This window comes from Aedes aegypti, chromosome 3, assembly GCF_002204515.2.
Source record: "Aedes aegypti strain LVP_AGWG chromosome 3, AaegL5.0 Primary Assembly, whole genome shotgun sequence".
NCBI classification, from domain to species: domain Eukaryota; kingdom Metazoa; phylum Arthropoda; class Insecta; order Diptera; family Culicidae; genus Aedes; species Aedes aegypti.
The window spans coordinates 20,813,955-21,084,563 of record NC_035109.1 but is presented as its reverse complement, the minus strand read 5'-3'; the positions used below and the strand labels follow the sequence as shown (position 1 = coordinate 21,084,563).

Genomic DNA, 270,609 nt, shown 5'->3' with positions numbered 1-270,609 from the left:
CATCACCCACCCCAATTTTTTTCACTCTAGGTCATAGAAAATGGATGAAAATGCTTCTCTTAATATATTTGAATGTGTTTTTTTTTCTAGAAATCGTAAATCACGTAAAAAAACGTTTTTCACTGTTTTCGTCACAATTTTGTGCGATTTACAAAATCATTTTTAGGTCGATGAATAACCAATGTTTTGAAATTAACGCCGAGAGTCAACTTGTGCAATGTCATCATTTGTATTACATGCCAAAAATATGTTAAATTTGTGCTTCAAAAATCGGTGTGCACTACTTTCGACGCAATTAAAACTAACATTTGGGCTGTTGTTAACTTTACCTATCGTTTTCTGATGAGCAGAAGGCGTGCAGGGGCAGAGAAAAATAAATTTGCTTATGTGTAAGCATAAGCATAAGCATAGATGACCGTACAACTCGTAGTTGCTACTCCGTGATTGACCAGACCAATCGAAGTTTCACAAGGAATTTATGAATGGGCTTGGGATTAGCTTACCATTCTTCAATGTGCACAAATCGAGAGCTCAAATTTAGAAGTTAATAACGGCGCCGGCCACGTCCTTACGGCCATCGGGGAAGGGAAGGAATGTTAGTGTGACTACCATTGTTACTAGAGACCAAAAATAAATTTGCTTATGTGTACCGTCAAGCTACCATTCACCGTGCATTTAAGAAAAATTTGCACTTCAAAAAATTATATAACTTTTCCAAATAATTTGAAGCGTATTAGAATACCACTACGTAGCGTACAATTATATAATAATTCGGGGAAAAATCTAAAACTAGTGATGCATAACTAAAAATTACTCAAAAATTATGTTTGAAAATCTCATGTTAAGGTCGCCTCGTACCGTTCTATGTCACCATTTACCGTGCACACTAGTGCACCATTCACCGTGCGTATAGATTTCGCCATGATTGAATGTTTTTCTTGAAGAAACGTTGTTGATGGAGCAACTATGTTGCTAATAGTGAGCGCACTCATTTTTAAGACTGTTCAAATGTTCATTTACAATGAAATCCATAAAAAGTTTAAAAAAAGGATAAATAATTATTTTTTCATTAAAATCGTTATAAGAGGTTTGACTGTATTGTCCAAATCATTCCATATTAACTCAAAAACTAAGTATGAAGTAGTTTTATTACGATATAACAATAAATCTATTATTACCGAATAATTTCATGCCTCTTACACTAATGCACGGTAATAGGAACCATAAATACTGAGAGGGATCCATTCACCGTGCATTTGGGTTTCGACTGAAACACAATATAAAATTCTAATTTGCATAAAATCTCATTGATCATACGATGAAATACATCTTACTAATAGTATGCACAATGAAAACTTGTTGAAATTTTGAAAAAAAATCATACTCTATCGTTAAAATGAAAAATGTGATTTTTTGGTGTTTCTACTAAGAGTGTTGAAAAATCTTATTATCAAACAGAATTCACATGATTTTTACTACATTAACTAGGTTTTTCAAAATGCTTTGTGACAAAAACTACTTCATTTCATCAGTTTTATCTTATTTTGCTGAAAAAAAATAATTTGTGAAAATTGTATGAATATTCTGTAGGAATTTGTATATGTGCACGGTGAATGGAGGCCGCACGGTGACTGGTGACTTAACGGTATTTGAACTTTTTACGAGATGGATCATACCTATCAATGTTGCCCCGCTGATCAATGTTACCCCGGATTACGGTACAAGCAAAGGAGTAGGTCGAAGGGTCTGTTCACTGACGAATCGAAATTCGACCTATCTTCAATGAAATGGTGGGTATTTGTTTGACAACTCCCAAAGAAAACGAATGAATTCTAACTGCGTCGTATCGACAGTGAAACATGGTGGCAGATCTACTTTGGTTTGGGTATCTTTCGCTGTAAGAAAAGTGGGAGATCTAATCCAAATCGAAGTTGTGTATCCTGAATAAAGAGAGTTATCTGGATATTTTGAAGATCAATTTGATTCCGACTGAGTTGAAGCTGATCAGTCAGCGATCTTGCAGCAAGATAATGACCCAAAGCATGCATTATTTATTTATTTATTTTATTAGAGAGGCTTTCAACCCTATGGTTAATTCACCTCTGTTATTTTACAATTACAATATATTATAGTCTATTATACAATTGAATATCCTTAAGAAACGATATTAGCTTATTTTCTTCTCTTCTATCATTACTCAATGCTACATCAAATCTTTCACTTATTTTGAATTTGTTCCTTGCCACTTTAAAGTTAGGACAATCAATTACAATATGTTTTACATCTAAAACCGTTTCACAAGTATCGCAATTGCTAACATTTTTGTTTTGTAGTAAACTTTGTTTGGTTAAGCGTGTATGATTTAAGCGACAACGTGATAAGATCCTTTGCTCTTCCCTTCTTGGCCGGTCATTCCATTTATATACTGTTGGTTTAATGGTTTTTAATACATGATGCTGTTCAGAATCCCATTTGTGTTGATGACTTCTCCAAATTTGTTTTCGGACTTCCCTAATAGCATCAATAGCAGGAATGTTAGAAGTCAGAAATTCACTATTTCTTCCCAAATTGGCGGCGCGGTCAGCTGCTTCGTTGCCTGATATCCCCACGTGACTAGAAATCCAACATAGGACAATCGGCTTGTTACGCATTTTCTGCTCTACTAACTGTAGGAATGGATGATTCAGGCTTCCTTTTACAATTGCCGACAAACAACTGGCGGAATCGGAAAAAATTACTGTTGGTGAATGATGTGTATGATCAATGGCTACTGATAACGCTGCAGCTTCTGCAGTGAATACACTGCATGCACGTGGAAGTTGATTGTTTACTGTTGTGTTGGGGCCTACAACTCCTATTCCTACTAATCTCCCCGCTTTCGATCCGTCTGAGTACAGTTTGTGATGATCATTGTATTTTTGTTCGATTATGGATAAAGCTTTCATTCGGTTAACGGTTGGTGTTTCAGATTTGTCAGTTATATTTCGTACAGACCAGTCAACACTTGGTACAGATTTGTTCCACGAACGGCAGCCAACCCAGAGCAGTTTCTCAATATCCGGTATATTCGAGCCAGTCATCGCCGTAAATACTTCTTTGGCTTCAGCTTCCAAGATTGTAATAGTGGTATTAGGTTTTTCAGCTAATTTGCAATATCTTCGGACCAATGTTTCAACTACTTTACCATCGAAAGATAAAACGCCTGCTTCAATTGCGGTAGTTAGTCCTGGTGTTGTGCAGAAAGCCCCCGTTACAATTCTTAATATTTTGTTATATACTTTGTTATATGGTTTTATGCATTTAGTCCCGAATAACTCAATTCCATATAAAAGCTTTGATAAACATACTGCCTCACCAATTCGTCTAAGCGTTGTACGATTAGCTCTGAAGCTAATCGCTCTAAGAAGATTTACACGATTTTTCATGCTCTGGATGGTTTCACGGAAATGTTTTTGAAATTTCCAGCTGCTATCTATAGTAACTCCAAGAATCTTTGCTACTTTCACATCCGGAATATTTATGCCGTTAATATTGACTGGTTTTCGTTGACCTTTCCATCGGTGATGTCGATGACAAATATGAATCATTTTCGATTTTTCTGCAGATAGAGAAAAGCGCACCTTGTGAAGCCATCTGCTCACATTTTCAATAGCAACAGCTATTCTACGTCTTGCCCATCGGTAAGATTTACCAACGGAGATCAATACAATGTCATCGGCATAGACAATACACGTTTTTTGGTATGTTGTTAAAAACACCATTAATAGCAATCAGAAAGAGAGTTACGGCCAACACAGAGCCTTGCGGGACACCATTGGTTTGCATTCGAACTGAACTCCGGTGATCTCCGATTGTTACCTGAAACTCTCGTTCATTCAAGAAACTCTCTATACAAGCTGTCATTCTTGTTCCGACATTTAAGTCTCTGATGTTCTTCATTATGTGTGGACGCCATGCCTGATCATACGCTTTCTTGATGTCCAGAATGGCAACATCACAGTGCTGATCATTTCGGAGGGCATTCTCAATTATTTCTCTAAATTGTGCAAAATAGGTTCCAGTACCTTTACCAGAACGAAAGGCATGTTGATTGGGGTGCAGAAAACCTTCACTTTCAAGGAAGTTGACAAGTCGCCTATTAACCATTCGTTCATACACTTTGCTGACGCAACTGAGTAAAGATATTGGACGAAAACCATCTGCTGCACGATAAACTGATTCTGATTTTGGAATAGGAACAACAATTGCTTTTTTCCAGTCCTCAGGAAAACGTCCTTCTGCCCAAATATCGTTGTATGCCTTAAGAAGTGCAAACTTACCATTCATTGATAGGTTGTTGATCATGGGATAACCAATCAAGTCGTCTCCAACGGATTGTCCCTTAGCAGCTTTTAAAGCATCCATAAGCTCTGCTATAGAAAAATCCTCATCTAATGGAGAATCTGGGTTAGTTGACCGGAGTGAGTGAGTTTCTTCTGAGTAATAATCGTCATAATCATCATTACTTGATATAGAATCGATTTCAAATCGGTCAGCACTATTTTCTTCAAATTTGTCAGCGAGGATATTCGCGACATTGTTAGGATCCGATATATGTTCTCCATCAATAATCAAACTGATATCGCTTCTTTTGATTTTACCACACAATCTTCCGTAGTTTTCCCACATTAGTTTTATGTTTGTGTTTGGTGTAAAGCTTTCACAAAAACGTTTCCATGAATCTGCCTTAGATTCATTAATTGTTTTCCTGGCCAGAGCTCTTGCCAATTGAAATTCCCTAAGTGCACGAGGCCTTTCCGAATTTTCAACGGGAAGTTTTTTCAGTTTTCTCAAAGCTTTCCTTCTTTTCTTAACAGCATCATTCACTTCATTATTCCACCATATCATAGCTTTTCTACCAATGTTTCCGGATGTCCGAGGAATAGATTTTTCAGCGGCATCGAAAATTTTGTTTGAGAGGAGTTCTATGGAATAATTTGCGTCTTGTTCCAACGAATTGTCAAAATCCTTTTGAAATGATGACCAGTCTGCGTTATCATATATCCATCGTCTAGGTTTTTTCATGTTTGTGTTCACAATGTCGAGGAATGTCGATAAATACATATGATCGCTCCCTCCCGTGTCCTTGCTAGACTCCCAGAAAAGTCTGGGAGCAAGGCAGTTCGATGCGATCGTAACATCAATCGCAGTGAATGTTCCGTGTGAGCCGCTGACGAATGTTGGGGATCCATCGTTAAGAACTAGCATATTGTTGTCGACGATCCAATTGAGCAGGGAACGTCCTCTCGATGTAGACCTGGAACTACCCCAGGCCTCGTGAGCGGCGTTGAAATCCCCACCAATGAGATACGGCGGTTTACCGTGTTTCATCAGGAGGTTCAAGTTGTTAATGATTTCGCTGTTAGATGCTCCAATCGGGAAGTAAACGGATACAACGGTAATATTATAAGGAGAGCCAAGGATTGCAGCACAGATAGGGATTGTTGTAGGTAATTGAATGAATTGATGCGGAATGTTCTTCAGGATACCTAAGCCAGCATACCCAGCGCCATTAGCAATGTTTCTGTCGGCAATATTCCAGTCATATAACCCTTTGAGGATGTTTTCCGTTCTATTGGTTTTCAGCTCTTGAAGCCCTATAGCTAACGGTGGGTTAAGTTCTATAATTTGACGAAGTTCCGCGTGGTTGCTCCACAACCCGCGAATATTCCATTGGAACCAGACTTTTTTTCGAACCATGTTTCGAGAAGTGGAGTTTCCATTGGTAGATGAGTCTGAAAAACGTTTCGAAACGGGAGAGTGATCTGCTCGGAGTAAAAAATTCGAAGATGTGCTACTTGCCTGTGGAGAGGGGTTGTCCACGCTGACTGCCGCCGAGGGCTCATCGGGCAATCCCGGAACATCCCCGATCAGGGTCAGCGTGGAATGCTTCGCACTTGGCGAATCACGGTCTGGCGGAATACTGCAGCAGGTTTCTATCGTAGCTCGTCTTTGGTTATCCTTGGATGGATCTGAGGTTTGATGTCGGCTATGAGTTGGCATTTGATGTTGTCGATAGAAGCAGTCGTAGATGAAAGAGTCCGTCAAAGCAGGTGCAGGTAATGCGTTGCAATTTGGTTCGGCCGAACCCCAGGAGAACGTTTTAGGAAAGGAACTTGAACAGGTTCTTTCCTTGTTCCCCCAGGCGTTCACTCCTTCGATCAGGAGGGGGGAGGTTACTTTCATCTCTCCCTCCCCACACCGCATGCCCGCTATGGGCAGAGAGGAATGTGTTTCGCAATTTATAGAGGAATTTTCGGTGCGTGGTATCAAGCGAGATTCATAATCGGGGTCCTTTTCCATTTCAGAGTCATGGCATATGTTTTTGGGCGTGAATTCAAATTTATTTTTAAAATCTTTTGTGAGATGTTAACGTTTGGAGTTGGATGACCCCAATTTTCGTTTATATTGAGTCATCTGAAAAGTCGGCGAAAATTGAGGGAGATCGTGGAGGTGAAAGAGATTTTGCGTGGTTTTGCTTAGTCGGAGTTTTCTTCGAGTTTGGTGAATTCGGAGGGGACATCAGATTTCTTTCGGATTTTCTTTTATTACTTAATTGATCATAATCCATTTTTAGTTCGGTAGTAGAAGTTTTTCCACTCTTTTTGTTACCATTGCTTTTGATATGCTTGTCGTGATTGCTGTTATTCAGATTCGGCTCAGTTATCGGACATATTTGTTTAGGGTTTTTTTCAGGGCGAGTGTTAGTCTTGGTTAGCGTAGATTCATCGATTTTCGGTTCATTATCTTTAGAGCGCAAGTTCTCAACAAGCTTTCTAAGTACCTCCACCTCCTTGCGTAGATGAGTTATGAGGCGATCTTTCTCATCTTCAGTGGTTTGCTTTGTAACTGCCGAATAGGAGTTAGAGTTGCTGTTAAACAAAGATCGTGCTTCTCCGAATGACAAACCCTGATCAACCTTAATCTTGATTATCTTTTCTTCGTTTTTGTAAACCGGACAATCTCGCGAGCTAATCACGTGGGTACCTTTACATTGCTTACAGTAAGGATCTCTTCGACAAGGAGCAGGGTCGTCAGCACCATGTTGCTGAGAACAGCGAAGACAGGTTGCTTCGAACTTTGATGGATCACAGTTCTTCTTGGAATGCCCATATGTCCCACATCGGAAGCAGAGCAGAGGAGACGGATAATAAACTCTTACCTTGACTCGAATCAGACCAATGTAGATGAAATCCGGAACTTGTGTAGTGGAAAATGATAGCACTAACAGTGGGAGATTTTTGAAGTTATCACCATCGCGCTTACGAATTCGACGAACATGTACCACTCCTTGAGATGAAAGTTCTTCAAGGAGGAGCTCTTCTGTGCAATTAACCGTATCAGGGTCGTAGACAACACCACAAGACACGTTTAGAGTAGGATGAAAAACAACCTCGACAGGTGTATCGTCAATTAGTTTCTCGATTTTCAACAGAGCATTGCGGACGCTGATTGATTCGGTGCGTAGTATGTAGCGAGTACCACGTGCCTCTTTTGTCGTTGACAGTTTTTTCATTTGTTCCAATCCGATCGCTGCTTGTACTGTAGCCCTGATGACGAACGCTTTCGTTGAAAGTATGGGATTGTTGATGGCATTTGTTTTAAGATCCTCCTTCAAACGCATCATCAACGCACATGTCTGTCCTATATCATCACTCGATCGCATCCAACCTGGTAATTTTGTTCCAGCCGGGTCATCCGGAGGCTTTTTGTGGCTCATCTCACGTTTTATATAGGGATTGAATCCCTTTGTTTCACGATGTTCACACCAATAGAAGCACCAACGATCTTCTCTATATACCACTACCAAACACTCTCACTACTGCACAAATTAAAATGTCCAGGTGGCGGAGCACCAAACAAAGCAAGTTATAACAATAGGTAGTCTGAAGCAATAACTACTTGGGACGATAGCGAGAACCCGTCCGATCGCGTCAAGCACTTTCGACAGAATGCCAAAGCATGCATGCATTTTAAAAACTTTGCCGAAATACTTTTTTTTTATTTTGGCATTAAGTGTCTTTATTTTGTTTAGATCGGCCAAAAAACCGAATTTTTCTTCCTGTTCCTTCATCCTGGAGGCAAGATCGATCTTCAATTTCACTAGAGCATTTAGGCAACTCTGCTTGATTGGATGTATGTATTCACAATGGTAGTTTGGCTAAAACTATTTTTATCGCCTTAATCGATGAAATATGTAATCTGAATATGTTATTTGGCGGTTTTATTGTTTCAGAAGGGGTTATTTACAAATTACGTTACCTAAAAAAAGTTTTTTTTTAATATAAATTGTTTTCAAACTGGGCTGAAAGCACAAATGTTGTTTGTATTTGATCCACTTTGATCAAAATGTGTATGAACAGTAGTTAAACATATTTTAAATAAACTTTGTATGAAAAATATCGTCAAAATATATGTAAAATATCGAATTATTCAAATAGATCTAGCTTGCATATGAGCAAATTTATGCAAAAATTTTAAAGGTTTCTTGTAAGATCTAAGGATGCTTTTTGATGTGCACTATCCGAAATGGCGGCGATATGATGCGACAAGAGTTGTTTTTCATGTTCAATATCATAAAAATTACTAATGTGTAATATTGAATAGTATTAAAATTCCAACCAAATATTTTTTTTCCATCATCATGCTCGATAAAAGTGTTGAACCATAAGCTTTCAGATAGTGCCCAAACTTTGGGGGAAATATTGCATTCCCAAATTATAAATTTTGTACTTTATTTTATTGTTCCATTTTTCAATGTTTTGACTTCAGCCGATTTACCATCATAGAAGTCATAGAAATTTAAATTTAAGTTCATTTTCAATTTAGGATCGTAATAATATAACACATGAGATATGTTTTAAAATGATAAAAATCATAAGAATCTCAAAAAATGTTTGGTAGTTTTGGCCGCCCTTTTATATGGAGCCCGACCATTGTGTATTGTCTGAACCGTGCATATATTTTATTACTTTTTGATAATCATTTATCGTTTTTATTCGTTTACATTATTTTATTTACATCACGGCCGATCAGTGTTTCCTAGAGACGTGCGAGTGTTGTATCGTATGATTATTGTGTAACAAGTGCGTTTTCGCGATCTTTGAAACAGCTGTGATTGTGTACATAGCCAATATTTCACCATACTACTCGCAACATTTTGTTCGTTCAAAGCAGCATCTGCATATCAAAATCGGAATCAAATATTGCATGCGACTGCAAAGATAACTTTCCCAAGTTCGTCATCCAACGAAAAGCATCTATTAAATTGCATTGCCTAACCGTAGGCGCATAATCATGGCAATGAATTGCTCAAAATGCTCGGATGCTATTGATGGCATCGATCATCTTGTCTGTCGTGGATATTGTGATGCATTCTTCCACATGAATGCATGTTCAGCCGTTACGCGTGCGTTCCTCAATTATTTCTCGAAAACTTATTCATACAGACTCAAGTGAAAAAAGTATACAAACTTACTTTATCGATCCTACGTGTTAAGCAGGCGGAATTCTACACGTACCGCTCTGTACCAACTCAACTTTTCACTTTTAGAACGTTTAATTTCCGGATTTACAAAACGACGAAAGTAATATTTTCAACTTTCGCAACCTAACCACTATTTTCGCCGCCCCGCTGTATGGAGAGACAAAGTGACTTAACCACGAATCAAAACAAAACACTACTTGAGCCGATTTTACACTGGTAGAAAAACGTCGAAAGTAACTGAATGAAACGGCTTATCATTTTCTTATAATTATTTTTGTGGGAAATAATAGAAACTACCTAGTATTTGAACGTGAGCTGAGTGTATGCAAAATTTGAGCGAAGTACACGGCAAAAAAATGTTAAAAAGGTGATTCATTTTAAAACAGTTTTAGAAGATAGATTGTGATTTTTCCTAATTAATTTTCTCAAAACCGTATAAAAGTTATTTATGTCGATTTGAAAAAGTAATCGAGATTTCACGACCAACAAGAAAACCTATTCTGGATGTGCGACAAGTGTGCTGAGCTGTTCGAAAACTCGCATTTCCGCACTTTTAGACATCGCAACCTAATATGTTTACCACAGATAAAACGGGGCTTAAAACCTAGATTAGGCAAATTATTGCTAAACCGCTCAATTCTCACCGGCTATTGGCTGGACCGTGTTCATTTCCCTCATTCAAAGTTAATGCTCATTTAGCTTTGTTAAGAGTAGACGGATTTCAGTCAAACTTTCGTAGTTGTCTTTGGAGCTCCAAATGAACAATTAAGATTTTCTCGTATTTAGTGTATATTTAAAGCTCTGGAAAGTCAAAGATATAAAATATCTTCAACGTGTCGACTAGCCACATAAGGTACACATTTATGGCTCCGTTACTTTTGAAGCAGCTTTAACTATAAATGAATGAAAAACCGAAAAAAAAACGAGTCTAGTACACGTCACTGAATACGGCTTTACATATGAGGTCGAAATACGCGTATCTGTCAAAGGATACAAACTCTAGTTGAATTAAATGGTACAGTACTCAATTCGGTTTTTCATTTATTTATAGGTATTCCACTAAACAACTCGAACATTTATTATCAGCTTTAAATGATTTTATACCGTAATGTTAAGCACATTCTCATCGTTGTTATGCATTACTATAGCTTGAGCACAATAGCCTCTTGGGTATTGATACTCATCAACCTATACATGCAAAAGTCGATCACTCATGTTGAGAATGAACCTTAATTGGAAAGTGCACTTTCAATAATTGAAGTTTACGATCAAAAGCCGATTATCTGAATGTACAGATGTACTTCGTCGTTCAGACTTCACAAGCGTTATCAAAAAGTATGAAAGATGAAAAAAAACACGTTTGATATCAAGAACGTTCTGAGAATAGGTCTTCCTTTGTTCGGTTGGTGAAGTAGCCCATGATAAACTCGACTGGGTTCGAAACCTGGATGGGTCAAGATATTTTAAAGTTGGACATCCAAGCATTTTTCAATCAATCTCTGTAAAATAATTCATCTGACTATTATAAAACTTTATGTTCTCTATCAGACTGCATCTAAGCTGAAATGAAAGTCCAAGAAGAAAGAAATTATGTTCTAAGAATAAGCTACAGTTTAACTTCTATTCACACGAATAAGTAATTTATTGGTAGCATCGTAAGTTTTGCACATGTACGAAGATTCCACTGTAAAGGTGCCTGTCGAACATCCTTTGCTGAACGATTGTTTTCTACCGGGCTATCTCCTGACAATCTTCAAAAAGAACAGCTTCAGGTATCGGACTACAATTTACAGCTATGCAAACGAAACACAAAGGATTCATCTCAAAGGATATGTGCCATGCCTCATTTCCTTTCTGCTCTCTCTCTCTATCTAAATCATTTATCCAGCAGACACAAAAGAAAATTTTCCGAAAGGCTTCAAGAAATGAAATTTGATCCCATCGTCTTTCACCCATGCACATCGGTAAGGAGATTCTCTGACTGACGTTAGTTGCAACTGACGTACGGGAGATGTTTTTTTTCCCAACACTGATATTCTAGAAGACAATCGGTGCTTTTAGCATGAGCAAAGCCAAGGGGGCAGGAGGGGATGAAGCACATCCCCTGCTGAAATATTTCATCCTGGTTGTTTACTTGAAATATTTTTAAAATTCACCAAACAATTAAAACGGTGATTGTAACAATTCTGCAAGAAATTACTTCAGTAATCAATCCAGGGTTTATTCCAGAAATCGTTCCTTGCAATACCTCAAATTTTTCCAGCGAGTCTCTCTCATTACCTCAAACAATTTTTTGTTAATGTATGTTTGCAATTGGCGATATATTGTTGGCGAGGTTTCATCAAGTTAATTGATATAATAAATAAGATATGCCATTAAGAATTTATGTAGGATATACTAAAATAATCTGGAAACCTGGAAAACTAAAACTCATTGGAATAGTTCACGGAGGAATATTTTCAACAAATGTTAGTATGAAACTCAAGAACTCGTGTCTTGTGTTTTCAAAGCAATCAATTTGTGTAATCGAATTATGAAAAAAACTCCTAAATTAAATTAATTAAAACCGAATTTAATACTGTTACATTCAATTCCATTGTAGTGCGTATCCTTTGACAGATACCGTAAAATCGGGTGTAATTGATCAGAAGGGTGAAATTGATCATCGTACCACATGATTTTATTTATGCGTAATAGAGCACAAATATTCATGTAAGCTGCGGTAAATGAACGTTGTTCATCGTAACTATTATTGAATTGTGTGTTGTGAAGGTTTTTGCGTTGAAGAATGTTTATTACTATGAAAATAATGTAAAATTTCAATATCATGCACGGTACAGTAATGACAAATACCTATAAACTTCTATTTCTAAGCAAGGATTTGAACATAGTATAAACCTGATGCTTGAGATATATCCGCAAACCAGTTTTCATCACCAAAACTCGTACCAATTAGCTCAAATGGTTGACATATTTGAATTTCTGTTAGATATCATTCATTTCCTTAGGAAATTGCATACATTTAGGCGTTTCCCGCGTACCGTAAAACGGGGTAACTTTGATAATGCGGGTAACTTTGATAGTGCGAGACCCACAACATATTGAACGAAATAACGAAGTTTCTGCTAATCAGTTAAGCAAAACGAATGCAAAAGTAAAAAGTATTAGTATGACACTTTATGTCAAAGCTATTTTCATTGGAATCAAGTGCATTTGAGGCTTTTTATAAGAATATTAAAAATTGACACAATTTTATCATTTTCGAAACGCTTACAAACAATCTGTTCTACGATCACTATTTGACGTAGTTTTGAATAGTTGGCCACTTATCTTTGATAGCCTAGTTATCATAGAACTTGAATACGGTCTCAAATCTCTTAGCGAATGGCATTTTCACAAACTGGGACCATTTTTGTAATCTAAGTCAGAAATTTCCATACAACGTTAAACGCCTAGAGGTATGCAATGCCCTACAAATGTTCGTTATTCATTCAATCTTGTTCGATTCTTACTCCATTATCAAAGTTACCCCAAAACAGAAAACCAACTTTCGATCATATGAAAAATTATATATCCATTCATAATAAATCTTTTGGAAATCTATCGACTGCAATCGATAGCTAGGATGCCAGTACTTGTTTTAAAAATATAAATTATAATTCTTTGAAACAGCATGCATAAATATTCAAGTTTTCTTCGAAAAAACTATCAAAGTTACCCCGTTTTACGGTACTGGATACGTGACTTACCAATGCGCTAGTAGTAGGCACCGGTTCGGGATCCGTTGATGCGTTCGCAACGTTGACGCTTACTGGAGGTGTGGATTGTAACTCTGGTTCTGGCAGACCAGGATCATCAAAATGCAACAAGGTGTTGTGCTTTTGTGAACATTTTGAGCACGTTTTCTCCGACAAGCAGGTGTTGCTTCGGTGCCCCTTTCGGAGGCAATTAAAACAAACCTTTTCCTCCTTCACTTTCATTAGGCGCTGAGCAACCGTCATGTTGCGGAATGCAGAACACTTGAAATTGGGATGCTGTCCACTGCAAAACTCACAGATCACACTATCGGACGACGTGACAGCGTTAGCCACCTTTTGAATAGATGACTTCTGAAATCCTGATGAAAACTTCGTCGTCAGTGGAGGAGGATGAACCGCCTCGCATCTCTCCAGAACAAGACACCGATTTTTCAAACACTCAATAGTTTCGTCATAAGTTGGCAGCTCTCCATGGTCTTGTTTTGATTCCCAAAACTCCCGGGTTTCCTTATCCAATGCGGCAGTAAGAACGTTGACAACGAACAACTCTGACACTCCTTCAAGCTCCTGTCCCAGATATTTAAGGTTCTCGACGTGCCGACAACACTCATCCAATAACTGGCGTAGCTCTTTGGATGACTTTCGGGTCATATGTTTGAGATTGAGTAGACCCCGAATGTGCAAATCTACTATGAGACGTTTGTTCTCGTAACGTTGTTCAAGGATTGCCCACGCCTGAGCATAATTGTTGTCTTGGATAGTTTGGGAGTCAATTACTCCAGCAGCAGCATCGACTAAAGACTTTTCCAAATGGTAAAGCTTTACAGCGTCACAGTCTGGGGACCGGCCCATAATATCCTGGAACATTGCCTTGAAACGAGGCCAATGCTCGTACTTTCCGTCGAATGTCGGGAGTGGAGCCTTGAGTGTTTGTTGGTGGACGACTTGGGGCTGCACACCTCCTTGCTGAAAGACGGCGGCAACAGGTTCTGGTGTCTTGGCATCTTTCAGTGATTCGATAACCAGGCTCGTTTCGTTGTACAACACTTCGAATTCTTCGTATTTTCTCTCCTGCGAATCCCTCTGGTTCGCAGCACAGGCACTAATTAACGCATCGTGAACTTCATTGAATTCGCGATAATGATTCTCCAGGCTTCTAGCAAAAACTCGAAGCTGGGGGGCACTTATTGTTTCGGGATTTTCTTCGGCTGCTCTCAATGAATTTCTGATGCGGGTCACTTTTGATTTCACTAATCCACGCTTATGAACAAGCAGTTTCAATTCTTCGTCCGACATTTTCTTTTCAGGATGATTTCTCACTGGACTTTGGTAGCTGGCTTCTTCCGGGTACAGCAACTTACGCCACATTACCCGTACGAAACTGGAACAGGATAACGACGGGATCGATATCCATACGGAAAATTACTCGGAAACGGTAGATTCACGGTGAATTCTACCGGCACACGCGTCACGGGATGACGAACGGGATACGGGAGATCGGACACGGATTTCTTACTTTCGGAAACAATAAATTCGCGACGAAATTCACCGGGAACTTTCACTTTGCATTATTCGCAATACAGCTTGGCACTTGTATTCACTCTTTCGGAAAGGTCTCTTTTCAATGTTTTTGCATTCCAAAATGCGTTTTTCTTTCCACTGGATAGGTATTTTTCACTTCGATAGCACGTTTGTTCCAAAATGGCCGACGATCCGGTTCGAAGGACCAAAATGTTGCTCATCCGACGGATGCCAACACAAATAGTTCGAGGTGGACACTTCACCGGCGGACTGGATTCACTACGGACACTTTTTCGTTTCTTCCGGTGGAAAGAAAAACACGTTTCGATCACTTTAACACTTGTTTTATTTAAAAAGAAAACTTAACAAAAACTTCGCCACTTCACTCGGCGACCTATCGCGTTACAATAATCATACGCAACTCTCCTTCCGCATCGCGCGGGAAATCATTATTTTTCTACAAAGGTGGTAGCACTACTTGCTGTGTTGCCAGGGGTAGCATAAAACGCAATCGCAGTAGTCGGAGAAACACACTCAAAAAAATCAGCTATAAAAGCTGTCAACTCAGCGAAGACTGAACAGGAAGGATGGTTTACTGCGTTATTTTTTTGAAATTTTTTCATGATACAGACGATAGTTTTTTCGCTATTTTTCCGACAATTTTCTCCATGGTGAAAAATTTTTTGGGAAATGGTTTTTCTTATTATATTTTTAATAGATTGCTGAGGAAATTTCCTTTCGATTTCACTAAAAAACTTTTGTTCTACGATGCATAGTTCAGGAGATATGAATTTTTAAAGTTTAAGGTATATAGGGAAATCGTGGAAATTCATCTAGAGTTTTCCGGGAAAATAGGCCACTATATTTTTTTTGAATTTCACTTTTGGTCATGTATCCACGAGATCTACCTCTGGTGAAAATTTCATGCAAATCGGAGAACCTCCGGCCCAAACCTGTCCGATAATTTAAAAAAATGCCCAACACTAAAAAGACATTTGTTAGAAAATTTCGGTACATGACTCGATGAGGCTCACCTTCGTACTTGTTTTCCAGCATTTAGTTGTTTGGCATTGTTAACATTATAGAAAACAAACTAGAAAAAACCGTGAAAAATGATCAATTTCACCCGAAATTACGGTACGCGTATTTTGACCTTAACTGTAAGGCCGTCATCAGGGTCGTGAACCATTTAGTCTCGAATTCCGAACATCGATTTTCCTAGATGGAAATCTTGGCTACGTCTATGGCTGTTGGCTGCTGGATTGAAGCAGCAGACGAGGAACAGACAGGAATCAAGGTAACAATCGCTTCCATCATCATTTCGATGCTTGAAAACATTCCCTCTGCTCGCCGCTCTTAGGAAGAAGTGGGGCCGGAGAGTTCAAATGAGACACAAGCACAACCCATAGATCCATAGACATCCCTGCGAACCTTGACGGCATTGACGATGGGTGCCAACGACGCCAACAATGACGACGACAAACGATGCAAAAGATACGAGCTCCTGCAACAGCGGAGAAAATTGCATTGAAAATTCATGATAAACTATTTTTGGCTTCTCATTTTTCTTGCTCGCCAATTTTTATCCTCTCCGCAACGGGTTAGAGCAGTGGGTTCCAAGCTTTTCCTTGACTATTCTGGGCATATGGGTACGACGATACCTACCATATGAATGCAAAAATGGCAACTTTGGAAAAGATAGCTCTCAGTTAATAACTGTGGAAATGAACATAAAATATTAAGAGAAATAGATGGGGACGTAATGCCAAAAAGAAAGGAAGAAGAAGTTCGAAGATTCCATCAATAATTTTAATAGGATCCATAAAATCGAATTTCTATAATTCATCTCTTTGGGAGTTTTGGGAGATCTTCCCAGAATACTGATATGCCAAGTTTTAAGCTGAATATCTGTCTGATTTTTCCTATCGATACTAGTAACGATCTGGGTTTCATTTTCCTGCTAAATTTTTGATGAACGCCTGTTATATTCAGTAAAGTAATACAGGTGAGTTATTTTTTTAGCTGGGAATCTCTCTTAAAGATATTGATATAACAAGTAATTTATCAGTATTTGCGTAATCTCAGGAAACTGTAAAATAAATTACCTACATATTGAAAATATTTAAAATATCGAAAATCTGTGACTCGATAATAATGCTCTCATAGCGAGGTAAGAGATTTATCAGATTTCAAATCTTGCATCACTTAAGAACATGGATACTTATTTTCAATTACTTTACGCCCCCTGAGAAGTCTTTACGGTTCCCTAGGAATTGTGGACCACCGCTTGAGAAACCCTGGCTTAGAGGTTCCCGAAAGCTGGCTGACTGGGGATTTCAGCCGGCGAAGTGGCATTATGCATATCAAGCGGGTTGGTTCTCTCTGCCAAGAACCAACCATCGGACCGACCAGGGCACCGACAAGGGAACGAGAAATGCCTTCGGGTGCCGTGAAGCCATTATTCGGGAGGAAAAGTTTTTCCCTTCTGCCAAAAGCTGCCGAGGATTTTCCCAGGGTTGGGATTGGGATGCAACGCCGAATAGAGTCGAGGCACGTTAACGTTCTCTGTTCTGGCTGCTGTTTAAAATGCACAACTTACGAGAGGGGTTTTGTTAAGCAATGCAAATTGCGAACCGCCAAAGGTAGTGGGGCTTTGCGAAGATTTGCTGCCGGTTCCTGGGAGTGTTTCGAGGCGGGGGCTATTAGTAGGAGGAAGTTTCAGGGAATGACTTGGAATGAAATTACCGTTGCGAGAAAACTGCAAATTGCGTTATTGACAACCACCAAGCCGCCCCCGGGGATATGTTTGATGAACATAAGATGCCACGTAGAGTGGATATTCGATTAAATAAAAATCGAACGCTCGATACAGTTTAGGGTTCATTTACTACACTTAGAGTTATGAACGACTTTTTCAGCGATAAGCTTGTATAAATCTCGAATTTCATATCCAAAAACAAAGGTGATGTGCTAATATAATATGTGAAATTTTCCCAGTATTGCAGTAAGTGATGCTGATGCAAACCGATGCAAAACAATTCATTCCCAAAACGGCTTTCGCATTGTGTAAAAGGATTAAGATAAATCTTGATCGTTTATTGGAAATAATGCAATGATATTATTAGTACTCGTTGCCCCTTTTGTCACATCAATTTTTATTTCGGTCGCACTAAGCTTTGACTCGTCTCATAACTAATTACAACTAATGGCTCACTGTGATATAGTGAGTGGTCAAAATACAACACTAGAACGTTATAATAACATATTTTATTAGAAGATATACATCTATGGGCATATCCCTCCATTCTTTTAGCATGATGAAATATATGGATGTCCTTTAAAATTCATTGGCACCAGAAAAATACAGCTTAAACATATGAGCCCAATTTATTTTCACCGATCAATAATGACAGCTGCTCACAGTACAGCGACAACAATCAATGAGAATATATACCAATGTGTAGAAGAAGAAGCAATGGCTATGCATTAGTAAGGAGAAAAAAGGTAAACAAAAATAACTACGTCACTAATTTACATGGCTTCTTACGGGAGCTTGCAGTTGTGAAACATTTTGCACCGCACACGGATGTCACGCACACTAAATGTCTTTTCCACACCTCGGTATATATTCTCGTTGGACAACAATCACAATCAAAGCAATCGTTTTCTAAGCCAAACATCTCGCATGCCTTGTATCGAACAAGTTTTTTTTTCTCAGTCCTGAAGATTGAAAATTTTGTTTCCGTTCTTAATTACACTGTGGAACACGTTTTAGTCTCGAGCATCAAAAACATCATAGCACGTCTAGTTTTTGAGATATCGGCTATTGAAAATCCGAAAATTGACCATTTCATCCAACTTGCATGCAAGTTTGTCAGCTTGTACGGCAATTCATTTGCTTAATTTGCCACATAATTCAAAATTAATGTGTAAAACAATACTTATCATCAACATTCATTATACTTTCGATGCGAAAAAGTTATTTTTTTATGGTTTAGATGGTTTATTGTATTTTTCCATATAAGAGAAACGAAGAATTTTCTATGGAGACTGCAAGCATGTTGAAAAAAAAAACGGTTGAATCGAAATTTAATCGTGCTATATCAATCAAATTATATCTGAAAGGAAAGTTTATATTCTATTTTGCATGTTTGGTAGATTTGATTACAAAAAAGTTAGATAAATTGTACTTTAAATTTCATGTAAACATCAATAAAACCAATAAGTGTTTTATACAACTTTGGCGACCTGTAGCCAAAAATTGTGACGTGCTGGAACATTTCTGAGAATGGCATGAGATTCAGCAACCCCAAATCTACTAGAGACACATAATTTGATCCTTGAGACATGCAAAAATGTCATTTTTTGTTACGCAGTGTTATATGCGGGTGTTGAGGGAAAGTGAATGATAGAAGTTTTACGGAGTGTAATTGGAATAAAATCTTTTAGGTTTTTTATAGTGTAAATAAGTGCCCGGTGAAGTAAGTCACACAGGGAGACGGGAAGAAATATCAATCGTAATGTGGCGTGGCCATTTGAATCAGGTTTCGCTCGGTACGTCTTCATCAATGCAATTTCGGGGCAAAAGTGCAAAGTGGATTATGGAGCTGAAGTTATTTACCGATACACAGCAGTTTTATTGCATTTTTGATGTACAAGTGGACGAACCATTTCACGTAGGTAATCATCATCCTTCGTGCTGTTTCCAAATACCTTTATATTCCTTATTAGCTTCCGTCGTCTTCGAGAAAATAGCAAATGAGTCAGTGGGAACTTATCAAACTGGTTCCATCAAGGCTGCTCAACGTTAGATTTGAACTTTATTCTTTGGTGTGTTTCCAGATATGACATGAATATCAAGTTCCAACGCATCACCTGGTCAACGGTTTTCAAGTGGCATAGCGATAACTCGGACAGGATTTTTTATATGGAGTTGACATTCACTGGAGCCTCCTCTGCCACTGATCCACATCTATGGGATGGATAATGTTTGAAATTTCTATTAAATTCAACACTTTTTTGTAAGTAATCACGAATTTTGAGGTCAGTTACCCTCAGCTGGTTGTCAAGTTTGTAATAAGTACGATGTGTTGCATTTATTCATGGTGAAAAAAATTATATCAAATGTCAGAAAAACGAGAAATAAAATTGAATCAGAAACATGGCTGGTATCGGGGCATAATGAACACATTCGTGAAGTTCAAAACAAATTGTTTTATTTATGGGTGTTAAAAGTTTTGATATGCAGAAGAGCTCCCCCTCTTTCACTTTAATATGAAAAAATGCTCTATGTCAGTTACTTTTTCCAAAAATTAGATTCTTCTACCGCTTTGCTTATAACCCTTTTTGAAGCTGATAAAAATAATGCATGCCGTAAACAATTCATATTCAATACAGATTTCATTCAGTGCATGAAAATTTGATGAGATTTGCATTTTCTTGCAGGGGGTGTCCATTTCACCCCGTGTGTTCATTATGCCCCTAATCCCCCCTACTGAACAAAATAAAGTATGCTTAGGCCGTTTTTCATATAAAATGGCCAAGCTATGACCTAAAATTTTCACTGCGGATCAGAAATAAAACCTGTTTTACAGAACTGGATATCACAATATTTAAAACACAAACTTTTGAGTTATTCAAAATACCTACAGCATTGGACAAAACATTTGCAACTTTTTCGATTATCCATACATACTTCGGTAAGCTAAATCTCAGTTATTTATGGACCAATTTAAATGAAATTTTCACAGAACATCAGATATAACTTGGTTTTCAACATATAATTTTCAATATTTTTTCCAATCATGATTTTATAAGTAATAACGATTTGACTAAAGTGTAATTTTCGACGAAAAATTCAAAACTTTTTATCTCGAAATCTACACAAAAACTGTCTTCAGCAAACTTGTTGATCTCGTTAAAAAATACAACTTTGCTGAAGATACCATGAAGCTATTCCTTTAATATGTTTAGTTATGTTATTTATAAAACATCGTTGAAAAATTCACTTTAGTCAAACCGTTACAGCTTTCGACCATGTGATTGGAAAAATCACTCAAAAATATATGTTAAAATTGAAGTTATGTCTGATGTTCTGCCAAAGTTTCATTCAAATCGGTCCATAAATAACCGACTGATAGCTTACCAAATTTGGTCATTTTGTATGGAAAATCGAAAAAGTTGCAAATGATTTGTCTAATACTGTATATTGCGAAAAACGGTAAATTTTTTTTTGGGAATTGATTAAAACAATTAGTTATATTGAATTATGTTGTTCTACAAACTTGTGTCCTGTGTGTCCTTTGAAGTTAATAGTATATTGCTCTAAGTATTTTTGCATAAGAATTATTTGTGAATCACAGTGTTGTTTTTTTTTCCTCAAAATAGAAGTTTGTTTATGAAAATTTATCAACTTCTAGCTTAGCAAATTTGAAATTACTTTCAAGCTGTGGTAAAAATTACGGATCTTTCTGAGTAGCCGAGATCCAAGTCTTCACATTTGACAATTTTATTTGGAAAAACCACTAATGCATACTTTATTCGGTCCAGTTCTGTATATTATGCAGTGCCAGGGAGGAAAGTTTGTTTTGTACAGCCTTGATTCTGAGTCATATTTTATTCAGAAAAATGACCCATAGTTGATCCATTACTGTTGGGTAACAGTAAACAAAATGCTACGCTGAAATAACTTACAATTTAAAACCTTAAAATGCGTATTTTTCGTATCAGCATAACTATAATTCAGCTCTTCTTCCCTTGTCTACTAACTATGTGTTTTATACTACCCGCCGTCAACTTGTGTGCAAGTTTTGTCAATTTGCTAGCAAGCATTACGAATGCAGGGATAGAAGGATACAGAGAAGAGTGACATACAGAGAGACATGACGACAAATCAAAGCTTTACTATATAATAACGATTCGGTATGTGAACGCCGTGGCGTTCAGACACTTTCTTTGAAATGAGTGCTTATGTTCTTCTTTTTATTATTTTTCTTGGGCTTTTTTCTTCTCCTTCACTCTAACATAATCCTGAAACTATACCACCCCCAGTAGCCTGTATGCAAGCCTCTCTAATCGACCTAACTATGGACTCAGAGAATTTTCTTAAGTTCAGAGATGTTCCGAAACAGAGAGACCTCGGCGAAAATGCGTACTCAGAGCAAAGAAATGCTCTTCAAGCTCAATAACGATCAGGCTGGTGATCACCAGGTCGATCAAGAGTTCATTGCAAAGTCTTTCACAAAAGAGGCAAGCCTAACTCAGAAGGCAATGTTGGAGTGAAGATGTTTTGTTTGGGGTCTATTTTATAAATCGAACAGTTTCGTGTGACTCCGCTGCAATCACTGTCGATCAAAGCAAGCATGCTTATTACAGATGTCACCCGTCGGATCCCATAGTAATTAAGGGGTCTATTTTGTAATTCGAGCGAATTCACGTGACTCGTCTGTAGTCATTGTCGATCAAAGTAAGCATGCATATTTCATATGTCACCCGTCAACTTCTTTAGTAATCCAGTCAAATAGAGTGACAACTGTCGATAAACTCGAGTGACAGAGCCAAGTCGAGCAAAAGTTTTGGTCGACAGTGACTCCAGTCGAGTCGTTTTTGATCGACTCGACTTATGAAATAGGACCCTAAGTCACATAGAGTAACAACTTGAGTGACAGAGCCGAATTGAACGAAATTTTTGGTCGTCAATGACTTCAGTCGAATTTTTTTTTGATTGGCTGCACTTTTAAAATAGAACCCTTACACGAGATCACATCCAACGATGATCTGCAATTAAATTTGCGATCACAGTGCGATATTGGATATGTGGCCATGACTTTCAAAGTGTGAGTTGTGCAGAAAGAGGCACTTCAGAAAAGATTGCAAGAAGCGACCAAAGTATTTAGCGACCTATTTTGTAAATCGAGCAGATTCATGTGACTCGTCTGTATTCATTGTCGATCAAAGCAAGCATGCATATTTCATATGTCACTCGTCGACTCCCATAATAATCCAGTCGCATAGAGTGACAACTGTCGAAAAACTCGAGTGACAGAGCTGAGTCGAGCTAATTTTTCGGTCGACAATGACTCCAGTCGAGTCAGTTTGATCGACTCGACTTATAAAATAGATCCCTTACTTTGTAAATCGGAGGAAGGAAACGCCAGTGTAACGGGCTGCTTTAAGTGCCCTACGTATAAAAAGTATTACGACAGTTGTTCGAGCCACGGTGTGACAGCTCGAAAGTTTCTGAATTTACCAATGCGATCCCCCGACTACTGCGATTGATCTCCAAACGTCACAACACAAATGCAGCGAGTTTCACGAAATGTGGAGAAACAAGAGAGAGAGAACGATAACGGCAGAGCAAGAGTGACTGAAAGAGGAGAAGAGAAGTGTTTTTTAAGCCACCAAGCGAACAAGTGCAAATAAATATGAAACAGTAGGTAGGTGTACCAGTTATGGCTATAGTGGTGCCCTATTTGGCCATATGTGTTTTGTAGAAAACTTTCACATTTTGAATATTTTTGAATGTTTTAACATAAAGATTCATTTGATATCAAACGACTCAAACAAACAGAATGAATAAAAATTAGAAAATAATCAATTTATCACGTATGGCGAAATAGGGAACCATTATGCCTATTACAGGTACACCTACCCTATTTCTGTTTTTTTTTTCCAAAATCGTCCGGATTTCCGCTTGGAGGTTTCGTCGGTTTTCCGGTCCGGTCTTCGGCGATTTGGTTCCGCTAGTTCCGTCGTACAGTCCGCAACAACAGTAGTGGAGGTAACGCAAATTAACTTAAAACATTGCAACACCGCACAGTAACTGTTGTGGCAGTCAACAACGGAAGCAAAGTGTGACATTGTGATTATAGCTGAGACGTATCGAGTACCGCTCGAGAATACCAACTGGAAGAGGATGGCGGACAGCACGGGAATAGCGGCGGTACAGGTGATGTGTAGTAGGGCGGTTCAAAATTTAAAAATGTTTGAGAATCCAATCTCCCATATGTTTCTTACTATCCTCACCATAAAAATAGTATTCTGTGAAATTTTCAGCTTTCTAGGTGGTGATTTAAAGGTGGCCCAAATACAATGTAGGTTTGTATGTAAATTACTATGGAGAAATTCTGAGATATATTCCAAACCCGCTAGTAATGTAATGTAAGTACAAACATATTATCCCATAGTAAAAACTCATTCTTCAAGCCATAATATAGAAATATACTGAAGAGAGAAATTCAATCCGACAAATAGCAGAAAAGATATTCATGAGTTTGTTTGTTATCAGTTTGCTAAATATAGGATTATAGCCCTGCAAACATGTACAAAAACCCCAAACAAAATTTGCTCAAAAGAGATTTGTTTCTTCAGCAACATCCTTCATTAAGACTTGAAGAATGAGTTTTCAATATGGGATGATACGTTCTTACTTACATTACACTACTAGTGTGTTTGAAACATTTCTCAAAATTACTCCATAGTAATTTCCATACAAACCTACTTTGTCTTTGGGCCACCTTTAAATCGCCACCGAAAAAGCTGAAAATTTCACAGAACACTATTTTTATGGTAAGGATGGTAAGGAACATATGGGAGATTGGATTTTCAAACATTGTGAAATTTTGAATCGCCCTAGTAGTTTCCTAGCAGCAAAACAGGATTCGTGATCGCGAAAGTCAATGGTATCTACGTAGGCAGCTGCTACGCTCATACAAGGTAGAAGAATTCAGGCGAATGTTAGAGGAATTGTCCGATGAGCTTGTTCGTCAGAAGCCGGTACTAATTGGAGGAGACTTCAATGCATGGGCCGTGGAACGAGGTAGCAGCAAAGACGAAATTAAGACCTCCATGTTCCTAGTAGTTGCTCGAAGTACTTTGGCACATAAGGTGATAGAGCAAAAACTAGAATGCCGTACTGCGGTCTGTCAAACTTGGGTACCTTTTACAGTACCAAGGGACCAAATGCAGTACTAGAAGTAGTACCCAACCTGAACCCGATTACCATGTTACTATTAGTCTCTGGTAGCAGGGTAACCAATGCCAGAGGTTACAGCCTCACAGGCAGAGTGTCGTATTTCTCATGTATACTTAAATGAGCTAGTGTGCCATGCGATATTTCATATCGCAGCTCACAGATTATATGAGACACGAGATGCAGATACGTACAAAATATATCTTAGTGAGCGAGTCTCATGAGACATCTCGTGAGGCTCGTCACATGCGCTTACTAGGAGTACTTTTATGCAGTTATGTTTGCCTGGTACAACAACCCTGCGGAAGCATACGGCTTCGGTCTATGCCTATGCTTCTTCGGTGGCCAGCCAAGTTTTTCAATTCAAATGCTAGAATCTCAACTGCCTTGAACCGCGTCAGTGCTTTCAAACTGCCTACGGGCAGTTTAATCCATGGTTTAATTCCATTTCTTTGCTTTTGAAACCTACACCTGCAAGTCTCAAATGCACTGTCACATTGAGATTTTCTCATGAGACGGCGCATGAGCCAGTGCAGATGTGATCGTTTGAGCTAGCACATTGCTACATGAGATCTAAAAAAATGCGTCTCAACATAGCACGTGCTCAAGCGCGCGATTTTTTTTTTTGTGCGCTCATGGCAAGCTGATCTCAAGCTCATGATATGAAGCGCGTATACATGATGTCTGCTCACAGGAGGCCCTGACAAAGCTAGATTTCCAACTGTGCAATGAAGGTACCGTTACCGCATATAGGAATGCATTTCCCCGTGTTGCAGTGGCAAACCAAGGCCTTTGACAATGACCTTTTCCTTTTGATGCTTTCGACTGGTATGTTTCGCACTGGGGGATTTTTTGACAATTCGTTTTAATTGCTCCTACGACTGCATTGCCGAGAAAGCCGTAGCGGTAAACGCGCAGCTATTCAGCAAGACCAAGCTGAGGGTCGTGGGCTCGAATCCCACCGGTCGAGGATCTTTTCGGGTTAAAAATTTTCCCGACTTCCCAGGGCATAGAGTATCTTCGTACCTGCCACACGATATACGCATGCAAAATGGTCATTGGCATAGTAAGCTCTCAGTTAATAGCTAAGCTGAGAAGCAGGCTCTGTCCCAGTAGGGACGTAACGCCAGAAAGAAGAAGAAGAAGAAGACCTTTTTTTTCTATCTTTATTAACGAGATTTTTAGCCCTGGGCTAGTTCATCTCGTGTCGAAGCACTTTGTGTAGACAGCGATATCCCGGATCTCGATGCGATGGTCAGGGCATGTAACATAACAATGCCGAGAAAACGGAAGCCACTTAGCAACCGGCGTCCCGTATACTGTTGGAACGAGGCACTCTGCACTCTTTGTGCCGTTTGTCTCAGGAAGTCCGAGAAGATTGGAGAAATTTATTCTAGCAACCCAGAGCGGTTTTCAAACGAGCGATTAAGCTGAGCATTCTAACTGCTTCAAAGAGTTGTGCCGAGCAGCTGGTGCTAATCCTTGGAGGGATACCTACCGAGTCATAATGCCGAAAATCTAGCGTTGACGACGGTCGAAACGTGTTTGGGTAAACTGAATCATCGTCGAGGGTCTATTCCCAAATCATGACCCCACAATGTGGCCGCCACACGTCAATGAAGAGGTAGGAAATACGGAAGCTCGTGAGGTCTCCCACGATGAGCTTATAGCAGTGATAAAAGCGCTGAAACTTTCGGAATCCCCAACATGGCACTTAAGGCGAAGTAGGCCGTCATTGAAATTTGTACGCGTCGTTGATGATTGTTGCTTATTCATCTCACGATTTCGAATTAAAGAAAATCAGTTGGTTTTGCACTGACACAGCTTAAAAAGTATCAGCATACTTTCTGCATGTCAGCACGTACAGTGATACTTTTTCAAGTCAATATAAACTATCAAGACTGAGTTTTATCACTTTGAAATGCAAGCTGTAAATTCATCATTGATGCCAAAACGAATGACGGGCTACTTAGCCTTAAAGCAGCGGACTCTGCGTATCCAGATATGATTAGGAAGATTATGCAGAATTGCCTGGACGAAGATCAATGTCCAGAAATATAAGGTACCGTGGGGTAAGTGGATACAGAAAAATCAATAGTCAACTTCATTGTTATGCACAGCTTACGTGAACAAAGTAATTCAAACTTTTTTCTGTGGATAACAAATGAGGGACTAATATACTTCAAATCGTCAATTATTTCAATTTTTCTGATTGTTATGTATTGAGTATGAGGGACTTTAAAATTTGCGCCAAATGATCCACTTACCCCACCATGGTGGGGTAAGTGGATCACCAATAAAAAAATCTGTTCTCAAAACAAATGTGGTGTAATTATGTATAGTAAGAATGATGTTACTCTCGTTCTTGCTACTAGTGCTAGTAATGTTACATTTCAATGCTTTGAAATTAAAAAGTATCTTTATTTAATCAAAATATAATGAAATATATGTATACAGTAGTTCACACTAATTCGAACAAAAAAAAAACATTGTGAGTGGAATAATTTGGAGGAAATTCGTCTATTTATACACATAAGTTATACAGAAGTATCGTAGGATTATTTTTAAGAATGTTTTCGAAAAATTTTCGGAGTTAAAAAATATTAGTTGCATTTACTTTTGAATAAAAGACTGAAATCCTTCTACTCTATTTATGCATATATTTGTAACATCTGTCAAGAACAATTTATATGGTCAAATAAGATACGATACTATGCTTTCAATTGGAAAATTAGTATATTTTGCTCTTTTGCAACTCAGCTTAGATAAACCACAAACATTTTCGTGTGAATTTTGAAATTATTATTTTTTTATAGTTTTTTTTAAACCAGAAAGGTTGAAAAAACTTTTAGGTGGATCAATTCAAATTTTCTACGGTCAATTTGACAACTTTAAGCTGGGAGTGAATAAAAATAAAGGAAAACATCATTTGCGTATATTGAAACTTAATAAAATTCTCGTAAGCAATCTGCCAATAAATGATAATAATACTTGATCCACTTACCCCACCCCATTAAAAAGTAGGGGTAAGTGTACCATGTACAATATATTTGTATTTATTTATAAAAATCACATATTTTTCATTGTGATTCATTTAATTAGAACTGAAATGCTCACCATGCGTCGGAAAAAATAATAGTTTTCGATTTTAGGCAGAGATGCAATGGATTTTTGATTGATGGAAAACAATTTTCAAATTAATTAATTTTTGCAGCTAACAATTTTGCTTGTGTTAGTGTACGTGTAGTTCCAGTTTTGCAATAGTATCAGTGTAGGCGTAAGAATATAACCTAAAACGAAGCAATGGTGCAAAAACATTCGACATATTCAAGTATTTATGCTTAATATTGACGAATGATCCACTTACCCCACTGATACACTTCCCCCACTGTACCTTATAAAATTCAGAAACTGGTACTGCCGCCCGAGGATCCATGATCATATAGACCTATATGTTTACTGGATGCACTCGGTAAACTCTGTGATGAAATACACAGAAAGCGTGAAGGCGTCCAACGGTGGACGCAATTCGGATGGTGCTGGAGCGGGCCGAGAAAGTATTGAAGCAAACGCGTAGAGGGGGTCGTTAGGGCGTCGGTTCGGCCATGCGTTTCACCATTTTGTCATGAATACCGTAATTCGGGGGCAAATTGATCACTGGGGTGAATTTGATCAGGTCGGTACCGAATAGCATTTCCTTTCAAGGATGCTCCATAGACCTATTCATATTTTCAAAAATGTCTGGAAACTCCCCAGTCAACCAATACTTTGATTATTCATTGCGAAATGAACTTCTGGCCAAAATTTCACTCAATTTAGAGTAAATTTAGTTGTGCTTCAAATCAATTATGTGTTTTTGGGCTATTTTCAAGCTTTAAAAAATCATAACTACCGAACGAAACATCAAAATTTACCGGAAATACTTCTACATAGCAGTTTATACGGTTTCCCGGACAAACTGATAAGATTGATCAAGGCGACGATGGAGCGAGTGATGTGCGTAGTCCGAGTATCAGGGACACTCTCGAGTCCCTTCGAATCTCGCAGAGGGTTACGGCAAGGTGATGGCCTATCGTGTTTACTGTTCAACATTGCTTTAGAGGGTGTGATAAGAAGAGCGGGGATAGACACGATTTTCAGAAAGTCCGTTCAGTTACTTGGTTCCGCCGACGACATTGATATTGCTGCACGCAACTTTGAGACGATGGCGGACACGTACATCCGACTAAGGGCTGAAGCTAGGCGAATCGGACTGAACATCAATGTGTCAAAGACGAAGTACATGATAGCGAGGGGCTCAAGAGAAGACACGGCACGCCCCCCACCTCGAGTTCATATTGACGGTGATGAAATCGAGGTTGTCGAAGAATTCGTGTACTTGGGCTCACTGATGACCGCCGACAACGACACCAGCAGAGAAATCCAGAGACGCATCGTTGCTTGAAATCGTGCCTACTTTGGACTCCGTAGAACGCTCCGATCGAGCAAAGTTCGCCATCGCACGAAGTTGACCATCTACAAGACGCTGATTAGACCGGTACTCCTCTATGGGCACGAAACATGGACCCTACGTGCAGAGGATCAACGCGCCCTTGGTGTTTTCGAACGGAAGGTGTTGCGGACCATCTACGGCGGAGTGCAGATGGAAGACGGAACGTGGAGAAGGCGGATGAATTGCACCAGCTGCTGGGAGAACCAACCATTGTCCACCTCGCAAAAATTGGGAGGCTGCGGTGGGCCGGGCATGTCACCAGAATGTCGGATAACAACCCGGTGAAAATGGTTCTCGAAAGCAATCCGACCGGCACAAGACGACGTGGTGCGCATCGAGCAAGATGGGTCGATCAAGTTGAGGACGATCTGCGGACCCTTCGCAGAATGCGTGGCTGGCGACGGGCAGCCATGGACCGAGTCGAATGGAGACGTCTCCTACGTACAGCAGAGGCCACCCAGGCCTTAGCCTGTCTGGTAAGGTAAGTAAGCAGTTTATCCAATTCTACGAACTTTTGCCGAACACAATTTTATGATTGGAGCAAGTTTTAACATAGTTTGGTTGAGGTTTGTATCTCGAGATTCGTGAAAATCTCTTTTTTCGGGAATTGTTTTCACTGAACAGCATGCCTGCATGAAAATTTCGGATTTTTAATATCCAGACATGATGACAATGCATATCTTAAAGTCAATCCCGTTCAAAGTAACCATTTATCTTACGAAAATAAATTGTAAAAAATAGGTAATTATGAAGCACATTTGTAAATCCACTGTGGGTGAGCCAAGAGCACCACCGTGAGCTTCAATGAATACAAAAAATGAACACGTTAGCACTGCCTTTTCTCATTCGATGATGATGATTGTTTTCAAATCGTTCTAAATGATCAGTGAAATGCGATCAAAACAATCATCACTCGGAAAGAAAAAGCAATAGACCAATCCAGTTGCCTGCGTAGTAGTGCAATGTTGACAAAATTTTCTTTGTTTGCTGTGAGAACTGTCACAACATTGCTTTTGTTTGCTGTGAGAATCCAAATATAAACAGAATTGCTGCAAAACAACTACTTCCTTATTGGCCTGCTGTTGATCGAAAGCTCAATAACGTCAAACAAACATCGATACGTTTTCATTCTGAGGAAATCGACTTGTGTTAGATTGATTGTGCGTTGGTGTTCGTGGCAGTTTGCTTGGGGACCTCTATGCTAACTTGTTCAATTCATTCGTTTCCGGTACATGTGTCATGCATGATTTAACTATCATCAGGTTGCGATGCGGTGCTCGATCTTTGGGCATTTATTATGATTTATTGCCTTGAGCAACATGTAATCTGTTGATGGTCAATGAATTCATAAATGTATTACCGTAAAACGGGGTAACTTTGATAGTGCGAGACCCCCAACATACTGAACGAAATAACGAAGTTTCTGTCAATTAGTTAAGAAAAACGAATGCAAAAGTAAAGAGTATTAATATGACACTTCATGTCAAACCTATTTTCGTTGAAATCAAGTGCATTTGAGGATTTTTATGCAAATATTAAACATTTACAAGATTTTAGCATTTTTGCAACGCTTACAAACAATCTGTTCTACGACCACTATTTGATAAAGTCATAATGAGTTCGTCACTTACCCACACAGAAAAAAATCCGTTCTCGTATCCGTGAACAGCAGTCGTGAACTCGTCAACAACAAAAATACACGTGAACTAGATCATGTATACGAGACCAATCATGGTAGTTCACGGTGTATTTTTGACAGTTCACGTTTTCCAGAATGCTTTTTTGAGCGTGCATGATAGGCTAGTTATAGTAGAACATGAATTCGGTCTCAAATCTCTTAGCGAAAACCATTTTTACAAACTGGGACCATTTTTGTAATCTAAGTCAGAAATTTCCATACAGCGTTAAATGCCTAGAGGTATGCAACGTCCTATAAATGTTCCGTAATTTATTCAATCTTGTTCGATTTATACTGCATTATCAAAGTTACCCCAAAACAGAAAACCGACTTTCGATTATATGAAAGATTATATATCCATTCAGAATAAATCTTTTGGCAATCTATCAAGTGCAATCGTTAGCTAGGATGTCAGTACTTGTTTAAAAAATATAAATTGTAATTCTTTGAAACAGCATGCATAAATATTGAAGTTTTCTTCGAAAAAACTATCAAAGTTACCCCGTTTTACGGTATGTTTGATTCCCGTTGACTAGGGCTTGAAAAAATAATACCAATGCATGTTTTATATACCATGTATATTAAGAAAACTGTAATTTCTGGGTACAGCGGAGTACAAATTTGGATCAAACAATGTTAAAACTCACTTTAATCTTGTTAGCGTGTTCGACAAACTTTAACAGAATAGAATTAGCTTTCAAATAGTGGTAATAGCAAGTGGTTTTGATTTTCCACATGCTAGTTATGATTTTTCGAACCTTGAAATAAGCCCAAAAACACATTTTCAACTTGAAGCATACTGAAATATTTATCAAATGAGCTGAAAATTTGACCAGACATTGTTCTTAGCATGAGAATTCCGAATACTGCTTGACCGGTAGATTTCCAGACATTTTTTAAATATGAACAGGTCTAATGCTCAATGTTTCGTTGCCATCAAATACTTTCCATGTTTTCTAGTTTATATATGTCTAATGATGATTTAAAGCTATTTCATTTTTTAAGGTTAGTTTTGCATAGAAATATTTACAGTTTTTGAAGGTTTTAGCAGTACTGTTGGAAATGTCGGTACTAAACAATCCGTTGGTGCTTAGCCAGCATGTAAACTTTAAGTGTTAAAAACGTTGCGAAAGCTTCAGTGTGAACTGCTGAACTCATTTTTGAAGTCGTACAGCATTACAAAAATAGTTTTCTGCTCATAAAACCGTTTTATTGTTGACTTACGTGCTAATTTTAAGGGAAATTGCATACATTTGGGCATTTTATGCAGATTTACAAAGTTTATTTTGCAATAAAATGATGATATACACGAGTTGTAAGAATTTTGACATCAATTTCAGATTCAGTAGACCCAAATTTAGTAGGTAGATAGGAAAATCTCACATTCTAAAATATGCTTTATTATATAGTGATCAATTACGTCGCAAAGTTTCATTTTCATTTTTTGATATTGAAACTAATTTTATGAAATGTTAATTTTTTTTTTCATAAAAAATTGATAACATAAACTGATAGAGATCAGTGAAGTACTAATTTTACCGAAATTTATTTGACATTTTTTGAATTCGAAGGGAAAATATGACAAAAAGTTGTGAAATAGTGATCAATTTGCCCCCGGATTACGGTACATGAAGATTGAAGAAACGCCAGAATATATTGTCTTCAACCGCTCTAAGTTCAACAACATTGTACGAAACACGGTGGCGGCTGCTTTCGATGAGTACTTCAGCGTAAAATAAGTGATACACGGAATGATAAGCGATCCCGATTTTTGGAATATGTTGACCAAGGTGGTTATGCAAAAAAAAATGTCTGGCTTACAGCGCAACTGGCGAGCAGAGCAGCGAAACGAGACACGGAGATCAGCGCGTTAAGTCGTGTCATCGGGGCGTCGATGTTCCGGTTCAACCTCCCACCGGAATCGTCTGATCGACCTCGGCACCTCGGCAGACAAGTCAGTCAGTTGAAGAGAGAACATAAAGGAGATCATCGAGCGCAATCGGAGAAGGCTGGATCTTCCATCGGGAACTAGATCGAGTAGAACGAGCGTAACGTAGTATCGATAAGAAGTCGTCGAGGCGCCTGCAAACCGTAAGTCACCCTCTAACCGAAATTGCAGAACCCTCCCTGACACTTGACCGACTATCATCGAGTCGGAGTAGGCTAGACCCTCCACTGGGGACTAGCAGAGTAGATCGCGAAACAGCACCGGTAATTGGTCGTCGGGGCGCCTGTGACCCGGAAGCTTCCTTCCACCGGAATCGCATATCTGCCCGGGTAGCATCGGTTCAGCAGATCTTTCGCCGCCGGGGAAATCTTAGTCGGAGTAGGATAGGTCCACCTTCGGGGGCTGTTCTGAGTAGTACGAGGATTTCAACGGCTTGAATCGCCGGAGCGCCAGTGAACCGGAAACCATCCTCTTGCCCCACAGTCATGTATCAACGCTCGAAGTTATATGGTTGACATTTTATTTACTACGGATGTAAAAAATATGCTTAAGCCTATTATAATCAATTGCAAAGCTATATAGATGTATGGTTCACGTAGATAAAATGTGTTCTGCGTAGTTGCAACTCTGTTTGATGATCTTCATTTAATTCAGCTCTGCTTCATAACTTTGAGGCGACTGTATAGTATATATGTACCTGTAGGTGATAATTCATACAAAAGCAAGGCAAGAAGAAGAAAAAAATATAAGGGAAATCAAAAGAAAAATATATTACAAAAATGTTGACTTAGGTCACCACAGCCGTTCGCAATAAAAATTCGGGTGCTGTGCCTATAAAATGTTGAACCAAGGCAGTGAAATAACAGGGTTTGTAAAAATGATATACAGCAAAACTTTCTACGGAGACTGATCCAATACCTGAAATTGTACTTAAAGTGACACTTCGTAACTTAATAATGTAAAAATGGCAACTTTGTTTCAGGAAACTTTCAGTTAAGCTTTGTGGAAGTACTCTTGTAACACAAAGCTAAGAATCAGGTCCGTCCAAATGGAAGTAATATGCCAAAAAGCAGAATTTAGATCAAACACGAACAATCAGAATCAAGCTTAACAATGCTGTATCTGTATGATCCTAAATTTGCAGAACTTGATTCACAAGCTAATGTGTCTTTTTATAAGCTCATTTGATGTTCACTGTTCATATACGACCTCCCTGATAACGAAATAAAACACACGAAACCCATTGAAGTGCCATTAGTTGATTACAGAGTAAGCAGAATTGAACGGGGTTGGATGATTTCCCGTTCAGCCAAATCGGATAACTTTTGATCCGCAGCAGGTGTTTCTGGCCACACAAACACACTTTCAACAACTGTAATTGCAGGAAACAACACACTCGCGGTCGAACGGCACAAAATTCGCAAACATTCATTACATTTATTATCATTATTATTTATGCTGCCGCAAAAGTTTGAATTTCCGCCCTGAAACAACACAAACCCACCGGAGATCGCACGAGTGTGAGCTCGGTGAGGTACTTATATTACAGTGGTTTTAATGGCTTTTCGCGCTCGTTGAAGTTTCCGAGAATGTTTTTGCACAATATGTTCGTGCTGGAAAATGGGAGAAAAATTAGAAAATCACTGCTCCGTGAAGAATTATGGCGCCACCGAACACCAACCCAGGCGATGCACCGAACCGAACAGCGCGATGCACACAGGGGTAACAAGATCTATTCCATAGTCAAAATTTGCGAAGGCGTGTTGATAGCGTTTATTGGTATTGTAAAACGGGGCAACTTTGATAGTTTTTTGGAAGAAAACTTCAATATTTATGCATGCTGTTCCAAAGAATTATATTTTCTATTTTTAAAACCAGTACTTGCGTCCTAGCTATCGATTGCAGTTGATAGATTGCCAAAAAAATTATTTTGAATGGATATATAATTTTTCATATAATCGAAAGTCGGTTTTCTGTTATGGGGTAACTTTGATAATGGAGCATAAATCGAACAAAATTGAATGAATTAGTAACATTTGTAGGGCATTGCATATCTCTAGGAGTTTAACGTTATATGGAAATTTCTGACTTAGTTTACAAAAATGGTCCCAATTTGTAAAAATGGTTTTCGTTAAGAGATTTGAGACCATAACTAGGCTGCCAAGTATAAGTGACGAACTATTGAAAATACATCAAATAGTGATCGTAGAACAGATTGTTTGTATGCGTTTCTAAAATTCTAAAATCGCATCAATTTTTGATATTCGTATTTAAAGCCTCAAATGTTCTCGATTAAAATGAAAATAGCTCTAACATGAAGTTTCATACTAATATTCTTTACTTTTGGATACGTTTTGCTTAACTGATTTATAGATATTATCTTATTGCGTTTAGTATGTGGTGGGTCTCGCACTATCAAAGTTACCGGCATTATCAAATATAGTTTTACGGTATATAAAATTCGTTTGCACATAGGACCATCGTTTGCACATAGGACTTCTTTTCTGTCTCTGGTTCTAGCCATCGCTACGAACGAATAGCTTTAATTGGGACATATTAAGAGTGGAAGATAAAAGTAAGTGATAAATACATCTACTAAATACGAGGAAAGAGATCGGGACTGAGATTGAACCCATGACCTTCTGCTTTCGAAGCAGAAGTGGTAGCTATTAGACCATTAACCCCAGCGATATCGATATCAATATCGCGAAAATCTCAAGAAAACGAATTATGTCCCGGAATTTGGTCCAGCCACTCCTATGTGCGCAATGGTGGGCGGTGATTTATAATTGGATTCGCGCTTCTATTCCGCCAGCTGCAGCTGTTCGCCAATTTATACTGCATTAGAAAGTAAAATTGCCACGATGTGAGAGACCCCATCCTCCAGCTGCTCTGCCTCATATTACCCCGAGAGAGTCCTGACAGGAGGACAAGACGCAAAGCTTATCCTCATACCAACGAAGAAGAGGACATCCGTCGTCATCCAGCAATCAAATTGAATTTCACTTCACTATTAATCAGCTTACGGTGCGGCGTTACGAAAAGGCTGTCTATGTCAGAGAGGGAAAAGTCGAAGGAAAAATCAAGACCGACAACGGCAATGAAAATTCATCAGCAAAGTCAGAGCTTCGGAACGTTTAATCCGATTGGAAATGTTGGTTTGGCACAGGGATGATGATGGGACGATCATTTTTGTTCTCTCTCTCTCTGAAGTTGACTTGTTGGACGAAAAAAACAGCTTATGACCTCGCAGCAACTCAAGGGGCAGCCCGGAATCAATTGGCGGTAACGGAGAAAAGTTGATTGTTTTCAAACTGCAGCAGATTGTTCCGGCCAGCACTCTTGGGCAACATCGTCATCGCTACTAACTGACCTCTATTGTTTGGACAAACAACTTGCTGCCGAAAGCGATGTCAGTGGGCGTAGCACGGAGTTCGGTTGGGTTCAGAAATGATTTTAAAGATATACTTTTTTTAAATTTTATTACAGTCTATGAATTTGCCTATATTGTCCTAGAAAAATTTACAAACTTGTCCTAGAAGGCAACCTAGAGCGATTTGTTTTTCCAGGAGAAATGATTTACGTTTTTTTTTCATATTTTCTTGGAAAAATCCAAGAGACTTCGGAGATAAACTCTTAGATTAATTAACTGTTGCAGCAGGGCGGTTCAAAATTTATAAAAAGGTTGAATATCCCATCCCCCACATCTTCCCTATCATCCTACCATAAAAATACCGTCGTTGGGGGTGAGAATGGGTCGAAAAAGGATAAGTACGATTTATTTATTGAACAACTATCGCAGTTTAACTCCAATCAACATTAAATTTGGTATGTATGTACTTTGATGGTACATTAACAACTGTTTAAAAAATTAGAGAAAAATATTTATTCACTGCGGCACTACAAGTGAATGAAAAATGACCCAATCTCATCCCATAGAGGGGGTGACATTGGGTCACTGTAAATGAAATAGCTTGTTTTTGAGAATATGATTGCAAAACCACTCACAGCTGAAAAATATTGATGAAATACGATGCAAACAAGACGAAAAGGCATCTAAGATGTTTCACAAGTATGATATGAGCTATGAGAAAAAAAATTGAACCCACATTTATCGTCAAGTTCACATAAATTTTCCCATTTTTTTTTTCTTCAAATTGTCTTCAAAGTCTCATCCCCATTGCCATAAAGCTTATTCAGTTTCTCCACAGGTGTACTGAAGCAGTGATTATTTTAAACCTTCGCAAATAGTTAAATTTTGGTGCGGCATTCCACGATCAATACATTCCAGGCTGATGTTGACGTCATAATCCCCTTATTTCAGCGATCCAACTCATTTGTACTTCCGTGAGATGTTTCTATAATATGAAAACACTAATAAATGATTGAATTAAAGAAAATCCATTTGATAAAATTTTCCGATGTTGTAGCACACGAAAAACAGTTACAGGTTTGAAAAGTTGTCAAAATTCGTTGCATTGTTTTTCAATGCACGGAATCCTGATCTAAACTTGTTTGATGTTTCAGTGATGTTGTATTTAGAAAGAATAGACACATCTTAATGAGAAAAGAGTACACATTTATTTATTATTTATTTATTAATTCTTCTATATTCAGTAACATAAGACATACGTCTTTTTAACAGTTACAATTGCGATATGATAGAGTGCCACTATTATAAACTTAGTTTAACTGAATTCATCTAATTTTTTCGCGCAAATAATTATATCTAATTCATCTATTTTAATTAAAGTTTTCGAAACATTTCCTCTTAAAAACTGCCCCAGATGTTATTAAGGTTAATTCATTTGGCAAAGTATTCCAATAGGAAACACCTCTTACGAAGAAACTTTTGCTGTATTTAGCGGTACGATGCCTTCTTATAACAAATTTCTTTGATCTTTCACTACGAAATTGATTAAGTTTTGTGAACAAATAGTCAGGGGTTTTGTTATGGAATAGCTTGAAAATAAGTTGACAGCATCTTTGCATACAAAAATTTTCAAACGAACAACCTATAAGGTGCTTTTGCAAATGTGTGACATGGGAAAAATGAGACAAATTGAATACATATCTAACACATGCATTGAGAGCAATTTTTAGTCTATTGTAAGCAATGGATGAAATTTGCATAATCAGAAAATCGCATGTCAAGAAGTGTGGGAAGATTAGGCTTTTGAAAAGCTTCAATTTAGTTTCCACTGGTAAGAAAAAGGTTTTCGTTTGCAAAGGTCTTAACTTTCCATATATTTTACCACACTGTTGAAGTATGAATGCATCCCAGTCTAAATTTGGTTGAATTGTATAACCTAAACTAGATGCCGATTGAACGAATTCGATTATGGTATTGTTAATCACTAATATGGGCTGATTGGAATTGGTATTTGTGGTCATGAACATAGCGTGAGTTTTATCCAGGTTTAATTTCAGGTTGTGCTTCAGAGTCCAATTGAAAACATTTTGTAAATCAGCATTAATCTTATTAACTATATTCATGGCATCTGTATAGTTGTACTTACAATATAGTTGCACATCATCCGCAAAGACCTCAATTTTACAATATTTAAGAACATCAGGTAGATCGTTCACATAAAGGGAGAACAATATTGGGCCCAAAATTGACCCTTGCGGAACACCAGACAAAACAGGTAAAAAATCGGAATACTCATTATTTATATATACAGATTGGACACGATTTGATAGATATGAGTTTATTAAATGGACAGAAGCACTCGAAAAACCAAAATTACATTGCAGTTTCCTACATAACATACCATGCGAAATCGTGTCAAATGCCTTAGAAAAATCAAGAAGTATCAGAATGACTGAATTGCTTTCATCAAGAATCATCCCTATGTCATCTAATACTTTGAGCAAAACTGTTTTAGTGCTATGACCGGGTCTGTAACCAGATTGATGCGGACTCAATAAGTTGTTTTCATTGATGTAGGCACACATTTGCTTGTTCAACAATTTTTCTAAAACTTTAGAAAGACCTGGCAATATACTTATTGGGCGTAAATTTTCAATAGAATTTTCCTTTGCCTTTTTCTTAATTGGGAGTATTTTTGCTTTCTTCCAAGCCTTAGGAAATATACTGGTTTTGATAATGGAATTGAATATGTGGGTAACTGGCGTGATAATAAGCGGCAATATTTTTTTCAAAAATTTGAGCGGCACTTTATCCAGACCTACGGCATTTGATTTAATGTCAAATAGTGCATTCACTACTTCGGCTTCATTCACGACATTAAAGTTGAATGAATTCAAATATTCGCTCTGACGTGAGGTGTAAGTATAATTCGACTCGGTGAAATTTTTCGAAAAGGATTTATTGATATCATTTGGGCAAACGTCAACTACTGGTTTTTCCACCCGTCCATTAACACCAGCATTTTTTAACCTTATCCACAAATCTTTCGACGGCAACCTTGGATCAAAATACCGACTGTAATACTGTTCTTTAGCAATGCGAACAAGGTAATTTACTTTGTTTCTGAGCCTTTTGAACAAATTATGGCTCTCCACATTTCTATCTAATTTCCACTGTTTAAATGCTAGATTGCGATCTATTATTGCCTTTGAAATAGTTCCGTTAAACCAAGGATTAGCACAAGTTTTCCGGCGGACAGTAATGAGTGGCACATAAGCCTCATGCAAACTAGTTATTGTTGCATTGAAATAATCGACAAGTAAGTCAGGATCGTTAATTTGGTAAAACTGAAGCCAATCAATTGAGTTGAATGCTTCGTTCAATTCTCTTACATTGATTTTATTGTAATTATAGTACTGGTAAATGTTAGAGGCATTTTGCCTTGAAAAATTTAAAGAAGCAAAAATAAGGTCATGATGAGAAAAAACTGGAGCATCTACCTGATTAAAACGCAGAACTTTTGATTGATCATTTGTTATAATAAGATCGAGTTGTGAACTACCATGCTCATGGAAAAAAGTGGGTTCTTTTCCAACACAGTTTAAACCATGACTGTCCAAAGTGTTAACAAATTTTTTAGCCTTCGTAGAATTAATATTCAGCACATTGGTATTGAAATCTCCCAAGAAATAAATTTGATTATAATGTACACCGTATTCACAAAGCAAGGTATCCACAAGCGTAGAGCAGTCTAGATCAGGAGGATTATAAAACGTGCCCAAAAGCAATTTATCGCCATCGATCATAAGCGAATAGTATGAACTCAGTATTAATGATGCCAATCACATATTCTGATTTACGAAGAACATTTAGTTTAATATCATTTTTTACAAACACAACAATACCACCTCCGATCCGTCCAACCCTATTATTTCTGACTATTTGATATCCATTGGCACATGGCACCGTAAAACGACAAAAAAGTAGTCTTGTGATTTCATTCACTATCGTTCTTCCTTGACCCAATGTCACCCCCATTTTTAATATTTTAGACACCGTACCGGAAAAATGAAATTTTTGTGTAAAAATCAAATAGATTCCGGAAAATACGTGTAAGGTGTAATGAAAAGACTTTCAACCTTCTACTAATATAACAATAGAAGTTTAAGTACATGCGTGATACTTAGCACAGGAGAAATTTAATGTTGTAAATTTTGTCTAGTTTTAACATACAAGTTTATTGATACATTGAACAAAAACTACTATTTCTGAAAATGTATTTTGTGATTTATTATGTGTAATAATATGCTCCCTTATTTTAGTTATATGATTTTAGTAATATCAGCGTTATAGGCCGAAATATTTCATAAATCATATTTTTCCGTTTTGACCTAATCTCACCCCTATCATGGACTAATGCACGAGATCACTAGTTTAACATTTGAGCAGTGCCGAATTCACTCGTTTCCATGGTCACGTAAATAACACGGCACCCCTGAAACGCCAAATAGTGAGCTTGTGCATCGGTCCATTGAAGCAAACAATTCAATCACAGTTATGTGATAGCTGCGGTAGCTTTTCGTTGAACCGAAAAACGGAAAGTTTTCCCTAAAATTGCAATAAGTAGAGATATCCATGAATTTGTTTACTATAATTAAGCTTTTTATGGGATTATAACCCTGCAAACATCTACAAAAATCCCAAACAATATTAGCACAAAAGGTATTTGTTGAACACTATTTTTATGGTTAGGATGTTAAAGGAAGATATGCGAGATTGGATTGTCATTTTCAAATTTTGAATCCCCCTACGATTGCATTTCCAGGAGGAATAGTTGGATAAAAAGTGTACGGAATCAAATTGCACCACTTTTAAATGGCTGTAACTTTTTACCCGTTTGGTATTTTTTATTTATTTTGGGTATAATTTGTTAAATGTGTATTTGTTACACTGTGTAAGTTTCACTAGCAGATGTGGGATCGTTGTGAAGATGGAGTCGGAAGAACAGCAGCGGTGCGTAGAAATACGATCGGGGTCGCCCAGCTACAGTGATTCACTTTCTTTAGAACTTTTCTGGCTTTCAGGAGTACGGCCTGTGCTCAGCAGTATCGCAATGACCGATCGCCAGATCGATAACGTTAACCACACCCGGCTTCTTTAGGATTGTGTTCCAGTTGACGTTCAGCACTTTGAGCCACTCTCTTCTGAGCAGCGGATGCTTCGACGAATCCACCACGTACAACGGCAAGTTGGCTAGTACTCCACAGCAATCGACGGCCACGTCAAGAACTCCTCAAACACGAATATTGGTATCACAGTAGCTGACGAAATTCAGTGAACACTTCCCGAGGTTGCATTCGTTGAAGTGTCGTTGGTAAACAGATCAACGTCAGTTCGGTCGCAACAGTCATTCGGTGCAGACGAGTAAATGTGCTCGCTCTTCTGATATTATTGTTTGCCATCAGCTTGTGCTGTGTAGGTAGTAAAAATTGAGCGCCCTTGATTTTGCTCTGTTTTCGGACGTGCAAATTGTTGTCGTTAGTAGTGAAATCTCCTCGAACATACCATCCACTATGAATACGAGTGAGATGTATGTTAATACGGTTCAATTTCGCTTCCCAGTGGGTAGCCCAAGACCCTCATGGGTGGAAATTGCCAACTTTTTGAAGCAGTTGGATACGAATCTGTTGCTGATGGAAACAGCGTATAAAACAGCACACGACCGGTCGCTGTTCGTGAAGTTCGTTTCACATGAGGCAATGAAGAAATCGCTGAGCAAAAACACGGAACCATGAAAGTTTGCCTATTCAAGTGGTAAATTAGTAGAAGTTCGGATGTCGATCGCGGGTCCCAACATGCGATACGTTCGAGTTTTCGACCTTCCACCGGAGCTAATGGATGATCGTTTGACACTGGTACTGGAAGAATGCGGGAAGGTTGACCGTGTGATCCGAGAGAAGTTCCCCGTGTCACTAGGGCTCGATCACATGTACACTGGAGTACGTGGCGTGTATATGCAGGTTGAAAAAAGTATTCCGCCGACAATTGAAATAGTTGGTCTGAAAGGACGAGTGTTCTACGAGGATCTCAAGGACACTTGTTTTTTGTGCCAAGCACAGGGTCACCGGAAGAATTCCTGGACTCAACGAGAAAACCGGAAGAGCGATCAGAGGAAGGAACGTCAGGAAAAGTCGGATGAGTGTTCGTATGCTGGTGTTGTGGCAGGTAATGTCGCTGTGCCAGTCGAGGAACAGATACCACCGGATGCATCAGATAACGATATTATTGAAGTTTTGGAAAAGGAACTTATCGACCAGGATTCAGATGCGGAACAGGAACCTGTAATACCGGATAAGAGGTGTTTTAAGTTAACGGCGGAAAAAGTGGAACTAGCGGCCAAAGCAATACAAGAGTTGATGGGAAACCCACAGTCTAACCAGCGACGAACTCAATCTACGGCTTCCCATTCCAGTTCTGGTTCCGGATCAGGCTCACGGCCTAAGAAAAAATGCGCTCGTAAAGCTCAATATTAAATATGAATGAGTTTATAGAAATATTTTGTAACTATTTGTTAAAAATGTTTTCGGCTCCGTAAAGTTTTCATTAAACGAATGAGCCTAATAAATAAATCCCTGGTAAAAAAAAACAGATCAACGTCTGAAACCGATTGCTGCGATTATTCAATGGCGCATTTCTAAAGCGTATTCAAAAACGAGGTGCAAAGTTGACTGGCGACAATACCAATTTGTTGTTGTTGTTTGAGAGGGACTTTAACCCGAAGGTCATTCGTCCCTACAGGCCAATTTGTGCCATGAAAAGGTGAAGTTTATCGGGCATACTCTGACCTGGGAGGGAGGCACAGATACTACACACGAAATATCTGAGAGAGACTCGCGAAGAGGAAAAATATCAACGTCATATGCAGCCCAGATTCCCCTCTCACGAAACGTCAAATGCAGCCCACCGTTTTTATGGCTGAAAAAGTGAAAAGTATTGTGTTCAAAGTAAACTGTTATTAAAAACCTCGGTCGGCGGAGCAGTTTTTTCCAAAGTTGCTGATTAATCTAAGCAGAGGATTAATTATTTATAATGACTGCTACGTTTGCTGGCATGAAATTTCACTCAAACTACTATTTATGATTCGATGTGATGCAAACTCAATCATTTTTTGCTGAGAGGTTCTTGTGAGGGTTTGAACGGCTTGCGCATAATTGGTATAAACACAAAGTGGAATAAGAAAAAACTCAGCAAACACAGAAAAAGAAGACCGTCTTCGCGAGTCTCGTCTCAGCGAAATATGACACAGCACTTTTCCAAATTGCAAGATAATTTCCGCTCACCAACGACAATCAAGGCAGGCTTGCGAAGAATCGCTAGTTTTCTTTTGTTGTGTACCTTCGATTTTTCTGGACAAACTTGGGAAAAGGGCCATTGTTTTATGTGCATTCAATTTTAATTTTGATTGGAAAATCGTAAAAAGATGCGTGATTCAATACTTTATATTCGATCAAATTAAAAGGTGCTATCGTGGCATTGCTTTTGGATGTGCAGGAATTGATTTCAAACGATTGTTGTCAACTTTGTTGAAATGCAAAAATATGTTTTGATCAATTACGCGCTTTTCTCATGCTTATCCATTCTTTAAGATCTGGGCTCACAGTGACAGTTCGTGGCAGCAGAATCTTGGCTCACTATGACGTACATAAATTTTGTATCGGTTTCTCCCTCCCAGACTCTGACTTAAAATTGAGTTAAAAGTAGATGGAGTACCGTGTACCTTTTAATTCCACTCCGTTTAGGTACACGGTACTCCATCTACTTTTAAGTTTCTCAATTGAGATTCTGCTCAGAGGACTCGAACATTGATAAGAGTTAAAATTGAGTGCAAGCAGATCCTGATAATTTTATCATTTGTCTATTTAGGCAGCATTCTGAAGTTGGACGCACCACGATTATTAGGAACGATAACGTAGATACCTTACCAATCACTTGCCCTGCTTAGCGACAGTAGCAGAACCGCTGCGTCGTTTTACGAGTTAACACGAGACATATGATTAGAACTAGGGACAGCAAAAATCTTTCGAGAAGTTAAAGCACTTGATTAGGTACAACCGCAACCGCTCTTCGTTAATTTGATGCGCAGAAAGATGTTGTCATTCAATGCGACAGCAGTAGCGTTGGAGTAGCTGCAGGATAGACATATTGTGGTGTATGCTTCGAAGACGCCAAATACAATGGAGCGGAAATATGCAGATTGTTGATTGATATGTCAATAATTTTCACTGGATTTGTTTTTCAGCTGCGTGTTTTTTGTGTTACAATATCAACCCATTTTTTATGAAACTGTATTATTTTCATTTTAGGCATCAGTCAATTACAATTAGAATGATGGATAGCGTCGCTGTGCCAAACTTATGGAGATAAACAATGTCTATAGTTCAATCGTTGAATTATTCATCATTGCCTTCAATATACAGTTAACTCTCCCTTACTCGATATTCCGTATCTCGATTTCGAGTTAGAGAATCATAGTAAAAGTTGGTTTTTATGGCTAACTCGATGGTCCCTTGGATCGGAGTTGCATTGGTTTTGTGTTCTGTAACTCGATGCCTCCCTAACTCGATGGTCTTTTCAATATCGAGTAAGGGAGAGTTGACTGTACTGAGAACCACAGACAGCAAACGTGACAAAACCCTGGCAGGCTTGGCCGTTAGATTTAAAGTTTATTCAAAGTTTATAGCGAGCTAGCGTAAAAAAGCTGAATACATTCTGAATGCAGAAGATAGGATTCAACAAATCAAGGCAGAATCCGAGCAATAACCGGAAATACAAACTATCATCCAGCCTGTAATTGATGGTTGGCCTACATGGAAACTTTCCGTAAAATTTTGCGGAGACAGGAAAAAAATAAAACATGCATTGAACGCACATCATAAGTCTACGCAAAGTGATCTGATATGTTCAAATATTGATCTTCTTCAAAGACTATGTCGTTAATGAACAATGAAATACATGGTATTAAAATACTTTTATCATTACCGACTATGAGGCTGACCGGAGAATTAGCTTTTTTCAATTCTAATTCAGCATTTGTAAAGGAAGTCCATGTGTTGGAACCGTTTCAGTTGCAGATTGAGATGTTTTATCAAGTGAAATTATGGCTTAACTTTACAAAGGTGCAAATTTGTTCAAATGAAACTATCTGTTTTTCATGACTTGAACAATTGTCGTTTGTTACACTCTTTCATGTGGTTCAGTTAGTAATATATTATTCACACAATTCAAAATGTTCTCCAAGTCCATGCGTCGGAACTATGTCGGGCAAGGTACGCTGTGTAGCACACCGATCCGCTGTTCAGCGCACTATACCCACATTAGGTTCGACGTATACATTTCGAAAAAAAAAAAAACGGATTTCGCGTGTCGATGGTTCCGGCTTTCAACTGGAGACGCGATAACTTATTTATAAAATTAACAAGCGCCAATCTCTCTGATGAAGGAAGTCCTCTAATGTCTGTTTATGTCAAACCTAAAATGACAAATCATTAGTATTAACGCTCAACGCTCCCTCATCGTAATCGTGGTTATCATCCAAACTTCAAAAGCAGTTTTCTATTCAAAACTAAAAATTATTCGATGAAAAAGTGTTCACTGTGTTTCGATTGGAGAATAGAATACAGTGAACACTTTTTCCTGTAAATTTTCTTGATTTTGAACGAAAAATCTCCCTTTGAAAATTCCGAAATCGATGACGGATCCTGCCCCCTTAAACATAAAACTAGAAAACAGTGAAAAGATTTCTATATCCTGCAACAAAGATATTTTTGACAATTCTCTCATATCAACATGGAAAAAAATCAACATCGCAAAGTTTGCTTTGATCACACCTCGGAACACAGTGTAGAACTAGCCCTCGTGCGTTAAAATACACTCAAATAAAGAAAAAAAAAAAAAAAAAAAAAAAACCTCGGAACACGTTTTTGTCTCAAGCATCAAAATACCACTACTTGCTTAATTAAGGGTTGCTGAATCCATTGCCGTTTTCAAAAATATCATAGCACGTCTAGTTTTTTAGATAATCCCTGTTGAAAATGCAAAAATTGACTATATCAGCCAACTTGAATGCAAGTTTGTCAGCTTGTATGGCAATTCATTTGCTTAATTTGCCACAGAATTCAAACTTCATGTGTTAAACAACACTTATCAAAAGAGTACATAATATTGTCGGTGTTCAAATGTTATTTTTTGATGGTTTAGAAAAGTATTATATTTTTCCATATAAGAGAAGCGAAGAATTTTGTATGGAGAATGTAAGCATGTTGAAAAAATCGATTAAATCTAAATTTAATCGTTCAAGTTCAAACAAATTATATTTAAAACAAGGGGGTGGTCACTCTACGCACTGTGCCTCGCGCAGCTATGGCACATTTCGGCGCAAAGACTGGCACACCTGATCAAAGTGGGTTGCTATAAAAATCACAGTAAACTGAAATTTTCGTCCCAGCAACCATTGAGTTTTCTGAGCTGTTTGCTATTTGTCAAACAAAAAAATCATAAAACTTTCGCGTTGGCTTCGGGTTTACTTTCAAAGACGGAGAAATGGGTAAAACGTGTAGGGATCTTCGGAGACATAATCGTCATCGTGTGTCCAGAGGATTACAGTATTCCACACATACTGCATCCCGATGATTTCACCGTAATGATCTCCCAACTTTTCGCACCCTCTCCCTTGCCCCACGATTCTGTACATAACCGTTGATGCTCCGCGCAACTGTTTCCATGTTGTCTCGGAATTCATATGGGCCTTTTTCTACACCTTCCCATTGAAGTCTTACATCAAGCATATGTATGGCTTTCTCGTTTTCCCCTGCAATAAGGGAACGTCCATAAATGACGTAGCATTTTTTGGCAGATTTTTAACACCCTCTCCCCATCGTAGCTCCTATTTTCTATACCTAATACCTACTATGTCATTTATGGATGGTCTTTAATGTTAGTAAAATGTATCCCGGTTAACTACCGCCCATGAAAAACAATGACGGGAAAGTACCGTTTTGATTCATATTACGGACAGCTTCAAACTCCGGACACTCTCGTTTGTATGGGAAACATTTCACGCGAAATGTTTCAATTTTCGCCGTCCAAAAGTTCTCATTTTCGAGGCTCGTTCTATTAGGTTTTTTCCATAAATATCATTGCAAATTTATAATGCCCAACTACCTTAAACGTCTCTTAAGTGGTTGGACGATTTCAATTGATGATTTGACTGTTCCATTTATGATTATCATGAGCTGTCCGTAATTCGAATCAAAGCGTCCGGAATATGAGGCAAAAGTGAGGGAGCGTCCGGAATAAGAATCATGATAAGGCCACACGTTTTGATTTATTTAAAATTATTCAAGTTGCGGACGCGTATTCTTTACCCACCATTCGAAAGTTAAGGGATTCCGACGCTCGATAACGCTAAATAATCATACAGAATGATTTATTTTGTATGGTCCAAACTGGGTTATACTTCACTGAGGCCTTAAGTGTCCGTAATATGAATCAAAACGGTAATGTAAAACTTGAAAGGCAAACCAGAAGAAAATTAAACATGTCAATGCTTGCTGAGACAGTTTTTCCATAATTTCAGTTCATTGTTTTTTATTGCATATAGTATTATAGCACGCTTGGCACGCTTGGCACACCTTGGCGCACTAACGGCACAACTGTGCCGAATGAAGTGCGTAGAGTGACCTCCCCCTTGATTTAAAATAAAAGTTCAAGTCCTATAATGCATGCTTGGTGGATGAGATTACAAAAAAGTTTGGTAAATCATACTATAAATTTTGTGTAAACATCAATAAAAACAGTATTTCATACAACTTTGACGACCTGTAACTAAAAATTGTGACGTGCTGGAACATTTCTGAGAACGGCATTAGATTCAGCAACCCCAAATCTACTAGAGACACATAATTTGGTTCTTGAGACACGCAAAAATGTCATTTCTGTTACGCTGTGATCATTTCATAAAAATATTATAGTGTAGACAAGACAAGTCAAAACTGGGTGATTCAAAGTTTATAGCGAGCTAGCGTAAAAAAGCTGAATACATTATGACTGCAGACGATAGGATTGAGCAAATAAAGGCAGAATCCGAGCAAGAACCGGAAATACAAACTATCATCCAGCCTGTAATTGATGGTTGGCCTACATTTACCGGAGTCGTTACATCTGCACTAGCCGTGCAAGGATAAGTTCAGCATAATGGACTAGTGTTTCCGAATTACAGGATACTAGTTCCTGTACTCGGATATCGAAGCTACGATGAAGCTTGCACGTGATACAGTTTTCTGGCCGGGCATCAACGATCAAATTCGTCAAGCAGTGCAACAATGTGTTATTTGCTTGAAATTTTCATCAACCAATGTAAAGTCATCAAATTCCAAGATATCCTTACCGAAAGCTCAGTATGGAGCTATGTGAAATCGAGCTGGGAGGCAGTGTATCTCATAACAGTTGATCACTTTTATGATTATTTCGACATCGATGAACTAACATCACTGACCTCAGAAGCAATCATCAAAGCTTGTAAGAAAAACTTTACTAGGTTCGGATTGAAGCCTTCCGATGAGCCAGGAATTTTAACGATTTGCTGAGGATTGGCGATTCCAGCATGCTGTTGACAAGACCAAACATGTTGCTCATTCAGTAAGCCTACGACGTAAAATAAGACTTCAAACGAATGCGATTCTTCTCCGGCTATTGAACAGACGTAAGGTTTGGAGTCCCTATGGCAGAAAGGAAGTATTTTTCGGAAACAGAGGAGTTCCAGAGAAGTTGAAAAAAAAAACAACTGGCATGAAGCCAAGCAGTATTATGATCGCCAAGCGAACACACTTCGTCCAATCTGTGTTAGTAAAACTGAAGCCAGATGATAAGGAGTGGAGTAATGCAACGGTAGTTCAACCGATCACTGATCGTTCATCTACAGGGATTTCAGGTGATCTGTCCTTTGGTTGATTCCTTCGCTTCCTCACAGCCACATCGTACAATCGCTATTCTGAAGAAATTCAATGATTTTAAGATGCTCTAGTTGTAAGTTTAACTATGATAAGGGAGTTGTTAGGAGTTCTACCAACTTTTAACTATTAATTCATAAATCTTTAATATACTCTCCAAGACTTTCTTATGCCGAATATTAAGGGTCATGCATCTCCCTCCCCACACTTATGCCGCTGCACTGATAAAGTACCCGAACCGGAAAAATGAATCCCGTTCGCACAGAAAGTGGCTCCGATTCGACGACGACGACTGACAGTGGCCAGCGCCGTCGTCATCACCAAGCGCAAAGAAGTAAGCCCAATCAAGGGCAATATGAAGGGACAAACAGACAACAACTCTAGTGGGGCTAGTTAGCAATTGCTGTTTCCTGTTTTCCATCATGTGGTGTGGCTTGCGGAAAGAGCGATTGTGTATCCGGAGGAACCAAACCAACAGAAGAGCATTGAACTCGAGAGAAAAATCCCTTCGGAATACGAGGAAGCAGGCTAATCCGGTTAGTGGTATTTGGTTTGCTGCTCCGATGGGGTTTTTCTTTTTTTGGTAATTGATTCGTCAAACTGGCCCAAGGGGATTGACATCTGTGCGTTCGTTGAGTTATTTTTTATTGTGTTGTGGGAATAATGAATCTTAAACTACAAGACATGTTTCAGTTTAGGCAAACGCAACTCGACTTTTCCTTTTGGATTTGGGCGTCGGTCGTTCAGTCATCTCCATTTGCAGCGTCGGACGATCGAACTCCATCGTGTCTTCTTCCTCCGAGTAGTCCTCTAGTTCCTCGTCGATTTGATAAGCGTAGTTCACCCTACCGCGATTGTTTCCTTCGAAGTTTGGCGATTGATTGGAAGGCCGACCCCTTGCCGCTCCGTTGTAACCTGGAGGAGAGGAAGTTTTCCGTTGATTGAATCCACTGTCTGGGCTACCCTGATACCACAAATCTCCAGCCGTGTCGTAGGGGTTCTGTCCTCGAAGAATCGACTTCCGAATTTTCCTTTGTTCGGCCATCGACTTTCTTCTCGTGTCCAGTACATTCAGCGTCTTTCGACTGAGCGTTAATCTTCCTCCCAAGTTCAGATCGCCGTCCTTGTAGTAATTGCGCTTGAAGTTCGCCTCCAGATTGCTCCAGTCCTGTTTGTTTTTGTGTTGATAGAGGATTCTATGGATCGTGTCCCTTCTCCCGATCGCTTTCTGATCGTCTTCCAGATCTTCTTCATCCCACTGTGGCTTCGGTCGCTGCAATCTCCTTGCGATTTCCACGGCATTCTCCCTCAACTCCGCATCCAGCGACATGTCCTTCGCCTTCTTCGAACAGTACCAATTCAGCTGCGTGGACGCCAAGATCTGCGAGATCGTCCCGAAGCGGTGCATCAGCATCGCAACGAACTGGATGACGAGGATCAACCCGAAGAAGAACACGAACACCAATCCGATAGGTTCGATCTCTAGATACTCCCGGCGAACGATAATCTCCACGGTGCTCTCGTCGAAGCTGATGGTGTTCTTCGCGTTGAACCACCACTGGATGTGCAGGTCCTTTTTGTTCAACTGCAGCAGGAAGATGACCAGCACGAATAGGGCGTTCGCCATCACGAAAGCAAATACGGCCAGATCACGAAGGTTTTTCAGCTGGGATTGCATCTCACTTTTCTGCTTCTCTGTCAGATCCAGCGGTTTGAGGTACTTTTCGATCAACTCAATCCAGAACTGTTCTTCCGAAGCGGAGATGGTTTCGGTGTCGCCGTTTCGCAGATCTACGTCGTAAAGCCAATCCGGAAGATAGTTGATTTGTTTTTCCGGCTATAGATGGAAGGAAGGAAAGAAAAGCAAGTCATTTTACTAAACATCTATATGCAACACAAGATTTTCTCACCTCTTCCAGTTCGGAGTTCTTCACGGTCTGAATCGGGGAGGACACTCCGTTCGGAGAGCCGCCTTGCATGTCGAGACAGCTCATCTCATCCACGTCATCGTCGTCGTCGGAGGATCTCATTACGGTGACGGTGCCGGTTAATTTCCTGGTTGAAAAACGAAACGGTTCCGGAAGGAAGACGAAACTGTGTTAGTTCGTTGGTAGGATGAGGGCACCATCAGCCAGGTGAGACTAGGCTAGGCCAGGCCGACGAATATACAAATAGGTGAAACGTGCGGAAAGAAATGGGAGGTTTAAGTGAAAATAACCGTGCCAATGTACGTGATAACATCTCCGTGCTACTTATGGGGAAATTTCTTTTGCTTAAGATCTGGTGCTAAGTGATGGAAACGGGAGGATAATGAATAGGGAAAGCGGTCGTGGCGATTTGCTTCACCGGTTGCATAGCGATTACCTACTCTAGGCGCAGTGACGCCAAGACTGGCATGCGAATGCTTATTTGGGGTCGAAACACCAAGAGTGAAACAAATCTTCGTAGAATATGCAAATTTTAATACATAAGGCGTACTCAGTTTTCTTAGGCTAAAAAGTCCTTTCTATAGCTTATCTTTAGCTCATGTTAATCTCATGTTCATCTCATTCTAATCTCATGCTAATATTAAGATAATATTAAGATAAGATAATGATGACATATGGGATAAGCATGAGACAGCTTATCCCATATGTCATCATTATCTTATCTTAATATTATCTTTATTTTATGTTTATCTAACCTTCATCTTATCTTTATCTTGTTTTTTTTATCTTTATCTATGCTTTTTTATCTTTTACTTATCTCCATCTTATTTTTTACATTTGTATTTCTATTTTATGTATATCTTATAAAATAAATATACCTCTCTTATACCCTATTTTTCAACACTTCTTAGCATTTTTCATATCCCATTGAATTCTAACACTGTAGAAACACGTGACCCTTGAACTTTAACACCTCACAGCATCAGCAAATGAAAAATCCACTTGAAAAATGTGCAAATCGCAAATGCTTCTCTCCATTTGCGAAGGGTGCGAACAAACATTTTATGTGAAGTAGCATCATGTCAGCGGCAGGCAGGCAGGCAGGCAGTCATAAGAAGAGATGATGTTTGCATCGTTTCCGCTCGGGAGGAAAAGCCTCTCCACCTCGAATCGGGAAGAAAACGAGAAAAAAAAAATGCGAATCAGGAAGATTGCTGCTTCCCAGTTGGGCAGTCAGAGTGCGATCGTCTCTCTCGGCGGGCAACATAAATTGTATTTTAATTTAATTGAAACTTATTTTCTGCCACACCAGACCACCGCACCGAGGAGCAAAATTCACTCGGATGCCACTTGGATCCCTTCGCTGAGTCTTCTCTGCTGGTCTGCTGGCGTTGACGGGAATACTTCAGTTGCTTTTCAATTTTATGTGTCCTCGAGAGGGTTAGGTATGCACTGGGAATGGCAGTCTTGGCAGCGCAACTTGGAATGGATGACGACCGGGAAGCGAGATGTGTTTGCTTTAAGGAGCTTGTGTCACGAGAAATGGCGACGAAGTGGAACAAATCGCTGGAAAACTGGTGTGTTTTTTTGGTGTTTCTGTCATGATTGCTTAAACTGAGAATTGTAAAGATGATGAAGTTAGGAAGCTTTAAATGATAAAATAAACGTTGTTGCTAAGACTCCTAAATTTTGCGTTCAATGAGAAATAGTGCAATAATATCCTTCAGATAGAAAATACGATAAATGTGCTCCTAAGAAACAATTTTATTATTGTAGGATACCTCCCAAATCACTTTTGAATTTCTTGCTCCTGAATTATTTTTGCCTTAACTCATTTTCAAATCTTTCTTTGTGCACTTTTGCTTTGAGTTTATTCTTACTATCTTCAATATGATTTTCTACTCACTTATACCTAACTCACTCACTTACTTTTATACTGTATTCCATCGTTTCAAACTCATTTCTGAATTATTTTCCAATTATTTTACTTCAAATATATACTTAGCTCATTGTTGCCTGATTTCCTCAATGTACTCTCGACTGAGTCTGACTCACTCACAACTCATCACTATAGTTCACTCGATTTGGCATCTGCTGGCTCTTGATTCACTGTCTTATCATTATTGCTTTTGGTTCATTTTATGCTTACTTTCAAGTTTCAACTCTCTCTCGACTTTGGATTGCATGGTTCTCGATTTGTTCTCGCCATATTTTCAGATTAATATTAATCCGTGACTCATTCTTAGTGCAGTTTTAACCGTTGGTTAATTCTAGATTTTGACATGAATCTTCTATGATTCGTTCTCATCTTGTGCTAGACTAAGTCTTCACTCTTCTTGACTTATTCCGGACACTTCCTCGTTTCAACCTCGAATCGCCCATAACTCACTCTTGACCCACTTCCGATTCCATTGTTTTCGGCTTGTTATGAAAATGATTCGCGACTCAATATTATCGCATTTTCAATCTTATTGCACTCTGGATTCCCGTTCGCATTAGTGTCTCAGTACACATTTGCATCTCTTTCATTAATTTCGTTGTTTTGTTGTTTCATTAATTTCTTTGTTATTTTCCTTCAAAGCTTATTACATACACAAATTACGATTGAATAGCAGACATTTCTCACTCGATTCTCTCTCGATTTGTCCCAGACTAATTCTCAATTCTGCTTTAACTTGCTTTCGACCTCATTTTGACCAAATTTTGACAGATACTCCACTTCTACAACACCGCTAGCGCATGACGGCTCACCATAGTAGCATTGAAAGAACTTGAAACTTTTGAGAACCAGAGCTACAGGTCCAAAGCCCTGATAAAGGTTGATGGTTATGATGGCTATGACCGTGGTCATCATGTAAAGAACAAGCGGACAATGCTGTATCGTGTCAGCACCGAGGAGGCAGCCCCTCTAGCACGAGTATACCCCATTAGGCATAAAGACGTTAGGCATAAGGACGTTAGGCATAAGTATGTTAGGCATAATGGGCGTTAGGCATAATGGACGTTAGGCATAAAATAACTTGCGTGTGTGTAATTCAAAAACTCTTCTCATATCGAAAATTGTTCGGGTCCGTTTACAAATTCCATTACGTTGATGGGGGTGGGTGGGTGTCTTTTAGATGTAACAGCTCTTAAAAATAGAGGAAAATTCACACAAAAAGCGTTACGAGAGGGTAGGTTAATTGGTTGATTATAAATTGCAATTTCCGGTGTTATGAAATTTGACAATGAATCGATTATCGCAAGATATGGAAGAAGATTTTTATCATGGTAATTGTTATCATTCTAAAGTCCTGTTCAATCCATTTTTGTAAGTAATCATTTTTATTTGCAATATGCAAGTGTTATTTATTTCTAGAGATGTTTAGTTTGGTGAGTTTATGCCATTTCTTACATTTCTCTTACATAATTGTGTTAATTCTAAAGAAGGGAAATCTTCCATATAATTATTAGTTCTTATAATGCAAATAATTAACTTATAGACAGCAATCTAGAGTCAAGCAAAAAATTCATATTACGATAGGCGATATAATCTTCAACAGTAATATTCTGGTAGTGTGACGCCAATAAGAGCGTTACATTCCCACTCCGAGTATGCTCGTCAGTTTAATGTGGTGAAAACAGTTCTTTTGCCTCGTCTGCCAACATTTTTCCATGGTTTTCAAACAATTTTGATCAGCCACATTTGAAAGTATTGCCAAAAGCACCTTGGCAATATTTGAAATTCGTTAAATTTATTTCAAGTCAATTTAACAGTCAATCTCAAATTTAACATAACATATCATTCAGCATTAAGCATGGCGTGCATTTTTTAATGAGAATATTTACACCAACAATTCCAATAACTATAAGAACAGCAAGAACCCACAAAACAGCATATTGTTGGAAGAAGTTCCTTTTCTTACAGTCATTAAATTGACCGTATAAGTATAAAGAACAGCCTATGATCCAAAGAAGGGGAAATGTATGATGGAAGTATTAAGAGCAATAGTGATATTAATTTTTGAATAAGTACGTCTCGAAAGAACAGTTTAATTATAAAAGAAGAAAAAAATTCTGATTTGAACATTAGCAGCACTAACTCCAATAATTTTGTCGACAGTTTAACTATAAAGAACAGCCTCCAATTTAAAGAAGGGTTAATCTCTGATGAAAAATTTGTCAATAAAACGTGTAAGACCTATCTCAAAAGATGAGCAGCAGTTACAGCGTCATTCATATTATTGGCATTACTCCCCAACCCAAGCTCTTAGCTTAGTGTTCTAGGAGCACTTCCACTGTTATTAACCAAATGTTTGCTTTGTCAAGGTAGCCATTTTGCATTCTTATTTGTGCACGACACATGAACACGTTTGCACTTCATGGCCAAGGATCCTGGATCGACTTGAAACCGAACTAAAATACCTCCAGCATGGCTTTGCTCTATGGTCACAGAAGTTACCACAAAGCTATGAATTAACAGCATTTCCATTATGCTAATCATTTTATCAAGTTTTGTCCTAGAAATTGACCTCAAAGGATTCACAACTATGGGACGACTGCAAGGCAATCGTATTTCAAAGGACACAATTTTGATCTTTGAAGCCCTCCACAATTACCAAAAAAGTCAGCTCACTTTTCACACAAATAATCTAATTTTTTTATTTAGAGAATTATGCCTATCGTCCATTATGCTTAATGTCCATTATGCCAAACATCCATTATGCCAAACGTCCATTATGCCTATCGTATTTATGCCTATCGTACTTATGTCTAACGTCCTTATGCCTAACGTATTTATGCCTAACGTTGTGCACCCCTCTAGCACGATGTAGGTAGCGCAACCCTAGTTAGGTGGCCTATCGAAGACTCTTCACCAACCAAGAAAGGCAAAAGTAGAGCAGGCCCTAATATCGACTCGAATCATTGTCTCGTTGTAGCTTAAATTCGGGCGCGGTTATTCAGCGTCACGAGTTCCACAACAAACAGAACGCTGCACTTCAATTTACAACGCTTGTCGACTGATGGGGTAGCGGCGCAGTACCGTCAGCAACTAGACGAGCATTTGGGAAGAATCAACGTTGCTGGAGACGTCGACAGCCTGTGGGACCCTATCCACGAAGCAGTGACAACAACGGCGCGGGAAGTGATCGGCACTGGTCAACGACGAAGACGAAACGACTGGTTCGATGAAGAGTGCCAGAGGGTGACAGACATGGAGAATGTCGCCAGAAGCCGTATGCTTGTAGCCGGTACCCGACAGAACAGAGAGCGGTACAGGGCAGCGAGAGCCGAAGAAAAGCGAATCCACCGCAGAAAGAAATGGCAGCACGAAGAAAGTGTGGTAGCTGACGCTCCATAAAGCATGAACCGGAATGATATGCGGAGATTCTATGCAACGGTCAATGGTGCGCGGCACAATATTGTACCTGTGCCCGCCATGTGCAATGATCGAGAAGGGAATTTGCTCACCGATAAAACGGCGGTGGCTGCCAGGTGGAAGGAGCACTTTCAGCAATTGTAGCGAGGAACCGGATGAACATAGATGATGACGATCAAGCTGTGGACCCACCGACCATAGGAGAGGTTAAAAAGTTTATCAGCGAGCTGGAAAGGACGAGATCCTGGTCGAGCTTCTCAAGCACGGAAGCGAGCAGCTTTACCAGTCGATCCACCGAGTACTTCTGAAGGTATGGGAGGACGAAGAATTGCCCACCGGCTGGTTGGATGGCCTCATCCGCCATATCTACAAGAAAGGGCACAGACTGGAGTGTGTCAATTACAAAGGAATTACCCTGCTGAATTCGGTGTACAAAATTCTGTCGCGCATCCTGTTTCACAGACTGAGACCGCTCGAGGAGTTCTTCGTAGGCGAATGCCAAGCTGGTTTTCGTGAGGGCCGTTCGACAAAAAGTACATTTTCTAAAACTAAAAAAATTAGAACCGTGTGACGGCTCAAAATTCATGATTTTTTATCCTGAACATCATAGCTATAATGCCATGGATCTATACAATAATGACCAGATTTTTTCTACCCCCAATTTTATCTACCCCCGATTTCAGCACTCTATTTGACCCGATTTTTTCTACCACCGATTTAAGCATCCTTTTTTGCCCGATTATGTCAGCCTAAAATTTATATTTATTTTAATCAGACTAAAAACGTCTGAACTGGCTATACTAGGTGCATTAAGTCAATTTTGACCTTGGCCACGTCCATACAATAAAGTAAAGACCGAAATTTTGAATTTTTTGATAATTATCCAAGAAACTGATAAATGTTACCTTGGACTATGGTACATAGAAAAAAGTAGTCAAAAATGTTTATACAGTAGGGACCCGATTTTGACAGCTTCTCGATGAATTTTAGGCTGATAAAATGGGGAACCTGACAATATCAAGACATATTTTTTTTTGTTTCTGTTTTTCAAATTTTGACGTGTTAATATTTGCTTATGTACCACGTTTACGACCCACATAGGCTTTTCAGGGAACGAGGGACATGGACGTAGCCAGGTTTTTTGTTTATCAGGGGGAGAAGAGGGGCCCTCGCAATGTCATTCTCAAATTTCGCGCCAAAACAATCTTTATACACTGCCTATGCACCCTTTTTGTATGAACCATAAAATTATGCAGGATATCCACCCTACTTTTTCACAGTAAGCAAAGAAATGTCTTAAACGCGTCTTAAGTAACAGGTCTTGGACAATTAGTTATTGGAAAAATTCTGAAGATTCGTTTTGTAGTGATCCCTTTGATTGGCGATTTTGCTTTGGTTAGTAAGACAACCGGAATCAATCTGCATCTTAGTTCTACATAACCGTTGAATTATCGAATTCCTCGGAATTCCTAAAAAATTCTTTCAAGTGGAATCAGTAATCTGAGAACTTGATGACCGTTCGCGCTGAAAATATGATCGATTGGTCACCACCAGCAAGTGACCAGTAAGTTAAATTTCCAGTACAAACGGTTGCCTAGTTCTCTAGATTTGTGCTCTTGAAAATTCGAGGTTTGGCTTCGATGCATCTTCACCTGAAGGCTCAAGAATCCATCATTAAATCATCAGCAATCATCCAAAATTAAAAAAACAGTTTCTTGTTCAAATTCAAAGAAATCCTCATGAAATTCTATTATCGCATTACAGATAACAAGTGTACTGCAGTGATAGATTTTTATGAAAATTGCTTCGATTTGGAGCAAAACAAACTGGTTTTGAAAATTTCTGAAACGATGATGGTTATTTTCCTCTTAAGACAAATTCTTGGAGGAATTCATGAATGAAGATCTTATGAAATTCGTTTGGCGACTACTCGGCTGTGCATCTCCATTGCGGGCTGTTGATAAAACCTTCGAACAATTTCTGGTAAGATGCTTTTCAAAAGCCTGATTGTTTGGTACACTCTTTAAGTTTTACTATCTATCATGACGTAACTTTTGTATAAATAAGAGTGTTGAAGACAATATTTGAAGAATCCAAACACAAGATTAATTCACGTAGTAAAATTGTTCTATAGTACGGGGGGAAGGAGGCATTGTCCTCTCTGGCTACGCCCATGCGTGCATGACATTGAACATCATCATCAGTATCAAGGTAAACGTGGTACAACATGACGAAGACAATTTTTTGATGTATTTAATATAGGCTGACAAAATCGGGGGCAGACAAAATCGGGTCAGTACTGTATTAACAAAATCATAAAACTAAGTTTTTAAGTTGAAATAAAACTTGAAACCAGTTGAATTTTTTCCCCGGTTCTAGATCTTTCCCGATTTTGTCAACCCTAAATGCAGCATGGAGCTGGCAAAATTGGTACATTACTGTATGAGTTTATGGTAACATGCGATTACTTCAGAAATATTTCTGAAAAGGCTTCATAGGCACCCTTTTCAATCCTATGACTCGTGAAAGTTTCACTATGAAAATCATTTTTATTGAATCCATTGAAATAGCTTTGGATTCACATCGGTAAGTACAAGAAAGATTTCTGACAAACAAATAATGAAGAAATCGAATGAGAAATCTGAAATAATGTTATAACATCTTAGTTTCCCTGTGGTCCTCCAGACTATCCAGTTCATTCCAACACTGTTGAATTTTTCCTTAGATAAGTCAGCATCCACTTCTCACTAGTTTTGTTCGACGCGTATTGACCTTGGAATCTTAGTTTCTGCTCCATGCTTCCTCTTTCTCTAAGCTATATCTCTACGAAGAGGTTCTGCTTCCGCGTCCAGGCCCTGTCTCTTCGTCCAGATTCTGTTTCTTCAACGTCACTCTTCGAACTAGCCTTAGCACCTCGTTAAGATTCCAAGAGTATCCATTTGAAGTATCTGGACAGAATCTTTACATTCAACTATGGATGGAGGTAGAATGCCATTTAGTATGGAGAACTAGTAGTTAGCAACCATGTTTCTCCATGAGTTTGCTCTGTGGTATGGAAACGCGTATTCCTTAATGAAATCATCGGAAAACTTTAATGTTTAGGCAAAAAAGGGAAAAATGTTGCATTTCACCGGAATATTGAGGAAAAGTCTGTGAGTTTATGTAAAAGAGTTGTAGCGGCACCTTTGGGTAAACATATTTTAACATCGTTTGGCAAAGAATGCAAATTGAAACATTCTAGGAATGGTTTAATGAGGTGGGCCATTTTACTCCATCAATGCGTCTTGGACCATGTTCCCCTAATAGAAGTGCAGATGCACAGATTACCCCCCAAAGAAGGCGCACCTTGTGGAACTCGGGGGCCGAAGCGAGGGCTAGTTTTTAGTGGATAGGCACCCAAGTAAGCAGTCTTCCCAAACGAGCACCGAACACGTTAGTTCAGGCGGTTTCGTACTCTCTTTGTACTCTGTTCTCGTGTGCAAACCAAAACTCTCGAAACTGAACCTAAACCCAAACATATGTAAAGTGAACATCAGTTCAAACGCCGGTTCGAAAACCAGTCAATTTGTACCTCTATTGCAACAGCGGTTCAAATTTTAGTGCAAATCTTCGGTTGCATCTGAGGTTCAGAACGATGGCACAAACGTACCGACAGAAAATAGTTGATATCCACGCTTATCAATTTCTACTTATCATGTCTTATTGTATGATATAGTAAAATCCTTGGTTTTTTTCATTTAGTTACCGCTAAATGTAATTTAAAGTATAAATCTTAGTTGATCTCGTCAAATGAAACATTTATTCAAGCCTCAAGAGTCTTGCCTATTTGAATCAAAAAGTTCCATATATGATCGTAGAAATTTGTTCGCGTGGATTTCAATCGTTCATGTCTGTTTGCTTTGTACCATTATTTGAACCCATGTTTGAACCAAAGTTTGAACCGAAGTACACATGTACCGGGTTCGGTTTGATACACTGGTACACAGACAAAGCGCGTTTGCGGTTCAACACAAGTTGCAAGGTTCAAACCAAAATTGCACTTCGGTTCTGTTCATGGGAAGACTGTAAGTGAGCTGTTTTGGTCGTCCAATCTGCATGGTTATTAAATTAATTAACTCATTAAAGTAGATAAATTATGGGTGAAATTATGAACGAAAAATCCACGTGCTCGGCTGGTATTCGAACCCAGGACTATTGTATGCTAGACGAGCGCTTTACCAACTAAGCTACCGAGCCACTTGGTGACCCGATAACTCAGTTGGTTACAAGTTCAGAATACAAATCCCCACAGACCACGCAGACCTTTTTCATAACCCACATCCATCCATCTCATGTATACTACACACGCGCGCAGAGCGAGTGCGATTTGTGTAGTATTGAAACTGTTTGCCTATCATTCAATTAGGGTAAAGGCACTATATTTCGACCCATGAAACCAGCATAGGAGTGAAAAACTTCTAAAAACACTGCAAAAAATCATTACCTAATATTCAAATTTGGTAATCGAATAAAAAAACCTAATATTTATACATGTATAGCTTCTATCAGGTGATTTTTCATTGTGTTTTTGTGATTTTTAGGGATAAATGACTTTATCTTTTTGTGCTATTTTTCGACCCATTGTTTTATTTTTCGACCCATGCATGTGCTAATTTTCGACCTGTACTAAATTGAAACAATATATTCTTTATATTGCTTAAGGAAACACTATTTTACGAAATTTGTACCGTAAAATCGGGTGAAATTGATCAGTAGGGTGAAATTGATCACCGTGTCACTCGATTTTGTTTTTTCCTAATGGAGCATAAATATCAATGTAACCTGCAGTGAATGAACGTTGTTTGTCGTAAGTATTGTCAAATTGTGTGTTGTGAAGTTTTTTGCGTTAAAGAATGTGTATTTCTATGAAAAAAAAATGAAAAATTTCAAAATCATGTATGGTGCAGTATTGACTAGCATCTCTAAACTTCTAGTTCTAGACAAGGATTTGAACATTGTATAATCCTGAAAGTTTGTGAGGATGCTTAAGATATATCCCTTAACCAGATTTCATAACCAAAACTCGTACCAATTCGCTCATTTGGATGAAATAATTGAATTTCTGTTAGACATCAGGAAATTCCTTAGGAAATTGCATACATTTAGGCGTTTTCTGCGTAATTATTGAAATTTAATTATTAATTATTTCTATAAATATTGTATTGTTAAGAATTTAGCAAGCATATTCGGATTCCAGGAGCTCATATTTATTGTGTAGAGTTGTTTTGAATACTAACAATAATCGCATTGATAAGTGATCAATTTCACCCCGAAATGACATAACCCGATTTATTATTTTAGAGATATTTTTTAGCACTAAAATTACTTTTGTTAGAAAATTCCGGTACTTGAGCCAATGAGGCTCACCTTCGTACTTGTTTTTCTGCATTCAATTGTTTGGCATTGCCAACATTATAGAAATCAGACAAGAAAAACCCTGAAAAGTGATCAATTTCACCCGAAATTACGGTATCAAGTTTGTGCTTATCTGAACGGAGTGAATTTACTTTTCCTCTATTTGAGAGCACTTGTAAAGGCAATGTGGGAAGTTTTAAACATTAATATATGTGCGAAAATTATCAGTTTATTATTGAACATTCTTCGATTATTTTTCTTTTTTTTTGAATCATTATAAATAAATCTAATATTTTGTTTTGTGGTTCTGTGTGATTAAATTTTGTACTACGATGATCATGATTTATGCACAACTTGTATGACAATGGAAAACCAACATTCATGGACACTGATCGATTTTTCTACCACTGAAACGATTTTACGTGGAACAAACTATATGACATTCTATTGTTGCGATAGGATATAGTACAGCAATGGAATATTTGCATTTAATCATGTAACATCATTTTGTTTAAAACATTTATTACATTTTATTATTAAGTAGTTCAAACAAAAAAACTGAAATTATTTTTTAATGCTTGACTTAGACTGGTTTCTTAGGCTTCGACATTGATTTTATGAGCCGTTTCGGTGCATTTTTTTTTCAATTTAGCTTGATTCGTTTTGCTTTACCGTGTTCTTGTCTCTTAATTTTGGATTCTCTCCTCCGCTACATTCATCTTGATCTATCAATTCACCTGGAGGATGTTTTTTCAAAAAATAGTTGGGCCTTTCAGCACTATCAAGGAATTCTTTAACATACTACGATATTGAGTCACGTGTCATTGGCCATCTCCGTCGCTGACTCATTCCGCAGTTCACACTTCAAATTCTGTCTTTTCCTCCATTGTGGCCTGTCCAGGACGAAAAACGGACTGCAACCCTTAAATTAAATATATGAAATTTCGGAATTCCATAACCGAGTTCTTGTTGACTACCTTTGATGCTACTTGCTGGATGTCGGTATCTGCGTAGACTTGCCTGTACTGTTCTGGGCGCTGTAATATGTTAATCCATACATTTTTGATGAAATTGAAGCGGGATCAGTATATTCCTCACCATTTTGATTAAGAACCGTTGAAGCAAGTAATTTATCTCTAAAAAAGAGGCACCACCGTTATGAACGATGTTTACTTTTGATAAAGGGTCGAAAACTAAAACACATCACCTGCTGAAATCATGGCACGCTTTTTCGACCGGTCGAAAATTGGAACCTGGTGTTTCAATTTTCGATCAATTTCAAACGCGTAATAAAATTTAATTTCGCTTATAGTTGCACTAATTTTAATACAATACTAGCTTACCCGACGTGGCTAGCCACGTTCCAACGAAATTTTAAAGTTAAAAGCTACGTAGGGTCGATGTACCAATAGCCGCATAGCTAAGAACAAAAAATCATAGAAAATCGAAAAATAACGCTAGCGTCATTATTTTTACATCATCTGAAAGCTTTTTATCTTGGTTTTGTGGGAAAAATATGAAAACTACGAAAACTCAAATGTTTGTATTTATTATCGCGTGTGCCACTATAGGAATACATGTGCCTATAGTAGCACTATTTCTAATTCCTGTTCCTATAGTAGCACTAGCATCACGGCGTTGGAAAAATACTTATCAAAATCGTATTTTTACAAAACTTTTATATTTTTCCTACACAGTGTGGATCAAAAGCTTTCAATTGATGTAAAAAAAGTTCCTATTTCATCAATTATTTTGTATAATAAAAAATAGTTTCTCTCAGTAGTGCTACTATAGGAACAATAGGTTAACTATAGGCGCAAGGGAGCTCAAATTTTAAGCAAAATTAATTATTTCGATCATTTTTTGAAAAAAATCAAGCTGTGTATAAATGGTACCGTAAAATCGGGTGAAATTGATCAGTAGGGTGAAATTGATCACCGTGTCACTCGATTTTGTTTTTTCCTAATGGAGCATAAATATCAATGTAACCTGCAGTGAATGAACGTTGTTTGTCGTAAGTATTGTCAAATTGTGTGTTGTGAAGTTTTTTGCGTTAAAGAATGTGTATTTCTATGAAAAAAAAATGAAAAATTTCAAAATCATGTATGGTGCAGTATTGACTAGCATCTCTAAACTTCTAGTTCTAGACAAGGATTTGAACATTGTATAATCCTGAAAGTTTGTGAGGATGCTTAAGATATATCCCTTAACCAGATTTCATAACCAAAACTCGTACCAATTCGCTCATTTGGATGAACTAATTGAATTTCTGTTAGACATCAGGAAATTCCTTAGGAAATTGCATACATTTAGGCGTTTTCTGCGTAATTATTGAAATTTAATTATTAATTATTTCTATAAATATTGTATTGTTAAGAATTTAGCAAGCATATTCGGATTCCAGGAGCTCATATTTATTGTGTAGAGTTGTTTTGAATACTAACAATAATCGCATTGATAAGTGATCAATTTCACCCCGAAATGACATAACCCGATTTATTATTTTAGAGATATTTTTTAGCACTAAAATTACTTTTGTTAGAAAATTCCGGTACTTGAGCCAATGAGGCTCACCTTCGTACTTGTTTTTCTGCATTCAATTGTTTGGCATTGCCAACATTATAGAAATCAGACAAGAAAAACCCTGAAAAGTGATCAATTTCACCCGAAATTACGGTACCGTAAAATCGGGTGTAATTGATCAGGAGGGTGAAATTGATCATCGTATACCACGATTTTATTTATTCGCAGTGGAGCAAAAATATCAATGTGCGCTGCAGTAAATGAACGTTGCTTGTCGTAACTATTGTCGAATTGTGTGTTGTGAAGTTTTTTGCGTTAAAGAATGTTTATTACTATGAAAATAATGTAAAATTTCAAAATCATGCACGGTGAAGTATTGACAAACACCTATGAACTTCTATTCATAAGCAAGGATTTGAACATAGTATAAACCTGAAAGTTTGTGAGGATGCTTGAGATATATCCCTTAACCAGATTTCATCACCAAAACTCGTACCAATTCGCTCATATGGTTGAAATAATTGAATTTCTGTTAGATATCATTGAATTCCTTAGGAAATTGCATACATTTAGGCGTTTCCCGCTCTATTCTTGAAATTTAACTGTTTGTTATTTATATAAATATTGCATTGTTAAGAATTTGACAAGCATATTCGGATTCAGGGAGCTCCAATTTATCATATAGAGTTGTTTTGAAAACTAACAATAATGGGATTGACAAGTGATCAATTTCACCCCGAAATGAGATCTTCTGATTTTTTATTTTAGAGATATTTGTTAACACTAAAATGACATTTGTTAGAAAATTTCGGTACATAAGTCGATGAGGCTCACCTTCGTTCTTGTTTTCCTGTATTTAGTTGTTTGGCATTGTTAACATTATAGAAAACAGACTATAAAAATCGTGAAAAATGATCAATTTCACCCGAAATTACGGTACTTAGATTAATAGCTCCTGATCTTCAAGTCAAAAAATATTTTTCAAAGATTTATAGCAAAACGGCCGTAAAAAGCCACTAGTGCGACTATAGGGGACTGTCCACTAAGGGAACACCGACCCTATATTATACGTACGATTAAATCATTCAAATCGCATGATATTGATGAGTGCAAAATCGCCTAAATTTATGCACTGGTCATACTCCATAGAGCACGTGGCCTACATACTGTTGTAGTGTTCTAATCTGAAATAATTATAACCTTATATGCGGTTGTAGTGTTTCTTCTATTGTGAAATATTTGAAAAGTTCCAGAAAATTCTATGATTTAGAGAGTAGAATATTACCAAAAATTCTAGCATGTTCTCCCGAATAGCTGCTGCAGTGTAGTATGATTCACTGTCATTTTCCAATATCACAGTTGTGGTGAAAAGACTATCGACTCAAGGAAATATCGAGTCATGGAACAGGAATGTTTTGGAAAGCTGTTTTAAGGGATCATCATAGTAAGCATAAAATTTTGTTTTTTTTTTAGTGTGCATCCATGAGTCGATATCGAGTCATTGAGCATCGCCTCATAAAGGTTTCACTGAAAATTAATAAATCTCGAATATTCGGCGCATATTCATCTCATTCATGTTCATCTTGCTTTTATGTGTGTCGAGCTCGTTTTTGAACCTGAGTTGGAACTGTGGAAACCTATTTCACATTTTCAACTCGAACCCGATTCAAGTTCGACCGAATTACAATTTGCTTGAAGTTGATTTGTTGACGTTTTAGTCACCAACCAAATTTTTAAACAGACCACAATGACGAAGGGTTCGAGATTATTCTACAAATTGGAATGAACAAAGTTCCAGAGAACTCCAGAATATTCTGTCAAAGAGCTATTGTAGTGCTCCACAATTTGCAATTGTAATGTTCTTACATTAAAATTGTTCTAGAATTACTGTTGTAGTGCTCAACGAAACTTTTCGATGAAACGTTTCAAAGCGTTACTGACAGACAGACAACTCTGGGATTTTATATATATGATGATTTGATTTGTTCTCTTTTCATCAAACTTTATCTATTGGGCATCACTTTGATCAGTTTTTACACTGATTTGAGCCTTTTTCAAATGTGTCGATTTTTCATAAATGGAAGAAAAAAGGACTGATTCAGACACCGAAAAATCAGATCAATCAATTTTGAATCAAAACTTAGTTATATAAATGCAATTTTTGTTGGATCATGACAGGTATAAAAGTAATGACATATTCTAGTGATTTAAAAATGTTTCAAAATTTTAAATAGTAGTTTAAATAATGTTTGTTCTATCAATGGGTCGAAAATTAGCACTTGGTCGAAATTTAGATCCCTTACCCTATCGCTCTCTGTAACCATCATGATCCGCAACACATCATGAGAGTCTGTTTATCATCTTTTGCTACAGCTTTGATGAGATCGGGTGGATAACAGTGCATGATAAAAGCTATCAAAACAGATTCCTTTAGATTCACCCTCGAGTCACTTTCGATTTTTCTTAGACTTACTTACAATTGATTCTCGACTAACTCTCGGTATATTCTCGAGTCTGTCTCGACTTACTATCGAATTTATCTCAACCCACCAGCTGACTTCCAATTTATACTCTACTCACACTCTTGCTGGTCTCAAATAAGTCTTGATTCGCTTTCAATTCACTTTCTCTCACGACACAACTTTTGATAAGCTTTTGAACGATAAGTTTTCACATACATGGCGAGTGACATTCAATTGGCTGAAAATGAAGTTATGCATCAAACCCATACAATATACTCACATTTCCAAATCCTTCAGCTTGCCGTTAATCTCGGTCAGCGAGGATGCGACCTGCACCATCTGCTCCTTCTCAGCGCTGGACTTCGGATGAGTACAGAACAGACAGCTGAACAGCCCACTCACAGAAAAGTTGATCGAACCTTCGTCCTCTTGGTCCCCGGATCGCAAATAGTCCAGCAGTTTATGCATCTTGCCCTGCGGTACCTGCTGTACCGGGGCAGCCTTCGGAGCTTCCGTAGGGTTCTCACGGGTTCCCCACGATACATCGTTCATGTTGAACACCGAATAGATCACCAACAACATGTACATGGACGGGATGGTGATGTAGTAGACTAGTCCTGCCGGGAGGGCTTCCATTTCCTGGGGATGCAGTAGACCTGTGACCACAATCTGCAACGCGACGGCCATGAAGAACACCGACGACGGAGCAAGGATACCGTCCTCCATGACCTGGATAACGATACCAACCAGCACAGCCATCATCACCAACGAGTAGCTAGCTGAGATGAAGAAGGCTGCCATAAGTTGGTACTTCTGCTTCATCCAGAAGCAAATGGCCATAAACACCGCGAGGGGTACTCCGTTCCAAAGGAATGATGTCCAGATATCGATACGGAACACAGCAACTAAGGCACCGACCATCATAAGGAAGATTGTGCCTGGGCCAAGGATCGTGCCGAACATCAACATGCTCTGGTAAACGATATAGGGCATAGAAATACTGTTGTTTGTCTTGACAACTCGCTTGGCATCTCCAAGAAGGTCGAAGATGTTGGCAATGGTAGATGGAACCCAACGTCGACGTTGGTTGTAGAACTCGTTGAACCCCTCCGGAGCATGGGTATACGCGTCCGAGGCAGCCGAGTATTCTACTCGGAATTTCTGCTTGAGAAGCAACGTACAGAGCCATCGGTCTTCACCCTGATCATACTGAACGTAGTGGCGAGCCTGGTCAGACTTGGTGGTGTACTTCTTCATGACGGAGTTCTCCATGAGAGCTCTTCCTCGGAACAGCGAGAAGCATCCTGGCGAACAAAGTACGCATCCGATCACGTGCTCCGTAGCTTTCTGAAGCCAATGACCGATGGCATACTCGAAGATCTGGTACCAAACCATGGGTCCGGTTCCAACCGGATGAATACGACCACAGGCAGCACCCAAATCCGGATCAACTTTCATACGATCCACAAGAAGAGAGACGGCTTTTGGTTGAAAATCGATGTCGCCATCCAGGGCCAGAAGGTAGGTGTTCTGGGCGATCACCATTTTGCGCTCGGGAGTGGTATTCAGCTGCATGATCCTGTATCCCAAAAGGTAGTACATGTACATTACCTGGGACCAACGTTTCTTATGACGAATTTTGTTCTTATCCTTGAGATGGGCTATCATTTTCGTTCGTCCGGGAAGGGTCCATATGAGCCGGCCACCGTATGGCGTTACGATCTTGGTTGGTGGATAGATACGCATTTTAGTTTTGTAAACTTCCAAGGCCGCTTCTTCCAGGTTGTTGATGAGGGTCTTCACATAGGAGTTGAGAGGAGAATCGTTAGCGCTTTCACACTTGGATTTGTCGTTGACAAAGGCGTCGTCAAAGAAGATGTGAGCTGAAATGGTAGCCAATCAGTAGACGAAGAAGCTTTTCTAAGACATGTACTTACTTTCAAGATCGTAATAATCCGGATCGATGTCCTCCTTGGTCGCCTGAATGTGCTTCATGGCCATCCGGCGAGCGCATTGGTCCTCGTCCAACCGCAGGATCGATTTTAAGAATTCCATCAACTCTTCCTTGGTTTCGTGCCACATGGTGGCGCAGATGAAGATCTGCGGAATCCTGTCGTACGGCTTGATCGTGTCGTTCTTTCGCTCGTTCGCCTTGGCGTCGATTTCGTTTGCTTTCTCCGTATCCTTTACTTTGACCATGTCCTAAATAGTAGATGCAACTATTCAGAACATGAAGATTATGGTTTTTAACCAATACTCACTATCTTTTTCACGAAATCCTCTTGATCTTCTCGTCTACGGTTCATCGCGACGCTCTGATCCACCAGCAAACTATTGTACATTGGAGTAACGAAGAGCTTCTCCGTTGACGCATTGCGATCGCTTTTCGGCATCCAAAGATGCCTAGTTATCCAGGTCTGCGACAGCAGCCACAGCAACCACAACCAGGAAAATTCGTTGACGACATAATCGAACAGATAGTATATTGGAGGCATCCGGAAGAATAGATAATCCGGTAGAATTCCGTTGAAAACGCAAACGTCCGCTTCTCGAAGACCGCAAAACACCAACAGGAGAGTAACCGTTACCGGAACGGTCAGATTGATTGGAAACGCCATCGAAAAGCTTTGGATGTGGATTTTGCACGAAAATTTACTGAAAATGTAACAAACGTACGAGCACAGAACGTGTGTCACCGTAATCCAAAGCACAGCATTCTTGACCGGGAATATTTCCAACACTTCCAGGTCGGATGTTATCGAGCTCAAATCGGGAAACTTCTCATTGAGGATGGCCTCCATCTGAAAGTATAAAAATGCGAGGTCACAATTACACGACAATGCAACACAGGGACATAATCGTCAATTGGAGTGCATTTAATTCCATTTTAACCGAACCGCACTCGCATTGGACAAAGATAAACTCGTTAAAACAACCAATTAGGTGCCAATTCAAATTAATGCGCACTCATTTTTTACGACAAATTTATTATTTTTATGACGAAGCGCAATTTAATAATTCGCACTTGCTGATGGACAGCAGAGAGCTCACCGTTCATCGAAACCTTCCCTGGGGCGAGAGTTGATTTGCGACGATAAACTAATTAACCTAATTATGGAAGTTTTAACGGTGATGCATCCGTTGCAGTCCCGACTGACATTGGGGAGGGGAAGTTGGGGAAAAGGGGGTCGTCATCAATGCCAGCCACATGTACCTAATGGCGTTAATGAGCAGTCTATTACAATCAGTGGCCTGGTCGCTACTCGTTTGCCGATGGTTTAAGCTTTGAAAACTGTTAAATCAATGACGAGTTGGTCGACAATTATACAGTGGTTTGACTGGTTTAATTGATTCCAATGTAATTTGACTTTGAAACGTGACTCTGAATAGCTTCTGGGTGAGAATTAGCCTTTCATGCGAAGTGTCGATAAAAATAGCTGCAGAATTAATGCAGTGTTGTGAAAAACTCAATTTCTCACAACTCACGCTTGAGATTTTTCAAGCGTGAGTTGTCAATCATGCAACTCAGGAGTCAAAAAATCATGGATGAGTTGGCTCACCTTTTTAACTCATTGTCTCGTTTTCCCACAGTTTACTCACACACGGCAATAATTTCTTGTTAGTCTGGTAAAATTATGTTAATCCTTTCTAACGTAAACAACAACATTCGGGTTTCACGAGTTTTTGCCGGGTTTTGCGACTGAATCATTTTTTACGGTTTGAGTTAATTGAGTTGATTTTGCATCAAAATCTCAAGCGTGAGATTTGCGAAGCAGATCTCTTATGAGTTTGCTCTCACGGGAGAGCGTATTGATTGATATTTTGAGTGTGAGTCTATCAACACTGCATTAATGTCGCTTTGAAAATGAGTATCGCCTTTCCGACTGTCGATCATTAAACAATCGTGTGAAAGAAATCACGAATAAATTTTCAAAAGGACCTATCTAATATTGAGAGGTTTTTTTTGTATGATACGTAAGCCAAGGACATTGTCCATAGTGAACAACTTCCCAAAAGCTTCATTATTGAACTGTCAAAATCGAAAAAAAACGAGAGGGAAGAGAATATCTCAGTTACACAGGTCTTTTGAACAGTTTTGCGATATCGGAGGAGCCGATGAACAAAAATTTTGCAAAGCATGATTAGTTTCAATTGGGATGTAATGGAAAGGTCCTTTTTGATCAATCTTACTCATTAAGGTGTTCATAATCGCTTAGTTTTTCGATACTGTGTTTTATTTTATACTGCTAAGTTTGTTGTTGTCATATTTGATCCTTGATGGGCCACTATTCGCTACGATGAATCTACGTAGGGGGGCTGGGGGCAGGATGGACACCTTAATACAAACGGTTCGAAACATGGCCTATTAGATCAATTTTAAAATTTAATTTCAGTATAAATGCAAGCTCACCCCTTGTTCTCAATGATAAAATTGATGGAATCCTGAAATATAAGAAATAGGGTAGGTGTACCAGTTATGGTCATAGTGGTTCCCTATTTCACCATACGTAATGATTTGAATTAATTCACATTTTGAAAAGTTTTAAATGTTTTAGGAGTAAGATAAAGGATGTATCTTGATGTTAAAATATTCAAAAATATTAAAAAAGCGAAGGTTATCAACATTTCACATATGGCCAAATTGCAAAGAGGCACGGGGCAAGACACTCGTATGGTGCAAAAAGACCGCCAGAGTAAAATGCATCAAATCTAATATATTATTGTTTCCTGACTTACACTATATTTTCTACAGTAAATATAGCTAACAACTGAGGAATAACCCTTAACATAAAAGCAAAACCGTAGTTTTACGAAAATATTTTAGTTTTCATCCTATTTGGCTATCGGAATAGTAGTATGAATGTCCTAGATGGCCTATTTCGATTTCATATAGTGGGAAACATTGATTTAATGCAATATTATAAAAGAAAAACAAACTTTTATTTTGTTTTATATAAGAAAACTACTGGGTCTCTCTTGCCCCTTAAGATATACCTTGTATATATAACGAAACTTTATTTCAAAACCAACCTTTTCAAAAAAATTAAAAAAATTTCAACTTACTGAACAATTGTAAATTATTGATACTGTGCGAAAAATCATCATGTTTTGGATTAAATGGAAGTCAAACCTTATTTTATTATACCTATAATACTTTGCAGTTTTCGGGTTGGCAAGTTGAAAGCATTTTTTTAATTTTTTGAAGTAAAATTTTTTCACTGTCATATTTATAGAAACCTAAATTATCCTGTGTTAATTTTTAGAAAGTCGATCTGAACTATGTGCAATTGGAGATAGCACTCTTGCCCCTTCTTGCTACGTTGAATAAATGATTCTTTTCTTGGGCCAATCGCTCCCAGTCGCTCTGAATGTTAGGTTCTCTTAGATCCCCCTCAACAACCAAAACCATCGTGTGCGTGGCCTTCCACAAAGTTGGGACTGCTTGTCTGGGTTCTCTGATGATTTTTATCATTGCTTGTCGTACTTCCGGCATACGAGCCACATGACCAGCCCAACGCAGCCTCTTGAAAATATCCACTTGGTACAATTAGTGATTCATGCAAAGCCACCAGATGTCGTTTTCTATTTATCGTCGATTATTATTCGAAACACGACCCCTAACGTCGATAAACCACATGGTCATTTTTTTACTTTTCAGACCCCCTCCCCCCTCGTGGCTCTGCGCCGTTTAGGTCTAGAGTGTTCCGTTCGCTCCTCAGGGCATCAGTGAATACTTCGCGCTGTTTTCCAACGCGGGCTTGGGTCGAGGTTCATCGCACTGTTTTCTAATGTGGATTACCTTACTGGCTACGTTGATGTCACAATGCTCTTTGAGGGCAGCCGAGACCTCCGCTGCATCGGTGATTTTTACACTGGAAAGTCGTTTCTATAGTCAGGGATCTCACATCATTCTCATCGCCAAGTACTTCTTGTGCTAGTTGCTTATAACCTGCCTCCTTTTCCTTGATAGCTTTTTTAAGACTAGGATCATTTCACCAATCCTAGTCCACCTTATGATCCGCTGTCTCTCTCTTGAAAGGCACAAATGCCTCTTCCACCACTACTCTACGGTCAAATCCGATGATGTTGATATTATCCGCAAAGTAAAGTAGCTGGTATGATCACTTTAAGTCCTGCTTCTTCCAGGTTCCAGAATGTAAGCTGGCTGCACTCCTTGGCAAAGCTTGTAACTTCTCAAAATGGTTACATTTGTCTTTTTGTAAATATACCCTGTAAATAGTTTTTTTTGTTCATTATTATTATTTTTATTATTATTTTTATTATTCTTATTATTATTATTATTATTCCAATTATTACTCTTATTATTATCCATATCATTTTTATTTTTCTTATTTCTACGCTTATCACTATTATTATAATTACAACTGCTTAAAATATTATGGATTAAAAAATTTAAATATTTAAATTGAAATTCCTAAACCTAAAACAAAAAGAAATTAAAAAGAAAATGAATTAACAAATTCCATTGTTGAAGCCCGGAGCATTTCAATTCCAAAATGTGAAGTAAAATTTTAATCCCCCAGACAACCAAAATGTACGTATAACGAAATCACCTGGAGGCTTTATATGTGCAAAATTTCACTTATAAGATGTCGCGAAAAGGCCTTCTACGTACAAAAGTGGAGGCGATATGCGTGCATATATTATGTGATGAATAATAACATACAATGCGAGTGTATAAATATTCTACCGAATCAACCTGTGATCTTATGCGACTTAACTTATGATAACAAATGTTGATTTGACAGCTGCTACGGATTGATGCGACTTACTTTGTACGAGTGTACGAGACGAAACAAAATGTATAAATGAACTCAGAAAAGAAGTGTTTTATGCGAGAAAACTTATCAAACTGACGAGTTTATCCACGGTGTTTTGCGGGTTTGATGTAATTAGTATGAATAAACGAGTTGTAACGTGAACTTTCATGCGATTTCTGGTTGTCTGGGCCGTGATTATAGACGATGATCTTAAACTCTTGATCCGTCTTAAAAACGTGAGGAGAAGGCAATTTCAACGCACTCGCGATCCTGCTATAAAAATTATATGGCAGGATTTGCAGAAAGAAATCAAGAAACGTTTTGCTCAATTAAGAAGCAAACATTTTGAAAATAAAATTTCTCAATTGGACCCTGGCTCTAAGCCCTTTTGGAAATTATCTAAAATCTGGAAAAAAAACCTCAGAAGCCAATACCGGCATTGAAAGAGGAAAACAAATTATTAGTAACTAATTGCGAAAAAGCTCAAAATCTTGCTATGCAGTTTGAATGTGCGCACAATTTTAATTTAGGACTTACTAGTCCAATTGAAAATGAAGTTACTCAGGAGTTCGAAAATATTCTCAATCAAGAGAACGTTTTCGAAAATGCCTGGGAGACTGATATTGAAGAAGTGAGAACTATTATTAAAAAAATCAAAAATATGAAAGCTCCTGGCGATGATGGAATTTTCAACATCCTCAACAAGAAACTTCCAGAAAGTAGCTTATCATTTTTAGTTGATAATTTTAACAAATGTTTTCAATTAGCATATTTTCCTGACAAATGGAAAAATGCTAAGGTTGTTCCAATTTTAAAACCAAACAAAAATCCTGCAGAAGCTTCTAGCTATCGTCCAATCAGTTTGCTTTCCTCCATCAGTAAACTTTTTGAAAAGGTTATTTTGAACACAATGATGGCCCACGTCAACGAAAATTCAATTTTTGCCAATGAACAGTTCGGATTCCGCCATGGGCATTCAACCACTCACCAACTTTTACGTGTAACAAATTTGATCCGTTCCAACAAATCTGAAGGCTATTCCACTGGTCTTGCTCTTCTAGACCTAGAAAAAGCATTCGACAGTGTTTGGCATGAAGGTTTGGTTGTAAAATTAAAAAAACTTAAATTTTGCAACATACATTGTTAGAATAATTCAAAGTTATCTGTCAAATCGTACACTTCAGGTTAATTATCAGAACTCCAGATCTGAAAGACTTCCTGTAAGAGCTGGTGTTCCTCAAGGCAGCATTTTGGGACCAATATTATACAATATTTTCACATCTGACTTACCTGAGTTACCTCAGGGATGTCAAAAATCCTTGTTTGCTGATGACACAGGCCTCTCCGCCAAAGGACGAAGCCTGCGTGTCATCTGTAGTCGATTGCAAAAAAGTTGGGATATTTTTTCTTCATACTTGCAAAAATGGAAGATTTCTCCTAATGCTTCCAAAACTCAACTAATAATATTCCCACATGAACCAAAAGCTCTTTATTTGAAACCTTCAAGTAGACATGTTGTCACGATGAGAGGGATTCCAATAAATTGGTCAGATGAAGTTAAGTATCTAGGGCTCATGCTAGATAAGAATATAACTTTCAAAAATCACATTGAGGGCATTCAAGTCAAATGTAATAAATATGTAAAATGTCTCTATCCGCTTATTAATAGAAAATCAAAACTTTGTCTTAAGAACAAGCTTTTGATATTCAAACAAATTTTCAGGCCAGCCATGTTGTATGCTGTACCAATATGGACTAGCTGTTGTAATACCAGGAAGAAAGCTCTGCAGAGAATTTAAAATAAAATTTTGAAAATGATTCTGAGACTTCCTCCCTGGTATAGTACCAATGAGTTACATAGAATATCCAATGTTGAAACATTGGAACAAATGTCAAATAAAATAATAAATAATTTCAGGCAAAAATCGTTACAATCTTCTATTGCCACGATAAATGCGTTAAATATTTATGTTAAGTTAGGTTGAGTATATTCAAAGCGTTTTTTTTCTGTTATAAGCAGGTGAAATCAACTCACCTGTAAACAATCTGATCTGCTACGACAAATGAAATGTAATATGTTGTTAACAAAATGTTAATAACATCTTAAATTTGTTTTACCAAATTAGGATGATAGTGTTGTCTAATAACACAGAACACCTAGATATAAGAAATGAATGTAATGTCTGGAATGATACTAATGAAGAGATTAATAAAAAAAGAAAATGAATTACACAAATAAAACATCGAATTATCCCAAAACATGAACATCCCCATCCCTATTCCCATTTGTGTGGTACTGAATGAACATTGTCATAGATCTTGTCTTCCAACCCTGTTATGATGGTTGACAATCAAAAGCCTGTTGAAAGAACTCCGAGAATGTAACATCGGATCGGACATCAAACGATCTAGTAGGCATGGCACAACTTCGACGCCTCACTCCAATAGTAATGTCAGAATGGAATGCAAGGTTCTTCGTGGTGCTCCCGCTTGCCAACAACGATTCTGAGCTTCACACCATTACGTCTACTACTACATACCACCGCTACCAGCGACAGCTGTCATGACGTTGGTAGCAAATCGACAGCAGTGATCAAATAAAACCGTTTGTCAACAGACAAACGATCTCTAATAGTGTGCCAAACTTGTGCAGACATTATGCTGAGATGGACCCGCGTGTGAGAAATTAGTGGATTGCTGCATACGAGCGTCTAGCCAATTGCCGTGGCCAATCCGCACCCGCAGTGTGCTTGAAGCAGGATTCCGCCAGCCAACCGGCGTGCCAGTGTTGTGGCGAGTTTCATGTGCTGGTCGATTTGGTAGAATTTTGGTCGGTCCAGAAGAAGCCACCTACGCCAGAAGAATCCCACCTAGTGAAGCCGACGGAGGACGCCCACTTGGCTACTCTGGTAACGGCAGCTTGGGCTTTCCTTCGTGTAGCCGCGATTGTAGGTCCAGATACTACAATTACGATGTCGTCCGCGTAGACGAATATTTTGACGCCGTTTGGAAGGTTTTGGAAGACGCCGTTCATCATTATTAGGAACAGAGTCACCGATATGACGGATCCTTGCGGAACGCCGGTCTCTTCTCTGAATGAATCGGATTTGGTGTTTCCGATGACCACCCTGAAGGTACGATTGGTGAGGAAGTTTCTTACGAAGTGCAAAACGTGGCCGGTGAAACCCCAGCTGGCCAACTTTTCCAGGACGAGAGGTGCCCAAACCCTGTTGAAAGCCTTTGATATATCTAAAGAAACTATTTCGGTATGGTGCTCCAATGATTTCGCCTCCTGCAGAGCCTCGCCGAGGGCCGCGAAGTAGGTATTAGTACCGTAACCGGGCCGAAAGGCGTGCTGCCGGTGATCCAGCAGGCCGCGTTGCTGGAGATGATGTGTAAGCCGACGGTTTACCATTCGCTCTACTACCTTAGAGAGGCAACAGGTGAGTGCGATTGGACGATAGTTTGCTGGATCTCGAGCTTGATTGCTGGGTTTCGCGATTGGGACGACGAAGCTCTCTCGCCATTCCAGCGGGTAGGAGTCATCAGTCCACAGCTGATTAATCAGCTCAAGTAGGATAAGCTTACCATGACCTTCAAGATTTTTCACCAATGGGTAGCCAACATCGTCTGGGCCTGCGGATTTCCCCCTACTGCGACTCAAAGCATACTGCAACTCCCTAAATGAGAAAGGTTGATTAATGGGAAGCTGTGCATTGTCCTCAGGTACAGTGAAGCTGTTTATGTCGTTGGCAGTCGCACCGGTTTGGCGGACGAAGACCGGATCATACGTCCCAAAGGCTGCGAGATTGGCGAAATACTTTCCCAGGCCGTCGGCAATGATTTCTGGATCCGCAGTACTGTTTCCATCAATATCGAGGGTGGGGGGAGTGACGTTTCTTTTTCCGTTGAGGGCGTTGACCTTGGCCCATAGGTCAGCGGTTGATTGGGTTGCGTTGATGCTATCCAAGAACTCCTCCCAACAGGCTCGTTTGGCGTCTCGGATGGCTTGCCGACAAGTGTTGCGTGCGATGTGATACCGATCAACAATTACATCTCGGTTTGGATGATCAGGTGCCATTCTCTTCATGGCGCGAAGAGCCTTTCTACGTGCCTTGATCACTTTTTTGATTTCTGGAGACCACCACCGAAGAGCTTTTCGTCCTGGCTTGCTGCTTGTTTTCGGAATCGAAACGGCAGCCGCTTCCGTGAGAACGGCAGTGAATTCTACCATATTACTCGGGTGGCGAGAGCGAAGTGATACACTGATGCTGTTATTATAAGCAGTCCAATCTGCCTGATCGTACAGCCAGCGGGGCCGCCTGGTTGTGACGGGAGCCTCCACGGCTAACGAGATTTGAAGAGGATGGTGATCGCTACCATGTGGATCCGAATTGACGCACCAGCTGAACCGTCCGATCTCCGACCGGGTGACAGCCGTAACATCGATTGCTGTCGAATAGCGACTATTGAAGAAAGTTGGGGAACCATCGTTTAGGATAGTAAGATCACTATCTTCGAAGAGATTTAGTAGGGTATTGCCCCTAGAGTCTGACCGGGATCCACCCCAGGCGGGATGGTGGGCGTTTAAGTCACCAACGACCATTCTGGGTTCGGGCAGTTGTTGAATAATTTTTTCTACCTCGCCCCGCAGGTTAGAAATATTTCCGCATGGTAGGTATACACATGCCACAGACATTGTTGTGCTTCCCTGAACTTTGACCCCGATAGCTGGAAGTTGAGAGTCGATATTGAAAAAGGCAGACGGAATCGACTTAAGTACACCGAGGGCGACGGAATGGCGGAAGTTGCTTCCGCGCTTAAGGTTCCATACATATCTACCGCCGAGTGAGCGGTTCAGTTGTTCGAGTGTGACCCGGTTGACTTCTTGGAGGGCCAGTATCCAAGGGGGATCGCTGCTTGTGAGGATCTCAAGGTCTGCAAGATTGTTAAAAAACCCGTTCATGTTCCACTGCAGGCAAAACCTAGCTGGTTTCGGTAAAGCTGGGGTGGGATGACTTAGGGTTTGATTGGGAGTGGTGTTAGTGCATGGATGGACCACATTCCTACCAACGGTGTATGCTGAGGGTGAGCTTACAATGAGCGGCGGAGATTCTATTGCAGTTGAATGGCGATCGGATGGTATATCGGTATCGCTCTCGGTGCACGAACAAGACAGAGCTCTACAGATGGCAGGCCCGGAAGATGGGCCCACCAAATGCAGGGATGTCCCGACGGCAGGAAAAAAGGGGGTTGCAAGGGGCGATAATCGGTGGGTTGGGTTGCCGGGAATTAGAGCTTGGATGGATCTGTGTTTGGAGGTAGCTTCACTTCCCGCGTTGTCCTTCGGGGTAACGGGTAGAGCCCGATGCGTCCCGAGAGCTTGCAGGCCTTGACTTCCCACGTCGTCCAGAGTGAAAGCGACCACGGTGGAGTGGGGTGCTAAGAGAGCATCAGAAGAGCTTACGACGGCGGTGTGGGACTTACCACCCGGGTTGGGGTTCCCGGGGTGCCCAGGTAGCATCTAGTGTCGATCGCAACAACGCCTAGTTGATCTAGTAACAGGTGTGTCCTTTCCAAAATTATCCTACTTCTTATGTTTCGATAAATGAAATTATAACGAATATTGAAATGTAAATGCTCTTTATAGTAAATTTAAAAGCTAAGCCCTGCTTCTCGCACTCATAATCGTTGATAGCTTCACCTTGATAACGGATTTTGACGTAGGACTACTTTCATGTTTTCAAAGGGAAGTTTTTCCGCCCATCCACCCCAATTTCCTCTTGGAGCAGCACAAACGACCCTGAGGCCCAGGACAAAAGCAAGCCCGGTTGGGGACAATAGTGGTTCCCAACCTAAAGAATCTCTAACCAGCTCCCTTTGATCTGAACCGCCAGTTTATTATCAATGTTCTTGATCTTCCTTATTACCTTACCCATCAATGTCTTACCTATTTATACCGAATAACTGTAGGTGCTCTTGGAGTCTAAGAGTCCCACGCTTCCAGGTACATTGTGTAGGAATTCCATGTTTCCCGAAAGTTTTTCGAAAACGCTATAGTATCGCGTTTCTTTTTATTCCGCTGCTGGTTTGGTTTTAATGCTACTGTTTTTACTGATTTTTTTCAGTTTTAAGTTTTAAGCTGCTATTACTTCATTTTTTACCGCCAAAAAAACAATACCGTCGTTGGGGGTGACAATGGGTCAAAAAGGGATATGTGCGATTTATTTTTTGAATAACTATCGCAATTTAACTCCAATAAACTTCAAATTTGGTGTGTATGTACTTTGATGGTACATTAACAACTGTTCAAAAAATTAAAGACAAATATTTATTCACAGCGGCACCACAAGTGAATGAAAAATTACCCAATCTCACCCCATAGAGGGGGTGACATTGGGTCACTGTAATTGAAATAACTTGTTTTTGAGAATATGATTTCAAAACCATTCACAACTGAAAAATATTGACAAAAAACGATGTAAACAAGACAAAAAGATATCTAAGATGTTTCACAAGTATGAAAAACCCACTTAAAAGAAAGATTATACTGAAAATTGAAGAGCTATGAGAAAAAATATGTAAACCCAACATTTTTCGTCAAGTTCACATAAGTTTTCTTGGTTTTCTCTCAAATTGTCTTCAAAGTCTCATCCCCATTGCTATATAGCCCATTCAGTTTCCCCAAAGGTGTACTGAAACAGTGATTTTTTTTAAACCTTCGCAAATAGTTAAATTTTGGTGCGACATTCCACGATCAATAAATTTCAGGCCTAAGTTGACGTCATAATCTCAGTATTTCAGCGATCCAACTCATTTGTACTTCCGTGAGATGTTTCTATAATATGAAAACACTGATAAATAATCAAATTTAGAAAAAAAATACCATTTTGATAAAAATTTACGATGTTGCTGCGCCCGAAACACAGTTGCTGGTTTGAGAAGTTGTCAAAATGCGTTGTATTGTTATTCAATGCACGGAATACTCAAGTAGACTTGTTTGATGTTTCAGAGATGCTGTATTTAGAAAGAATAAACACATCTTAATGAAAAAAGAGAACACCCGGCACCGTGAAATGTCAAAAAAGTGGACTTGGAATTTCATTTACTATCGTTCTTGCTTGACCCAATCTCACCCCCATTTTCAATGTTTTAGACATCGTACCGAAAAAAAATGATTTTTTTGTGGGAAAATCAAACAGATTCCGGAAAATACCTGTGATGTGTAATGAAAAGACTTTCAACATTCTACTAATACAACGATAGAGGCTAGAGTACATGCGTGATACTTTGTACAGGAGAAATTTAATGTTGTAAATTTTATCAAGTTTCAACATGCAAGTTTATTGATGTAGTAAACAAAAACTACTATTTCTAAAAAAGTATATTGTTATGAATCATGTGCAATAATATGTTCCCTAACATATGAATTATTAATTTTAGTAATATCAGCGTTATTAGCTGAAATATTTCACAAAACATATTTTTCCGTTTTGACCCAATCTCACCCCCTAGACCCATTGTCACCCCCATCGACGGTATTAAAATCGCGATAACTTTTTTGTTTCTACATATGTTTGCACCATTCTTTCACAAGTTTTCAAAAAACTCTTCTAGTTTTAGAATATGTTTCGATATTAATAAATGGTCATCTGGATCAGGAGATATTCCAAAATTCCTCTAGGAACCGACGTGTATCCATAACCCACGTAAATATCTCAGGCTACAGATTTTTCATCGTATTCGGATATTCTCTCCTCGAAATGATACATCAATTCAAGTATGTTGAGGAAAACAATAAGCAATTTGGTGCAGCCGTCGTCTTTGAGTAATGAGCATTTCTGTTTCTAGTACCACGCTGGACAAATAAAGATTTTGAAAACTCTAAAAAAACCTCATATCGTAATTTTCAGATTTCTCCAAGAATACTGAATCGATTTGTATGATTTTTTCAGAGTAGCTCTTTTTTACCTGGTATTGTATAGTGCACATTTATTTTTTTGAAAAATTGACCAACAACAAAATGGCTGCCAAAGACATTTTATATGGAGAATGTCTGTCCCCCATGGAACATCAAAATATCTTCAAAACGAGATCACCAATGATTAATATCGATACGGAATCTAAAAATAGAAGAAATTTTTAAATATTGTGAAAAAATGGTGCAAAAATATCGAGAAACAAAAATGTTATCGCGATTTGAATATTTTTTTGACGGTAAAAAAATTAGGCTGCCGGTAGAGGGGTCAACGCTCCTGGCCCTAAATACGCCCGTTGCTTCATTCCTTGGCAATCCTATTTGTCCACAGATTTTTCGTCATCGTAGCACTTCTTAGACTTACCCGTTGTCACTGGTTAATCTGCGCATTCACTTTTGCTTCACTTAACTTTCTTTTTGTCTACTTTTGCACTTTAACTTGCTTTCTTCACTCCTAAAAAAAATGTTTCTTTGATTCTCTTCAGACACGTCCTTTACAGCTGTCGGCCATATATTTTTGTCAACAACATTGTTTCTGAAAACACAATTTCGGTACAGTAACCATTCCATAAAACAAAGTGAACCAATTCTATAGTTTCAATTAACTTTGGTCTCCAGAAACCGCAACCAAAGCCGTGGCGGGAGCTCAATAGTGGGCTCTGTTGAATTTTCACACAAAGCCAACTGCTCGCTTTGGGAACATACGTAATTTGTGTACGACCCCTCAGGTATTGGCGAAAGCATTACAGTGAAGGGAGGGGGTGCTGAAAATCCCGAAAAATGATGGACGGCATTTTTAAATCTTCCCTTCGAACAAACGGCTTGGTAACTCTTTCAAAGAACAGTCATCCGAGGGTCACTTTCTAGAAGAAAATTATGAAAAAAAGTTTATATATATGGTTGACATTTGAGTTCGCAAATTGCAAAAATTCCTCTGTAAACAACTTCAAAGTTTTCTTAAATAATCTGTCCTGGATTCCTCTAATAAAACATTTAATATGCCAACAGATTCGAATATTTTCACTCGATTTTTTTTAGGCTTTTTCTAGACATTGTTTTACAGGATATCATCAATGCATATTTCAGCAATTTCAACAATGTAATATAATTTCAAGATTTTTTCCCAAATTATACGTTTTGTTTGTTTCCTTCTTTTGGCGTTGGATAACATCCTCCGGCAACATATGGGGGTACAATTCAAAAAACGAAAAATTAAGCATGTAACGAAAAATGGTCAGGTTTTGACCGCTAATAACTCAGCTATTTATTAATAGATTTACAATATTTATCCATCAATCGATCGGAAATCTATCTATGCGTCGATTCAAATGGAGGACGCTATGTATTATCAGCAATAAACTATTGAAAAATCGTAAAATGTTGACCCCTTTCTTATCTAGCCAATCACGTTCCAGCACATTTTTTGAGTTCCGCTTCGCGAATGAAGGGAAAAAAAGTCGCAGCATAAATTCAAATAAAAAACAGCCTACTGTGTCTCAATTACAAAATTCATTTTATTTTTAAACATCGCCAGGCTCCAACAGTCTCAGTCGCTGTAATGGAATCACGTTGATTTGGGAAGCCTTACAGTGCAAGCAGCCACAAAACGACAGTCACTGAGCTTCAGTTTATCAAAGCCCGATATTTTGACTGGTGTTCAATACTATATTACTGTGCAAAATGGCCCTTATAAGGGCACCATATTATTTTACAGAAGAGTTAACAGAAAATTTCCTATTAACGAACCTGGATGAACCTTCTCAAATCTGCCATGAAACTTAATGTTTCAACTCGTTTAATCCCTTATGATGCTTGATATCGAATTTGAAACTATGTTAAATTTGATCCCCTTCTAATAAGGAATTAACGATTTTCAATTGCAAATTCTTTCAAAATTGTCAACCACTTATCCATCCGAACGCGCCTAGCAATTTTACACGAGGCATGTAAATCACTAGCAAGGACATCATTTTCATATACACAACTGGGTCATTGTTTAATCAGAAGGCGAAGCGAAGAGCACGAACTGGCAAATGCTCGTCTTAGGAAGTTGATCGCCAAAGCCACTTGCGCGTAAAATTTATTCCTATCATGTGTTGCTGATCCCAAGAGCTTCCAATTCAGCTTCTGATTTGAGAAATTGTTCAATATTTTTAGATTGACCTGCGCTACCAGATTTCGGTTTCTATTGTCCTACGATCATTACCTGTTCATGTTGTTGCTCGCCGTCCAAGCCACCGGACATACAAGCTCTTGTTGCTGCTGGCGGAAATATGATGGAACTATCCAGACCAAAGCTACAAACACAGCTAGGTTCTCGCGCCATTGTTATGTAAACACAGTTATTAAACAGTACAGGCAGAATGTCGTAATCAACAATTGACGTTCTACAAAATGGATCTTCTCAGGACCAGTAGATCATTTCATAAAAGAGTTTTAAAATAGAGAATAATGGAACTTCTTCCCTTATTTCCGTTAAACAAAACAATAAATTATCGCACACCGTACGAGGCTTTTTACCGTCAGCCTTCAATATTGTAAGGTACACGTTATTAACTTTGGACAAATTTTCAAAAAGATTTGCTTCGATATAATTCCGACCCAATTTGTTACACTGGCGGTGCGGCATCATGTCAGTGTACTATGCTCATCCGAATTGCTTACATAATAGCGGCTTAGGGTTTTATTTTCGTGGAGCTCTGTGTCATAATATCTTTCTAATATAAGCTATGTGGATCATAATAATCTCTGGGTTTAATAATAAAGAACAGTCTCAGTTCCATTAAATTTCTATTGCTAACATAGCAATCTTTCTCTGTTTATTCCTATTCAAAAGAGTGCTCTTAAATATTTTGAAAGTTTCTTCACGTGCATTGGTTTTGTGGAATCGGTACAAGTGAAATTTCGCATATTACAAGGAAGTATAAGCGTGAATCCAGAAAGCGCAGTGACAATGATCATTGAAATTCTTTCAATGTTTAATTTCTCGATGTACATCTTTCAAGTCCTGAAATTAAATCTTTTTCGCTTTCGGGACATCATTGCCGTACTACACCTGTTCGATTACTTGGGAGATTAGTGGACTCGATTTACTCCAGTGGACGTCGACGAAACAGAACAGCACAGATTTGAATTTTGCTACTTGATTTATTGCTCCCCGAACAGGTAGCGCGCCTGCTCGGGGAGATGACTATTGATATATCTTTTTCTATACATGAGTTGGCTGCCTTTTATAGGCGAACCAAAGTACGGAGATGAATGCTATTGCTTTGCGCACTGCTTTGAGTGAAAGGCCCAAGCAAAGCAGGCAATGCGCTGGATGGTTAGCTTACGATGCCTACTGCGTTGTGTTGAATACGACCTGGCTGTTGGATAGGCGTTGAGCGTGGATGAAGAGATGAGAAACAGTTGAATGGATGTTCTGTTGCGCTGCTTGTATGAATTAACCCCAACAATTACCCAAATAATAAAAAAATACTTATAGATCATCAAAATTCCAACAAAGATTTATATTAGAGCTTATCTATGGATTTCTTTAGAAACTTAAAACAGTTATTTTCTCAGGAGCTCGTCTCAGCATTTCGTTGAGCATAATTTCTCGACAATTTGTCAGAGATATCTGCACAACTATTCCCACTTCCTAAATAAACCATCCAGTAGTCTTTTTCAAAAATACTTTATTGATTCCTTTCGGAAGTCCTTCAAGGATGTATCCATGGAAATATTCCTTGCACATATGTATGAAATCTATGAAGTTACATATTAAAAAATTTCCTTAGGATTTTGCCGAACAATTCTTGGTATGATTCTTAAAGACATTCATAGATAAATTATAGTGAAACCCGAAAGAAGCAATAAAGGATGTATTGAAAAAAATGCTTAAGTATTCTGCAAGATCAATTTCTGAAAAAATTGAAAAATGTTTAAGATAAACTTTAAAACGATACCTTAAATAAATCAAAACATTACACTATGTGTATTTCTTGGAAGTTTAAAATTTTGAAAATTTGATATATGATATAAAATTCCATTCAATGATTTCAGAGATAATTTAAAGATAAAATTCTTTAAACAATATTTTGAATAATACCTGGATAAATTATTGCAGGAATCATTTTGATATCTTTTTGGGAACTGCTACTCCTAGAATAGTCAAAAAGGGAATGCTTGGAAAAAATAAACAGCAAAATTCCTAAAGAAATTCCAATTATCGAACAAATTTCGCAAACTTCTTTGAAGAAGCCAAATAAGAGTTCCTGTAGACATCGCTAGAAATAGTATATATAAACTACTCAAGGCAAATTACTGAAAAAAAACTGTGTTTTTTTTGGGCAATTTCTGCCCAAAGCATTTCTTGGTGATCTTCTCAAGGAAATTTCGGTTTGGTGTAATGATGTCCAGAGGCGGTAATAAGTTTCTGGAAGAATTAAAAAAAAAGTGCTCAAGGAAGAGTTTTTAGAGGTTTCTCTGAACAAACTTTCTGATTTGTAACAAGCTGCATTTCATCAAGAATTTCCATAGATAATTTAAGGAAAATATATACCGTAAAATGGGGTGTTAAGGGATGAAAAAAAATTCCACTTAAAATTCGAGCAACTTCTAGTATGCCAATAACTGAACAAAATACAGTCCTACCATTCTCCCGGCGTGTATATCAAAAGCCAATTATAATCAAGACGATCCTATGGCAGATTTCTGAGATAATCATAAAAATGTGCGATTTTTGGCGAAAATGCAAAATGGGGTGTTAAGGAATTTGAGCTTTGTATATAAAACTATATTTTGCCAACAGCAAAAAAAAAAAAAATATTTTGGTCAACATCGTTGATGTGTCCCTTCAACTCTAAAGGTCTTGTTCAATGTAAAGATGATTTTACTTCAATATAATTCAAGTTGGAACTCCTGAAAACGCTATTCCTAACTGCCAAATCTCTCATACCTATTGATTCTATTTTCAAGCAAACTATCAGTGCATCGCACAATTGTCTTGAAAAGATTTTTATACTTTTAGGCAGTATTCGTATCCTAGAACAGTGCAGAGCAATCTTGTCATGACTTGTCAAAAAAATGATAATTTTAATAAGCTTTAAGTGTGAATAGGGTAAGCACAGACAAACAGACGAAACACTCAGAACAAATTTCTTCAAAATCCATCGCCTATTTTACACCATCATCATCTGGTGAGCATGTTGCATGAAAAGGTGTTTCGTGCAACAAGACCGGCAGATGGCGGTAGAGTGGAACGTCAAACGCGAAGAAAAACGATGCACGCAGCTCTGTTTGTGAGATTTGTAACATAGCGAATTTGGAATGATTGTTAAATAAGTGGTCGATGGAAATTTCGTCAGTGTTACGTCTGTTTGTCTGTGGGGTAAGTGTCTAATTTGCCTTTTAAATAAAGCACCACACCAAATTCAGAGTTCCTTAATATAAAAAGTATCAGCTGATGGCTGATGCTCTAAAACTATCAATATCACTTGCGAGCTATCAATATCACTTTGATTTGACATCCAACAGCATTGATGCGACATAGCAATCTAGATCATAATCACTGCAGAATGAGTGATCACGTGGTAATTATCCATGATTTTAAGGTTTTTCAGTGACCAACACGTAATTTCAATCTGTTTGCAGCACTGTAAAAAAAATCATACTAATGAATTGCCATTTAATTTGATTATTTTAGGCTGAACTTAACCCATCAGTGCACGGGTAAAAATGTGGCACTCACAATAAGGAGAATGAGTCATGGAAAGTGTGTTTTCATATTATGAAAATACACCATGACCAAAAGTCATGAAATCATGAAGCATTTTACCGTAACGCCGGCTGTACGTTACGTTTTCAATTTAAAGCGATGAAAAAGGTCAGCTGGAATCCTCAAATCATGAAGCATGTATGCTGGAACCATGAATAAAATTCATGAAAACATAAGCACTATTGATGGATTTAGTCATCTGTCATTTATGATTCCTATTTTTGATACGAAAAGTGGCAATTTCTTTCATGAAATCATGAAACAGAATCTAATATCATGAACACAGTTCATGAAAACATAAGCACTATTCATGTATTTAGATAGCTGTCATTTATGATTCCGATTTTGGTGCTGAAAAGTGGAAAGTTGAGTCATGGAATCATGAAGCAGGATCCCTGAATCATGAACTCATTTCATGAAAACGGAACATTATACGTCAATTTAGATCCCAGTCTATATTTGCTATTGGTAAACAAATGAAATGAAAATTAAAATCGTTGCGACTTTTGTGCCGGTAGTTTCATAATAAACCGCGAACACATTCCACAATTGTCAACCTAACGAGTCCCAAATCTTTAGCAGGAACGCGAACATTCAGTGGTTAGGTTTGTACGCAAAATATTGTTTCGAACATCAATTGATTTGACAAATGGTCTCTGGGCTCACAAAATGCTGGTGGATTGCATGAGTAAAGGAACACTCCTTACCAACACTGTGGATGTGGAAAGTGAACTCGAACATCCGGCTGCCGAAGGATTTTTGTGAGCTGCTCTGCTATAGGACATAGGGAAGGCATCACATCCGAACAGTTGAAATCGCTGACGAGTTTGTGAAGCAAAATCTTCGCTCAAAGTCAAACATTGCCCGGTTCTGCAAAATCAGGATGAAGGCTTGTAAGTACACGGGTCCCACAATTATGAATCATTTAAGACTCTGCTAAAGTTTGAAGAAATGTAGAGAGCAAAATAAAAAAAAATATATTTTGATGAAATCAATGTCGACTGGTAAAGTGGGGTATGTTTATGCAGTTCATGCACAAGGTTGTCATTAAAATTGTTGAAAACATTTGAAATTTCCACTTATTGGAACATTATCTGAAACCACAATTTATGAATCGGCAAAAAAGTTATCCACAAATATGAATCAATGTAAACACGATTTATGAATCAGTTCTACTTTCAATTATTTTGCAATTAAATACAATGTAGCTCATATGTTTATAAGAACACTGCCATGTACTAAGCTAATTATATCCGGGGTGAATTGGAGCCAAGTATTTCAATAATCTGCATGACATTGCTTTATTTTCAATTTTGCTACTGAGTGCTACTGAGTTCATCAGGCCGAACATTGAATTTGTGGATTTATATGCTTCTTGAGTATGTTAATTTTGGGATGATAGCAAGTAGTGTAATTAGACAATCATTAAGTCTAGATGGCAGAACTCGAAAATGTTTGACTATTCGACTGCATTTACTGGAGATTCCGATATTATATGGCGATTATACAGTGGTACATTACGCACGTGAAAAAATCTGCTACATGAATGTAACTCCATGACCTCCGATGTTTTAATTTTTGAAAGTGTGAATACCTTTCACTTCTCCATGTGTCTGATAGAAGTCAATAGTTCAGCCTGGGAGTTAATCTAGAGATTAACTTGCAACAAAAGTGATCATAAAAAATGATAAACAATTTAAATTGATATCAGTCAGGGAGGATACAAACCGGTTCTTTTCTTTCCCACTCGTTGCTATTGGTCCTCTGCAGGAACAATAACCCGTTTTATAGCAAATTTAGGAAGAACCTATCAGGTGTAATTAAAAAAAATTCTTAACATTTTTCACATCTTTACTGTTTTTTGTTCCTCACAAATTTATCCATAAATTAGTCAGCATAATAATCTTGGAGGCCTTACATAAATCACTTCCACAATTTTTATGGCCATATAAGACTATAATCCCCATAAATAACTTTTTTCATAAGATTTTTTTTTTAAATCATGGAAATTCGTTAGTATTCTCAGATTTCTTTCCCACAAAAAAAAAACACTAAATTTTCGTAGTTTATGAACGGTTCCAAAAAACTTTTGCTCTCCCGTAACAAAATTTTACATTGGAAATTATTTGAAACTAAGAATCGTTTTGAAAGTATTAAGTACTAGTAGTTTGACCGCTGATTCATAAATTGTGACTGGTGTGTATATTTCCCACAATTTATTGATCAAGAATTTTACTCAAAAATCTCAGCCAAATCCGTATAAATACGCATTTATCTCTCATAGTTATGTTTATTGAATCTGTAAATGTTGTCTGGGGCTCAAACTCTCACAAAAAAAATCTTTGAAACATACTTTAAAACGTCGTTTCTAGCTAGGCGTCAATAGGCACACGGCTTACAAATTTGGATAAAAATACAGTCCAAAGAGCTACAAAAAGAATTTGGTAATATGGTTGGTTCATACCGCGATAAAGAGTTATTTTACTGAGATAAAAAGCCTTGAAATGGCTGCACACTATGTGTTACTTATCAGTACAAATGACTCTGTGATATTTTGTGATCAGTTTTATCATAATTTTGTCTTTTGAAATCAGCTGATTCATAAATTGTGGGTGATTCAACTGCGTGGGGTGACTGTATATTTTGGAACATCTAACAGCTCCGGCAGATTGATTGTGTCGTGACAAAATGTGGAAACTTACGGAAATCTCGCCAAGAATGTCATCGATACGATGTCAAGGTTCCGAAGAGCAGTGTCTTTAATTTAAAGTTTTTCAAAAACAAAACTTTTTTTCATAATTTTACTAAAAAAAAATCACCGATCGCCTTGAGACGCGTTGTCTAAGATGAACAAAGTGACAGTTAGATTTGTGTAACGCCCTAAGCATACAAATTATTGCATAATACTCACGATTTCATGACTTTTAGTCACGATATCATGAAACATAAAATTTCATGAATCCGGCAACCGATTTTTTCCGTATGTTATATCCATAGTCCATCGCCATCAATGCACTGGAGATGGAGTAGACAGCATGATGTTGATGTGATATAGAATGATCCGAATTGTATCGCAGTCGGCCTGTACAAATCAGCAAATTTTAAGCGTTGATAGTGACAGCGAGTAACTCTGCACCAAATAACGGATTTGCATGTAACACCCAGTGGCATGATCGAGAAAAATCCTAACGAAAAATTTCCAATATAGAGCGGAAATCGCGCACACTATATATTTTCCAAAAAAAAGGCTCGGAAACAACCTTATATTATAATTGTTTATCTAGGACCTAGGTAATGCTTAAAAGAAATAATGGATCCAAAACTATCTCAAATAAGATAATATTTCTTATATGCAAACTTTTCACCAATATGAACAACTTTTGAAAATATCATCATGAAAAACCCATATTCACATTAATCAGTTTTTATCTACATTTTCCTACCAATTTTACCAAATTTTGAAATCATTTTTGGTGATATTTAGTGACTTACTAAATAGATCCCTTAACTTTCCGTTGCAGTTCAACTTCACGGAACAACTCAAAACTATCAAAACTATATTACTGCATAAATTTAATGAGTTTAATTACTTAGAAAAGTTATAATAGATAATTCCTTAACACCCCACTTATTTTCAAAACGAGACTTTTTTCATAAAAGTTTCTAAAAATCGAAACCCAGACAGTATTTGTCTGTACTATGATCTCAATGAAATTTCCTTATCTTCTTCCTTACTTGCGAATTTTTGTCAAATATATTTCATGGTTTTGTAGATAAATGTATTTAGACCATAAAATTTGAACAAAAATGTTTTGAAAGGTTTTCAATTTCTACAAACCACAATACTTCATATTAAAAGACAGCTCCTATTACATAATACAGTTCACAACCCTCTGAATAAATCGAACATTTCAGATGACTTGCATATCGACTTTCTAGGTTTCTGTGATTTGTCAAACTTGATTGAGAAGTTCAATCCCTTAAAACCCCACGAGTCCTCAACACCCCTTTTCACGGTATTTCCTAAAACATAATCATGGGTGTGATGACAAAATTCAAAATAAAAACATGTAGACTAATATTTGTAGATCACCTACAAACTACTCAGTATGGTTTTGAAAGAATAACTGAAATAATTTTTGTTGCAGTTCTATGTATTGAGCAAAACAAAATGTCAGGATTCCATATTAAGATGAATTCTTAAAGATTCTTGTGAGAAATTCTTTGTTTTTTTTGCAGAGATTTCCTACAAATTCTCGGATGAATTCAAGCACCATCTATTGAAAAAAAAAATGAGAGGCAAATATCTTGAAATATTGCTGAGGACTCTATGGATTTCAGGGACGATTTCTGCAATAACACTAGGTGATTTATGCAACTTTGGAGACCTGTAGCTAAAAATTGTGACGTGCTGGAACATTTCTGAGAACGGCATCAGATTCAGCGACCCAAAATCTACTAGCGACACATAATTTGATCCTTAAGACACGCAAACAAATCATTTTTGTTACGCTGTGCTATCAGTTGCATATTCAGTCCGTTTGAGCAGCAGTCTTTATTGTTAGTAGAAGCAAAATGATAACAGCGATAATAAAAGTTGTTATCATTTTGATATCATCCAGTTATTCGCCTTTGCTCGGGCTCCCTCCCCCTCGTAACAGCTTTTGTATGGAACATTTAAAATTTTTGTGTGTACCGTAACACTATGTAAGACCCCCTCCCTCCCCCTGTTGCGTTACGTAATATTTGAACGATCCATAAATCACGAATCGACATATGTAGTGCGTTCCGTTTCCTATGATATTTTGTTCACGTATAATAGGAACGGATTTTTTTTTGTGTGCACGGCTATCTGGGCCCCGAGAGACATACTTATAGCGACAATTAAGCGGTCCGCTACAGCATTAACCAGGAAAACCGTACAGCATTGTGGAGAAAAAAAATAGAGAACTAAAATAGAAGACAAAAGACTACATCAATGACCAAGGAACTCCGAGCTGTAAACGACACGCTTAAATAAGAAAGAAGAAGGGTTTACGATAGCGTGGAGATAATGAGAAAACTGGAGCCTAGTAATCAGCGGAGTCCGAACGAAAGACTCAACACTCTCCGTACAGTCTATGTAAGACCCAGAAGCTCAAACCTCAAAGACCACCGAAATTTGTATCAATGTCTTCAATGGCCATTCCAAACTGTATGTATACTCCAAAAAAATGGGGGCCTAGTTAACCGCGCAGCAATTCTGCAAAACCAAGCTGATGGTCGTGGGTTCGAATCAAACTGGTGGAGAATTGGAAATTCGACATCCCACTCCCAGGGCGTACAATAACTTCGTGCCTGACACATGAAAAATCAATCGACAAAGAAAGCTCTCGGTTAATAGCTGTGGAGAGCTCATAAGTCCACTAAGCTGAGAAACAGGCTTTGTTCCAGTGGGGACGATATATACTCCAACATATATGATATCATTCTACTTAATGCGAACGCGGTTTTTGTTTCAATGAAACTTGTATTGTTTGTGGGAGGTTTACAGGGAGGTTTATTCTTCAGATCTTTGCTGTAAATGTTCCACTGCTCTCTAAAAGCAATATGTATTCAGCGATAATTACATCGTTTTATAATGTCGGAATTTCAATATCACACAATCATAGCTTTGTTGCAGCGGCTGTTTGAATGCAACCATTCGTTAGCATTCGGAACTGTGTGTGAAACTAGAAACACCCATCCGTGGAAAGCCGCCCGGAGCAACCCGTCGAAGCATTAATGACGCCAATAAATCCTGCCCGCTGACGGCATTAATTTATTGCGTGCCTTTTTTCTGCAATTGATAGGGTGCCGGTGCCATTAGTGGACTACCTAAGCTATAAAAAATCATAACAAAATAACGAAAAGCCTTAGCAGAGATCTTTTGGCGTCAACAGAAAGATTTCAACCTCTACTATATGGGAAAAATATAAAAAGAGTGATAAAACTAATTTTTTAACATAAAATCGCTTGAGCCACTATTGGTACACGTGTTCCAGTAGTTGCGCTAGTGCTCCAGTAGTAGACGTTTGGGAATTATACAAGGAATTTTAAACAAAAAGGCAAATTTTTACACAGGTTTAACATTTTTCCCTTCAAACAGCAACTAATATCTTTCGAATGAAGCATTAAGAACATCTCTGGGACTTTTCTTTATTTTTATACATCCATTTTAAAAACTGCTTCCATCCGTTGATCCACTACTGGAGCACGACGGCAACTATTGGTGCAAGGGAGCAAATTTTTTGCGTAAACTTGATTATTTATATGACTTTTTGATGAAATAAAAAGCTGAAATTTGGCAAATCGACTAAACTAGAGGCGATCTATCCACCAAAAATAGCACATATCGTTTTTATCAAAAAATGTACGTTTTATTCCATAGTCCAATCTACTGGTACATTACAACCATTGGTACCGGCACCCTACTACATTTTTTTCCCTTCTGTGGCGTTGATGATTCTCGACTGAATGAACGTGTTTTTTTTTTGCACATTAGATACTGTTTCCTGGAAGCGGGAATCATTTCCGATCCGGCTGCGTATCCAGCATGGAAAGTCGTTTGATGTGCTGGGTGCTGCCCAGCAGGCAATAGATACTAAACGCTGGTGTATCGTTACTATTTGATTGCTTTGTTGGTGTTGTAAGGAGGGGCTGGTTTTATTTTTCTTATAGCTGAAATAGGAAGCAGGATCCTTTCGTAATGAAAAGTTCCGTGACTTTCTTTGGAATAACATATAATTGTTCCTGCCACACGATACACGAATTCGAAAATGGTAAATTTGACAAAGAAAGCCCTCAGTTAATAACTCTGAAAGTGCTCATATACCACTAATTTGAGGAGCAGGCTTATTTAAAATTTCCTATATTCAAAAACGGTATGCTTTTCCTCATTAACCGCAGCTAATTCACTATTTAGGCTTAAAAGGCTATAATATGACTAATATAGAGCACGTAAGCTGTATGCAGAGCAAATTCAAATACTCTTCGGTTACTTGCTATGGACATTTTGCAGCATGGATTACGTTTGTCAATGGTGAGATGAGACAAATTTCTGTGATGTGGATTCTTCAAGATTTTTTTTCGCTTCGTCGTTTTTACATCTAACTATGCTGCACATGCCGGCGAATAATGTTGATTCATCGGTGCGTGTTCAGTGACTATTTGAGCGTTTTCCTGACCGATCATATTCGTTAGCATCTAGCAGCTTCTGGTGGATTTGATTGAAAACGTAGATAGGAGTACTAGTGCTCATTGTTCTCGTATAGTTGTTTTGCACATTTCTATAGATTTTTTTCTTCTGACAGTGTGTCGTAAAATATAAACGCACCACGATTACGATTCTCTTGTGAGTTATATAAAAGTATAGTTGTATAGTTTGGAAAAGTAAATAAACAAATAATAACTAGATTCTTCAAATGTCAAAGTTTTTGAAAACAATGAGGTTAGATAACTAACGGCATATTTGGCAGATTTGCAATTTCAGTGACGAGTTACAAAAATAAGTAACTTACCTTACTCTTTGAAACACTGCTGAAGATGCCCTAACCCCGAACAGTGTTTTAGCTACCATACAATCCTTCTTGTTAAACTTCTTAGAGCGTATTTTCAGTAGGTTTTTGTTTTGAGAACATTACCCATACAATTTGGGAGGTTGCAAGTTGCAAGTGCATATGCTTTAATGCATTAAAATCAGACGTTTCTACACAATCCCCTATACAGGAGAACAACTTGTTAGCGTTCCAGGTTGATATCGATAAAATTTCTACCAAAGAATGAATGCCATGCATTCGATATTACGCGTATCCATTCGGCTGGGAGAATTGATGACGCGTTTTCCCATTACATTCATCTACAACACTGATGACGGTCGTGTTCCAACGCTGAGCGTACCAAACCTCATATGGATGGCTGTGGACAGTTAGTGTGGCAGAGAGTTCTGGGAAAAAAAATCGTTGATGGAAAATCGCCACACCCAGAGATACACACATTTTTCCCAAGGACTAACGGCTTGCTCATCTGCGTGTGAAAAAATCATCATACTGCCAGTTACCGTAAGCCGGGGTAAAATTGATTTGTAACAAATTTATTTTTCAACAAATACAGAATTGTTTATTAAAAACATAATGTTAAATAAAAAAAACTCATCGAAAATTGACGGGCCTTGATCAGCCATACGATGCAACTTAGTCACGATGCTCTCACAAGAGCGCTGAACAGCACAGACGTGCATCTTCCGGATTAGCGTTGGGAAAATTTTACTGTAACATCAATTCACATTTGTGCTGCCGAATCGATTCAGTCAATGGGTCCTTTGAATAGACATTTTTGAACCGATTCGAATCGAATTTGAATTAAAATTGATGAAGTTTGAAATGAGACCGATTGCATTCGTTTTTGAATTAAACGTCGTTCAATTATTTCAGTTTTAAAATATAAAAATAACAGAATAAATATATCAGGGCTAGTTTAAAATTTGGTATTGTTTCAGCAGCTCATTAGGAAATATTGTACGATTGCAATGCAATAATTTTTGTACACTAGGGCACTGAGGGAGCAAAAAAAAAATCCTCATTGGGACGGCGCTTGGGTAAGTTGGACGTTTTCCTTTCTTTTGGCACGTACGGCGTTTCGTAAAACCGTACAACACGCTACAGAGTGTTTGCTGTTTCGACGCCATCTTCGATTGAACTGACAGCACCCGAACGAAAAGAAACTTGGTTCGAGTTTTATTGAGATCCACTTGCCGACTCCTAGTCATAATCTCATCTTACAGGGATATAACAAAATTTTACAAGAAACTTGTAACGTAACACAGTAGTGAGGTAAAAAGGTGTAATACGCCCCCCTTAAGGAAAAACTGCTCAAGCACAGTAGCAAATGCATCATTTATATAGTTTTTTATGTCGAAGTGTTGCTTATTTAGTTGGTCATGCTCTGCACTTTCATTTTCCAAACCAGTGGTCGCCATCTTGAATTTCAAAATGGCGTCGTGCCAGTTCTGAAATACCCAAAAAAAAGCGTTTTCCAAACCGAAGAACGCCATCGAACGATTTCAAAATTTGTTGTGTTCGGTGGGGATTACCTTTAGTATTTAAGAATTACACCAATTCTCCCAAGAAATCATCTGAAATTTTTTTAGAAAATATTTCCGGGATTTCTTTTGATAACTCATCCAAAAATTCCTCGATATATAAACCTCAGAAAATTCGGTGGTGACCCATTTCGCATAGAGATGTTTTGCATAAAGGCATTTCGCATAAGGGCATTTCGCATACGGGCGTTTCGCATATAACATTTCATACAATAACAGGTAGCATTTGATAGAAAGCATATAATTATCATTATTCCAAATGTCCGTTATGCCAAACTTCCGTATGTGAAACCACCTTATGCGAAACTTCTTTATGCAAAGTGAAAATTGACCCGGAATTCTTCCGGAACCATTTCGTGAATTCCCCCAGGAACTACTCCGGGCTTTCTAAAGGGAATAATCTGTCAATTCCTCCGTGATTAATATTCTTTCAGTGAACATTCCGGGAATTATTCCAGAAATTTATTCAGGAAGTTACTCCACGAATTCCGTTAGAAAACATTTCGGAATTTTTTTCAGGGAATGCTTCAAGTAACTACTCTGGAAATTTATCCTTATATTTTTTTTCAGAACTCATTCAGAGATTCTTCGAATATTGCTCCGAGAATTCTTTCAAGCATTCCTCGCGAACATAGCTAGGAATTTTTCAAAACTTCCCTTTGGGGATTTCATAAGGAATTCTCTCAGTAATTTATGTAGTGGATCTATTGGGATTTCCTAAAAAATATCTCTGGTAATTTTCCTGGGTATTTCTTCAGCGCTTCCTTCTAGATTTGTTCTGTGAATCATTTTAGGGCATTTCAGTGAATAACGTCCGAAAATCGTAATCAAACTATTCGAAGAATTCCTTCTTCTTCTTTCTGGCATTACGTCCCCACTGGGACAGAGCCTGCTTCTCAGCATAGTGTTCTAATGAGCACTTCCACAGTTATTAACCTAGAGCTTACTGTGCCAATGACCATTTTTGCATGCGTATATCGTGTGGCAGGTACGAAGATACTCTATACCCTGGGAAGTCGAGAACATTTCCAACCCGAAAAGATCCTCGACCGGTGGGATTCGAACCCACGACCCTCAGCTTGGCCTTGCTGAATAGCTGCGCGTTCACCGCTACGGCTATCTGGGCCCCGAAGAATTCCTGTAAAGAATTATTTCCAAAATCATCCAGGACTTTGGGTTTTTTTTTATAGAAACGAGTAGGAGACATCATGCAGGAAATTCTTTAGGGAGCTTCTTGGGGAATTCCGTCAGGAATTTCCATGTGAGTTCATTCCAGAATTGCCGTATAAATTCGTTCAGGTTTCCTCTAGAATTTTGAACAAAGATTCGCCCGATAATGTCTTCAGGTGCAAATCCCAGAGAAAAATCACAAGATATTTAGAAGGAACTCCTAGAAGATTTTCCAAATGAATTTCTAAAGCAACTGCCAAAGGAGCTACTAAATGTACTTCGGAAATTCTTTCAGATCACTACGAAGATGCTTCAAGAAACTACTCCGGCAATTTCTTTTGAATATTTTTTCAGAATTCCTCCAGAGATTCATTAAAATACTGCTATGAGTATTTTTTTAAGTATTTCACATGAGCTTATATAATAATTCTTTTATAAACTCCATATATAAAAATGTTATTAAAACCTCATTCAGTGGGGCAGTTTTTCCAAAGGAGCAATTCCACCGAACATGACGAATTTTTTTATATTTAATTTTTGTATCTTTTGAATCGCCTGAAAATTTGCATACAAATTCTTTATGACCAAAAATGCCATTTTGCACCTACAGACCGCCATTTTGAACCTCGCCTTATTTTTGAGAAGGGCGTTTCGGAAAATGCATAACAAATCTTTAAAAAACTGTAACTCGAAAACGGTTTGTCCGATCGATTTGAGATCTTCTACAAAGTTGTAGGTATTGCTTAGGACTATATGGAGAAAAATATGCACGGTAAAAAAAAGTTACAGATTATTTTTTATTTCGAAAACTAAATTTTAAAATCGATTTTCTCCAGAAACGCAGTTTCGATTTTTTTATTTTTGGATATGTTTTAGGGGACAACTTATGTGGCAATGTTTCAAAATGGAAGAGTTATGGATAAAAAAGTTATGATTAAAAAAAAATACAGATTTTGAAAAAAATCGAAATAGAGGAAAACAATATTTTTTTATGTGATTATTTGAAAGTACAGAAAAATTGCAATCGAAAAGTACTTAGGTAATTTTTTCTAGGTTGCATCAAAATAAAGTTTTCCGGAATGGAGAAACACGAAATATGTTTGAAAAGAGCCTATTTTTCTTTTTTTATTTGAATATTTTATATAAGTATGAGTATATCTCGAAATTGATGGAACCTAGAAAAATTTTACTTAAGTACTCTTCCAAAGCATTTTTTGTACTATCAAATAAACACATAAAAAAATATTGTTTTCCTTTATTTCGATTTTTTTCAAAATTTGTAATATTTTATGAAATTATAACTCTTTTGTCCATAATTCTTCCATTGTGAAACATTGTGCAATAAATCGCATAAGTTGTCCCATAAAACATGTCCAAAAATAATAAAAATCACAGATGTATGTTCATAGAAAATCGATTTTAATTTTTTTCTATTAAAAAATCTGTCATTATTTTTTACCGTGCATATTTTTTCCAAATAGTCCTAAACAATACCTACAACAACCACAAAATATATCCAAAAATTAAAAACATCAATGTTGCGGTTTTCTAAGAACTATTAGCTTCAAATTTTCATTTGAAAATATCTTTTATATTTTTTACCGTGCACTCTTTTTTCAATACGTAAGCATAAATGTTTTGATCAAACGATAAACGATTTAGCTACGATTCGCTCAATCAAAATATTTTTTTCTGGAATGCAGAAACACGAAATATGCTTGAAAAGGGCCTATTTTCCTTTTTTTATTTGAAAATTTTATATAAATATGAGTATATCTCGAAATTGATGCAACCTAGAAAAAATTTACTTAAGTACTTTTCGATTGCAATTTTTCTGTACTTTCAAATAATCACATAAAAAATTATTGTTTTCCTCTATTTCGATTTTTTTTAAATCTGTCATTTTTTTAAAAATCATAACTTTTTTGTCCATAATTCTTCCATTTTAAAACATTATGCAATAAATCACATAAGTTGTCCCCTAAAACATATCCAAAAATAAAAAAATCGAGACTGCGTTCCTGGAGAAAATCGTTTTCAAAATTTTGTTTTTGAAACAAAAAATAATCTGTAACTTTTTTTACCGTACATATTTTTCTCTATATAGTCCTAAGCAATACCTACAACTTTGTAGAAGATCTCAAATCGATCGGACAAACCGTTTTCGAGTTACAGTTTTTTAAAGATTTGCCATGCATTTTCCGATACGCCCTTCTCAAAAATAAGGCGAGGTTCAAAATGGCGGTCTGAAAGTGTATAATGGCATTTTTGGTCATAAAGAATCTGTATGCAAATTTTCAGGCGATTCAAAATATACAAAAATAATCAGGTTTGCGAAACGGCGTGGAACCGCTCAAAGATGTTTATGAATCTGAACAGAAAACTAGTAATTTCTAATGTCTACTACGTTTGGTGATATGAAATTTTACTCGGTGTGAAGCATACGCAACAAAAAAATGCTGAGTCGTTCATGGGAGGGTTACACATAGTGAAATAAGGGGCCTATTCACAAATTTCATAACGCTAGAGGGGGTGGATGGGTGTCCCCGTGATGTTACAGTTCATACAAAATTTATTAAATATGCTTATAAAAGCCGTTACGAGGGGGTGGGTGGGTGTTTAAACAATCATTGTTGGCGTTATGAAATTTGTGAAGGAACCTCAAGAAAAACTCAGCAGTCACAGAAAATGGAGACCGTCTTTACAAGTATTGAGTCGATCAATACTATTTTTATGTCACAATGTAGCTCCAAGTATAGATGATCAGCGTTAATATAGAAATTATTTGAAAAAATCTTCATAAAAAATATTTGATTGAAATTGTTACTGCATCTCAGTTTTCCTATTCCCGCTTACGATAAACATATTTCGTGATGAACATACTGGATAAAAATCATAACATAATTAGCCTTTCGTTATTTATCCTGCTATTTTTTATGGTCAAATTATACCTGCTTCAGCAATAAAGAATTAGTATACATAATTATTTTATTTTTGAATGAGCGGATATTGAAACATACAAAATACCTACTGATCTAATAGCCGCTCACGACGTCTTGTGTTTTGAATATAAAGAATAATTTTATCACATAAAAATAAAGTCAGACGACATCATTTGAAAGTTGTTAATATTGCTAGAATATATACACTAGAGTGGTTCAAAAAATCGTTTTTGCTCCACACCGCTCATTCGATTTAAGATCAAATTCTGAGTGTCCTCCCAAAATTTGAGCTCAATCGGATGAAAATTGAGACTGCACAAGCTCTACAAAGCTTAACCTTCCAGTCGTCGCGCGGTTTGCCACCGTCAGAACCACTACGCTGCTGTTGTGAACGAAAAGCGAGGTTTTTTCAACAGTGTTGTACAAAATACAACAGCGCGACGACTGAAGTGTTAAATTGGAATTAATAACTTTGGCTATAATAATTGAGCTGATCTGCAGGTATCACTGGATATATGCAGTAAAACATAGTAGCCACGATTTATTTGTGCTATCTTTCGCGCTTGATGCAGTAATGTTGCCTGTTCAGAAGATAAATGAGCACTGTAGAAGAATTTGCGATTGGATAAAAATAAATAACTAATTACTACGCCGTCCGATTTGAGAACGGTCTTCGGAAAAGTTGTAGATGATGAATGTATCTTATATTATCAACGGACACTTTGGGAAGACACTCAGTATTTGATGTTGAATCGAATGCACAGTGGTCCAGGAATCAGTTTTACGCGGAAAGATGAATTTTGAGCTTTAGAATGAAACATTAGACAAAAACGGTCTTCTACAAAGTTGTTTGTATTAGTAAGGTCCTTAGTTTGGTGTTATTGAACATTAGGGTGGACCACATTTTCATAGAAATTGTGTAACTAACTTTCTTATTTGTAGAAATTATACTATACATGCTTCAGCAAAGTTGTAGACCATTAAATTTTAAGCAACTTTGCCAAAAAAAGTTTTTTTATATCTCTTAAATTGACCGATTTAGAGCTATTTTCCTACGGTGACATAGGGTGGTCCGAACAAAATTGGTTTTCTGACTCTAGAGTTTTCAATTCAAATTTCTCATCAAAGTAGTCTATGAAACACTTTTAGAACTTTGAAAAATGCGTAGTTTGGTGAGTGAAGAAACTCGTTATCTCTTTCCGTTTGGGAGTTATTGTTGTTTTTCTCTCAAAAACATGCCTACTTTGATCGTAAATATTTTTGATTGGGGCAAACATAAAAAATATCTTTTGACGGCATTCAAAAGACAAAATAAAATTGTATATTATATCAAAAAATTACAAATGTGTTATTTTTGTAACTCTAATAAAAGGCCCTTAAAAACAAATGATTTTAAGCAGAAAAACTTCAATAACTTTTGAACTAAAAAAGATATCATCAATCTTTTTGCATGAAAATTTGCGTTTTGTTAAGTTCTAAAAGTCGTTCATAGACCGCTTTGACGAGAAATCTGAAATAAGAAAGATAGGGCTTTAAAACTATTTTGAAGATTTTCATAGTATGTATTTCTTTATTATTTTGCATTTTGAGCATGAAAATAAAATTTTAGACAAAAATGATCTTCTACAAAATTGTTTATAAAAATGTAGGCTTTCATACTGAGTCATTCAAAACTAGGGTGGTCCACAATTTCACACAAGTCATATAATCAACTTTTTTATTTGCAAAAATACTGGTATATACTCTTAGGCAAAGCGGTAGAACTTGGAATTTTGACCAACTTTGCCAAAAAAAGTTTTTCTGTAGCTCAAAATTTGACCAATCTAGAGCATTTTTTCCTAATCATCAAAGGGTGGTCCAACAAAAATCAGTTTTTCAATTCTAGTGTTTTTAATATTAGTTTCTCGTCAAAGTCGTCTATGAACGACTTTTAGAACTTAACAAAACGCAAATTTTCATGCAAAAAGATTGATGATATCTTTTTTAGTTCAAAAGTTATTAAAGTTTTTCTGCTTAAAAGCATTTGTTTTTAAGGGCATTTTATTAGAGTTACAAAAATAACACATTTGTAATTTTTTGATATAATATACAATTTTATTTTGTCTTTTGAATGCCGTCAAAAGATATTTTTTATGTTTGCCCCAATCAGAAATATTCACAATCGAAGTAGGCATGTTTTTGAGAGAAAAACAATAATAACTCCCAATCGGAAAGAGATAGCGAGTTTCTTCACTCACCAAACTACGCATTTTTCAAAGCTCTAAAAGTGTTTCATAGACTACTTTGATGAGAAATTTGAATTGAAAACTCTAGAGCCAGAAAACCAATTTTGTTCGGACCACCCTATGTCACTGTAGTAAAATAGCTCTAAATCGGTCAATTTAAGAGATATAAAAAAACTTTTTTTGGCAAAGTTGCTTGAAATTTAATGGTCTACAACTTTGCCGAAGCATGTATAGTATAATTTCTACAAATAAGAAAGTTAGTTACACAATTTCTATGAAAATGTGGTCCACCCTAATTTTAAATAACACCAAACAAAGGACCTTACTAATACAAACAACTTTGTAGAAGACCGTTTTTGTCTAATGTTTCATTCTAAAGCTCAAAATGCATCTTTCCGCGTAAAACTGATTCCTGGACCATAGTGGAATGTGTGGTGTGGAGCAAAAACGATTTTTTGAACCACTCTTATATACACGCTATGTCTAAACCAGCAAATTATGCAAATCGAATGTACCTCGGATTTTTTCCGCTTAAGTTCAGTAATTGGGTTATGTTTTCATAACCAGAAAGATTTGAAATATTCCATCGATGAAATTTTGATTTTTTACTGATATCAAGAGGGAAAAATACATTCGATCTTTATGATCTGCTCCATAGCGTGTATATCCAAGCAAAAATAAGTAAACATGTAAAGAAGTTAATATACTTTGGAATCTAATGTATACATCTAGTTTTCACTACAAAATATTCACTGTAAACCATTTAATTTATAAAGCAAAAGAACACATCTCGCGTTTTGTTTTAAAATGGCGTTCCTTAAATGATTAATTTCTTCTCATCAATTTTCTCCTGAGCGAATTACTAAGGCGAACAACTGCCATTTTTGATTCAGCAAAAACTTTTTTTTCTTATAAGCAGGTGAAAACAACTCACCTGTAAAAAAATCTGAACTACTACGGCAGATGAAATGTAATATCAATATGCTGTTAATAAAATCTTAAATTTGTTTGATAGTGTTGTCTAGATATCAGAAATTAATGTAATGTTTAAAATTATGCTTATAAAAAAATCAAAAATAAAAATCAGCAAAAACTGGTTGTCTTTTGTAGTTGGGTGACAAAACGTCGAAAGGTGACAATTGACAGGGAACGAAAAGTTCTTGGTAGAATGATTCTCTTCCGAAAGAATAAATAATTCGATATTTTTTCTTGTCCGTATTATACATGATTATGGGGAAATATTGTAGTTTTGGAAAAAACAGCTTCTAGTAATTTTGAGCACACTTATTTTTCTTGAAAATACACAAAGATTAAGAAAATTATATAGATAATAAAATTTTCAAACTTCGGTCGCAATAGAATATTTTTGTATTATATGGTAATTTGTGAAAATATTGTAGTTCTTTCAATAAAATATTATCGATTATGTTGTGCAGACTTGATAACCCTAAATATGATAATATTTTAAAATCAAAAAATCCATGTATCATTGCTATAAACTTCAAACTGTTGTAAGGATCTTAATTTCCCTGTATTATTCATAGTTTTGTGAAACTGTTGTAGTTCTTTAAAATACATCAAAAATGTTCTGTAAATATATTTGTTTTTATAACTAAAAATACTTCAAATACTTTTTATTGATCTAGAAGGCAGTCAATAAATTGCGGAAGAAATTTAAGAATTTTTTGTATTATACAAGATTTTGTGAAAGTATTGTAGTTCTTTGAACAAACAGCTATCAACGATGTTCAGAAAATTTGTTTCTCATGAACAAAAAAAGAGTTTAAAATTTTAAAACTGATGAGTCATTGCGATAAATATGAAATAACTGTTGAAAACCTGTATTTTTCTGTATTTTTCTGTATTTTGTGAAAATATTGTAGTTTTTAACAGAAATTTATTATCAGTGTTATGCAAATTTAATGGCCTTAAATATGAGTATATTTTAAGATCATAAAATGTTTGGGTCATCGCGATAAATTTCAAGTTATAGTTGAAAATGTATTTTTTCTGTATTCTACGCAGTTTTGTGAATATGTTGTAGTTCTTTGAATGGCTAACAATCAAAAATTCAATGCCAATTGTTTGGTTACGCTAATACAATCATCGTAAAATAAAAAAAATCTAGAGGTTATCGCGATAAATTTCAAGTTGTGTACAGACATTGGCAAAATTTCGATTTTTTTAAGGACCTGCTCCGGTGTTTTAAGTACTACAAATCAAACAGTAGTTTCTAAAAATATTTCAAAAATCTGGCATGAACCTAGAAGCCCATACATTTCTGTAGGTGCCAAAATTTTGTAAATCGGGTTTAGGAGAGCCGAGATATAGTGGGTTGAATTAAGCGTTCCAACTGATTTTGAGGCTTCGTCGTCCGTGTAAGTGACGAATATCTTAGGCGGACAATTGTTAAGTAGTCTAGTGGTAAAGTCCTTGACTACAGAGCAAAGCCATGCGATCTGGGCTCAGTCACCGATCTGTCCTGGATCTTTTCGAAATAGAAAATTCCTTGACTTCCCTGGGCATAGAGTATCATTGTACCAGCCACACGATATGCGAATGCGAAAATAGCAACTTTGCCAAACAAAGTTCTCAGTTAATGAGTGTGGTGCACTTAGAATACTAAGCTCAGGAGCAGGCTCAAGTCAATGCGGAAGCAATGCCAAGAATGATGATGATAAGATGAAGAAGGAGAAGAAGAATATGAAGAATATTGAGAAGAGACAGGAGAATAATAAAAAGAAAATGTATAGGATAAAAAATATCGAAGGACTAATTATGTTGAAATCAACTTGACTGGATTTCAAGCAATAATATATCAAGAAGTTGAAAAATTTGTGATCAATTCGCCCCCAGTTTACGGTATCCGATTGTGGCGAGCAAAAAAAAATCAACGAAAGAGATAATCCGATGGGCGCTGATGTAATCACGTTCGCATAGAGGCAAAAGGGCGTTGCACAGTGATTTTTTTTGCCCATTTAGTGATCGAAATAGCATAGCGCCTAAACCATTCATTTTAGAAAAAAAGTTTGTTCAGAGGAGTTTCTTGATTTGTAAAAGCGCTTCTTTTGGCACTAGCGGACAGGTGATTAAATCACCTAAAAGTGAGATAAAAAAAAATTTGGGCAGTGTTTTGGAAAGCCTAGACAAGACGCTTCGTTTTTGGGACGCCGGGAGTTTGGTTTTCGGTTCGCGTGTAGTGCTGGGCAGTGTTTTGGAAAGCCCAAGCAAGACGCTTCGTTTTCGGGACGCCGGGAGTTTGGTTTTCGGTTCGCGTGTTGTGCTGGACAGTGTTTTGGAAAGCCCAAACAAGACGCTTCATTTTCGGGACGCCGGGAGTTTGGTTTCAGTTCGCGTGTAGTGCTGGGCAGTGTTTTGGAAAGCCCAAACAAGACGCTTCGTTTTCGGGAGGCCGGGAGTTTGGTTTTCGGTTCGCGTGTTTTGCTGGGCAGTGTTTTGGAAAGCCTAGACAAGTCGCTTCGTTTTTGGGACGCCGGGAGTTTGGTTTTCGGTTCGCGTGTTTTGCTGGGCAGTGTTTCGGAAAGTCCAAACAAGACAGTTCGTTTTCGGGGCATCAAGAAGTTTTGCTGTTCGCGCTGTGTGAGTGCGAAAAGATATTCGTGTTCAGTCGAGGATGGATTACCAACTGGTGAGCTCGTTTCATGCTTATGATAACACATTTTTTCATGAAAGCATTACTTTTTTTTAATATTCAATCAAACTTTGTATGGTTCATCACTATAAGTGTCGACGTTATGCCTGTTGTATACAATTCTAAGAAACATAAAATTTTTGACATTTCTTAAAATATATTTTGAATTGTTTGACATTATGAATGTCGACGTTTATTTTAAAACTTCTACCAAAGACTTTTCTTCTTGAGGCATAAATGTTCAATAATACTTCTATGTAATTTTCAAACAAACTATGTATGGTTCGTCACTACACGTGTCGGCATTATTCCTGTTTCATAGAATTTAAGATATACGCATATATTTTTCTCTTTTCGCCATTAATAAAAACTTCTTTTGAATGGTTCGACATTATAGATGTTGACGTTTATTTTAAATCTTCTACCAAAAACTTTTTGAGACAAATCTAACAACTAGCTTTAAGTATAAATCGTATTTTTCCTCCTTATCCATGGATCGCATCACCGACCAAAGGTGACTCCCAGATCTTTTCCTTCTCCACTAATAAACACCCTTCCCGTGGTGATTGTGGAGATGCAGAGGTATTCTCGGTCTTTAGAAGCAACAATCATTACACCCTAACATTCCTTCCCCATCCCAACTGACTGTAAGGACTTGGCCGGCGCCGTTATTGATCAATAATATTAGATCTGCTAAAATTGCACTCCGAGAGTAAGCGGAAACTCCCATCCCTTATTCATTTGGATCGCAGTGCAATTATTACCAGTTCCGATCAATCACGGAGTAGCAACCATTGACATGTCTATGCTATGCTATGCTATGCTAAAAGTGAGATAAAAAAATTTTTTTTTTACCTGATTGAGATAGACGATTGGTGTCTCCAGCAAAGTTGTAGTACTTGTAAATTCAAGACACTTTGTCGAAGACACCAAATTTCTACCTCTTATAGATTACAAGATACAGCATGTTTTTTCAAAATGGCCCCCAAAAATCAAAATTTTAATATAACTTTTTTTCAATATTTTTCACATTTTTCATGTCTTCTACAAAGTTGTTTGCCTACCAAATATACACGTTTTTGCCGAACATTTCAACTTAGTATCTCTCATGCTGAAAAAGTTATTTCAAAATAATCGATATTTTTTGGGCTTTTTTCTACTGACATTATGCGTTTGGACGCAGAATGACGCACCTAACCGTTTGCGATTCTGAATGGACTATCTTTTGGCTCTCAAATGATACTAAAAACTTTTGGCCGGGAGTGATCTTTTGATTGCTACGCACAACCTAGTGAAACTATAAAATGGCATATATTTGCGATTTAAAAACCCTTCTTCTCGTTTCAATCACATTTTTTTCATATGAGGCATATTTAAACGGTTTCATTTGTTTGCAACACAACCATTATTCGTGTCACTATCGTATAGGACGTTTTCTTCCTTCCAAAATCACGCAATATACGACATAGCTTATAAAAAACCCTTTCACATTATACAAATTCGTGTGCGGTGTTGGAACAAAATGAATCGTTAATAATATGTGTGCTGACGCTTCTACAGTAAATGCACATGTCACTACTACTAATGCAGAAAAAGTTGTTGTTGATTTGACATTAAACTGTGACAGCGAGCGCCAGATAGATATAAATCAGTGGTTCAGTGCTATTATCAAATTCTGTTACTGCTCTGTTAGTGTTACAATCACAATCTCTGCGAGAACTGTTAACAATGGCTGGTACAACAAATACAGGTAGGTCGTTAGGAAGTTAGCTGTGCGGTTCCTTATTACCATATGATTTGTCATTTTAATTTGTTTGGTTGCTTCAATTTTCCGGATCCTTTCAGTGGAGCTCGATAAACGATATATTTTCAATTTGTGGGTTGATACTAAAGGCGGAATGTTTTGACATACGTACTAGAAGCTTGTGCTATTGATGCTGATGTCTCTCCTGGTGTTGCTTCTAAAATTGAGTATAAAGTCGAACTTGTTTGCTCCTACTTCAAACAACGTTGGTGCAAGCATGGGCGCTCAAAGAGGAATGTTTTGAACCGTTATTTCAAATACTTTGAAAAGCCATTCAAACTTACTGAAAACATTTTGTTGACGTCGAGAAATATACCATCTGGACGTAAATCGATTCTTTTTGAGGAAAGCAGCAACATAACGAAGAGAAAGAAAACAGCTGACATCAGGAATCGCTTCCGATCGAAGGAGCTAGCATACGCTACGCAAATGAAGCTTCGGGAAGAAAGGTTGACAGATGTAGCAGCAATTATAAGAGAAGCTACTCAAACTACACCTTCCAGAGCAACCAAGATAAGGGATTCGTGGAAGCAAACTGAGAACAATCCAGTTTACGCTTATACGGATATGGAAGCTCTTGCTCTGATGGTAGAGAGTGATTTATCCGTCTCGCAATATAACTCCATTCAATCAGGAGCGAAGAAAAGGAACGCAAACATTTATCCTCCATATAACCGAGTACTGGCTGCTAAAAAGACCTGTTATCCTGCAGATGAATTCATTACGATTTCAGACACAGAGATTATATGATATATCACTACTTCTTGCAAAGACTTAAAAAACCACAAATAAATGCATTTTTATAGTTTCACTAGGTTGTGCATAGCAATCAAAAGGTCACTCCCGGCCAAAAGTTTTTAGTATCATTTGAGAGCCAAAAGATAGTCCATTCAGAATCGCAAACGGTTAGGTGCGTCATTCTGCGTCCAAACGTATGATGTCAGTAGAAAAAAGCCCAAAATATATCGACTATTTTGAAATAACTTTTTCAGCGTGAGAGATACTAAGTTGAAATGTTCGGCAAAAACGTGTATTTTTGGTAGGCAAACAACTTTGTAGAAGACATGAAAAATGTGAAAAATATTGGAAAAAAGTTATATTAAAATTTTGATTTTTGGGGGCCATTTTGAAAAAACATGCTGTATCTTGTAATCTATAAGAGGTAGAAATTTGGTGTCTTCGACAAAGTGTCTTGAATTTACAAGTACAACAACTTTGCTGAAGACACCAATCGTCTATCTCAATCAGGTAAAAAAAATTTTTTTTTATCTCACTTTTAGGTGATTTAATCACCTGTCCGCTAGTGCCAAAAGAAGCGCTTTTACAAATGAAGAAACTCCTCTGAACAAACTTTTTTTCTAAAATGAATGGTTTGGGCGCTATGCTGTTTCGATCACTAAATCGGCAAAAAAAATCACTGTGCGTTGGGACCCATCAGGCACCGTTTGCAAGACATTTCATTTGAATGAAAATCACTCTCTCTTACCTCACGGACCACGATTGTGTGGTTTCCCCAGCCGTTGCTGAACATGGCGAAAAAATCCGGAACCGCTTGGCCCGATAGATACACTCCGGCTGCCATGAAGAGCAACACTTTGAACGGTGATACGAACAGATAGGTACTGTAACGAGTTTCCGTCAGCTTCTCCCGGATGGTGGCCAGCGTGGCAAATGGTCCTGTCGTGAAATGGAATGTGACTCGTTATTGGATCGGTGGTCATCGGTGAGTTACGCAATTTTGGATTCTTTAGATGTTTGATTTTTCGATTAGGCTGTAGGGCTAGGGCGGTTCAAATTTCAAAACTTCATGTCAAAACAAATGTTCATAACAGAGTTCTGTCAAGTTTTCAGCGATATCAGTGGTCATTTAAAGAGTCCCAAGCACGATGTAGGTTTATTTTTATGCGAGTTACTATGATGAATTAAAAAAAATGTGCTGGGCAGTATCTTAATGCAAATTAAAATTTATCATCTGTAAGCCAAATTAGTAGTTGCTTGAGAGAAAAATTGAATCAGACGAATGCTAGCTATACACTTATTTCTAAATTCTAGGTCAGCCACAAACTCCGTCAGAAACACTTTGATTGAAAATTTGGCAATATCTGTTTTAATCAAAAAGATTGTAAAGAATACGTTGGAGATGGGGTTTTTCTATTTTCATATTTTGATCCACCCTACTGCAGGCAAAGCAACTTACGGAAATAGCTTTTAAGTGAGAGGTAGTTCTCCCACCAGTGACACGATACTAGGAAAACAGCGACCGGAATAAACCACAGTTCAAACGAATTGCTCAGCAAAGGCCAAACAACGAATCCTGTCACCTGGGCACTGATGGCCAACACATCCACGGTGTACTTGAAAGGCAGCTTCGACTCCGCTGATGATCTTGAAAGCAGCCCGAGAATAGCCGGCACCAAACAGACACAGTTGGTCAACATTACCGCCTTAACAGCATCCATATTGGGAAAGATTAGGAACGCCAACATAGCCAAACCCGTCACGTGGAAGCCCTCCATGAGGGCAACGACCGCCAACTGGCCGAACGTTGGTCGTGGAATGTTCTTGAAGAAGCAAATGCGAGCTGCTCGAATCAGTGTCCCAACCTCCGGAATGGTGAACGAGATAATGATGGCCCACATCCACCCGATTCGTTGCTCTGTCGGAATGATGGCCTCGAACTGTTTGTCCGGTTCTGTGGATGGAAGTTTGACGTCATTTCAAAATCCAAATCTCGCAGTCAACAAGCATCACGCTATGTTCAAAGCGGGTTATTATGTCACTTTCATATATCTCATTTTAGTTCACAGTGAGTTGCTCTTCATCATAAGAAATAAGCTACACTTTTAAAATCGAAAATTGCATAAAAGCCCCCTTTGGACACAGCGTGGCAAGCATCGAAACTCACGTCGCACATCGCAGTATCTGTTTTTGACTCCCTCCTTCACGTTGGACGTCATCAGCAGGAAGGACATCTTGGAGAAGCACGCGGCGGCCAGCGTTACCAGGAACACGAAAATGTACGTAAACACTTTGAGACATTTGATGAACACGCTCAGATAATCCTGGCTGGCTGCCGAACCGGACGTCTGCTGCACCGGCGGGTCTTGGAACGAGTCCCACAGTTTGGTGTCCTGCTGAACTCTAAGAGAGAGAGAAATGAAGAAGGCGAAGGGTCCTGCATTAATCGGAATATCAAACACAATTTAATTACAGTTTATGGGGCACAATAAATTTAATCGGATTTCAGCTCGGCTGATGAGTAAGTTTGTGAAGCTGCTGCCGCAGTAGTTGACAGAGCGAATAATAAACGGGCTTGTCGAAAAGGTCAGCTGATAAATATGGGAAATTATAATCCTGTCCGGCGCACGTGTCGTACATGTGTAGGGTAAGGTGGGGTAAAAGTTCGACCGTAGAAGTATAATCAATTCACAGAAAAGACATAAAAGAAACTTAAAAAATACCTTACAGTGAACCTTTAGCATATTTGCTACAATGTTGCCGAAATGGTTTCTAAGCATGTATGCAAACATTTATATACTGGAAAGCGTCCTTATGATAGGGATAGAGACGCCCTTACATAACAAACTGAATGGGATTAATTTTTGTTTTGTTCCATACGATTGAAAAACTTTCGAAAATTAAAATTTTTGCCTCGAAACTCTGCTATCCTAATCTCAATCGATTTTGATAATATTTAAAATGAAAGTCTCTTACAAAAACAGCATTCCGTCCACCATGACATTTATTACCTTTGTAATAATATGAGCTAGAAATTGAAAACAAAAACTTTTGCCCCGCTTTACTCTGCAGACATCTACTAATGAACGTATTCACCTAGCACACAACATCTTGGGTCCGACAAATAGCCGAGATTGGAAACCATGATGTATGGACGACTCAAGCTCGCTCCGAAGCCCGGATTGTCCTGCATCCTTTCTGAAGGTTTCAACAATTAAGAGATGGCTCGGAAGGTAGGAGTAGGGTTTAGGCAGCCGCAGAATTTATGAGCCGATTGATTTATCACAACCGGACGTCAGGATATTGCTCGTTGTCGAATGCGGCTTGAAATCGCCAGGCCAGGTTGCGGTGTATCATTGTTTGGACAAAATGAGATTATTTTATGTCACGGAATGTTGGACATTTGTATAGGAAACATGAGGGTATAATGACCCAGCATTTCTCGCGGGTTAATCAATTTTAAAATCATGCACGGACGAAAGATCATGAGATAGAAGATAAATTGCTTAAAATTTTCTATGATCATTTACTACTTATGCTTTTAAGTGAACAAAAACCGAACTTAATACCGTGCCATTTAATTTCACTAGAGTTTGAATCTTTTGACAATTACACGTATTTCGACCTCATCTGTAAACAGTATTCAATGTCGTATAGTAGAGTCGATTTAAATTTCTTCCCCACTAGGCCTATTAACCTTTATCCAGCCAACATACTTTTGAATGCTGAAACACACTACAGGGACCGACGCAAGCGGGGAATTCGGAAAAGAGCCAGAGATGAAACCATGAGGAAATGGCAACAGCAGTGGCATACCCAGACAACCAAAATGTACGTATAGCGAAATCACCTGGAGGCTTTGTATGTGCAAAATTTCACTCATATGATGTCGCGAAAAGGCCTTCTACGTACAAAAGTGGAGGCGATATGCGTGCATATATTATGTGATGAATAACAGTATACAATGCGAGTGTTTAAATATCCTACTGAACTAACCTGTGATATTATGCGATTTATCTTATGATAACAAATGTTGATTTGACAGCTGCTACGAATTTATTCGACTTACTTTGTACGAGTGTACGGGACGAAACAAAATGTACAAATGAACTCAGAAGAAAAGCGTTTTATGCGAGGAAACTCATCAATCTGACGATTTCATCCACTGTGTTTTGCGGGTTTGATGTAATTTGAATGAATAAACGAGTTATAACGTGAACTTTGATGCGATTTATGGTTGTCTGGGTAACGCTGAGAATGGTAGATGGACCCACCGACTAATTCCGTGCCTATCGATGTGGGTAAACAGAAAATACAGAGAAGTGAATTTTCACTTCACGCAGTTTTTGTCTGGTCATGACTGCTTCAAGAAATACCTGAATAGGTTAAGACACGCAAGATCGCCGTTATGCACCGGGTGCGGCGATGTTGACGAAACCCTTGAACACGTAGTCTTCGAATGTCCGCGCTTCGAGCACGAGCGAGCCGAGATGACACCCGTCGTCGGCAAATACGTTAATGTGCACAATATCGTCCAACGAATGTGTGCTGACGAAGAGGAATGGGACGCGGTGAACAAGACAATCGTTCAGATGATGTCTCTTTTACAACGAAGATGGCGAGAGGAGCAGCGGCACTCAACACAGCGGACAGCACATGGCTCTGAATCGTTTCTGGCAGCCGGAATCATCGGACCGACCTTGGCGCTTGACAAGTCAGCCTGTTGAAGCGAGCATATGAAGGAGACCAACGGGCGTTACCGGAGTAGGCTAGATCCTCCGCCGGGGACTAGATTGAGTAGAGCGGGCGTAGCGTAATATCGGTAATAAGTCGTCGAGGCACCTGCAAACCGAAAGTCATCCTCCAACCGGCATTGTAGGACCGACCTCGGCACTGACCGACCAACATCGCGTCGGAGTAGGCTATGTCTTTGCGCCGGGGACTAGCCGAGTTGATCGCGAAACAGCTCCGGCAAATGGTCGTTGACGCGCCTGTGAACCGGAAGTTTCCCTCCACCGGAATCGCAGGACCGACCTCGGCATCAGCCCGGAAAGCATCGGTTCGGGAGATCTTCCGCCGTCGGGGAAATCTTCGTCGGAGTAGGATAGATCCACCGTCGGGGACTATTCTGGGTATTCCGTAGCGAATCACCGGCTTAAGTCCTCGGGGCACCAGTGAACCGGAAGCCATCCTCCAACCGGAATCGCTGGATCGACCTCGGCACTTCACCGGTCAGCAGCAGTGAAGCGGGAACAAACGCGTAACGTTACCGGTTTCGGGAGACATTCCTACGTCGGGAACTCTCCGCTAGAGTAGGCTAGCTCCACCGTCGGGGACTATGCCGAGTAGCGATCGTGACAACCACCAGTTTTGGGTCGTCGGGGCGCCAGTGAACCGGAAGCTACCTTCCAACCGGAATCGCTGGACCGACCTCGGCATCCAACTGGTCCAACCTGGAGAACTCGAGAATCGGCGGATTAGCAGCAGGCGCAAAAGTTGCGCAGGGCTCTGGCGAGATGCCAGCCCCAAACACGTTGCAGCAGAGCAACGAAGCGGCAGTAGAAATATGGCCCTGGCGCGATGCCAGCAGTACGAAGAGAGCAAGGGAAATACAGGAGCGTAAGATGCACGTGAGTCACACGCAGAGAGCGAAGCACAAGGAGCAGTGCAGCGGTTAGCACAATAGCCTCCCCCATGAAGTAATGCCAAGAGGCAGTTCCGGGGGGAATGGCTCGTGGGCGAAGGTGGATTTAGTCGGTATGGATTCAAGTACGACACTCTGGCGCACGATGGACGAATTCGATATGACTAGCCTCCATATCGAACGTGAAACGCAGGGTTAGTTCGTAAATGTAATTTATCACCTTTTTGGAAATATGGTCCAGGTGGTTCCGGAGTTATTCCGGATTGTCCTGGGGTAGCAAAATTGGCCACATTATCCCTTCAACGGATATTTCGTGATCCTGATGAGCTATTCGGCTGGTGTTTCCGGTTAAGTTGTTCAGTAGAACGAGGACCACCTGACACTGAAAAATTTGTTTGGGTGTTTGGCCGCTAGGTGGTGCTTATATTTTGTTTTCTTCAATTCTTTATAACTCAAGATCCTGATGAACTAGAAAGTTTGTGTTTGGCAAAGTTGTTCATTAGAACGAGGGCTATTTAGCAGTGAAAGATCTATTTAGGAATTCGTCCGCTAGATGGCGTTAGTAACATTTTTCTTTAAATTTTTATATCTCTAGATCCTGATGAGCTAGAAAGTTAGAGTCTTCAGGACAAAAGTGCACTGACTGCTATGCTAATCCCGAGAGCAAAAGTAATTATTGGGATATTCAACAAATTTCCTCTAAAGATTCGAAGACGACATTTTGAAGACACTTTTTTTTAGATAATTCTTATAATATATTTGAAGTACAATTTCCCGAAAAAAAAACATTGAAGAATTTCTGACGCAAATTGTGATGTATTATGAATATATTCCTCAAAGACTTTTGATGAACTTCTACAAATTATTTGTATGTAAATGATTGGGAAAACTATTGAAAATAATTCGCAGAAGTATTTCTAGTTAATCTTAAAGAGGGTAGGACAAGTAGGACATGTACTTCTCAATCTAAATTACATCATTTGTCCTGATTCATTTGCCAAACAGAAAGGTAAGTAGTTCTGGAATAATTATTGCCTTGCAATCATACGATATCATCCCATACGGTATCATCTTGCTAGAAAGATGTATTCCAGCATCTTTTTGTTTTCTTATAGACGCACCGCAATGATGTCAAAAAATTATCTACCCAGGACATGAGCAGCTTCCGATACCATACCGGGACAAAAGAAGCATCGATACCATTCTTAGAATACCACCTGCAAATATACTGTTCTGTGATATTGAAATTGGAAAGTTGACCAGTTAGGATTCGGGCAGAAAAAAACGGAGAGAAGATCGCATCCGGAAGAAAGTTCCTCCGAATTAGCATTGATGCCATCCAGATTGAAGAATCTGATTTTCGGTAAATTTCGGTGCGGGTACCCTGATCAAGAAAAATTATCAACTCTCATGGGGAGGACATGCGATATGGATCATTTAACTGGAGGAAGATCCGTCCGGGGTTATACTGACAATTAGATTCGAGGACTTCTATGGACAGAATGGACAAATCGACAGAGTTTCAGGAGCCACCAACAGTTTTGATTACAGATTTGAACATATAATTGGTTAAAATAAAATTGATTAGTAGAATCATGTAAATGGTCCATTTATCTGTGTATCTGTTTGCTTATTTTAATTTCGAAGAGGTTTTAAACAATCTGGAAGAAAACAAATTAGTAATCTGAATACAAATACATCTAAGTTACACATTGCTCCCTATATTTCTAACTTATATTAGCCTTGACTACCCGACACTTAAACGAGACTTAGAGCCAACCAGGCGAAACGTGATTTAGTGTGACTTTTAAACTACTTAGTTTAGATATTTTTCAGTGTGTACATATTTCTATTATCTGTTCAATTTACATACAAACACGATCAACGTTGTACTTGAATTTGGGGAATGAAAGATACTAAACGGTTTTTCATGATATTCTAATACTTGTCTACGACCCCCAAAAATTCTGGCTTGTGAGCAGAACGATTGAGAATATCTATAGTGAAAGTTGTAATAATTGCTACAAGAAACTTCTTCAACCTTTAGAAAAACGAATGGAACAATTCTCCATGGCATTTTCAAATGAATCAATAGATGTTTATTTTATAAATATCTACGGCCAACCCTGTATATCTTCTAGGTTAAATTGCCGTGAGCATTCATGGAAGAATTTTTTTAAATTCCAGGATAATATATAGAAAATATATCTGTTTATTGAACAATCTTTGCGAATGCGAATAGTATGATGGCGCTAGCGATTTCTGAACGTGCGATTACTCTTGATATAATCTATCAAAGTATTGCTAAATCTCTTGGCGATTATCACAGCGATTCCCACAGCACACTCTCCAGAAAATTTTGGCTGATTCAAAATTGCCATAAAAATCTCCTGTAAACTTTTGCGACTGGCCGGGTCTATCGATGCAAAGAAAAACATCACTACAGAAATTCACAGAATTTTTGCAGTTCATCCATTTGTTGTCTAGAAATAGACAAAGAAAAGCAGGCAGTTTTTTGTAGAATTTTTTTAATGAAATCGATTTAAAAAGGATACAAATATTTAGGATAAGCATATTTTTAATATGACTGATAACAAAAGTGATGAATGAAATGAATGATCCTAAACACAGGACAGGTAGGCGTATCTTTTTAGAGACTTGGTCTCTATTTTAATGCAAGCCTTTAAAAAATCTCTTTTTAATGGAAGGTTAAAATATCTATTCCAATCAAAATGGTCTCTAAATTCTCCCTTTTCCTTATTTTGCTTGCATTGAATCCTGATGCGAAATTGCACAGGCTCCAAAGAAACCTTTTCAACAAGCAACCAGTTTCAACAAGCTCTTCAAAAATTTCGTCTTAGATTCCAGGATGAAAAGCTTCAAGGAATTATCATAGTGATTGTATTTAGAATATTTTTAGGGTTTCTTACAAAGATATCTCCATGAATTCTTCTTGAGATTTCTATACTAATTTTCCCAAAAAAATCTTCCAGCGATTCTTTGAAGGATGCTTAGAAGAATTTCTCCAGAATTAGCTCCCGGAAATCCTTGAGAGTCCAGATAGCCGTTGCGGTAAACGCGCAGCTATTCAGCAAGACCAAGCTGAGGGTCGTGGGTTCGAATCCCACCGGTCGAGGATCTTTTCGGGTTGTAAATTTTCTCGACTTCCCAGGGCATAGAGTATCTTTGTACCTGCCACACGATATACACATGCAAAAATGGTCATTGGCATAGTAAACTCTCAGTTAATAACTGTGGAAGTGCTCATAAGAACACTAAGCTGAGAAGCAGGCTCTGTCCCAGTGGGGACGTAACGCCAGAAAAAAAGAAGAAGAAATACTTGAGAGCTCCGACGCTACTAGCTCTAGTTATTTCCTCAGAAATTACTTCTATTTATTTTTTCAAAACTATCCAAGAATTTCCTTCAGATATTTTTTCTCAAATCCTTCAACCGAATTCTCTAATTGCTACTCGAGGAGATCTTCCAAAGATTTATATAAAATTCGCAAAAGTTTACAAAGTTATTTTTCCGGAGTTTTTGTAGAAAAAAAAAATAGTTTAAGGGTTATTCAAGAAACCCCGCAAGAATTTCTCCGCCTTTTCATGAATTCATCCATGTTTCCTTTAAAAAATCCAAAATTACTTGAGGGTTTCTTCGAAAAATCTACTTTTTCCAAGGAATTTCTTCAGCACTTCATCCAAATGTTACTCCTGAAGTTTTTCCAGAAAAATCTTTAAAAATGTCTCAAAAAATACTCAAGCAATCTTATAAAGTTTATTTAAGTTTTCACACCAATTAATCCTTACGATTTTTTTTTTCTTATAATTCTGCCGATCGTTCCTACACAAATTTGTATAGGGATTCTTTCTAATGATTTTCGAGAAATTTCTTTTGAAAAGTCAGCGGATACTATCCCGATTCGATTAATTCGAAGCTTATAAACATTGAGAATTTAGCAAAAAATGAGTTGTGTTTATGCGTATTTTTTTAACTTTTGGAAACAATGATTTTTATGATAATGCATCACACGCTCATAGAATCATGTCTCACATGAGTTCTGAAAACGATATGAACAGATGAAATGCAGTTATTACATGAAATGACATCGCTGAAACCGATTCCGTATCCAAAACTTTCATAAATATGTTCAGTTTAACAAATTAATACAAAGATTGCAAAAATTCCTAAGGGAATTGCCTACATTGTTTTCATTGGTGATCAATGTTACCCCTTATCAGCTATATAAAATCACTTAAAACATTTTTTTAAACATGCTTCAAACTTTCAGGAAACAAAATACAGTATAAAGACACGAGCATTGGGTGTCAGTACTTGTTTTAAAAATATTAAAATTACAACATATGAATTTTTGAACTGAATGTTTAAGAAATATTCAAAAAAATGATCAATGTTACCCCGGATTACGGTACACAGCTTGAAAGGAATCTCTGGAGCAATTGCTGAAGGTATTTTTTGAGAAATCTCCACTTGAAATCTTATGTTAACCCTGGAAAACATTTTTTTTAAAACCCCTTGAAAATATCATAGAAGTTAATTATTCAATTCTAGAACACGTTTTGACCGGGAATCTTGGAGGATATGCCAGGGAAATCGAGTGATTTATTGGATAACATCTAGGAGAAATAAGGACTTTCTTGAAAATAATCTCAAGGCATTTGTGGAGGAATGTGGATGATTTCTGAAATAATCTTTTGATAAATTTAATTTCTGTGATTTTACATGGGAAAATCCATGTTGAAAATTGAAAGTGTCCTAAACGAAATTCGTAGAAACAGTAGAATTTCCTTAAATCAACTCGATTATAATATGATTCCCATAACGCCAACTGTTCTGGTCACTCGCAGTTCCACATCTGTTTGACAGATCCCAGTCCCTTCATTTTAAACTCCGCACAAAGATGCAGTTTAATCTGGTTTACCAACTGCTGATCATTCAAAAGGATCAGGAAATAGTCCACGTATATTGCGACGATGACGACCATTCCTTCCACCACCCGATAGTACACGCACGTGTCATACCTGAATCACTTGAAACCTATTTGCTTGAGATTCGTGTCCAGCGTCCTGTTCCATACTCTGCTGGCTTGCTTCAGGCCGTACGCGCCTTCTAAAGCCTGCAAACCTTCCTCGGTGCTCTATCATCCCGGAACTCTTTTGGCTGTTCCATTAAGATCTCTTCATCGTCCAAATAGTCCTGTAGGAAAGCGGTCACCGCGTCCATTTGATGCATCTCCAGTCCCAACTTCGCCGCCAACGCACCGTTGGATAACGAACGACAGCCGAATAGATGTATTGATAATCCACACCTTTTATTTGTGAAATGCAGTTAGGGTGCCGGTGCCATTAGTGGACCACCTAAGCTATATAAAATCATAACAAAATAACGAAAAGTCTTAACAGAGATCTTTTTACGTCGACAGAAAGATTTCAACCTCTACTATATGGGAAAAATATAAAAAGAGTGATAAAACCAATATTTTAACATAAAATCGTTTGAGCCACTATTGGTACACGTGTTCCAGTAGTTGCGCTAGTGCTCCAGTAGTAGACGTTCGGGAATGATAAAAGGAATTTTAAACAAAATGGTAATTTTTTACATAGGTTTTACATTTTTCCCTCGGAACAGCAATTAATATCATTCGAATGAAGCATAAAGATCATCTCTAGGGCTTTTCTTCATTTTTATACATCCATTTTAAAAACTGCTTGCATCTGTTTATCCACTACTGGAACACGACGGCTACTACTGGTGCAAGGGAGCAAATTTTTTGCATAAACTCAATTATTTATATGACTTTTTAATAAAATAAAACGCTGAAATTTGGCAAATCGACTTAACTAGAGACGATCTATCCACCAAAAATAGCACATGTCGTTTTTATCGAAAAATGTTCGCTTTATTCCATAGTCCAATCTACTGGTACATTACAACCATTGGTACCGGCACCCTAATAATAAGTCGTGCCTTGTACTATCCAATGGAGCCATCCGCTTTCGTCTTGACCTTCTTCTTCTTCTTCTTCTGTCGGGTGTGGGATCACTGCGTCCATTTTTTAGGACTATTGTGATATACCCTATTACTCTATGTACACAATGTTTTCCAGTAGCAAATGTGCCTCCGGAATACTTTGCGCATTTGACTGAACTTTGAACCATCTGCCATTGATGGGCAGAAGTCCTAGGTTGCAGTGTTGTAGTTCCCCCAATCTGGCGTGATCAGCCTAATAAAGCTAACCACCTCCCTGGGGGATGCGTTCCAAATATCAGCTGGCTGTAAGTAGTGCTTGCCAAATATTTTGAACCTACGATGGATGTGTGCACTGCAAGAGCAGAGAAGGTGTTGTGAGGTTTCGTCCGTCTCGTCACAGAAACGGCAATTTGTGTTTTGGACGACACCGATCTTGTATAAGTGGTATCTGCTTGGGCAGTGACCAGTTATTAGACCGATGTATGTTCTGAGATCCCTTTTGTTGAGACCTATAAGTTTTTGTGTTTGTGTCGTGTTTATTGTTACGAACCTTTTGGACTGATTCGCATTGGAAACTGTATTCCAGTTTGATTGAATTTGACCGAACAACCAGTTGTTCAATTCCGTGTTTAGTGCAGAGTTTGAAATGCCAAGGAATGGCTCTGGACCAATGAACATATTGGTTGATCCATTCCTTGCTAGCTGATCGGCAATTTCGTTACCCTCTAGACCCGTATGTCCTGGGATCCAATATAGTTTAACTCGATTGCGTTCAGCTAGGGATTTCAGTGCAAGAATGCATTCCCACACAAGTTTTGAGTTGCAAGTGAAAGCCTTCAAAGATTGAAGCGCTGCTTGACTATCAGAGAAAATACAGATGGTGGCATGTCTGTAATTTCTTTTCAGACACAGCTGCGCACATTCCTTGATTGCATAGACTTCTGCTTGAAATACTGTAGGCCACTGTCCAAGAGAGACAGAGATTTTGGTTTTCGGTCCGTATACTCCAGACCCTGTCAAATTATTCATTTTTGAACCATCTGTGTAGAATTTAATAGATCCCGGTGAAATGGTGGGTCCACCTCCTTCCCATTCCTCACGAGAAGGAAAGACCACCGTGAATGGCGAGTCATAGTTTACCACTTTTTCCATCCAGTCACTACATTTTTCAACAATAGGATTTATCGAAAATTCGTTTAATATACTGAGGTGACCTGTTAAGTCCCCTGACAGTAGGACTGTTGATCGTTTTAGCCGAAGAGCACTTTTCTCAGCATCCAGCTTTATGAATTGATCCAGCCGGGGCAGATTGAGTATAGCATCTAGGGCAAACGAGGGGGTACTACGAACTGCACCGGTTATGGCAATACAGGCAGTACGTTGAATTTTGTTCAGCTTAGCTCTAGCCGTAGCTTCCTTTGTCTTAGGCCACCAAACAAGGGACGCATAGGTTATTCTAGGCCGAACGATTGTTTTATAGATCCACATGATCATACTGGGTTTTAGACCCCATGTTTTACCACAGGTCTTTGAGCAAACCCAGAGTGAGTTGAGACCTTTATTTATGATTGTTTGAAGATGGGTGTTCCAATTTAGTTTTGCGTCAAGTGTGATGCCAAGATACTTGACCTCATTTGAGTAAACTAATTGTATTTGGTTCAAGAAAAGAGGGTGGAGTTGTACCTTTCGTCTTTTTGTGAACGGTACAATTGTTGTTTTTGAAGGGTTTATTCCTAGTTTCTCTTTTTGACACCAGGAGAGTGTGTGATTGAGAGCAATTTGCATCCTTGATGAAATAACGCTGTCAAATTTGCCTCGTACAATAATGACTACGTCATCTGCGTATCCAACAACTTCAAAACCCCTTCTTTCTAAGCTATCTAGCAGTTCGTCCACCACTAATGACCACAATAAGGGAGATAGTACTCCCCCTTGAGGGCATCCCCTTGTAGCCATTACAGTAATGCGCGAATCACTCAGCTCAGATGAGATCTGTCGATTTGCTAGCATAGCATGTACCCAGGTTGCAATGCATGGGTCGAAGTTTCTCCTCAACATTGCCGAACCTATAGACGAATAAGAAGCGTTATCGAACGCGCCCTCAATATCAAGAAATGCTATAAGAGCGATTTCTTTTGCATTAAAGGTTTTCTCGATCTTGTTCACTAGCGTGTGCAGTGCTGAGACCGTTGATTTTCCGCTTTGATAAGCAAATTGGGATTTAGAAAGAGGCATAGTTTTCATAAATTTAGAATCTATATACTCGCATAATACCTTCTCCATGATTTTAAGCATTACCGAGGATAGGCTTATCGGTCGGAATGCTTTAGGGTTGGTTTTGTCCTTTTTTCCTGCTTTTGGAATAAAGACAACTCGAACTTGACGCCAATCATTTGGAATGTGTCCCAGAACTAAACTTGCCTTAAAAATCTCTACCATGTGTGGAATCAGTGTCTCTTCCTCTTTTTGGATAAGCGCTGGGAAGATTCCATCCATGCCAGCAGATTTGAATGGCTCGAAAGATCTCACTGCCCTAACAACCCTATCGCGAGTAAAAGCTTCTTTGGCAACCTTTATTGCGTCCCTTTTTGCTCCTGAGTCCCCTGATAGGAACCCGTGTGGAACTGAGACGTCAAGTCTGGCACCTTCAGCATTTAGACTCGTTTGTGGGATTGAATCAGGAAAGTGAACTCTTAGCATTTCACTCAGTGTTTCACGAGGTTCCACAGTGAGTGAACCGTCAGTCCTTTGAAGACTTCCCAAACCATTGGAGTGATCCTTCGAAAGAGTTTTATGAAGTCGAGCAGCTACGGGAGTTTTCTCAATGCTTTCACACATGAGAACCCATGATTTCCGTTTTGCTCGTCTCATTTCTTTGTTATACTCTGTCAGAGCCTTTCGGTATAGACTCCAATCAGAAGTGCGTTTGGCTCGGTTGAATTCCTTCCGAGCAGTTTTCCTGAGTTTATCAAGGTTGAAGTTCCACCATGGAACATCTCTGTTCGAACTAACTGTTTTGATCGGACAGCTCTCTTGATAAGCATTTAGAATTTTGTTTTTAATAGAATCCGAAGCTGCTTCTAACTGTATAATAGTCTGAATATTCGGCTCTATTATATAGTCTTCAGAACGGAGAATAGCTGAGTAGGTTTCCCAATCAGTTTTCTTGGGATCTTTAAACGACTTTTGAATCATTAGACCCCCTTCCCACTCGAAGACTATATGTTTATGGTCTGACATAGATATTTCATTAGAAACATGCCAGTTTTTTATTTTATCCGAGATGGATTGACTGCATAAAGTCAGATCAAGGACTTCTTGTCGTAAGATGTTTTCAAATGTAGGCTTATCACCGACATTGCATATGTCAATATTTTTGGAGGAAAGAAACTGCAAAAGATGCTCACCTCTGATATTTGTGTTTGTACTTCCCCATACAAGGTGATGAGCATTGGCGTCACAACCGATGACGAAGGGGATGTTGTGTTTTTGACTGTAAGAGACAAGAGCAGCCATCTCTGGAGGAGGAATGTCTTCTGCGTCGCCAGGGAAATACGCCGAAACCATAATGATCTCAGTACTGCCCCTAGCAGTAGAAACCTCCATCCTGACCGCCACGATGTCCCTTTTGATGAATTCTGTAATTGGAAAACATTTAGTATCATTGCGTATTAGAATAGCTGCTCTGGGAGAGAGCTGGCTGTCATCATATACCAACCTACACGAGTTTAGTTGAATACCTTGTATTCGAGTTTTGTTGACCCATGGCTCTTGAATCAGTGCCACGGAAAGGTGTTCTTTTGTGAATCTCCTGCAAAGCACATCTGTTGCGCACTGAGCATGATGGAGATTCACTTGGAGGATTTTAATCATTGCTGAGGCGTTCCGCATTTTCCGGACGTTTGCCGTCCTTCTTTGGATGTTGCGGATCATCAACTTTTGATTTTGGGGGATGTCTTAGATTTTGGTTTTTGTCCTTTCCCTTACCTAGGCCTGCTGGCTTATCCCCTGTGGTCAATTTTACACTTTTGACATTTCCACTGCCCTTATTGGGAGCCATTGAGGTGACACCGCTTGGGCCAGGAAGTGAGGTCAAATATGCATCTTTTCCATCAGAGGAAGACAAGCTAGCCTGTATGGTGGGAGTTGGTTGTGGGATGCTACTAGAGGCCTCCTCAGATTTCTCTTGGGTCGGCTGTCCAGTTGGATTGTCATTGGAGTTTGGGGTTGTGCTCTTTACTTTCCTCAACTGTATTTCTCCAAAGCGGTAGTTGAGGATGAACTTGGATTGAATGAGTTTTTCCATGGACGGTCCATCTACATTAAAGACCCACACCACATGCTTGTTGTTAGGAGTGAGCCGTTGCATGACACGCCAGTTGTTGGTTAGCAGATCGTTCTGACTCTCGATGAGAGCTTTGATACGATCATCGGTGTATTGTGCGCTTTGAGGGAAGAAGGCTCGAATCAGTTCTGGACGTTGAATCTTATCCTCATCCATTGCAACCAACTCAACGCCTTCCAGGGGATTTAATGCAGGTGTTATCTCCTTTACCCATTCCGCAGTCTCCTGATCCTTACAAATAAGAACCATATGGCCAGACTTGTAGATAAGGTTAGAGAACTTGGGCTTCATTGTCGCGTTCCGTTGTTGTTCAACCCGAAGCAGCAGTGCCTCCTGGAGAACGTCCAGCTGAGTCGTTGAAAGTTGGGTCGTGGGGAAGTCTTTTGGGATTATTCCGACTCTCCTGCGACTGGTAATTTCACCGTAGCTTAGACTAGTCTGTTTTTTATCTTCTGGAGGGGGTTTGTCGATCGTCGAGGCTGTTGAGCTGTTGGTTTCCTGTTGCCCAACGCGCTTTCTCGGATTCAGGTGTTGTTTCATCCGTTTCTGCTTATGTTCTTCTTCAGCATTTGTAGACTTGTCAAGGTCCTGCCGAGTGCGTTTCGAAGGAGTTGACACCATAGCCTCACCCCCCGTGATTCTGGATAGGGCCTCAGGGCGGCTTAAGCCACTTTGTCGGAGTGCTTTTAGCTGCTTCCTTTGGCTCCGAGTGATCTTTTTGGTGCCAGTAGGTTTTTGTTTGTTCGCGTCATCTGTTGGATGTTGATCGGTCTTCCCATCAATAGGACCCGAGGTGACGTTCGATCCTGTGATTGATGGCTGCGATCCTGTCAAGTTTATTGTGACTGTAATTCCATCCTCTTCGTCGTCCATTGGTTCAACCGAAGGATGGAGTCCTGGGTCGTTCGGGAGTGTCAGAGGGAGGTCGGTTTCCATGTTTTCATGCGAACTACTGAGAAGCTCATCTTCGGTCAGTCCAAGCTTACCAAAAGCATTCTCTGTTTCCGTTTCATCCGACTGGGAGAGGCAGTCGTCACCTTTTTCGAACTGAGGAAGGCAGTCGACACCTTTTATTTTGGTTTGATTATTTGCACTCATTTTTTGGTCCCACGAGTCGCTGGGGAAAGACGGTCCGCTGCATCATTGCCCCGCCCTAATGCAGTAAGAGCTACATACTGGAGAGTTCGCCCTGGTGCTCTCCAGGCTCCGTTAGCGATTGAGCATATTTTAAACCCCCTCAACCATTCATCCATCAGCACGGGTCGCATCACACCTTGGGATTGGGGTTACCTGATTAGTAGATTTTTACTACAGGATCAGGCAATCCGTAGTGTTATTCTTAGCCAGTTGAGACAACCACTACCGACACTACACGGCTATCTAGGCTGCTTGGAAAAGAAGATAACATTGAATATTAACTTCTATGAACGACCAAGCAGCCAGCACCTTGACCTTGATGACCCATTTACTCTTCAACGATTTGCGCACTCATTTCGCTCCTTAAGATCCAACGATCTTGATCGGATCGCCTCAACGCTTCCTGGATGGTTATTGGCTCTGTGGACAATTTGATTCCGAATCATTGCTGTTTCTAACGGAAGCTGAGATTTACCTGCTTCCGACTTAGCGCACCCGGTCACTGTGGTCAGGAATCTGTTGCAGATGAACATCTTCTTCTTTGGAATGTGAAGAAAGTGCGATGCTGTTTCCAGCTGAATTGCATCGTCCCGCTGGGAAGAAACAAGTTTCTGAAGAAGGATCTCAATATCAAAATACTTGCCTGGACGATGGCACGCCCTCTCACTCTGCCTCGGAGTAGGATAAACACTGTCTCGGATATGATGCGGAGGGAGCGCAGACGGTTAAACTCTGCCTCTAGGTGGTCGTCCTCTTTAATGCTGCTAACACAATAGTGTCGTTTTCCTTAACCCTCAAAGCCCAGGGACAGACTTTTTATTTTCAATCGACTGGTGCTCAGAAACAAATCAGTTCAACGAAATGCGGTTTTCACTATGATCTATGGGATAATTTACAGTTCTTGCGAGTGGGGTTTTCAAACCGGAAGTTCAGGTCTGGACATGTTTTTCAACCGGAAATAAGTGTTCCCTAGTCATATATTTTATAACTTTAACAACGAAACCAATGTTTGACGATGGTAGTTTTAGCCATTTTTAGACATTATGTAACGGACCAAGGTAAGAATACACTATTTGGTTGATTTTCTTGCATAGGGCGAAAGGTGGAACCTGGTTCCGGAAGTATTTTCCGGGTAGGATCCGAGACCAAGGAAAACATGTAAATTTGACCCGAAGCAACATATGTGGCTACTTGACCGTCATGAAATCAACTCACAAAGCCAATGCAAGACATCAACTCTCAATATTGTCAATTTTACCATATGGCGAAGGCTGGGTTAAAGGGTCACTTCCGGTAAACCAGGAGATGAATATGGATTTAACTCAAAACTAAGCATGCGACTGCTCAAACTTCATGAAATAGCTTCAGCGTTGCTGTTAAAACATGCTTCCTTTCTCTATAGACACTTAGACCAGAATGTCAAACGTTGTCTGGATCCTGAGGTTACTTCCGGTCAGCCCTGTCGTCGTAAATTTTGAGCTTCTTAGTCGTCCCTTTTAGAGGGGGGCGTTACTATAACCCATAGGGCGCTTCTACTTCCAAGAGTTAATGGGGCGTTTCATAAGAAAATTTTCGCAGATACTTCAATATTTGGAACATTCACAAGAGAATCAGTATGCATCTAGACGATTGTGTTCCAATCCAATTAAAATAGGGATCGAAGAGATCTCCTAAGCTTTAACATTGTTTAGTTCAAAAAGTAGGTCTGAGAATTTACCACAAATTATTTTAACAGATGTACGACATCTCTATATGTCAATGTTATACAAGAAGTACTCAAATTCAGAAAAAGTGTTATAGTTTCTTAATGAATTGAATTTAGTAGAAATTATCGAATTATTTTACAGGAAAAACATTTAATAAATCGCTGGAACTGTTTCATACAACAGACAACAAAACTTACCGGCATCATCTTTCTTTCTGGTGTAACGTTCCTACAAAAGCAGAGCCAGGTTTTTATCGTCTCATGATAAGGAAATCGCGAAACGCAAATTATGAGCGTAAGATTTAGAAGAATCGACGTGTTGTATTTTTTTTTGAACTTCTGGTTCTAAAAATAATTCGATAATTTTTAGAAGGCTGATACTTGACCGATGTTTACTGATATTATCGTTTCATTTGTTACAGACGCTACTCGAGATCAGTAGCATCCTCAATGTGTAAGTACTGGTGCTCTCATTATTATAATAAACAATAGCGGCGCCGGCTGCGTGCGAATGCAGGTCAATTTGGAATAAGAGAGAAATATTGACGTGTTACTTGCTTTATGGAAGCCGAAGAGTCCTCTGCACTTCAACAAGTAAACACTGGGAGTTTGGATATAGGGAAGGTATTCGTTTTGGTAAACGATAAAGATATAATTTTAAATGAATGCGTCTAATCGGATTTGCGATATTACTCGATAAACGCATTGAACGCCCAACAAGTGTTCGTCACTCGCCCCCACAGAAGCAAGCGACAAGATCAAAGGATCAAACACTACTAACAAATCACTGAACTTTTTAACTACTACGCGACCGACGCGCGTTATTTTTTATCCTGCCTTCATCGTCCGCCCCCGCAGGAGCAAGCGTCAAGGTCGAAGGATCAAACACAACTCCCACCTGACGTTTTAATAAATAACGAAAAGATATGATTAGAGAAATATTGAGTAAGGTCAGATCTCTAAACATTTTTTCTTAATTCTAGAATCATTACAACAACATTCATGATTTACGACTTCATCATTTTCAGGCATGATTGAAATATTATAAGCGACTGAAAACAAATTCTCAACGAGGTTAGTGCTGAGATTCATGCACATTTTTTTACTAGGTCAAATTGCATTAGTGTATTTTACACACTTAAAAAATACAGATCACTGTAAAATTATACCGCAATCGCAACAGCTGAAGGCTTGATGAAAAAATCACCGAACGATCTGTAAAATCCCTGAACAAAATCATTAAGAAAAACTGGGAAACGGCTCGACCGGGAATCGAACTACTGACCTACCAATCAGAAAGCAGGCTTGCTACCACTAAACCAGCTTTCACTGCTTATAAGTGATGTGCAAAAACTGAAACAAAAAGAGCTCGTACCTGCCAGAGCGGCTGTCAAACGATTTGACAGAAGTTGGGTAAAAATAATGCTGTTACCGAACTGTTCGTTAGTATTTCACAGGGTTATAGTAAATTTGTTTGTTTCACGGCTTTTTTTCGGTAAACTAGTAGATTTCACGGATGTTGTCGGTAAAATAAATGACTTCACAGAAAAATCTGTAATTTTGTTGTTTACAGTTAAAATTCGGTGATTTATTTGACAGGATACTGCGATTTATTCCAAGTGTGCACAATTGCCCCATACACTAATGTTTCAGTACGTCAGTTGACGTACCGCGTAGAAAACCGCGTTATTCGAAAAAACGACATAAACAAGTTTTAATACTTGTTTTTAATTATGAATCGTTGTTTACGGCTAACCAGCCGAGTGGAAGTTTAACAACTACCGAAAAGCTAAACATTTCATATAATTTGCAATTGGATTAGATGGACAAATTGATGTGAAGATTTGCGAAAAAGTTACACGTCTTCTCAGTGAGAATCGAACTCACGACTCCCCGATCTCTAGTTGGGGCGCGTTACCACTACGCCATGAGAGGACTCATGAACGCAGAAGTTAACCTGAATTCGATTTCAGCTTAATAATCACGTGGTCCTTCGTCCTCCTCCGCCCCAACTAGAGATCGGGGAGTCGTGAGTTCGATTCTCACTGAGAAGACGTGTAACTTTTTCGCAAATCTTTGCATCAATTTGTCCATCTAATCCAATTGCAAATTATATGTAATGTTTAGCTTTTCGGTAGTTGTCAAGTTTTAATGTTCTTCGAAGTTTTATGTTATTTAGTTTTAATGTAGAATATTGTTATGCATAGAAAAAAAATCTGGCCCAGGTTTTTCACTTCGTTTTTCGTAAAACAACCGCTCAAAAATAAACATCGTGAAAAATATAACTGTATTCATAACTTATTTTTCTAGTTTTTAAACTGGTTTCATTAAATTCAGAAGTAACGCAAATGCTGCTTCAAAATTTCAATATTCTTTCAACAACTCGTGCAGTTATTTGCATGTGGATCAACGAGGACTCCTGCGTTTCTTCAAAGCAATTAAGGGTTATCTTTAAACCACATTGAACGAATAGTAGTCAAACAAGTTCATCAAAGAAAGGACATTTTCTTCTATTACTCAACGATTTTGAACTTATCAGCATCATGAAATAATATAACCTTACGTAGATCCTTGTGGAATGAAATGCAACAACATATCCATAAAATTTTGAACTGTATTAAGACGTTAACATGTTCATGACCTCAGAAAAAACTCCGTGAGATAAGAACAAATTATTCCACAGCGCTGCAGCGCGTTGGTATAGTTTGTACATTTTTAATTGATATTCTGCAGGGCGTTGAGATGCACTTGGTAAGATAAGACTATATTATTGGAGGGCGCTGATACAGCTCGGACATTTCAATTGTTGTGCAACAGGGCGTTACGATGCACCTCATCTACATGAGACAAGGTCAATTTATTTCGGGGCGTTGATGTAGCTTGACAAATTTGATTGATATCATATTGTGCGTTAAGATGCAGCTGATCTAAATAGGATAACATATTATTGCTCTAGGGTTCTGGAACAGCATAGATTTTTCTATTGTTAAAGGGCGTTAAGGTTCTATTTAGAATCGGTGTTTACAAAGTTGAAACAGAAATTTTCTCACGAACAGACAAAAATTGTAAAACAACAAAAACGTCTGTTTATCATAGGTATTTTTTGTTTTTCTTGATTTGTTGATCATTAGAATGAAAACTGCTTATTCAGTTTTAACAAATGATCGATTCTTACTGGAGCCTCAAGATGACCTGATCTGTGAGAAACAAGGTTAAATTACTCCAGTGCGTTGACAAAGCTTGGAAATTTTAATAGATGTCATAGAGGGTGTCAATACGCAACTTATCTACATGAGAAAATATCAAATTACTCCAGTACGTTGATACAGCCTTAGGTTGTGCCTGATGTCATACAGGGCTTTCAAATGCACCTGATATTATTAGGATAAGGTAAAATTTCTGTAGGGCTTTGATATAGCTTAAAATTTTCATTTAATGTCCTAGAGGGCGTTGAGATGCAGCTGATCAACATGTGGCATCCAGGCAAATTACTCCAGGGCGTTGATACATATTGCTTATTTCCTTCAACACCCTACAGAACATTGAGATATACCTGATAAAAATGTGATAAAGTTTATTTTTTTAGGGCGTTTATACAGGTTGTAATTCTTAATTGATGTTCTAAAGGACATTGAGGCGACCTTATCTACGAAAGATAAGATCAATTTATTTCAGGGCGTTGATACAGTTTGAATTATTCAATTGATATGTTAGAGGGCTATAATATACATCTGACTTACATGGGAAAAGGTCAAATTACTCCAGGGCGTTGATACAGCTTGACAATTTCTTTTGATATCATACAAGGCATTCAGATGCACCTTATTTAAATAAGATAAGGTTAAATTTGTTCAGGGCGTTGAAAAACATTGGAATTTAAAATTGATGTCCGAAAGGGCGTTAATATGTCTGGATCTACGTGAAATAAATCAAATTACTCGAGAGCGTTGGTACATGTTATCACATTTCTTTTGCTGCCATACAAGACAATACAATACAAGATAAGACAAATACAAGTTCATATGCACCTGATATTGATAGGTAAGGTGAAATAACTCCAGGGCGTTGATACCACTAAAATTTTTCTATTGATGTCCTACGGGGCGGTAAGATGCACCTCATCATACATAAGATAAGATCAATTACTTCAGGGCGTTGATCCAGCTTATAATTTTCAATTCATGTCCTAGAGGGCGTTAAGATGCACCTGATCCAAATAGGATATGGTAAAATTTCTTCGGGACGTTGATAGAGTTTGAAATTGTCAAATATGAAAAAAGTTAAATTACTCCTGGTAGTTGGTAGATCATGGCAATGTCTATTGATGTCATACAGGGTATTCAAATGTATATGATCTTAGTAGGATAAAGTCACATTTCAAAATGCACTCAATCTTAATGAGATCGGGTTAATTTTCTCCCGGACGTTGATACAGCTTGGAATTTTAAATTGATGTCATAAAGGGCGTAACAATTACCGGATCTACGTGAAACAAGGTAAAAATACTCCAGGGCGTTGATATATCTTGACAATTTCATTGATGTCATACAGGGCGTTAAGATGCACCTGATTTAAAAAGGATAAGGACAAATTATTCCAGGGCGTTGATAGATTTTCAAATTTTATATTGATGTCCTACAGGGCGTTACGATGACACTGATTTGCATGCAAAAGGTCATATAACTCGAGGGCGTTGATACATGCATGATTTTTGTTATTGACATCTTAAAGAGCGTCTGATTGTATCTGATTTCGCAAAACTCTATCACATTACTTACATTTTTTATTATTTTGGATGAAAATTGTAAAAAAAAATCTAAGAAAAGCTTCTTAGTCGTCGACTAAGCGCGACTAAGCAGGACGACAGGGCTGCTTCCGGTGAATCTGGAGACAAACATAAATAACAGGTAAAACTAGACATGCGACCGCTCAGACTTCATGAAATAACCTGTAAGCACATGCTTCTTGCCTGTATGAACACTTCGGCCGGATGATCAGACAATGACCAGATTTTGAGGTCAGAACAAGAATCAGAAACCAACATATATAATTGGCAAAACTAGGCATGTGACCGCTCAAATTTCATGAAATAACCTCAGCGTTGCAATAAGAACATACTTTGATTGTATTGATACTTCGGCCTGATGCACAAAAAAACGGCCGGTTTCTGAGGTCACTTCCGGTGATTCAAGGAACAAACATAATAATAAGTAAAACTAGAAATGCGATTCCTGAAACGTCATGAAATAACCTCAACGTTGTGTTAATAACATACTTCTTGTATCAATCTATGCTTGGGCCAGATAACAAGAATATGAGCGGATTTACATGTCACTTTCGGTGAACCAGGAGATAAACATATATAATATGTAAGATCAGAGGTGTCACTGCTCAAACTTCATGCTTCATGTTCTATTGATTTTTCGTCAAGCTGGACAGGCGAATTCTGAGGCCACTATCGGAACACTGCCGTGGATGCAGCCTCCGCCCAAAAACGTTTATCAAGCCCCTAATACGCCAACAAACATCACTCCTTCTCCTCAATCGTTCGATTAATCCTCCCCGATGATCCGTTCTGCTGCGCGTTGTACGGTACCGTCCGCTCGTGCCGTATACCGTTCTTCTTCAAGAAATCTTGAAACTGCCTACCCAGGTACTGCTGTCCATCATCCATTCTCAGACCTTCAGTCTTCTGCCCCGATTGGTTTTCCACGTAGGCCTTAAATTCTTCAAATACGCAAACGTCATCCTGGTAGTATCGTCGATGAACGTCACCCAATACTTGCTACCACCATGTGACGCCTTTTCCATAGGTCCACACAGGTCCGAGCTCCAGTTCTTCCTACCACTGATGTCCATACCAGTCACCATCGTAGTCAACCGTTTGACACTGTCGACGTTAAGATGTTCCAAACGACTATGCAACAGCTCCAAATTGCCACATGATTTTTCCGCCAACCATTTGCTCCGTGCAGAGAGATCCAACTTGTACAGGTCATCTTTCTTTCGTGCCGTCGCGATAACGTCCCCAATGGACGCATGCACCACCTCACATGCCTTGTCAGTGAACGTAACACGATATCTTTTCTTCTTGCAGATTTCGCTCACGGACAGCAGGTTGATCGCAAGGTCTGGAACACGCAGCACGTTAGAGTTATCGAGATCGGTGCACGTATCTTCCACGTCGACTTGCAACTTCACGCTTCCAACAGCCGCCACGGGAATCTTTTGAGCAATTGATTCGGGTGTTTTCTTTGGAGCCACAAGAGCCACTTGGGATTTGCACATATGCCGAGTCCAGGATCCATTTTCCCGCCTGATGCACCGGCTTGTGCATTGCTAGCAACGCCGCCTGCTTATGACGACCAGAATCTTCGATTGCCTTGAATTTATGCTGACATTCTGATGCGAAATGTCCTATCTTCTCGCACTTGAAGCACACGCTGGACTTGTTCTTCTAGTCGAAGTTCTTTTTTTGTTGCATACCAGCAACGCTCTCCTCGAAACACATCTTGAGGAATTTTAGATTGGACACTTCTGCCTTCAGATTGGCTCCTGACGCGTCTAACCCCATGATCATAAGATCACATCGCTTTGGAAACCCCATCAGCAAAATCAGTAGAAGCCACTCATCGTCCAACTTGAATCCTATTTCTTCGAGCTTGTGGACAATATCTCGTCCAAGTACTCTTCCACCGATGAACAATCTTCAACAACCGAATCAGCTTGCGAAGCAAATTAATCTTCCGAATTGATCCGAACTTTTGGATAGCTGTCTTCAGGCTTGACCATGCTTCTTATGCTGTCTTCGCCTTTTCAACCAAGCTGTAGTTGTAGGGTTCAATGCTGAGGCAAATCGTCATGAGGGCTCGCTCCAAAAGATCCACATTTATCTGAGTGCACTACATTTACCTCCACTGATTTTATTTCCTGAACCACTTCGACCTGCTGCATCACCACCGTCTCCGTTTCCAGCTGGATTTCCTCTTCCGCCGTTGAACGTCTCACTCCGCCCATTTTCTCATGATTTTCAACTCATATCCTGACGGGAAAAAAACCTGAAGTGAAAAAATACTTTCGGCTTTCTATGGTGACTTCTGCTAGCGGTTCAAATTCTGATAGCAAAGAAAACTTGTCAGGTCAGGTAAAAAGCGTATAGGGGCGGTGTTCCTTTAGTGTACGGTCCCCTATAGTCGCACTAGTGGCTTTTTTCGGCCGTTTCGCTGGTAATCGTAGCAAAATAATTTTTGACATGAAGATCAGTAGCTATTTATCTAAGTACCATTGACACACAGCTCGATTTTGTTCAAAAAATGATCGAAATAAATAGTTTTGCTTAAAATTTTAGCTCCCTTGCACCTATAGTTAACCTAGTGTTCCTATAGTAGCACTACTAAGAAAAACTATTTTGTTAAGTAACAACATAGTTGATAAATTAGGAACTTTTTTACATCAATCAAAAGCTTTTGATCCACACTTCAAAGGAAAAATATAAAAGTTTCGTGAAAATACGGTTTTGATTTGTGTTTTGCCTATTCCGTGAGGCTAGTGCTACTATAGGAACAGAAATTAGGAATAGTGCTACTATAGGCACATGTATTCCTATAGTGGCACAAGCGATAATAAATACAAAAACATGAGTTTTCATATGTTTCATAACTTTTCCACAAAGCCAAGATAAAAAGCTTTCAGATGATCTAAAAATAATTCCGCAGGCTTTATTTTTCGATTTTATACGAATATTTTTTCTTAGCTATGCGGCTATTGGTACATCGACCCTATAAGAATTATTTATTGAAAACTATAAAACGCAACGCTTACTATGCTAACAATACATTTTTTTTAAATTCGCAGAAGAGAAGTTCGATGAAGAGAAAACGGTCATGAGACTTATGCCCTTATTCTAGCACACGCTTGGAATATACATTTTGAGCCATAGATCAAAATAAATATTTCAAGTGTGTGCTAGAATAAGGGCGTTAGTCGCATGATCGTTTTCTATTCATTGATCTTCTCTTTTGCGAATAAAGCTGACAAAGCAGTTTTTCACTTCAGGACTCTAGGTAAGCGACGCAGTCTTGCATCCTAAAGCTAAGTATGCTGTTTCGCTCAAGAAAAGTAAAGAAATTTCTTGACTGAATGGGTCAAGAAATTTCCTACAGAGAGCTCCATTTGAAATGACATTTCTTCTCATCTGCGTACTGCGATCAAAGAAACGTGATTTTCTTGATCATTTCTTGGAAGAAATTTCCCACGCATCGAGATAGGCGATTACTTTTCTTGTCAGCAGCAAATCGGCCTTAAGAAAAAAAATCCAACAAACTTGCATCTTGTCACCTTAAAGGTGATAAACCACGGAAGAGAGGATAGATGAAGAGAAATCAATCATGCGACTAAGGCCCTTATAACTTTATTTATTTTTTATCACGTTGCACTCAACTCTCAATGAAAAACTCTCAAGTATAATCTAAAAAACCTACATTGTTATGCAGACCAATCTCTTTTCAAAGAAGTTCATTTATTTTCGCATCCATACCCTCATGATGATGGCCGAGTCAGAAATTCTGTAAGACATCTCTTACCTTGACCCGGATTCCCACTCACGAGCACTGTTGTTTATCGAAAGGAGAATTTGCAACACATCGAACCACCCTCTTTGATTCGATTGTGTAATGTTCCTCGTTACTTTGGGTCTATTTCAACTTATGCGGACTGAGAAGTGCTTTAATTCAGTTCAAGATTCGATCTCGTCTTCGAGTGCAACATAAGTTATGCTCAAAATGCATACAAAACTTCTGTTGAAATTCGGTATAAATGTGAGCCGACTCTGCCCCAGTTGGAATGTAATGCCAAGATGACGAAGACAAGATGCAAATTATTCGAGTCCTTGTCCCTGTCCAAGGCTTATGCAAGCGCAAGATTCGCATCTCGGGGCATCAACGATGAGGAGTTGGTAATTGATTGAATAATTAGGCCAACAGCATTCGTCCCCGGGAGCACGCAGGCGCACCCTCAGTCGTCCCCCACACTGGCTCCGGGGTTGGGCTGCATCCGAATTGCTGTTTGCTCAATGCTGGCTCGAGCTTTGATCAGTGTGAATAATGAAGAGCATAATCAACAGTTTGATGGAAGAAATTCATCGCACAGTGGCGGAAAGCTGGACGAATTGATATCGAAATTTTATGTTCAAAATATTTCTCTTCAAGACTTCATGCCGTACACTGTCGAATGCTTTTTCGATGTCTAGAAGAGCAAGCCCAGTAATTTAGCCTTCAGATTTGTTGGAACGAATCAAATTTGTTATGCAGCCCACAGACGCTCGGTCTGTTTGACCAACATTGGCTCCGCCCCCTTGTTAGTCAAACCAATTTATGTTCGTATGACCGCTTGACGAAGTGCGGGGGTGCACGGTATAAGAATAAGAAAAGAACATGGAATGATTAAACCAAAAACCAGCAAATTCTTCTGCTGTATTTAAAATTTTAGATTGTATTATGTTCATCGGCATTTAAAGTGAAGATGCATCGAAGCCAAGCCTCGAATTTTCAAGAGCACAAATCTAGAGAACCAGACGACCGTTTATGTTGAAAATTCTACTAGGCATGATAAGTTCATGCTAACGTAGAAAATGGTATAAGCACACCCAAATTAGCAAATGGTCAAATTTGTCAGCCATTTGGACAATTTTTTTAAGTTTGTCCGACTTTGGTATGACTTTTGCCACTGTGCGTTGCTGAGGGGATACAAATGGGCCTTCCTTCGGTCGAAGCACCAAGAATAGCTCACAGATGGATTGAATTAGTGGTTGATTGCGGCCTATCGATGCACAGTATCCCTGTTGATGAGAAGCAAGGAGTTTTGATTACAGGCAGCGTTAAGTAATTACAGCACAGAAAAAAATATTTAATTTTCAATGTGATGTAAACTGAAGTCTACTGTAAAAATAAATCAAATTCGTGTGTTATTACAGCATCATGTAAATTTAAATGAATATACATTCAATTTTCAACTAAAAATGATTGAAGATTACATGATCGTGTAAATTCAAAGTAAATTCAATAGAAAAATAAAGGATTGGTCGTTGAAATTTACGTTTATTTTGATGCTCCAAATATGTGCATGAAAATAAACTTAAATTTACAACATATTTTTAGCTGTGAGGTCAATCGATCTGCTGTATTGAGTAGGTACCAGCACCAGCAATGCATCAAACACTTCTCCAAAGTAGATTGCATTGACGGAGAATGAATGTTTTCGTCTGGTCGATTTATTAGAGTACAGTCTGACGTCACAGCAGAACAGAGATAACACTTGCTGAGGCACTTCAAAGGGGAAGTGTCTATCGCTCATTCTTGGTATCGATTGATAACAGCCGGAGAGGCTTCCCACCAGGTTCATCTCGAGAGCTCTATTTTGGATTTCGTTACCGAGCGATGAATCAGCCAGCAGCAAACAAAGATAGGTACGAGCCCCGGAATGTAGAAGTTCTAAGAAAAATGATAAAGATAATTGAAAGCGAGATTTTTTTGCCAACCATGATTGAATTTTCATAAATCTGAATAGATATCCCAAATGGTGTGCTCGCAGCTATGGGCAGGCAGAATGCTTGCAATCGAATGGCAATAGCTAGCCACCACGGTAAAAGTGACGATGGTGATTGGTTGGAATAGGAGGAAGAAGCGGAGGTTTTACACAGAGGCGTGTACTTTGATACCGAATACTCACATTCTCACAAAATGCTATTTATTCAGGGTTTAATTGAGGATTATTTCCAGAGATTCCTACATGTATTTCTTCAGAATTACCTCCAAAGATTCCACTAAAGATTTCTCTATTCCTTAGATTTAGAGATTTTTTCAGTGTTTTTTTCTATAAGGAATGCTCCAGAAATACATCAATCAATTTGTTTATAAATTCCTAGAGGAATTCCTGCATAATTTTTGATGAATTTTTCGGTGGATTCCTCATGGAATTTTTGTAAGCATGAAATCCAAAAGCTCCACCTTGGATTCTCCAGGCATTTCTGTAGGGATTCTTCCAGCAATTTATACAGGGTTTTCTTTGGGAATTCCTTCATGCATTTTTTCATGGATTTCTTCAGGAATTTCTACAAGGATTTCCGCAGGAATTCCTGCAAAGATTCCTCTGCAAGGATTTCTCCAGAAATTCCAGTACGATTTCCTTCAGAAATTCCAGCAAGGATTTCTCCAGGAATACTTTCAAATATTCCTCCAGGAATACCTGCACGGCTTCCTCTAGAAATTCCTGTGCGGATTCCTCCAGGAATTTTTGCAACGATACTTCTAGAAATTTCAGCAAGGATTCCTTCAGAAATTCCTGTAAGGATTCCTCCAGGAATTCCTGCCAGAATTTCACCTTAAAAATCCTGCACGGATTCCTCCGAAAATTTCTGCAAGGATTCCCCCAGGGATTCTTTCAAAGATTCCTCCAGGAATTCCTGCAAGGATTTCTCCAGGAAGTCCTACAAGGATTCCTCCAGGAATTCCTTCAAAGATTCCTCTTGGAATTTCTGCAAGGATTCCTCCAAGAATTCCTGCGAGGATTCCTCCAGGAATACCTGCAAGGATTCCTCCATAAATTCCTGGAAGGATTTCTCCAGAGATTTTTTTAAGGATTACTCTTGGAAATTCTGCAAGAATTGCTCCAGGAATTTCTGCGAGGATTCCTCCAGGAATTCCTGCAAGGATTTCTCCAGATATTCCTCCAAGGATTCTTTCAAGGATTTCTCATGGAGTTTCTGCAAGGATTGCTCCAGGAATTCCTGCAAGAATTCCTCCAAGAATACCTGCAAGGATATCTCCAGAAATTCCTGCAAAGACTCCTCCTGGAATTCTTTCAAAGATTCCTCTTGGAATTTCTGCAAGGATTCCTTCAAGAATTCCTGCAAGGATTTCTCCAGGAAGGAACTTCTGCAACGATACTTCTAGAAATTTCAGCAAGGATTCCTCCAGAAATTCACTAATTCAAGTAATCTAGAAATCACAAAGTAAACCAGCAATGCGAAATTATTTTTTTTTACTTTACCGCTAACACCTCTGTTCAAAAACCTGAACCCAGTCTTGGGAATCCATAATGCCGCGGTGGTACCTTCACTGGAGGGTGGAAATTTTCTTCCTCCTGATTGAATATTCAATTGAGTCAATTTCCATCAAGTATTTCTTACAGTCTTTCTTTTTGTCCCGTGATATTGGCCCCGAATTCGAGTTCGTTCTTTACGTTTCCTGCCACGAAGGAAGGCATGTTCGTTCCTGTGTTCATCGAGGAAATGTGTATTTTTAAAGCACTCTTACTTACTTTTTGATCATCAGCGTTTCTTCGTCATCGTCGTCAGACGATTCCGTAAAGTATTGCAAGTTGTTACCGTTGTTCTTCATTTTGTTTGTAGGAATCGTGAATTTTTATCTAGCAATATATCACTTCTTCTATCCTAAGAGCACTAACACATTTATTAAACAGCTCGCTCTAATCGAAACTATTTTCTTGCATCATTTCCACTCCACTCTAAAGGAACAATCCTTCCCCGATAAACCCCCTATAACAACGAAAATAAAATGCAAATATTTTCACTTCCTTTCAATAACCGATGTTCCACTTGGCGTTCGAACAAGTGCTCGCAACAAATTGCGCGCTCGCACACCTCTCCGACACGACACAAATAGCAAGAACTGAGCTCAATTAGATTGTCAAGTGTGCCACTCGAAGACGACCTGTGTTTGGGTAAACTACCTGCATTACACACCCAACCAGCAATCATTGATTCTTTTGAACGAACATCAAGGGGCGGCCCCAACACCCCCTCAACTATTCAACAGATTGGAGGTGGTAAGACGTCTTACCGTGTGTACAGCTCTCACTTGGTGATGGGGAACATGAAGGGGAATCTCCCCTTCAGCCTGCAACGACGCGACGCGACGGACGGGGGTTTCTTATCAGTTGCTGCAATTCTCGCTAATGGCCTAGTTGAGTAGTGATTGCTATCAGTTCTTTGATCGAAGAACTTGTGCTTTGGGCTTGCGTGAACGGATAGGGTAAAATGCGTTCGAGCGTTGTCCACAAAATACGTAGTGCTTGAAGGGGATAGGTGATAGACTCACGCGTTACGACTCATACTAAATTGTGAACAAATTCCATACAAGAAGAGGCGGTCAAAATTTATAATTTTAGCGTTACGTAGTATACGGATGCCAGCTTGAAATCAACGTTATGGATGTCGAAGTGGTGAATCTTGAGTGGTGTGTGAACAATCGTTGTTAATTCGAATTAGATAATTAAGACTGTTTGTCATATATTTTTTCCATCTGCAATTAGGGTAATTTACGTATTCTCGGCAGTCTAAGCCGATGACGTGCTTCTTTTGCAATTATTCCAAATATCAGCAGACAAATGACATGTGTGTCTGTTTACATTTATGCACTGCTCAATCCTCTATCCATTCACACCAACATACTTGTTAAAAGCTGTTTGGAAACGTTTTGAAATAACACTTCGAACATCTTTTGTCGGTGTGACTATTGTCGGCAGCCTCATTCTCTTCGGCAGCTTTCCCATAAGAACTGCAGGCAAATCCGTTCGGCAGTTTCAAATCAGTTGCATTTTGAATTGATGTTATGTCTTCGTTTCTTCAATTTAGAAAATCTCGTCAGTGGGAAGCTGACAGAACAAATAATCATAAGAAAAACACTGTGTATTTGGCGTTTGAAATTTGGTTGACGATAATAGCCGAATGGTGCCGAAGCCGTGAATTACCCTAATATATTAGTTTTTATACAACATCTAGGTGTTCTGTGGTAGGTAACACTATCATCCTACTTTTTTTTAAACATATTACATTTCATTTGCCGTAGCAGTTCAGAATGTTTACAGCTGCAATGAATTCACCTGCATAAGTGAAAAATTTAATCTAGAAGTATGACAACGATTTTTATTAATAATTTTATTTGAAACTAGTGGTTCCGGCAAACTTCGTCTTGCCATCAAGTAGGCTGTTGAAAAACGCTTTTGATCGTCCCATTTGAAATGACAGTTTCGTTCGCGCTCGTTTTTTTTCAACTTTCCCGGTGAATATCCTGGGATTTTTATACACACAAACACGTCGGAACCCTTGACGAACAAAACTGAGAAAGAATCATTTAAATCCGTTGACCCCTTCGTAAGCCATTTCGTGACATATAAACACCATTCCATTTTTATTTATATAGATTTGTTCCAATGTATCAGCATTGACTATAACAGGAAGAAAGCTTCAGAATAATTTTCAAATTTTCATTTTGAATTCTCTGCAGAGTTTTCTTCTAGGTTTAACAACAGCTAGTCCAAAGGGGTAAAATATAGAAGAGCAAGACCAGTAGAATATACTTCAGATTGGTTGAAACGAATCAAATTTGTTACTCGTAAAACTTGATGAGTGGTCGAATGTTCATGGCGGAATCCGAACTGTTCGTTGGCAAAAATAGAATTTTCATTGATGTAGACCATCATTCTGTTCAAAATGACCTTTTCAAAAAGTTTACTGATGGTGGAAAGCAAACTGATTGGACGATAGCTAGAAGCTTCTGCAGGATTTTTGTGGGGCTTTTAGGGCTTTTAAAGATGTATTTTTTTGCATATCGAAACAGTACGAACAAAACCTGTAAAATTATAGCGAATCGAATGTAACAAAAGAACTCATATATATGATATATATATATATATATATATATATATATATATATATATATATATATATATATATATATATATATATATATATATATCGGCTGTCAGCCTTTTTAGTAGAGGGGTGGTGAGATATGAACATCTTCTACAGCCTAAGATAAATGTATCGTAGAATTGCTCCGATGGTTGTTGATTTCATCGAGAAGTGATTAAAAGAACAGTCAATAATGCGGAGCGTCCTGTCGGCCGCCTGACTGTTGGGCGAGACTGAGTTTGTTTTGTGACAGATTTATGTAAATTTCAAGCAGATTCAACTGAAATATAGTTGGAAGTTGATAGATGGTAAGATCTGCTTCCGCCATTGGCTAAAATTTTTTTTATTTATTTTTTATTGGTATCATTCCAAACATTACATTCATTTCTTATATCTAGCTGTTCTGTGTTAGACATTACTATCATCCTAATTTGGTAAACAAATTTAATATTGGCTAACGCTTGTAATTTTCAAATGCCTGCCTCATTTTTCCGTTGATGTCCAAACTGCGTGCTGCTTAATATTTACAAGCTTTTGCTGTGAAATATAATTGAAAAAATTTCTTATTCAACTCAAACTATAATTTAAATGCTGATTGCAGTAGTTACAGACGGTTGTAGGACAAAAGGTCGAAGGACATAAGGTCGAATGACAAAATGTTGAAGGACAAAAGGTCGAATGGACAAAAGGTCGAATGGACAAAAGGTCGAATGGACAAAAGGTCAAATGGAAAAAAAGGTCGAATGGACAAAAGGTCGAATGGACAAAAGGTCCAAATTGTACCGTTGAAAAGATTATCGTACACTCAGTTGCTAACATTTTGACCACAAATTCCTCCCTTCTCATCTGAAGTTTTTCCTTCTTTTAAATGATAGCGGTTCTTCAGAATTACCATTTGAAGCAATAATTTATAGTAAGGCTATTGTTTTCCAAACAAAAGATTCATTTTCTGAACGTTGGTTGGTATTATTGTAATATTCCAAAGCATAGAGTAATTATAATTAGCTTTTTATTTGATACATTTTGAGATTTGTCCTTCTTTTAAAGATTGGCTGTTCTTTTGGAGTTATGCATTATAATTATACTGATGTAAACACTTGTATCGACGATTATTCCTTCTTTTATACACCGGCTGTTCTTCATAGATTTCCCTTTTAAATCTTGCCTGTATTTTTTTTTTTCAATTGAAATGTTTCCTTCTTATGAATATCGGCTGTTCTTAATGCTTTATAGTATTTATGGTAGTATTTTCCTTTTTCTGAAGTTTTGTTGTTTTAGGGCTATGCATTAGACTTTTATCTGACTGTTGGTTTCGACTGATTTAAATTGGCATCAGGGAAAAATAGTCACCCTTTTTCTGGAATTAGATCCCAACTAGGGTAGGGTCTGCTTCTCAGCTACTCTAGCATTTACTGTGAGCTTTTCTGATAACTTGATCATTTTTGCTTATGTGCATCATGCTTTTTATTAGGAGATGATCTGCAACCCGAACCGTTAGAAGATAATTCAATACTACCCATGCTCTGAATGGAGGTTTACAGAAAACACATACGGACTCAGACTAATTTCTCTTCCGAAACACTTGATGGTTTTACTTCGAGGACAGGCTATTGCATATAGCAGTTTAACATTTGCAGCAGAAAAAGACTAGACAAACTGCTTCTCCTAGCCGCCTTGAACATTGTTACAGGGAACCAGCCTCGGCAGAGCGAACCCTCTGCTCTGCAGTCGACTCATGGCTGCACGGTGCTTTAATTCCAGAATGTACCTATGTACGAGTTTATTATTTGACATTTGAGCGTTGCCGTGTTGTTTATGCAACCATGGTAAAGAGTGAATATGGCACCGATCAAACGTCTAATTAGTGAACTCTTGCATTGGTCCATAATCTGAATGACAGCCGTAGTTACTGCATTCCAACACAGTGCCATGCACCTCGATGCACTTAGAGTTACATAATTACCAGGAGAACATAAATGAACTAACGAGTCTCCAACCAAACCGCCTTTCAACGCATCAGAATCTTCGTGTGCTGCGCTAGGTTCACGAAAATTTTAAAAGCACGCGCTAGGGGAGATTCAACACATGCGCTGCTATGCGCTACGCTCGCCATCGGTAACCAAGTTGTAAAACAACTGCTCAGTAACGAAGAGTCTCTACAGCTATTTTTACCTTACTATATAGGTGTCTAGATGGTCTACATGATACGGTCGAAGACGCGCGATCCGGAAGCTACAATTTCGATTCTCGTTTTGAAATTTTGTCTTCACATCAATTATTGTGCTCTGAACAAGCATGTGACGAGAAGCGCATGAGACGCATTGAGAAATTACCCTAAAAAAAGCGGGGAACACCAACACAGGTCTCAAAATGTACTATACACGGGTGAGAATGAAAGGAATATGGCTCTTGCACATAAGGCTACAGCACGTACACAGTAACTCTGGATGCACAACGACCTGAAAAGTCTAACAGAATTTCACCCCGAAAAGATCGTTGACCAGCTGAAATTGAACCTACCTCAGTATGGTCTTTCTGAAAATATGTGCGTTTTCGTCACGTCTATTTTAGCTGTAGCGCTTGTGCTTGGATTAGTGATAACTTGCTTTTTATCTGAAGAGTATAGCCTTTTGTACTCTCTAAATTTTTAATCATTCGACCTTTTGTCCATTCGACCTTTTGTCCCTTCGACCTTTTGTCCATTCGACCTTTTGTCCTTCGACCTTTTGTCCTTCGACCTTTTGTCATAGATTCGTTACAGACAGAATGTATATTTATTATACCAGAGGCGTAATCAGGGAAAAAACTTGGGAGTACAAATTTATAATAATCTAGATTTTTTGGTGTAAACTTCCGACCACTTGACGCCAGTGCTGGGAATGGTAATAGTAGTAGGCTTTAATTTCGCGAAAATCCCGTGACTCTTTCCAGTACAGTAGTTCAAAAACGTGAATCTCATCAAGTAGCCTATGATGGGTGAATGAATTTTCTAAGTCGTTAGGGTCATTGAAGGCTCTAAATGCGGGAAATGCAGCGGGAAATAGAACATTTTTCTACAGTAATTTTGGGTTGCCCTTAGCAACGGGTGTTTTGCAATTTTCAAGGTTTTCTGTCTACAGTAGCGATGTGCGTGAGTTTCACTGGCTTTGCTGACTGTGATTGGCTTTGTTTGGCTACTGTAGAGTGAATTTCAGATTTTTTCCCAACCCTGCTTGACGTTATTGCCACCTTTACCACGAAATTAGAAAAAGACCACATGATTGCTCCAGTCGTGTAGACAGGAAAGGCAAACATAAGAACAATGCCAATAATGTAGGAGATGAGGAAATACGCCAGAACAAAGGCAAAAATGAGGTAACAATGTTGATCATCGAGTGGTTTTCAAAAACTACACTTTTTGATATATTGAAAATGCCTAAAGGGACATCCATAAATCATGTGAAATAAAGGGGGCTGGCGGTGTTCTACCAAAAGACCACATTCCATAAATATATGGAACTAGTAAAAGTTGTATGAAAACTAATGATTTGAAAGTTAAAGCTATGTTGAATTTTGACATAAAAAATGCACCAATGCAAAAAGTGAGGTAGCAGAAAAACCACGCGTCAAATCATCTCAGTGTCTCTAATGCAAGTTTTCATACTGATTACGCCTCTGGAATAATAAATACCGTAAGGCGGGGTGACATTGGTCCATAAGGGTGACTTTGGGCCAATATTTTTACAGCAAACTTACTTACTTACTTATTTGGCTTCACATCAATTATCTTGATAAAGCCTCGCCAACAATATTTCGCCAATTCCCTCGGTTCATGGCCGCTTCTCTCCATCCTCGACTGTGACCCACGCTCTCCAGGTCCTTGTGTACCTGGTCAATCCACCTAGCTCGCTGCGCCCCACGCCTTCTTGTTCCGACCGGATTCGTAGCGAACACCATCTTTACAGGGTTGTTGTCCGGCATTCTTGCAACATGCCCTGCCCAGCGTATCCTTCCAGCTTTAGCTACCTTAACGATACTGGGTTCGCCGTAGAGTTGAGCGAGCTTTCATCCTTCGCCGCCACACGCCGTTCTCCTGCACGCCGCCGAAGATCTTCCTTAGCACTCGGCGTTCGAAAACCCCAAGAGCTTGCAAGTCCTCCTCGAGCATAGTCCACGCCTCATGCTCATAGAGGACTACCGGTCTTATGAGCGTTTTGTACATCGTGCATTTGGTGCGGGAGTGAATCTTTCTTGACCGCAGTTTCTTCTGGAGCCCATAGTAGGCACGACTTCCGCTGATGATGCGCCTTCGTATTTCCCGACTAACATTGTTGTAAGCCGTCAACAAGGATCCGAGGTAGACGAACTCGTCCACCACCTCGAAGGTATCCCCGTCTATCGTAACACTGCTTCCTAGGCGGGCCCTGTCGCGCTCAGTTCCGCCAACAAAGTACATTCGATGCATTCACCATTAGCCCGACTCTTGTTGCTTCGCGTTTCAGGCGGGTGAACAAATCTGCCACCGTTTCAAATTTTCTCCCAATAATATCCATATCATCCGCGAAGCAAACAAATTGTCCGGATCTCGTGAAAATCGTGCCTCGACTGTTAAGTCCGGCTCTCCGCATGACACCTTCAAGCGCAATATTGAACAACAGGCACGAAAGTCCGTCGCCCTGTCGTAGTCCCTGCCGAGACTCGAACGAACTGGAGTGTTCGCCAGAGATCTTAACGCAGTTTTGCACACCGTCCATCGTTGCTCTGATCAATCTTGTGAGCTTCCCGGGAAAGCTGTTCTCGTCCATGATTTTCCATAGCTCTATGCGGTCGATACTATCGTATACCGCCTTGAAATTGATGAATAAATGGTGCGTAGGGACCTGGTACTCACGGCATTTCTGGAGGATTTGCCGCACGGAAAAGATCTGGTCCGTTGTCGAGCGGCCGTCGACGAAACCTGCTTGATAACTTCCCACGAACTCGTTTGCTATAGGTGATAGACGACGGAAGAGAATCTGGGATAGCACTTTATAGGCGGCGTTTAGGATGGTGATTGCAGGATAATTTTCACACTCCAGTTTGTCGCCCTTTTTGTAGATAGGGCATATAACGCCTTGCTTCCACTCCTCCGGTAGCTGTTCCGTTTCCCAGATTCTGACTATCAGCCGATGCAGACAAGCAGCCAACCTGTCCGGGCCCATCTTGATGAGTTCGGCTCCGATACCATCTTTGCCAGCGGCTTTGTTGTTCTTGAGCTGTTGAATGGCATCATTAACTTCCCCCATCTTGGGAGCTGGTTGATTTCCACTGTACGCTGTGCTGACGTAGCCATCGCCTTCGCTGTCCTGACCTTCTGTGCCTGTGTTCTCTGCGCCATTCAGGTGTTCATCGTAGTGCTGCTTCCACCTTTCGATCACCTCGCGTCCGTCCGTCAAGATGCTCCCATCCTTATCCCGGCACATCTCAGCTCGCGGCACGAAGCCTTTGCGGGATGTGTTGAGCTTCTGATAGAACTTCCGCGTTTCTTGAGAACGGTACAGCAACTCCATCTCTTGGCATTCCACCTCTTCCAGGCGGCGCTTTTTGTCCCGGAATAGGCGGGTTTGCTGTTTCCGCTCAGTCTGTATCGTTCCACGTTTTGCCGCGTGCCATGCTGCAGCATTGCAGCCCGCGCTGCATTCTTCTCCTCAAAAACCTCCTGGCACTCCTCGTCGAACCAATCGTTTCTTGAGCTCCGTTCCACATATCCGACAACGCTTTCGGCAGCGTCGTTAATGGCTGCTTTGACTGTCCTCCAGCAGTCTTCGAGAGGGGCCCTATCGAGCTCGCCCTCATCCGGCAACGCTGCCTCAAGATGCTGCGCGTACGCATTGGCGACATCCGGTTGTTTCAGCCGCTCGAGATTGTACCGGGGCGGGCGTCGGTACCGTACATCGTTGATGACGGATAGTTTTGGGCGCAGTTTCACCATCACCAGGTAGTGGTCGGAGTCAATGTTGGCGCCACGATAGGTTCTGACGTCGGTTATGTCGGAGAAGTGCCGTCCATCGATCAAAACGTGGTCGATTTGCGATTCTGTCTGCTGAGGTGATCTCCAGGTGTACCGATACGGGAGGCTGTGCTGGAAATAGGTGCTACGAATGGCCATATTCTTGGAGGCGGCAAAATCTATCAGTCGTAGGCCGTTCTCGTTCGTCAGCCGGTGGGCGCTGAACTTTCCAATCGTCGGTCTGAACTCCTCCTCCTGGCCAACCTGAGCGTTCAAATCTCCTATGATGATCTTGACGTCGTGGCTTGGGCAGCGGTCGTACTCGCGTTCGAGCTGCGCGTAAAATGCGTCCTTGTCATCATCAGTGCTTCCGGAGTGTGGGCTATGCACGTTGATTATGCTGAAGTTAAAGAATCGGCCTTTGATTCTTAACTTGCACATTCGTTCATTGATCGGCCACCACCCGATCACGCGCCTTTGCATATCACCCATCACTATGAAAGCTGTTCCCAGCTCGCGTGTGTTGCCGCAGCTCTGGTAGATAGTATGATTACCTCTAAACGTTCGCACCAATGCTCCTGTCCAGCACACCTCCTGCAGCGCTACGATGTCGAAACTGCGGGTCTTCAGTACATCGGAGAGTATGCGAGTACTTCAAATGAAGTTGAGAGATTTGCAGTTCCACGTACCGAGTTTCCAATTGCTAGTCCTTTTTCGTCGCTGTGGTCTTTGCCGATTGTTCCGGTCCGTATTCTCTCGTTGACGTTCCTGTGCTGATGTGTTTTTACGGTTGGCTTGCAGGGCCTGACACCATCCCCTAGATTTCCGGAGGACCATTCCCCCTAAATGTTCGGAGGGCCATAGTGCGCAGTTTAGCTTAGAGTCCTTCTCTGGCACTCGGACGATGATCAGCCGCCCCTGACATGGGGAACAGACGCTGTTGTGAGCCGCTCCTAACGTGGAGTACAGACGCTCCAGGTTTGCAAAAGCAAACCCCCCCTTCCCTGTCAGCATTCGACCAAAGTTCCCACCGGGGGTTGGTTACCCGATCTTCCCCAAGGTTACTCGTACCCCGGCCAGTACCACGAGGAGGTAGGGATAGGAGTTGCTGGGCAAGAGGCTAAGGACCTCACAAAGGGGTCTATTTTATTCCTGCAGGTACGCGAGCCATTTTGCCGCGCCAAACCGCAAACTAATGCCAGAATAATGAAAACAATGTGTCAAGCTTAAAGAATACGTGATAAATAGCCAATAGATGGTCATACATTAGTTTTTTGACGTTCCTACTAGCCATGAGATGCATCGAAAGAGGCGGTCAATGTCACCCTCTAGGCCCAATGTCACCCCGCACGGCGGTATACATGTTTATTTTGATAATTATTTATTCTGTTTGTAACTACTGCAATTAGCATCGAGATTATAGTTTTAGTTATATAAGAAAATTTTACAATTACAGTGGGATTTCGTTTTTGGCATGCTCCGTTTTTGGTTTGCTCCTTTTTTAGCGCCTCCCGATTTTGACAACAAAATGGATCCGTTTTTGGCAACATTTTTGGTTACCATTAAAATTTGTATTTTTTTTATATCACTGTGTTTGCGCTGCATACTGACAGCTTGAAGAACTTTCAGTGTACCCGATTGATGATTTTCCGTTAGGATTATTGGTAGACGAAGACGCGGAATAAAATTTTCCTTTAGCAGCTGGTTTTTTTTTTTCATTTGATTTGAAACAATTAGAAAGGTTACTTGTAGTTTGAAAAGGGGAGGAGTTTAAATTACCTGCTACTATAAAGGCATAGGATTTTCCTTGGGTAGATTCATTCGAAATTAAAAGATTCGAACGTCTACCCGACTGAATAAAATTAGTTTTTGAATAACCATGATTATAATCTTCCTGATGGGTTATAGTTATCGGAAAAATCAGCATTGTTCGATATTTCTTCTTCTTCTTTCTGGTGTTACGTCCCCACTAGGACAGAGCCTGCTTCTCAGCTTAGTGTTCTTATGAGAACTTCCACAGTTATTCACTGAGACCTTACTATGCCAATGACCATTTTTGCATGTGTATATCGTGTGGCAGGTACGAAGATACTCTATGCCCGTGGAAGTCGAGAAAATTTCCAACCCGAAAAGATCCTCGACCGGTGGGATTCGAACCCACGACCCTCAGCTTGGTCATACTGAATAGCTGCGCGTTTACCGCTACGGCTATCTGGGCCCACACAAGATACTCTACCAGGGGAATTCCGGAAACGAAAAACATGATCTAGGGGGACGGACCTGGTGTAGTGGTTAGGATACACGCCTCTCACGCCGAGGAACTGGGATCGAATCACATCCCAGATAGTCACTAAAAATTTCAGTGACGACTTCCTTCGGAAGGGAAGTAAAACCGTTGGTCCCGAGATGAACTAGCCCAAGGCTAAAAATCTCGTTAATAAATATAGAAAAAAAAGAAAAACATGACTGTTCATCTGCCTGGCACGAGCCTCGACGGCTCGCCTACGCGAAGAGCAATCCCAAAAGTTTGACTTATGATGACCACCGCAATTTGCGCATACAAACTTTGTGGTATAATCCTTCACAGGACAGACGTCCTTAGTATGAGAAGAACCTCCGCAAATTATGCGTTTAGCATTCATGCGTCAATGTTCTGTTCTATGACCCCACCTTTGGCACCGACGGTACTGAATGGGGTTCTGGATATTTCCTCTAAATTTCTAGAAATGTTCCCATGCCACACGGACATTGAACATAAGTCTTGCCTTTTCTAAAGCTTTAATATTATTTAGATCTTTTTTTGTTAAAGTGAACTTAATAATATTTTTGAGAAAGCCCTTTCCGAAGAATGCCAGATTGGGTTCTCTTTTTCATAATGATTATTTGGACTGAAGAAAATCCAAGCAAATCATTTTTTTCCATTTTTGATTTCTTCAGGTGACTTATAGTCACTTGAGACACCTTTCAAGACGACTTTGAACAAACGTTCAGTTTTGTCGTCATGGTTGAAACATTTGTGCTTCTTCTCTTCAGATGTTTTAGAAGAAGTTCGCGATCTTTAAAAGTTTCCGACAAAACGCGACAGTCTCCTTTCTTTGCGATTTGGAAGGAAACATTGATTCCCCTAATGGTGTTCAAGATCTCCTGCCTAAATCCTCCATATTTGGAAAAACTGATCACGAATTGCGGCACTTTTTATTTCCTCACTTGAATCAAGGAGCCCCTGACCTAGAGGTAGCTTTGCTTTGATGTTCGGAAAATTTGTCTAGAGCATCGAACTGATTGTTCATTTCGATGCAATTATCAACGTTAACCATTTCAGCCTTGGAAGAAAGCGCGCAGTCAGGAGAAATGTCCTTCATTCCATTTTTTTTCCACGTTTAGTGACGGTTTTAAAACGCACATTTTGGGAGAAAGTTGTGAATTCCGAGATTCACCCTTCCTTTTGTTCGGGGTTGCAACCATGTTCAGTTAATTTAAGTTTAAAGAAGTTTTTTTTTCCCAACACCGCTAGTTTTTGCTAACGGGTTCAACAAAAAATCGAAGGCACGGGTCCAAACAAGGATCGAATAGAGATTAATAGTTTAAAAAATAGAACAGAAAAGTACTATTTTGTAGGCACTGAAAAGTACCGTTTTTGTAGGCAAATAATGTTGAGCTGAGAAGCAGGATCTGTCCTTGTTGGAAAGTAACTTAAGAAATAATAAGTAAAGAATGTTATTTCAAATTCCAACACACTTTCGTACAATGTCTATCTTAACATCACTCAGACTTGTGTGTTTCTCGGAAAAGCTATCTTCGTCCATTTTTCGATTAACCAAAACCATAAATCAAACTTTCAATAGATCGAATATTCGTGAACTACCCCTACATTATTTAAAAGAGTCCTTGACCTCTGTTTGAACACAGTGCTTTGCCCTTATAGTGTCCCGCCTGTAATCTTTCCATCAGTATTAACGAGAGCTCCAAGCAAAGCACTACAACCTACACCACCAAAACCCCGTCATCCACCGTTTGGTCCTCAATGTCAATGCCAAACTGACTGGCAGATGTGCCTGAAAAAAGAAACTTTTATCTCGCTTTTGCCTCCATGCCATTAATTTCAATTTGTCTTGTATGAATATTTAACACATACTAAATTGATCTCATTTACTGGCAGCCTGAAGTTCGTCTCATCTGGTTGCCGTTTTTTGTGTGTCTATTGTGCGAATCGAGATAGTGTACAGATGCTCCTACTGCCCCGTCTCCCGAACTTCTGGCTTCCTGACGCCCCGACTAACTGAGGGAAACTTTTTCCACTACAGCACAGTGGCGCGTTTTTATATGAAGGACGGACAAAACTTCAGGATTGAACCAGATCGCTACCAGTAGCTTAGCATTCTTGGTTAATATATTTTAGGCTCAAGAATCCATCATTCAATCATCAAAATTTGAAAACCAGTTTTTTTTGGTCGAAGTTCAATCAATGCTTATGAAAATGTATCTTCGTGTTTTAGATAGCAAGTGCAATTCAATAGATTTTCTTGAGCATTGCTTCAATTTTGAGCCGAAAAATTGGTTTTGAAAATTTGTAAAATACTGATGGTTATTTTCCTCTTAACAAATGTTTTCATTTGGGATATTTTCCTGACAAATAACAAGGATTTGAAACCATTCAAAAACCTGCTGAAGCTTCTAACTATCGTCCAATCAGTTTGCTCTCCTCCATCAGTAAACTTTCCGAAAAAGTAATTTTGAACAGAATGATGGTTCACATCAACGAAAATTTGCCAATGAACAGTTTGGATTCCGACATAGAGATCAACTTTTTTACGGTTATTCTAGTGGTCTTGCTCTTCTGAACATAGAACAAACATCCGACAGTGTTTGGTGTCAAGGTTTTATCTAAAATTGAAGACCTTCAACTTTTCAACATATATTGTTAGAATAATTCAAAGTTATAAATTGACGCTTATATTGAGCTTTTCGGTAATCCAATCCGCATGGTTATTCAATTAATTAACTCATTACGCGTGGTAAAGATGGACAAATTATGGGTGAAATTATGAAAAAAATTCACGTGCTCGGCTGGGATTTGAACCCAGGACTCTTGTATGCTAGACGAGCGCTAAACCAACTAAGCTACCGAGCCACTTGGTGACCCAATAACTGAGTTGGTAACAAGTTTGGAATTCAAATCCCTACAGTCCACGCGGACCCCTTTCATAACCCATATCCATCCATCTCATGTTACTACCCACGCGGAAAGAGCGAGTGCGATTTATTTAGTGCTGAAACTGTTCGGCTATCGTTCCTACATCGCTTCCACGTTCCACGTTTTCCATATCTTGGCGGCCTTCTTCTTGAGGATCATACTAATGTTCAACCAAAGCTGCTCATCGGGTTGAACAATCTCAGTTAACGTGTACCGAGAAAACTACTGGAAGTGGGACCTCACGACCCGGTCGCCGTTAAGTGCTATTTCGGTTGGAGCATATACGGCGGTGTTCCTGCCAGTGCGATTCTATCGAGAACAACATATCTGCTAGCATAGAAGTAGATTCGGAGGAAGACAAACGTGCTAAAGCGCTTTTAGAGTTCACCACCCGACGAATTGGCCAGCGCTTTGAAACAGGCTTGCTCTGGAAAACAGATGCGATAGATTTTCCTGACAGTTACGCAATGGCGCTACACCACCTGCTTTCTCTAGAACGCAAGCTTCACCAGGACCCAGAGCTTGGTGAGAGGGTAGGGCAGCAGATACGCGACTACGAACAAAAGGGAGATGCGCGTAAAGTTACAGAACAGGAATTGGCGTCCAGCGATACCAAGCGAACCTGGTATCTTCCTGTAGGGGTCGTTGTCAACCCCAAAAACCCAACAAGCTTCGGTTAGTATGGGATGCAGCGGCAAAAGTCGGCGATGTGTCCTTCAACTCTAATCTCCTCAAAGGACTCGATCTGTTGACACCGCTGCTGGCCGTACTCTCTCGCTTGCGGCAGTATCCAGTGGTAGTCACGGCGGATATAAAAGCCATGTTCCAATCAGGATACGGAAGAAAGATCAGCAATCCCATCGCTTCCTTTGGAGGGAACATCCATCAAAAATGCCAGAGACCTACGTTATGGAAGTGGCCACGTTTGGTTCAACGTGCTCTCCAGCTTCGGCGCAGTTCGTTTAGAACCTCAACGCCAAAGAGTACGCGCACAAGTATCCTCGGGCCGCGGTGGCTATCCATGATAACCACTACGTGGATGATTACTTGGACAGTTTTCAAACAATTGAAGAAGCTGTCCAGGTAGTTGAGGTAGTTAAGTTCGTCCATTCGATGGGCGGTTTTGAATTTCGCAATATGCTTTTCAAATCTGTCGAAGTTCTGCCAAGGATTAAACAGCGACCAGGAGAAAGCTCCAAAGACCTGTTGGTAACACGAATCTACGGAGTCTGTACTTGGAATGAGATGGATACCGGCGGAAGATGTGTTCACCTACACGTTTGCCCCTCGAGCTGATCTACCGACTGATACCGCTGATCTCTATTCTCGTACCGACAAAGCGGAAGGTCCTGAAAGTGGTGATGAGCTTGTTCGATCCGCTTTGCTGCATCTCGTTTTTTTGGTCCATGCAAAGGTGCTCATCCAAGATACTCTAAGATTGGCTGGGACGACCCACTTAGTGATTGCAGTTTGGAATGATGGAAACAATGGACTGGGCTCTTTGGTCAGCTACAGTCGCTGAGAATTACTCGGTGCTATCTTCGTGAACCCTTTCCAAGAAACTTCGATCAACTACAGCTACATGTATTCGTTGACGCCAGCAAATCTGCGTTTTCTAGTACAGCATACTTTAGCCTTTCAGTAGTAGAGCAGATTCAGGTAGTGATGGTGGCTTCCAAGACTAATGTAGCTCCTGTCAACATAATTTCCATTTCGAGGCTGGAACTGAAAGCTGCTGTTCTCGGAACTCGTCTACTGGAATATATAAGAGCACATCACACTATTCCAATTGCAGAATCTTTCTAGTGGAGCGATTCCAAGACAGTACTTGCTTGGATTCAATCGGAACATCGTCGCTACAACAAGTTCGTGGCGGTTCGCGTGCTCTCTACCGACGTAAACAGTTGGAGATGGGTACCGTAATCCGGGGTAACATTGATCATTTTTTTTAGTTTTTCTTAAATTTTTCATTTCACAATACAAATGTTACAAGTTTCATATTTTTAAAACAAGTACTGGCACCCACCGCTCCTAACTATGTACTTTATTTTGTTTTTCAAAAGATTTAAACATGTTTAAATAAATGTTTTAAGTGATTTTTTGATTCAGCTGATATGGGGTAACATTGATCACCCAAGTAAACAACGTTCGCTAATATTTGAAATGTCGTTACTTACTAAAATCAGGGCCCCTGAAGCCGAATATGAAGACCAAACTCTTACAAGTCATTTACTTTTTGAGTTATTTCAAAATTAAAAACACCTTGAACCGCGTAATACACCTAAAAGTAGGCAATTTCCTCAGGAAATTCTACGTTCGTAATAGTATTTAGTTAATGTTGCCTAAATGAATAAACTTATGAAAGATTTGACAACGGAATCGATTTCGGCGATGCCATTTTTAGTAACACCCGCATTTTCCTGGATCACATCGTCTGCAGAACTCATGTGAGACATGAATTTTCGGTAGTGTCAGTGAAAATGATAGAAATCATTGTTCAAAAAAGTTGACAAATTTGCGCATGAACTAAACGCAATTTTGACAAAAACCTTAATTATCATTAGCTTATGAATATACGAAAGAGAGGCACCATTCATGGTTCGAAAATGCTTCATCAATAAATCTTTATTTGAACGTTTAACAAGATGAGTCATCCCGATCAATGTTACCCCGCTGATCAATGTTACCCCGGATTACGGTACCGTCAAAAATTAATCCGGCAGAAGCAGCAACCAAATGGAAAAATGGACCTAATCTGAACTCGGACAGTTCGTGGTTTCGTGGTCCTAGTTTCCTGCATCGAGATGAAAATTCCTGGCCGAAACTACTACAGAGTTTGACCACCACTCAAGAAGAATTACGTTCTGTCCATCTGCATCGGGTTTCGTTTTCAGTAGTGGATCCCTCACGAGTTAACAAGTGGAACAGGATGCAAAGGACGACTGCATTCGTGTTGCGATACGTCGACAACTTAAAACGCCGTGAACCTCCACCAGGAAGAGTTGGCGAGGGCAGAACGTTTCCTTTGGATAACCGCTCAGGCTGAGGCATTTCCTGAGGAGATCGCCGCACCCCAGACAACCCAAGGTGCACCGGAAGCACGGCACTGCGCTGTTTCGAAGTCAAGCCGTATCTACAAGCGTTGGCCCTTTCTAGACGAGGAAGAAGTTCTTCGAACGCGAGGAAGAATAGGTGCGGCCCCCTTTGTTCAAGGCAAAATAGGCAAAATACCCTGCGATTCTGCCCGAGAAACATCCGATTACGGTTTTGCTAGTTGAATCGTTCCGTTGTCGATTCCGCCGTGCAAACAAACGTTTCGATATCGTAAGGCTCCGAGTTTTGGTAAGCCGGGTAATGCAAGATTGTACCTGGTGCCGTGTAGCGAAAGCAGTTCCCAGTCCACCGGTAATGGGACCAATGCCGGAGGCTCGCCTAAGATCCTTTGTACGACCATTCACACATGTGGGTCTAGATTACTTTGTTCCGGTCTACTTTAAGGTCGGTGGGAGTCAGGCAAAGCGGTGGGTGGCACTTTTCACCTGCCTTACCATCAGGGCAGTTCACCTTGAGGACCTCAAGTTGAGGTTTTCCATAGCCTCAGCACCGTATCATGTATCATGGCTATTCGTAGATTTGTTTCTCGACGAGGCACCCCAGCAGAATTCTACACCGATAACGGTACATGTTTTCAGTCCGCAAGCAAGGAACTGGCTCGGGAAATCAAATCCCGTAATGAAACGATCACACTTAGGGTAACTGGGGGTAAAACGCGCCCTCTAAGGAAGGAAGCGTTTTTAGCCATGAAGAACATAATTATAAGCCTTTTTTTATTCATTATCTCATAGACAAACATGTTTTCTATCAAATAGTAGGAACAGCCATCCATTTTATTTTTTATGGAGTTAATAAATCAATTTTTATAAAATGCTTGCTTATCTGCATTTTTATTTTTTGCGGGGTAAAACGCACCACCTGATCTGGACGTTAGTCGTGTGCGCGCACGCATGCGCAATCATGCTTGCAAATACGTTGCATACATAAGGGCGTTTGATCAGATGTTATTGTTCGATTATAGTATACATGCTGATTCGAAAAATGTGCATTTGTAAGGTTCAAATTGGCACGTAACTTCAGCTTGGCATTACGTTTGCTGAAATTTGAATTCAAACGGCTGTTTTGGTGTTATGAAATAGGAGTGGCCGTTCTGCCCCACGAGTTGATTAAAGTTTAAGTCCTTCAATACGCTTTTTAAGGACAAATTCAACACTTTTTTCGCATGGAATACAAACTATGGGAGTGCACAAGTCAATTATCGGTGATAGTTTCAAAAGTTTTGTTGTTTATCGGCATGAAAAATGGCCTAGAAAATAACACAAATTTAGAACTAAAACAGCGAAAAACGTATTTTCGAGTTTTTCACGATTTTTGCCAGGAAAACACTTAAAAATATATACCTATGGAGAAGCATTTTAATACATTTTCCATTATCTCGGGTGAAAAACATCGTCCCAAAGCACGTCGTTCGTTCAAAACAAGGGTGGCGCGTTTTACCACAACGGCGCATTTTACACCCAGTTCCCCTACGTTTACCAGCGCCCACACAAAGTGGCTTTAAACCACGGGCCCCCCAAACTTGTCAACCACATATACATGAACCGTGGCCAACATGATTTTGACATTTTTGGGAATCTGACACTTTTGGGAAAACTGACAGTTTTGGGTTGTTCACGTTAACTTATAACTACACATTAACGTGGGTTTAAGCTGGGTAAGGTGCAAAATAACGGAATTGATTTTAGTTTGCTATTGCTCAACAATTACACGATTGCTAGAAATACGCAAGTAAATGAGTAAACAATTATGTAAGCCACTAAATAAAAGAAGAAAATATTTTCAACGTGTTTTTGTTGTAAGCTACGTGGAAATCGTCTTTTGATGGCCCCCTGATTTAAACTCTCTTTCGGCACCGCCCCGCCCATGCACACTGGGCCAGGAGCAGAATTTAGCCAGACAAAACCTCTAGCGCTTTAGGAGTGCATTTTTTCGAGTTGGTGTCAAAGGAGACTTATCTTGAATTTGTTTGTTCTTCAATATGATGATAAAAGTTAGTTGGAAATTTCGCCGCATAGGTAGCGCTGCGATGCAAACTTTTTTGTTTTGCGTCTTAGAGCTTTCACGTCTTCGGCAATGTTTTAGAACGTGTAAAAATACGACAAGTTGTCGAAGACACCGAAGTTCTAGGACTTCAAATAACAAAGTTATGGTAAAAAATGTGTAAATCACTTAAATTTTACATTCTTTTTACTTTTTACGTCAAAATTGTAAAATGTTTCATTTTAACAACCGTGCGTCGTTTAATTTCGATGACATGCATGTGCTGTATGAAAAAAAAATCTTATTATTATATAAATATTTGAATTTTTGAACAAATTATTGTAAAAACATCATAATTTTTAAAATAACTTTACTCCAAAAGTTGCAAGTTTTTGCAAAAACTTATCAATGTTCCGAAATACGCTATATTTCATCTACCAAATGTAAAAGTTTGCCAGATGTATATTTTGATATATTTGAGATATCTTAATTCAAAATAACCATCTCTTAATATAAATTGAATTTACTTATTATTAATTTTATCATTATTCTACAAGATTGTTGACACCATTGGCGTAGCTAGGATTTTTTTCTGGAGGGGGCCTAGGGGGGGCCTAGCAAATAATTGTTTTACAGAAGTAATGTTGATCGCAACAATAACGGTTTTCAAAAATTTCGTAGTTTTGTATTGATTTTATTTATTTGTTATTTTGTCTCATTTCGTGGCACATCAGGCGTATTTGTAAATTTCAATTTTCGCTACGAAAAAGATTAATGTTTTTTGAAATCCAGCCAAAATCCTTCAAGAATTCATGCAAAAAAAAAACTTGCAATGAATGTCCTTTGTAATTCTTCTACAAACTTTTCAGCTATTCAGCAGATTTCTCTGAGAATTCCTATGGGAATTTCTTCATGAATTATTTTCGTACTTTTCAGTGATTTCTCCAAAATCTCCTTTATCAGTTTTCACTTAGTTCGTCCTAGGATTCCCACGGAAAATCATTCCCAGACTTCCTGATCTCACCCGAAAATTTCTTAAAAAATCACTATCGAACGGCTTAAGAATTCTTTTGAAAGATTCCATCATACATTAGTGTTTTTAGAATAATTCCTTCTTGAAGGTCTTCTACGTACTTATCTATCTTCTATATAAATAAAAATGGAGTGGTGTTTGTATGTCACGAAATGACTTGAGAACGGGTCACGGATTGACGCAAGTTTTTCACTGTTACACTCCTCAAGGGATGCACCGTGTTCGTGCGAGGAAAACTTCGGGAAAGTCTCCGGAATAACTGAGAAAACGGGAGAAGACTAAGGTGTCTTTTTGTATGGGGAAATTCTTGACGTTTTCCAACAGCCTGCTTGATGGCAAGACGAAGTTTGCCGGGGCCACTAGTTACATATAAATTCCAATTGATAGTTTAAAGTATCCTTCTGTACTCATTAACAATTTGTTTGGGATTTTCAGGATTTAGAGCTAATTTCTCAAAAAATAGTATAACAAATTCTGAGAGTCTCACCAAAAATGTCTTCAAGATCCCCAAGTAAGAATTCAGTCCACGAATTCATCAGAGAGTACGCCAACAGTTTTTCCAACTTTGATTTTGAAGTTCTTCCTGAAGTTTCTCTACAGGATTATTTGAAAACATTGCAGCAAAAAATATCTTGACTTCCTGAAAAAAAAATTATTTTTCCAGGTGTTACTGTAAGAATTCCTCGTTATATTCCACATGAATTTCATGAGCAATTTAAAAAAAAATCAAGGAAAATTTTATTCATGATTTTTCAGAGAATTCCTCCGCAGAACTAACTACATTTTTTTTTTCACAGATAATCATTTTTGAAGTTCATCTTAAATCAAGGATGTTGCTCGAATTTCTTAAAAAATCTCTCGAAAATATATTTTTTACTTTGTTTAAAATGCCTAACTAAGAAATGTTTAAAGAATTCTAACATTTCTATTAAGTTCTTAGCGAAAGACGTTCAAATGTTCTTTCAATAACTCTTCCGCAAAAATACTCAAAGATTCCCCGAGTAATTTGTTCAAGGATATCTTCTTCCAAAAAATTAACCAGTGATTCATCTAAGTATTTTCCAGAGGTTTTTATCTTTAAACCATTCTTTTGAGAATTTTTAGAAGAAATTTTACACCAGATTTACTACGATTTTGCAATTACTTCCTTAACTTCTCAAAAAAAATTCTCCAGAAGTTCCATCAAGTATTTTTTTAGGTTCTAAAAAAACTACTTTTTTGCGAATGGTAAATGGTAATCTCAGTATTCTTCCATAAATAACAATTAAAAATGTTCTCCATTTTTTTTTGTACAAAAACCAAATCCAAGAATATCTCAATATTTTTTAGGGATTGCTTTACAAATTCCTCACGAATCACTCCATATCAGATTTCTAAAGAACTTTGTTGGTATTTTTTGTTGTTTAATAATTGCAGCTTAAATACAAAAAAAAAATCTACTAAAAATTTACATGTCGTCAAATTATATACATAAATCGTTGAATTTCTGAATTTTGTTGACAATGTACTTCACAGAAAAGATTAAGTGGTCCTTGTAGGATTTACTACAAAAAATATTGTTTTTTTTTTCTCTGAAGTTTCATGATACTATGGTGAACATATTGATGTAAAATTATTTTTTCTTCACTTTAGAAATTTCAAACAAACTGTTTTGAAGGGTCTATTATTGCTTATTTTGTAGTACTGTATAAGTTCAACGCTGGCATTTTTTAAGAACATTCGGAGGTGTATTGTAGTAAAATTCGTAATGTACGGTTTTATTGAATTTAAACTGATGGATTTTACGATACGACCATACGACCAATCATTTTACGACCATACGTGTAAGAAATTTGCAATTTTTCAAAACTTCTGTAATTTACCTTTTTTAAGATTCATTAAAATGTTGCTTTTTGAAGTATGGATAGATTTTTGTACGAAGTTCCTCAAAGTGTCATGTGGAGGAAGGAGAAACAACAAAATGTTGAAGCAGGTAGAATAAATGATGAGCAATGGAATAATTTATAATCTTTTCTCTAGAAGTAAATTACAGGATAGTTAGAACCTCTCCAATGAATTTACAAATAAAAAAAATTTCTCAAGAAGGTCCGTAAGAATCTTCTTACGAAGTTTTCTTTGAACCCTTGAAAGTTTAAGGTTAAGTAGACATAGAAGGGACGGATATCCACCAGGATGAATTCGCTTTGAAAGTATATAAAAGTCCAATAATATTATTCGACTAATTTTCAAGCGATTTGCAAAAAATCTGAGTCCATATTTCAATATTCGTTGAGGAATTTTAGGAACTAAAATTCTATGAAGAATATCGAAAAGTTTTATGGAAAAGTTTGCTACAATCTGTTGGAAAATAAACGAAAAAATTATGAAATAAAAAGTTTTTTTTTTTTGAAGAATATACCTAGTTAGATCAATAAATTTATTCACACTAATATACTTGAAAAATTGAATCAAATTCAAAGAAAGAATTTATTGCTGCAATAAAAAGATATTGTCACAAGAAAACTTATTTTTCGACAAAAATTCTCGCTATGTATTTTCTAAGAAATCCATTTAGTAATTTCATCTATTTTTTTCTGACATTATATGTACAAGTTGATGTTAATGTATGGATTTTTTAATGGATTCTCATAAGGAAAATCATCATCACCGGACACCTCGAGCAGGGTTTCCTCCAAAAACATGAGAACAACAACGAGAAGCTATTTCTAACAGTAACCAATCGATCGACAGCCGGACGGTTACGCCTTCGGTTGTCGTGCGATTCACCGAAATCAGAACCGCCACGCTGATGCTGTGTAAGACAAGCGAGGTTTTCTCACTATAGCTGTACAACATAAAATAACGTAACTACTGAAGAGATTTTACCAATAACAAGAGTCATGTACCGTTAAGTCACCAGTCACCGTGCGGCCTCCATTCACCATGCACATATACAAATTTATATAGAATATTCATACAATTTTCACAAATTATTCTTTTGTCAGCAAAATAAGATAAAACTGATGAAATGAAGTAGTTTTTGTCACAACGTATTTTGAAAAACCTAGTTTATTTAGTCAAAATCATAAGAATTCTGTTTGATAACGTGATTTTTCAACACTCTTAGTAGAAAGGCCAAAAATTCACATTTTTCATTTTAACGTTAGAGTATGAAATTTTTTCAAAATTTCAACAAGTTTTCATTGTGGATACTATTGATTAGATGTATTTCATCGTATAAGCAATGAGATTTTATGCAAATTAGAATTTTTTATTGTTTCTCAGTCGAAACCCAAATGCTCGGTGAATGGACTTTTTTAAATATATAGGGTTCCTATTATCGTGCATTAGTGTAAAAGGTATGAAATTATTCGGTAATATGTATTGCTATGCCGTGATTAAATTACTTCATATTTAGTTTTTGAGTGAATATGAAATGGTTTGGTTATACAGTCAAACCTCCTATAACGATTTTAGTTAAAAAATAATTAGCTAGCCAATTTTTAAACTTTTAATGTTTTGTATTGTAAATGAAGATTTGAATACTCTTAAAAATGAGCGCGCACACTGCTAGCAACAAAGTTGTTCCATCAACATCGTTTCATTCATTCAAGATGCGAAATAAAATTATGACGAAAACTATACGCACGGTGAATGGTTGCACTAGTGTGCATGGTAAATGGTGACATAGAACGGTACGAGGCGACCTTAAAATGACATTTTCAAACATAATTTTTAAGTATTTTTTTGTTATGCATCACTAGTTTTAGATTTTTTCCTGAATTATGATATAATTGTACGCTACGTAGGGTATTCTAGTACGCTTCAAATTATTTGGAAAAGTTATATAATTTTTTTGAAGCGCAAATTTTCCTTAAATGCACGGTGAATGGTGACTTGACGGTACATTGATTCAGAAGATTTTGCTTAATATTGAATTTTTTTTTTTTTATTGATTATCATCAAAAATTCTGGGGGGGCCTAGATGCTTCTGGAGGGGGCCAGGCCCCCCTGGCCCCCCCTGTTCCTACGCCAATGGTTGACACATTGCGTCAGTTAAGATTTGTTAATCAAATACTTTTATTTTGATACTAGTGATTTGTAAATTGTGATTTATGTCAGAGAGATCTGTCTCGACTCGGGTCATAACAGGATGTAAAAAATGAATAATAGCAGGCCATAGCGAAGTTCTAATTAGACAGTTGCTGGAGATGGCATAAGAGCCACACAACAATATGAAAATATCTAGATACTGTAACACCTGGCTAATAAAAGTATTTGATTATAAAACTTGACTGACGCAATGTGTCAACAATCTTGTAGCACAATGATAGAATTAATAATTAAGTCTATTCTATTTATATGAAAAAGGTGGTTTTTTTGAATTCAGATATCTCAAATATATCAAAACATACATCCGGCAAACTTTGACATTTGGTAGATGGAAATATAGCGTATTGGGGATCATTGATAACGGTTATGTTTTAAAATTATCATATTTTTACAAAAATTCGTTCAAAAATTCAAATATTATATAAAACATAAGATTTTTTTTTCATACAGTATTTGCATGTTATCGAAATTAAGCGACGCATGGTTGTTTAAAATGAAACATTTTACGATTTTGACGTAAAAAGTAGAAAAAAGGTAAAATTTAAGTGATTGTCAAAAGCTGGAAAAATAAACAAAAACAAAGTACGGCCTCTCCGTTTTCTCATATGAATGTAAATTTTAACTCGTGGAATTTAAGGTATTTATGACTAAAATCATCAAAAATCTATTGAACTGCGTAGCACATCATATCTTTAAAGTATTTATGATAACTAGACGGAAATTGAAAGAATTTTTATCTTCTAAATTCTTAGAATAAATGATTTGATTATGTTGATTCTTTGGGGGTAAAATGAACCACACGAGATGGGGGTAATATGAACACCATTGGCAGGGTGAATACTCCCGGATTTTATTTCAGATGCTGAGAGTATTCCGTGAGAAATACAAAGACAGACATCGATAGCCATCCAAATGGTCACAGGATAAACGTTCCATCGATTCCGAAATGTCTTTGAGATATGAATTGATCATGTACCAGAATGTCGAGAATCGTGCCGCAACCCGTTCAATTTAAATGGTGTTCATATTACCCCCGTTGCATGTTCATTTTACCCACATGTTTGGAACATTGGCTCTGTTGAAAGAAATTTTCAAAATTATTATAACGTTGTTAAAATTCTATTTCCATCACAATATTTCAAACTTGCTACTTTGCATAAACATCCTTCTTCAATTCTGAGCTATTGAAAAAGATTTTGACAGGCTTCATAAGCAAATAAACATGAAAATTGCTTAGGGTGTTCATGTAGACTGATGCAAATTTTTAAAGTTTTTGCTCCCCTATGCTTAAACGGTGTCAGTTAATGATGGAAAATCATTCTCCCAAAATTTGAAGTGATTTGGAAGAAATTTGTTTGTGCACACGTCATTTTGAAGTTTATATGGAAATTACCTATGGAAAAAGCCAAAACCTTTGTGTTCAGTCCTCTATCTGCTCGTCATAATAATATATGAAAAAGCGAACACACTCTTCTCATGTAAAATCTTCCCTGCTCCGACTTTGCCGAAGACCACATTTTGTTGGAACGTAAGGATAATTTGTTATTCTTGATTCCAAAGTCTAAACCATGCTGAGATGATCATTCAATTACTTTCAGAGCAACACTGCTTTTTTTTCTGGTAGAACATAGTAGCCAGGATTACTTTGATCTGGGAGCACCACTGTTGCCTGCCGGAATAGTTGGTGAAATCTAACTGAAGGTAAACCCACTTTATGATGATGAATAACAATTTTTACTGACGTTCAATCAAAATGTGCGTCTTCGGCAAAGTTGTAGCGGATAAATTTCACATGAGAAGAGTGTGTTCACTTTTCTATAAAATAGTATGACGAAGAGATAGAGGGCTGAACACAAAAGGTTGGCGTTTTCCATAGTAATCTCCATATAAAATTCAAATGGAGTGTGCACAGTCAAATTTTCTTCGCAAATCATTTCAGATTTTGGGAGGTTGCTTTTTACCATTAATTTTAATCCTTTTAAGCATAGGGGAGCAAACAATTTTAGAAATTTGCATCACTCTAGTGTTCATTTTACCCCCAGTTCCCCTAAAAATTCCGCCGACGGAACCAGTACCGGAACATGCAACGTTGAGGAATAGTTGGAAACTTGCCCCCGATCAATTCTGGCGCAGGTGGGGCAAGGAGTTCCTACCCGTGTATGGCAAGAAGGTCTAAATGGTACGAGGAAGCAAGGGACCTACAAGTTGGCGACTTAGTCCTGGCCGTAAATGGCACCTGCAGGAACCGGTGGATTCGGAGCCGTGTCATCCAGGTCTTTCCTGGGAGAGATCGGCAGAGTCCGACAAGCTCTCGTGAAGACAGTGACAGGAGTATTCAGAAGGGCAGCCGTTTAAACTAGCGGTTCTTGACGTTGAAGAGAAGTGTAAACCTGACGATGAACACGGAGACCCCAGATCCTCGCCATGATTTACGGGTGCGGGTATGTAACGACAAGACCGTTCGCTCTGACGACCACTGCCACTGAACAGCAGGCTCACTTTTCCATCCGTACGCGACTGACAGTTGTCATCGTAGATGACTAGCAAATCATTGTAAGGTCAGACAAAGAAAAGTGATGGAGCAAGAAAATCCTGTGTTTAGATTGCTTAAACCTATTGCTAAAACTTAAATCTACAGTGCATTTCTATAAAAAAAAACCCACACGTACACTTCAGATTAATTTCCAGAACTCCAAGTCTAAAAGAACTTTCTTTAAGAGGCAGCATTTTGCGAACAATATAATACAATGTCGAAAATGTTTGTTGTGGATGCCTCTCCACCAGAGGACAAACCTGCGTGTCATACTTACTTACTTATTTGGCTTTACATCAATTATTTGATAAAGCCTCGCCAACAATATATCGCCAATTCCCTCGGTTCATGGCCGCTTCTCTCCATCCTCGACTGTGACTCACGCTCGCCAGGTCCTGGTGTACCTGGTCCAATCCACCTAGCTCGCTGCGCCCCACGCCTTCTTGTTCCGACCGGGAATTCGTAGCGAACACCATCTTACAGGGTTGTTGTCCGGCATTCTTGCAACATGCCCTGCCCAGCGTATCCTTCCAGCTTTAGCTACCTTCACGATACTGGGTTCGCCGTAGAGTTGAGCGAGCTCGTGGTTCATTCTTCGCCGCCACACGCCGTTCTCCTGGCACGCTTGCCGAAGATTCGTCCTTAGCACTCGGCGTTCGAAAACCCCCAAGAGCTTGCAAGACCTCCTCGAGTATAGGTCCACGCCTCATGCCCATAGAGGACTACCGGTCTTATGAGCGTTTTTGTACATCGTGCATTTGGTGGCGGGGTGAATCTTTCTTGACCGCAGTTTCTTCTGGAGCCCATAGTAGGCACGACTTCCACTGATGATGCGCCTTCGTATTTCCCGACTAACATTGTTGTCAGCCGTCAACAAGGATCCGGAGGTAGACGAACTCGTCCACCACTCGAAGGTATCCCCCGTCTATCGTAACACTGCGTCCTTAGGCGGTCCTGTCGCGCTCAGTTCCGCCAACCAGCATGTACTTTTGTTTTCGACGCATCACCCATTAGGCCCGACTCTTGTTGCTTGGCCGTTTCAGGGCGGGTGAAACAAATCTGCCACCGTTTGTCAAATTTTCATCCCTGAATAATATCCATGTCGTCCGCGAAGGCAAACAAAATTGTCCGGATTCTCGTGAAAATCGTGGCCCTCGACTGGTTAAGTCCGGCTCGTCCGCATGACAGCCTTCAAGCGCCAATAGTTGAACAACAGGGCACGAAAATCCCGTCGCCACTTTCTTAGTCCCCGCCGAGACTCGACGAACTGGAGTGTTTCGCCCGAGATCTTCACGCAGTTTTGCACACCGTCCATCGTGGTGGCTCTGGGTCAATCTTGTGAGCTCCCGGGAAAGCTGTTCTCGTCCCATGATTTCCCATAGCTCTATGCGGTCGTTACGTAGTGGTCGTAATGCCCGCCTTGAAATCGAATGAACAAATGGTGCGTAGGGACCTGGTACTCACGCAGCATTTCTGGAGGATTTGCCGCACGGAAAAGATCTGGTCCGTTGTCGAGCGGCCATCGATGAAACCTGCTTGATAACTTCCCACGAACTCGTTTGCTATAGGTGATAGACGACGGAAGTGAATCTGGGATAGCACTTTATAGGCGGCGTTTAGGATGGTGATTGCACGATAATTTTCACACTATGATCTGTCTGACCTTCCCTGTTTTTGAGCCTTGTTCAGTTTGTCGCCCTTTTTGTAGATAGGGCATATAACGCCTTGCTTCCACTCCTCCGGTAGCTGTTCCGTTTCCCAGATTCTGACTATCAGCCGATGCAGACAAGCGGCCAACCTGTCCGGGCCCATCTTGATGAGTTCGGCTCCGATACCATCCTTGCCAGCGGCTTTGTTGTTCTTGAGCTGTTGTTGGCATCCTTAACTTCCCCATCGTGGGAGCTGGTTGATTTCCGCTGTCCGCTGTGCTGACGTAGCCAACGCCTTCGCTGTCCTGACCTTCTGTGCCTGAGTTCTCTGCGCCATTCAGGTGTTCATCGTAGTGCTGCTTCCACCTTTCGATCACCTCGCGTCCGTCCGTCAAGATGCTCCCATCCTTGTCCCGGCACATCTCAGCACGCGGCACGAAGCCTTTGCGGGATGTGTTGAGCTTCTGATAGAACTTCCGCGTTTCTTGAGAACGGTACAGCAACTCCATCTCTTGGCATTCCACCTCTTCCAGGCGGCGCTTTTTGTCCCGGAATAGGCGGGTTTGCTGTTTCCGCTTCAGTCTGTATCGTTCCACGTTTTGCCGCGTATCGTGCTGCAGCATTGCAGCCCGCGCTGCATTCTTCTCCTCTAAAACCTCCTGGCACTCCTCGTCGAACCAATCGTTTCTTGAGCTCCGTTCCACATATCCGACAACGCTTTCGGCAGCGTCGTTAATGGCTGCTTTGACGGTTCACCAGCAGTCCTCAAGAGGGCCCTATCGAGCTCGCCCTCATCCGACAACGCTGCCTCAAGATGCTGCGCGTACGCATTGGCGACATCCGGTTGTTTCACGCTGCTCGAGATTGTACCGGGGGCGGGGCGTCGGTACCGTAACATTGTGATGACGGATAGTTTTGGGCACAGTTTACCATCACCAGGTAGTGGTCGGAGTCAATGTTGGCGCCACGATAGGTTCTGACGTCGGTTATGTCTGAGAAGTGCCGTCCATCGATCAAAACGTGGTTGAATTTGCGATTTCTGTCTGCTGAGGTGATCTCCAGGTGTACCGATACGGAGGCTGTGCTGGAAATAGGTGCTACGAATGGCCATGTTCTTGGAGGCGGCAAAATCTATTCAGTCGTAGGCCGTTCTCGTTCGTCAGCCGGTGGGCGCTGAACTTTCCAATCGTCGGTTCTGAACTCCTCCTCCTTGCCAACCTGAGCGTTCAAATCTCCTATGATATCTTGACGTCGTGGCTTGGGCAGCGTCGTACTCGCGTTCGAGCTGCGCGTTAAAATGCGTCCTTGTCATCATCAGTGCTTCCGGAGTGTGGGCTATGCACGTTGATTATGCTGAAGTTAAAGAATCGGCCTTTGATTCTTACTTGCACATTCGTTTCATTGATCGGCCACCACCCGATCACGCGCGCTTTGCATATCACCCATCACTATGAAAGCTGTTCCCAGCTCGCGTGTGTTGCCTGCAGCTCTGGTAGATAGTACTGATTACCTCTAAACGTTCGCACCAATGCTCCTGTCCAGCACAACCTCCTGCAGCGCTACGTGTCGAAACTGCGGGTCTTCAGTACATCGGAGAGTATTGCGAGTACTTCAAATGAAGTTGAGAGATTTTGGCAGTTTCCACGTACCGAGTTTTCCAATTGCTAGTCCTTTTTTCGTCCGCTTGTGGTCTTTGCCGATTGTTCCGGTCCGTATTCCTTCTTCGTTGACCGTTTCCTGTGCTGGATGTGTTTTTTACGGTTTGGCTTGCAGGGCCTGACACCATCCCCTAGATATTCCGGAGGACCATTCCCCCTAAATGTTCGGAGGGCCATAGTGCGCAGTTTAGCTTAGAGTCCTTCTCTGGCACTCGGACGATGATCAGCCGCCCCTGACATGGGGAACAGACGCTGTTGTGAGCCGCTCCTAACGTGGAGTACAGACGCTCCAGGTTTGCAAAAGCAAACCCCCCCTTCCCTGTCAGCATTCGACCAAAGTTCCCACCGGGGGTTGGTTACCCGATCTTCCCCAAGGTTACTCGTACCCCGGCCAGTACCACGAGGAGGTAGGGATAGGAGTTGCTGGGCAAGAGGCTAAGGACCTCACAAAGGGGTCTATTTTATTCCTGCAGGTACGCGAGGTACCAATGGTACCCATGCCCAAGCCATTTACCTGCGTATGATCTGTAAGTAGAATTTAAAAAAGAAAATATATTTTTCCTCATACTTGCCAGAAAACGTCGGATTTCTTTTAAAAATCAATTGAAGGCCCGCAGGAGACGTCATCATAATCACCCTATCCATTTCAAGAAGCAAATCCCAAGAACCACTCCATATATCGATGCGAAAAATGTATCACTATGATTATATATATGCAGTGCACAACCCAATAAATTTTTCAGCTTCATCGGTTCACTAAAACTCGAGATTTGCTTCCACAAAGTTTTGATGATAATTGTTAGAGTAAGACGGAAGGGGCCCAGATAGCCGTAGCGGTAAGCGCGCAGCTATTCAGCATGACCATGCTGAGGGTCGTGGGTTCGAATCCCGCTGGTCGAGGGACTTTTCGTAAAGGAAATTTTCTCGATTCCCAGGGCATAGAGTATCTTCGTACCTACCACACGATATACACATGCAAAAATGATCAATCGGCAAAGAAAGCTCTCAGTTAATAACTGTGGAAGCGCTCATAAGAACACTAATCTGAGAAGCAGGCTTTATCCCAGAAAGAAGAAGAAGAAGACGGAAGATAGGGAAAATAACACGATCTCCCGTGTCGCCCTTAAGATACATCGGGAGAAAAGTATCATCGGGGTCTAGTAGCCATAAGTATAAATACAGTAAAATGGGATAATATCGATGTCGCTCCTAGTACGAAGTTCGAATCAACATTCATAGAATATTTCCAATGTGTGACTTACATTACCCCAAAGAACTTACATTTTGATATTTTATCCGGTCATGCACCACTGTGCGTCGCACAATGATCTACAGATCGTGAAGTTAGCAGACTCTGATTTGAATATGACGATGAAACTTTCACACCAAAGTGGTGTCGCTAAAATGATTGTTTGTGCTACGCTACATTTAATTTACTATTGGTGTCAAAGCGGATCCAACGTTCTATCATTCTCAGAAAATAAGAATTAGAGTAGTTCCTCCTAATCCGACCGTCTTTCCCGTTGTGCACACTACAAGGGGCCCCTCCCCGAACCCGCTGATGCCGAAGCAATCCTTCAAGCAGTAAGGGGTATCAGCGATAATTAATTGGTTCGATTTCCATGCCAAGGACTTCCTCTTCGTCTCCTCCTCCCGTTGCCCACAACCAAAGCGATGGGAAGAAGTTCTTTGGCCCAGGATTCGGCGGCCCAAACGAATCAGCCCCAAACAAGGATTAGGACAGCTTGTCGACGTTTTTTTTTCGTCTTTTCTTTCTTTCAACTTCGAGCACCGTGAACCGAGATTTAATCAATCTCGTTCCGAAAAGGGATTACATGGCGTAATCGAAACCGGCCAAAAATGGGCAAACCGATGGAAAAAACAACCGACAACCTTGGCCATCGACCGGGAGTAATATGGTGGCCAAGGGGGGGAATGAGCACCAAATGGCAATCGCAGGACTGAGAGCGTAGAAGATTGTAACGATTGTTGTCTAGAACTATTTATAATTTTCTTCGACATTCGTTTCAATGTTTCAACATTGGATATTCTATGTAACTCATTGATACTATACCAGGGAGGGAACTTTAGTATCAATTTTAAAAATTTGTTTTTGAATCTTCTGCAAAGCTTTTTACTTGGTATTACAGCAGCTAGTCTATATTGCTACAGCATGCAGCATAGCCAGACTGAAAATTTGTTTGAAGATCAAAAGCTTGTTCTTATGACAAAGTTTCGATTTTCTGACCAATTTTATTGAGGAATTTTAAATAAAGTTCTTAAAAGATTTTCCAGAATAATTCTTGGAGAAACCGTGGATAAATAGCCAGAAAAACCTGGAGGAATCTAGTAGGGTATCATGTAATAATCCCAAAATGAATCTATGTGAATTTTATTCGCTCCTATAGGAATCGTTGGAAGCTTCACTTGGAAGAATTAGTAGAAAAAATTCCACAGGAATTCCTGGGACAATCTCTAAGATTTCATTGTAGTCCCTGAGAAAATTACGGGAGGTAAAAGCGTTGGGTTGTTTAAGGATTCTCCGAAGCAAAATCTAAAGCGATTTAATAAAAAAAAAAAATCGTTGGATAATTTTCCTGGCATTGTCTGGATTTTTTGGAGAAAATTTCGCTTTGATCATTGAGGGAATCCAAAGGTACCTCTGGTTGACCCTTTTGAAGACTTGCATTGAATAATGATCTCGCCTCCAAAAACAAACCCGTCACTAGCCCTGCAATCGGTTTTGATAAGACGAGTTGGGCGGCGCAATTGATGATGGTTGTGCCAACCACCGAAAAGACACCGGGAAGGGCCAACAGCGCACAGAATGATGGTGTCGATAAAAAGCGATGTGGAAATATGATAAATAATACGGATTCTCGTGGGTATTTGCTTTGCTAAACTGTAGATATTGGAATTGAGTTTTTGCTCGGATGGCGATGCGATGAATGGGTTGGAATTTGCGGCCGGAAACTTGTTGGCCACGGGAGGGAATTTGTTTTCAAGCCCTGATGAAGCCGAACGATTCATCAAATCGAGGTGGCTGATTTGAATTATTCATTTTGTTTGAGGGATATCATTAAGTTTCGAAAAGGAAAATGCGTCTAAACGGCTTTTATCACAAGAAAGCTGAATAGGTGGTTTGACACGAAAATTTAAATTGCTGTAACATTTTGATTATTGCACATTTATCAAAATTAAGAGACGATTGAATACATTTAATCCACATTTCATGGATATTCTCCGTATAGCAAAACCTCAGTGAAGTAGAACTTAATAAAAAAGTGTAGTTGATCACCACTTAGTGCCATCGTTGCAAAAAGTGGTGTCATTGTACCAAACATTGGCGCACGGATGCTAAATGTATGATTTGCTGAGGTTCTTCTCACGCTAAGGTCGTCTGTTATGTGAAGGAAGATATCGAAAAGTGTGTATGCACAAATTGAGGGGCAGCCATAAGTTTAACTTTAGGGACTCGCGCAATCGAATCGTCCACGCCCGTACCAGGCAGATGAATGGTAAAATTTTTCGTAGCCGGATTTCCCCAGGCAGAATCTCCAACAATTCTCATTTAACGATCGCTTGCTTAAGAATCATACCCCACTAGTTAAATTAATATCATGTAATTGGACATGGACCAGTTACTCTGAGTTAAAGTTACATTACGACTAACAAAGCTCCACACTATCAAAATTGATTCCCATTATTCCTCACATCATTAAAGGGATCGATTTCGTTAATCGAGTGCCTGGGCCACAAATCACGATCCGGCACGTTCGGCGTCAGTCACTGGTGGTGGCAAAAATCGACCCATGGTTCCCATCTGCCACGTGCCAACCCCGAAATTACATCGACCAGCAACCATTCCGCAATAACAATGCCACTCGACAGTTTGGATCAGCATTTTTTTTTGTTTTCGATTGTTGGTGCAAATGCATTGAACTGTCCTACGGCCAGCCATGGGCGCTCTCATCACTCGTTTTCTATGGTTGGCGCCCAAACTCATGATAAACCGCACCGATTCCGAGCCTTCCCTCCGTTCCGAGAGGCTGTTAAAGCGTCGTGTCACTGTAAATGGCTTTTCGCGTGTCAAAAATATCCATTTCGTTGGCATTGCATCTCGGAATTTGCTCGTAGTTTGGAACGAGGTGGGAAACTGGTGTCAATCGACCGTGTCCTAAAGGGGGGTTCTCAACTGTTTGGATGACGATGAACTTCTCAAAACCGTGGTTTCTCCGGTCCGCACCTGGTTCCAGGTTCCTAGGGGCCCCACAATTGTGGTAAGAACTGATATTCTTTTTCCTGACATTTCGTCCTCACTGGGACATGATGTTCCAAATGCACTTCCACAGTCATTAACTGAGATTTCTTTGTCAAAGTTGCCGTTTTCGCATTCGTATATCGTGCGGCAAGCACGATGATGTGCTATGCCAAGAAAGTCAAAAAAAATTTCATTGCGAAAAGATTCTGAACCGACCAAGAATCGAACCCAGAGAACTTCAGTATTGTGTAGCTGCAAACGTTATGAGAACATCTCTTGGTACTTAAGTAGTAGTAATTTGATGTTCAGTAGACTAACCTGTGAATAATTAAGCAGTGCAAAATTAGGTATCTCGACCTGAATTGACGATGTGTAGGAATGTCTCAATCAATCAACATACCTATTTATTAGGAAATCTCGCTTAGCTTATTTTTGTAAACAAATTAAACAAATTCAAAACAGCTTTCGTTGTTACATATAACTGATTTTGTGTCTACTGTGTTTATAGTGTCATTTTTCATTGAGCCCGTTTTCGTTTGTCGTGTTGGTGACGAAATTGTTAGTGATTTGGGGCTAGCCTGTCGACAATGGATTGTCAATTGGTGAGCTCGTTTCATGCTTTTATCTCTTCATTGTGGAAACGGTATGAATGTTGCATTTGTGCTTAATTCAAAACAAAAAGATTGTTACGACACTCCAAGTGTCGGCGTACTATAATTCATATTTTGCATAAAACATATTGAAGGACGCATACCTTTACTTTTGTTTTTGTAACTATTAAGGCTTTGGATGGTGTACACCAGAAGTCGAGAATGCCCATTCGATGAAAACTTAAGTTCGACGGCTCTTCCTATTGCCCATTGAGTGGATGCTCATCGGTGATGTCGAAGCCAGACTTAGTAACTGACTTGTAGTGGGTCGGCTGATGCCATTTTCCCTTGACTTGTAGCTCGGGAACATACTGAAGACTCCAACGATCCCAGAAATGTTGCTTCATTTTATGGATATACTTGAAGCGTATGTCGGAAGTTTCATCTGAGCTTGGAGTGTTTTTTTTTTGTTGATTAGGTGTGGTTAATGATGGTCCAATCAAAAAATTTCCAGGAGTCAAAGGTTGGACATCGTTTGAATCGCTTGAAGCTGGTGTGGGATGGCCTTTCCTTCAGGAGAGTGTTGAATTCCTTGAATGTCAGCAAGACGTTTGAAGATATTCAAATGGTACTTTGCACACTTGATGGTGGCCTCCCAGAGACCAACCATAGGCGAAGAACCAGCCATTGGGCTTTCCGAATGGTTAGAGTACACGACTAGACAGCAAAGCTATGCTGAAGGTGTCTGGGTTCGATTCCCGGTCGGTCCAGGATCTTTTCGTAATGAAATATCCTTGAATTAAAGATTAAAGAAAGCTTTCAGTTAAAAACTGTGGAAGTGCTCATTTTAAACAGGCTCTGTCCCAGTGAGCTAAGAGTTATGCTAGGAAAAAGAAAGTTCCATTGTTTTCCTCTTCGAGCTAAACATGTCGGCAACAGAGCTGTTATGGTCAGGGCTTCAGATAAAGTAACACCATTGTACCATCTCCTTCGCTGCGCCGACAAAATTTGTGCCGTTGGCGCTGCATAGATGTCTACAATGGTCTCGTCGAGCGACAAATTTTCTTAACACCGCCAAGAAGCCTGCGTTAAAAGTTTGCTGATCGCCTCGATGTGGACGGTTCAAGTGATGAAACGAACGAACATCGCAAGTCACAATTTGTCTTATATAAATCACAATTACTTCAATATGACTAATGAAAATGTTCTGTTTCATAGCGAAAAAACTGCAATTCATACTTACAGTTGTGTTCAGAATAATAGTAGTGAAAGCCAATTTTCATACAAAATGCTCAACTTTGGCATGCTGTAACTTTGTTTCCATATGAGCAATCGGCATGAAATTTTGGCAGTGAACTACAAATATGCTCAATTTCATTATCACAAAATTTGAAAATTTTCACACTACCGGATAAAAAGTTAAGCACGAGGTGAAATCGCTCAAAATAATAGTAGTTTTAATAATTTAAATATCTGCTGTATTTTGAGTTTTAGAATTTTTCTTTACACATCGTTTCAACCATTTCCACCCAAGCTTTAAATGTATAGACAATACAATTTTTTACTAAATTGTTGCTGAACAAAAATTTACAAAAGAAAAACTACTATTATTTTGAGCGATTTCACCTGGTGCTTAACTTTTTAGCCGATAGTGTGAAAATTTTTAAATTTTGTGATAATGAAATTGAGCATATTTGTAGTTCACTGCCAAAATTTCATGCCGATTGCTCATATGGAAACAAAGTTACAGCATGCCAAAGTTGAGCATTTTGTATGAAAATCGGCTTTCACTACTATTATTCTGAACACAACTGTATATATAACTGGAAAACCGCAGAAGGTGGAGCTTGTGCAACATATTTTTGTTGTCAAAATTGTGTATTATATGAGTCTAGGTATACATAATTATGTATTATACTTTGTCCAACAAACCATAAACGCAACAAAATACTGAGAACTTTTGGTAGTGGAAATGCATTGGATGGTCGACAATGAAAAATGTAAAAGCGCAAACATTGACAAGCCTTCATTTTTGATAGCATAACTGTTATAGATTGATTACTGTTACTTAACAGTAAATTAATGTAGGGGAACATGGATCAATTCGGACCTAGTAACAGTTTTTTGGCCATATCTGTTCAGCACGATGAACTACATCAAAAGTTTGATGTTATCGTGAAAGCCTGATTCAGCGCGCGCACTTTTACTCAGAGAGTTTTATGATATCTTCTACCAGGACATGACTAGACATGTTTGAACAAAATTCTCCAGAAGATCCGAATTGGACCAACCCTGTTCCAATCCGGACCCCCCATATTCTAATTCGGACCATCCTATATATTATTGTTTTTTGCTATGGTAGCAATAAAATATAACTCCGATTTGTTTGGTATCAAAGCTTATTAAACTTCATAAGTGCAAGCAAAAAAAAATAAACTCAATGCGTGACAAATTACATTTTAATTCTAGGTAGAACTAGCTTAAGTAAAATGTGAATTCCATTTGAAAAAAAATATAAGTGCAATCGTCTGATGAAGCTGTTCCAAAATAAGGTACGGTCAACTCTCCCTAATTCGATTTTGAACGGACCATAGTGTATGGGAGATATCGAGATAATAAACAGATATTTTTAAAACTTTGGAGTGTTTTTCATTTTGACAAAATACATTCGAAAAGGTAATTTAAACTTTGAATGCAGTAAAATTCCAACACATTGAAACTTTTCATGAAAATATCGGGTAAAACAGGTGAACTTGTATGGGGCACTGAAACAGACATCATGGAATCTCAGGACATCAAGTTGGAGAAGTATAGCCTCCGATATAGGGGTCAAAGTATCTATACACTATATTGAAAGGACTGCGCATTCAATCGAGCTTGTGAACAAAAATACAGAATATCGGGTAAGGGAAAGTTGACTGCTAAGAACAATATTAGCACTCGTAAACGTTTTTAATACCATATTGCCAAACTATTTTGGACACAGCTTGGCTGTGGCATTGATGGAGATACCTTTTCAAATCGCTGATATATTGATTCCTTTAGTTTTTGGTGATCTACCGTATTTCTTAGATTTATTTTCGAAGCCTTTTCTTGACCACAACAGAAACAAAGGCATCATTGATCAATATTATAACTGCTGTGATTTTCTACCAAGTCGAGAAGACTTTCACGGTGTGGAGCTCTTAGAATAGACTGAGTACACGTTGAAAAGCAAGAGGTCCATATTGAACCATATCAAAAGGTCCGGATTAGACCAACGCACATTTTATGATGTTCTATCTAGTTGAGCACAAACAGTGCATAGACTTATCAAAACTATATGGTCAGATGAAAACTTAGGCTTTGGGCATTCCATTACAAAATATCACAGAAAGATTAAAGAATTATTGTCGTTTAAAGAAGCTTGGAAATAATTCTAACAGACGGTACACTAGATCACTAAAAAACAACAAACCAATATAAAAATCAAATGAAATTACTGAAAGGCGTCAAATTTATTGTGTTAGATCCAAGCCAGAAGATGAGTAGAAAAACGGTAAACACGATCTTCACAGTAGCGCCATTATTGAGAAATGCTTGATGGTCCGAATTAGAACAGGGTCCGAATTGGACCAGGTTCCCCTACGAATCAAAAAATATGGTGAAATATGTACTTTTGCTTTGAAAAAATCAACTCGCCCTCATAAATCGACATCAAGCCAAGTAAATAGTTCAAAAGAGGAATCATCACATTTTACAAATTAGTTGATTAGTTTTGTTTTCAACCAATACACTGAACTTTTACTGAACTATTATTACTGTTTTCAAAGCTTCAGAACAAAAATCTCATCGTTAGGGTAAATATTCAAAATTAAATTAAAAATTAGAGATGGTCCCTTTATACACACTGTATGATGAGTGTTTAGGGAAAATACAAAAATTTCATTGCCAATCATTTGTCATTGTTCCATTGAAGACAGTGCAAAGTTTTGAGGGACAACTAGTGTGTTCATAAATTTACAGTGTGATAAGTTTGATAAATCACTAGACTATGACAGCGTAAATGGAAGTTGCTTCTTAAATCTCACGAACCGTTGTTGATTTTACTCAAATCTTGAGTGTACCCAAAATAAAATAGTTTAACCAGGTTATTACCGAAAACTATTCCGGCAAACTTTATGTTACAATTTTGTTGAAGATAAACACTTATACCAAATGACTATGAAGTATTTTCTAAGTATTTGTTTTCCTACATTTTTCACAAATACGCGTGAGCCCTGCATGAACAGAACTGTTAGCGAGTTAGGTAATTCCATTGAATCTTTTTCGTACTAAAATGATATAGGGTAGAAGCTCCGGTTTTGGACATATGCCAGTTGTAGCCATAGGAGATTATACACCGTTTTACATAGCCAATCAACATGAAATCTTTTGTGATCTTTCAGTAGATCACATTCACATGATATAGCTACATGCATTTACTTGTCAAAATTGACTCAAAACATAAGAAAAACAACTCATTTTCCTTATAATTTTAACTCCCATACACCTAATTTGGCCAGGGCACTCCTCATTTGGCCACTCTCATAAGAAATCAATGCGATTGGCCAATTCAGGAACCGAAGATAAATCTCTGGCCGAAACTGGTTCCGTTGGCCTATATTGACCAACGGGATTTTCAAAGCGAAACAATGGTCGTAGCTCAGTTTTGATATTTACACACATAATATGGATTGAAAGCTTGCATTTGACGTATGTGTAGTTTAAATACGGCTTCCCAATTATTTTTTATTTACATTTTCTCTTAGGCTGGCCAAAACCGGTGCTTTTACCCTACAACCAAGATCGGCATTTAGAGCATACCGTAATCAGGGGGCAAATTGATCACTGGGGTGAATTTGATCAAGTCGGTACCAAATAGCATTTCCTTTCAAGGATGCTTAATACTTTGTTGGCATCTAATACATTCAATGTTTTCTAGTTTATAGATGTCTAATTATAATTATTTTAAACTATTTCATTTTCATTATGGTCAGTTTTGCATAGAAATATTCACGGTTTTTGAAGGCGTTAGCAATACTGTTGGAAATGTCGGTACTAAACCATCTGCTGGTGCTAAGCCTGCATGCAAACTTTGAGTATGAAAAATGTTGTGTAAGCTTCAGTGTGAACTGCTGAACGCATTTTTGTTATCTTATAGCTTAACATGAATAGTATTTTGCTCATAAAACCGTTTTTGTTGAATAAGTGCTTATTTCAAAGGGAAATTGCATACATTTAGGCGTATAATATAGATTTACAAAGTTTAATTTCGCAATAAGATGAAGATATATACGAGTTGTAAGAATATTGACATCATTTTCGAATTCAGGAGACCCAAATTTAGTAGATAGGGAAATTTAACATTCTAAAATATGCTTTTTTATGTGTCACTTTCAATTTTTGATATTAAAATTAATTTTATGATATGTTCATTTTATTTCATAAAAAAAACGATTACATAAACTAATAGAGATCAATGAAGCATTGATTTTACCGATAAAAATTTGACAATGTTTGAATTCCAAAGGATAACATAACAAAAAGTTGTGAAATAGTGATCAATTTGCGCTTAGATTACGGTACCTTAAAATAATAATTTTCTCAAAGCATAATTTGCTTAAAAGTATGAAGTACAGTGAACACCCCATGGCGAATTTCTTAACCGGCAGTGTATCATCCATACTATGAAAAGTATTAAATGTCACTTTTAATGCATTTGTTTTATAGACAACTAAAAATACTTATATTTGACTGAAAATAAACATTATTTGTTTATTCAGAACATGTTTGAAAAAATTATATATTATGACATATATGTAACATGAATATGACATATTGAGACTGTTTATTTGTCGTACATGTCTAAAACAACAGAAATAAGACATATAACCAAATACATGCTTTGATAAACATAAGAAGACAAATATAAAACATAACATGGTTGAAACATAATAAACATAATTAGAACATTTCCAGCAAAATGGTAGATTTGTATTGCAAAACAAATTATATGCCTTAGTAGAACATCTTCATTCAAGTTTAATTTCAATATTAACAAAAAAGGTTTAACAAAACAAAAAAGTGACTTACGTGAGACATGAAATGTCTCAAAAACTTTCTAGCAATCATTGTAGGACAAACACTGTGTTTTTAAATTTGGATTTATGTTTTCGGTGTTATTTGGGATGGCAATACACCCCGGGATCACCGACCTTCGTCTCTTTTCTAGCGTGATCGATCATTAGTAATCGACTCCGGAAATGTAGAAAGGAGGTACTGGTTGGGTTCGTTCTAGTGGTAGCTGCCCCATCATTTGTTGTTATAAGTCACGGGTTGTATTTGGAGAAAGGCACGCATTCCACATTGTGCGTCGGACGGAAGACAAAAGAGATTGGGCGGCAAGATGTTGGTTTTGAAGGTGATGCATTAGTTGGTCGATAACTTCATTGGTGATGACGACTTTAGCTTGTTTCTTTATTTGCTTTTGGACAATAGCTTCTACCTTGGTCGTTAGTTGTAGACCCATCGATTCGTTGCATGAGATGTCGTTCCGTTGGAGGTCCTTCCCACCGAAGTTGAGTCGGTTCTAACGCACTTGGCGTTAGACCACGACTCATCAAGTCCGCGGAATTGTCCGTTCCTCGGATATGTCTTCAGTTCACGGGCGGGAAGGAAAGCGTTGATTTCTGCGACGCGATTTGAGGCAAAGGTCTTTCATCGTGTTTGTTCTATCCGCTATCCAGGCCAGTGTCATCGTAGAATCACTCCAGATAACTGTTTGATGATTCGCAGAGTTGGTTTAAGGTATTCATGAGACGGGCTAGTAGCAAGGCTGTGCAAAGTTCGAGTCGAGCGATCTGTTCATTGGTTCGACCTCAGATTTGGAGCAAAGAAGTCGAGAGCTGAATTTTTCTGCATTGTCGATGGCTCGAAGATACAGTATCGCTCCATATGCGATGTTTGATGCATCGCAATAGCCATGTAGAACTATTCTCTTTGGATGATCGACGTCGTGGAGATTTTTTTGGTAGTTTTGCCACCGATGCTACGTAGGTTCTGCCAGGGGATCTGACCAGTCAATTTGAAGTTAGAATAATCTGAAATTCATAGACAGAAATGTAAATTAAAACAAATTGAGATGCAAAATTATGAACAAAAAAAGGAATTGTTCTGGTGGACTTCGATTCCACGACTCCCCAGTACGCTTGACAGGGCGCGTTAATTAACCACACTACAGAACGGGTAACGATTCTGCAGCGCTATCGGCCAATCTGAAATCGGAGTCCTTCACGACCCCACATTCGAAAACGGTCCAACGAGAGACCTGCGACTGAGTCGGTCTGCCTTGTAGTATGTCGATTTGTTCACTTCGTAAGCCCAAGCGTGACTTCAAAACTGCGGAGATGAGACAAGCTTACGAAGCTAAATCTAGCTGAGCACGTTCTGCATGGAGTTACCCTTGTGCATCGATGATGTGTACGACTGCAGTGACATGCAGTTTTCCCAAGCGAACACCGGTCATGTTGGTTCAGGCGGTTTCATACTCTCCTTGTACTCTCTTCTCGTGTTCAAACCGAAACGCTCGAAGCTGAATCGCAACCCAAATAGGTGTAAAGTAAACATCGGTTTGAACTCCGGTTCATTTGTACCTCGACTGCAATCGTGGTTCAAATTTTGGTGCAACATTTAGAACGATGACACAAAACGGACAGACAAAAACAGTTGAAATCCACGCTTATCAATTTCTACTTATCGTGTCTTGGTTTTTCAATAAAGTTACCGCCAAATGTTACCTAAAATATTGATCTTAAATGATCTGTCTCAATAAAACATTTATTCAAGCTTCAAGGGTATTGCGATTTGTGCCAAGAAGTTCCATATATGATCGTAGAAATTTATCCGCATGGATTTTAACCGTTCTTTGTCTGTCTGCTATGTGCCATTATTTGAACCAAAGTTTGAACCGAGGTACAAACTGCCGTGTGAGTTTCTTCCGTGTCCCTCTCAGAGGCATTTGAGGCCGTCTTGATACACTAACTGTAGTCTCTCCGATGTACACTCGTCAGAGATTGGAGGCCAATTCGACGTTGGGATAACACCGAATATGGTGACTCGTGATTTGATACTTTCTGTCGAAACGTTTCTTAAATGCCTCTAACGCCCTTTGGTAAGTTCGGTCTTCAACCTTGACGTGACGAAGCAACGTTGCTGCTGCACCTGAGGTATACGTTTTGAGATACAGTAGGCTTTGTGCATCAGTTAATCGTGGTTTGATCACGGTGTACTATATTTATTAAGAAGGTGATATTTTCCGAAAACTGACAGCTACTTGACAACGTCATTCCTATCTTTCTCGAACAAATTTGCGAAAAAAAATGATCTAGTGGTCCGGAAGGTATATGGTACGATAGGAGTAACGTCACATGTTTACTATCAACATTGATATTTACATCAGTAATGAGACTCACGGTATGCCTGAACCAGACGATTATAAAAATCTAATGTACATCGGATTTTTTCTCGCTAGAGATTAGTGTTTGATCATAATCGGAAAGTTTAAAATATTCTATCGGTGAAATTTTGATTTTTACACTTTTCAGCAATTTTTCATACTAAAACCCATGAAAACCTCGATTTTCAGCGCATTTCAGCCCATACAAAATGTATGGAAAAAATTTCAACGATAGAATATTTTAAAACCTTCCGATTATGAAAATATAGATCAAATACTAACCTCTAGCGAGAAAAAATCCGATGTACATTCGATTTTTATTATCGTCTGGTTCAGACATAGCGTGAGACTGCCTTGTTAATTTTTATGCCGAGGTCTCGATCTCTCCCTATCCCTATCCCCTTCGATAACGAGATGTAGAGAGGCAACTGTATAACTAATGAATTCATACTCACCTTTATGCCACTAGATCATACCAGAATGTTCGAAGGTTCAGGCTCTGTTGCGCTTTGCATTCAAAAATACGTCAATAATAAGTAGGGCAACAATAGAGTATTTCAAGTTTCATTGTAAACATGTGACGTCACTCCTATCATACCATATACCTTCCGGACTACTAGATAATTATTTTCGCAAATTTGTCCGAGGTGGATAGGAATGACGTCGTCAAGTAGCTGTCAGGTTTTGCAATATATAGTAATGTCCCGATTTTGTCAGCCCCATGCTGCATTTAGGGTTGACAAAATCGGGAAAGAGCTAGAATCAGGATAAAGTTTTTCGACTGGTTTTAAGTTTTATTTTAACTTAAGGACTTAGTTTTATGATTGTGGTTATATAAACGTTGTTTTTTTTTACTTTTATTTTCCATGTACCGCAATCCAAGGTAACATTGATAAGTTTCTTGGATAATTATTAGGAATTTCAAATTTCAAATATTCGATCTTTAGATGATTGTATAGACTTGGCCAAGCCAAGGGGGTGGTCACTCTACGCAGTGTGCCTTGCGCAGCTATGGCACATTTCGGCGCACTGACTGGCACATTTTTTTATCGTTGGTTGCTATAAAAATCACAGTGAACTGAAATTTTCATCGTAGCAATCATTGAGTTTTCTGAGTTGTTTTCTATGAGTCAGAAACGGATTTCACGAAATGTTCATGGTGGCTTCGGCTTCAAAAAGAACCTGCTAATACTGTTTAATATGTTGATTTTATATTTATAAACTTTTTTATTTCAGTTATAGAGTGGCACCAAACCAGCAGAGCCCATCTGAACCGAACTGAGGGATGGAATAGTAAATAAAAAGTATTAAAAGATACAAAAAATACAATGACCTTGTGATAAGTTCAAAGCCAATTCCAAACACGAGGATATGGATGAATCAATGTTTAGAAATTTGGGAGCAGTGATGAGAAAAGTACTGGAGCAAACATTTACCGACTCTACATTTACATTTTCTACACGACCATCAAAATCCAAAGCAAACCATGACCGTTCGAAACCAAAAAAATGTCACGGCTCTTCAAAACTGTAATCTTCTTCTTCCTAACGTTTTTCAACCCCGAATGCGAAATGACTCGAGCACAGTGGTGACACGATTTTTGCGGTTTTCGGGGTTTTGCAGTTTTGCTCGGTAAAGGTAGCATGAAATTGAACTTGTTTATCTGTATCGCAACAGAATGATTGTGCTCTTTCTGTTAGAGCTAATAGATTTCAATTAGTTGAAAATACTAGCGAAATATTAGCGATTGAATGATTTGACACTATTTTCAATCATTCACCTTGGAATGGCTGCCCGAAAACGGTCATCGTGGAGAGACAAAAACAGTCAAGCAGTGTGTGAACCGTTGGCAGCGCAACGCCTGATGGTATTGATGCTGCTGCTGCTTTTTGTTTTGGTTGAATGGCAGAATCGATGAACTGTGGTGAATTGTGGTCACAGTTCCCAAGACTGTTTGGGAGAAATAATAAACATGTAAAAGTCAATGCCACTCCTTACTCAAACTGTTAAACAATGAATCGTTTGGACAAAAAAATGTAATGTCTGTTTTAAGCTGACCGCAAAATGTCCTCCTTTCCATATCCCCTCTTTAGATAGTCTAGCAAATTTTCCATTCACTTATCCCAAAATTGTATCGTGTTCGAATACTCATACTACAACGAAAGCCCAAATATGACCAACATCTTGGAATCTCCTTTCTTACCGCCCATCACGCCCCCGTATGTAAGAGTTGGCGCTACGTATCGCAGTTTCCGTGTTGTTTCCTAAGCCTTAACATTAAAGACTTACATATATGTACCTACATGACTTGGATTTCCCGTTAATTTTGCGTAATAATATAAACGCATCCTAGAAAAGGTTATGCAAAATACAGAGTAAAATTTGTTGAACAAGAGGCAGACAAGAAAAATTACATATTTCAATGCTTGCTGAGATGGTTTTCCATAATTTCAGTTCATTGAATTTAATGGCATATATTATTATATCACGTTTGGCACACTTGGCCCTTGGGCCAAGCTCTTATTTGACTTTATACACCCAATATTGCCAGTATAGACGTGTTTAGTCTAATTAAAATAAATATAAATTTTAGGCTGACAAAATCGGGAACAAAGGATGCTAAAATCGGGGGTAGATATAATCGGGGGTAGACAAAATCGGGGGCTCACAAAATCGGCTCATTACTGTATCACCTTCCTTATATAGTACACCGTGATCAAGACATAGAACGAATGTTTAATGAATACTAGTGCTGCTGCCAGCACTACTGTGTAATATCACAGCAACAGAATGACAATGTCAAACAAGCCAAAATGTCATGCAATAGAACTGATGATGAGAGAGATCTGTCAAAAGGAGCCTGTTGAGTGATATGAAAAGTCATGCAATGTAATAGTGTGGATTTATAGTTGAATTACTTAAATAAATGATGAATAAATGATCAATACTTATATTTTTATTTGTAGCTAACAGTTAAAATGCTCTTAATCAAGTAAAAGTTATATTATGCTATTGATCACAGAAGAATCACAGTAAGTTACTTAAACAACTAGTAGATCATAATCCTAACCTTAATTACTATTATCACAGATTTCTTAAGATGATTGTTACGGCTAATTAATGGAATCGGAACTAAAAATATCCTTGGATCGATTTATGTCAGTACGATACAATTATAAGATTATTGAATGAATTTACAAAGATAATAAATTTCAACTTTTAGCTGTCTCGTACCCATCAATTGGAGTTCGCGATCTGCTTAGAGGAATTCGGCTTTGACCCTCACGGAACCTAATTTCTGCCGTAACAACTAGATTGAAAATCACTCCGTTACCAGGAAAATTAAAAATAAACAGACGACAGATTCGTCATTGCAAGTTGTTTCGAATGCCCAAAATCTAGTCTACTAACCTTTGATAAAGGGCATATCGACATACGGAGAGAAAATCGGAAATGAAGATCACATCGAGATAGGGAGATATCGAGATAAGGAGGATATCGAGATATGGAAAGTGAAAATGTATGCAGAATGAAGGGACCGAAAAAATCATCGACATAGGGAGAAATAACGAGATATAGAACATCGAGATTATTATTATTCTTCTATTTTAGGTATATTCGAGAAAGATCCAGTGCTGGAACTTGAGCTTGATTGGCTGCTCGCGATTGCTACTTCACTAACAGACAATCTCAGTGTATAAGTGCTGGTGATTTTATATTTTTAGGAAACAATGGCGTCCACCACGTTATAATGCAGATCAATGAGGGGAAGGTGGAGGAACTGATGATGTATTAAACTGGCTCTCACAGTAGACCGAATATACTCCTGCATCTATGCCAGTATATACGGGAAGGTGCAGAGGTGGTAAATTTATGGCAGAGAGGCTTGCTGTTTGGTTAGCAGATTGTCTATGTATCAGGTGTAAGGGAAGGCGTGCTGTAATGATGGTAGAATGGAAGCGTAGGGAAACGTTATTTTTTGTCCGTTTTTGATTTTGCTCAATGCTATAAACTGTGAAAGATCAACAGTGATATAGGAAGTCGATGCCGGTTATGGACCCTTTGGCGTATTATGGACCTCCTACATGAAAACATGAAATTAACACTCAAAGCAACCTTAGTCATATGAAATTCCACCGGGAGAACTTCGCTTGCATTGTTAGTTAGCAGTTTCAGGCAAAATATTTGGTTTTAAACGCATACATACAGATTTTTGAACAGTTTTGTTAATGAAACCACACAATAGGATCCATAATACGCATTTCCAGGTGGGTCCATAATAGGCACGGCGGCAGCGAGCCGAATTACATGTGTTCGGGAATACAACAAAACACCGATTCTTTAGCGTGATGCTCTAAGCTAAAATATAAATTTATTATTTATGAGTTTAATTTACCTATAGAATACCCACTTACAAATTCGGTTTACTCATAGAAGCTAACTATTCCACGAACAAATTATATGGTGCTGGGTGTAGCGGGTGTCTATAATGAATTTGCATTGGTCAATTAGAAAGTTAATCGAAAAAGGAAAAACAACTCCAGATCTTACTTATTTAATTTACTCGATAAATTTATCGAAGTGAGAGTTACGTTTAGTTGTAGGTGACTTCTAGGATTGCTATGGGGACATAGATCAATCTTTAGAAAAATCATGAACAATCATCAAATTTCACATCTAACCTCAATTCAATAGTGGCTTAACATATTTCAGCTAATCTCGAATTCATTCACTGCCACTTTTCCGAATTTTAAAGCAACTTAAAGATAAGCTAATTATTCACCCAAGTAATTGTAGAAGTTAATTTATCAATTAGAAAATATAATAAATTAGCATAAGATTAAAGAATTAGGATAACAAATTCACTGCATGTGCTTCACTACACGTATCATTGCTCTATCCTTCTCTATACATTCTGTCTAATAGCTCTCCTGTTTTCTGACACTTCGTTTTGTCGGTTGTAGAAACGGCTGCCGTTATTAGACGGCAAGGTTGCCAAATGAGGGGTGGCGTCGCCAACAACATGGGAATCAAATGGAGTGTCCATAATAGGAAACGGCAAATTTGAAAACATTCCTATTATGGACCCCGGAAGGGTCCATAATACGGACAATAGTTTTCCAAATGCATATTTCGCTGGTAAAATCGAATGATTTTGTATGTTTCATAGGCGTACTATGAAGTAAAAACATTGAAATTGTTGTTAGACTCCACAAAACGTATATCCGTTTGAGAAATCATGTCGAGAATGAATTTCAGCTACTAAGGAGTCCATTACTAGCAATGAAACCCTATTAGGAGTGGAATATAGAAGCAATTGAAAGATGCAACTGCAAAGTACGAGGAAAGGGACGGGATTGAGATAGAACTCATGATCTTCTGCTTATGAAGCAGAAGCGATAGCCATTGGACCACCAGCCTTGTCTTCATAAAAAAACAAAAGAACGAAATGACAACTCTCAGAAAAAAAAATGTCGATCTGCCTACACTTCACATTTATTTACAATTAAACAACTTAACGGGTGCACCAATAGAAGTCCCATTTAAAGAAAAATGAGGACCTCAAATTTGACAACGTACTGGGCCCTGAAAACGCTAGTTACGTCACCAAGTGGAACGTGTATTGCTAGTTGGCAGCATCTGCTATCCAGCATTGCAACGTAATGGATGCGGAAGGGTGGAAGAACCAACTGCACAAAAAAAAATCGTCAAGCATTGCAAAATTTATCTCACGTCAATAAAAATGCCATTTACTGATAAATTGATTTTAAAATTAATCTATCTCAATCGGGGGATGCCAGTGCATGTTGCCTTGCATTGCTGCTACTACTGTCCTACTGGCGCGATACTCGGAGTCGCTATTGGTTGGCCGAGTTGTTACTCTCCGCCGGATGTAATTCCGAGTCCAATTTAACGAGCTTCAAATTGAATCAAACTGGGCGCGAGATGGCTTGAGTGTGCTGCATTCGTTTTATCTTCGGACTTCGAAAAAGACGGCTTCCCTTCAAGGTTACAGAGCGAAGCATCGCGAATCCATCAGGGCGTTTGAGCTCAAATCGATACTATTTTATTTTTCGGATGCTGAGGGGGATCAAGTTTCTTATCGAGGTTGCTTTTATTTTGCCGAAATTGGCACTTTTCTGATGATTGTTCCGTTTGAAATTTATCGATTTACGATTTGCTGTTCTCTCGTATTATTTGTTTTTTCGCTATTCGATGATGTGACGACGCTTGATGGATGTTTGTTTTTTGTTGGAACAAAAATTACAAAAAACCTACATTTTGCAAATAATACCTTATAATAGATTTGACACTTAAAATCACTTGCGCATTCACAAATCTCCTGTTTTTAATATGGATAAGGTTACCCTTAAAATTAACTAAGTTTATAATATTTCTAAAAATATATTTATATTTATATGATACCGCTTCGGAAAAATACACTTCCAGTTTTGACTGGACTATCCCCGTTATCGACGTTGATTTCAAGGTTGGTAGGAGATCGTCTTCGTCTGCAAAGTATCCCACTTCTAGTCATTATTTTGAATTACCACCATCGGCAACCCGTTCGAGCCGAAAAAAAGTCAATTTCTTTCGGGAATCCATTCTTTCTGGCATCGGTCCAAGATTCGTTAATGCAGGCACCTTCGCAGTCAGCTTTCTGATGGGATATAACCGCAGGCGCTGCATTGTTGCAGTTTGTGAAACGTAAGCCTCGCTCGATGATGGGGGACATAGAGGATAGGTAATCAAAATGCACTTGGATACAAAAGAATGCAAATTTGGATTTTGTTTGAAGTAAAATTTTCCACGATTCTCACGATTTCTTAGAATGAACTCAAAACTATAATTTGATAATAAAGCAAAAAAAAAAAAATATAATTTGATAAGAATCTTCAGATTTCAATCTTTAATCTTCAATCTTCAATTTTCAATTTTCAATTTTCAATTTTCAATTTTCAATTTTCAATTTTCAATTTTCAATTTTCAATTTTCAATTTTCAATTTTCAATTTTCAATTTTCAATTTTCAATTTTCAATTTTCAATTTTCAATTTTCAATTTTCAATTTCAATTTTCAATTTTCAATTTTCAATTTTCAATTTTCAATTTTCAATTTTCAATTTTCAATTTTCAATTTTCAATTTTCAATTTTCAATTTTCAATTTTCAATTTTCAATTTTCAATTTTCAATTTTCAATTTTCAATTTTCAATTTTCAATTTTCAATTTTCAATTTTCAATTTTCAATTTTCAATTTTCAATTTTCAATTTTCAATTTTCAATTTTCAATTTTCAATTTTCAATTTTCAATTTTCAATTTTCAATTTTCAATTTTCAATTTTCAATTTTCAATTTTCAATTTTCAATTTTCAATTTTCAATTTTCAATTTTCAATTTTCAATTTTCAATTTTCAATTTTCAATTTCAATTTCAATTTTCAATTTTCAATTTTCAATTTTCAATTTTCAATTTTCAATTTTCAATTTTCAATTTTCAATTTCAATTTTCAATTTTCAATTTTCAATTTTCAATTTTCAATTTTCAATTTTCAATTTTCAATTTTCAATTTTCAATTTTCAATTTTCAATTTTCAATTTTCAATTTTCAATTTTCAATTTTCAATTTTCAATTTTCAATTTTCAATTTTCAATTTTCAATTTTCAATTTTCAATTTCAATTTTCAATTTTCAATTTTCAATTTTCAATTTTCAATTTTCAATTTTCAATTTTCAATTTTCAATTTTCAATTTTCAATTTTCAATTTTCAATTTTCAATTTTCAATTTTCAATTTTCAATTTTCAATTTTCAATTTTCAATTTTCAATTTTCAATTTTCAATTTTCAATTTTCAATTTTCAATTTTCAATTTTCAATTTTCAATTTTCAATTTTCAATTTTCAATTTCAATTTTCAATTTCAATTTCAATTTCAATTTTCAATTTTCAATTTTCAATTTTCAATTTTCAATTTTCATCCTTCCATCCTTCCATCCTTCCATCCTTCCATCCTTCCATCCTTCCATCCTTCCATCCTTCCATCCTTCCATCCTTCCATCCTTCCATCCTTCCATCCTTCCATCCTTCCATCCTTCCATCCTTCCATCCTTCCATCCTTCCATCCTTCCATCCTTCCATCCTTCCATCCTTCCATCCTTCCATCCTTCCATCCTACCATCCTTCCATCCTTCATCCTTCCATCTTCCATCCTTCCATCCTTCCATCCTTCCATCCTTCCATCCTTCCATCCTTCCATCCTTCCATCCTTCCATCCTTCCATCCTTCCATCCTTCCATCCTTCCATCCTTCCATCCTTCCATCCTTCCATCCTTCCATCCTTCCATCCTTCCATCCTTCCATCCTCCATCCTTCCATCCTTCCATCCTTCCATCCTTCCATCCTTCCATCCTTCCATCCTTCCATCCTTCCATCCTTCCATCCTTCCATCCTTCCATCCTTTCCATCCTTCCATCCTTCCATCCTTTCCATCCTTCCATCCTTCCATCCTTCCATCCTTCCATCCTTCCATCCTTCCATCCTTCCATCCTTCCATCCTTCCATCCTTCCATCCTTCCATCCTTCCATCCTTCCATCCTTCCATCCTTCCATCCTTCCATCCTTCCATCCTTCCATCCTTCCATCCTTCCATCCTTCCATCCTTCCATCCTTCCATCCTTCCATCCCTTCCATCCTTCCATCCTTCCATCCTTCCATCCTTCCATCCTTCCATCCTTCCATCCTTCCATCCTTCCATCCTTCCATCCTTCCATCCTTCCATCCTTCCATCCTTCCATCCTTCCATCCTTCCATCCTTCCATCCTTCCATCCTTCCATCCTTCCATCCTTCATCCTTCCATCCTTCCATCCTTCCATCCTTCATCCTCCATCCTTCCATCCTTCCATCCTTCCATCCTTCCATCCTTCCATCCTTCCATCCTTCCATCCTTCCATCCTTCCATCCTTCCATCCTTTCATCCTTCCATCCTTCCATCCTTCCATCCTTCCATCCTTCCATCCTTCCATCCTTCCATCCTGAATTTAGGCTACTGAATTGCTATTTAGCTTGGTATGTACTTGAAGGCACATTTTTTGATGCACTGTGGGTCGTGTTGCCCTTAAGATCAAATTTAAAATGTGCATTTTGCCTACGCCTTCTCAGCCAAGCGCAGTATTGACTGAACCTTTTCCCCGTTAAAATCCTATTCTTCTACAAGGGCATGGAAATAGGGCAATAAAGACAGAAAATCGCCGGGGGAAAAATGAAACCCATCTACTTTGAGTTCAATTCGACTGAAAGGGGATCGACACTTCCTTCGCCTAGCGAACTCATCGTTGGCTATCATAGAGTGAAGTGGGGCAACAGTTTGATCTTTCTGGGATAATTAACATTTCCTGATTAACTATGTACGATAAAAACAAATAAATACTACCGAATCCATTAATCTATTGCGTTATATTTTGCTGAGCAAACTTATGTTAGAATAATAAATAATGAAATCTATAAGGCAATTGTTTTAACTGTGTTCAATGCTGTGGAAGATACATGAAGAATACAATTTTTTACGACAAAAAAAAACTGCCATAATTTTTAAAAACTCAATCGTTTTCTATGATTTTTGAAGTGAGAATCTCATATAAGAATTTGAGCAACCATGACATTCGGAATATTCATCTCGAATTGAACTTTTGCCCCTCATTACTTCACACACATGTGAGAGAGATAGCCAGTGAAAAGCCCCAAACCGACCGCATCCTCCCAGAATCCAGCTTTCATTTCAGCAAACTATTATTATCATTGTTATTATCGTCATCATCAAAAGGCTTCTGGCGTTTTCCGAACGGGCGGGTTTTTTTTCCTACCCCTTTTATAGGAATGTGATGCAACGCCAAAGTCATTCATTGTGCCATGTGGAACAGTGAGGGGCAACAAAAAAAAGTAAACTGAGGTTTCAATCCTTTTTCAATGTACAAAACGCGGCGAACGGAAGTGGACGAAAAGCGTGGAATAGGATGAGGAGGGCATCCACTCTAGTCTCATCCCGGAAAGGGTTGGAAGCTGACTGCCATTGCATTGTTATCGTCATTATTGCGAATGTGTTGAAATTGAATTGGCAATCCGGAACAACCGGGGAGAGAAGAATGCACTCTCTGACTGTGGCGAGGCAAGGCCATACAGCGACTCTGATGTTCACTGTTCGAAGGATACGGTTTCAGCGGAAAGGATATTGCTGCTACAGTGACTGGATCACACCGATGATGATTAGAGAGAGAGGTCTTTCATTAGGCAAATGAGTTCTATAAAGTTAACTGAACTGAATGGTATCTCATTCTAGGAGGATTAGATGACCTTTTACGTTGGAAAATGTTTTTCTTCTAGGTTGGTTTCAACGTTTCTTCGAGGGATATATTAACAAATTCTTTACAAAATATATTCAAAATTCTCTTTAAAAAACGGTTGGACGTTTAGCCAAAGAATATTTCAGGTTGGCTTCTGAGAGTTCGTTCTAGATATTCTACAAAATGAAGTACAGTAGGTATTTTTGATTTGGGTTTGATTTTTTTTTTGTCAGAGATATCACAGCGTAACAAAAATGACATTTTTGCGTGTTCCAAGGATCAAATTATGTGTCTTTAGTAGATTTGAGGCTGCTTAATATAATTTGGTTGAAGTTGCACGATTAAATTAGGCATAAATCGAGTTTTTGAACATGCTTGCAGTCTCCATAAAAAACTCTTCGTTTCTTTTATATGGCAAAATTCAATACTTTTCTAAACCAACAAAAAAATATCTTTTGAGCATCGGAAGAATTATTATAGTCAGATAAATTGAAATTAATATGAAATAGTCAAATTTAGCATTTTTAACAGCCAATATCTCAAAAACTAGACGTGATATGATATTTCTGAAAATGGCAATCGATTCAACGACCCTTGATTGAGTAAATAGCGGTATTTTGGTGCTTGAGACAAAACCGTGTTCCGCAGTGAGTTTATCATTATTTCTCGATTAATCAACGTTGCAGTAGATATGAGTAAGTGTAGATAAAAATGAATGATTTTCAGTCTATATCTTTCTGGAGTGTTTGTTCTTAGAGTGCTTCGGTTTCGAACCAAATTTTAATGAGCGATGATGATGGCAATGATCATCAGTGGGAAAAGCTATGAATGTGTGCGTATCGGTAAATGCACTATTCACTTCTACTCTGATGGAGTAGATCATGCAACATGGTACACAATGCGTGTGAGTGATGTGTGATGCGATTCGCATGATGGTATCCTGTATGTGTTGGTGCATTTGAAGAGTGACACGAGGCTTAACTTAGCGAAGTATTGGAATGCAGAATCATTCTGTTAGCTATTCTAGGATCGGATGGATGCGTGTTGCGCGTCGTCTGACTGAGTTTTGGCTGGTGGCTCCCGTGGTTACGACAATTGGCGCAGTCAGTAGGATCGTGATTTTGGACAGTAAGTATTTTTCAACAAAACAAGGATTGAGTGTGAAAATTGTGAAATACGGATACAAATACGATTATTTTTGAGAACCGGAGATGTTGTGAGAACACTGCTTCTTAATGGAGTTCCAGTACCATGACCTAGCGGTGGTGAGTAGGCTGAGAATGATCCAAATTAAAAGCAAATGAGAAAATCCAAGAAAACGGAGTTCCAGTAGGCTTACCAACAAGTAAGTAGGCTGTGTCATAACCAGACACAACCAGATGTAAACAATCACCAAGGGTCAAAAAACAATGTTTTTGGGCATCAAACTGGGCTTGCAGAGGGCCAGTTTCTCTCTGAGCCTCCAAAGGACCGAAACTCTTCTGGGCCGACAAAGGACCATAGCAGGTTTGGATCGTCAAAAGACCAGACTATCTCTGGCCATCTAAAGGGACAGAGAAGCTCTGAGCTATCAAAGGCTCGGAGCAGCGTTGGGCCGTCGAAGGAACAGCGCAGCTTTGGGCCGTCAAAGGAACAGAGTAGCTTTGGGCCGTTGAAGGACCAGAGCAGTTTTGGGACTCTAAAAGACCAAAATCATTCTGGGCCTCATATGAACCAGAATGCTTATGGGCTGGTAAGGGATCAAAATACACCTGGGCTTCGTAAGAACCATAATGAAACTGAACAAAAACACAAACAAAAATCCACTGGGCCCAAAAAGGACTAGATGAATTCAAAAAACGTCTAACTATGAGAGTTTAAAATGTCTTCTAATAGAAATCATATGCAAATAGATACAAACATAAAATGTATACAAATAAACCTTCATCACGCTAAGGGTGCAACTGGAATCCTCTGTCAGAGGTTTATGAAAGAAAAATTAAGCGTAGCATTTATACAAGAACCTTGGGCTCATAAAAACCAAGTTCTTGGAATTCCTATGCAAACAGGTAAAATTATTTTTGATGAACACAGTTCAAGACCGCGCACAGCACTATTACTTAAAGGGGGACTTAAATACGTACCATTGACACAATTTATCACCAAAGATTTAGTTGCAGTTCAAATGGAGATTCCCACAACCCGGGGAAAAACTGAAGCTTGTATAGCTTCTGCATATTTTCCTGGGGATGTGCACACAGTACCTCCTCCTGAATTGGCAGCTTTCGTAAGATTTTGTAAGAGTAATAATAAACATTTTATTGTCGGTTGCGATGCTAATTCCCATCACACAGTTTGGGGAAGCACCAACATAAATAAACGAGGCGAAGACCTTTTTGAATACATATCTTCGAACCTAAGAGAGAGGAGACAGCTCACTGACAACTGGCTTGTTTTCTTGGTTTCTTTGATTTCTTCTTCTCATGTTTGGGTTGCGCACAATGATTCGGAGAGCACAAACTGGGCCAAAACCATTTTCATATCCTATTTGTTATCAAAAAGATTATAAAATTAAACAATATCAATAGCAATTTGAGTCCAATCGACAATATTTAAATAATCAACGATTTTATATGGAAGAGCACAGAAAAACAACCTGAATATTCAATCACATCCAGTTTAAGTTTGACCAAATTTTGACGGTTTTTGACGCTCTGCCCTTCGAATGTGCGGTTTTCCAGTGACAGTTGATGACAGGTTCTCTTGACTTTTCGGAGCTCGCAATCTAAGCCAGCTGTCTCCTCTCTCTCAGCTTCGAACAACATCGATTTATGTAACGAAGGAAATCAGCCTACATTTACAACAAAAAACAGACAAGAAGTATTGGATATAACTATGTGTAGTTCAATGATTTCTACAAATATAAAGAATTGGCGAGTTTCAGATGAAGAATCTTTATCTGACCACAAACACATAGTGTTTGAGTACAGAGCCAGCAAAACAATCAAAGTGACTTACAGAAATCCTAGGAATACCAACTGGGAAAAATATGAATCAATGTTAAATTTAAGTAATAATATCTCATTGAATGACAATATAGAGACAACAGAACAATTAGACAAAATTGCAGAAAATATAACTCGAAAAATTTTTCGGGCGTATGATACTAGTTGTCCAATAAAAGAAAAATTCTCTAATAGAGATGTTCCTTGGTGGAATAAATCTTTAGAAAACCTAAAGAAAAAATCTCGGCAGCTTTTCAACCGCGCAAAAGTTTCTGGGCAATGGGACCAATACAAAAAGGCCCTTACAACTTACAACAAAGAAATAAGATAATCCCGTAGAAAAACCTGGAAGTTTTATTGTGAAAACATAGAAAAAACTCCGGATGTAGCAAAATTACAGAAGGTTCTTTCCAAAGACCATTCAAATGGGCTGGAAAATTTGAAAAAAAAAATAAACGGGAGTTTTACCGTTGATACAAAAGAAACACTTGAAATAATGATGAAAAGTCATTTTCCAGGATCAAGTTTAGTAATGAGTGATGATACAGAATGTGATAAAGTTGGAGAAACCTCTAGGCCTAATAGGACTACCGGCAACAACTTAGATCTACCGGATACTATCTTTACTCGATCTAAAGTTGAGTGGGCAGTGAATTCTTTCGAACCTTTCAAGTCTCCAGGAAGAGATGGTGTTTTCCCTGCACTTCTACAGAAGGGTGGACAATTACTGCTTGACTCTCTCACAAATATCTTTAAAACTAGCCTATGTCTTGGCCATATACCAAAAATATGGACTCAAGTTCGGGTCGTCTTTATTCCTAAAGCAGGGAAAAAAGACAAAACAAATCCAAAATCGTTTAGACCAATTAGTCTAACATCTACAATTCTTAAAATCATGGAAAAGATAATAGACGAATACATAAAGTCAAAATACTTACAAACAAATCCTATCAGTATATATCAATTTGCTTATCAACCCAATAAGTCTACAGTCACAGCTCTTAATGAACTGGTTACAAAAATAGAATCCACGCTTCACAGGAAAGAAATAGCTCTTATGGCATTTCTGGATGTTGAAGATGCGTTTGATAATGCGTCTTATAAATCTATTGAAAATTGTATGGTGAAAAGGCAATTCGATCGTTGTATCAAAATATGGATTATGAAAATGTTGAATGATAGAGAAGTATCTGCTGAATTGGGAGAATCTTCAATAACAATAAAAACCACTAAGGGATGTCCTCAAGGAGGTGTATTATCCCCTTTGTTGTGGTCGCTTGTTGTTGATGATCTCCTCATTAAACTAGTAGAAAAAGGCTTCGAAGTTATTGGGTTTGCAGATGATGTGGTAATAATAGTTCGTGGAAAGTTTGATAATATAATCACTGACAGAATGCAATCAGCATTGAACTGTACTTGGCAGTGGTGTCAACATGAAGGGTTGAACATTAACCCATCAAAAACAGTTTTGGTGCCGTTTACTCGCAGAAGAAAGATTACTTTAAAAAATTTGACTATAAACGGATGTATTTTACAATATTCTTCCAATGTTAAATATCTAGGAGTAATACTAGATAGTACTCTCAATTGGAACTTACACTTAGAGCAGGTAATACTCAAAGCCACAAATGCTCTATGGGTGAGTAAAAAAACTTTTGGTAAAAAATGGGGACTGAAACCAAAAATGATTAATTGGATCTATACGGTTATAGTACGACCCAGAATAGTTTATGCTTCACTAGTTTGGTGGACAGAAACAAAACAACATATGGCCCAGAGAAAGCTTGGAAAGTTGCAACGCTTAGCCTGCATGGCCATAACAGGAGCAATGCACAGTACACCATCAAAAGCCTTGGAAGCAGCTCTTTATAAACTTCCGCTACAACAATATATACAGAAGGAAGCTGAAAAGAGTGCTCTAAGGCTGAAAAGAACTCATACATTTTTAGAAGGCAATCTTTTCGGGCATCTCAGTATACTGAAAGATTTTCCAATAAATCCATTGGTAGTAATGAACGAAGACTGGATGGAAAATAGGATGAACTTAGATATACCATATAACGTGGTTGAAACAAACCGCCAAGTATGGGAATCAGGGGGTCCGAATATCTCACCAGGATCGATAATTTTCTACACTGATGGCTCAAAAATGAATGATAAAACCGGGGCTGGAATTACAGGACCAGGTATTGATATTTCAATACCAATGGGAAGATGGACCACTGTTTTCCTTGCAGAAATTTATGCCATTCTAGAATGTACATCTTTGTGTCTGAGAAGGAAATACAGGTATGCACGGATTTGCATATTTTCAGATAGCCAAGCGGCGCTGAAAGCTTTAAAATCATTCACAAGCCAATCAAAACTGGTATGGGAATGCATAACACTGCTAAAGCAATTGTCCATTAAGAACCAGGTTAATTTATACTGGGTACCAGGCCATTGTGGAATTGAAGGTAATGAAAAAGCGGATTTACTTGCAAGGAGAGGGTCAAGTGTCCAGTTCATAGGACCAGAACCCTTCTGCGGTGTATCCAAATGTTTAATACAAATGGAATTGAAACAATGGGAGGATCAAATGATACAGTCAAACTGGATTGCAACAGAAACCTTAAGGCAATCAAAACTGTTCATAACTCCAAATAAAAGCGTTACGGAAAAACTTTTAAGTTTAAACAAAAAATCTTTAAGCATACTTATTGGACTTCTCACAGGACATTGTCCGACAAGATATCATTTGAATAAAATCAATCGATGTCAAACTGGTGTCTGTCGGTTTTGTGACTGTGACATAGAGACCTCACAACATTTGCTCTGTGACTGTCCAGCGTTATATGTACGTAGAAGACAATATTTCAATAAGGGCATTTTAAGCCCTTTTGAAATTTGGTTAGAAAATCCCAATCTGGTTATTGGTTTCATTCTAAGAATCATACCGGATTGGAGTACTTCGCATCATCAGTCAACGGCATTTACCCCAAATGGTAATTCGTCGTCCTGAAAGAATGCAAATTAAATAGGGGTATACCACAATAGATCAAACTCATGGTCGCAGTGGTTTAAATCCCAACACCAAAAAAAAAAAAGTAGGCTGTGAATGATCCGGGATTGAAATTAAAATTAGCGTGAAACCGGAATTCCAGTAGGCTTACCAGGAAGTAAGTAGGCTGTGAATGATCCGTAATATAATAATAATAAAAAAAAGTGAATGGAATTCCAGTAGGCTCACTTGGTCGTGAGTAGGCTGAGAATGATCCGAAATTGAAGCAAACAAATTGAATTTCTTCAGTACGTTAAATAGCTCATAAGTAAGCGATTTTTTTTAACATGAAAATGAATTAAACTGGATTTTGTAATTCTAGTCTGTTGGATTGTCTGATATTATAAGCGGGAAGTGAAGATAGTTGAAAGATTTTTTGACGGTAGAACTAGGCATGTGTTGGTTCATTGCGTTCAAAGAGTAGTGATGATGCCGAAGAGAGCTTGCCTGCAGAAGTAGCATGACGTTTTGCCACGAAAAGAAGAAGAAGAAGAAGAAGAAGAAGTGCTTATTGGTACCGTGATTTCGGGTGAAATTGATCACTTTTCACGGTTTTTCTTGTCTGATTTCTATAATGTTGACAATGCCACACAACTGAATGCAGAAAAACAAGTATGAAGGTGAGCCTTATTGACTCAAGTACCAACATTTTCAAACAAATGTAATTTTAGTGCTAAAAAATATGTCTAAAATAAAAAAATCGGGAGATCTAATTTCGGGGTGAAATTGATCACTTATCAATGCGATTATTGTTGGTTTTCAAAACAACTCTACATAATGAATTTGAGTTCCCTGAATCCGAATATGTTTGACAAATTCTTAACAATACAATATTTATAGAAATAATGAATGTTTAAATTTCATGAATAACGCAGAAAACGCCTAAATGTATGCAATTTCCTAAGGAATTTCCTGATATCTAACATAAATTCAATTATTTCAACCAAATCAACGAATTGGTACGAGTTTTAGTTATGAAATCTAGTTTAGGGATATATCTTAAGTATCCTAACAAACTTTCAAGATTATACCATGTCCAAATCATTGTCTAGAACTAGAAGTTTATTGATGTTTGTCAATACTGCACCGTAAAAGATTTTGAAATTTTACATTATTTTCATTGAAATGAACATTTTTGAACGCAAAAAACTTCACAACACACAATTTGGACATACTTACGACAAACAACGTTCATTCACTGCAGGTTACATTTATATTTGTGCTCCATTAGAAAGAAATATAATCGAGTGACACAGTGATCAATTTCACCCTACTGATCAATTTCACCCGAATTTACGGTACTATATTGGCTTTGAATTCACTTTACTGAATTACATTGGTTTTTGAATCGCTTGGGATTACAAACAATAGTGGATATGTGATGAAAAAAAAATGCATGAATTGAATTTGAAATGACATTGGATTGAATTTTGATTGGTTTAGAATTAGCATTATATATGTATGACTTGAATCGGGTCTGTATTGAAATAAGATTCCCTCTAACATTGTTTGGATTTGGTTCTCAATAAGTTTTTGTTGTAGCTGATTGTGGTTTAGATTTGGAATAATATGAAATTGAGTGCGGAAAGGCTCAAAATTGGATTTAAATGGGATCCAAAATGGTTGTGGATTAGATCAGAAATGGTTTCAGATTGTAACTGGACTAGCTTTGGATTTGAAACTTTCGGCTCGATTTGGTTTAAATTCCGATGTACTGGATTGGCTGTTTTGTGATGGATTTGGATATTTTTTGGGTTGATTTCCAAAAGTGTCTGATTAAATTTGGATTGGTGGTCGCTTGGATTTTATTGAATTCGAATTAAATTTAACTAGCTTAAGTTTGAATTTGGATGTGTTTCACATTGATTTAAATTGGATTTAATAAGATTGTCTTTGGAATTGATTTTTATTGGCATTAAATATGCTTTAAATTGAAAACTAGTTGGCGTTTGAATGATTTGGGTTGGACGTATATTTTATGTTGAATAATTTGTTGATTAAATATTTACTTATAAAGATGTAAAAATGAATGCTTTTATCATATGAGACTGCATTATTAATAAGAGCATAACAGTAAGATTTTTGAAGATACTGGGGTAGAGGAAAAGGATAACGTAGTAGATATGAGTAAGTGTAGATAAAAATGAATGATTTTCAGTGTATATCTTTCTGGAGTGTTTGTTCTTAGAGTGCTTCGCTTTCGAACCAAATTTTAATGAGCGATGATGAGGGCAATGATCATCATGGATCAAATGGATACCCGTTTTTTAAGATTTTTCTCGTTTTTTTGCATGCATTCAGCTCGCGTTCAAAAACTAGCAAGTTTCTATTATTTCCCACAAATATTTGATGACAATGTGGTTAAAGATATTGTTGCCTTAAAAGATTGAATTTAGTTACCAGACATTTAAGTATCCCTATTAAACTTAAATTTTTAAAACTTCACTTCTCCCTCATTTCATCTATGGTGATTTCATTAATTTGAATGCGTCGGTTACTTCGCTAGATAAGTAGAGACTTGCTCTAAATTCTTGTATAAGATACGTTTATAATTTGTCGAGATTTTCAAGAGTGTCTCATCTCCACAAAGAACTCATTGCTTGCAGTTTTTCGATCCTTTATAGATATAGGTCATGCATAACAATATTCAAACTTCTATTGTTGAAAAAACCAGAATATTTGTTTACAAAACTTTCTCCTATGCGATCCGATAGAAATAGAAGCCTTTTAATTCCTCATCATCGTTCTGCATATTACAGTCAATCTTTGTTCGCAAGAGGTATTGTCTTCTGGAACCATTTGCCACTACATATCAAAACAATTGTCTCAATTGTGAATTTTAAAAGGGACCTAAAACAGTTGTTGGCAGCATGATTCAGGGATTTGATGAAGTATAGTTTGAATTAACATTGAAAATTAAATATTAGAATATCTTTGGCGTATTATTTTCTTATCAAGTGTAATGATTTACAAGGCTCTTAGCCTTAAATTACATGAATTCACATATAAATAAATAAATAAAAATAAATATGATACACAGTTTGATTCTATTATTTACGACCTTTTTGTGTTTTATTTTCGACACAAGTTGCATTTTGTTTTGATTCGTGCTTTACGTCGCTTTGACTCTCCATGTAATGGAGCTCGTAAGTAATTTATATGTTTTGGAAGTTAAGAACCTGACTTAAGTTGTTTTGCAAATCCGGAAGCTGAACGTTTTTAAAGTGAGGTAAGACCGTTTAAATAATTTTTCGAGGTTATAGTTATCTTTAGACATTTGTCTCTTGGATCATGAAAATTCTCCTTGGATTCTTTAACCAATTTTTCTTGTGTTTTTTGGGAATGCAAACAAAAGATTCTTCTATTGTTTCTCTATCTTTATTCAACTCTTCGAATTTTTTTGACTAATATTTTTTCACCAGTTCCTTCAGGATTTTCTTAAAATGTTAAATGCTGTCGTATAGATTTTTCCGGCAATATTTCACCAAATTCTGAAGAATTTATTTTAGACTTACACCTATAAAACTATCAACAGGAATAAACTTCATAATTTTTTAAAACTAGTTTTCTTAAACATGTTCAGAGTTTGCTGCAGATAATTCAATTCGATATTTTTTGAATACCATCAATCTAATGAGGCTATCTCAAGAAATTTCTCCAAGAATGTTTCAAGCAATCTATTGGAAGAATTATGAAACGATCTGGGGCCCAGATAGCCGTAGCGGTAAACACGCAGCTATTCAGCAAGACCAAGCTGAGGGTCGTGGGTTCGAATCCCACCGGTCGAGGATCTTTTCGGATTGGAAATTTTCTCGACTTCCCAGGGCATAGAGTATCTTCGTACCTGCCACACGATATACACATGCAAAAACGGTCATTGGCATAGAAAGCTCTCAATTAATAACTGTGGAACTGCTCATAAGAACAGCTGAGAATCAGGATCTGTCCCAGTGGGGACGTATTGCCAGAAAGAAGAAGAAGATGAAACGATCTTGCCAAATAATAAATTTATGAAATATTAATAAATTGTCAGAAGGAATTTCTCTAACATCGAAATAATTTTCAAAGTGTTGTGGGATACGTGTTAGTAAATGAGTCCACTTCGAGCGTAGTAGACTACACTGAAGATGGCCTCACGGTTGAGGTCGGCATACACGTATCCGCCAAAGGATTCAAACTTTAGTGGAATTAAATGGTATAGTACCAAATTCAATTTTCATTTATCTACCCAAGCAACCACTTGACCGCTAATTCGCCTATTCGGGCTTATAGAGCTGTTATACGACTAATAAGGAGCTTGTCAGCTCTATAATAGCCCTATATTTGCACGGTGGGAGATAGAGATATTTTACATATTTATTACATTTGGCTTGAATGCCCTCAATGTAATTTTTGAAAGTTAAATTCTTATCTAGCATGAGCCTTAGATACTTAACTTCATCTGACCAATTTATTGGAACCTCTCTCTTCGTGACAACATGTCTTCTTGAAGGTTTCAAATAAAGAGCTTTGGGTTTATGTGGGAATATTATTAGTTGAGTTTTGGAAGCATTAGGAGAAATCTTCCATTTTTGCAAGTATGAAGAAAAAATATCCAAACTTTTTTGCAATCGACTACAGATGACACGCAGGCTTCGTCCTTTGGCGGAGAGGCCTGTGTCATCCGCAAACAAGGATTTTTGACATCCCTGAGGTAACTCAGGTAAGTCAGATGTGAAAATATTGTATAATATTGGTCCCAAAATGCTGCCTTGGGGAACACCAGCTCTTACAGGAAGTCTTACAGATCTGGAATTGTGATAATTAACCTGAAGTGTGCGACTTGACAGATAACTTTAAATTGTTCTAACAATGTATGTTGGAAAATTAAAGTTTTTTGAATTTTACGATCAAGCCTTCATGCCAAACACTGTCGAGTGCTTTTTCTATGTCTAGAAGAGCAAGGCCAGTAGAATAACCTTCAGATTTATTGGAACGGATCAAATTTGTTACACGTAAAAGTTGATGAGTGGTGTCCATGGCGGAATCCGAACTGTTCATTGGCAAAAATTGAATTTTCGTTGATGTGGGCCATCATTCTGTTCAAAATGACCTTTTCAAAAAGTTTACTGATGAAGGAAAGCAAACTGATTGGACGATAGCTAGAAGCTTCTGCAAGATTTTTGTCTGGTTTCAAAATTGGAACAACCTTAACATTTTTCCATTTGTCAGGAAAACATCCGAATTGAAAACATTTGTTAAATTTATCAACTAAAAATCAACTACTTTCTGAAAGTTTCTTGATGAGGATGTAAAAAATTCCATCATCGCCAGGAGCTTTTATTTATTTTTTAGTTTTTTTAATAATAGTTCTCACTTCTTCCAAATCAGTCTCACAGGCATTTTCGAAAACATTCTCTTGATTGAGAATGTCCTGAGTAACTTGATTTTCAATTGGACTAGTAAGTCCTGAATTAAAATTGTACGCACTTTCAAACTGCATAGCAAGTTTTTGAGCTTTTTCGCACTTAGTTAGTAATAATTTGTTTTCCTCTTTCAATGCCGGTATTGGCTTCTGAGGGTTTTTCAAAATTTTATATAATTTCCAAAAGGGCTCAGAGCCAGGGTTCAATTGAGAAATCTTATTTTCAAAATTTTTGTTTCTTAATTGTGCAAAACGTTTCTTGATTTCTTGCTGCAATTCCTGCCATATAATTTTCATAGCAGGATCGCGAGTGCGTCGAAATTGCCTTCTCCTCACGTTTTTAAGACGGATCAAGAGTTCAAGATCATCGTCTATAATCACGGATTCAAATTTTGGAATTGCAATGCTCCTGGCTTCAACAATGGAATTTGTTAAAGTTTCAAGAGCATTGTCAATATCAAGTTTTGTTTGTAAAGAAATGTCAACATCAAGATAAACTCGGTTTATATTTTCTATAAGTTCACCACTATCTTGGAATACCATCAGTAATTGTTCTGAAGCTTTCTCAAGGAATTTATCCAATAGTTTTTCAAAAAATCTTTTGAGAGTTTAATGAGAAGATCTTGCCAAATAATAAACTCGAAGAAAATCTTTTCGAATATCTATGAGCATTTTTTCTTACTTCAAAATAATGCCAATAATACGTTCTACAAAAATTGTTCCAGAAGTGTCTCCAATAGTAAAATTTTAACTGTAAGGCCTTTTCAGTGTCGTTTATCAAACTTGACATGGAATTGTGCATGAAACTGAAGATGGCCATCAAATTGAGGTACAAATACGCGTATTTATCGAGAAATACAAATTCAAATTGGGATCAATTGGTAAAGTAGCATATTCATTCAATTGAGTGTTCAATATTTTATTCATGATTATTCCTAAAACCCCACCTGTTTTTTTTTTTGGGATTATTAGTGAAATTCATCGTAAAATTCCTTCCAAAATTCATTCGGCTATTAAGAGCTAAGAGTTCTGATTACTACCAGTAAAATTTTTATGAGTTTATCTGCTGGGGATGATTCCTAAAATTTCTTAAAATATTCATACTTTTCAGAGGTATTCCAACAAGTTATTCAGACAAGTTATCTTGTCGTAACTCCTGGATTCTTTCAAAATTTCCACAAACAATCTTCCAGAAATTCTTTCTGGAACAACGTTAGTAATACCATTCTTGAAATTTATTTTAAAATTAATCCAAGAATCCCACAAAGTTATCATCCAAGTGATTTTTGTACCTACCTTTTGTACCAAAATTTACATAGATTTTCTGGAAACTGACCCTTAGGAATAATTGAAGGATTGTGTTGAACGATCACTGAAATTAATTAGGCATTTCATGGTAAACATCTCAAATATACCATAGGAAGAATCCTAGAAGAACTATTTGGAGGAGTAACTAGACACATTGAAAGAGAAATCCCGGAATAAGCTGCTTAATAAACTTCTGAATGCATTGATTGTGAGGATCGTAGGTTAATACATCCAAGTGAATCCTGATCATGTAGCCTTTGAACACTCCCAGTAACATAACTCCTTCCTGTGAAAACCGTGGAGATCTAGTAGCAATGGACGTCACACTAACATTCCGGTGCCGTTCTTGATATTACTAAATTTTGCGTTCTTAAATTTCCCCATGTCATTTCAATTTTTCCAGTTAATCGTGGAGTAGAAAAACTTGTATGTATCTTTAATGAAGAGTTTGTTAAAAAAAACTGTACTGTAAAATTTCTAGACTAATTAGAATTTTCTCCTACAACTCATACTTTTACTGAAACTTCGATAATCATCCTCAATGAATCTAACAAATAAAACCCGTTCCAATAACTGTTTGTTATCAGTACTACACGCTGATTAATGTTTTGAATCCAAGGCACACATCGTAGGAAATCCTTCTCTCAAGCCCTGTGGTTTTCCGTTCTATGTTCTAACAAAGATTGAACAACCAATTCAGAAATTTCATCGAAAGCATCCTTCCCAAACAGTGATATTCATTCGCTTCCGCCAGCAAGATAAATCCCAGAACTGTTCCAATATAATACCGGAAACTCGAAGGCTTTTGAAATATCTGCTCGTTTCATACTTTGTAAAAGTAACAATCGGCAATCGGATGTTGATCGAACTGAGAGCAAGTAGTGCTGAATCATCATTTTCCAATCCGGAACACCACATTCATGTAAATTCAATGCCGATCCCACCCTCGCCTCTCATTGTGCAGCCAAAGTCAAACATCGATTTCACAAACGAATAAATCCATTCCAGCAGGCGCAGTGCTTGTAAGTCTGAACGAGCTCTCACACCTTGCCACAAGTTTGTAATTAAATTTTCTGTTCATAGTCAACACGGAGAAAATACAAACACTCCACCTGGTGGAGAACCGAACCAACGAAGAACGTCGGTCGGGCGTCGATGATGGCACAAGATACGTACTCCGAGAAGATACACACACTTGAGGTCGCCCCCCCACCTACATGAACCTCCCAGTCCCGGTCCCAGTGTCTTTGCCAACAACACTCCTCTGCTAAGGGTACAGGATATTTCGACTGATTCCGTCGAAGGCCGTTTGAAACGAAATTCCGTGGATGGAATTCAATGAGACACTCACGAAATGTCGAAAACGTTCCCTTGATTGAGAATGCTTTCGAAGTCCTCAGTAACTTGATTTTCAGTTGGATTAGTGAGTCCTAAATTAAAATTGTGCGCGCTTTCAAACCGCATAGCAAGCTTTTAAGATTTTTCGCAATTAGTTAGTAATAATTTGTTCTCTTTTTCAATGCCGGAATTGGTTTCTGTGGTTTATTTTTCCAAATTTTAGATAATTTTCAGAAGGGCTTAGAGCCAGGATCCAATTCAAAAACAAATATTTTCAAAATATTTGATTCGTAATTGGGTTAAAAGTTTTTTAATTTCTTTTTGCAGATCCTTCCATACAACTTTCATACCAGGAAATTGAAATTGCCCTCTCCTCGCGTTTTTTAAGACGGATCAAGAGTTTAAGATCGTCGTCTATAATCACGAATTGGAATATTACTTCGCATTTTGGTATTACAGTTGGTATTATAATCCCATATAAAGTTAAATAATAGCAAACAAACTCAAGAATATTTCTTCTGCTATCCGTTGGATTGAATTTCTCTCTTCAGCAAATTTATTTAATATGGTTTGAAGAATAAGTTCTTACAATGGGATAATAAGTTTGTACTTATATTACAGTACTAGCTTGTTTGGAACATATCTGAAAATTTCTCCATGGTAATTTCCATATAAACCTACATTGTCTTTGGGCCACCTTTAAATCACTACCTAGAAAGCTGAAAATTTCACAGAACGCCTTTTTTATAGTAAGGATGGTAAGAATCATATGGGGGATTGGATTCTCAAACATTTTTAAATTTTGAACCGTTTTAATGTACATAAACACATGGATACGCAAATGCAAACATATGTGCAAATCAAACAAAAAAAAAATACTCTAGACCCCCCGACCGATTTTTTTGGTTTTTGCAGCAAATGAACGCGAGGAACCTAGACTTTATTGTGGCGAAGTTTCAGACTTACCTATTTTTTTCAGTAATAAAGTTGTTATTCGAAACACACCGTGTATGTATGTTATTAACTGGTCGGCGTTAAGTCAGAGTGGACCAAGTAACATTTTTCATATTTTGAGAAAAATGGGTTCAAAGTCTAACGCTCTGTCATTTTTGAACTCGTTTAAAATTTGGTTTAATATTTCTACACATCTTTTTGTTACTTTCAAACAATATAATGTGATGTGGTAATCATGAAAAATCATAATCCAAACCTCTGATAGAACGATTATCTGATGGACTATGTGTACTTGGTCCACTCTGACTGTACTATAGGTCACCGTTCAGTGAGTTGGTTCACTCTGACTGAACAATTTCTAGGAAAATAACAATCATTCAATGCTTGCATGGTCAAACTGGGTGCATATCTCTAAGAAAAACAGATTATCAAGACCCTTGGACACCAGAATCGTAAATTCTTCAATAATCCATATCGTCAAAATCGAAATCAGTGGCCATACGATAGCTTGATAATTAAGGTTTTCCAGGGTCAGGGCATTGAAGACCAGAAGTATTCAAATATGCGTTCAGTCAGAGTGGACCAAGTGGAAATCTTGAGTACCGACCAAAATATACTGGTCCAATAAGCGGGTTCTAACACATTCCATACATACATACATAATCTCTTGAAATGTTTTTCATTTCCTCGCATTCCTCAGCGCGCTGATCATTTTTGCTGATATGGTAATAAGCACCTGGTCCACTCTGACTGCACACTTTTATCGATTCTTATTGATCATTCAAAGTAAATTTGTCACATATCTCTCGCAGTTTACAGCATTCTTGAAATCTGATCAAAGTGAAACAGATGTAAGGTAACTTCGCATCTAATGTGAGAATAATCCAATTTTCCCAAGTTTTGCACTTGGTTTCCTCTGACTTAACGCCGACCAACTGTTAGACAGCTTTCAGTTGTCGGCTCATCTTCTTTACCATGTGCGATAATTTTCGCGTATCGTTTAGTTTCGCATCTACATGCAAAAAAACCCTAGTGCATACCCTTACCCACTGCTACAGTGTGCCTCGAGTGCCCTTTCGAGGAGGATTTTGTTCATGCCTTCCGATATTTGCCTTGTCTGTATCACTCAGCAGGTGAGGAAGCGACAATCGAAACAGTTATCCGAACGTGTGCACCCAAGGAGTTGCACATTCAGATGTACAGATCCTGAGTTCCTGGGGAGTTCAAGTTCAAACAAGATTAGTTGGTGCATGCGGGTGGGTTGGGGTTTTGCTGAGAGGAGGAAGAGGGGTAAGTTCAATTGTGGCAATAACAAGCTTGGAATTTATGCCATTTGTGTAACATAAATTAACACTATGTTTGCACGGCTGCGTACGTGTTTGGGAAAAGCTTCTGCTTGCCGATGGAAAAGACCCTTGAAGAGGTGTAGATGAGTTCGTCGTTGTTGCACTTGATTGAGTCAATTATTGTGCAACGATAGATGTTTTCGTATGTAAGGTCATAGAAAAGCCTCTTCTTATTTCAGGCGTCGTCTTTGGAGCAAACTTCGTCTTGTAATAAAGTAGGCTGTTGGTAAACGCCATTAACCCCTCTACCGGCAGCTTCATTTTTTACCGCAAAAATAAAATTCAAATCGTGATATTTTTTTTGTTTTTCCTGGGCTGAAAATCTCCCTTATAAAGATAATAATAATAATATGGGCCTAGATAGCCGTAGCGGTAAACGCGCAGCTATTCAGCAAGACCAAGCTGAGGGTCGTGGGTTCGAATCCCACTGGTCGAGGATCTTTTCGGGTTGGAAATTTTCTCGACTTTCCAGGGCATCAAGTATCTTCGTACCTGCCACACGATATACGCATGCAAAAATGGTCATTGGCATAGTAAGCTCTCAGTTAATAACTGTGGAAGTGCTCATTAGAACACTAAGCTGAGAAGCAGGCTCTGTCCCAGTGGGGACGTAACGCCAGAAAGAAGAAGAAAGATAATAATAATAATGGCTTTTTTGTTTTTCAATATTTTTGCCTCATTTCTTCACAGGTTCCAAAAAACTCCTCTTGTTTAAGAATCCATGTCGATATTGATCATTGGTGATCTGGTTTGGAAGATATTCCGATGTTCCTTGGAGGAACGACATTGTCCATATAAAATGTCTTTGGCAACCATTTTGTTTTTGGTCAATTTATCACAAAAAATAAAATGTGGACTACACAACGCAGGTAATAAAGAGCTACTCTGAAAATATCATACAAATCGGTTGAGTGTTCTTGGAGATATCCAAAAATTACGATATGAGGTTTTTCGAAGTTTTCCAGGCCAGCGTGGTACCAGACACCAAAATGCTCATTACTTAAAGACGGCTGCACCAAATTGTTTCATTTTTTCGCAGCATATTAATGTAATGTATGGATAGGCATACCAGATGGTATCCCCTGAGAGGACATGTCCTCCTTTTTGATCACATGTCCTCCCGTCCTCCCTTGGACTGAAAATGTCGATTCTACCCCATTACCCCGAATGCCGTTTCCCTGAATGCCATCACCCCGAATTTCATTACCCAGAATGTACCATTACCCCGAATTCCATCACCCCGAATTCCATCACCCCGAATGCTATTTTCCCGAATTTACAATTATCTTGACATGATGATATTGATGACCCCATCATATTGGAATTCGGAGTAATGTCATTCGGGGTGTCGAGTCGTTCGGGGTTTTGGAATTCGGGGTAATGACGTTAATATCAAGAAACAAAAAAGTTATCGCGATTCGATTTTTTTTTCTTGTGGTAAATAATGAAGCTGCCAGTAGAGGGGTTAAACGTCTCATACAAAAATGACAATTCCATCCATTCTTATTTTTTCGACTTTCCTGGTGAATATACTAAGCTTTTTATTCACGCAAAAACGTCGGAGCAATTCAATAACATAATTGTGAAGGATTTTCCAAAACCTGATAACACGTTTGCAAGCCAACTCGTGACTTACAAATACCAAACATAGCAACTCTAAAAGTTGATTGAATCTAATTTTCTCTGTCAGAAAATTTCAAAACTTCCAGGGTGTGGAACATTTGCCGGGATGCTTATCATCGCCGATATTAATCGAAATTTTAACACCGTGATACAAATTTAGGAATATTTCACGAGTTTAACAATATTATAAATATTTCCTTAAGTCCTGAATCTGTGGTTAACACAATAGAACAAACTAATAAAAGCCTTGAAGAAAAAATCTGAAAATTTTCTAAAAAAAGCAATGCTAACGCTTTAAAGTCTCAAATATAAAAAAAATGACGATAAACAAAATAAAGGTTCGAATAAGGTACCTAATTATCGCAGTTGAGGCCAGGAATCTCTTTTTAGATTGAAATCAAAAGTTTAAATAACGCCGTCCACAAATTACGTAACACTGGAAGGAGAGGGTTGGCAAAGCGTTACGATTCATACACAAATTTCACGAGCCAAGAAGGTTGAATAACCCTAAATGTACCGCCTCACGACCCGGAGCTGGTATACGACTGTCAACTACGAACAAAGCTCACCTAACAATAATCTCTCACGCGGGCCGGCCCAAAAAGCACAGGTTGAAAATGTGGGCCAAGCCCGGCAGCAAACGCTGATGCTTTTCTATGCTCAACTAACGGGATGTCTAGCAGCGTTGTGAGCCACACTAACACACTCACAAAACATGAACGGTAGGCGGTGATGCACCTCGTTCGATAGCATGGTCGTCACCTTGAACGTCTGTTGATGGTGAAATCTCGAGTACCGTGGTGAATCAAAATCCGGACGGTACCAATATCATGACACTGTGATAATATTCAATCATTTTGGCCTAATTTGAATGTAAATATAATTGGATTTCATTTACACTATTGACGATAAATATTTAAGATTACTTACTACCATTTTAAATCTGGCAATGCTAGGCCAAATAATAATCAATAGAAATAAAAATAAGTTAGTTGTTTCTGTCAGACGTCATTCCATCGCGGTCCATTTTGAATCAAGTTTAACGAATTGTGAACGCACAAACTAGGGCACGAAAAACGTTTAGTTGAATACAAAGTGCGTGAAGCATATTTTGTGAATTGTTTGAACAGAAGTAAGTCCTGAAAGATACTGTTAGTGCTTGATAACACTACTGATGTGAAATATAATGCAAATGTGTATTCAAACGGTGTAAAAAGAAACTGTCCGGAAACCTTATTTGAACAAGTGTAAATGTTTTTTTAATTAAAAAAAAAAAGAAGCGATGAAAAATATTCATAAACAGCGTTGTGATTTATCAGAAGATGGCTCAATCGATTGTGGTATATATTCCGTTATCAAAATCAAGCCAAACATAAATGAGCTCAAACTACACGCGCTTCAGATCAGGTATTTAAAACACTAACGACGGATTTCACGCCAACTCGACACGCGATTGGCAGCACCCCTTCAGAATTCAATGAAACTTTCTGGATGTCAAAACTATGTGAAACTAAGATACTTTGCATATTATATTTTTTTCAAAATCGATCTAGACTAACATTTGGAAAGGGTCATAGTTTTTTTTAACTCGATTTTTAACGTTTAACTCGAAAACGGTAAGACCTACAAAAAAGTGTTGTAAGGGGGACTGTCGTGAAATTTCCTGAAGTTTTAGAAAAAAAAAATGAAAAAATAAAAAACATTTTCTACATTAAAAAAAAAAATGATTCAAAACTTTAAAGTCGATTTAAAAAAAAAAACGGCCACTTCAGATTTTGAACATCCTTATGCAAACAGTTTCGTTATTAAATTTACTAAATGTCGTCCATACATTGCAAATTGGGCATATTTTAGAGAAAAAAGTTTTTCTAACATCGATTTTTTTAAGTCCAAAATGAATTTATTATTTTATTTTTATTTCGCTTTAAATAGTCTAGTATGATCATATTTTCAATTGATAAATGAGTTTTAATCACAAAATAGATCATATTTATTTTATTGGGAGTAGTTAAAAGAAATAAAACGGAATTATACAGAGTTTTTTTTTAATTAAATTCAATTGATCTCGCACCATGCCGCTTATGAGAAAATCAACTTCGTCTAAGAATCCGATGGGTTTATTTATGGTTGGAAAGATATCACAATAATATTTAATTTCTTTTTTGGTCAAAGCCAATCTCAACAGGTCAATATTATGCTTATGAAAAAGTCGTGGTTTGTTTTCATTTTTATTATTGCTATACTGCCGTTCTACGCATATTTGTCCCGCTTTCCATAAGGTTTACATAGAACATGGGACAAGTAGGCGTAGAACAGCAGTATATATCCTAAAACGTAGTATCTGCACATGAATATTTACATTATTATTGGGCTTTACTGAATAAATTGAATATTTTTGGTTTATCCTCTGAGTTGGTATACCGTTTGGCTGCAATATGTGTATCACTAACAGGGTAAGGAAAAATCTTGATATTCACTCTACAGTAGTCAAGCAAAGCCAATCACAGTCAGCGAAGCCAGTGAAACTCACGCCCATCGCTGCTGTAGGCAAAAGCCTTGAAAATAGCAAAACACCCGTTGCTAAGGGCAACCCAGAATTACTGTAGAAAAATGTTCTATTTCCCGCTGCATTTCCCGCATTTAGAGCCTTCAATGACACTCATGGTTTAGAAAATTCGTGCACCCAACATAGGCTACTTGATGAGATTAACGTTTTTGAACTACTGTACTGGGAGAGCCACGTGACTTTCGCGAAAATTCAAGCCTACTACTATTACCATTCCCAGCACTGATCACTAATAGGCATAAAACAATGATATTTTTGGGTACCAGGGACAGTTTTAACCTTATCAAAAAACTCTACCAATTCCTCGTACGTTTTAACACATTGTTCATTAGATATATAACAGAAATTTAATTTGGTGATACATGTATCAGTTTGTTTCACTGCCCAGACGAATTTTTTTATGGTAAATCTAGAATTGGTGTATCGTTACTTGGGAATTATTCCAGTGATATCCTTGAGCAATGTTATAATTTTCATAAAAGTCGCTAATTACCAGTATTTAACCTTGTTTTAAGGAGTCTTTTTTGTTTCGTAGAAAATCAGACTGTTATTTGCAAATAAAATCATGAGTTATGAGCTTATCAACTTTTTTTAATTAGATAACAATACAAACATATTCATTATTTCTTATTCATCTGGCGTTCAACGCAGGTACGTTTAGTAAGTTTTTTTTTTCTCAAAACTTTTTCTAGAAGAGAATTTAATGGGGTATGGATAAGGTTGTTACTTTTCAATGTTTGCAATACTGTTGTGATACCTTTCAAACCATAAAAATCCGTCAGATTGTTAGACGGAGTTGATTTTCTCATAGGCAGAAGCGAAGTCCATTGATTGCCTGCATTTAAAAAACATAATCACTGTATAATTCCGTTTTTTAACTATTCTCAATAAAAAATACAATCTATTTTCTGATTCAAACTCATTTATCACTGGAAAACACAATCATATTTGACGGTTTAGAACAAAATCTTTGAAAAAATAAATTTCAGTTTGGGACTTTAAAAATTTGAAGTTAGATAAACTTTTTTCCCTAAAATATGCCCAATTTGCAATGTATGGACGACTTTTAGTAAATTTAATTTCGAAACTTTTTGCTTAAGAATGATCAAAATCTGAAATAGCCGTTTTTTAAATCGACTTTAAAGTTTTGAATAATTTTTTTTCAGTGTAGAATATGTGTTTTTATTTTTTCAATTTTTTTTCTAAAACGTCAGGAAATTTGACGACAGTCCCCCATACAACACTTTTTTGTACTGCCCTTAAAGGCATAACTGTCCCATATGAAATTAGTAGGCATTGAGAAAACAGCGCTCAAAGTTTGAAGATTGCATTTTCATACAAATGTTTATAATTTTCTAGTCAATTTTTGAGTGCAATATTCATTTAGCTCCACATTTTAGAATACTCATTTTGCTAATATTGATTAGTAAAAAATATAAAGTTAACATAATTCCAGTTTTGCAGTTGCTATTGGGGTTCAAAGTTCATATAGAGACTGTTATGCCTTTATTTATCAATATGGGACTGCACCAACTTCGTATTTTTCCACAACATTTTCAAACAAAGTATATAAATTTTCATATTCCTAGTGAAGCACATATTAAAACATGAATGTTGCGATGAAAAAATATGTTGGTTCGAAAATCAATATGGGACAGTTATGCTTTTATGGGCAGTAAAGGTCTTACCGTTTTTGAGTTATACGGGTTTATAAAAATAAGTAAAAAAAAAAACTTTGGGACTTAAAAAATTCGATGTTAGAAAAACTTTTTTCCCTAAAACATGCCCAATTTGCAATCTATGGACGACTTTGAGTAAATTTAATTACGAAACTTTTTGCTTAAGGATGATCAAAATCTGAAAAGGCCGTTTTTTAAATCGACTTTAAAGTTTTGATTTTTTTTTTCAGTGTAGAAAATGTGTTTTTATTTTTTCAATTTTTTTCTCTAAAACGTCAGGATAGTCCCCCATACAACACTTTTTTGTAGGTCTTATCGTTTTCGAGTTATACGGGTTTATAAAAAAAGTAAAAAAAAAAAACTTTGAACCTTTCCAAATGTTAGTCTAGATTGATTTTGAAAAAAAAACAAAGTATGTAAAGTATCTTAGTTTCACATAGTCTTCACACCCAGAAAGTTTCATTGAATTCTGAAGGGGTACTGCCAATCCCTTTGTCGAGTTGGCGTGAAATCCGTCTAACAATAGTTAGGTTTTGATCTTCGTAGCCCTATGGAAGAATACGTACGTTGAATTGATATAAGAACGATATTTAAACGAGTTTGTGTGGTTTTCTTGAAAAAAATATGCAAATATTTCATATTATATTAAAGGTCCGGATTTCGATCCAAAAGTGTCCAGATTTGAAACCATCCTTTGTATTAGGTGTCCGGATTTAAAAACAAGATAGACTCCAATATTTCATTGATTTACATGTAAAAATCATGAAAAATCGCGAAAATTTCATTAGTTTTGTGAAGACGTGAAGTACAAGAATGTGTTGATTAATAAAACTTTAAGAAAATTATAACGAAACATATTAGAGTCAGGGTTTAAACATTAATGAATTCTCAAGCGTCCACGGTAGCTCTGATCGAAAATCTAAAGAAGAAGCAAAAGCAGGCCACCATCCTCCCCAGAACTGTCGTTTGCCCTCACTGGAGTCCATTTGTTCGAGAAGGTCGTCCAAAGCTGTCCAAAGAATCTAAATCTCCATCGCAAATCGATGAATAATAGTGTGTCTAAAATTCAGTACATGACGCGAGTAGAACTTAGGAGCCATAGACCCGGCTGACGTCTTGTCAAGGGCACGGTGCACTATATTTAAGAAGGTGATATATTCCGAAAACTGACAGCTACTTGACGACGTCATTCCTATCCACCTCGAACAAGTTTTCAAAAAAATTGATCTAGTGGTCCGGATGGTATATGGTACGATAGGAGTGACGTCACATGTTTTCAACCAAACTTGATGTTTACATCAGTGAAGAGCCTGCCTTGTTAATTTTTTATGCCGTGGTCAAGGGGAATGACTCCTGATTTGCTGAAAGACTTCGCAATATGATGTCAAGGACCACCGTGGCTACACTTAGATAAATATTCTTGGCCAAGAACCGCTAACATCAACCCGGAGCTCTAAATCCTTCGCCATCCGAAGAAAGAACAACGGTCTCAGTTCCAGCTCATGTTATCAATCCCAGAGCTGTCGTCTGTCTTCGATCCTAACTCCAAGATTTGGTTCGAATTGTGTCTATCATTCACCGATTCGTCCACAATTTCAGAAACCCTGGGTGACCGTAGAGTAGGTCTCTTAAGCATGGAGAATGGCCGGGAGCACCCAGTCATACTAGATTAACATCATCAGTCCTCATTACCGTTCACTAATTTCCAAGATATCAATTCTAAAATTGTTCATATAAAAATGATATTTTTTTAATATTTTTCTTATACCAATAATTTGCATGTTTGACATCATGATTGACAGGACTCTTGAAAAATTAATCTGTTTTGAGACATCTGAGAAAAAACATAAAACAAATCAATCTGTTCGAAAATGGAAACCAAACATGTAGTTTGTTTATATTTAGTTCAACCTTGGTAGACAATTCAGTGTTACTTTCGAGTTATGCTTATTATATTCGATCAAGCTTTTGTGATTGTAATATTTAGTTTTTATTCAAAATCACTACTTCAAATTTTAGAGCGAAAGTACTTGTACTTTTCCATGCCCATGCCATCAATAAATCTCACAGCTTAATGATAAGAGAAGATTTCGTACACTAACATGTCCCTTATTTAAAAATGGAAATTTTTACATCCTGAAGAAATGCCTCCCAAGATCAATACTTTTTGAATCAAGTTCCAATAAGTTCAAGCGTTTTGAAATAAAATATATTCACGGTTAAATTGACCAACCACAGCAAAATCAAGCTACCACTCAATTGTTTAAACGGCCCCGAACAGGACAATTCTTCCACCAAATCTATCCAATTTGTAAACCAACGACAAATCATGATTCAATAGTTTTTGTTCCCTTTTCCGACTGTAAATTTCCTAACCCACTGTAATGCAAATGCGTACTCAACTCGGCAGTCAGTCCAAATTGTCCGAACAAATGTGACACGAGTTTTATTTATTCATAAAATTTATCAACCCTTCCATAACGAATGGAAATAGTGTTCAGGGGGGGCCAGCAGCATACACACCGAAATCGAATTCCGTCCAATCGCTGAAAAAGGAAGGAAATTTGTTGGGGTGGGGGTCTGTGAAAGTTCCTCTGCGCATAAACATCTCAACAATTGTGACAACTCTCGATTCCGCCCCACTCGTCCTTATGCTTCCAAAATCCGAATGGCAGAGAGGAACACAGCAAAATGTAAAATAAAACAGGTCAGGAACCATATGAGGGGGCGTAAATATAGTTTCCCATCTGTCTGTCGAATGAGAACCATTTCTCATATTTCCAGTTCATTTGAATTTCCTTTGCTTTGAATGTTGGGAGTAAGCGAAAGCTGGTACCGATTCTGATGTCGGCAACGAGAAGAAATAGTTTGTCTATGTATATTTACTATCGATTCACGATTTTGACATATAGACTTGAAACTTATTATGGGTTCAACATTGGCGTACTAACCCTATTTAAGATCAACTTAAGGATATACACCCTAGTGTCTTCGGCAAAGTGATAGACTATTGCGTAAGCAAAAGGTTAGTGGTATTTTCGAATAATTTTCAATGATATTTCTGGGCTTCAGGAACGCATTTCGGGGAAGAAGTCTTAAAAACTACAAAATCGATTTGATACACCTCTAAAACTTTACCAAATTGGCTCATTTTTGGACAGATAACTTGTTTTGATAAATAAGTTCAAAATTTGATGTGGCACAGAGAGTCGGATAACTTTTTCCAAAAAATGAACAGGTCTAATATACAGCTTTGATTTTATTTTGACTCGCTATATTGTTGATGAAAATTAATGTTCAAACATTTTTTCATGACAATATCAAACTAAATTTTTTTAGTTAAAATAAAATTCGAATTGTGTTTCTATCTTATCAAGAGTAGCTACTTGCAAGCTTACTGTTATATTAAACTGTTATAAACTATGGCATGATTTTTTTCTTCACATTCTGTCTGTGTGCATCTATGTACGAGTGATTCTGAGCTCCCGAACATGGAAAACATTTCAATTTGTGAGTACACTGCTTTCAATGCACTTCTCCAGAGATGGTCGACTGAGGCATTTTTCTCCTATGGGAAACAAAAATGCAGCAATATTCGAAAATGGCATAACTTTTCCGTACACATACTGCTCAAATATAGGTATGGATACGATATAAGTGCATCATAGAGCATAAAAAGTTATGAATGGACTCAAATATTACGCGTCTGTGCTATGTAAGTGATTGTTGGGTTCACAAGAAGTTTGGCCCCTTTGAATGTTGATGTGAAAATCTTCCCAATGACAAGCTGTTCGACTGTGTTCTCTTCTGCATCTCTAGTTCCGTCTATGCTAGAATTGTTCTTCCTTCAGCACTTTCGGAGATGTCATACGGAGTGCATTAAATTAAGAAGCTTTTTCATTGACCTTGTCTTCTTTTTGCTTTGAAACATTTCCTCTTTGCACCATTGAAGGAAGCAAACGAATGACATTCGACACTACCGGTTGTCAAACAATGCATATTTTGTTCGAATTTGTGTTTTCATCATATGCATTTGTGTTCCTTTTTATGGGTATTGTCATTTGGGGAATGTTTCTGGCAAGTATATCAAGCAGAAGAGAACGGCACATGAATATTTCTTCTTTTTCTTCTTGTTTTTGGCGTTACGTCAATATATGAATAAAAAAAATTGAGAAAAATTCAGGGTCGCTTATTTTCCCGGAAAACTCAAATGGAAATTTTTTGTTTTCTCCTGACACTACTTAAGTAATTACTTTGAAAAATCATAACTCATGAACGAAGCATCATAGAAACAAAGTTTTTTATGAAAATGAAAGCAAATTTTCTCAGGAATAAAAAAAAAACTGAAAAAAGTTTTCCACAAAATTTTCCACCGTTGAGAAAATTCGTAAAGAAAAGCCGGAAAAACTATGCTCCAACTCGTGGAAAATTTTCAAAAAAATATTTTTGAGAAGGTAATTTCATAAGCTTTAATCGCTGAAATTTTTGAAACGGTATTTTTTTTATTTTTTGAGTTATGGCCAATTTTGTGGAAAATGACCATATAAGCCTTTTCTTTGAAAACCCATATTTTTGAATGGTTGCGATTTTTAACAATCTATAAAATTTATCCTAAATCTTCATTTTCCATTCGTTGAATGATTCAAATCGTTTTGTTTTATTGTTTTTCGGTTGGTATCGTAAAGTGCCGTAATTCAGCGCAGTTAAGGAATAACACGATTCAAATGGTTACTTAAAAATAGTATTGCATCAACAAAAAAAGCTTTATGGGTGGATCGCTAGCAAATCTATTCTAGATTATGGGAAAAATATAAACTAGACTGTATTCATAATTTACATTCGTGAATTTTTTGAAATAGTTCACTCGTTGAAATTGCCTAATTCCGCCCATTTTTTAAACGCTTTTCCATATTCCGCGCAGAAGAATGCCTATTTCCGCGCACTCATGATACAATCAAATTAACAATTATTTTGATGAGGGGCTGCATCCATTCGTTACGTAACACTTAAAATTGAAAATTTTCAACCCCCTTCCCTACACTTTTTGTATGAGAAAACGTAGAGTTTTGTATGAACCGTAACTTTTTAGTCTACGTTCAGTTTTTTTATTATTTTTTTGTCTATCACATGAAATAAAGATAACCAATACCGTGGCATTGGTACGTGTGAATTTCGTCTAGGGGAAAGTGGGGCAATTCGGTCATCTTAAAAAAAGTCGTTAGTATTGCAATTTTTAGATCAATACACTAAATATGCACGATTTCCGTTGTCTTAAAAAAATCACGAATGAGTTTTTCGTCGATTTTTTTTGTCGATGGGGTGATATGAGCACCCTATTTAATGTTGTGAAATTATCTCATAGAATCTAACAATTCAAATATTGTATTCACTGAACTGGAAAGTTTAGAAATGAAATACTCTTTCGAAATCTACTGAGCTCATATTTGGCTTAAATATGTTTCTTATTGCATAGTTTTAGACAATTCGGTCGAGAAAAAAACCCCATCTTTTTCTTCTTGGCATTAACGGGAATCGAACCCAGACACCTTCAGCATGGCTTTGCTTTGTAGCCGCGGACTCTAATCACTCTGCTAAGGAAGGCCTCTGAAAAACCCCCATGCCAATGTGAATCATTCCACCCCATTGGCGAAACCGCCCCAACTACCCCTATTTGTATTCTGCACTGTTCATACAATACAAGGACTAGTTCGCATTATTGCTTGGAATCAATAAGTTTTAAGCAACTCAATTAATGGTATCCACTAATACCACGGGTAACTGAAACTTAACTTTTTTAAGCAAAAAAGAAACCTCAGAAGAATCTAAGGGTCATCCATAAATTACGTCACACAAAATATGGCCATTTTCAATCCCTCTCCTCCGTATTATCATACTTTTTGTATGGAGGCTTCGTAAATTATGTAGGGATCGTAACGTTTCCGTGAATCATTTCCCGATAATGTATCGTAATTTGTGGGGTCTTCTACAAATTACGACAAATGTTGTTTTTCCAATAATTCTATACGGATTGTATAATATAAATAAGAATCATAAACAAGTGTACATTGGCAATGTTATGTGTGATTCATTATGCTAAGTCAATTTTGTGCGCACAGATGTATAGACTATTTTTTTGGGGCTGTGCATAAACTACGTGGTATTTTTCCCTGTAAGGGACCGTCCATAAATGACGTAGCGTTTTAGGGGAGAGGGAAGTCTACGATTTTGCTACGAACCATGTATTAAGTATGAAAAAAGGCTACAAAGGGTAAAGGGTGTCAAAAATTGGTCAAAAAATGATACGTCATTTATGGACGCTGCCTAAGTGGGTTTTCCCTATATTCCGTTTGTACATGAAACGTATGTATGCATGAAGTTACTTTTCAGAGAAATAGACAGATGTGAAGACGGATATAACATGTTTTACTCGTCTGTTGTTATACGAAGAACAGTGCGCGGAATTAGGGCATTATGGAAAAAAAGACGTAGCCTAATTTCGCGCTATACTTTTTTGAATATAACTCAATAATTATGGTAATATTTGATAAGATTTCATAGAAGCACCATGAAACATATCTGTAGCAAGTAGTTCCATGGAATATTGCATAAAAAATAAAATATTTTTGATAAAGAAATCGCGTTTGTTGTTGTCCTACAGTCTTAGCACGGACGCTAAGAAAATTTGAAAAATGACGTCTACTCCGACGGGCCTTCACTGATTATTTTTTTATGCCGCGAAAAAATGCCTTATTTGCTTTTATTTGTGATTCAAACTTCTGCTAAATCAAAGTAGCCTCGAATAGCATTAAAAGTTGTTGAAATATTAATGTGTATTTCCATATATAAATAATTTTGTATGAAATGCGCTGAATTAGGGCACTTTACGGTATACTCTGCTATAATTTCTGTGATATATACTGTAAGCTCGTGTTACAATGCACTATGGTCCAGCAATCAGTTTTACGCGGAAAGATGCATTTTGAACTTTAGAATGAAACATTAGACAAAAACGGTCTTTTACAAAGTTGTTTGTATTAGTAAGGTTCTTTGTTTGGTGTTATTGAAAATTAGGGTGAACCACATTTTCATAGAAATTGTGTATCTAACTTTTTTATTTGTAGAAATTATATTTTACATGATTTAGCAAAGTTGTAGACCATTTAATTTCAAGCAACTTTGCCAAAAAAAGTTTTTTTGTATCTCTTAAATTGATCGATTTAGAGCTTTTTTCCTACGGTGACATAGGGTGGTCAAACCAAAACTGGTTTTCTGGCTCTAGAGTTTTCAATTCAAATTTCTCATCAAAGTAGTCTATGAAACACTTTTAGAGCTTTAAAAATGCGTAATTTGGTGAGTAAAGAAAATCGTTATCTCCTTTCGTTTGGGAGTTATTGTTATTTTTCTCTCAAAAATATGCCTACTTTGATTGTAAATATCTCTGATTGGGGCAAACATAAAAAATATCTTCTGACGGCATATTATGTCAAAAAATTACGGATGTGTTATTTTTGTAACTTAAATAAAATGTCTTGAAAAACAAATATTTTTTATCGCAAAAACTTTAATAACTTTTGAACTAAACTGGATATCAACAATCTTTTTGCATTTAAATTTGTGTTTTGTTAAGTTCTAAGAACCGTTCATTGACGACTTTGACGAGAAACTAATATTAAAAATAGTAGAGTTGAAAAACTTATTTTTGTTGGACCACCCTGCGATGATTAGGAAGAAATGCTCTAGATTGGTCAAAATTTGAGCTACAGAAAAACTTTTTTTGGCAAAGTTCATCAAAATTTCAAGTTCTACCGCTTTGCCTAAGAACATATACCATTATTTTTGCAAATAAAAAAGTTGATTATATGATTTGTATGGTATTGTGGACCACCCTAGTTTTAAATGACACAGTATGAAAGCTAACATTTTTATAAATAATTTTGTAGAAGATCATTTTTGTCTAAAATTTCATTTTCATGCTCAAAATGCAAAATAATAAAGAAATACTTACTATGAAAATTTTCAAAATAGTTTTAGAGCCCTGTCTTTCTTATTTCAGATTTCTCGTCAAAGCGGTCTATAAATGACTTTAAGAACTTAACAAAACACAATTTTTATGCAAAAATATTGATGATATCTATTTTGGTTCAAAAGTTATTAAAGTTTTTCTGCTTATAATCCTTAGTTTTTAGGGCATTTAATTAAAGTTACAAAAATAACACATCTGTAATTTTTTTTATATAAAATACAATTTTATTTTGTCTTTTGAATGCCGTCAAAAGACATTTTTTATGTTTGCCCCAATTAGAGACATTCACAATCAAAGTAGGCATGTTTTTTAGAGAAAAATAACAATAACTCCCAAACGGAAGAAGATAGCCAAATTACGCATTTTTTAAAGCTCTAAAAGTGTTCCATAGACTGCTTTGATGAGGAATTAGAATTGAAAACTCTTGAACCAGAAAACCAGTTTTGTTCGGACTACCCTTTGTCACCGTAGGAAAAAAGCTCTAAATCGATCAATTTAAGAGATACAAAAAAACTTTTTTTGGCAAAGTTGCTTGAAATTGAATGGTCTATAACTTTGCTGAAGCATGTATAATATAATTTCTACAATTAAGAAAGTTAGTTACACAATTTCTATGAAAATGTGGTCCGCCCTAACACTGTTCGACAAAAAATTTTTTTTGGATGGATCAGGGACGCGTTTATAAGGGTCTTGAAGTGCAAGAAAAGTATAGAAAGAGGCCGTTTTCAAATGATTTGCAGCACCCCTGGATTATTTTTTGATAAAGCTTGAAAATTTGGCATTTTGAATCACAAAAGGTGTAATAAGCAAAATATCAATATCTTTTTAAATTCAATTATACAACCATTGAATTCGTCAAATCAATACTTTTTAGCACTGGATGACTTTAGGGAAACGTGCACTATTTCAGAAGAATATTGGCATCTATTTTGTATATGAATTTGGAATGTTAACGATCATTAAGCAAGTACGTGAGGATGTGCACCATATAAATACTACTTTTTTTCTATTTCTGGTTCATTATATAATAATTATTATAGGTTCAAGAAGAAGCTTGATTAGGATTTTATTCTTTGCTCCATTAGATAAAGCAATGAGCAATGTAATCCAGTAATATTTGATTTCAACAAGGATACGACGACTACGGAAAATTTATGAGTCTGTTATATTTATATGGGCAGGTCGGTCTAATAAACTCTCAGCAGAAACACGAAATTGATATACCGTTTTGTCTCAAATTCCGAACAGACTCATATTCCGAACACTCGGTTTTTGTATGGCGATTTGGTTGAAATGTTTCACTGAAATATGTCACCAAATAACATGGAAATGGTAGTCAATTGCAATTCAATTTTAACGTCTGCAATATAATTTATACCGCGGGAGTAGTGATGATTCTCTAGTTTGAGACCAGTAGAACAAGCTCAGATAAATTTATTTGTGGAATTATTAATTTGAATGCGATTTATTCGTGCTGTTCGGGATTTGAATCAAGGTGTTCGGAACATGAGACAGAATGAACACAGTGTTCGGCATTTGAATCAAAATGTTGTTCCATACTTTCACGTAAAAACAATACTAAAACTAATTAAATCAAAATTTTTATTGGTACACCCAACAGTTAACAGTTAGACTTTGCGAGGAAATCAAAATTTTCACAAACATCAGCCAATTTATGCCAATCAGATGCATTTGAAGTCACTGTCGGCCTCAAGTGTTCGGAATATGAGTCAAAACGGTAGGTTGTACACTGACATGTAAGTGGTCTTACATGCGCAAGCTGGTTTATCAGGAGACGATGTCTGTAAAAAAATGTGATAAGATCGTTATTTGCGATTTCTTAATTTTTCGATAGGTTCTCATTAAAAATAGTTTACTTATCGTGAAATTAATTTTCATCAGAATATCCCTACAAAAATAACAGAATAACAGAAAATAGCAATAAATAATTTAGTTATCAACATTGTCACATTTTTTTTTCGAAAACCGCTCAGGCAGGCATGAGCTCTTTATGATTCAGTTTGAGCACAATGCTGATCATTTGTGAAAACTGATTTAGTGGTAACATGCCTACTTCTTACTTGTAAGATGAAACAATTTATGGTTAAACCATTTCCGATTTTTTTTATTTTTTGATTCTACATTTCACATATTTTTCGGCAATTTTAATCAAACTTTCAGTTTTGAGATTTAGAATAAATTTCACAAAAAATTGTGATATAATCTAAATGAGTAAAACACTTTTTTTTATTTGTCTTCCTGTTTAAAGAAAGAAAAACAGACATTACATGAAGTTTCGCAAAATTGTTTATCATAAATGTATTGATAAATTGTTTCTTCACTTAATCGAAAAGCATTTTAACTCATTTAGTGGATATGGGAATGGAGGTTCATTAATGGACACGTTTGGCCTCATACGGGAAACGAGTTTAAAATTAATTCTAATGGTCAACTTCTTTATGTTTCCAATATGCTTACAAATAAACCCATTTGAAGAAAACATCCCATTGAACAAGAAACGAACGCTCCATTCGAAAGTTCGATTAAAATTGCCGAAAATATGTAAAGCATAGAACCAAAAAAAAAAAGATTTGGAAATGGTTTAACCAGATTTTTTTCATCTTACAAGTAAGAAGCAGGCATGTTACCAGGTCCATCCCACTCGGGCTCAGATTGGGTACCACTTCTAGTACTGCATTTGGTCCCTCGGTAGTGCAAAAGGTACCCAAGTTTGACAGATCGCAGTACACTTTTCACGGCATTCTAGATTGCCTTATGAGCCATAAAATTTCGGGTAACTGCAAGGGACATGGAGGTCTTTAATTTGTCTTTGATGTTACCACTTAACCAGTTTTCACAAATGATTAGTATTGTGCACAAACTGAATCAAAAAGAGCTTATGCCTGCCTGAGTGGCTGTCGAGTGGTGTCACAACAAAGGTGAAATTGTTGAATACTGAATTGTTGGTTGCTATTTTACATTAGTCTATAATTTCTAGGGATATTCTGATAACAAATGGACCTCACGATATGTAATTTATTTTTAATGAGTACGTATCAAAATCTTTGGAAATCGTGAATAACAATATTGTCACATTTTCATAGACTTCGCCATCGGTTCCTGATAAACCAACTAGCTCATGTAAGACCACTTACATGTCAGTGTCTAACCTAATTGTGTATTACTGCTAAGTGTTTATTAGACCAACCAGCCCATATAAATATAACAGACACATAAATTATCCGTAGTCGTCGTATCCTTGTTGAAATCAAATGTTACTGGATTCCATTGCTCATTGTTTCATCTAATGGAGCAAAGAATCAAATCCTAATCAAGCTTCTTCTTGAACCTATAATAATTATTATATAATGAACCAGATGTGTGAAATAGAAAAAAAGTAGTATTTATATGGTGCACATCCAAATTCCAAATTCATATACAAAATAGATGCCAATATTCTTCTGAAATAGTGCACGTTTTCCTAAAGTCATCTAGTGCTAAAAAATATTGATTTGACAAATTCAATGGTTTTATAATTGAATTTAAAAAGATATTGATATTTTGCTTATTACACCTTTTGTGATAAAAATGCCAAATTTTCAAGCTTTATCAAAAAATAATCCAGGGGTGCTGCAAATCATTTGAAAACGGCCTCTTTCTATACTTTTCTTGCACTTCAAGACCCTAATAAACGCATCCCTGATCCATCCAAAAATTTTTTTTGTCGAACAGTGTAATTTTCAATAACAATAACCAAGGGCTTAACTAATACAAACAACTTTGTAGAAGACCATTTTCGTCTAATGTTTCATTCTAAAGCGCAAAATGCATCTTTCCGCGTAAAACTGATTGCTGGACCACTGTGCAATGGAATGTATTTTTTCTCCTATTCGATCGGTACACTGTTTAACTGATGACTTTTTATGACTGAATGTAGAAATTTGTGGCTCCATTTTAAACAAACTCCAACCTCACAATTAGCTAGCGTTATGCTTCCGTACACCATGTCGGTTTTCAGAGTCCTCGAGCAACAGAACACGTTTTTCGTATCTTGAAAGCTGAGGAAAACTCTGCTCAACTTGATAGAAATAAATATTGCCACTGACAAGGATTCACTCCGCCGTTGGCTAACGCTGGAAAACCCACATAAATAGAGCAGAAAAAATGAGGCACATACAACCACACATACGATTTGTTCTGAAGACAACCAGCGGATGTAAAGCCATCGCATCGCTGGTTGCAATGGGGAAAAAATGCTCCTCGGAATCCTCAAAGGGGACCAAGCTCAAACTGCAAAAAAAAGGACACACAATCTCGTCCCCCGGTGGAAGCCGACTCTCTACGTGGCACAGGCGAAGAAAGGATCCTGAATGGAAGGAAAATTTATGTGCTCGTCTTCCGACTTTGTAGCGCTACTCTGGCAGGCTGCTCTGCTGCTTGACTGCCTGCCTTGGAACTAGTGTGAATATAAATAGTGCCACAAAAGTGTAAGAGGGGCGACCGGGGGTTTTGTACGACGATGTGACGGGCAAATGATGGGATCTCGGTACTTGGGTTTTCTTCCACTTGGATTGCCACCAGAGAGCCAACCCGGAGAACCACCACCAGGACGGAGATGGTTCGGCAAAGAATATAATCTGTGGGATTTCTTTTCGTTTACTCATATGCATATAACAAACGCTCAATGGCGACAACAACGAAAACGACAACAACCATCAGAGCAGAAGCAGTGTCACACCGGTTGACATGACAAACTGTGTGTAGACCTGTGCGCCGCCACACGAGGATTAGAATCGCGCTACAGATTTTGGTAGGGAAGGTGTACCGGTATTCGCCATGTACCAGTTATTCGCCACCCCAGATTTTATACCGTTTTACTTCATATATGGTTGCCAATTGTTTAGTGTTTGCTAAATTGCTTTGAGATGATACGGAAACATTCTTGGAAACCGCAAAATTTTCTCAGAAAATAATAGAAAAAAATCATTTTCCTTAAACTTTTTGCTCCTTTGCACCTATTTTTCGCCACCTGTTCCTGAATTCGCCACCCTCCATAAGAAATCAACGTAAGTGGCGAATTCAGGAACCGAAATTAAAATCGTGGCGAATACTGGTGCAAGTGGTCCAGTATTCGCCACCACCATTTTTAATACAAAAACAAAGTTTCTGATTAGTTTTTATATTTTCCCTGCTGAGCATGGATTGAAAGCTTTCGTTTAATGTCCAGACAGTAACCAAAGGTCTTTTGATTTATAAATAAACAATATTTTTCCTTAGGGTGGCCAAAACTGGTACACTTACCCTATTTTCACGCCGAACAGTACTTGAGGGGCCCAAATGACGTGTTAATCGTCAGGCCGCTAGTGCCAAAAGAAGCGCATTTGCAAACCAAGAAATTTCTCTAAACAAACCGATAAAATAAATATCAGCGCACAGCTCTAACTGTGTGCTGTTCAGAGGGCGTTTGGAGTTTCAGGAGGGCGGAAAGACGAGTTGAGCTTTTCTTCCACAGCCATAGCAGACGCAGATGATGCGGGCCATCCATAACAAGTGGAGTGTTATTTTTGGACTCGAATGCTGTCGGTGATGAGCGGATATAAGGGAGAAGCACTTGAGTTAAGAATAAGGAATATTGCCGAGACTTGCCGGGAATAATTCATGATCAGTCAAGTAAAACTCGGCGTGGCGCGTGTTCTGTGTGGTTTCCGACATTTTTCCTTCTTTGCAGTTCATGTGCGCCCAGGAGAAATGTTATACACGAGAACAACCCCGCAAACTGTGTAGGGTTCTGATGGCAAAACTAATCAAACTCAGTTATATGGTAGAACAATTTATTACCATTCTTCATTGTTTGACCCCTAATTTTCCTTCGGACTTCAACTTCTTCAAAACAGCGTCTGATTGCTTGTAACAATTTACTTCAAAATAAGTGTTCATTTCAACCGGACCTAACCCATCGTGCTAAACGTTGAGTGCCCTAAAGTTTGCAACTATAAAATTTCCTTTCTTCACCCACCGAGCATTATCTTCGCTCGTTGCACTGTTTGGAGACGTGACCAGCCTGAAGAAGCCCGGCTTGATTTATAAGCCTCATAATATCCATTTCTTTATAATCTTTGTAGAACTCCCGAGTCGTCATCGAGCAAGATGACGTTTGCTGAGTAGTTTTCCACTGTTTGCTGAATAGTTTATGGTTCGAAGCACTTTACGTTCAAATGCTTTGTGGCTTTCTGGTGAGAGTCGAGATTTATGGCCGTACAGAGCAATGCGTAGCTTTGTTATTCATTCGTGGGAAAGATCTTTTGGATTGAGACGTTTATTTCATTTCATTTCATTTAGTTCAATATCATCGAAATCAAGAACAACTCTCCGCATGTAGCGAGCATGAGACCTCTTACAACAATGAAACGGGGGCAATCGAACACGACATGCTCCACTGTTTCCTCCACACCAGCACAATTGGGACCCGCAGGAGATTCTGAGTGCCCGAACCTATGCGGGTACTGCCTCTAGCAACCATGTCCTGGCAGAAACTGCGGCATGTGGAAGTTTACTGTAGTGTAATTATTTAACCTTAACATCCCCACAACATTATTAAATCAAATCGCTTGCGCTTAGCAACGCTCAACCATTTTTCATTAAATCAGCACTTTATCATTTCCATAGAATTCTACGTTTTGAAGCTTTCTTACGACCATAAGTCTTCAACGGAAAATGTCTCCAGTTTCACAGTCTACACGCGCCATTCTAGTTGCGCTAAGAATGCTAACGTAGTAGAAAACCATACGTGGGAATATAGTATTTTTCGAGTCTCACCTAATCCACATTCCATCAATATGTAACGACAGAACTAATGGATAAAATAAATGACACTTGTGTTTTAACTTCAAACCGAGGCAGATGTGTATCATCCGAAATCCACGGAACAATTATTCGCGACGGTTCACCACATTACTTTATCATGGTTTCTTCCATAACAATCTTACACATTTTGTGTGACCCAATAGGTCCATCTACCCTTAGTGTAGTTACCCCATTCCTGCTGCCAACCGCTGAGCGTTGCCTCTTTACACGCGTTGCGGACTCCTTTGGTACCTCTTTGGTTGAAGCATTGAACATCTTCCTTGATGATGACATCCTGGCTATGATGCACACGGCCTCTTTAGAAACCATTCGGTATGCACTTGCTATTCTTAAGCAGACGCAACAAAGGCGCCTGCCACGTCAGAATGCAGATCAATGAGTGGCAAGGGAAGAAGTTGATGATGCATTGAACTGGCCCCCAAGGTAGACCGTATATACCACTGCATCTACGCCAGTCATGCGGGAAGGGTGAAGTGGTGGGGTAATTTTTATGGCAGAGAGGCTTGCTGGTTTGGTTAGCAGGCTGCCTATGTATCAGGCGTAAGGAAAGGCGTGCTATAATGATGAAAGAATGGAAGCGTAGAGGAACGATGATATGTTATGAGTGGTAGAGAAGCAAGTGAGTGGTAGATAGAAGCAAGTGAAAGATACAACTACAACGTACGAGGAAAGGGAGTGGCCTGGGATTGAACCCATGACCTTCTGCTTATAAAGCAGAAGCGGTAGCCATTAGACCACCTACCCCGTCTTTGACTCCGCTCCATGTTAGTCAAACCGATTTATGTTGCTGCGACCGTTTGACCGACTGTGAATATGTGATTGTTATTCTATTTTCGAATTCTGTGGCTGTGGGGCTGAATATTTCTACGGCAATAATTGTAGTGAGGAAGAGCGAAACTTTCAGAATTAAAGTACTGGAAGAAATGGATATTGATGAAGAATTCCAATTATAATCCACACGAAGTATTCCGCCAAAACTTTTTTCAAGATTCCATCAGGAATTCTTCTGGAAGTTAGTTCAGGAATCACATAATGAATTCTTACAAATACTTCTCAAGAAATATGTTATCAAAAGTAGTTTTTCTCCAAAAATCCTTCAGCGAATAATCTAAACATTCTTCTAGGGATTTCCACACAATTTTTGCTAGAAATTCCTTCAAAAATTCCTTCATAAATACCTGCAGAGATTTACTCCAGGAACTCCAACAGTGATTCTACCCAGAATTTCTCCAAAGATTCATCAGCAAGAAATACTGCAGAAGAGTTCAAAAATTTCCTGCATGGATTTTTGCAAGATATTCCTTTAGAGATTTCGTTTGCAATTTTTTGAGAGGATCCCCCAGGTTACTTTCTAGGAAATATTCAAGAAATAATTTTATTGATCCAAACATTTTACAATAAATTGTTCCATGATTTTTTCCAGAAATTTTGCAAAACAAATCCTTCAAATGATTCATCCTGAACACATTCAGAGAATTGCTTTGTTTAATCTTCTGAGTAAATATCTGTAAAATCCCCGGAGGAATAATCTTTTGGAATTTTGGAGATGCCTTTCTAATAGAATACCTTGAGTATTGAAAGGAAAACAATCTAGTTCAATCCTTTGTGGAATTCCGGGTCGTTTTCTCGCGAAAATATTGGTGTTTTTTTTCAGAAAAAAAATCTTGTGAATGTTTTGATTAATACCCCGGGGGAATTTATCAATTTATCCTAGTCAAACCATCAAAGTATTCTCTGAAACAACTTCTGGCGAAGCTGTGGATGATTTTTTTGGTGGAAATTTCAGCGAAACTCTAGTAATATTCCCAGTGTTATCCCTGGAAGAACTCCTGGCAAAATTCTTTAAAAAATTAATTCACGAAAAATTCCTCGAGAAATAATGAGAGAAAATTCTGGTGAAGTCTCTGAAGTAACTTCTTGTGGATTTTTTATAGAAAATAATGGTCAAATCCCATAAGAAAGTCGTTATGGGATCTTGAGAGATCATCTTGGCAGAACCCTTGGAGGATTCTTTCCAGAATAGTTTGAAAGAACTTTTTAGAGGATTTTTTTAAATTTATTTCGTCACCGCAAACATATTGATGAAGCTTCTGAAGTTTTTTAAGTGAAATCTCTATGAGAATTTCAGCTGAAATTCTTGAAGATTTTCCTGAGCAAATTCTAGATGCAATCCATGAATGCCCCTCTGGTGAAATCCATAGAAAAATCCGTGGAGGATTTTTAGTTGAAATCCTTAGAGGAAATCCTGGGAAAGTTTTCGAAGGAATTCCTGGTGTAATCACTGGAGGAATCCTCAGAAGAATCCCTGAAGAAATTCCTTTTTTGGATCCTCATCTCCTCATAGAGTCACTGGAGGATATACTTGTGGATTCCCAAATTACTTGTGAAATATTTATAAGAATTTTTTAGTAAAATTGCTAGATGAATTCCTGAAACCCCACAAGAATCCCTGGAGATTTTCCGCAAGAAACTCCTTGAGAAATTTCGGAAGGAATCTCTAGAGTGATTCCGATGATAAAATCCATAAAAGAAATATCTGAGCGGTTCCATTTGAATTCGAATGTCGGTTTACTTTTGTATTTTTTGATTTGGACGAAATTTTGCACATGCTTTCTTTATGCCCAAAAATGCCTTTTTGCATCATCGGCTCACCATTTTGACTCTAGCCTTACTTTTGAGAAGGGCCTAAGAAAAAAACCCTTAATAATTTTCAAAAAATTATAACTTAGAAACGGTTTGTCCGATCAGTTTGGTGCCTTCCGCAAAGTTTTAGGTTATTGTTGGGACTATCTGGAAAAAAAATATACACTGTAAAAAAATATGTTGTAATTTTTTATATATCAAAAATAAAGCTTAAAATCAATTTTCTCAAAAATCGTATTTTTGATTTTTTTTTTTATGTTAAAGGAGACAAAAAATGAAGTCTTTTGCACAGTGGGTCAAGATGGAGAAATCATGGACAAAAAAGTTGTGATTTTTTGAAAATAGGTGAATTTTTGAAAATGGTCATAATAAACTTTTTAAATATTTTTCAACTCGATTTTATGAAAGTACGCAAAATTCACAACAAAAAAGGTATACGGAAAAATCAGGCTAACTTTTACCGTTTTAAAGATACAGCGATTTTAATACAAAATTATGATATAATTTTCAATTTTCGGTCATTATAATGTAACTTAGAAACGGTTTGTCCGATCAGTTTGGTGTCTTCCGCAAAGTTTTAGGTTATTGTTGGGACTATCTGGAAGAAAATATACACTGTAAAAAAAATGTTGTATTTTTTATAAATCGAAAATAAAGCTTAAAAATCAATTTTCTCAAAAATCGTATTTTTGATTTTTTTTTTATGTGTTGAAGTAGACAAAAAATGAAGTCTTTTGCACAGTGGGTCAAGATGGAGAAATCATGGACAAAAATGACTCATTTGTAGAATTCCTGGAGAAATCCCTGAATAATTCTTTAGAAAAACCCTTGGAAGAATATAATTTATTAATTCCGGGAGGAATCCTTAAAAAAATAGCCTGATGGAACCTAGAATAACCCTAGAGGGATTCCTGAAGGAACCTATAGAAGAATTCCTGATAGAATTTCAAACAGAACTTCTGATGGAATCCCTTTAGAACTCTTAATGAAATCTGTAGGAAGATTCCTGATGAAATCCCAAGAGCTACTTCTGATGTATTCCTTGGTGGAATTTATGATGGAATCCCCAGAGAAACTCGTAATAGAATTCCTGTAACCTTCCTTGGTGGAATTTATGATGGAATCCCCAGAGAAACTCGTAATAGAATTTCTGTAGGAATTCCAGGTAGAATCTCCGAAGGAACTCCTAAGAATACCAAGAATCCCTGTTGAAATTCCGTATTCATCTTTTGATAGAATCACCGGTAGAACTGCTGGTCTATTTGCTAAAGAAATAGGTTGAATATTGTGGGTAAATGCCAGTGGAATATATAGAAACAACCCAAGAGCGTACATTTGCTGGATCATCATTTGACTTGCCACCCATCTGCATCGGCAGCTAATGGGACGTTGATGCTTCAATCTGACACGTGCAACATCCCTTCAGACGATACGATCAGTTCGTCAAACATTTCGCTCCACCCACCGGTGATTTGAACCAAATCAAACTCGTTTGATTTTGGCCAACTGATTCGCCAACCGTCAAATCGGTTTCACAAACTGTCGAGTTGGTTCGTCATGCGTCATGAGAATCAACCTGGAGGTGGAGTCAATGTTGGTCAAACCGTTTGAGCGTCTGTGGGCTGAATGAGGAATCACTTGAACTCTACCGAGAATAGCGCCCGTTGCTCGAACCTGCGCACGATGGTTCGAAGGCGATCAAAACCTCAAAAATCAAAGTTGTTTTCTCCGAACGGTATTATTTTTTCCGACTTTATTCACATATTGATTGTTGAAATCCAAAGTTTGAAGCAGATTCATTGACTTTTGAATTTTATACAATTTATAATTGCGATCCAAAATTCATCAGCTATTTATGAATTTAAAGAGAGCTTAAGCCGCCATGGTATCTTCAGAGCAGTTTTTAGTAGATACATAAAGTACACCTGAATTGAATAAAAGTTTTCATTGAATTTATACAAAGTAAATTGGACAAAAAATTCTTCAAAGATCATCTTATTTTTAATAAAAGTACCTCAAGACATTAGTAGCCCACCAATGCCCGCGATGAGAATAAGTTCATTCGAAAGCTAAAAAAAGTAAGGTACAAATTTTTGCGAAAACTTGAAATAGACTACTTTCGACGCATTTGAAATAATAATAATACTGTATTACGCCAGTACGTGCATTACAATCGTAGTAGCCATAAATGGCATTCCGAGGAAGAAAGAATAACTTGCACCTATTTTTTCTACCTATTCTTTCTGGCGTTACGTCCCAACTGGGACAAAGCCTGCTTCATAGCTTATATTTCTTATGAGCACTTCCGTAGTTATTAACTGAGATCTTTTCTCGCCAATTTTTGCATATGTATATCGTCTGGTAGGTACGATGATATTTTATTATTTGCTGAATAGCTGCGCGTTTACTGCTACGGCTCTCTGCGTCCCTATGAATACAATAATTTGGTATTATACGTAAATTAAACATTGTCCACACCTCTATTTGGTAGTACCGGGTACCCCCGTTGGTTTGACCACATTTAATCTGAACACTTTTTAATCTGTACCCCGCTAATTTGCACATCGTTCAGAATAAAAATGGTTCAAACGTCATTTAGCTCGTGGGAGATGGAACGCTGTGGAACGGAACACAGAATCAAAACAAAACAGTGAAAGAGGTAACCAGAAACGCGTTTCTAGGGTGACTAGATGTTCAAATTAAAAATGAAACCCGATGGTTTGCATGAGGTACCGTTCAAATTAGCGGGGGTGCACGGTATTATGGTATTGAAGTACTTTCAAACAAAATTTAAACTGATACTAAATAAATTCACCAAATAAAATAACACAAATTATCTCGACATGGTCGAACGAAACTATTTCCTTCGAATACACTGTCCATAACTGCATATTTGTCACATTCGACATTTTTGACAATTTCGAGTTTATACCGGGGAGAGTCATCAAATGGCAAATACTTTCGATCAACTTACTGAAATCTGTGAGATTGTTCTAGAAAATTCGAAAAAAAATACCAAGTTGTTTTGTCACATTGGCAATTGTAACCGCATAACAGTCACATTGATATTAAACATGAGCCTCATAATTAGTTTCCTCCCATACTGCAATAACTTGCATTTTTATTAGCCTGGTATTAGCCTGTTGAGGATCAACCTCTCCAATAACTTGCCCGTAGAATTTAGTAGACAGATAGGTCTATACGCCGACGGGTCACCTGGTGGTTTCCCCGCCTTTGGTAGTAGCATCGATTTCTGTCGCTTACATCCATCCGGGAAGATTTCTTGATCAAGGCAGTGTTGCATCGTAGTTCTGAACATGTCCGGATCCGCGTTCACTGCCGCTTTCAAGGCAACATTCGGGATACCATCGGGTCCCGGTGCCTTGTTTGACGCGAATGATTCGCCACTTCTTCTTAATTTGCCGCATACGGCGCTGGGTACCATGGGCTTGTGGAATGATTCGGGAAGAGTACATCGATTTTCGATCGCAGCAACTCGGGCGACTTCTGGGCGCTATGGCACCTTTGGTCCTAGCCATTACCTGGGAGGGAGGCACCGATACTACACACGAAATATAGAACAACGTTTGTTTGAACTGCAAGATAACTCCAGCTTGCCAACAACAATCAAGGCAGGCTTGGAGAAAACCACTAGTTCTCTTTTGTTGTGTAGGGTAGGTGTACCAGTTATGGCCATAGTGGTTCCCTATTTCGCCATACCTGATATCTTGAATGCCTTCACATTTTGAAAAATCTTTTGTGTTTTAGCAGTAAAATAAAGGATAAATCTTGATGTTTAAACATTCAAAAAGGTTAAAAATGTAAAAGTTATCCAAATATTGCATATGGCCAAATAGGGAACCACTATGGCCATAACTGGTACACTTTCCCTACTTTCAATCTTTCCTGACAAACAAATGGAATGCGAAATTATGTTTCAATCAGTTACGCGCTTTTTTCATGTTAGTCCAATGTTTGAGATCTGGGCTCACAGTGACAGTTTGTGACAGCGGAATCCCGGCTCACTATGACGTACAGAAATTTTGTATTGGTTTCTCCCTCCCAGGCCATTACCACTCTGTAGGCGTCACCCCATGGACTAGAATTGGCACTCTCGCATAGACTATCAAAGCATGCTCTTTTTCGACTCTTGATTTCCTTTTTGAGAGCTAACTTTGCCTCTCTGAATGCTTCACTGCGTTCTTCTCTTTGTGCTTCTATGCGTGCGCGTTGCATTCTTCGTCTAGCCCGAAGGCAGATTGCTGGATTTGCAATTGATTCGCACCACCAGTACACCGGCGGCCTGTTCTCTCTAGGAGAGGCTTTTCTCGGCATGGAAGCATCACACGCTCGTGATATCACTGCAACTAGCTCTTCGCCGTTTAGGTCCAGAGTGTTCCGTTTACGTCTCAGGGCTTCAGTGGAAACTTCGCCGTCGAAGCGCGCTGTTTTCCAACCTCAGGTTTTTGTGAAGTTACATTGCACTGCCTTCTGTTCGCCTGGTATTAAACTATAGCTTATCGATTGATGATCGTATGAGTTTAATGCGGCCAAGGATTCCAACAATAGTTGGCCTATTTGGTTGGTGCAGCCGCTCCTCCACTTCACTGCCCATGCTTTAAAGTCACCAGCTATCACACTGAAAATATATATTGTTTTATATTACGAAATCTTTCGTTTGAACTACGAAATTATTCGTTGTTTTCTGCAACGAAACAGTTTCGTAAACTGTATGCAACCAGCTTCGTAATATGATTCAAGCTCGAAATCAAAACAAACTGTGATTGTTATAATGTACTAAACATTTCGTAATCGAAATTCGTTTGTTTCGTATTCAGAACGAACATTTATACGCGCTTCTTTTTACCTTCCTCGGCTGCGGTCGTGTCATGTTGTATTTTACGAAATGTGTCTACGAAACCTTTCGTTGCAGAAAACAACGAATGATTTCGTATATTAAACGATCAGTTTACTAAACAATTCGTAATACGAACAACACGATAACGCACATCTACGAATTGTATATCGTACATCTTACGATTATTTCGTAAAGTCACTGAAACGCGAAATTCTGTCAAGTACAAATAATTCGTACAATGAATGAAAATAGCGTTATATGTACGAAATCTTGTTTTACGAAACGGATTTTGGATAAAATACGAAGAGATGTTTTCAGTGCACTACTGGCTGCCGATTAGCTAGTTCGGCTATCATCCTGTTCCCCAGTGGCAAAATTCCTCAATCGACACTCTTTGGGGCGCCGAAACTAGAACACGCCGTTGATTTTTGCTATTGCAAAACCGTCATTTTTGATAGAGACTTCTTCTTAGATTGGGTATTGTTCTTGGGTAGCTGCTAGTTGTTGAGACCTATCCGCTATCCAGTTCCCGTTATTGGCTGGTATGCCGTATGGGTCCGATAGTAACACCATGTCGGTTTTCGTTTCCGAGACTAACTGCCAAAGCAGCTGCTGTGCTGCATCACAGTGCTTCAAATTTAACTGTGTTACTTCCGTTTTGGCTGCTTCGATACTCCGTTTGTGCCCGGACATTTGGGTCCGCCCGTTAAGTGTCCGTTGTCTGCTCTGTCGACACATATTAGGCACTTAGCGATTTGCTTACAATTCTTATTTATTTTTTCAACCGTTGAATAACCCGTATTATTTTTTCCATCTGCGTATGTACAGAATTTCACTTTAAAAGAGAACATATTTGCCATTTAACCTCATATGCTCAACTATGGTCTACTCTTGAATGAATCACATTTTGGGAACTGAATCTTTAGAATAATCAACCCAATCTGAAAAGTTTTCCTCCTGTGACTGCTCCGTACTTAATTCTATTACTTTGAACGATATTCATCAACCGCCACCAACGCATCGCTTCCGGGTGCTTACATACCTCGTTTCTCCATCTGCAAGCACCAAACCAAATGAAGTCTCGTCTATTGAAGTCAGCCAAATTATGTGGAAGTAATGTAATTCCATCGGAATGCATAACACCCTTGCGATGGTGCTCTCCGAGCAAGGAACCATTCTACCTCTGTGTGGTTTTCGCATGGTTCTCGTCGTCGGTAGTCATCATCACACTAAAATGCACACATACCTTCCGACACCTTCGCTGTTCTTCCACTACTGTATCCTTTGATTCTCCGGCAAAATAGTCCGGAATCCACTACCGAACGGCGAAACTAAAGTGTGACGCTCGTCCGCTCAGCTCTTGGGGGCAAGCAATCCAAGCCTTAAGCGGTAACAAGGACTCCATCTCAACCGACGACATCCAGTTGCTGCGAGTTCATCGCTGGCTGGCTGGCTGGCGTAACGAGTGGTGCTAATGAATTAAATTCGTAGTGAAAATTTATGCACTTTTGCTCGCAGCTATCGTCGTCGTCGTCCGGAATGTGGTTTGCCCGGTCTCATCGTACGTTGTTGTCAGTCTAAGAGAGAGAGAGCCTACGAGTGGGAAAGTCCTAGTCCTAGTTGAACGAACACAGGAGCTACCCGCATAAGCGTTGCTAGAGGGGAATCAGGGGACCATTGGCCTCCCCTGGCCGTCGGGAAATAAATAATACTAGAAAATTTCTTGGAGTTCATCTACAATCATGTAATTCATCACAGTTCTGCAAAGGATGTTGCCAGCATGACTTAGTTTTATTAGTATCAGACGTCATGTACAAAAAATTCATCTAAGTATCATACCCCAAGAAACAATTTAACATCAATTTCGCTTTTAAGTTTTTTAATTTTTTGGGACAGTAACGTGAATTACCGTTTTGACTCGTATTCCGAACACTTAAGGTCAGCAGTGACTTCAAATGCATCTGATAGGCATAAATTAGGTGATATTTGTGAAAATTTAAATTTCTTCACAAAGTCTAACCCTTAGCTGTTGGGTGTACCGAAAAAAATATTTATTTAGACTTGTTTACTATTGTTTTTACGTTAAAGTATGGAACAACATATTGATTCAAATACCGAACACTGTGTTCATTCTGTCTCATATTCCGAACACCTTGACTCAAATTCCGAACAGCACGAATAAATCTTATTCAAATGAATACTTTCGCAAATAAATTTATCTGAGCTAGTCTTACTGGTCTTGAACTAGAGAATCATCACTACTCCAGAGCTATAAAGTAGATTTGAAAACGTTAAAATTTAATTGCAATTGACAGCCATTTCGTAGTGATTTGATGACATATTTCAGCGAAACATTTCAACCAAGTCGCCATACAAAAACCGAGTGTTCTGAATATGAGTCTGTTCGGAATTTGAGACAAAACGGTACTAATATTTAGAGATGACATTCAACGTTGCTAAATAATGATATTCAAGGCATTCAAGCACATCATGTCATGAGGTGTGGGTTCGATTCCCGCTTCAGCCATGGAAACTTTTCGTCAGCAATGTTTCTCGGCTGTTCCACTGGAGCATGCTTGTCCGTTGTCTAGTGTTAAGTTACAGTCTGTGCAGGCTGAAGACGATGTCCGTGTCCGTGAATCACGCTTATATGTAACTGGTATAATACTTGTTGTTTTCATAAAAGCTGCTTTTTAACTAATTGACTTCTACTTGGCTCCCGATAACATACTTTATTTATACAACTTAAATCAGTATTTGGGCTCTTAAAATATGGTACCGTAAATTCGGGTGAAGTTGATCAGTAGGGTGAAATTGATCACTGTGTCACACGATTTTAGTTCCCTCTAATAGAGCACAGAAACCATTGCAACCTATGTAAATGAACGTTGTTTGTCTTAACTATTGTCAAATTGCATGTTGTGAAGCTTTTTATGTTAAGGAATGTTTATTTCTATTAAAATAATAGGAAATTCCATCATCGTGTTCTGTGTGGTATTGGCAGACATCAATAAACTTATAGTTTTAAACAAGGATTTGGGCATGGTGTCAACCTAAAAATTTGTAAGGATGCTTGAAATATATCCCCAAAACGAATTTTATTATCAAAATTCGTACCGTAAAACGGGGTAACTTTGATAGTTTTTTCGAAGAAAACTTGAATATTTATGCATGCTGTTACAAAGATGTACAATTTATATTTTTAAAACAAGTACTGGCATCCTAGCTATCGATTACAGTCGATAGATTGACAAAAGATTTATTATGAATTGATGTATAATTTTTCATATAACCGAAAGTTGGTTTTCTGTTTTGGGGTAACTTTGATAATGGAGTATGATTCGAACAAAATTGAATGAATAACGAACATTTGTAGGGCATTGCATACCGCTAGGCGTTTAATGTTATATGGAAATTTTTGACTTAAATTACAAAAATGGTCCCAGTTTGTAAAATTGCTTTTCGCTAAGAGATTTGAGACCATATTCAAGTTCTATGATAATTAGGCTGTCAAAGATAAGTGGCCATTTATTCAAAACTACATCAAATAGTGATCGTAGAACAGATTGTTTGTAAGCGTTTCGAATATGCAAAAATTGTGATTTTTTTTAAATTCGTATAAAAAGCCTAATATGTTCTTGATTTAAATGGAAACCGCTCTAACATGAAGTGTCATACTAATATTCTTTAGTTTTTCATTCGTTTTGCTTAACTGATTAACAGAAATCATGATATTTCGTTTAGTATGTGGTGGGTTACGCACTATCAAAGTTACCCGCATTATCAAAGTTACCCCGTTTTACGGTACCAATTTGTTCATTTTGTTGTAATAATTGAATTTTTGTTTTGATATTATCAAATTCCTTTGAAAATTGCCTACATTTAGGCGTTTTATGCGGTGTTGCTGAAAATTAATTGTTAATTATTTACATAAATTTTGGCATTGTTAAGAATTTGGCAAGTATATTTGGATTCAGGAGGCTCAAATTAAATAAGTAAAGTTGTTTTCAAAACTAACAATAATTGTTTCAACAGGTGATCAATTTCACCCCGAAATGGAATTCCTTGATTTTTTATTTTGGAGACGATTTTCAGCACTAAAATCACAACTATATGAAAATTTGAGTATATAAACCAATGAAGCTCACCGTCGTACTTGTTTTCCTGCATTAAGTTGTTTGGAATTGGCAACGTCATAGAAAACGGACATGGAAAACAGTGAAAAGTGATCAATTTCACCCGAAATTACGGTAACTCCTTTTGTATTGCGAATTTACTACTCACCACCAAGCAATGCAGAATTCGTTCTCATTTGATTTTGAAGCACGATCAAAGTAAACGAAGAAAAACATCCCATCTGTAGTGGTCTATGATCGACAATGTTTCGCAAATTTTAACAAGTTTGATATTTCTGATTCTGCGGCGCGAAGACAACACGATTACAACGGAGTGGTTCCCGAAAGATGCAGACGGTATACATTTAGATTTTACCTCTATTAGCCTTTTCATACACAAAAAAAATACAACAATAGCACTAGTAAACAGAGCCTTAAAGTTAACTCATGCTAAATATTGGGTAAACATGTTGAACACGGTTAAACAAATTCTCACAGGAAACAACTGATTGTTTTGATAAAATCCAGCGTAATTTTTAACAACGCCTCATATTACCAAACGGGGATATGGAGAAAATGAAGAAAAAGAGATCCTAAATTGTTCGTTGCTGTCAAGTTTAGAGACTTGGATCTTGGCTTTTAATGCTCGAATCGACATAATTTTCACAACTAACTTTCAATTCAACCTACAAATTTGCTAAGCTGGAAAGTCAGATAATTTATTATGCAGACTTTTGAGTTATCGCCAATCTTGGATTGAAAAAATAACAAAGTTTTATAGTGAAACATCTCTTAAATGGAAACACTTAAAGCAATACGCCCTTTGGCAAAATCATGCAATTTGATAAGACACACACGTTTGTAGAATAACATTTTCCAGCGATGGCAATTTCACCACACCGTTGTGTAATTTGACGTTTGAGCGGTGCCGAATTCACTCGTTTCCATGGTCACATAAAAAACACGGCACCGCTAAAACGTCAAATAATGAACTCGTGCATTGGTCCATAGCGCAGCAGTGAAAACGCATGATGTATAAAATACTGCAAGAAAACGTCGTAAAGGTGATGTTTGACAGTTCAGAGCTGTGATGAAGTGGTGATTTGGATCAGAAGCAAACGAGTGAAGAGTTGTCGTTACGATCGCAGCTGCGTTGTGATTGTTTTTTACATTCATTTGGCACTCCCGTCATGCACGATGGCATAACGTTCATGGGAGGCTGAAAAGAATGGCACGCTACTCTTATGTCGGTAATACATTCATGGCTGCAGTAAGAATGTATCACTAGCAACCCAAATGTCACATATGAATGTTTTGAAACCTCCTGCATGTGAATGTAACAGCGATGCGACAATAGCATAAAAAATGTATTATACGCATCACTGGATTGGATGACCAATTGGAGAATCCTCCGATGGAATTGCCAAATGAGTCCAGAGGAATTGCTGGAGTAATTTCTGCTGATGGAATTTTTAAGGGATTTTTTTGAGGGATAACTGATTTGGACCACCAATGAAGTTGCCCTAAAAAGGTTGTTTTAAAAATATTTCCAGAATAATTTTATCCCATTTTCCAAAATATGATACATTTTCTTACGTCGTTGAATTCTTTCAACGACCTGCTTTCCAAATATATTGCTTTCATCCATTTGAATAACAGTATGAATTCGGGTTTTGTATTGGGTACTTTGTTAAACCAAAACATCTGTTAAGTAAATCGCCTGTTCGATAGCGATTGGCTATGTGCAGTTTTAAACGTTTGTCCAAGCTCCTCCCATTCGTGTAGATTTAAGATTCATGTGTAGAGTTTATATTTCAATGCATCAAAAAAAAAAATGATTGAATACAGAATGATTTCGACGTTCATCTAGAGTGGTAGAGTAAAGTGGGGCAAAAGTTCGAGTGAGGTAAGAGTTTCTTTTTAAAATTTCTAGCTCAATTCTAAACATTTTTTATAAATGTCATGGTGGTTCGAATGCTATTCAAGTAAGAGACTTTCACTACAACTATCGTAAAAATCGATTGAGATTTGGAAAAGTTATGGCTACTTGTTGTATTTCGACGTGAATGTTGTAATTTTTGGTCAAACTTTCGTTGCATGGAACCAATTGAAGATAAAATCTTTTTCGATATTTTATGTTAGGGCGTTTCTAGGCCTGTCATAAGGTTGCTTTAAGGTGTATTAGTTTTTGCATAAATGCTTGAAAACAATGGGGGGGCAAAAGTTCGAATCAGCGGGGCAAAAGTTCGACCCATGTATAAAATCACGGAAAAATTTGAAAATTGCCTAAAATCCACATATTATCTTTAAATTAAGTTAAATATGTCTGATCGTGTGAAAACTGTCTAAAATTTTACATTTCCACCTAGTTTTGCGAAAAACTGCTATTTTTGAGTATATTACAATTAACCGGGTGTTGGGTAATTTTTTTTAAATGAAAATTAAGTGTGGACGGAGATTTTTTTCCCTGGTTTCGAGCGTCTTGCTGGGCAGTGCTTCGTGAAGCCCAAGCAGGATGATTCGTTGTTGCGTCGTCGGATAGGTTTTGTTCTCGGTTTCGCGCGTGTTTTCGTCAACGGAGAACTTTTTTTTCCTTGTTTACGCGCGTCTTGCTGGGTAGGTATTTGGGAAAGCCCAAGCAAGACGGTTTGTTTTCGGGACGTCAAGAAGTTTTTCTGTTCGCACTGTGTGAGTGCGAAGAGATATTTGTGTTCAGTCGAGGATGGATTACCAACTGGTGAGTTCGTTTCATGCTTATGATAACACATTTTTTCTTTAAAGCGTAACTTTTTTGTAATATTAAAACAAACTTTGTATGGTTCGTTACTATAAGTATCGGCATTATGCTCGTTTTATATAATTTCAGAGATTTTTTTTCCTGTTTTGGAGCGTCGTCCGATAGATTTTGCTCGCGGTTTCACGCGTGTTCTCGTCGCTGGAGTTTTTTTTCCCTGTTTTGGAGCGTCTTGCTGGGTAGTGCTTCGTGAAGCCCAAGCAGGACAGTTCGGTTTTGCGTCGTCCGATAGATTTTGTTCACGGTTTCACGCGTGTATTTGTCGCCGGACGTGTCGTTATTTTATACAATCCGATGACTCTGAAGAGATCGGTTTTGCTTTTTACTGGCTATTGAGCAAAAATATTACTGCACAATCGACAAGCATTTCGCTTAATACTATTTATACTATAAATAAACTATTGTTTTCTCTTTTGATTGCCGGCATTCAAAAGATTAAATTGAAAACACTTAAACAACAAATGTTTATGGTCTATCGCCAGCTTTCTAGGCGAATCCTGACAATATACCTTCCCCAACCTCCAACTCCGTAGCACTTATGAGGGTGTCGCTGAGTCGGTGGCCTCTCATTAAGTAAGTGCTACATCAACATTTTCTTCCCCTATCCCAAGTTACGATAAAGATGGGCGTGGCCGGGAATAGTGATATTCATGCTTTTAGTATTCTTGTTTATGATTTGAACAAGGTATATTCCCCTGCCTTGTTCCTGAAAGTAGTCAGGATGAGATTATTAAAAAGAAACATGAATGTTGCTAGTATCCATTCTACGAAGTATACCGTAACTACGCTAACGCTAACGCTATTTTTTATGAAAATTAAGTGTGTATTTTTCGGCAAACTTAAGTTTACAGCTGGTGTAAAGTATGCGTACCATTAAAGGATCGATATTTTGTGTTTTAGCCAGCGAACTTTTGCCTCACACTAGATTCGAACTCTTGCCCCACCGGTGGGGTAAAAGTTCGTTTAAGACAATCAATTTTGAAACTGTTATAACTAAAAATGGGTAAATATTTTGACAGTTTGTTTGGCAAAATTATAGCCAATATATTGAAGGTTCACTGTATAGTATTTGTTTTGTTTTAACTGCTATTGTTTTCCTGGAAAGTCGAACTTTTGCCCCACCTTACTCTACACGTTGTATATATTTCAAATGTGTACTATTTTGTCCAGTAAATTCAGTACATTTTCTCCATACAAACTTCAAGCTCGTTTAGCCTTCCCTCCGAGTTGACAGATTCCGATCACATTGTCAGAGTAGCTTCTGGGAGACAAAATGCACAAATTTTGGGGGTGGGGTGTTGGTTTGTTATTTCAGATTTGATTGTGATTTGATTTGACAGTTTATTTTTTTTTCTTATGAAAATAGACCATACCTTTATAGGGTTCGCATCTTTCATAGTGTCACGCTTCTTACAGAAGATAAGAATAACCATACACAAAGAGCTCGAAAAGTGTATAAAATTATAATATGACAGATTTTGGAGAATAATACTTTTGAAATAATTCGCCATCCCCTATTCGGAATCCTGACTACACCTATGGCTGCCGAGTAGCATCGGCTCACGCCTATTTGCATGCTACCATTATTTTCAGAGATTGCACAAATTTGTTTATTCCCACACCGTCTCCAGCCGGAGATTTTCACCGTTTCACAAAGAACCGTCGTCGTCGTCATCGTCGTCGTCGTTGGACCATACGGGAGGACAATTTTTGATTTGTACCTGGACGAGCAATTATTTGGAGGTCTCTCTGGTGGGAACGCCTCACTTTCCGAAATGGAGCTCTGCATCTTTGCAAAATGGCTGGGTGGTGTGAAATTCATTCCCTGCAGCAAGTAGGTATGTGTGGTAGGGTGGTTCAAAATATTATTACAGCGGTAGTTCAATTATAACTTCTTCTACTTGGCATTAACGTCCCCACTGGGACAGAGCCGGCTACTCAGCTTAGTGTTCTTCTGAGCACTTCCACAGATATTAACTGAGAGCTTTCTTTGCCAAAGTTGCCATTTTCGCATTCGTATATCGTGTGGCAGGTACGATGATACGCCCAGGGAAGTCAAGGAAATTTCCAATACGAAAAGATCCTGGACCGACCGGGAATCGAACCCAGACACCTTCAGCATGGCTTTGCTTTGTAGCCGCGGACTCTAACCACTCGACTAAGGAAAGCCCTATTCTATATCAAACTCAAATTTTGGGAGACTTTCAAAATTTGACCCAGAATCGAATGGATGAAGTGGAGCAAAAACAATATCTTGAACCACCCTAATGAGCAACCAGTCATTCGAGAGTGGGTACATTCCGATCCCGAAATGTGGCATGTTCGCTTCGGATCATTAGCGCGATTATCGTCGGAGACCCCGTCGTCGGACGGTGCACTCAAAAGCGTTGCGGCGATCCTTTCTGCTTCAATACAGTCAGTGAGGAGGACGACGATTGTGAGGTGCGAAGGGCCTTCCAGTGAAACAGCAAATATCAATTAGTGGGGTAAGCTCGATTTCAAGCGCTCTAATGGTTAGCTGCTGGCGCATTATCGTTGTCGAAAAATAGCTGTCTGGTCCCGAGCGATTTGAAAAGTGGGAACAAGTTCGGTGCTTTATTTGGAAAATTATCAGCGAAAGCGATAAATTGTTTTTTTTTAATTAGTTGAGAGAAAAGGCAAATGGCAGAAAACGCTCAAAAAGGTTTTGAGACATACCTAAATATGCAGAATATTTGCTGTTCAAATTGAGTCATAAAAATCGACATAAAACCTGATCGATAGCTCAAGTTCGGACAGTGAAACTTTATAGACGGAAACGGAAATAGTAGACTTGCCTATTTCAGGGCAAGAAATACTATCCACAGATGTCTTTTAACATATGTAAGAAAACTGTGGGAGGATTTCGGAAAAATATCAGTAATTTACGTTTATATATTCTCAACTGTGTTTCTTATTTGAAATGGTTCTTAAGCATTAAGAGTAAAATACAGAATTTTTAACTGTTTTTGTTAGCCTCAAAAATAGGTTAAGTTTTTGTGAGTTTGTGTGTAGCTCGTTCTAGAGTTTAAAATCTTTTTCAAGCGATTAATGTTGATATTTTTCCAATATATTTTCCGTCTGAGGTCTTTCCACAATAAATTAATGAATTGCCCAAACATTAAAATAAAAGTCACATTTCGTGCAAATTTGAAATAAAGAGAGTGAGCAAATTTTTTGCATTCTCAATACAATATATCTAATAAAACGTGTCCTCTCTCAAATTATCTTTAATATCTATGCTTTGCTGAAAATTTCGAAACGAAGGATATATTGGGCTTGGAGAACAAGCATCTTAAATGTTCCTTATTTATTTTCGATACCTTGACAAATTGCAGGATCCTAGTAATCTTGGCTTGTTTTATTTCTTTGACATACATCTTTCACCAAGTTTAGCTACAGGATATATTGCGATTTTTCAACCCTTTTCAAACAATTTCGAATGACAATCCGTATTTAATACTTAAATTCGAATTTTTAATTCTACGAAACAAAGCATCCACCCAGGTGAGCACATTTTTCTTAACGCTGCTCACCTTCAATTGCCGGTATTGAAAAATAGCTCACTGTGAGCCACTTCCCGAGAAAAACTCCCATCAAGCTCAACAATCAGAAGATTCGCCCTTCGGAAAATTCGATTGCAATCAATTTAAATCCAATTCCGCTGGCTGCTCATAAATCTTCCAATCAAAATGGTCCCTCAACGTTTCCCCGTTCATGCCGATCGCACCCCGCGGCCCCTTTGAAGAAGGCAATGAACAGAAAAAAATGATCCAATCCGATTCCATCACCTCGCTGGCTGTCCGACAATAGGATTGTTACAGGTTTTGTTACTAAGAAAGCAGGTTTCTGTAACATTATTAGTTAAAATGACAAAATTTCCTCAATGTTCAACAAAATCGTTCAAATCCCACCGGTCGAGGATCTTTTCGGGTTGGAAATTTTCTCGACTTCCCAGGGCATAGAGTATCTTCGACCCTGTAAAAGGTATATACATGCAAAAATGGTCATTGGCAAAGTAAGTTCTCAGTTAATAACTGTGGAAGTGCTCATAAGAACATTAAGCTGAGAAGCAGGCTCTGTCCCAGTGGGGACGTAACACTAGAAAGAAGAAAATTTTTAACAAAACCATAACTTGCTCTGTATTCAATTAAGCAAAAATGGCTTTCCTAAGTTATAAGAAAATTTGTTTTATTTTTCTTTCATAAATTAAAATTAAAGCTATTGCTCTCAGCATAACATATTATTTTTCAATGATGTGTTTGAGCAATTCTAAACATCCTTTGCTATTTTGTTTGAATTGCGTTCCAATTTCATCCACCAACTCAGAGTGCTTTTAGCAAAATTGAAACAAAGTTTGATGTTAATTGTAAATTGTAAATGTAAATTTTGACATTATTTAGATACAATTTTGTTACAATCCAATGGTTGGGTGCCTTTGTCGAGGATTGAACACTGCCAATAATGGAACAAACCGATTGAGAGTGAATTAGATGAGCTGAGAATATTAGCTCGGAACTTTCGGTTCCTTCTAGGAACAGAACAACACTCCGACTAGTCGAAATGGCCAATCATGTGTTGTTATTCTCCGCTTCGAGACGCAGTTAGCAAAGGGTCATCAATTTTCCATTTCAGGTTCTAACGTAAACTGTTGGCACTTGGACTTGCTCCGGGCGAGCTCTATTGCTGGTTGTTTGGAGATTGATGCCCCGGACATGATTTGCATTCGTAATCAGGTTTGGGGTTGCTTGCTTGTTGCTTCGTCAAGTGGTGTGATTGACCTCAAATATGAGCTTTGAAAATTTTGGTTTATTTTTTTTTAATATGTTAAATATATTATTTCACTGTCAAATAGGTCTAGAGTGATCTGATTAGGAACAGTTGAAAACTCAGATTTTTCTGTGCCTTAGCCAATAAATAATAAAGCCATGTTGAAGGTGTCTGGTTTCGATTCATGGATGGTCCACGATTTTTTCTATAAGGAAATTTTCCTGATTTCTCTAGTCAAAGAGTATTATTACGCGTTGCAAGAAAAATTTAGAATCCTGAAAAATCAGATTGCTTTGAAGAAGAAATTTTTCTGGCTTTCAAATCTAAGTAAACTATGCTCGTCGTTAGGTGCAATTGACTGTTTGCAATGGTATGACGTTTCCCAATTTATATCCTTGATTTTTCGGTATTTTAAGACCCGAACCCCTCTGTTACGTTGTTGCCAATACCAAACATATACTGTCATACTTTCGTAGACCGGCCCCTTATGTTGGACGTCATTATCACATGTTCCCAAAGAGAAACAGCTTCTGCAGCCGTATTGAAATTATTGAGCCCGACTTTTATTATACTAGTTTCCATGAACGCAGCCCGAATCCATGCGGTTCCAGTCATGGCGTTCCAGACGAACACCATTACATAATGATCTACGGAAATTGAAAACCTTTCACTAGCACCGTTATCAACCTTAGATGTGACATACAGTGATAAAGTTGATGATTTTTTTGAATCAACGTTCAACGCACACTATGTGACTTTTGTTCTGTGCGGGGATAGCTCACTGCGCGTTATTTCCGCGAGGCTATCCAAATTTTTAAATTTCCCGCAATATCATGGGAAAAAAATTTCTCAGTTAATGACTGTGTAATTACTCTTAGAACACTTAACAGATGAGCAGGCTCTGTCCCAGTGATGACGTAATTCAAAGAAGAAGAAGAATGACACATAACAATCATTACACATCAATTTCAATACAACTATGGTGAACACATATTGATATGATGTTTGGAACCCTCAAATGGTATTGTTTGCAATTTCTCATCGTAATAGGCTGTTTTCAACACGCCAAACTGTCATGAAATGGCCTAGGGTAGAAGCACCGGTTTTGGCCATACGCTAGTTGTAGCCATAGGGGATACACCGTTTTACATAACCAATCAGCATGAAACCTTTTGTGTTCAGTAGATCACATTCACATGATAGAGCTACATTCATTTACTTGTCCAAATTGATTCAATACATAAGACAAACAATTAATTTTGCCTATAAATTTAACTCCCATACACCTAATTTGGCCAGGGCAATCCTAATTTGGCCACTCTCATGAGAAATCAATGCGATTGACCAATTTAAGAATCGAAATTAAATCTCTGGCCGAAATTGGTTCCGTTTGCCTATATTGACAAACTAAATTCTCAAAGCGAAAAAATGGATATTGCTCAGATTTGATATTTTACACACATAATATGGATTGAAACCCGAGCAGAAGCGAAGTTCTGACCATCAAATCGAGATATTTATTTGATTGACATAAGAGATAAAAGATCTGAAGATAATATCTAAATTTTATTCCTGGAACTTCTAAGCCATATCAAAATTTGATGTTTGCAGATCAAATGAATAGCTCGCTGATATTGGTTAGATCTTACAAAAGCTAAATATGATATGCTAATGATATTCTAGGAGTAAATTTTAGATATCATTTTTAGATCTTTTATCTCTTATATCTATCAAGTTAATATCACTTTTAGATGTCCATATCAAAATTAGCTATTGCTGAGCTTTTTTCACCTGCTCGGGAAGCTTGCAAGCTCGGCAAGCCTCGTAGGATAGTTTTACGACTCGTGCTGTAAAAGTAATCATTCTACAACTTGTTCCGTAAACTACTATTATGGCATCATAATAATAGTTTTTGCAATTTCTCATCGTAATAGGCAACCCGTCATGGAATAGCTTACTTTACCGCATTGTCGTATAATTTTATTACATGACTGAAAAGCATTTGCTAATGACACGTTACGCAACGCATTTTATTTGCGTAGTGTTGTACGCAACTCGTTGTAGAAATCGATTTTTACAGTACTCGTGGTAATTATCCAGCTCGGCAAGTTGCAGAATGATGATTTTTACAGCAAGAGTCGTAAATTTACGAGACTTGCCGAGTAGGATAACTACGACGAGTGCTGTAAAAATCGAGTTCTGCTACGAGTTACGCACAATATTTTTTGCAATTTCGTAGAAGATCACTTGTGTGTATCAGAAATTATATCGAAATGCATTCGCCATTATTTAACAATTTTTTAAAAATTGTTGTGTAATGATTCATTACGTAATTCAAAACAGTTCCGTAATGAGAAAGCGTTGCGTAATGAATATTCCCGTACTGCATACTTCAGTGCAGGAAAGTAGGCCGTTTCATGACAGATTGGCGTGATAAAAAAACAGCCTAAACGTGCTTTTGCGAAAATTAATTTTAAAGTTTTTAAGCAATATTTCACTTCGTACAAATTTGATATAATCCAAACGAACAAGCCAATCCTCTATGAATAATTTATTAAATTTTGTGATGAAAATACCATTTAAAAAAAGGTTGGAAAGCTTGAAGACATTCCACTATTTCAGTTGGGTAGAAGCACCGGTTTTGGTCATACGCCAGATGTAGCAATAGTGGATATACCATCTTACATACTCAATCAGCATGAAACCTTTTGTGTTCAGAAGTTCACATTTACATGACAGAGCTACATACATTTACTTGTCCAAATTGATTCAAAACATAAAAAATAGTTTATTTTCCTTATAAGTTTAATTCCCATCCATCTAATTTGGACAGAGTACTCCTAATTTGGCCACTCTCATAAGAAATCAATGTGATTGGACAATTTAGGAACCGAAGCTAAATCTTTGGCCGAAACTTGTTCAGGTGGCTTATATTAACCAGCGAAATTTTCAAAGCGAAAAAAATGATTCAGCTCAGTTCCAATATTTTTCAAATTTAATCTGGATTGCGTTTGAGATATTTGTAGTATAAATTGAGCTTCCCATATATTTTTTGAAGATATTTTCTCGCATCATTTCCTCAAAATGCAAGAAACATGTTCACCGAAGTGATCGAACATTACTTGTTCATTTTCATTTAATTTTAAATTTATGTAAAAGAGTGCAAAACAAACCTCTTAGTTGGAAACAAACAAACACTTAAACTCTCGGATCCGAACCAATAGGGCAAATATATTGCACACTACAGACAAGCCTGAAAATCATTTAGGTTTCAAGTCAAAGGATTACACTCTAATTTAAAATTAGAAACCTTCTATTTTTAAACCTTTCGACGTGATTCAAAAAAGTTGGCAACATTCGTATCTTTCTATGATTATTCTTCAATGTTCAATAATGATCAATTTAGTCTTATTTTGTGTGGGCCCTGGGGCCATGGCCCCCTTGGACCCCCCGTAAATATGGCCCTGAACGCAACTATAAGCAGTTGCTTAATGAAGAAAGCGTTGCATCATAAGACGTTACGCAACTGAAATTATACGTAATGACCGTTACAACGCAGCATATTTCAGTGCAGGAAAGTAGATCGTTTTATGACAGATTGTCGTGACGAAAAACAGACTATTACGATTGAAAAATTGCCTAAAAAATAACAGCTCTACGACACTTAATTCAGAATCCAAAAATATCCTATGAATTTACCGCATTTTGATTTTGATTTTGGCTGTTCAACATGTCATTTGAAAAGGGTAGAGAGAAAATGGTTATTTGTTGTACCCCAGTACAAGTTTGATTAAAAATCGGATGTACGAAATTATCGTGGAATTTCCATTATTTCATCCATTCCAATACTATTTGAATCAATCGTAAATAAGAATGTGTTGTTTAATGAAATATTGCAAAACGCATGCAAAACATGGTTTCTTTGAAGGTTCTACTACTACAAAACACTTAGAATTTGTGAATTACACTTTAGCAATGGTATATAGTATATGGTAACCACGTCGGAACACTTCACACCGACTTTAGTAAGGCATTTTAAAAATAAGACATTCCAATGTTTATTAAAGTATAAAGTCGATTAGAAAAATGACCATAATTTATTTGAATGAAATTTTGTATGGATATAGATAATATTTACTTCGAACCGTTTATATATTGCGAGAAGGGTACATTTAAGGAAATAAAGATTTTCCAACAAAAACTTCTTCTTATCTTAAATCAAATTCTTATAGCGTGCCAGTTTCAAACAAAACTAGAAAAGTAAAGGCTACAATCACAATTGGTGTTTCATTTTTTCATTCATGTATGTTTCGATTATCAGATATCGATTCCATATCGATGATGTTCTATATTATATATCGCCGATACCGATATTGAAGAAATGTAATAAAATGAAATATGAAATATCATGTTTTTATTTCTCTCAAATGTTATCAAATTTTCTCTCGAAGCAAGACAAAACAATAAAAGAATAATATTTTCGATGAGGTCTCATATCAATTTTTTTGTATTCTCAGAGATTGCTGCCAACTCCATATATGATGCGGCGAGAAACGCGTCATGAGCCCTGTTTAGATGGGATTCTCGATTATTAAAATAAACTAGATGAGATGATTGTGTTTTTCCCTTGTTTAGTTTCAATTGTATGTGACACGACTAAAAATCCATTTAAGGCAATAAAAGTGCTTGTCAGAAAAACCTTTTCTTTCCATCTCGCAATGCGTGGGCGGTAAACATCTTGGGACAAAATTGCATTTAAAAAATTGTTATTATATTTCCAATTGGTTTTAAAAATCGTTTTACTCATTTTTTTCAGTTTAGCCCAACAAAACGATTTTTTTTGTATTTCTATTCAAATATAAGGCCATTTTCAACAAGTTTGAGCTGTCGTTTTTTGCCGATATTATTTTGTAAACAAATTTGGCCATTTTCATATGAAAGCCCAAACATGTTTTTGATGACCTAAGTATGCCAAGCAGTTGAATTTGTCAAGGTTCAATCATCCGGAAAATTGCATTGAAATCTGGGATGCCACTGACAACATTTGTTTGAAATTGCGTCTGTAGTTATGCATAACAAAGCAAGTAAGAATTGCACTTTGATCCAAATGAATGGGGCTGTCCGCTTTTTCTCAATATTCACATTATTGATCAACAGCGGCACATGCTAAGTCTTTACAGTCAGTTGCGATGGGAAAGGAACGTTAGTGTTAGAAGCAACAATCATTTTGCTTCCGAGAATACCTCTGCATCTCCACAATCGCCAAGGTAAGGACGTATATTAGTGAGGCAAGAAAAGATCTGGGAGTCACCTTTGGTCGGTGAGGTGATTGGATATGGTGGAAATATTGGACTCTGACTTAAAACTAGTTTTGTATTTTTGTCGAAAAGATATTGGTAGAAGACAAAACACGATAATATTCATATTGTCGAACCACTTCAAATTTATTTTTTAATATTAGGCATAAGCATTGATAAGTAGATTTGAGGTTGCTTTATCTGATGCCGTTCTCAGTGATGTTCCAGCACGTCACAATTTTTAGCTACAGGTCGCCGAAGTTATATGAAACACTGTTTTCATTGATGTTGAAAATTTTGAAGTATGGTTTTTAAATTTTTTCTATTATCTTATCCATCAAACGTGCAAAATAGGACTTGAACTTTCATTTCAGATATAATTTAGTTGAAATTTCATGATTCAATTTTGATTTAATCGACATGCTTGCAGACTCCATATAAATTTCTTCGATTTTCGTATATGGCAAAATACAACACTTTTCTAAACCATCAAACAATAGCTTTTGAGCATTGAAAGTATTATTACCTTTGATGATAATTATTTTTACATATATAAAGTTCGGATTCTGTGGCAAATTAAGAATATAAATTGCCATACAAGCTGGCGAACTTGCATGCAACTTGACTGAAATAGTCAAATTTTGCATTTTCAACAGTCAATATCTCAAAAATTAGACTTGCTGACATTTTTGAAAACGGAATTGGATTCAGCAACCCTTAAACTATAAAATAGTGGTATTTTAGTGCTTGAGACAAAAACGTGTTCCGTAGTGTTGACCAGAATAATCGAAGTTGCACAAACAATCAAGCGATAGCTTTTCATCTTCAATGTACACTTCCGAGGACTCTAACCATTTAAAAATCAATAACGGCGCTGGTCACGTCCTTACGATCATCGAGGAAGGGAAGGAACGTTAGTGTGACATCCATTGCTACTAGAGACCGAGATCACCCCTGCATCTCCATGGTTGTCATGGAGAATTTTGTTTGTGATGAGAGATCATAGCTGCATGATCAGGATTCACCTTGGTAAGTGATGCGATTAATGCAACCCAGATCAAAAAATCTAAAGACAACGTAAAAATACGGTAAGACGACACTTTTAGCGTCGAACCATTTAAAGGTTATTTTGTATAATGATAAAAATCAGATTTAAGGAAAGGTATGGGGCTTTTGAAGTTAATGTACAAGAGTCTAGGTCGACACTAACAGTGACGAACTGTGACATATTTTTTTAAATCTATTCATTCAAGAAACATTCCCACCGTTGATAATAATACGTTTCATAATATATTGTACATTTAAAATAAAAACATGAAACGAGCTCACCAAATTGATCATATATCCGTGGTCACAATGGTCATTTCACAAAAGCAAAATATCACTCCGGCGACACGAAAACCTGATCTCGATTGCACTCCCCTGAACGCGTGGAAACTTTAACGAGAAAAAAACATCAGCGGTGACACAAAAAAAAGGTTTTCTCCGGTGAAGATGGAACGAAGCCAAACTTCAAAATCTCAAGAACACGAATCTAGAAAACCAGATAGTGGCTCAAGCTGAAAACTTGATCGATTGATCACCAACAGCGAGTGACCAATCGATCAAGCCCTCAGCCTGATCCGCAGTGCTATGGTACTGAAAATCTGAAGTTTGGCTTCATGCATCTTTACCATCTGCTTGGGCTTTAACGATGCATTACCCAGCAGAACGCGTGCAAAATAAACCTGCTTTTTTCCGCTAAAAACACTTTTCTCAAAAACTGCACCAGCTGTTTCACCAGCCGTATCTTTACAGCAAAATTTTTTGAATATTAAGCAGCACGCAGTTTGCACAAAGACAGAATATTGTGGCAGGCATTTAAAAATTACAAGCTATAGCCAACAGCTGAAGCGAATCTGGGCATCTGTCAACCAATCAGGGCCCTTGCAACTATATTTCAATTGAATCCGCTGGAAATTTACCTGCATCTACCACAAAATAACACCAGCCACGTTAGACAATCAGGCGATCGAGAGGACGCTCCGCATTATTGACTGTTCTTTCTATCACTTCAAGATGAACCCGCCAACCTTTTAAAATATTCTGCAGTACTGTTGCGGTAGAAATTGTTCAGCTTTCATCAAACATCTGCTAATAAGGCAAAACAGCCGAGAAAACTCAGGTGTCGCTCCAGAGGTCACGAGTTCGAATCCCATATAGAACTTTTTTATTTTCTTCTCATTGTTTGGTAGCTATTCATGGCTTATTTTCAAACTAGCAGCAATGTAATTTTAACGTCGCACCAAAAAATATACAGTACTGGACAGAATAAAGTACGCATTGGCCGTTTTTCCATACAAAATGGTCAAGTTTAGAGATCTGAATCTCAGCTTCTAGTGGTCCGATTGATCTGAAATTTTCATCACAGCCAAGATATAACATAGATTTTACTCAATTGAAATATCACTGTATTTGAAACGCAATCTTTTGAATTATTTAAAATCTCTCAATTTACGAAAAATTGCATAATTTTATTTTGAAAATATTTTGAAAACAACCAGTTTTACCGAAAAATGATGTTCTGCAAACTAGTGTGTCTAATCAAATTGCAATTTTTTGCAGAAGGAATAAATTGCTCTAAATATTTTCATTTATTTTTTTTTCTAATTCGAAATTTTGTTATTTTTATCAAAATTTGAGATTTGAGATAACTTAAAAGTTTGATAATGAAGTACTATAAATTTCTAGCCTAACACATTTGAAGTTACTTTCAAGCTGCGGTGAAAATTTCAGATCAACCGGACATCTAGAAACCAAGATATAAACCTCCAAACTTGACCATTTTGTATGGAACAACGGCCTACGCATATTCTGTCCAGTACTGTATGTCATATATGATGGAGGCCTTTTGTTACATTCAACTCGCTATAATTTTACTGGTTTCGTTCATACTGTGTAATAATTTGCGTAGATGATAAAAATGTGACAGATCAATTTTCAACACCCATGCAAAACTTGTTTTTCAATATTGACGAAAAAGAAAAGTATGTGTATATTGAATTTATATGAATCGGGAATGAGTGTTTAGGCCAACATATGTAATGAGGAACCAACCATAGTTTGTTTGAAAATAACATACAATGGTATAAATGTATTATAATAAGCATGAAACGAGCTCACCAGTTGATAAACCATCCTGACACTCGCACAACGCGAACAGGACACGATAAATCCTGATTCCGTTGCTCACCCTAAATGAGCGTGCAACAGGACCAACGGATCAAACTCAATACGCACAAAATAAACGAAAAAAAAATCTCCTGCGGCCTGGAAATGAACCGTCTTGCTCAGGTTTTCCGAAGCACTTACTATACAAAGGAATCGACTGAAACAGAATATAATGATTTGATCCTATATCAATGCCGATTTCCAATACAATTTGTACGTTTTGATTCAAAGAGATGCATTGGTTTTAAAGTTATAAATATTTCTCGATTACTTTTTCAAATCGTCGTAAGTAACTTTCATACGGGTTTGAGAAAATTAATTAGGAAGAATCAAAACCTGTCTTTTAAAACTGTTTCAGATGAATCCCCTTTTCAACATTTTTTCACCGTGTACATCGCTTAAATTTTGCATGCAATCAGCTCGCATAAAATACTAGGCAATTTCTATCGTTTCTCACAAAAATTGTATGACAAAACAACAGCTTCTTACGACGTGTTTGTACCAGTGTAAAACCTACTCAAGTAGCGTTTTTGTTTGATTCGTGGTTAAGTCACTTTGTCTTTCCATACAATTGAGCGCTGAAAGTAATGATTAGGTTGCGAAAGGTCAAAATCTTACTTACGCCAATTTGTAAATCCTGAAATCAAAATCAAATTGTTTGCTTTTCTGACTTGAGTTTGTTAGAATAAGTTTTAGAGATTTGAATTTTACAAAGCTTTGACACAGTACTTACATGACTATTACAGTAAATGAAATCAATCAAACCATCATTTTCATATTAATATTGGTATCACATGGTCCACACAAACAGAACGAGTGTAACAATGGACATCACCCTTGAGTAGAATTCCGCCTCCTAATGCGTTCCGAGTAAACTTTTTCTCCCATCAGCTGGATCCAAATCGTCGTTCTCCGGGAAAACATAATGCGAAACAGTTGTCCCCCCCCATACACCGCTCCAAATATGTATGACCATTGGCGTAGACAAAGGGGGGCACGGGGGGGCACGTGCCACCCCAAACTCCAAATCAAAAATTCGTTTATATTCAGTTTTGATCACTTCACTGCACAGAAAATACATTATTGGCGCCAGAAAAATTATAAAAATTTTAAATGAGTTCGTTTTGGTGCCAGAAGTTACACTATTGGCGCCAGAAAAATTATAAAAATAATTAAGGAGTTCGTTTTGGTACCAGAAGTTACACTATTGGCGCCAGAAAAATTATAAAAATTTTAAATGAGTTCGTTTTGGTGCCAGAAGTTACACTATGTACGCCAAAGTACTCTTACTCAAATACACATTTTCAAAAAAACAACCAGGCTGCATTGGCGTAGACAAAGGGGGGCACGGGGGGGCACGTGCCACCCCAAACTCCAAATCAAAAATTCGTTTATATTCAGTTTTGATCACTTCACTGCACAGAAAATACATTATTGGCGCCAGAAAAATTATAAAAATTTTAAATGAGTTCGTTTTGGTGCCAGAAGTTACACTATTGGCGCCAGAAAAATTATAAAAATCATTAACGAGTTCGTTTTGGTACCAGAAGTTACACTATTGGCGCCAGAAAAATTATAAAAATTATAAATGAGTTCGTTTTGGTACCAGAAGTTACACTATTGGCGCCAGAAAAATTATAAAAATTTTAAATGAGTTCGTTTTGGTACCAGAAGTTACACTATTGGCGCCAGAAAAATTATAAAAATCATTAATGAGTTCGTTTTGGTACCAGAAGTTACACTATTGGCGCCAGAAAAAATATAAAAATTATAAATGAGTTCGTTTTGGTGCCAGAAGTTACACTATGTACGCCAAAGTACTCTTACTCAAATACACATTTTCAAAAAAACAACCAGGCTGCATTGGCGTAGACAAAGGGGGGCACGGGGGGGCACGTGCCCCCCCAAACTCCAAATCAAAAATTCGTTTATATTCAGTTTTGATCACTTCACTGCACAGAAAATACATTATTGGCGCCAGAAAAATTATAAAAATTTTAAATGAGTTCGTTTTGGTGCCAGAAGTTACACTATTGGCGCCAGAAAAATTATAAAAATAATTAAGGAGTTCGTTTTGGTACCAGAAGTTACACTATTGGCGCCAGAAAAATTATAAAAATTTTAAATGAGTTCGTTTTGGTGCCAGAAGTTACACTATGTACGCCAAAGTACTCTTACTCAAATACACATTTTCAAAAAAACAACCAGGCTGCATTGGCGTAGACAAAGGGGGGCACGGGGGGGCACGTGCCCCCCCAAACTCCAAATCAAAAATTCGTTTATATTCAGTTTTGATCACTTCACTGCACAGAAAATACATTATTGGCGCCAGAAAAATTATAAAAATTTTAAATGAGTTCGTTTTGGTGCCAGAAGTTACACTATTGGCGCCAGAAAAATTATAAAAATTATAAATGAGTTCGTTTTGGTACCAGAAGTTACACTATTGGCGCCAGAAAAATTATAAAAATTTTAAATGAGTTCGTTTTGGTACCAGAAGTTACACTATTGGCGCCAGAAAAATTATAAAAATCATTAATGAGTTCGTTTTGGTACCAGAAGTTACACTATTGGCGCCAGAAAAAATATAAAAAATATAAATGAGTTCGTTTTGGTGCCAGAAGTTACACTATGTACGCCAAAGTACTCTTACTCAAATACACATTTTCAAAAAAACAACCAGGCTGCATTGGCGTAGACAAAGGGGGGCACGGGGGGGCACGTGCCCCCCCAAACTCCAAATCAAAAATTCGTTTATATTCAGTTTTGATCACTTCACTGCACAGAAAATACATTATTGGCGCCAGAAAAATTATAAAAATTTTAAATGAGTTCGTTTTGGTGCCAGAAGTTACACTATTGGCGCCAGAAAAATTATAAAAATAATTAAGGAGTTCGTTTTGGTACCAGAAGTTACACTATTGGCGCCAGAAAAATTATAAAAATTTTAAATGAGTTCGTTTTGGTGCCAGAAGTTACACTATGTACGCCAAAGTACTCTTACTCAAATACACATTTTCAAAAAAACAACCAGGCTGCATTGGCGTAGACAAAGGGGGGCACGGGGGGGCACGTGCCCCCCCAAACTCCAAATCAAAAATTCGTTTATATTCAGTTTTGATCACTTCACTGCACAGAAAATACATTATTGGCGCCAGAAAAATTATAAAAATTTTAAATGAGTTCGTTTTGGTGCCAGAAGTTACACTATTGGCGCCAGAAAAATTATAAAAATCATTAACGAGTTCGTTTTGGTACCAGAAGTTACACTATTGGCGCCAGAAAAATTATAAAAATTATAAATGAGTTCGTTTTGGTACCAGAAGTTACACTATTGGCGCCAGAAAAATTATAAAAATTTTAAATGAGTTCGTTTTGGTACCAGAAGTTACACTATTGGCGCCAGAAAAATTATAAAAATCATTAATGAGTTCGTTTTGGTACCAGAAGTTACACTATTGGCGCCAGAAAAAATATAAAAATTATAAATGAGTTCGTTTTGGTGCCAGAAGTTACACTATGTACGCCAAAGTACTCTTACTCAAATACACATTTTCAAAAAAACAACCAGGCTGCATTGGCGTAGACAAAGGGGGGCACGGGGGGGCACGTGCCCCCCCAAACTCCAAATCAAAAATTCGTTTATATTCAGTTTTGATCACTTCACTGCACAGAAAATACATTATTGGCGCCAGAAAAATTATAAAAATTTTAAATGAGTTCGTTTTGGTGCCAGAAGTTACACTATTGGCGCCAGAAAAATTATAAAAATAATTAAGGAGTTCGTTTTGGTACCAGAAGTTACACTATTGGCGCCAGAAAAATTATAAAAATTTTAAATGAGTTCGTTTTGGTGCCAGAAGTTACACTATGTACGCCAAAGTACTCTTACTCAAATACACATTTTCAAAAAAACAACCAGGCTGCATTGGCGTAGACAAAGGGGGGCACGGGGGGGCACGTGCCACCCCAAACTCCAAATCAAAAATTCGTTTATATTCAGTTTTGATCACTTCACTGCACAGAAAATACATTATTGGCGCCAGAAAAATTATAAAAATTTTAAATGAGTTCGTTTTGGTGCCAGAAGTTACACTATTGGCGCCAGAAAAATTATAAAAATAATTAAGGAGTTCGTTTTGGTACCAGAAGTTACACTATTGGCGCCAGAAAAATTATAAAAATTTTAAATGAGTTCGTTTTGGTGCCAGAAGTTACACTATGTACGCCAAAGTACTCTTACTCAAATACACATTTTCAAAAAAACAACCAGGCTGCATTGGCGTAGACAAAGGGGGGCACGGGGGGCACGTGCCCCCCCAAACTCCAAATCAAAAATTCGTTTATATTCAGTTTTGATCACTTCACTGCACAGAAAATACATTATTGGCGCCAGAAAAATTATAAAAATTTTAAATGAGTTCGTTTTGGTGCCAGAAGTTACACTATTGGCGCCAGAAAAATTATAAAAATCATTAACGAGTTCGTTTTGGTACCAGAAGTTACACTATTGGCGCCAGAAAAATTATAAAAATTATAAATGAGTTCGTTTTGGTACCAGAAGTTACACTATTGGCGCCAGAAAAATTATAAAAATTTTAAATGAGTTCGTTTTGGTACCAGAAGTTACACTATTGGCGCCAGAAAAATTATAAAAATCATTAATGAGTTCGTTTTGGTACCAGAAGTTACACTATTGGCGCCAGAAAAAATATAAAAATTATAAATGAGTTCGTTTTGGTGCCAGAAGTTACACTATGTACGCCAAAGTACTCTTACTCAAATACACATTTTCAAAAAAACAACCAGGCTGCATTGGCGTAGACAAAGGGGGGCACGGGGGGGCACGTGCCCCCCCAAACTCCAAATCAAAAATTCGTTTATATTCAGTTTTGATCACTTCACTGCACAGAAAATACATTATTGGCGCCAGAAAAATTATAAAAATTTTAAATGAGTTCGTTTTGGTGCCAGAAGTTACACTATTGGCGCCAGAAAAATTATAAAAATAATTAAGGAGTTCGTTTTGGTACCAGAAGTTACACTATTGGCGCCAGAAAAATTATAAAAATTTTAAATGAGTTCGTTTTGGTGCCAGAAGTTACACTATGTACGCCAAAGTACTCTTACTCAAATACACATTTTCAAAAAAACAACCAGGCTGCATTGGCGTAGACAAAGGGGGGCACGGGGGGGCACGTGCCCCCCCAAACTCCAAATCAAAAATTCGTTTATATTCAGTTTTGATCACTTCACTGCACAGAAAATACATTATTGGCGCCAGAAAAATTATAAAAATTTTAAATGAGTTCGTTTTGGTGCCAGAAGTTACACTATTGGCGCCAGAAAAATTATAAAAATCATTAACGAGTTCGTTTTGGTACCAGAAGTTACACTATTGGCGCCAGAAAAATTATAAAAATTATAAATGAGTTCGTTTTGGTACCAGAAGTTACACTATTGGCGCCAGAAAAATTATAAAAATTTTAAATGAGTTCGTTTTGGTACCAGAAGTTACACTATTGGCGCCAGAAAAATTATAAAAATCATTAATGAGTTCGTTTTGGTACCAGAAGTTACACTATTGGCGCCAGAAAAAATATAAAAATTATAAATGAGTTCGTTTTGGTGCCAGAAGTTACACTATGTACGCCAAAGTACTCTTACTCAAATACACATTTTCAAAAAAACAACCAGGCTGCATTGGCGTAGACAAAGGGGGGCACGGGGGGGCACGTGCCCCCCCAAACTCCAAATCAAAAATTCGTTTATATTCAGTTTTGATCACTTCACTGCACAGAAAATACATTATTGGCGCCAGAAAAATTATAAAAATTTTAAATGAGTTCGTTTTGGTGCCAGAAGTTACACTATTGGCGCCAGAAAAATTATAAAAATAATTAAGGAGTTCGTTTTGGTACCAGAAGTTACACTATTGGCGCCAGAAAAATTATAAAAATTTTAAATGAGTTCGTTTTGGTGCCAGAAGTTACACTATGTACGCCAAAGTACTCTTACTCAAATACACATTTTCAAAAAAACAACCAGGCTGCATTGGCGTAGACAAAGGGGGGCACGGGGGGGCACGTGCCACCCCAAACTCCAAATCAAAAATTCGTTTATATTCAGTTTTGATCACTTCACTGCACAGAAAATACATTATTGGCGCCAGAAAAATTATAAAAATTTTAAATGAGTTCGTTTTGGTGCCAGAAGTTACACTATTGGCGCCAGAAAAATTATAAAAATAATTAAGGAGTTCGTTTTGGTACCAGAAGTTACACTATTGGCGCCAGAAAAATTATAAAAATTTTAAATGAGTTCGTTTTGGTGCCAGAAGTTACACTATGTACGCCAAAGTACTCTTACTCAAATACACATTTTCAAAAAAACAACCAGGCTGCATTGGCGTAGACAAAGGGGGGCACGGGGGGGCACGTGCCACCCCAAACTCCAAATCAAAAATTCGTTTATATTCAGTTTTGATCACTTCACTGCACAGAAAATACATTATTGGCGCCAGAAAAATTATAAAAATTTTAAATGAGTTCGTTTTGGTGCCAGAAGTTACACTATTGGCGCCAGAAAAATTATAAAAATCATTAACGAGTTCGTTTTGGTACCAGAAGTTACACTATTGGCGCCAGAAAAATTATAAAAATTATAAATGAGTTCGTTTTGGTACCAGAAGTTACACTATTGGCGCCAGAAAAATTATAAAAATTTTAAATGAGTTCGTTTTGGTACCAGAAGTTACACTATTGGCGCCAGAAAAATTATAAAAATCATTAATGAGTTCGTTTTGGTACCAGAAGTTACACTATTGGCGCCAGAAAAAATATAAAAATTATAAATGAGTTCGTTTTGGTGCCAGAAGTTACACTATGTACGCCAAAGTACTCTTACTCAAATACACATTTTCAAAAAAACAACCAGGCTGCATTGGCGTAGACAAAGGGGGGCACGGGGGGGCACGTGCCCCCCCAAACTCCAAATCAAAAATTCGTTTATATTCAGTTTTGATCACTTCACTGCACAGAAAATACATTATTGGCGCCAGAAAAATTATAAAAATTTTAAATGAGTTCGTTTTGGTGCCAGAAGTTACACTATTGGCGCCAGAAAAATTATAAAAATAATTAAGGAGTTCGTTTTGGTACCAGAAGTTACACTATTGGCGCCAGAAAAATTATAAAAATTTTAAATGAGTTCGTTTTGGTGCCAGAAGTTACACTATGTACGCCAAAGTACTCTTACTCAAATACACATTTTCAAAAAAACAACCAGGCTGCATTGGCGTAGACAAAGGGGGGCACGGGGGGGCACGTGCCCCCCCAAACTCCAAATCAAAAATTCGTTTATATTCAGTTTTGATCACTTCACTGCACAGAAAATACATTATTGGCGCCAGAAAAATTATAAAAATTTTAAATGAGTTCGTTTTGGTGCCAGAAGTTACACTATTGGCGCCAGAAAAATTATAAAAATTATAAATGAGTTCGTTTTGGTACCAGAAGTTACACTATTGGCGCCAGAAAAATTATAAAAATTTTAAATGAGTTCGTTTTGGTACCAGAAGTTACACTATTGGCGCCAGAAAAATTATAAAAATCATTAATGAGTTCGTTTTGGTACCAGAAGTTACACTATTGGCGCCAGAAAAAATATAAAAAATATAAATGAGTTCGTTTTGGTGCCAGAAGTTACACTATGTACGCCAAAGTACTCTTACTCAAATACACATTTTCAAAAAAACAACCAGGCTGCATTGGCGTAGACAAAGGGGGGCACGGGGGGGCACGTGCCCCCCCAAACTCCAAATCAAAAATTCGTTTATATTCAGTTTTGATCACTTCACTGCACAGAAAATACATTATTGGCGCCAGAAAAATTATAAAAATTTTAAATGAGTTCGTTTTGGTGCCAGAAGTTACACTATTGGCGCCAGAAAAATTATAAAAATAATTAAGGAGTTCGTTTTGGTACCAGAAGTTACACTATTGGCGCCAGAAAAATTATAAAAATTTTAAATGAGTTCGTTTTGGTGCCAGAAGTTACACTATGTACGCCAAAGTACTCTTACTCAAATACACATTTTCAAAAAAACAACCAGGCTGCATTGGCGTAGACAAAGGGGGGCACGGGGGGGCACGTGCCCCCCCAAACTCCAAATCAAAAATTCGTTTATATTCAGTTTTGATCACTTCACTGCACAGAAAATACATTATTGGCGCCAGAAAAATTATAAAAATTTTAAATGAGTTCGTTTTGGTGCCAGAAGTTACACTATTGGCGCCAGAAAAATTATAAAAATCATTAACGAGTTCGTTTTGGTACCAGAAGTTACACTATTGGCGCCAGAAAAATTATAAAAATTATAAATGAGTTCGTTTTGGTACCAGAAGTTACACTATTGGCGCCAGAAAAATTATAAAAATTTTAAATGAGTTCGTTTTGGTACCAGAAGTTACACTATTGGCGCCAGAAAAATTATAAAAATCATTAATGAGTTCGTTTTGGTACCAGAAGTTACACTATTGGCGCCAGAAAAAATATAAAAATTATAAATGAGTTCGTTTTGGTGCCAGAAGTTACACTATGTACGCCAAAGTACTCTTACTCAAATACACATTTTCAAAAAAACAACCAGGCTGCATTGGCGTAGACAAAGGGGGGCACGGGGGGGCACGTGCCCCCCCAAACTCCAAATCAAAAATTCGTTTATATTCAGTTTTGATCACTTCACTGCACAGAAAATACATTATTGGCGCCAGAAAAATTATAAAAATTTTAAATGAGTTCGTTTTGGTGCCAGAAGTTACACTATTGGCGCCAGAAAAATTATAAAAATAATTAAGGAGTTCGTTTTGGTACCAGAAGTTACACTATTGGCGCCAGAAAAATTATAAAAATTTTAAATGAGTTCGTTTTGGTGCCAGAAGTTACACTATGTACGCCAAAGTACTCTTACTCAAATACACATTTTCAAAAAAACAACCAGGCTGCATTGGCGTAGACAAAGGGGGGCACGGGGGGGCACGTGCCACCCCAAACTCCAAATCAAAAATTCGTTTATATTCAGTTTTGATCACTTCACTGCACAGAAAATACATTATTGGCGCCAGAAAAATTATAAAAATTTTAAATGAGTTCGTTTTGGTGCCAGAAGTTACACTATTGGCGCCAGAAAAATTATAAAAATCATTAACGAGTTCGTTTTGGTACCAGAAGTTACACTATTGGCGCCAGAAAAATTATAAAAATTATAAATGAGTTCGTTTTGGTACCAGAAGTTACACTATTGGCGCCAGAAAAATTATAAAAATTTTAAATGAGTTCGTTTTGGTACCAGAAGTTACACTATTGGCGCCAGAAAAAATTATAAAAATCATTAATGAGTTCGTTTTGGTACCAGAAGTTACACTATTGGCGCCAGAAAAAATATAAAAATTATAAATGAGTTCGTTTTGGTGCCAGAAGTTACACTATGTACGCCAAAGTACTCTTACTCAAATACACATTTTCAAAAAAACAACCAGGCTGCATTGGCGTAGACAAAGGGGGGCACGGGGGGGCACGTGCCCCCCCAAACTCCAAATCAAAAATTCGTTTATATTCAGTTTTGATCACTTCACTGCACAGAAAATACATTATTGGCGCCAGAAAAATTATAAAAATTTTAAATGAGTTCGTTTTGGTGCCAGAAGTTACACTATTGGCGCCAGAAAAATTATAAAAATAATTAAGGAGTTCGTTTTGGTACCAGAAGTTACACTATTGGCGCCAGAAAAATTATAAAAATTTTAAATGAGTTCGTTTTGGTGCCAGAAGTTACACTATGTACGCCAAAGTACTCTTACTCAAATACACATTTTCAAAAAAACAACCAGGCTGCATTGGCGTAGACAAAGGGGGGCACGGGGGGGCACGTGCCCCCCCAAACTCCAAATCAAAAATTCGTTTATATTCAGTTTTGATCACTTCACTGCACAGAAAATACATTATTGGCGCCAGAAAAATTATAAAAATTTTAAATGAGTTCGTTTTGGTGCCAGAAGTTACACTATTGGCGCCAGAAAAATTATAAAAATTATAAATGAGTTCGTTTTGGTACCAGAAGTTACACTATTGGCGCCAGAAAAATTATAAAAATTTTAAATGAGTTCGTTTTGGTACCAGAAGTTACACTATTGGCGCCAGAAAAATTATAAAAATCATTAATGAGTTCGTTTTGGTACCAGAAGTTACACTATTGGCGCCAGAAAAAATATAAAAAATATAAATGAGTTCGTTTTGGTGCCAGAAGTTACACTATGTACGCCAAAGTACTCTTACTCAAATACACATTTTCAAAAAAACAACCAGGCTGCATTGGCGTAGACAAAGGGGGGCACGGGGGGGCACGTGCCCCCCCAAACTCCAAATCAAAAATTCGTTTATATTCAGTTTTGATCACTTCACTGCACAGAAAATACATTATTGGCGCCAGAAAAATTATAAAAATTTTAAATGAGTTCGTTTTGGTGCCAGAAGTTACACTATTGGCGCCAGAAAAATTATAAAAATAATTAAGGAGTTCGTTTTGGTACCAGAAGTTACACTATTGGCGCCAGAAAAATTATAAAAATTTTAAATGAGTTCGTTTTGGTGCCAGAAGTTACACTATGTACGCCAAAGTACTCTTACTCAAATACACATTTTCAAAAAAAACAACCAGGCTGCATTGGCGTAGACAAAGGGGGCACGGGGGGGCACGTGCCCCCCCAAACTCCAAATCAAAAATTCGTTTATATTCAGTTTTGATCACTTCACTGCACAGAAAATACATTATTGGCGCCAGAAAAATTATAAAAATTTTAAATGAGTTCGTTTTGGTGCCAGAAGTTACACTATTGGCGCCAGAAAAATTATAAAAATCATTAACGAGTTCGTTTTGGTACCAGAAGTTACACTATTGGCGCCAGAAAAATTATAAAAATTATAAATGAGTTCGTTTTGGTACCAGAAGTTACACTATTGGCGCCAGAAAAATTATAAAAATTTTAAATGAGTTCGTTTTGGTACCAGAAGTTACACTATTGGCGCCAGAAAAATTATAAAAATCATTAATGAGTTCGTTTTGGTACCAGAAGTTACACTATTGGCGCCAGAAAAAATATAAAAATTATAAATGAGTTCGTTTTGGTGCCAGAAGTTACACTATGTACGCCAAAGTACTCTTACTCAAATACACATTTTCAAAAAAACAACCAGGCTGCATTGGCGTAGACAAAGGGGGGCACGGGGGGCACGTGCCCCCCCAAACTCCAAATCAAAAATTCGTTTATATTCAGTTTTGATCACTTCACTGCACAGAAAATACATTATTGGCGCCAGAAAAATTATAAAAATTTTAAATGAGTTCGTTTTGGTGCCAGAAGTTACACTATTGGCGCCAGAAAAATTATAAAAATAATTAAGGAGTTCGTTTTGGTACCAGAAGTTACACTATTGGCGCCAGAAAAATTATAAAAATTTTAAATGAGTTCGTTTTGGTGCCAGAAGTTACACTATGTACGCCAAAGTACTCTTACTCAAATACACATTTTCAAAAAAACAACCAGGCTGCATTGGCGTAGACAAAGGGGGGCACGGGGGGGCACGTGCCACCCCAAACTCCAAATCAAAAATTCGTTTATATTCAGTTTTGATCACTTCACTGCACAGAAAATACATTATTGGCGCCAGAAAAATTATAAAAATTTTAAATGAGTTCGTTTTGGTGCCAGAAGTTACACTATTGGCGCCAGAAAAATTATAAAAATAATTAAGGAGTTCGTTTTGGTACCAGAAGTTACACTATTGGCGCCAGAAAAATTATAAAAATTTTAAATGAGTTCGTTTTGGTGCCAGAAGTTACACTATGTACGCCAAAGTACTCTTACTCAAATACACATTTTCAAAAAAACAACCAGGCTGCATTGGCGTAGACAAAGGGGGGCACGGGGGGGCACGTGCCCCCCCAAACTCCAAATCAAAAATTCGTTTATATTCAGTTTTGATCACTTCACTGCACAGAAAATACATTATTGGCGCCAGAAAAATTATAAAAATTTTAAATGAGTTCGTTTTGGTGCCAGAAGTTACACTATTGGCGCCAGAAAAATTATAAAAATAATTAAGGAGTTCGTTTTGGTACCAGAAGTTACACTATTGGCGCCAGAAAAATTATAAAAATTTTAAATGAGTTCGTTTTGGTGCCAGAAGTTACACTATG

At 38.0% G+C, this 270,609-nt stretch overlaps 1 protein-coding gene and 1 long non-coding RNA gene across 2 annotated transcripts; one reads left to right on the top strand and one right to left on the bottom strand.

Annotated features, from left to right (window-relative positions):
* Window positions 1–49,887: 49,887 nt before the first annotated feature.
* On the bottom strand, window positions 49,888–140,324 carry LOC5566760. Its single transcript, XM_001651113.2, has 9 exons — window positions 140,242–140,324; window positions 111,274–111,509; window positions 110,566–111,060; window positions 109,855–110,045; window positions 69,201–69,740; window positions 68,877–69,141; window positions 67,220–68,822; window positions 51,184–51,328; window positions 49,888–51,110 (listed from the first exon to the last, which is right to left on the bottom strand). Exons 1-9 carry the CDS (start codon window positions 140,319–140,321, stop codon window positions 49,968–49,970), a joined length of 4,698 nt encoding a protein of 1,565 aa, XP_001651163.1. The 5' UTR covers window positions 140,322–140,324; the 3' UTR covers window positions 49,888–49,967.
* Window positions 140,325–186,032: 45,708 nt separating this feature from the next.
* Window positions 186,033–186,299, top strand: LOC110677784. The gene is made up of 3 exons (XR_002501191.1): window positions 186,033–186,073; window positions 186,151–186,216; window positions 186,275–186,299. It is a non-coding gene; the product is annotated as an uncharacterized LOC110677784 (long non-coding RNA).
* The last annotated feature ends 84,310 nt before the right edge of the window (window positions 186,300–270,609 follow it).

What these genes read in the sequence shown, in the direction of transcription:
- LOC5566760 (XM_001651113.2), bottom strand. Translation starts at nt 140,321, where the DNA reads ATGAAGAACAACGGTAACAACTTGCAATACTTTACGGAATCGTCTGAC. An exon ending in CAGATACTGCGATGTGCGAC is followed by an intron (nt 111,061 to 111,273) that starts GTGAGTTTCGAT and finishes TTCCATCCACAG; the next exon opens with AACCGGACAAACAGTTCGAG. An exon ending in AGGATTTCGTGAAAAAGATA is followed by an intron (nt 69,142 to 69,200) that starts GTGAGTATTGGT and finishes TCTACTATTTAG; the next exon opens with GACATGGTCAAAGTAAAGGA.